Genomic DNA, 243793 nt, shown 5'->3' on the forward strand with positions numbered 1-243793 from the left:
ACAATGGCCGTAACCTGGTGGCGGCTCTGAGGCGAGGCGAGATCACACACGTACCATGCCTGGCTCATGTGCTTAACCTCGTGGTTCAGCGGTTTCTTAAATCGTACTGTGGCGCCCCTGAGCGTTCGACCACCACAGGGATGCTGCACTTCTTTAATGGAGTGTAGTGTTACTCCTTTGAGGTAAGAACAGTATGATAGTCGTGACCCAACCTTTGCATCTGTGGCGCCCGAGGGCTCGGTTGCCACAGGGGTATTGCACCTCAGCCAGAGGTGTGATATTCCACTCCCAGGTAAGGATGGAGTGTGGACCAGGGCTCAGTTAGCTGCACACACACACACACCCCATTTCCGGGAGACAGCTCGACGGTGCTCCCAGCTGCGGGCACAACTGACCATGTCCCTGACTGGAGTGGGGAGGGGAGGAAGAGAACCCAGTGGTATAGGAGCAGAAAGGGGTCGGTTTCTGGAGCACAGGAAAGAGCTCATTGGGTGCAGGTCACCTGAGCTCAGACACAGAGAAGCAGATAAAAGGTGGGAGCCATCTTAAGTCAGGGAGTAGTTTCAGTCAGAGCAGAAGGGAGAGAGAGCCGACAGGGAGCAGCGGCTCAGGCTGAGCTTAGCTCCACGAAGCAGGCCTAGAGAGAAGGCCAGGGCCAAAGAGGAGAAGGAGAAGGAAGGAAGGAGAAGAGACAGAGGAGTGGAAGGGCTCCAGAAACAAGAAGGCAGAAGGGACCCTAAGAGTGCAGAACGGTAAGCAACCGTTGCATACCCCATTATACCGGGTGGAAGGGTCAGGCTGTGGAAAGGTACCGGATCCCTAAATTGGTGGAGGCGAATCTACCCTCAGCCAAGAACCGGACGTTGTGACCATTTATTGGTGTGACCCTCGGCTAAACCTGCTAGGAAGGCACCATATAGGATAGCGGGAAGTGAAGGCCAACGCTTACCCGACACGGTCCCCGGTAGTCGGACAGAAGTCAGGACACTGGTGGGGCACGAGAGGCCAGAGAAAGGACAGAAGGGGGTCCTGTGCCATACTCCTGAATTGCCTGGGGGTTGACTGAGCTCCTCACCTGGTGGACGCAGCGCGGCTCGGGCAGTCCTTGCTGACAGAAGTGACTTGGATAACAACTGTGAGTAAAAGACCCTGGACTGCATCATTGGACTCAGTGTGATTTCTGCTGCGCCTGCACCATCACCCCCAGCATCCACCTACACTGCCCTGAGGCTACACTCTTCCCGTGGGGAGTTATCCTACCCCTGTGCTGCACACCAACACCAGCCTCAGCGGTCTGCCTCGCAGCGGCGGTTATCTCTGACCGCAATCCACGGGTGGCGTAGTCGGACATTCACAAATCTATAAATAGACTGCCACAACATTTGGTCTGACCACCCTGAGCCACGGGATCGGGTTGCCACTACTACCCCCAGAATCGTACAGAAGCCCGGTTCCGGGTACCCCACGGCCCAGGGGGCGAGTCAGCTTTGGCGTAGTCGGCAGGATTGTGACCAACCCGCCACAAACGGGTATTGCGTGCCTGAAAAGAGACTGTTTCACTGTATTGAATGTGGCGCCCGCCTCACTAGAGCGGACGCCATCATGTGCGCGCCAAAAAACCACATGAAGCCACCGCCCATCGTGGGCCAGGTCCCAGATTGGCGCCAAAGACGGAGCCCACCCCCAACAGCCATGAGTGCGGCTGTAGAGATGTCCATCAAGGTGGGCGGGCTGCCCCTGAGAGTGATTGTCAGCAGATTACCCTGGGACCACCCCCAACAGGGGCGGAAAGAGAAGAAAACCGAGGGGCAGGGTGTGGTTTGGATCAGTCTCACCAGATCACACCCGGAGATGGAGAGGAGCACGAACTCCAGCACCCTGGCAAGCGGCCTGCTGCAGGCCGAGGCGTCCCCGTGCAGCCTCACGGAGCTGATGTCTCAGCTCCCCGCAGAAGACTCTGAATTCCTGCGGACAGCGCTGGAGGAGTTGGACCAGAGGATGGTCCGGGCGCAGAGGGAAGTCATCGCCGGATGGAAGGAGGAGATGGCCCGGCGGGTCGCGACCCGGCAGCAAGAGACGCTGCCAACACCCGGCAGCGCGCCTGCCCCCGAGGACAGAGAGAGGAGACCGGAGGCCGAGAACAGTGCTGCCGCGGAGGCAGGTAAGGAGGACACCCCTGCCCCGGGTCCTGACGCCGTAGGCTTACCCTTGGATCCCGCCGAGGAGCCAGAAGTCCCGGGAGCCGCTGCAGCTTCCACGCTCCCGCCGCCGGCACGCAGGCCGCAAGCTGTGAGCCCCATTGCCTGATCAAGCCCCAGGCCGTGCCCCCTGATCCCGGGTGCGGTCGGAAGTGGCCCGCTCCAGGCCCGGTCGCAAGGCCTGACCTCCCCAGGCGCCTCCCAACCGCGTGCACCCCCGGTCCCGAAGCCACCACCCCTTGGGACTGACCTGTACAGTCAACTCGACGGACCCGATGGAGAGCCTGTCCCTGTACCAGAGGGATGGGTTCACCCCAGTCAACGGAAAAACCTGTCCGCAAAGGTTGAGGCCCCACTTGCTCCGCTCTTGCCCCTACCACAGCCAGGCGCCGTCTCTCAGCTCCCGGAGGAAGAGGTCCAGATAGGATGGGACCAGACCGGGGAGGATGTGATGGGGTTTGCACAGTAGACGCGGGCGGCCGCAGCCCGCAGGCAGGCGTTCGGTGAGCAGCTTGAAAAGGAGGAGCGGGCGTGGCGCCGGAAGAGGGAACAGCTGCAGGCCCGGAGCGCGGAGGAGAAGACATGAACCCGCCGAGACCCTCAGGCTGCACGCGGTCTTAAAACTGCTGGGACCGTGGTAAAATTCCAACAAGAAGGGGGGTGGGGTTTCATCAGGGACCCGACGACGGACACGGATGTGTTTGTTACCGGGAGGGACGTGGAGAGCCACCTGCCAGAAGGTAACCAGGGGCGGGATCTGTTCCCGGGAAATCAAGTGTCCTACACCAGACACAGAGGTCTGTGGGGGTGGTACGCCCTTAGCGTTCAGAGGGTAGAAGAGGAGCAACACTACCCCGAACCCGGTTATTCAGAGGACCCGGACGGGTCTGAAGAACACTTTGAAGAGGAAGAAGGTGCGCAAGGAGGACACCGCTACTAATGAGCGGCAGCGTACAATGTATATAGTTACCCGTCGGGGTAAAGAGACTGTTACCTAGAGTTACCCGGCAACGGGTCAGTTAAAGCCGGCTGAGGACTGGGAGCAGCCAACTTAGTGAACTATCCGGCCGAGGACTGGGAGCGGTCAACTTTGTAAATATTTGCACTTCTTAAAGTGCCCCCTACTGGTTTTATAAAGTACTACAACAACTGACCTCAGAACAAAAACCCGCTTGGCGTGGCAGAAGACGTGGTCCAGCTACCGGATCACCAATGCCCTGCAGCCACGCCCAGGGCCTACGTTGAGCGTTTACGAACGGGTCCCTCATGTTCGTGTTCATAAGTTTGCATTTTATAGAAAGATGGACACCTGGTTGCAAAGTGCACTGTGACCAGTTAATAAAAGTTTTATATGTGACAGATGTGGTTATAAAAGTGAAAAGAGTTTTATAATGTTTTATATATGTGAAGAAAGTCTTATAATATTACTGAAAGAGAAAATGTGCCAGTAACGTTAAGAGAGAAAAATTGCCTCCCATAAAGGGATGAGTAACAATGGTTTATAATTTTATATATGGATGCATTCTAAAAAAACCTTGCATGTTTTTGAACTGTCTTCTGCTCTGTTCCAGCCCGAGGACGTGCTGTGGTTTACCAGGGGGGAATGTGGCGCCCCGAGGGCTCAGTTGCCACAGGGGTATTGCATCTCATCCAGAGGTGTGATATTCCACTCCCAGGTAAGGATGGAGTGTGGACCAGGGCTCAGTTAGCTTCACACACACACAGCTCGACGGTGCTCCCAGCTGCGGGCACAACTGACCATGTCCCTGGCTGGAGTGGGGAGGGGGGAAGAGAACCCAGTGGTGTAGGATCAGAAAGGGGTCGGTTTCTGGAGCACAGGAAGGAGCTCATTGGGTGGAGGTCACCTGAGCTCAGACACAGAGAAGCAGATAAAAGGTGGGAGCCATCTTAAGTCAGGGAGTAGTTTCAGTCAGAGCAGAAGGGAGAGAGAGCCGACAGGGAGCAGCGGCTCAGGCTGAGCTTAGCTCCACGAGGCAGGCCTAGAGAGAAGGCCGGGGCCAAAGAGGAGAGGGAGAAGGAAGGAAGGAGAATAGACAGAGGAGTGGAAGGGCTCCAGAAACAAGGAGGCAGAAGGGACCCTAAGAGTGCAGAACGGTCAGCAACCGTTGCATACCCCATTATACCGGGTGGAAGGGTCAGGCTGTGGAAAGGTACCGGATCCCTAAGTTGGTGGAGGCAAATCTACCCTCAGCCAAGAACCGGAGGTTATGACCATTTATTGGTGCGACCCCCCGCTAAACCTGCTAGGAAGGCACCATATAGGATAGCGGGATGTGAAGGCCAACGCTTACCCGACACGTTCCGCGGTAGCCGGACAGAAGTCAGGACACTGGTGGGGCACGAGAGGCCAGAGAAAGGACAGAAGGGGGTCCTGTGCCATACTCCTGAATTGCCTGGGGGTTGACCGAGCTCCTCACCTGGCGGACGCAGCGCGGCTCGGGCAGTCCTTGCTGACAGAAGTGACTTGGATAACAACTGTGAGTAAAAGACCCTGGACTGCATCATTGGACTCAGTGTGATTTCTGCTGTGCTGGCACCATCACCCCCAGCATCCACCTACACTGTCCTGAGGCTACACTCTTCCCGTGGGGAGTTATCCTATCCCTGTGCTGCACACCAACACCAGCCTCAGCGGTCTGCCTCGCAGCGGCGGTTATCTCTGACCGCAATCCACGGGTGGCGTAGTCGGACATTCACAAATCTATAAATAGACTGCCACAACTTTTGGTCTGACCACCCTGAGCCACGGGATCGGGTTGCCACTACTACCTCCAGCATCATACAGAAGCCCGGTTCCGGGAACCCCACGGCCCAGGGGGCGAGTCAGCTTTGGCGTAGTCAGCAGGATTTTGACCAATCCGCCACAAATGGGTATTGCGTGCCTGAAAAGAGACTGTTTCACTGTATTGAATGTGGCGCCCGCCTCAGTAGAGCGGACGCCATCATGTGCGCGCCAAAAGACCACAAGAAGCCACCGCCCATCGTGGGCCAGGTCCCAGATTGGCGCCAAAGACACATCCAGCACCACATTTCTCCACCAGAGGGGCTAGTATGCACTAGGTGCTGCTCCCCTGGTTACAGGGAGACTGGGGAACCAAGAGTTAGGGGAACCAGTTAGTGGGTGAGGATGGAGGACTTACAAGTTAGCTACACTTTAAATTTCATATTTAATAAAAAGCCATCTTTGGTCTTGGTTCTTTGACTGCCTTCAATCGCTCTTTGACTGTCTCTATGCTGTCAATTGCTGAGTGGACTGTAATCTCCCACCCTAACGCGGATCATGTGTGGGCCCACATCGGATGGAGACACAGCCCTCGTGCCCCGGCCTTGGGACGAGGGGTAGGTTGTAGACAAGGAATGTCTCAACCCGGTCAAGGACCAGGACCAAGAAGGCCCGGAAGTTAAGAGTGTGTCTCCACAGCAAATGGATCCCAGGCAGGATGCAAACGGAGCGGTGTACGCCACCTGTCCTCGCCATGCTGATATATTCAGAGGGAGTCCGGCTGCAAGAGGGGTACCGGCCCCCGACACCCGACCTTGCTACTCCAAGTCCTGGTCGGAAAAGCTCGGTAGGCTCTGAGGATCCCACCGGGTATCGGAAGGAGTATGCTGCCACCCGTGCCCTTGTTCTGAGAGGAGCTCAGAGGGAGACCCGGCCTATTCGCACACACACGGACAGGAAAGGATTCGGTCTGTTGTTCAGGAACACTCTGGTGTAGGGTCCCGACTGAATGCTGAACTTACTCGGAGGTTGTCGGACCCCCGTCCCTGGTGACCGCAGGACTCCGCGGGGAGCAGGGAGTCGCCTTCCTTCTGCCATCTCTAAAGTGAGTAAAGCCTTGGAAGCTCACCCCTATGGCCTCCGGACTGTTATTTCTGCGCCACACCGCGAGACGCGGCATCCGTTCTCCTCTACTGCTACCCCCTCCATCCTGCCCTGAGGCCTTGCTCCGCCTGTGGGGAGTAGTAATAACTCTGGTCGCCATAACACCATGCTTCAGCAGACTGCAGCGGCGCTGGTGGCCTTCACCTGGTGCCACAGGTGGCGTAGTCGTAAATCAGCCACTCAACCCGGATAAGCCCACACCATCTCCTTTTAATGTGACGGCCCTGAGCACGGGTCGGGTCCGGGCCACGGCTGCACCCCATCTCTACATCACAGGACCCGACTCCGAGTCCCCCATCTCCCAGGGTAAAATAAAAGGGCTTTTCGAGTAGAAGCGTCACAACCTGGCGTAGTCGGCAGGATCGCGTGCCCGCAGCAAAGGAAGGAAGTACCCATTCCTACCGGGTACTGTGTGCCTTACACCTTGAACTGTTGTTTTACACTTAAAATGGCGCCCACCCAAGAAGAACAGGTGCCATAATGCTGTGAAAAGACTGTCTTCAAACACCTCCCATCGTGGGCTGGGCTCCCGTTTGGCGCCAAAAGTGTGGACTGCCCCTTCCATCAGAGACTATCCGCGGGGATATGCCCGTCAAACCGGATGGGCTGATCGAAGGCGGGCCTGTCAACATGCCGACCAGGAACCGCCCCGAAAGAGGAGGAAGAAGAAAAGTAACAAGGTGCGGCCATTGCAGTCGGAGCTTGGCATTCGTCAGAGGCAGACATGGACGCTTCTGGAGAGCAAACCAACGCGCCTTCTGAACCCGGTTCATTCCCTTCACCCGGCAGAGAGCGAGGCAGCAGTATCCTCACATCGGGAGATTTTGAATTTCTCCGGCAGGAAGCTCCAGGTCTCTTGCGGAGACAGAGAGAGGCCCAGGAGGCGGCGACGGCTGCGTGGCGGGAGGAGATGATGCTGCGCATCCAGGCCCGCCGCCAAGGAGTTGAGGTCCCAGAACAAGGAGATGCGGTGACAGAGGTCGAGAGCGGCCCAGCGGCGTGTGAGTGTGCTACCCCTACCCCGGCTGCAGAGCCTACTGTAACAATCCTGGACCTTATGACAGAGTATTTAATACCCCACGCGGCCACCTGGGAGCAGGCTTTGGCTCCGGAGCTGCAAGCGGCAGCTATGAGTGGGGACCTGCGATGCCGCCTTAACCCTGAAACGGAAGTGCCTGAAACTGCAGAGGAATCCACCGGCTCCAACCCGGACTGGTCCGCGCCTGTAGAGGACCCGCAGCAACCCGTGATGACCCCGCTACCCCCACCAGCAGTAACCTGGCCCGAGGCTGAGGAGTGGGCCTGGGACAACCAGGGGGGGGACCTGATGGGCTTCCCCCGGGAGACCCGGGCTGAAGCGCAGACGAGGAGCCAGTGGTGCAGCGACCAGATTTTCCAGCTCGCTCGGGAGCAATGTCAACGGGAGCTTCCCTGTGAACGTCTAGAGGTACGGGCCAAAGCTGCCAAATCCCGGGCTCATCAGGAAGAGGCCACCCGTCCCAGTCCCCGAGTGGAAGGGCAAGTCATCCGCTTCCACCATGAGGCGGGGTGGGGGTTCATTAGAAGTCCCCAGAACCAGGACGATGTGTTTGTCAGCCGGCGGGATGTCGAGCCGCGTCTGAAGAAGGGACACCTTGGTCGGAACCTCTTCCCGGGCGATACAGTGACCTTTTCTTGCCACCAGGGGGTGCGAGGGTGGTATGCCCTGGACGTACACAAAGTGTCCTGGAGCGACGCCCCCTCGCGCTCGGCCTCAGGGGACCGGTTAGCCTCCATCAGGAGGAACGAGCCTTTTCCCAGGAGGGAGCCCGAGGTTTAAAGCAGCCCCGGCTGTTGCAGTTTTTGTTTAAAAGTTAATCTGTTGACATTTCTATTTTGCTTATTTTATAATCCCGATTTCTAGAGACAGGTGTCCCTGCGGACTGGCAGCAGGCAGACCCTTCCCCTTGTAAATAGTTTGCATCTCTTTAGGTGCTCCATATTGGTTTTACACAAAAACCGCGGATATTTTCTACTTCAAGACCTCAGAAGGAAAACCTGTCAAGGTGGCTCTCCGGGAGGTCCAACTCGGGATCTTCATGCCCTGCAGCCACCCCAGGGCCTACGTTGAGGGTTTGGGACAGGTCCCTCGCACTTCTGAACTGACTCTGCGTCTTTGCACCTTAACCCGTCTGTTTGCACCAAAATGTCTCTGGAAAAAAAAATAAAAAAAATAATGCTAGCACTTTTATAATTTTATACTTTTGTAATTTTCTACTGTATAACATGTTTGCAATGTTTAAGAAGATGTACCTCCCATAAAGGGAAGATAGTTCATGTTTATATTAAAAAGAAAATATCCTGGGTGTTGCTTCTTTTGCAGCCCGCGGACGTGCAGTGTTTTACCAGGGGGGAATGTGGCACCCCTGAGGGTTCGACCGCCACAGGGATGCTGCACTTCTTTAATGGAGTGCAGTGTTCCTCCTCTGAGGTAAGAACAGTATGATAGTCGTGACCCAACCTTTGCATCCAACACCACATTTCTCCACCAAAGGGGGGTAGTATGCACTAGGTGCTGCTCCCCTGGTTACAGGGAGACTGGGGAACCAAGAGTTAGGGGACCAGTTAGTGGGTGAGGGTGGAGGACTTACAAGTTAGTTACACTTTAAATTTCATATTTAATAAAAAGCCATCTTTGGTCTTCCTTCTTTGACTGCCTTCAATTGCTCTTTGACTGTCTCTATGCTGTCAATTGCTGAGTGGACTGTGATCTCCCACCCTAACGCGGATCCTGTGTGGGCCCGCATCGGATGGAGACACAGCCCCCGTGCCCTGGCCTTGGGACGAGGGGTAGATTGTAGACAAGGAATGTCTCGACCCGGTCAAGGACCAGGACCAAGAAGGCCCGGAGCTTAAGAGTGTGGCTCCACAGCAAATGGATCCCAGGCAGGATGCAAACGGAGCGGTGTACGCCACCTGTCCTCGCCATGCTGATATATTCAGAGGGAGTCCGGCTGCAAGAGGGGTACCGGCCCCCGACACCCGACCTTGTTACTCCAAGTCCTGGTCGGGAAAGCCCGGTAGGCCCTGAGGATCCCACTGGGTATCGGAAGGAGTGGAGCTGCCACCCGTGCCCTTGTTCTGAGAGGAGCTCAGAGGGAGACCCGGCCTATTCGCACACACATGGACAGGAAAGGATTCGGTCTGTAGTTCAGGAACACTCTGGTGTAGGGTCCCGACTGAATGCTGGACTTACTCGGAGGTTGTCGTACCCCCGTCCCTGGTGACCGCAGGACTCCGCGGGGAGCAGGGAGTCGCCTTCCTTCTGCCATCTCTAAAGTGAGTAAAGCCTTGGAAGCTCACCCCTATGGCCTCCGGACTGTTATTTCTGCGCCACACCGCGAGACGCGGCATCCGTTCTCCTCTACTACTACCCCCTCCATCCTGCCCTGAGGCCTTGCTCCGCCTGTGGGGAGTAGTAATAACTCTGCCTGCCATAACGCCATGCCTCAGTGGACTGCAGCGGCGCTGGTGGCCTTCACCACGTGCCACAAGTGGCGTAGTCATAAATCAGCCACTCAACCCGGATAAGCCCACACCATCTCCTTTTAATGTGAAGGCCCTGAGCACGGGTCGGGTCCTGGCCACGGCTGCACCCCATCTCTACATCACAGGACCCAACTCCGAGTCCCCCATCTCCCAGGGTAAAATAAAAGGGCTTTTCGAGTAGAGGCGTCACAGTAACCCGAGTTGCCAGATCTGCTCGTCAAAGTACGCCAAAGAATGTCAGCTCATTTTCGCAAGTCGGCTACAGCTTCTGCCACCCTTGCTGTGTTGCAGCAGCGTTTGCAGCTTCCGTCACACCGACTGGTGTGTGATGTCCCCACACGTTGGAACTCTACCCTCCACATGTTGCAAAGGATTTGTGAGCAGAAGAGAGCAGTTGTGGAGTACCAGCTGCAACAAGGCCGTCGATACTCAGGTCAGACTCCACACATAAGACCTCAGGCGTGGACCTGGATATCTGACATCTGTACCATCTTGACAAACTTTGAGGAGTCCACCCAGATGGTGAGTGGCGATGACGCCATCATTCCACTTGTCTGTCTTTTGCAACGCTCTCTGCAGAGAATTAAAGAGGAGGCATTGCAGCCAGAGTATGATGAGATGGATCAAGAAGCCGTAGCGGTCGATTACACACAGCCCAGCCTCATCTCATCCCAACATGCATTGGGGGACAATGAGGGAGAGGAGGAGGAGAAGGAAGAAGATCAGGAGCTTGTATCATGCGCTGTAGACGGTAGTACCTGTACAACTGTCATACCGTCGGTTCAGCGTGGGTGGCCTGAGGACAGGGGGGAGGAGGAGGAGGAGAGCATGGTCAGTCGTCATCTTGGTGAGGACACGGAAGTCTTGCCCGTTACCAGTCTGGCACGCATGGCTGACTTTATGTTACGCTGCCTTAACCGTGACCCTCGCGTTGTCAAAATGTTGGGTGACAGTCATTACTGGTTGGTGACACTTCTAGACCCTCGCTACAAGGAGAACTTTCACTCTCTTATTCCTGAGGTGGAGAGGTCTACAAAAATGGGGCAGTACCAGACGGCCCTTGCTGCAGAACTGTTAAAAAAGTTCCCATCTGAACACGCTAGTGGCAGAGGTCACAGTTCGCTGACCAACCAAGGCGTACAAGCGAGAGAGAGGCAACTCCAATCCAGCAGAGGCAGGGGAACACTGTCAACGTTCTGGGACAGTTTTCTGAGACCCGCCCAGCTTACAGGCCCTGAGGCGTGGGGTACTCTCACAAGGAGTAGAAAGTTTCAAAAGATGGTGAGGGAGTACCTTGCCGACCGTACCAGCGTCCTCCGTGATTCCTCTGTGCATTTTAATTATTGGGTATCTAAGCTGGACACTTGGAATGAACTCGCTCTGTACGCCTTGGAGGTCCTGGCCTGCCCTGCCGCTAGCGTGTTATCGGAGCGTGTTTTTAGTGCCGCTGGGGGAATTATAACTGGTAAGCACACTCGCCTGTCAACTGACAATGCTGACGAGCTGACCCTTATCAAAATGAACAAGGGCTGGATTGGGCCAGACTTCTCATCACCACCAAATGACAGCAGAGTAACATAAAGTCAAATCCACTGTGTTTTTTCGGGAGGTGTAATCACATGCACCGCTTCACACCCACACATGGGTATACGCTTCCTCATTTCGGCTGTTTTATGTTCTTCTCCTTATCCTCAGCCTCCACCACCACTATACCACCAGGGTGACCATCGTCAGTGTTGCCATTATTGAAAGTTTCTCCGTCCTTATTTTTGTCAGCTTTTGCTTGGAAGGCATAAGCAAAGACTGTGGGAGACCCACTCCCCAATAATGCGAATAATATTTTTAAGATGCTGTACTGTATGGCTCTTGTAAGGGGCATTGCAAGTTCCTCCGTCCTAATTTTTGGCAGCTTTTGCTTGGAAGGCATCAGCAAATACTATGGGAGACCCACTCCCCAATCATGGGAATAATCTTTGTAATATGCTGTACTGCATGGCTCTTGTAAGGGGCATTGCAAGTTCCTCCATCCTAATTTTTGGCAGCTTTTGCTTGGAAGGCATAAGCAAATACTATGGGAGACCCACTCCTCAATCATGGGAATAATCTTTGTAATATGCTGTACTGCATGGCTCTTGTAAGGGGCAATGCAAGTTCCTCCATCCTAATTTTTGGCAGCTTTTGCTTGGAAGGCATAAGCAAATATTATGAGAGACCCACTCCCCAATCATGGGAATAATGTTTGTAATATGCTGTACTGCATGGCTCTTGTAAGGGGCATTGCAAGTTCCTCCATCCTAATTTTTGGCAGCTTTTGCTTGGAAGGCATAAGCAAATATTACGGGAAACCCACTCCCCAATCATGGGAATAATGTTTGTAATATGCTGTACTGCATGGCTCTTCTAAGGGGCATTGCAAGTTCCTCCATCCTAATTTTTGGCAGCTTTTGCTTTGAAGGCAATAGCAAATACTATGGGAGACACACTCCCCAATAATGGGAATAATGTTTTTAAGATGCTGTACTGTATGGCTCTTGTAAGGGGCATTAAAAGCGTCTTGCTAAGCTACTGCGACCTCCACCACTTTTCCGAGGGGCATTAAAAGCATCTTGTTAAGCTACTGGGACCTCCACGTGTAGCGCCCCGAGGGCTCGGTTGCTACAGGGGTATTTCGCCTCACCCAGAGGTGTGATATTCCACTCCCAGGTAAGGATGGAGTGTGGACCAGGGCTCAGTTAGCTGCATGCACACACATACACACACCCCGGGGGACAGCTCGACGGTGCTCCCAGCTGCGGGCACAACTGACCATGTCCCTGGCTGGAGTGGGGAGGGGGAAGCGAACCCAGTGGTGTAGGAGCAGAAAGGGGGCGGTTTCTGAAGCACAGGAAGGAGCTCATTGGGTGCAGGTCACCTGAGCTCAGACACAGAGAAGCAGATAAAAGGTGGGAGCCATCTTAAGTCATAGAGTAGTAGGAGAAGTTCAGTCAGAGCGAAAGGGAGAGAGAGCTGACAGGGAGCCACGGCTCAGCCTGAGCTCAGCTCCACGAGGCAGGCCTAGAGAGAAGGCCGGGGCCAGAGAGGAGAAGAGAAGAAGGAGAAGGAAGGAAGGAGAAGAGACAGAGGAGTGGAAGGGCTCCAGAAACAAGAAGGCAGAAGGGACCCTAAGAGTGCAGAATGGTCAGCAACCGTTGCATACCCCATTATACTGGGTGATAGGGTCAGGCTGTGGAAAAGTACCGGATCACTAAGTTGGTGGAGGCGAATCTACCCTCAGCCAAGAACCGGAGGTTGTGACAATTTATTGGTGCGACCCCCCGCTAAACCTGCTAGGAAGGCACCATATAGGATAGCGGGAAGTGAAGGCCAACGCTTACCCGACACGGTCTGTGGTAACCGGACAGAAGTCAGGACACTGGTGGGGCACGAGAGGCCAGAGAAAGGACAGAAGGGGGCCCTGTGCCATGCTCCTGAATTGCCAGGGGGTTGACCGAGCTCCTCACCTGGTGGATGCAGCACAGCTCGGGCAGTCCTTGCTGACAGAAGTGACTTGGATAACAACTGTGAGTAAAAGACCCTGGACTGCATCATTGGACTCAGTGTGATTTCTGCTGCGCCGGCACCATCACCCCCAGCATCCACCTACACTGCCCTGAGGCTACACTCTTCCCGTGGGGAGTTATCCTACCCCTGTGCTGCACACCAACACCAGCCTCAGCGGTCTGCCTCGCAGCGGCGGTTATCCCTGACCGCAATCCACGGGTGGCGTAGACGGATATTCACAAATCTATAAATAGACTGCCACAACATTTGGTCTGACCACCCTGAGCCACGGGATCGGGTTGCCACTACTACCCCCAGCATCGTACAGAAGCCCGGTTCCGGGTACCCCACGGCCCAGGGGGTGAGTCAGCTTTGGCGTAGTCGGCAGGATCGTGACCAACCTGCCACAAACGGGTATTGTGTGCCTGAAAAGAGACTGTTTCACTGTATTGAATGTGGCGCCCGCCTCAGCAGAACGGACGCCATCATGTGCGCGCCAAAAGACCACATGAAGCCACCGCCCATCGTGGGCCAGGTCCCAGAATGGCGCCAAAGACGGAGCCCACCCCCGACAGCCATGAGTGTGGCTGTAGAGATGTCCATCAAGGTGGGGGGGGCTGCCCCTGAGAGTGATTGTCAGCAGAATGACCCGGGACCACTGCCAACAGGGGCGGAAAGAGAAGAAAACCGAGGGGCAGGGTGTGGTTTGGATCAGTCTCACCAGACCACACCCGGAGATGGAGAGCAGCACCAACTCCAGCACCCTAACGGGTGGCTTGCTGCAGGCCATCTCGGCCCCCTTCAGCCTCAAGGAGTTGATGGCGCAGCTCTCAGGAGGAGACCCGGAGTTCCTTCGGACGGCGTTGGAGGATTTGGACCGAAGGATGGTCCAGGCGCAGCGAGAAGCTGTAGAAGGGTGGAGAAAGGAGATGGCCCGGCGGATCGCGGCCCAGCAGCACGGGATGCCGCCAGCACCGACCAGCGAGACAGCCCCTGAGGACGAGGAGCGGAGGCCGGAAGCTGAGAGCAGCGTAGCCCTGGAGGCAGGTAAGGGGGACACCCCCGCCACCAACCCTAGTGCCACCAACCTGCCTCTGGACGTTGTCGCGGAGCCAGACGTTCCGGGCGTCGCTGTGCCTACCCCGCTCCCACCGCCGGCACGCAGGCCCCAAGCCGCGAGTCCTGTCGCCGAGTCAAGCCCCAGGCCGTGCCCCCTGACTTCGGGTGCGGTCGGAGGCAGTTCGCACCAGGCCCGGTCGCAAGGCCTGACACCTCCAGGCGCCCCTGAACCACGTGCGCCCCCGGTCCCGAAGCCACCACCCTTAGGGGCCGACCTGTACAGCCAGCTCGCCGGGCCTGACGGGGAGCCGGTCCCTGTGCCGGAGGGATGGATCCACCCCAGTCGGCGGAAGGACCTGTCCGCAGAGGCCGAGGCCCCGCTTGCTCTGCTCCTGCCCGTACCGCAGCCAGTCACCGTTTCTCAGCTCCCGGAGGAAGAGGTCCGGATAGAATGGGACCAGACCGGGGAGGACCCGATGAGGTTTGCACAGGAGACGCGGGCGGCCGCAGTCCGCAGGCGGGAGATCTGTGAGCAGCTTGCGAGGGAGGAGCGGGTGCGGTGCCAGGAGAGGGAGCAGCTGCAGGCCCGGAGCGCAGAGGAGAAGACGCGGACTCGTCGAAACCCCCATGCAGCATGCGGTCCTAAAGTAACTGGGACCGTGGTAAAGTTCCACCAGGAGGAAGGGTGGGGGTTTAATCGGGATCCTACCACAGACACGGACCTCTTTGTGAATAGGAGGGACGTGATGAGTCATCTGCCTGAGGGTCACTGAGGACGGGATCTGTATCCGGGGGACTTGGTGTCCTACACCCGGCATCGAGGATTACGGGGGTGGTATGCCCTCAATGTCCAGAGGGTGGAGGAGGAACAGTACCAGGAGCATTGCTACCCAGAGGACCCGGACGGGTCCGGAGAGTATGGCGAGGAGGAAGAGCGTGCACCAGGAGGACACAGTTATTAAAATGTGAGTGCACTGTAAATAGTTGCCCATTAGGGTACAGAAGAGAAAGTTCACCTCGGATGGGGACTGTTGCCTGTATGTCGTTTGAATAACCGGCTGAGGACTGGGAGCAGCCAACTTAGTGAACTATCCGGCCAAGGACTGGGAGCGGTCAATTCTGTAAATAGTTGCACTTCCTAAAGTGCCCGCTACTGGTTTTATAAGAGACTACAACAACAACTGACCTCAGAACAAAAACCCGTTAGAGGTGGCCGAAGACGAGGTCCAGCAGCAGGATCAGCTATGCCCTGCAGTCACCCCAGGGCCTTCGTTGAGGGTTTACGAACGGGTCCCTCATGTTTGTGTTTACAAGTTTGCATTTTATAGAAAGATGGACACCTGGTCGCAAAGCGCACTGTGACCAGTTAACAAAAGTTTTACATGAAGAATGTTTATAAGAAAAATGTTTTATATGTGACACACACACCCCATTTCCGGGGGACAGGTCGACGGTGCTCCCAGCTGCGGGCACAACTGACCATGTCCCTGGCTGGAGTGGGGAGGGGAAGAGAAACCAGTGGTGTAGGAGCAGAAAGGGGGCGGTTTCTGGAGCACAGGAAGGAGCTCATTGGGTGCAGGTCACCTGAACTCAGACACAGAGAAGCAGATAAAAGGTGGGAGCCATCTTAAGTTGTAGAGTAGTAGGAGAAGTTCAGTCAGAGCGGAACAGAGAGAGAGCTGACAGGGAGCCGCGGCTCAGCCTGAGCTCAGCTCCACGAGGCAGGCCTAGAGAGAAGGCCGGGGCCAGAGAGGAGAAGAGAAGAAGGAGAAGGAAGGAAGGAGAAGAGACAGAGGAGTGGAAGGGCTCCAGAAACAAGGAGGCAGAAGGGACCCTAAGAGTGCAGAACGGTCAGCAACCGTTGCATACCCCATTATACCGGGTGAAAGGGTCAGGCTGTGGAAAGGTAACGGATCCCTAAGTTGGTGGAGGCGAATCTACCCTCAGCCAAGAACTGGAGGTTGTGACCATTTATTGGTGCGACCCCCCGCTAAACCTGCTAGGAAGGCACCATATAGGATAGCGGGAAGTGAAGGCCAACGCTTACCCGACACGGTCCGCGGTAGCCGGACAGAAGTCAGGACACTGGTGGGGCACGAGAGGCCAGAGAAAGGACAGAAGGGGGCTCTGTGCCATGCTCCTGAATTGCCTGGGGGTTGACCGAGCTCCTCACCTGGTGGACGCAGCACGGCTCGGGCAGTCCTTGCTGACAGAAGTGACTTGGATAACAACTGTGAGTAAAAGACCCTGGACTGCATCATTGGACTCAGTGTGATTTCTGCTGTGCCGGCACCATCACCCCCAGCATCCACCTACACTGCCCTGAGGCTACACTCTTCCCGTGGGGAGTTATCCTACCCCTGTGCTGCACCCCAACACCAGCCTCAGCGGTCTGCCTCGCAGCGGCGGTTATCTCTGACCGCAATCCACGAGTGGCGTAGTCGGACATTTAAAGCACTGATTGATAGACTGCCACAATTTGGTCTGACCACCCTGAGCCACGGGATTGGGTTGCCACTACTACCCCCATCAGCACCGTACACTAGAAGGCCTGGTTCCGGGTACCCCACGGCCCAGGGGGCGAGTCACACGTCTCTTCCGAAGGGCATTAAAAGCGTCTTGTTAAGCTACTGGGACCTCCATGTCTCTTCTGAGGGGCATTAAAAGCATCTTGTTAAGCTACTGGGATCTCCACGTCTCTTCTGAGGGACATTAAAAGCGTCTTGTTAAGCTACTGGGACCTCCACCACTTTTCCGAAGGGCATTAAAAGCGTCTTGTTAAGCTACTGGGACCTCCACGTCTCTTCTGAGGGGCATTAAAAGCGTCTTGTTAAGCTACTGGGACCTCAACCACTTTTCCGAGGGGCATTAAAACCGCTTTGTTAAGCTACTGGGACCTCCACGTCTCTTCTGAGGGGCATTAAAAGCGTCTTGTTAAACCACTCTGAACTCCACAGCTCTTCCAAGGGGCATTGAAATGTTGTTTTTAATTAACTCTAACCTCCACGACTCTTCGAATGGGCATTGCATTTCCTCCTAATTTTTGGCAGCTTTTGCATGGAAGGCATAAGCAAAGACTATGGGAGACCCACTCCACAATAATGGGAATAATGTTTGTAATATGCTGTACTGTATGGCTCTTGTAAGGGGCAGTAAAACCGTCTTTTTAAGCTACTGCGACCTCCACCACTTTTCCAAGGGGCATTAAAACCGTCTTGTTAAGCTACTGTGACCTCCACGTCTCTTCCAAGGGGCATTCAAACCGTCTTGTTAAGCTACTGGGACCTCCACGTCTCTTCAAAGGGGCATTTAAAGCATCTTCTTAAGCCACTCTGAACTCCACAGCTCTTCCAAGGGGCATTGAAATGTTGTTTTTAATTACCTCTAACCTCCATGACTCTTCCAACGGGCATTGCATTTCCTCCTAATTTTAGTCAGCTTTTGCTTTTCAATGAAAAGGCGAAAACTAAGGGAGACCCACTCCCCAATAATGGGTAGAAGGTTTTAAGTACGCTGTAATCCATGTCTGTTTCAAGGGGCATTGCAGTTCCTCATAATTTTTGGAAAGCCTTCCATTCACTGCTTAGGCCAACAGTGTACAGGAGACCCAGTTGCTATAAATGGAAAAAATGGTTTAGTTAAGGCCCTCTGACCTCCATGTCACTTCCAAGGGGCATTGGAGTGCCTCAAAACTTTTGGTAAGCATTGCACTCACTGTATGCCCTATAACTGTGTAACCGAACCGCTCATTTTGCTACAGAAACATATCCTACAAGACATATGTGGTTGACTGGCCTGATATTGATGTGAATGGTCCCTGTTCCTCCTGCTCTTTCTCCTTTGCCACTACCTCATCCATCATTTATCACCTGAAGCTTTGTTTTAGCGGGAGTCATAGAACTGGGATAGTAGCAGGAAAACATCCAGCAATCCTCGGAGGAGGTAGGATATGCGCCAAAACGCTGACCACCTCAGGCTTAGCCGCTACTACATACATGCGCTTGCATTCCAAGAAAACAAAGCAGATGCTAACTTCTATCATCATAATCATCATGGTCCTCATCTTGGCACTCTCAACTCCCCTGATGGAGAAGCCAGGGCCCACCGGAGGAGTCTGGTTCTCTGGTGGGCTCGTCCATTGCTGCCCTAAAACAGGCCGGGCTAAGAAAAGTGTGTGGGGGGATGTTCCAAGGAGAAATAGGGGCGGCTGGGGACCGTTTATGGACACCCGGCTGCCCCCAGGCGGCTGGGGACCGTGTGTGGACACCCAGCCGCCGGGCGGCTAGGGACTGAGTATGGATTCCAGGCCGCCAACGCAGCCATGACGTGGTGGCCAGATTCCGCCTCCACATGCCTAAAAGGCCCAATTTCAAGTGCAAGCAAGCAAGCAGTATGGTATTGCAGCCTGGGGGTGGGTGGGTGGCAGGCTGCACACTTACGCTTGCATTCCAAGAAAACAAAGCAGATGCTAGCTTGTATCATCATCATCATGCTCCTCACCTTGGCACTCTCAACTCCCCTGATGGAGAAGCCAGGGCCCACCGGATGAGTCTGGTTCTCTGGTGGGCTCGTCCAATGCTGTCCTAAAGCAGGCCGGGCTAAGAAAAGTGTGTGGGGGGATGTTCCAAGGAGAAATAGGGGTGGCTGGGGACCGTTTATGGACACCCGGCTGCCCCCAGGCGGCTGGGGACCGTGTGTGGACACCCAGCCGCCGGGCGGCTAGGGACTGAGTATGGATTCCAGGCCGCCAATGCAGCCATGACGTGGTGGCCAGATTCCGCCTCCACATGCCTAAAAGGCCCAATTTCAAGTGCAAGCAAGCAAGCAGTATGGTATTGCAGCCTGGGGGTGGGTGGGTGGCAGGCTGCACACTTACGCTTGCATTCCAAGAAAACAAAGCAGATGCTAACTTCTATCATCATCATCATCATGCTCCTCACCTTGGCACTCTCAACTCCCCTGATGGAGAAGCCAGGGCCCACCGGAGGAGTCTGGTTCTCTGGTGGGCTCGTCCAATGCTGCCCTAAAGCAGGCCGGGCTAAGAAAAGTGTGTGGGGGGATGTTCCAAGGAGAAATAGGGGCGGCTGGGGACCGTTTATGGACACCCGGCTGCGCCCAGGCGGCTGGGGACCGTGTGTGGACACCCGGCCGCGGGGCGGCTGGGGACCGAGTATGGACACCCGGCCGCCCCCTGGCGCCTGGGGACCGAGTGTGGACACCCAGCCGCCGGGCGGCTGGGGACTGAGTATGAATTCCAGGCCGCCAACGCAGCCATGACGTGGTGGCCAGATTCCGCCTCCACATGCCTAAAAGGCCCAATTTCAAGTGCAAGCAAGCAGTATGGTATTGCAGCCTGGGGGTGGGTGGGTGGTTGGCTGCATATTTGCGCTTGCATTGCAAGGAATGGGGGAGGTACAATTGAACACTGCCCTGGGACAAGGACTTGCACGGGGATAGTTGCAAGTCTGCATCTTCTGATGCGGCAAGGATCACTTCTGATGGGCACACTTTTAGGCAGTGACCTGGGTGTCAGAGATGCTTCCAAGGGTCTTCCCCATGCTGTTCCCATGTCTTTTCAGCACAGTATGCATGTGTCACACAGCACATGGCCAGATAAGGTTGTAAAATGGTAAAATGACATTTCCCGGTGAATGCATTTGTCACGGTTGAAAGCAATACAAAAGTGCAAAAACGCATAAAAAATGCTACTTATGAGCATAGCCCAAGGTGTGGAGGAGTATTTTTTTGTTGTTGTTATTTATTTTAACTTATACACAAGTCTTTACCCTGGAAAGGAACTTCCTTAACATATTTCATAGGAAAGCAGTTTCAGTTTCGTTTTTGAACGTTTTATTGTGAGCCCTTAAAAGTGGCTTAATACCTCTGACCACGTTGCTGACAGCAGTGACCTGGGGGTCAGAAATGCTTCCTGGGGTGATCCCCATGCTGTCCCCATGTCATTTGAGCACTGTCACTATAGTTTTGGGCACTTGTTAGGCTTTTAAAAGACTGCCGGGGGTGCCGCAGCAAAAAAGCTCGGGTCTCCAATAGACTAACATTGGGCTCGTTGCTCGGGTCGAGCACCCGAGTATCACGGCGAGCTCGGCCTGAGCTTCGAGCACCCGAGCATTTTAGTGCTCGCTCAACACTAGCCATTAGCCAACAATGTTCCCTGGCTATTAATATCAGCCCACAGCTGTTTGTTTAGCCTTTACTGGCTAGATTACAGCGGGACCCCAGAAAAAAATTTACGTAGGGTCCCCCTATAATATCTAACCAGAAAAGGCTAAACAGACAGCTGCAGGCTGATATTAATAGCCAGGGAAGGGGCCATGAATGCTAGCCCCCCCCGCGGCTATTAAGCTGATCGCTCACGTGACCGCAGGTCCTGGCAGCACAGTATACTGCTGGGAGCGAGTGTGCTCCCCGCAATATACGGCCGGCCGCAGGGGAGAGAGCATCGCCAGGGACCACGAGGACATCGGGGGGCCGCCGGACAGGTGAGTATAAAAGTTTTTTTTTTATTTTTACTTTTTTTTTTTAATTTTTTAACCGCTTGGTAGCTGGCTTGGCTGAGGAGAACTACTGCTCCCCCCAGCCACGCCGCTCTCGCTGTTATCTGCGGGAGCGGTGGCCGGATGAGAGGAGTTGTAGTCCTCCTCTCCTGAACCGGATTCTCGCCTATTGGCTTTAATTGAAATGCAGCAAATCCGCAGGTATAAATATTATACCTGTGGCTTTGCGGTGGTTCAATTCAAGTCAATGGGTGCGAATTTGTGGCAGACACGCCTGAACAATTGCCATGCTGTGTTTTTTTCCGCAATGGTAATCCTGAGCGGAAATTTCTGCATCATGTGCATAGCACATCACGATTACCATTGCTAAAGCTGGCAGACCTATTAACAAGTGTTTTTGCAGCTTTTCCGCGGCAGAAAAACCGCCGCGAAATTGCATCAAAAACACTTAGTGTGCACATAACCTCAGACACGGTGGTTGACTGCTGCAACAATATTTGAGTCAATATTCAATGTTTGCACATCTAAGTCACAGCAGCTTACACCTGTTCACATTTGCTTTATTCTGCTAGTCAGTTTTGTTTCTTTATGGCATATCCACACCCACAGTGCCCACTCCATATTATGATGGCTCCACAGTACCCCTACTCACATGATCTTCCACAGTGTCCCCTAAATATGATGACTAGTGTTGAGCGAGCACTAAAATGCTCGGGTGCTCGAAGCTCGGGCCGAGCTCGCCGTGATACTCGGGTGCTCGACCTGAGCAACGAGCCCAATGTTAGTCTATGGGAGACCCGAGCATTTTTGCGGCGGCACCCCCGGCAGTCTGTTGAAAGCCTAAAAAGTGCCCAAAACGATAGTGACAGCGCTCAAAAGACATGGGGACAGCATGGGCATCGCCCCAGGAAGCATTTCTGACCCCCAGGTCACTGCTGTCAACAACGTGGTCAGAGGTATTAAGACACTTTTAAGGGCTCACAATAAAACGTTCAAAAACAAAACTGAAACTGCTTTCCTGTGAAATATGTTAAGGAACATCCTTTCCAGGGTAAAGACTTGTGTATAAGGTAAAATAAAGAACCAAAACCAAAAATACTTCATACACCCGCGGCTCTGCTCCATAAACGCGCGGCTCCGCTCCGTACACCTCATACACGCGCGGCTCCGCTCTGCTCTGCACACCTCGTACACACGCGGCTCCGCTCCGTACACCTCGTACACGCAGCTCCCCTCCGCACAGTCGTACACATGCGGCTCCGCTCCGTACACCTCGTACACGCAGCTCCGCTCCGCACAGTCGTACACATGCGGCTCCGCTCCGTACACCTCGTACACGCGCGGCTCCGCTCTGTACACCTCGTACACGCGCGGCTCTGCTCTGTTCCGCACACCTCGTACACGCACGGCTCCGCTCCGTACACCTCGTACACGCGCGGATCCGCTCTGCGGTATTATCTGGGCAGTGTGTTATTTAGCACTGTATGGCGGTATTATCTGGGCGGTGTGTTATTTAGCTCTGTATGGCGGTATTATCTGGGCGGTGTGTTATTTAGCACTGCATGACGGTATTATCCGGGGGTGTGTTATTTAGCATTGTATGGCGGTATTTTCTGGGCGATGTGTTATTTAGCTCTGTATGGCCGTATTATCCGGGCGGTGTGTTATTTAGCTCTGTATGCCGGTGTTATCCGGGCAGTGTGCTATTTAGCTCTGTATGGCGGTATTATCCGGGCAGTGTGTTATTTAGCTCTGTATGGCAGTATTATCCGGGCGGTGTGTTATTTAGCTCTGTATGGCGGTATTATCCGGGCGGTGTGTTATTTAGCTCTGTATGGCGGTAATATCTGGGCGGTGTGTTATTTAGCACTGTATGGCGGTATTATCTTGGCGGTGTGTTATTTAGCTTTGTATGGCGGTATTATCTGGGCGGTATGTTATTTAGCTCTGCATGGCGGCATTATCTGGGTGGTGTGTTATTTAGCACTGTATGGCGGTATTATCTGGGCGGTGTGTTATTTAGCACTGTATGTCGGTATTATCCGGGCGGTGTCTTGGGGTACTCTGCCTCCCTCCCCCTATGTGCTGTTGGCCTCGCTCTGCATGTCCTCCTGCCATGTTGGGTCAGTTACAAGATCATCCACCACCTCCTCCTCTTCCGCACCACGGTCCTCCTCCTCACTTCGTGGCAATTATGTCTCGTCATCGTCCACCTCTTGTGACAAATTGCCAGCGTCGCCTTCCTGTGGCCATGGCTGTTCAAATATTTGGCCATGGGATCTCTTCTTCCACCAGTTCAAGCGGAGCAGGCGAGGGGCCCAAATATGGAAATGGACCAGTGAACAGCTCTTCAGAGTTTCCAAGTGTGGGATCAGCTGCTGTCTGACGACACTCAGCATGGTGGGAGGAAGGAGCATCAGGGTGAGGAGGAGTATGCAGTTGAGACTCACGGCTACTAAGATTTGACCGTGTGGAAGACAGACCGGAGGTGGTGGTGCCCAGGTAACTGGAAGTACTATCTGCTATCCAATTAATAATCTGTTCACACTGATCAGTTCGCAATACTGGTTTTGTTCTGTGCTTCCCTAGTAATTCGGTCAAGAAGTGGGAGCGAGAAGATGTGACTGTTGGTTGTGGCACATTTTCACCTTGGCCACGGCCCAGTCTTCTGCACGCACCATCACCAGAACGTCCAGTTCCACGTCCCTTGCCACACGCCTTGCCCATTGTAAATGAAGTAAAATAGCTTACACTCGCACTATCAATGGAAAAAGGGTAAGAAAAAGTAGATTAGAACCGTGGAAGAGGAAAAACCACAGTTCTATTTCTCTGGCCTACACCCGACTCTTTTAAACAATCTGAACAATCAGGGAGAAAATATTACTGTTTTTCTTTACGGAAAAAATAGAGCTGAATAATAGAGAATTTTTACTGTGGAATGGCAGAACCACAGTTATTGTTTACTGGGGTATACCAGACAATTTTAAATAGATATATTTGCGGCTGAACAGTGAGCGACACACTCAAACTGTTTTTTTTTAAGTAAAAATGGCCCAAAAGTGGATAATACAGAGGTTTGAATCGTGGAACTGCAAAACCACACTTCTATTTCTCAGGCCTACACCAGACTATTTTCAACAAATATATTTGTGTCTGAACAATCAGGAGACACTATTACATTTTTTTTTACGGCAAAAAATGCCAAAAGCAGGATAATAGAGATTTTTTACCGTGGAATGGCAAAACCACAGTTATAATTTACTGGTGTATACCAGACTCTTTTAACCGGTTCCCGACCGCCCACTGTAGATAAACGTCGGCGCTTGCTGGGCTCTGTGCAGCGCCGACGTTTAAAAACGGTGGGTGGTCTCGCAGTGCTCAGGACCCCTAGGGTCCTGCAAGCGCTGCGATTCCGGTGCAGAGCGTTAGCTCTGACAGGGAACATCATCGGGACCTGATTAGATCAGGTCCCAGTGATGTTAACCCTTAGCTGTCTTCTATATGCTGTGATCTATAGTGATCACGGCATATAGGAGACAGCAGGAGGAGAGGGGGTCGTCAACTTACCTCTCCGAAGACCTCCGTGTCCTTCCAGGACCTGGGGTTGCTATGGCAGCTGGAGGTCACATGACCGCCTCCAGCTCTGCCATATATGGTGTCCTGTTTGGCTCAGCTGCAGCTGTAGCCAGACAGGAGACTCTGACTGAAACAGTCAGGGAAGATCTCATGTAATGTAATATATGTCTATTACATTACATGAGATCAGAGATCAGAAAAATAAAAATTAATGTCCCATACAGGGACTAAGAAAAAATGTGAAAAAAAGTAAAAAAAAAGTTTTTAAACTATTAATAAAAAAATCACAAAATAAATAAAAATAAATAAATAAAATATTAAACCAATAAATCCGTATATTTTTACAAAACCAAAAAAAGTACACATATTTGGTATCGCCGCGTCCGAAACAACCCGAGCTATAAAACTGTCACACTAATTAACTCCTTCTGTGCACACCGTAATAAAAATAAATAAAAAACGGAGCAAAAAAATATGCTTTTTCATCATATTGCCAAACAAAAAGTGGAAAAAAATGCGATCAAAAAACAAAATAGAAATAAAAATGGTACCGCTGAAAACATCATCTTGTTCCGCAAAAAAAAAGCCGCCATACAGCTCCATCAGCCGAAAAATAAAAAAGTTATAGCGCTCAGAATAAAGCAATGCAAAAAAAATATTTTTTTCTATAAAATAGTTTTATTGTGTAAAAACGCCAAAACATAAAAAAAATACAGTAAGTGTAGTATCGCTGTAAACGTACTGACCTGAAGAATAACGCTGCCTGATCACTTTTACCACACGCAGAACGGCATAAAAAAAACCCTCAAAAAACAATTCCTGAATTGTTGGTTTTTGTTAATTTTACCTCCCAAAAAACGAATAGAAAGCGATCAAAAAATGTCACGTCCCCAAAAATGGTACCAATAAAAATGTCAACTCGTCCCGCAAAAAACAAGCCGTCACATGACTCTGTCGGCCGAAATATGGAAAAATTATAGCTCTCAAAATATGGCGATGCAAAAACTAGATTTTGCAAAAAAAGCGTCTTTTAGTGTGTGACAGCTGTCAGTCATAAAAACCCGATATCAATCTGGTATCTCTGTAATCTCACCGACCCGAAGAATAAAGTAATCTAATCAGTTATATCACACTAGGAACGGCGTAAAAAATAAATAAAACCAATTCTTCACCTGCTACTGATTTGTTTATTATGTCCCCAAAGATCCCAGTAAGGCTCTGCCCACATTTATCCTGTGCTCTGCGCTGAGCACTTACACCAGAGTTTCCGTGTAAATCTCTGAAATACATGATTCAGCCGGAACCCATGACGGAAGATTCCCTGTAATGAGACAGATGACAGATATAGGTCACTGTGGACGCCGTCTAGCCTGGGATCCCACGGTGTCATTTGTTTTAGGCGTGCATAAAAGTGCGGTTGGCCACAGTTTTGTGCACTTCTGAAAAAAAGGACACCGCTACACAGAGGCCAGACGGTGTCCAGAGTAACTCTGCTGCCTCATTACAGTGAATGGATCCTGCAGGGGTTTCATCTGAATTACATCACTTGGAAATTTAGATGGAAACCCCGATGTAAGTGCTCAGCCTAGAGCGCCGGATAAATGTTACGTAAAATGTTCCCAATAAAAGCTTCAACTCAGTCCTCAAAAAAAGCTAGTCCCCACTCAGGTCCGTCATCTGTTAAAAATATAAGGGACTTCCAAGTTACTGGTAGCAGAAAGGCTCTGGAAAAGCAAAATGACCCTTGCCCCCCAAAAGAAATTCAGAAAATTTTGTGCTCCCAAATCCAAATGCCTATTCTACAATAATTTGTTCTCCAATTGTCAAATAGCACTCCGTCCCCCCCAGATCTCACCGTATGGCTAAGCGGTACGATACAGCCACATATGGGGTATTGACACTTTTAGAAGAAATTGTGTGACACATTTCGGCACCATTTTTACCCATTGCCCTGTGTGAAAATGTAAAATCTGAGGGTAAAACATTTTTTTGTGGTAAAAATATAATTATGATTTTTTCACTGCCCAATGGTATAAATTTAAAAATTAAAAAATACTCACTACTTCCCTAGATGAATTCCTTGAGAGGTGTAGTTTACAAAATGGGGTCATTTGTGGAGGTTTCTGCTGTTTTGGCATGTCAGCGACTCTTCAAATGTGACATGGTGTCTGCTGCCTATCCCAGCCAACATAGCGCTCCTTTCTCTTCCGAACCCTGCCGTACACCAAAGCAGTGGTTTTCCCCCACATATGGGGTATCGGCGTACTCAGGAGAAATTGTACAACAAATTTCATGGTGCAATTTCTCCGGTTATCCTTATGATAATGCAAAATTAGGGGATGAAAAACATTTTTTATGGGAAAAATGTGAAAATTTTATTTTCACGGCTCAATATTATAAACTTCTGTGAAGCAGCTGGGGGTGCAAGGTGCTCACCACACATCTAGATAAGTTCCCTAAGGGGTCTAGTTTCCAAAATGGTGGCACTTGTGGGGGGTTTCCGCTGTTTCGACACATTAGGGGCTCCACAAATGTGACATGGCGTCCGCTAATTATTCAAATAAATTTTACATTCAAAAAGTCAAATGGCGCTCCTTCCCTTTCAAACCCTGCCGTGCGCCCAAACAGTGGTTTTCCCTCACATATGGGGTATCGGCGTGTTCAGGAGAAATTGCACAACAAACTTCATGGTGCAATTTATCCTGTTACCCTTATGATAATACAAAATTAGAGAATGAAAAAGATTTTTTGTGGGAAAAATGTGAAAATTTTATTTTTACGGCTCAATATTATAAACTTCTGTGAAGCAGCTGGGGGTGCGAGGTGCTCACCACACATCTAGATAAGTTCCCTAAGGGGTCTAGTTTCCAAAATGGTGGCACTTGTGGGGGGTTTCCACTGTTTAGTCACATTAGGGGCTCCCCAAATGCGACATGGCGTCTGCTAATTATTCAAACAAATTTTACATTCAAAAAGTCAAATGGCGCTCCTTCCCTTTCAAACCCTGCCATGCGCCCAAACAGTAATTTGCCTCCGCATATGGGGTATCAGCGTGTTCAGGAGAAATTGCACAACAAATTTCATGGTGCAATTTATCCTATTACCCTTATGATAATGCAAAATTAAGGGATGAAAAACGGTTTTGTGGGAAAAATGTGAAAATTTTATTTTTACAGCTCAATATTATAAACTTCTGTGAAGCACCTTGGGGTTCAAGGTGCTCACCACACATCTAGATAAGTTCCCTAAGGGGTCTAGTTTCCAAAATGGTGTCACTTGTGGGGGGTTTCCACTGTTTAGGCACATCAGGAGCTCTCCAAACGCAACATGGCGTCTGCTAATTATTCAAACAAATTTTACATTCAAAAAGTCAAATGGCGCTCCTTCCCTTTCAAACCCTGCCATGCGCCCAAACAGTAATTTGCCTCCGCATATGGGGTATCAGCGTGTTCAGGAGAAATTGCACAACAAATTTCATGGTGCAATTTATCCTATTACCCTTATGATAATGCAAAATTAAGGGATGAAAAACGGTTTTGTGGGAAAAATGTGAAAATTTTATTTTTACAGCTCAATATTATAAACTTCTGTGAAGCACCTTGGGGTTCAAGGTGCTCACCACACATCTAGATAAGTTCCCTAAGGGGTCTAGTTTCCAAAATGGTGTCACTTGTGGGGGGTTTCCACTGTTTAGGCACATCAGGAGCTCTCCAAACGCAACATGGCGTCTGCTAATTATTCAGACAAATTTTGCATTCAAAAAGTCTAATGGCGCTCCTTCCTTTCCGAGCCCTGCCGTGCGCCCAAACAGTGGTTTTCCCTCACATATGGGGTATCAGCACGCTCAAGAGAAATTGCACAAAAAATTTTGGGGTCCATTTTTTTCCTGTTACCCCTGTGAAAATAAAAAAAATTGGGTCTAAACTAACATTTTTGTGAAAAAAGTTAAATGTTAATTTTTTTCTTCCACATTCCAAAAATTTCTGTGAAGCACCTGAAGGGTTAATAAAGTTCTTGAATGTGGTTTTGAGCACCTTGAGGGGTGCAGTTTTTAGAACGGTGTCACTTTTGGGTATTTTCTGTCATAAAGACCCCTCAAAGTGACTTCAAATATGATGTGGTCCCTAAAAAAATGTTTTTGTAAATTTTGTTGGAAAAATGAGAAATCGCTGGTCAACTTTTAACCCTTATAGCTCCCTAACAAAAAAAAATTTTGGTTCCAAAATTGTGCTGATGTAAAGTAGACATGTGGGAAATGTTATTTATTAAGTATTTTGTGTGACATATTTCTCTGATTTAAGGGCTTAAAAATTCAAAGTTTGAAAATTGCAAAATTTTCAAAATTTTCGCCAAATTTCCGATTTTTTCACAAATAAACGCATGTGATATCAAAGAAATTTTACCACTATCATGAAGTACAATATGTCACGAAAAAACAATCTCAGAATCAGGGGGATCCGTTGAAGCGTTCCAGAGTAATTGCTTCATAAAGTGACAGTGGTCAGAATTGAAAAAATTGGCCCGGTCACGAAGGCAAAAACAGGCTCTGGTGCGAAGTGGTTAAACAGATATATTGATGTCTGAACAATCAGGAGACACTATTACTGTTTTTCTTTACGGAAAAAATACCAAAAGCTGGATAAAAGAGATTTTTTACCGTGGGACGGCAAAACCACAGTTATAATTTACTGGTGTATACCAGACTCTTTTAAACAGATATATTTGTGTCTGAACAATCAGGAGACACTATTACTGTTTTTCTTTACGGCAAAAAATGACAAAAGCAGGATAATACAGAGATTTGACCCGTGGAACTGCAAAACCACAGTTCTATTTCTCGGGCCTACACCAGACTATTTTCAACAGATATATTTGTGTCTGAACAATCAGGAGACACTATTACTGTTTTCCTTTACGGCAAAAAATGCCAAAATCAGGATAATAGAGATTTTTCACCGTGGAACTGCAAAACCACAGTTATAATTTACTGGTGTATACCAGACTCTTTTCAACAGATATATTGGTGTCTGAACAATCAGGAGACACTATTACTGTTTTTCTTTACGGAAAAAATACCAAAAGCTGGATAATAGAGATTTTTTACCGTGGAACTGCAAAACCACAGTTCTATTCCTCGGGCCTACACCAGACTCTTTTAAACAGATATATTTGTGTATGAACAATCAGGAGACACTATTACTGTTTTTCTTTACGGAAAAAATACCAAAAGCTGGATAATGGAGATTTTTTACCATGGGATTACCGTGGGACGGCAAAACCACAGTTATAATTTACTGGTGTATACCAGACTCCTTTAAACAGATATATTTGTGTCTGAACAATCAGGAGACACTATTACTGTTTTTCTTTACGGCAAAAAATTCCAAAAGCAGGATAATACAGAGATTTGACCCGTGGAACTGCAAAACCACAGTTCTTTTTCTCGGGCCTACACCAGACTATTTTCAACAGATATATTTGTGTCTGAACAATCAGAAGACACTATTACTGTTTTTCTTTACGGCTAAAAATGCCAAAAGTAGGTTAATAGAGATTTTTCACCGTTGAATGGCAAAACCACAGTTATAATTTACTGGTGTATACCAGACTCTTTTAAACAGATATATTGGTGTCTGAACAATCAGGAGACACTATTACTGTTTTTCTTTACGGAAAAAATACCAAAAGCTGGATAATAGAGATTTTTTACCGTGGGACGGCAAAACCACAGTTATAATTTACTGGTGTATACCAGACTCTTTTAAATAGATATATTTGTGTCTGAACAATCAGGAGACACTATTACTGTTTTTCTTTACGGCAAAAAATGCCAAAAGCAGGATTATACAAAGATTTGACCCGAGGAACTGCAAAACCACAGTTCTATTTCTCGGGCCTACACCAGACTATTTTCAACAGATATATTTATGTCTGAACAATCAGGAGACACTATTACTGTTTTTCTTTACGGCTAAAAATGCCAAAAGCAGGATAATAGAGATTTTTCACCGTGGAATGGCAAAACCACAGTTATAATTTACTGGTGTATACCAGACTTTTTTAAATAGATATATTTGCGGCTGAACAGTGAGCGACACACTCAAACTGTTTTTTCAGGTAAAAATTGCACAAAAGTGGATAATACAGAGGTTTGAACCGTGGAACTGCAAAACCACACTTCTATTTCTCTGGCCTACACCAGACTATTTTCAACAAATATATTTGTGTCTGAACAATCAGGGAGACACTATTACAGTTTATTTTTACGGCAAAAAATGCCAAAAGCAGGATAATAGAGATTTTTTACCGTGGAACGGCAAAACCACAGTTATAATTTACTTTTTTAAACATATATATTTGCCGCTGAACAGTGAGTGACACACTCAAACTGTTTTTTTTTAGATAAAAATGGCCCAAAAGTTGATAATGCAGAGGTTTGACCCGTGGAACTGCAAAACCACACTTCTATTTCTCTGGCCTACACCAGACTCTTTTAAAACAATATATTTGTGTCTGAACTGTCACAGGCACACTTTTTTTTTGGGGGGGGGCACCAAAAGGTTAATAAGATGGGTATTTGTACAGTGTGAAGGAGGAAAAAAAAAGAAGATTTAGATGAAAACAAAAGGATTTTTCCTGGCCCCCGAGACCTGGAGCTAAGTCCAGCAATTTCAGCAACAGGAGCAGCACACAGGACTGTAATGCAGCGTTTGCTGGTATAACCACTGCGTCTCCTATACAGCCCACCTGCCTGATATCTGGGATGGATATTAGTCCTGAGAAGGACTGTTTGTTTGATCTGGCAGCCTTTATAGACACTACTCTAACTATTTTGCAGTATATATTTCTCCCTAAATCAGCAGCGCTGTCCCTACACTGTCTGATCCCAGCAGTCTGTGTCCAAGATGGCGGCGCCCGGTTTTAAATACTCGAGGTGACGCTGTGCGGCCAGCCAATCAATGTAATGCCCACAACCAACATGGCTGCGGCATTACAGTGACTGGCTGGCAATCCCTGCATGTTCATTGGCTCTGTAAAGAGCGCCAAACATGCAGGGCGGAGACCCGAGCTCCCGCCCGAGTAACCCGGAAATGCTCGGTGCTCGCCAAACATCCCGAGTAGCGTGATGCTCGGGCGAGTACCGAGCAGTGTCGAGCATGTTCGCTCAACACTAATGATGACCCAAAGTGCTCCCCCTACAGTATAATGCCCCCATAATGACCTGCACTCTCACCACTCGGCTTTTCTGCACAGTATGATGCACCACAATGGCTCCCCAAAGTATTGTGCCCCCATAGAGCTCCACAACACAGTGTTCAGGCTCACTTGGTGTGGTGGATCCTCCACACCCTAGGTCCTGGTGGGCACAGAGACTCCGGGCATCGGCACAGCAGGCTGGAAAGGCAGACTCAGCACAGGCAGGAGACACAAGACCAGAAGTATAGATGCAGTGGAAGGAAGCAAGGATGAATGCAGAGATGGCAGAATTAGGGTTAACCTGCTGAGCTTTAGGTATGCAGGATCAGTGTTGGAGCACAAATAGTGGAGCACACCAAACACTGGAAGCTAAAGTGTTAATACTAAGACACAGGTGTGTGTGGCGCCCTGCTGCGTACAGGTGCCACAGAACCCAGTAGGGTGCATGGATGGACTTCTCCACAAGAGGCCCTCACACATTCACACACCTCTACCCTACCACCTCAGCCCACCAGAGGGAGCCCCATTAGGGATATAAAAAACTGGAGGGTGGAGTTAGGTAGTCAGAGTGTGCTGATGCTAGGAGATCAGTGAAGATGCAGCACGCTGGCTGCTGTGCCTAGGCGAGCCAAGGCCTACAGCACGAGTAGAAGCCTGAGAGGCCCCGAGTGTGGCCGGAGGCAAGAAGCAGAGGAGAGAAGTAACGAGGGGGCAGAGGAGCGTACCAGGCTCACCCCAAACCATACACCGGACACCAGGTCCGCGCCTACAGGGTCCATTTATACCCAGTAGGGATCACCAAATACCTGGAGGACTACAAGTCCCAGATCGACCAACGCTGACTTCCGTACCAGGGCTAGGAGTCCCAGAGGCCCCAGCGTCCAGGGAGAGTGATCTCCAAGAGAAGGCCCTACCACCAGGTCAGCAGGTGCAAGGGAGAGAGGCAGTAATTAAGCCAGGCCTAGCTCCAGGCAGGTCAGAAGCTTAGCAAGTGAAAGAAACGGATCAGGAGGCCCTATACCCGCTCACTGGGGAGAGCCCTGAAGTGCACCCTGCCTACCGAGTACCCTGAACCATACCTGCATCTACACCAGTAAAGGTATCGAATCGAATCCCCGCGTGAGTGTCTGTCATTTCTCCCTGAACCGCCCTGGCCATCTCTCACCTGTTCCACCATCCATTCCCCCCCACGCTGCCCTGAGGCCCGCTCCACCTGTGGGGAGCCATTCCATCATAAGCTGCCCTAACATCTGACTCAGAGGACTGTCGCAACCCTGGTAATCCTTACCAGGCACCGCCCGTGGTGTCACGAACTTTACAAATCCCCTATAAATATTTCCCCTTTTTGTTGACCGCCCTGGGCCACGGACCGGGCCAGCCACCGTGATATCCCCCACCGGCATCCAGAGGCCCGGCTGCAGAGTACCCCACGGCTCTGGGGGCGAGTCATGTGTCTTAGTAAGCCTTATATAGTATTAGAGAGGCGACGTCACTGAGCCACACCGTGCAACACGCAAAATGCGGTGCGGGGCACAACAGAGGGCAGCGGACTGAGGAGAAGGAAGCAGAGACTGAGACACCTGGGACAGGTGAGTAAAACAGAGTATGATGCCCCCGCAATGCCACCCACGGCAGAGATCAAAAAGGCTGAGCGACACTTCTTTCAGGTGGGTGCTCAAGTAAGATTCCACTCCAAGATCAATAAAGATTGTGAATTTGGCACTCCAATAGTATGCGAAAAAGTGTTTTTTTTATTACACACAGGCAATCCACTAGTATAAGTAATTGACGTTTCGGCCAATCATTAGGCCTTGATCAGAACAAGGAAAATGTTGGTATTGCTTCGGGGATAAGCATGTCAGTGCTAGAGGCATAGAGCATAACACTGACATGTATTGACATGTTACCAGTGACTCGCCCCCTGGAACCGGGCTTCAGTGCAATGTTGGGGGTAGTAGTGGCAACCCGATCCCGTGGCTCAGGGTGGTCAGACCAAATGCTGTGGCAGTCTGTTTGTAGGGTTTTGAATGTCCGACTATGCCACCCGTGGATTGCGGTCAGGGATAACCGCCGCTGCAAGGCAGACCGCTGAGGCTGATGTTGGTATGCAGCAAAGGGATAGGATAACTCCCCACGGGAAGAGTGTAGCCTCAGGGCAGTGTACTAGGATGCTGGGGGTGATGGTGCAGGCCGCAATAATAAGGGTTCAGAGTCTGCTTCAAACAGTCCAGGGTCTTTATTGTAGGTAGTACTAATGACCCAACAGGAGTACAGGGTAGGAATGGGCCTGGGTGTCTGAGAGCATTCGGGCGAGCCCCACTGGTCAGGGTGAGTGGGTAGGCCTACCGTTCTCTCTCTGCCCTTGCTGACTATCCCCCTTTTTGTGGTGTGATAACCCACGTCCCTGAGCTGGCCGTGTACTACGCCTGTATGGCTTGCGACTCGGGCCTTAGGTACCTGTTGCTTCTCCGTGCTGTACCGGTCCCTCTGCATGGCGGAGCCTCCAGGCTTCTCAGGCCAAGGGACCTGAAATCCCTCGCAGGTTGGTTATCTGCTGCCGGGCTTGCAACCCTGACAGCCTCGGACCCCAATGTCCGGTTTGTGTAGTTCTCTCTCAGCCAGGACCGGCTCTCGTCGCCTCTGTCCCTGGCTTGCTGTTCCTCCTCTGCCTCCCGGACTCCTCAGCTGCTGCTGACCAGTCCCTTTCCTCTGGGAACCCTTCTGGATGCTTCAGAAGTGGGTCCTGGTCTCTCTAACCCTGCCCTCGGTTCCAGCTTTTATAGGGGCAGCCTGCTCCCCCTTCTGGCCTGGGACAGGAGGTGCTGCATGCTAATGGTCCCTGACCAGGGAACCTCCCTCCTGCTCTCAGACACAGCCTTTAATATTTGTAGCATCCAGGCCTGGGGTGACACATTCCCCCCTAGTAAATTTTAGTACTCCGGGACTAAACAAGAAAAACAAATACAGGGTATAAATGCATGACCATAGGCACAACAGGGAAGGAAATAACAAACAACACCACATATTGAGTTCTTTAGGTCACAGTGTGGTCTGTGACCGGGTGTCCATATCACCAACAAAAGAAGAGGGTCACAGTATGATCCGTGACCGGGTGTCCATTTCACTCAATAAGGCGAAGTTTTTGAGCGATGTGGGGACCTGTCCTTATAAACTCCAAGTTCCTGGCCTTGGGCGTGGCGGCAAGGCTGAGCTACCTACTTTGGACCACAAAGAGGCCACGCCGGACAGGTTTTTCTTCTGTGGCCAACTTCACAAGAGGGCACCAGGTGCAACTATCTACATGGTAGTTCCGGTTATTCAGCGTCCATAACCTGTCAGTCCAATGTACTAGGAAAAACTAGAAAACAGTATTAGTAACCAGGTAACAAGTATAAATATTAACTACATACTTTACATTCAGATTTTCCAGCGAGCTGGTATTTGCCCCCTAGTGCTCCGGGTTGACCTCCGTAACCCACTGTCTGGTGGTGGTCTAACCTGGCATTCCCCACTAGTATTAAGGGTACAGCTACTAGCTGGGTTCACAGGCAAGGCAGGCAGCTGTCTGCGGGTTCTTTGGCTTACTGCAGGCATGGCAGGCTCACTGTCAGCAGAGGGTTGACTCTCCTGGGCTGCTGGCATGAGTTCTTCTGCCTCTGGGGCTGCTTGTTCTTCTTGTTCTTCCTGCTCTCCTGTAGGCTCTTGCTGGGTAGGCTGAAGGAAGTGTAGGACGGGTACCACTATCGCGTCATTTATCCGAGTCCAGGACCGGGGGAACTCTCCGAGAACGGTGCTGATCATTTCTTCCTTGTCCTCTGCGGGTTCAAGGTCATCTTGATCTTCACTTGGACCCTGTAGCTGCTCGGGACACCATTTTAGGTGGTCTCTGGAGACGGTGCTAGTGGTTTCTCCTCCATCCTTGGTGATCACACATACCTTCGGGTTGTTGTGGTCAGACTGCAGTACTGTGTATGGGTCTCTCTCCCACTGGTCATCCAGCTTGTGAAGCCTTCTCTTCCGCTTCAGGACCTGCTCACCAGGTTCCAGGGGACCAGCAGGGGCGTGTTGGTTGAAGAGCCTCTCTTGCTTTTCTCTCGCTTGAGCCAGACTCCTCTCCACACTCTCCTGTACCTTATTGTACTGTAGCCGCCATTCCGTATCCCAGTCCGCGTCTGGGGAGGTGTCCTCGGGTGTCAGGACTCCCATCTCCAGGTCTATCGGCAGCTTACCTGGTCTTGCTCGCATCAGGTAAGCCGGGGTGCAATTTGTAGCATTCACCGGGATATGGTTGTACAAGTCTATGAGGTCTGGCAGCTTCTCCGGCCACAGGCTGCGTTCTTCCAGGGGCAACGTCTTGAAGAGATCAATGACGATATTATTCATTTTCTCACACAGCCCGTTGGTTTGCGGGTGGTAAGGCGTTGTCCGAATCTTCCTACAGCCGTAGAGGTTGCAGAACTCCTGGAAGACTTCCGCCTCAAACGCTGGACCTTGATCTGTCAAGACCTGTTCCGGATACCCGTGTGGACGGCAGAAGTGTTGCTGGAAGGCTCTGGCCGCTGTTTGGGCTGTCAGGTCTTTAACAGGAACCACCACCAGGAACCAGGAGTAATGGTCCACAATCGTGAGGGCATAGACGTAGCCGGACCGGCTTGCAGCCAACTTCACATGGTCCAGAGCTACTAGCTCAAGAGGCTGCCTGGTGACGATGGGCCTCAAGGGTGTCTTCTGGCTGGTACGGTCCTTCCTTCTGAGGTGGCATGGGCCGCAGTCCCTGCTCCACTTCTCTATGGCCCCTCTCATACCGATCCAGTAGAACCGCTCTCTCAGTAGGAACTCCAGTTTCTTCCACCCGAAGTGTCCCGCTCTGTCATGGTAGGCCTCCAGGACCATCGCTGCATCTCGCCTTGGGACCACTATCTGCCAGGTCAGCTCGTGCGTCCGGTGGTTGACAAGCCTTCTGCACAGCTTACCCTCGTAGAGGAATAGCCTGCTTTTCTCCTTCCATATCTGCTTGGCTTCCTCTGGAGCGTCCGGGCCAGAGCTAGCATCTGCCTGGGTTAACAGGTCTTTCACCAGGTGTACTGCAGGGTCACTATCTTGCGTTTCAGCCCAGCCGTGGTGGGGTAAGGGGTTGAACATGATGGTGGTTAGGTCTTTGTCCCTTACCCGGTGAGAATACTGAGTGGCCCCATACCGGTGGAACGCAGGGAGCTCTACTTCCTCAAGCTCTTCCGAGTCTTCTTCCCCTTCAGGTAGGTGGGGCATTCTTGATAGGGCGTCTGCGTTGGCGTTGGTCCTGCCTGCCCGGTACTTGATTGTGAAGTCATAATTGGATAGCCGGCCCATCCACCGCTGTTCTAGGGCACCTAGTCTTGCATTGTCCAGGTGTGTCAGCGGGTTGTTGTCCGTGTACACAGTGAACTTTGCGGAGGCCAGGTAATGCTTAAACCGTTCTGTGACGGCCTACACCACTGCCAAGAATTCTAGCTTAAAGGAGCTGTAATTCTCCGGGTTTCTTTCAGTGGGCCTCAGCTTCCGGCTGGTGTACGCGATCACCCTTTCTCTGCCCTGTTGGTTCTGTGACAGTACGGCTCCCAGCCCCACATTACTGGCATCTGTGTGGAGGATAAAAGGCTGGCAATAATCGGGGTAGGCCAGGATCTCATCCCCTGTGAGGGCCATCTTCAACTGGCGGAAGGACTCCTCTTCCGGCTTGTCCCACTTGAAGGGTGGCTTTTGACTTCTGGATTTAGACTGACCTATCAGGAGGTCCTGCATTGGAGCTGCCATCTTTGTGAACCTGGGGATGAACCTTCGGTAGTAGCCTATCAACCCGAGGAATTGCCTCACTTCTTTGATGTTAGAGGGGCTTGGCCAGCTCTTGATGGCTGTAACCTTGTCGGGGTCGGGGGCTACTCCCTCTGCACTCACCACGTGTCCTAGGTACTGGACCTTCGGTTTCAACAGGTGACACTTTGATGGTTTCACCTTCAGGCCATAGCCTGCCAGGGCTTCGAACACCTCGGCCAGGTGCTTTAGATGGTCCTCGTAAGTCTTCGAATAGACAATCACGTCGTCCAGGTAAAGTAGGACCGTCTCGAAGTTTCAGTGCCCTAGACAGCATTCCATCAGCCTCTGGAAGGTCCCGGGCGCGTTGCAGAGCCCGAATGGCATACAGTTGAATTCGCTCAATCCCATCAGTGTGGTGAAGGCGGTCTTCTCCTTGTCAGCCTCTGCCACAGGAACCTGCCAGTACCCGCTAGTAAGGTCCAAAGTAGAGAAGAAATTAGCTGATTTTAGAGCTGCTAAAGACTCCTCTATCCTAGGTAACGGGTACGCATCTTTATGGGTGATACGATTGATTTGTCTATAGTCCACGCACATTCTCATGGTACCGTCTTTCTTTTTTACCAGAACCAAGGGGGCTGCCCAGGGGCTAGAGCTATCTCTAATGACCCCAGCTTCTTTCATTTTTCTCAGCATGCCCTTTGCGTTCTGATAATGTGCAGGGGGCACAGGTCTGTGTCTCTCTTTCATTGGTGGGTGGCTCCCCGTGGGGACGTGGTGTTCTACTCCCTTTACTCGGCCGAAGTTTAGCGGGTGCTTACTAAAAATTCTCTCGTACTCCTGAACCACCCGGTAGACTCCTTGTTTTTGGTGCAAGGGAGTGGAGTCAGCACCCACATGGAGTTTCTGGCACCAGTCCTCCTTGTGTTTCTGGGAGCCATTACCCTCCACCGGGGGAGATGGAGGCAAGGGTTCCATGACCATGAGAGCATTGTGTTCGACGGCAAACAATTTGCCTAGTGTAGCGTACCGGGGCAAGTGTACTTCCCTTTCCCCGATGTTTAAGATCCGGATGGGCACCCTTCCATGGCGGACATCAACCACTCCCCGGGCTGTCAAAATGGTGGGCCTGCTGTCTGATTACACGGGTTCTACCATGGCTTGGTAGTCTCTATCTCTTAACCCGATTGCAGTCCGACACCAGATCATCATTTCACTTTTGGGAGGCATGGCAATGGGGAACGGGTCGCTCATCCTCACGCTACCGATCTCACCACCAGACAGTTCTACCTGTTGCCATCTCATCAGGGCTCTTATCTCTTTCTGGAGGACACTCTGTTGGCTGGAGCTCGCATTCATCGCCACCTGCTGCAAAGTTACAATCACTTCTGAAAGACAATTTTCAATCACGTTAGTACCCAAGGTTATTTTAGGGTGACTTTCTCGACGGTCAATGTCCACAATGATCACTCCCTGTGCCGGCAGTTCAACTTTACCAATCTTAATGGTCATCTCTCTGAACCCCACCTGCGGCACGGGCTGGCCATTGCTGGCGATGATGCTCAAGTCACTGTCTGGATAGCGGGTTATATCCGCGTCACTCCAGTACTGCTTGAAAAGTACGTAGGGGATGGTAGTCACTTGAGACCCGGTGTCCAGCAGTGCACTCATGGGGATACCATCCAGCACTACGGGTAAGACCGGGCGTCCCCCCACGTACTTATCTCGCCAATTAGACGGGCCTGGTGACGTTATGCCTGGTTGTTGAACCTCTGCCCCAGGTCGGACCCATTTAAAGTACAGTACCTGGCTATGTGTCCTGGCTGGCTGCAACGGCGGCAAATCGGCTTTCCATCCTCAGTGTAACGGTCGGCGGGCCTCCCTCTGAACGACGGGATCCTCCTCTGTCGACGCCATGGGACATCCTCCGGACTGGAAGCCAGCTTGATTGGTCTTGACGGTTCCATCTGCAACGACTGTACGGTCCTGGTCAATGCAGCCACACTCTTGGTTAGTTCTTGGACCTGATGGTGCAGGTTTGCAGGCTGGGATGGATTTAGGGCCTGTGCATCTGTGTCACCCTGGCCTGGATGCCACAAATATAATAAAGCTGTGTCTGAGAGCAAGGGGGAGGTTCTCTGGTCAGGGGAACATTAGCATGCAATACCTCCTGTCTCAAGCCAGTAGGAGGAGCAGGCTGCCCCTATAAAAGCTGGAACTGGGGGCCGGGTTAGAGAGAACTGGACGATCTGTCTCTGGATTGAGAGGTGTCCCAGAGCAGAGAGAGACAGTTGTATTGCACCCTAAGAGGACGTGTGGCGGTAGGAGAGCCGCAAGCCAGGGACAAGAGGTGAAGTGCGCCTGTCCTGGCAGACAAAGAACCCAATTTACCAGACTTTGGCGTCTGAGGCTGTGAGGATTCCACGTCCTACAGCAGATAACCCGTCCGCAGGGGACTGTATGTTCCTTGGCCTAAGAAGCCCGGAGGTTCCGCCACACCAGAAGGGACCAGCAAAGCCGTACCAGGCCGGGAATAGAAAGGGACCCAAGTTGCAGGCCATATGGGCGAGAAGACACGGTGAGCTCGGGAACGTGGGCTGTTACCCTATAAGGAGGAAATAGCCAGAAGGAGCGCAGAGAGCACGGTAGGCCTACACCCTCACCCTGACCAGGGCCAATTTCCCGTTTGCTCTCAGACGTCCAGGCCCCCTCCTAGCTGGGCCTGTTTGTGGGTCAGTTCACCTGTTCTAGTAAAGACAATGGACTGCAACCTGTTGTCTGTGTGCTCCTTGCTCCTCCAGCACTAACGGCGCTGGGACGCCCTACACCATCACTCCCATCTTCTACTATACTGCCCTGGGGCCGCACTCTTCCCGTGGGGAGTCACACTACCCCAACTGCATACACCATCAGCCCCAGCGGTCTGCCTTGCAGCGGCAGTTCGCACTGACCGCAATCCACGGGTGGCGTAGTCGGACATTACCAACAGCGCATGGCAGACTACCAATGGTCTGACCACCCTGAGCCACGGAACCGGGTTGCCACTACTACCCCCATCGTTTCCCGATTGCCCGGCTCCGAGTGCCCCACGGCCCAGGGGGGCGAGTCAGCTTTGGCGTAGTCGGCAGGATAGTAACCAACCCGCCACAAACGGGTATTGCGTGCCTGAAAAAGATTATACACGCACCTGAAAAGAGGTTTCCCGCCATCCGGAGCAGTCTCCCGCCATCTTCCGTCGGTTCCCGCCATCTTCAGCCGTTTTCCCGCCAACGGACGCCATCTTCAGGACGCCGCGCGGGAAGAAGAGGGGCATGGACGTCCAAACCGCGCGAGACCCGAAACTCCGTCCCACGCAACGACGCTGCGCAAGGTCCTGGAAGGGAGAGAGAGCGACGCTGAGGTCACCAGAATGCGACGCAAGGTCCTCATCCGGAGCAGCATCAGCGGAGCCGCGGCCTACAGAAGAGGATCGTCGAAAGGTAGGCCACGCTTAACTAGAGGGGAGGAAGATGTCGGACACAGAGGCGCTGTAGCGTCGCCGTCCCTGCCTCCTGCTAGGCAGGGACGCTGTTCCCCTCACCTGTCCACTCCGTGCCCGGCGTCCTCCTCCCGCTCTGCTGGCAGCGCGCGTTGCTTCCCGGCCACTGTGCTTAGGGCGCGCGCGCTCCCCCTCTCTTAAAGGGGCCGCGCGCGCCGTCCTAAGGAGTCCCCGGCCAATGGCCGGAGGTCCTCACCATATATAAGGCACCTCCTCCAAAATGGAGGTGCCCGAGCAATGTTGTTGCAAAGCCTTCACTCTGCTTCAGCTCTCAGGTCCCGTTACCAGTTACCTGCCAGTCACCTGCCAGATTCCTGCCTGTTACCTGCCAGTCACCTGCCAGATTCCTGCTTGATACCTGCCTGATATCCGTTTACCTGCTTGTAAGCCAGCGGTCCGACGGTCTGCCTTCCGACACCTGTCAGTCTGTCTATGGACCAGCCTGCCCGCTCACCTGGGAGCGCTCACCTGCTACCTGTCTGCTAGCCTACCTGGAGGTTCCGCCGTCACTTGCCGTGACCACCTGCCTGTCCAGAGACTCTTGCCTGCTCACCTGGGAGCGCTCACCTGCTACCTGCCTGCTAGCCTACCTGGAGGCTCTGCCGTCACTTGCCGCAACCACCTGCCCATCCAGAGACTCTTGCCCGCTCACCTGGGAGCGCTCACCTGCTACCTGCCTGCTAGCCTACCTGGAGGCTCTGCCGTCACTTGCCGTGACCACCTGCCTGTCCAGAGACTCTTGCCTGCTCACCTGGGAGCGTTCACCTGCTACCTGCCTGCTAGCCTACCTGGAGGCTCTGCCGTCACTTGCCGTGACCACCTGCCCGTCCAGAGACTCTTGCCCGCTCACCTGGGAACGCTCACCTGCTACCTGCCTGCTAGCCTACCTGGAGGCTCTGCCGTCACTTGCCGTGACCATCTGCCTGTCCAAAGACTCTCGCCCGCTCACCTGGGAGTGCTCACCAGCCACCTGCCTGCTGTCCTTCTACCCAGTGTAACATACCTGGCGGCGTCCTTGCATAGTGGTCCATCTCCCACTGTGCAAGAGCGCGCACTTGATCTCCAATCCAGAATGTCTCTCTGGCTTCCCTCCATGCTGTCTGTTTGTGTCTGGTTCTGCTGCTTAAGGGCGGCGCCCGATCACTTCCTGCTTTTTGTACCTGCTGCAGGCACACCCCTTGTGCGTCCTCAGCCTATTGCTGTCTGTCACCTGGTACTTAAACCAGCTGCTCCAATTAACCCATGCCTGAGCATTCTGTTTCATTCAGTGTGTGCTTTCACTCTGAAGGTGCCAGGTCCCGTTCTGTGTTCTCTTGTCTGCCTATCCTGGAGGCTGTATTTCCAGGCCTGTCTGAACACGCTCCTAGCCTGTTCCTCCCGCCTTCTAGGGGCCAATTACCTAGACCCACTCCTGTATCTTGTCTGTCCTGTCTGAACACGCTCCTTGCCTGTTCGTCCCGCCTCTCTGGGGGCCGTATTCCCAGACCCGCTCCTGTATTCCGCTGCAGTGTTGGTCTCCTCCGTAGACTCAGTTCCAGTCTGAACTCTCTCCTATCTTTTACCTGTTTTTTCTCTATGTCCGTTCCTTTCCTTTTTCTGCAGAATCTGAACTCGTACCTAACTCCTGCTTGTTGTCTCTGTACTCCCGTTTGTGAGTTTGTGGTCTACTCGCTACTTCACTGCAAGTACCCTGTGGGTATCTGGCTCTGCCTTTCCCTTCCTGTCTGTTCCGTGTGAACAGAGCCCTGTCCCCCCTGCTCTGCCTTGCTCACCGCTCCAGCGGTTCTAGCCTGCTCTGCCTTGCTCGCTGCTCCGGCAGCCTTGCTCCGCTCTGACCCTTTTGCTCGCTGCTCCGGCAGCCTTGCTCCGCTCTGACCCTTTTGCTCGCTGCTCCGGCAGCCTTGCTCCGCTCTGACCCTTTTGCTCACTGCTCCGGCAGCCTTGCTCTGCTCTGACCCTTTTGCTCACTGCTCCGGCAGTCTCGCTCCGCTCTTATCCTTTTGCTCACTGCTCCGGCAGTCTTGCTCTACTCTTGCTCACCGCTCCAGGCGGCCTCATCCTTCTCTACTCTTGCTCACCGCTCCAGGCGGTCTCGTCCTGCTCTGCCCTTGCTCACCGCTCCAGGCGGTCTCGTCCTGCTCTGCTCTTGCTCACCGCTCCAGGCGGTCTCGTCCTGCTCTACTCTTGCTCACCGCTCCAGGCGGTCTCGTCCTGCTCTGCTCTTGCTCACCGCTCCAGGCGGTCTCGTCCTGCTCTGCTCTTGCTCACCGCTCCAGGCGGTCTCGTCCTGCTCTGCTCTTGCTCACCGCTCCAGGCGGTCTCGTCCTGCTCTGCTCTTGCTCACCGCTCCGGGCGGTCTCGTCCTGCTCTGCTCTTGCTCACCGCTCCGGGCGGTCTCGTCCTGCTCTGCTCTTGCTCACCGCTCCAGGCGGTCTCGTCCTGCTCTGCTCTTGCTCACCGCTCCAGGCGGTCTCGTCCTGCTCTGCTCTTGCTCACCGCTCCAGGCGGTCTCGTCCTGCTCTGCTCTTGCTCACCGCTCCAGGCGGTCTCGTCCTGCTCTGCTCTTGCTCACCGCTCCAGGCGGTCTCGTCCTGCTCTGCTCTTGCTCACCGCTCCAGGCGGTCTCGTCCTGCTCTGCTCTTGCTCACCACTCCAGGCGGTCCCGTCCTGCTCTGCTCTTGCTCACCGCTCCGGGCGGTCTCGTCCTGCTCTGCTCTTGCTCACCGCTCCGGGCGGTCTCGTCCTGCTCTGCTCTTGCTCACCGCTCCGGGCGGTCTCGTCCTGCTCTGCTCTTGCTCACCGCTCCGGGCGGTCTCGTCCTGCTCTGCTCTTGCTCACCGCTCCGGGCGGTCTCGTCCTGCCCTGCTCTTGCTCACTGCTCCGGGCGGCCTCGTCCTGCCCTACTCTCGCTCACCTCTCTGGGCGGCCTCACTCTGCTGTGTTTGTCCGCCACATCTGTGGTTCTGTTCCAGAGTCCCAGTGTGTACTGGGTCCTATCCCGCCAGTGTTCCTACCTGCTAGTGCCTTCCTGTCTGCACTCTAGCCGTGCTTGCCTGTACCCCCCTGCCTGCATACCCGCCTGCCTGCATACCAGTTGTGCCTGCCTATTCCCACCAGTCTGTGTGCCAGCCTAACCTGCCTGTTCCTGTATTCCCCTGTGTGGGTCAACAGCCGTGTCCGGGGTCTGTCTTGGAGTAGCACCTGGTCCCTCTGCTCGGTTCCTCCTTGGTGCACTGGCGTCGTATGCCGTCGTGCGACCCTGGTCGGATCGGGTGGATACTTAGTTACGCCCCTCCAGGCATTCACTCTCCGGCACGGTTCAGTGGAATCACACGCACACGCCGCTCAGCCCGGGCGTGTGCATTACAGCATGCTCAGGCCATGGTTCCCGTTGAGCCCCACGGCCTTCGCTCTCTGAGACGTTTACCAGCAAATACGTGCATTAAAAATGAATAATTAATTTTTTTTTTCTCTAGCTGAGTTCCAGGCGAATTACGCACCCGTCCAGATGGATCTATCTGCTCTCGTTCCTGCGGATCCGCCACGTTACTATGGGGATCCAAGACAGAGTCGTGCATTTGTGGAGCAATGCATGCTACACTTCAAGTTCTACCCTCTTTATTTTCCCACCGATCGGGTTAAGGTGGGATTCATGATGTCTTACCTAGCGGGTGATGCCTTGAATTGGATCACCCCCCTATGGGACGCACAGGATCCTATCGTCCTGGACATAATGGCCTTCCTGGTGGCCTTTCTAATGGTCTTCGATGATCCTAACCCGGAGGCTCCTGCTGAAGCTTCACTTCCCAATATCCCGGAGCAGCCCCAATGGGTAATGTGTGTGGGTAGCGCAATAGTCCTCCAGCCCAATGAGACTACAGCCCACCCAGAATCCTCACAGGGTGACTATGCTCTCCGGAATACTTCTCCCAACCTCAAGAGGCAGTCCAGACGTGCTAGACGTAGAGGCAAGCCTTCACGCCAGGGTCTGTCCTCCCTGAGACCTCCTGACCCCAACCTTGAAGTCCCTACTGAAGCTTCATCTCCCTGTATCCCGGAAAAGCCCCAACGGGTAATGTGCGTGGGTAGTGCACCAGTTCTCCTGCCCGAAGAGACTGCTGCCCACCCAGAATCCACACCGGAGGACCCCCTGTTGCCTCCTGAATCCCCCGGGATACCACTTGATGACAATTGGAGAGAGACTTCCCTATACTCTGTACCTGATACCTCGGCTGCTTCATTCAGTGAGTCCGACCTAGTGTACTCCGAAGCAGAGGTTACCCATGAGTCTCTTCACCCCTCCGATCTGGCGGAGGACCTCCAGTTGTCTCCAGAACCCTTCGGGGTGCTACCTGGTAGCGAAAGGACAGAGACTCTGTACCTGATACCTCGTTCGCTTCGTCCAGTGAGTCCAACCTAGTGTACTCCGAAGCAGAGGTTACTCCCGAGTCTCTACACTCCTCCGACCGGGCGGAGGACCTCCAGTTGTCTCCAGAACCCTTCGGGGTGCCACCTGGTGGTGAAAGGACAGAGACTCTCCTATACTCTGTACCTGATACCTCGCTCGCTTCGTCCAGTGAGTCCAACCTAGTGTACTCCGAAGCAGAGGTTACTCCCGAGTCTCTACACCCCTCCGACTGGGCGGAGGACCTCCAGTTGTCTCCAGAACCCTTCGGGGTGCCACCTGGTGGTGAATGGACAGAGACTTTCCTATATCCTGGATCTGATACCTCGCTTGCTTCGTCCAGTGAGTCCGACCTAGTGTACTCTGAAGCAGAGGTTACCCATGAGTCTCTACACCCCTCTGACCAGGCGGAGGACCTCCAGTTGTCTCCAGAACCCTTCGGGGTGCCACCTGGTGGTGAATGGACAGAGACTTTCCTATACTTGGTACCCAATACCTCGCCTGCTTCGTCCAGTGAGTCCGACCTAGTGTACTCTGAAGCAGATGTTTTCTCCGAGCCTCTGCACTCTGCTGACCCGGCGGAAGACCTCCAGTTGTTTCCTGAATCCTCTGGGGTACCACCAGATAGCAAAGAGACAGTGACTTTTCCTCATCCTGTACCTGATAACCCGTCTATTTCTTCCTGTGAGCTTGACAAGATGTACCTCGAAGCAGAGTTTACCCCCAAGTCTCTGCTCCCCTCCAACCCGGTGGAGGACTTCCTGTTGTCTCCTGTACCCTCTGGGGTGCCACCTGAAAGTATGTGGAGAGAGACTTCCTTGTGTGCTGTTCCTGGTACTCCACCCATTTCGTCTGTTGCTAAGGGTGGATGGATGGGAGGTAGCATCCTAGCTACCCAGAGGAGACCAGTTTTTCCGGTGGACAGTGGAAGTGATCTCCTTGAAGTGAAGAATTGGCCCTCGAATTCCCTGCGGAACATTCTGGCAGGCCTGAAGAAGAGGGGGCGTAAGGGGGGGGTACTGTAACATACCAGGCGGCGTCCTTGCATAGTGGTCCATCTCCCACTGTGCAAGAGCGCGCACTTGATCTCCAATCCAGAATGTCTCTCTGGCTTCCCTCCATGCTGTCTGTTTGTGTCTGGTTCTGCTGCTTAAGGGCGGCGCCCAATCACTTCCTGCTTTTTGTACCTGCTGCAGGCACACCCCTTGTGCGTCCTCAGCCTATTGCTGTCTGTCACCTGGTACTTAAACCAGCTGCTCCAATTAACCCATGCCTGAGCATTGTGTTTCATTCAGTGTGTGCTTTCACTCTGAAGGTGCCAGGTCCCGTTCTGTGTTCTCTTGTCTGCCTATACTGGAGGCTGTATTTTCAGGCCTGTCTGAACACGCTCCTAGCCTGTTCCTCCCGCCTTCTAGGGGCCGATTAACTAGACCCGCTCCTGTATCTTGTCTGTCCTGTCTGAACACGCTCCTTGCCTGTTCGTCCCGCCTCTCTGGGGGCCGTATTCCCAGACCCGCTCCTGTATTCCGCTGCAGTGTCGGTCTCCTCCGTACACTCAGTTCCAGTCTGAACTCTCTCCTATCTTTTACCTGTTTTTTCTCTATGTCCGTTCCTTTCCTTTTTCTGCAGAGTCTGAACTCGTACCTAACTCCTGCTTGTTGTCTCTGTACTCCCGTTTGTGAGTTTGTGGTCCACTCGCTACTTCACTGCAAGTACCCTGTGGGTATCTGGCTCTGCCTTTCCCTTCCTGTCTGTTCCGTGTGAACAGAGCCCTGTCCCCCCTGCTCTGCCTTGCTCACCGCTCCGGCGGTTCTAGCCTGCTCTGCCTTGCTCACTGCTCCAGCAGCCTTGCTCCGCTCTGACCCTTTTGCTCGCTGCTCCGGCAGCCTTGCTCCGCTCTGACCCTTTTGCTCGCTGCTCCGGCAGCCTTGCTCCGCTCTGACCCTTTTGCTCACTGCTCCGGCAGCCTTGCTCCGCTCTGACCCTTTTGCTCACTGCTCCGGCAGTCTCGCTCCGCTCTTATCCTTTTGCTCACTGCTCCGGCAGTCTTGCTCTACTCTTGCTCACCGCTCCAGGCGGCCTCGTCCTGCGCTACTCTTGCTCACCATTCCAGGCGGCCTCGTCCTGCTCTACTCTTGCTCACCGCTCCAGGCGGTCTCGTCCTGCTCTGCCCTTGCTCACCGCTCCAGGCGGTCTCGTCCTGCTCTGCCCTTGCTCACCGCTCCAGGCGGTCTCGTCCTGCTCTGCCCTTGCTCACCGCTCCAGGCGGTCTCGTCCTGCTCTGCTCTTGCTCACCGCTCCAGGCGGTCTCGTCCTGCTCTGCTCTTGCTCACCGCTCCAGGCGGTCTCGTCCTGCTCTGCTCTTGCTCACCGCTCCAGGCGGTCTCGTCCTGCTCTGCTCTTGCTCACCGCTCCAGGCGGTCTCGTCCTGCTCTGCTCTTGCTCACCGCTCCAGGCGGTCTCGTCCTGCTCTGCTCTTGCTCACCGCTCCAGGCGGTCTCGTCCTGCTCTGCTCTTGCTCACCGCTCCAGGCGGTCTCATCCTGCTCTGCTCTTGCTGACCGCTCCAGGCGGTCTCGTCCTGCTCTGCTCTTGCTCACCGCTCCAGGCGGTCTCGTCCTGCTCTGCTCTTGCTCACTGCTCCAGGCGGTCTCGTCCTGCTCTGCTCTTGCTCACTGCTCCGGGCGGTCCCGTCCTGCTCTGCTCTTGCTCACCGCTCCGGGCGGTCTCGTCCTGCTCTGCTCTTGCTCACCGCTCCGGGCGGTCTCGTCCTGCTCTGCTCTTGCTCACCGCTCCGGGCGGTCTCGTCCTGCCCTGCTCTTGCTCACCGCTCTGGGTGGCCTCGTCCTGCCCTGCTCTCGCTCACCTCTCTGGGCGGCCTCACTCTGCTGTGTTTGTCCGCCACATCTGTGGTTCTGTTCCAGAGTCCCAGTGTGTACTGGGTCCTATCCCGCCTGTGTTCCTACCTGCTAGTGCCTTCCTGTCTGCACTCTAGCCGTGCTTGGCTGTACCCCCCTGCCTGCATACCCGCCTGCCTGCATACCAGTCGTGCCTGCCTATTCCCACCAGTCTGTGTGCCAGACTAACCTGCCTGTTCCTGTATTCCCCTGTGTGGGTCAACAGCCGTGTCCGGGGTCTGTCCTGGAGTAGCACCTGGTCCCTCTGCTCGGTTCCTCCTTGGTGCACTGGCGTCGTATGCCGTCGTGCGACCCTGGTGGGATCGGGTGGATACTTAGTTACGCCCCTCCAGGCATTCACTCTCCGGCACGGTCCAGTGGAATCACACGCACACGCCGCTCAGCCCGGGCGTGTGCATTACACCCAGAGACTGTCCCTGTCACTTGCCGTGAGTACCCGTCCTTCTACTCAGATACTGTCCCTGTCCCTTGCCGTGACTACCTGCCCTTCTACCCAGAGACTATCCCTGTCACTTGCCGTGACTACCTGCCCTTCTACCCAGAGACTGTCCCTGTCACTTGCCGTGACTACCTGCCCGTCTTCCCTGGGAGCCACCCCCTTCCTTACAAGGACCGCCCCCTTGTATAGTTGTTCAGAGGTTCCGCCTCCCAGACCCGTTACAGTTTGCTCGGGCCATGGAACCCGGTGGCACCCAAGCTCCCTCGCTCTCGGACCTATGTCATGAACTGTCCCGTCAGAGGTCCCAACAGGAGTCCATCCTGAGTCATCTGCGGAATGTCAACTCTCGCCTGGACACTCTGACTGCTCCACCAGCAACCACCGCTAGTGTCATGACTCGCAGCCTGGCAGCGCCGCTGCCCACCAATACCATGGCATCCTGCCCCGGACCCCGGCTTTCTGCACCTCCACGCTTCGGAGGCGACTCCGCTCAAGCTCGGGGCTTCATAAACCAGTGCACCCTGCACTTTGAACTCCTGTCCCACCAGTTTATCTCCGACCGGGCCAAAGTAGCCTTCATCATGTCCCATCTCATGGGGGAGGCACTGGCTTGGCTAAATCCTCTATGGGAGAGAGGAGACCCCCTGGTGTCCAACCTGCCAGCCTTTCTCACGGCTTTCCGGAAAGTCTTCGACGAACCCGGATGGAAGACCTCATCCGCATCATCTCTGCTACGCCTCCATCAAGGAAATCTCACCGTGGGCCAATATGCCATACGGTTCCGTACCCTTGCTTCGGAGCTGGCCTGGGATAACGACGCCCTGGTGTCTGTCTTTTGGGAGGGTCTGTCCGGCCGTATTAAAGATGAACTCGCCGGTCGGGACATACCTACCACTCTCGACGACTTAATAACTCTTGCCACCCGGATTGACATCCGGTTCCAGGAACGCGCCAAAGAGGTCACCCGTGAGAGGAGGTTTCCACGTCTAGCCTCTACCTTTCAGAAACCTGTCACTTCTCCCGCTACTCCCCAGGCGCACTCACCCGAGCCTATGCAGGTCGACCAGACCAAGATGATCAAAACCCGTCAAGAGTTTCGCCGTGCCGAGGGGAGCTGCTTCTACTGTGGCAGTAAGGAGCACCGGATCCGTTCCTGCCCGGAGAGGTCGGGAAACGCCTGTGTCTAGGATCGCTCAGAGAGGTCGTCCTAGACAAGAGTAAACCCTCTCCATCTCTGTTGCTGTCAGTCTCTATCATCTGCGGGGAGAACCGTTATTTTGAACTAGCCCAACTTGACTCTGGAGCTGCGGGAAATCTCATTTCTCAGTCTCTGGTAGAGAAATACCGCATTCCCACCAAACCTCTAGCTGTACCCTTATCTGTCGCTGCCATGGATGGGGGCCTCTTACCACATCCCATCCAACTCATCGCCGAATCCATAACCCTGCAGGTGGGAATGCTGCACTCTGAGAGCATCTTCTTTCATGTTCTGCCTGTACTCTCTCACGCCCTATTGCTAGGCCTACCTTGGCTTCAGAAACATGCACCCGTGCTTGATTGGCAGACCGGAGAAGTCCTTCGCTGGGGACAGGACTGCCATAAGACTTGTTTAGTTCCCATCCATCCTGTCCGTCCTTCTCCTACTCCAGCCAATCTACCTGGTCTTCCGGCTCCTTATTGGTCGTATGCGGACGTCTTTAATAAAAAGGAGGCAGAGACATTACCCCCTCATAGACCATACGACTGCCCAATCGACCTGATGCCTGGCGCTACTCCTCCCCGTGGGCGCATTTACCCTTTGAGACCCGATCCATGTCAGAATATATTGAGGAGAATCTGGCCCGGGGATTCATCCGGAAATCTACTTCCCCGGCGGGAGCAGGCTTCTTCTTCGTCAAAAAGAAGGATGGCTCACTCCGTCCCTGTATAGACTATAGAGGCCTTAACCAGATCACGGTGAAGAATAAATACCCCCTTCCGCTCATTCCGAAATTATTTGACCGTCTGAGGGGGGCTAGAATCTTCACCAAGCTGGACCTCCGTGGGGCGTATAACCTGGTCCGTATCCGTCAGGGGGATGAATGGAAGACGGCATTCAACACCCGGGATGGCCACTATGAATACCTGGTAATGCCCTTCGGTCTCTGTAACGCTTCCGCCGTCTTTCAAGAGTTGGTCAATGACATCTTCCGGGACCTTCTCTACTCCTGCGTAGTGGTGTACCTGGACGACATCTTGGTCTTCTCTCCGGATCTCCCCACACACCGGAGGGATGTTCGTCAGGTTCTGCTCAGGCTCAGGCAGAACCACCTCTAAGCTAAATATGAGAAGTCCCTCTTTGAGCAGACCTCGCTTCTGTTTTTGGGCTACATAATTTCTCAGACCGGCCTGCGAATGGATCCTGAGAAACTGTCTGCCATCGAGAAGTGGCCTCGACCAGAGGGGTTGAAGGCTATTCAGCTTCGCCAACTACTACCGTCTCTTCATACCGCACTTCTCTTCCCGGACTGCCCCAATCTCTGCGCTCACCCGTAAGGGCACTAATCCCAGAGAATGGCCGCCCGAAGCTGAGGAAGCCTTTCTTTCCTTAAAACAGGCTTTCTCTTCCGCCCCCGTGCTGCATCGCCCGGACGGCAACAAGCAATTCTTCCTGGAAGTTGACGCCTCCTCCTCTGGAGCCGGAGCGGTACTTACCCAAAAATCGTCTTCCGGGAGAATGGTAACTTGCGGCTTCTTCTCCAAACTCTTCTCCTCTTCCGAGCGCAACTATTCTATAGGAGACCGAGAATTATTGGCCATTAAGCTGGCATTGGGGGAATGGCGTTACCTGCTCGAGGGGGCTCTTCACCCGGTAATAATTTACACTGACCACAAGAACTTGGCTTACCTCCAGAGTGCCCAGAGACTTAACCCGCGCTTTGATTTTGTTCTTCATTTTCGCCCGGCTGACAAAAACATCAAAGCTGACGCCTTGTCCCGATCCTTCCTGGTGTCTGATCTTGAGGAGGAACCTAAACACATCATCGATCCCGCCAGAGTAATGCAGGTGGCCCCCGTGAGTCTAAATCGTCTCCCTCCCGGTAAGACGTTCGTAACGGTACCAGATCGGGAGAAGATCCTACACTGGGGTCACTCGTCTAAGCTTGCTGACCATGCCGGTCAGAAAAAGACCCTCCAGCTTATCACCCGGCACTACTGGTGGCCTACCCTGCACAAGGACGTAATAGACTTTGTTTCTGCCTGTGTGTCCTGCGCCCGCAACAAGGTTCCGAGACACCTGCCAGCCGGTCGCCTCCTTCCTCTTCCAGTACCTGCTGCCCCCTGGCAGCATATAGCTATGGACTTCATAGCAGATCTCCCTGTCTCTGCCGGTTATACGGTCATTTGGGTGGTCGCTGACCGCTTTTTCAAAATGGCTCATTTCATTCCCCTGCCAGGCCTCCCGTCTGCACCCGAGCTGGCTAAAGACTTTATCCGCCACATCTTCCGTCTCCATGGCCTGCCCCTCCACATCGTGTCGGATCGTGGGGTTCAGTTCACCTCACGCTTCTGGAGAGCCACATGTAAGCTGCTAGACGTCACCCTGGACTTCTCCTCCGCATACCACCCACAGTCCAATAGTCAAGTGGAGCGGATCAATCAGATCCTGACCAGTTACCTCCGGCACTTCGTTAATGCCCACCATTCAGACTGGGTGGATCTCGTGCCATGGGCCGAATTCTCTTACAATAATCACGAGAGCGAATCTTCCTCCAGATCCCCGTTTTTTGTAGTCTTCGGTCAGCATCCTCGGATCCCATTTCCCGTCTCCACCTCGGTGGACAATCCGGCTGCGGAATCTCTCGTTAGCAAATTTTCCTCCATTTGGGACAGTACCCGATCCGCACTCCTTCAGTCGTCCGAGCGGATGAAAAAACACGCTGATAAAAAACGCCTGGATCCTCCACAATTCCGTCCTGGAGATAAAGTCTGGCTCTCGTCCAAGTATGTCCGGCTCAAGATTCCTTCCTACAAGTTAGGGCCTCGGTTCATCGGCCCACTAGAAGTTATCAAACAAATCAACCCAGTGGCCTATAAATTGAAACCCCCGGCCAACTTGCGGATCCCTAACTCCTTCCATGTATCTCTCCTCAAACCCGTGGTACTTAACTCTTTTTCCAAGTCTACAGGTACGCCTCCTGCTCCGGTTTCCGCTGAAAACGAGTTTGAGGTAGAGAACATTCTGGCCACCAAAAGGGTAAGAGGAAAAACCTTTTTTCTGGTAGATTGGAAGGGGTTTGGTCCTGAGGAGAGAATGTGGGAGCCCCGGGAGAACATCCATGCCCCTCTCATCCTTGATAAATTTCTGTCTGGCCTAAAAAGGGGGGGGCCTAAAGGGGGGGGTACTGTAGCGTCGGCGTCCCTGCCTCCTGCTAGGCAGGGACGCTGTTCCCCTCACCTCTCCACTCCGTGCCCGGCGTCCTCCTCCCGCTCTGCTGGCAGCGCGCGCTGCTTCCCGGCCACCGTGCTTAGGGCGCGCGCACGCGCGCTCCCCCTCTCTTAAAGGGGCAGCGCGCGCCGTCCTAAGGAGTCCCCGGCCAATGGCCGGAGGACCTCACCATATATAAGGCACCTCCTCCAAAATGGAGGTGCCCGAGCAATGTTGTTGCAAAGCCTTCACTCTGCTTCAGCCCTCAGGTCCCGTTACCAGTTACCTGCCAGTCACCTGCCAGATTCCTGATTGATACCTGCCTGATATCCGTTTACCTGCTTGTAAGCCTGCGGTCCGACGGACTGCCTTCCGACACCTGTCAGTCTGTCTATGGACCAGCCTGCCCGCTCACCTGGGAGCGCTCACCTGCTACCTGTCTGCTAGCCTACCTGGAGGCTCCGCCGTCACTTGCCGTGACCACCTGCCTGTCCAGAGACTCTTGCCTGCTCACCTGGGAGCGCTCACCTGCTACCTGCCTGCTAGCCTACCTGGAGGCTCTGCCGTCACTTGCCGTGACCACCTGCCCATCCAGAGACTCTTGCCCGCTCACCTGGGAGTGCTCACCTGCTACCTGCCTGCTAGCCTACCTGGAGGCTCTGCCATCACTTGCCGTGACCACCTGCCTGTCCAGAGACTCTTGCCTGCTCACCTGGGAGCGCTCACCTGCTACCTGCCTGCTAGCCTACCTGGAGGCTCTGCCGTCACTTGCCGTGACCACCTGCCCGTCCAGAGACTCTTGCCCGCTCACCTGGGAGCGCTCACCTGCTACCTGCCTGCTAGCCTACCTGGAGGCTCTGCCGTCACTTGCCGTGACCACCTGCCTGTCCAGAGACTCTTGCCTGCTCACCTGGGAGCGCTCACCTGCTACCTGCCTGCTAGCCTACCTGGAGGCTCTGCCGTCACTTGCCGTGACCACCTGCCCGTCCAGAGACTCTTGCCCGCTCACCTGGGAGCGCTCACCTGCTACCTGCCTGCTAGCCTACCTGGAGGCTCTGCCGTCACTTGCCGTGACCACCTGCCTGTCCAAAGACTCTCGCCCGCTCACCTGGGAGCGCTCACCAGCCACCTGCCTGCTGTCCTTCTACCCAGAGACTGTCCCTGTCACTTGCCGTGAGTACCCGTCCTTCTACTCAGAGACTGTCCCTGTCCCTTGCCGTGACTACCTGCCCTTCTACCCAGAGACTGTCCCTGTCACTTGCCGTGACTACCTGCCCTTCTACCCAGAGACTGTCCCTGTCACTTGCCGTGACTACCTGCCCGTCTTCCCTGGGAGCCACCCGCTTCCTTACAAGGACCGCCCCCTTGTATAGTTGCTCAGAGGTTCCGCCTCCCAGACCCGTTACAGGCGCCCAATACCACCAGCGCAGCTGCAGCAGCGGTGATGCCATTTTCCCTGCCTTACATCTCTGGAGCGGCCTGGCTGCCTAAGTATTCAGGGGAGCCCCATGCCCTAACTGACTTTAAGGAAAGGCTGTACAGTTTATTCCAAGTTTACCCCCTGACAAAGGAACAGAAAGTTAGCATACTGACAGGGCAGTTAACTGGCGCAGCCCAGCGGGAGGTAAAGTCATGGCCCGCTGAGGAGAAAAGAACTGTGAAGGGTATTCTGGCCCGGCTGCGGGGTACCTTTGATACCCGTACCTCCCCTGAAATTAAAATGCGGTTCTATGGATGTAAGCAGCAGGCACAGGACAGCATCAGAGACTATGCCCTAAATTTGCAGGAAGCCTTGAGGGCCATCCAACAAACTGACCCTGGCAGCGTGCAAGATACGGATAAGCTACTGACGGAACAGTTTATAGAAGGCCTGCTGTCTAGCGCCCACAGGACCCAGCTGCGCCTCATGCCCTTTCAGGACCCTGGTCTGACCTTTGCCCAATTCAAGGACAGGGCCATAAGGGTGCTCCGTGAACCCGCAACAAGTGGCGCTATAAACCCCCGGCGCCCTGCTCTCACCTACCACCAGGGGGCGGCGCCCTCCTCTATGGACTCCATGGGGGCTGACGCACAGGCCCTGAACCAAGCCCCGTCGAAAGATCTGCATCACCAAGTCCAGGAGCTGACCAGGAGCGTCGCAGCGTTGACCAGGACCGTCCAGGCGTTACAAGTGGACCCGTCAAGACCCATCGAGCTGGCTTCAAGTCCGGAGGATGTCCCGTGGCATCGACAGAGGAGGATCCCGTTGTTCCGAGGGAGGCCCACAGACCGCTACGCAGAGGATGGACAGCCCATTTGCCGTCGATGCAACCAGCCCGGACACATTTCCAGGTACTGTAATTTAAACGGGTCCAACCTGGGGTAGAGGGCCAACCCCCAGGCATAAGATCACCAGGCCCTTACAATTGGCGTAATAAGTACGTTGGGGGGCGCCCGGTTTTACCCGTGGTGCTGGACGGTATCCCCATGAGCGCCTTGCTGGATACCGGGTCGCAAGTAACTACTATCCCTTATGTACTTTTTAAGCAGTATTGGACTGATGCTGATATAACACGGTATCCAGACAGTGACTTGAGCATCATCGCCAGTAATGGCTTGCCCGTGCCGCAGATGGGGTTCAAAGAGATGACCATTAAGATTGGTAAAGTTGAACTGCCGGCACAGGGAGTGATTATTGTGGACATTGACCGTCGTGAAAGTCACCCTAAAATAACTGTGGGTACTAACGTGATTGAAAATTGTCTTTCAGAGGTAATTGTAATTCTACAACAGGTGGCGGTGAATGCTAGTTCCAGCCAACAGAGAGTCCTCAACAAAGAGATAAAAGCCCTGATGAGACGGCAGCAGGTAGAACTGTCTGGTGGTGAGATCGGTAACGTAAGAATGAGTGACCCATTCCCCATTTCCATGCCTCCCAAAAGTGAAATGATGATCTGGTGTCGGACTGCAATCGGGACTACCAAGCCATGGTAGAACCCGTGTACTCAGACAGCAGGCCCACCATTTTGACAGCCCGGGGGGTGGTTGATGTCCGTTATGGGAGGGTGCCCGTTCGCATTCTCAACATTGGGGCGAGGGAGGTACATTTACCCAGGTACGCTACACTTGCCAAGCTGTTTGCTGTTGAGCACAAAGCTATCAGGGCCGTGGAACCCTTGCCTCCATCTCCACAGGCGGAGGGTAATGGCTCCCAGAAACAAAAGGAGGACTGGTGCCTGAAACTCCATGTGGTTGCTGACTCCACTCCCCTGCACCAAACACAAGGAGTCTACCGGGTGGTACAGGAATACGAGAGAGTCTTTAGTAAGCACCCGCTAGACTTCGGCAGAGTAAAAGGGATAGAACACCACATCCCCACAGGGAGCCACCCACCAATAAAAGAGAGACCAGACCTGTACCCCCTGCACATTATCAGAACGCAAAGGGGATGCTAAGAGAAATGAAAGACGCTGGGGTCATTAGAGATAGCTGTAGCCCCTGGGCAGCCCCCCTGGTTCTGGTAAAAAAGAAAGACGGCACCATGAGAATGTGCGTGGACTATAGACAAATCAACCGTATCACCCACAAAGACGCATATCCGCTGCCTAGAATAGAGGAGTCTTTAGCCGCACTAAAATCAGCTAACTTCTTTTCTACTTTGGACCTTACTAGCGGGTACTGGCAGGTTCCTGTGGCAGAGGCTAACAAGGAGAAGACCGCCTTCACCACCCCGATGGGACTGAGCGAGTTCAACTGCATGCCCTTCAGGCTCTGCAACGCACCAGGGACCTTCCAGAGGCTGATGGAATGCTGTCTAGGGCACCGAAACTTCGAGACGGTCCTCCTTTACCTGGACGACGTGATCGTCTATTCGAAGACTTACGAAGACCATCTGAAGCACCTGACCGAGGTGTACGAGGCCCTGGCTGGCTATGGCCTGAAGGTAAAACCATCAAAGTGTCACCTGTTGAAACCGAAGGTCCAGTACCTAGGGCACGTGGTAAGTGCGGAAGGAGTATCCCCTGACCCTGACAAGTTCACGGCAATCAAGAGCTGGCCAAGCCCTTCGAACATCAAGGAAGTGAGGCAATTCCTCGGGTTGGTAGGCTACTACCGAAGGTTCATCCCCGGGTTCACTAAGATGGCAGCTCCTATGCAGGACCTCCTGATAGGACAGTCTAAGTCCAGAAGCCAAAAGCCACCCTTCAAGTGGGATAAACCGGAAGAGGAGTCCTTCCGCCAGTTGAAGATGGCCCTCACAGGGGATGAGATCCTGGCCTACCCTGATTATGGCCAGCCTTTTATTCTCCACACAGACGCCAGTAATGTGGGACTGGGAGCCGTACTGTCACAAAGCCAACAGGGCAGAGAAAGGGTGATCGCGTACGCCAGCCGGAAGCTGAGGCCCACCGAGAGGAACCCGGAGAATTACAGCTCCTTCAAGCTAGAATTCTTGGCAGTGGTGTAGGCCGTAACGGAACGCTTCAAGCATTACCTGGCCTCCGCAAAGTTCACTGTGTACACGGACAACAACCCGTTAACACACCTAGACAGTGCAAGACTTGGTGCCCTGAAACAGCGGTGGATGGCCCGTCTCTCCAATTATGACTTCGTGATCAAGTACCGGGCAGGCAAAACCAATGCCAACGCTGACGCCCTATCGAGAATGCCTCACTTGCCTGAAGGTGACGAAGACCCAGAAGAGCTGGAGGAGGTAGAACTCCCCGCGTTTCACCGGTATGGGGCCGCTCAATACTCCCACCGCGTAAAGGAGGAAGATTTAACAACCGTTATGATCAATCCCCTACCTCACCACAGCTGGGCCGAGACGAAAGATAGTGACCCTGCAATCCGCCTGGTGAAAGATCTGCTGACCCAGGAAGACGCCCGCTTAGGTCCGGATGCTCCAGAGGAAGCTAAGCAGCTATGGAAAGAGAAGAGCAAGCTGTTCCTCTATGAAGGCAAGCTGTGCAGAAGACTTGTCAATCACCGGACACACGAGCTGACCTGGCAAGTCGTGGTCCCAAGGCGGAATGCAGCTATGGTCCTGGGGGCTTACCATGACAGAGCGGGGCACTTCGGTTGGAAGAAACTGGAGTTCCTGCTAAGAGGACGGTTCTTTTGGGTCGGCATGAGAGGGGCTGTAGAGAAGTGGTGCAGGGACTGTGGCCCTTGTAACTTAAGGAGAAAAGACCGCACCAGCCAGAAGACACCCTTGAAGCCCATCGTCACCCAGCAGCCTCTTGAGCTGGTAGCTCTGGACCACGTCAAATTGGCTCCAAGCCGGTCGGGATACATCTACGCCCTGACAATCGTGGACCACTATTCCCGTTTTCTAGTGGTGGTCCCGGTAAAAGACTTGACAGCCCAAATGGCGGCCAGAGCCTTCCAGCAATATTTCTGCCGCCCACACGGGTATCCAGAACAAGTTCTGACAGACCAGGGTCCAGCGTTCGAGGCCGAAATCTTCCAAGAGTTCTGCAACCTCTATGGCTGTAAGAAGATTCGGACAATGCCTTACCACCCACAAACCAATGAGATGTGTGAGAAAATGAACAATATAGTCATTGATCTCCTGAAGACGTTGCCCCTGGAGGAACGCAGCCTGTGGCCAGAAAAACTGCCGGACCTGATAGACTTATATAACCATATCCCGGTGAATGCTACAAACTGCACCCCGGCTTACCTGATGTGAGCCAGACCAGATAAGCTGCCCGTAGATCTGGAGATGGGAGTCCTAACACCTGAGGACACCTCCCCGGATGCGGACTGGGATACGGAGAGGCGACTGCAGTACAAGAAGGTACAGGAGAGTGTGGAGAAGAGCATGGCCCAGGTGAGAGAAAGGCAAGAAAGACTCTTCAACCAACACGCCCCTGCTGGTCCCCTAGAACCTGGTGAGCAGGTCCTGAAGCGAAAGAGAAGGCTACATAAGTTGGACGACCAGTGGGAAAGGGCACCCTACACCATACTGCAGTCTGACCACGACAATCCAAAGGTGTGCGTGATCACCAAGGACGGAGGAGAAACCACTAGTACCGTCTCCAGAGACCACCTCAAAAGATGCCCCGAGCAACTCCGTAGTGCAGAAGAGGATCAAAGTGACCTTGAACCCGCAGAGGACAAGGAAGAAATGATCAGCACTGTTCTCGGAGAGTTCCCTCAGTCCTGGACTCGAATAAACGATGCAATAGTGGTACCCGTCCTGCATTTCCTGCAACCGGCTCAGCAACAACCTACACCAGAGCCGGAAGGTGAAGAAGAGCAAGCAGTTCCAGAGGCAGAAGAGCCGGTACCAGCAGCCCAGGAGAGTCAACCCTCTGCTGACAGTGAGCCTGCCTTGCCTGCGGTGAGCCAAAGGACCCGCAGACAGCTGCCTGCCCTACCTGTACACCCAGCTGGTAGCTGTACCCCTAACGCTAGTGGGGAAAGCCAGGTCGGTCCAACCCCAGACAGTGAGTTAAGGAGCTCAACCAGGAGCACAAAGGGGCAGATACCCGCTCGCTGGAGAATATAGGGTGCACTAAAATTGTAAATAACCCTGTTGCCAAGTGTTGAAATGTTTGCAAAGTTACCGTACATGCATGATTGGTAATTCTGTGTTTCAGTTTCTTACAGTTACCGTACGGACTCAAAGGTTATGGACTTTTAATAACAGGGACTTTGTATGGACTGCGTTCGAAGCCTAACCAAGGAATGAACTAAGACTGTGAAGGACTTGGGGTAGGACAGACCCCCACCTGGTTAGGACTCCCCGTTGTGTTGGTGATATGGACACCCGGTCACAGATCACACTGTGACCTTAAGAACTCAATCTGTGCGTCGTTTGTCTACTAATGTTTTATAGTCATGCATATTATCTTTGTTTACTGTTTAGTCCCAGAGTACTAAATTCTACTAGGGGGGAATGTGTCACCCTGGCCTGGATGCCACAAATATAATAAAGCTGTGTCTGAGAGCAAGGGGGAGGTTCTCTGGTCAGGGGAACATTAGCATGCAATACCCCCTGTCTCAGGCCAGTAGGGGGAGCAGGCTGCCCCTATAAAAGCTGGAACTGGGGGCAGGGTTAGAGAGAACTGGACGACCTGTCTCTGGATTGAGAGGTGTCCCAGAGCAGAGAGAGACAGTTGTATTGCACCCTAAGAGGACGTGTGGCGGTAGGAGAGCCACAAGCCAGGGACAAGAGGTGAAGTGCGCCTGTCCTGGCAGACAAAGAACCCAATTTACCAGACTTTGGCGTCTGAGGCTGTGAGGATTCCACGTCCTACAGCAGATAACCAGTCCGCAAGGGACTGTATGTTCCTTGGCCTGAGAAGCCCGGAGGTTCCGCCACACCAGAAGGGACCAACAAAGCCGTACCAGGCCGGGAATAGAAAGGGACCCAAGTTGCAGGCCATACGGGCGAGAAGACACGGTGAGCTCGGGAACGTGGGCTGTTACCCTATAAGGAGGAAATAGCCAGAAGGAGCGCAGAGAGCACGGTAGGCCTACACCCTCACCCTGACCAGGGCCAATTTCCCGTTTGCTCTCAGACGTCCAGGCCCCCTCCTAGCTGGGCCTGTTTGTGAGTCAGTTCACCTGTTCTAGTAAAGACAATGGACTGCAACCTGTTGTCTGTGTGCTCCTTGCTCCTCCAGCACTAACGGCGCTGGGACGCCCTACACCATCACCCCCATCTTCTAGTATACTGCCCTGGGGCCGCACTCATCCCGTGGGGAGTCACACTACCCCAGCTGCATACACCATCAGCCCCAGCGGTCTGCCTTGCAGCGGCGGTTCGCACTGACCGCAATCCACGGGTGGCGTAGTCGGACATTACCAACAGCGCATGGCAGACTACCAATGGTCTGACCACCCTGAGCCTCGGAACCGGGTTGCCACTACTACCCCCATCGTTTCCCGATTGCCCGGTTCCGAGTGCCCCACGGCCCAGGGGGGCGAGTCACATCAGCCCCCCAAGGTCTGCGGGGTAGGGCGCCGCCCCCTGGTGGTAAGTGATGGCAGGGCGCCGGGAAGCTACAGCGCCACCTGGTGCGGGTTCTCGGAGCACCCGGATGGCCCTATCCTTGAACTGCGCAAAAGTCAAATCGGGGTTCTGTAGGGCCATGAGGCGCAGCTGGGTTCTGTGGGCGCTGGACAGCAGACCTTCTATGAACTGGTCAGTCAACAGTTTATCGGGGTCCTGCATGCTGCCAGGGTCGGCTTCTTTGATTGCTCCCAGGGCTTCTTGCAGGTTTAATGCATAGTCTCTGATACTATCTTAGGCTCGCAGCTTACAGCCATAGAACCGCATTTTGATTTCTGCTGAGGTACGGGTATCAAAGGTACTCCGCAGCCGGGTCAGAATGTCCTTTACAGTCCTTTTCTCCTCATCTGACCATGATTTCACTTCCCACTGGGCTGCACCGGTTAGCTGCCCCGTCAGAATGCTCACTTTCTGTTCTTCTGTCAGGGGGTAAACTTTAAATAAACTGTGCAGTATTTCCTTAAAGTCAGTTAAGGTATGGGATTCCCCTGAGTATTGGGGCAGCCAGGCTGCTCCAGGGATGTAGGGCATGGAGAACGGCATCACCGCTGCTGCAGCCACGCTGGTGGTAGAAGATCCCTCCGCGTCTGTCATCTTCCTCCCCCCTAGTTAACCGTGGCCTACCTTCCGTTGATCCTCTTCCATAGACCTTGCGTCGCGTCCTGGTGATGTCAGCGTCGCTCTCTCGCCTTCCAGGACCTTGCGCAGCGTCGGTGCGTAGGGCGGGGTTTCAGATCTCGCACGGTTTGGACGTCCACACCCCTCTTCTTCCCGCGCGGCGTCCCGAAGATGGTGCCCGACGGCGGGAAAACGGCTGAAGATGGCGGGAAAACGGCTGAAGGTGGCGGAAAATGGCTACGGATGGCGGGAAACTTCCTTTTGAGGTACGTGTACAGTCTTTTTCAGCAATACCCGTTTGTGGCAGGTTGGTCACAATCCTGCCGACTACGCCAAATCTGACTCGCCCCCTGGGCCGTGGGGCACCCGGAACCGGGCTTCAGTGCAATGTTGGGGGTAGTAGTGGCAACCCGATCCCGTGGCTCAGGGTGGTCAGACCAAATGCTGTGGCAGTCTGTTTGTAGGGTTTTGGATGTCCGACTACGCCACCCGTGGATTGCGGTCAGGGATGACCGCCGCTGCAAGGCAGACCGCTGAGGCTGATGTTGGTATGCAGCACAGGGATAGGATAACTCCCCACGGGAAGAGTGTAGCCTCAGGGCAGTGTAATAGGATGCTGGAGGGTGATGGTGCAGGCCGCAATAATAAGGGTTCTGAGTCTACTTCAAACAGTCCAGGGTCTTTATTGTAGGTAGTACTAATGACCCAATAGAAGTACAGGGTAGGAATGGGCCTGGGTGTCTGAGAGCATTCGGGCGAGCCCCACTGGTCAGGGTGAGTGGGTAGGCCTACCGTTCTCTCTCTGCCCTTGCTGACTATCCCCCTTTTTGTGGTGTGATAGCCCATGTCCCTGAGCTGGCCGTGTACTACGCCTGTATGGCTTGCGACTCGGGCCTTAGGTACCTGTTGCTTCTCCGTGCTGTACCGGTCCCTCTGTGTGGCGGAGCCTCCAGGCTTCTCAGACCAAGGGACCTGAAATCCTTCGCAGGTTGGTTATCTGCTGCCGGGCTTGCAACCCTGACAGCCTCAGACCCCAGTGTCCGGTTGTGCAGTTCTCTCTCAGCCAGGACCGGCTCTCATCGCCTCTGTCCCTGGCTTGCTGTTCCTCCTTTGCCTCCCGGACTCCTCAGCTGCTGCTGACCAGTCCCTCTCTTCTGGAAACCCTTCTGGATGCTTCGGAAGTGGGTCCTGGTCTCTCTAACCCTGCCCTCAGTTCCAGCTTTTTTAGGGGCAGCCTGCTCCCCCTACTGGCCTGGGACAGGAGGTGCTGCATGCTAATAGTCCCTGACCAGGGAACCTCCCTCCTGCTCTCAGACACAGCCTTTAATATTTGTGGCATCCAGGCCTGGGGTGACACACCAGCATGTTACCATTTTCCTTACTTGAATGTCCATACTACACTGTGTTGCAATCTGTTCTGATGAAGTCCTAATGATTGGCCGAAACGTCAATTACTTGTACAAGTGGATTACCTGTGTGTAATAAAAAAATTTCTTTTTTGCATACCACTGGAGTGCCAAGTTCACACTCATTATTAACGCCACAGCAAAGTGTCTCCATAGTGCTACCACACATAGTATGATGTTCCACAGTGCCCCCATACAGTATAATGCCACCACAATACAGTGCCTCCATAGTGTTACCACACATACAGTATGATTCCTATATTCCCTTTAGTGTTGCCCCTTAACCCCACTCAGAATAGCGCATCGGCTAAAAAATAATAATACTCACCTACCCCTCACCCATTGATGTCACTATATCACCCTTTCTGTGCCCCATCGGGATACAAGAACCTGATTTGTACGTGGAATGAAACGTAAAAGCTGAAGATTGCGTTCACTTCATATTTGGCTTTTTTCCAGCGTCCTGAAAAATGTTGTTTGTCTGATTTTTGAAGTTGTTAAAACAATAAATAAATAAACAAACAAGAGTAAGACAAAATCTCCAATATTAGTGTCTAAATTCTAATGTTTATCTTTGCTGTTTGTATTTATGTAACAATGTGGCGATGACCTTTTACTGTTACAAGAACTTAGTGGAACTTCCCACCAGCTTCCTAGGATCGCCCGGAGACTGACACTCGTATCTGTTATTTTGGTACGATGAGTTAAATATATCCCATAGTTCTCTGCTCGGACTGATTCTACTTCCAAAAGCGTAGATTCCAGAATGTGGGAAAAGTGCAGCTGTTTGATTAGTACGTGCAGCTGTCGTGTAATGTGTGTCATAGGGACAGAAGAGAGGAGTGTCCGGCCAAGAAAGCAACCTGCGAGGCTCGTTCTACCACCGGACTGTGGATTTAGACGTAAACTCCAGTGGATATAAGTAAGGCAGAAAAAGGAGACAAACTTGAAGAGGTAAGTGAGGTGACCTAGAAGAGACTGTGCTAGATGAAACCTCCTATGAAGCTTGGCTGGTGGTTATACTTCAGGTCTAGTGGATAAAGTTGATATCTATAGACATAATTTAGAACGAGAATTCCTTGAGTTCAGAGATGGCTGCCAAGGCGTGTGAAGGGTCTACAAATGATTCTGCATTTGCAGACCCTTCAACCTTTGACAGAACCAGAACATACCAACCTGGACTTTATAGATTACTACTATGAGCAATATTGTCTTTGCATTTTGCAGTTACAATCTATGGCTCCATATTAGCAGCTATTTTAGATAGAGGGTACCGTGATGGAGTCAATATCTACCCCTATGATCACTGCTTTATCTTACATATGGCCATATGTGAATGATGGAAGCAGATATCAATACTTAGCTCGTATGTTGCAACTTACAATGTAGCACAGAAATATTGGAAACAATAGTGTGTCATTTTACAGAAATGTATTTCATTATTGAGCGTCAGTAAATGTGGATGCCAGTAAGGAATCTGTTTTGTAGACTGGGAGATTCTCATGTTGAAATGCCTCATGGTTTTCAAGCTTTGACTATTCAGCAGAGAGGCAGCACAGAGGTCCCATGACACATTGTACACCCGCTGATCAGTGACTGTACAGCCGCAAATGTGTCCTTGTAATGTACCCTCCAACCCCAGCTCTTAAAGAAAAAGAGCCATCAGAAAATGGTCCAGTGTTTAAAGGGGATCTGTCACCAGATTTCACAATATACGCTGCATTCACTATAAATTGATCTCTTAGACCTAATGTAACTGGTGTATTTGCTGCGAAAATCCATGTCAGAATTCCTGGGTAATCCTTATATTATAATAAACATTTTACAAAAAATGTTCAGGTCTACAAGATATATTTAATAATGTACTCAGTATGTAATGTGCAATATGGTGACAGATCACATTTCAATTAAACTTCTATGTTAAACAATTTAGACTTGGAATTTTTTTTTAATTCTTCATGTCACTATTTCACTCTAAACCACCATTCATAACAGATGATGTCACAGCTCACATCCTCCCTCTCCTGTACAATGACTGATAACATCTGTATGTACAGTAGATAACACAGGATCCACCATTCACAGTAGGTGATGTCACAGCTCACCTCCTCCTGTACAATGACTGATAACACCTCTATACACAGTAGATAACACAGGATCCACCATTCACAATAGATGATGTCACAGCTCACCTCCTCCTCCTGTACAATGACTGATAACACCTCTATATACAGTAGATAACACAGGATCCACCATTCACAATAGGTGATGTCACAGCTCACCTCCTTCTTCTCCTGTACAATGACTGATAACACCTCTATATACAGTAGATAACACAGGATCCGCCATTCACAATAGCTGATATCACAGCTCACCTCCTCCCCTTTCTGTTGTACAGTGACCTCTGCACAGTGTACACAGCATAGAAGTGAATGAGTCGGAGCCTGGCTATTGATGTCTATGGTCTATGTGGCTGCTGTATACCTCTAAATGCTATTAACATAAGCTCAGGAAAGATGGTGACTCCCATTAACATGTAACGAAAAGAAAAAACCTCCAAGCAGAAGATACATCTATTGATGCTGCATAAAGCCGACAAAATGATGGGAATCCATTATGGGGATTATCTTCTGCTCCTGTACGGTCCTGTAATGATGACGCTGATAATATCTGTATTTCACATGGTTTCGCCTCTCAGTTGGTGCCAGTGCATAATGCTACGGATAATAACACTCATCATCCTATATTACGTATTCGCAGTTGTACTTTTCTCTACAACTCCCTTTAACACCGCATGTAACACAATTATTCGGCTTGTGCTGCTGTACAGACTTCTGGTCTTCAGAGGAGTCTGCTCCATTTTTAGATCATAATTGCCATATAGACATTTCTCCTTTCATTCCGCGGCTGCAAATAATATCTGTATGTGGTGTGCAACAAAGTCTTTGTTCTCTTTTATCAGCCACATCATGGTGAGGAATGAACTAATCTCTCTATGCATTTGTAGATGTGAGACAGGATGCCATGTCTAGTGTATGAAAGGAACACTGAACCTAGAAATGAATGATTAAAGAAGAAATATGATCGTCCTCACCCTTTTAGGGAAGAGTCAGACGACCGTACAACTCGGACAGGGAACTCAACGAAAAGCTCGGACTGGCCAGCGGCTCTCCCTACCTCAGCGTGGCAGCTTCATGTATTTCTATGCAGCAGTCATGCTTGGATCGGGAGAGCTGCTGGCCAGTCCGAGCATTGCATTGTGATCCCCGTCCGAGTTATACGGCCGTCTGACTCTTCCCTCAATCTACAGCATTTTTTGCATTATTCTGCAACTGTCAATTTTGTAGAAATCCTGCAGAGACCAAACGGATTAATCTGCTCATCAGTTTCATTTGCTGTTGCTTATTTAGTAAGAGGGGCGATCTTTTGTCCTAATACAAACAAAGCAGAGGGGGGAGGCTCCTGCTGCAGTTAGTTGTCTTGCAGCCACACACAGGGCAGGGAGGAGGGACATAGCTGAGCTCATGAGTCTCAGAGAAGATATCTTTATATATCTTTCAGTTTTAATGTAAAAGGAGGGGATTAAAGGAGGATTTTTTTTAACTTATGCATTTTCTGTGTTTAGTGAAGCTTTATTTCTTATAATTGTTAAGGGAAATGCATATTTTACTACAAAGAAGGCAGAGGGGGAAGGCTCCTGCAGAACCCAATTGTTTTACGGCCACAACCAGGGCAGGGAAGAGAGACATAGCTGAGCTCCTGAGTCTCAGAGAAGATTTCTTTAAATATTTCTCAGTTTTAATGTAAAAGGAGGGGATTAAAGGATTAAATATTTCTCAGTTTTAATGTAAAAGCCAGTTGTCTTACAGCAAGACTCAGAGCAGAGAAGAGAGACATAGCTGAACTCCTGAGTCTCAGAGAAGATTTCTTTAAATATTTCTCAGTTTTAATGTAAAAGGAGGGGATTAAAGGATTAAATATTTCTCAGTTTTAATGTAAAAGCCAGTTGTCTTACAGCAAGACTCAGAGCAGAGAAGAGAGACATAGCTGAGCTCCTGAGTCTCACAGAGGAAATTTCTTTATATATTTCTCAGTTTTAATGTAAAAGGAGGGGATTAAAGAAAGAATTTTCAGGGATGTTTTTTTTCTCTTACTCTTACTTTTTATGCATTCTCTTTGTTTAGTGCTGCTTTATTTCTTATAATTGTTAAGGGAAATAAATATTTTACTACAAACAGGGCAGAGGGAGAAGCTCCTGCTGCAGTCAGTTGTTTTACTGCCACACACAGAGCAGAGGGGAAGGACATAGCTGAGATCCTGAGTCTCACACACAGAGAAAAATTCTTTACATATTTCTCAGTTTTAATGTAAAAGGAGGGGAATTAAAGAAATAATTTTCGGGGATTTTTTTTAATTTCTTTATGAATTTTCTGTTTTTCGTGCTGCTTTATTTCTTACAATTGTTAAGGGAAATAAATCAGAGAAAACAGATAAATGATTAATCACAAGAAAATGTCTAAGCCTTCGGCTGAAAGAACAAAAATGGAGCAACATTAAGGGATCGGATTCTTAATGATTTATGAAGTAATTGGCAGACGTTGTTATATACACCATAGCAGTCGCTTCATCCATTCTCCGGTGGTTTCTCCAGTATTTATAGGGTTAAGCAATCCCGCCATCATCAAGGTTCTGCTGTCCTTCAGCTTGTGCCACACACTAATCCTCAAGTTTCTCATTTTATTCTACCACTGTCTTGGCCGCTTTATCCGTGGTGCCCCCTCCCTCTCTGCATGTTCCAGATCTGCTCCAGGCTCGAGTCCTCGCTGTAGCCCTCGCCCGTATGACTCCCAGATTTGCCTTTCTAGTCTGCGAGTCCCCACCACAATCTACTATTTATAGCAGAAGTGCCAGGAAATCTGAGGTCTGTGGTAGCAAGAAGAAAACATACAAAAAGCCAGAGAGCATCCAATATAAGGGTCCAAGTAAGAACTCAATGCATTTGTTACATGGACCATTAAATCAACCATCAAAATATCGAAAAGAAACCTGGGCTCGAGGCCACCATTACATATTAAATGGTGTAAAAACACTGCAAACAACATGGTACAATACGGCAGCATGTAAATAATTCTGGCCCGCTCTACCAGAATGTCCAGACGTTGTTAGGACTCATGGAAGATTAGGCAAATGACATGGGCACATGCTGAGCTATCCAAAAACCTTGCAACCCTTTTGAAATGTTTCTTCCAGGAAGGGGGCATGGAAGAGGCAGAGAGTGGGCATGAAAGAGGTGTGAAGGGCATGGAAGAGCACAGATGGGGCAATATAGAAGTGTGAGGCTATGTGCCCACGATGCAGAAATGAAGCAGAAAATTTCTGCAGAATTTCTGCATCTCCCTGGCAGAAAAAAATGCATGCAGATTGTGCATTCGTTTTTCCTGCCAAATACATGCGGATTTGAAGCGTTTTCACATGCGTTTCTGCATGCGGGTTGACAAGCACTTTCCAGGCGATTTTAGCATCACTTGGAAAGTGCTTGACAACCAGGTCACACTATATAAATCCATGCAAACAGCATGGATTTATATAGTGTGACCGTAAGAATGTTTAAAAATAAAAAAATAAACCTATACTTACCTTCTGATGGCCCAGCGTGTGTTGCTGCGCTCCTTCCTGGCTGCCAGCTGATCGCGGGACACTGCACTGAAGGGCCTGCGGTCACATGACTGTGACGTCACCGCAGGTCCTTCAGTCCTGCCAGCACGCACAGGGAAGGAGACCGGGGGCCGTCGGTAGGTGAATATAAACTTTATTTTTTATTTTATTCTTTTTTTTACAGGTACAATGGTACCCAGGTCTGGATGAGAGTCTCCTCTCCTCCAGACTTGGGTACCATCCGCACATTGAAACGCATATAATCCGTGAGTACAAATGTACTGACACGGATTATGTGGGTCTCAATGCAAGTCAATGGCGGCGATTACGCCGCGCTTCCGCAAAATTAATGGACATGCTACGGATTTTTGAGCGCAGCATAAACGCTGCGGAAAAATCGGCAGCATGGGCATTGAACTTGCGGAATCCCCATGGGGACCATGGGGGGCGGATTACCTAGCGTTTAACAAGCGTTTATGTGACACCCCAGGGGTCTGGTTGCCACAGTAATAGAGATATTATGTCTGAGAGCAGGTGGGAGGTCTCTTGGTCAGGAATCCTATGCATGCCACACCTCCTGCCCAGTCCTGGGAGGGGAAGGACTTCCCCTATATAAAACTGGGGCTGAGGCAGGGTTAGTGAGAAGAGTAGAGAGAAGAAGAGGAGCAGCATAGGAAAGAAAGATCAGGAGCTCTGTGGGAGCAGTGCTAAAAGGAATCAGGGGCTGGCAGCTGAAGAGCTCGCCCTGATTGAAGAGTTACCACCGGACCCGGAGTCCGAGGCTGTGGGGATTAACTCAGACCCAGCAGCAGAAACCGCCCGGCAGGGGATTTCAGGTCCTCTGGCCAAGAAACCCGAAGGCACGGTCACACGCGTGGGACCAGCACCGCCGTCGTGGAGCGGAAGCTACTAGAAGGCCCCGAGTCACCGGCCATACGGGTGAGCACCACACGGTACACTCAGGGACGTGGGCTACTTTCACCCGCCTCTAGCAAGGTAGCCAGAAGAGTACATTTAGTTGGGGAGGCCTACAACTCCGCCTGGCCAGGGGAGATCCCATCTGCTCAAAGACTGACCAGGCCCCGATCGCTAGCCAGTACTCCAGGAGGGTCTATCTTTATCACCAGTAAAGACCCTGAACTACACCGCATTGTCTCCGAGTGGTTCCTGCTACCCCCATCATCCACGTCGGCTGCCCTGAGGCCATACCCCTCCCATTGGGGGTTATACCATCTACGCTGCACAATCGTACCACCGGCCTCAGCGGTCTGCCCTGCAGCGGCAGCTCCATAGCTGCATTCAACGGGTGGCGTAGTCATCCAACATCTACTGCTAATACTCAGCCACACAGTTTGACTCCCTGGGCACGGACCGGGTCACCGCCACGAAACTACTACCCCCAACAGGCCCGGCTCCGGGTAGTCCCCGCGTGCGCAACGCTACACTAAGTAGGCCCAGGGGCGCGTCAACTTTTGGCGTAGTCGGCAGGATACCGTGCCCGCAACCACCGGGTACTGCGTGCCTGAAAAAGACTGTTCAAACTTACCAGTGGTGAAGATTCCCGCCATCCGTGGAGGTTTCCCGCCATCCGGCGCCATCTTCTACCTTCTTCCCGCCATCCGCGAAGTTTTCCCGCCATCCGGCGCCATCTTCTACCTTCTTCCCGCCATCCGCGAAGTTTTCCCGCCGTTGGACAACATCTTGAAGACGCCGCGCGGGAAGAAGAGGGGCGTGGACTCAGAAAAGCCCGCGAGAACTGAAGCCCCGCCTCACGTCCGGACGTTGCGTAAGGTCCTGGAAGGAGCCCAGCAGACGCCGACGTCACAGGAGCGCGACGGAAGGTCCTCAACCCTGACGATCCACTGCGGAGCCGCGGCCTACGGAAGAGGATCATCGCAAGGTAGGCCACGGTCCACTAGGGGGGGAGAAAGATGTCGGATACGGAGGAGAGCTTCACTGCCTCAACCCCCGCCAGCGCCACCGCTGCTGCAGTCATGCCTTTCACCATGCCCTATATCAAGCGCCACCGCTGCTGCAGTCATGCCTTTCACCATGCCCTATATCCCGGGAGCAGCCTGGCTACCCCAGTACTCAGGGGAGTCACATACCCTGAATGACTTTAAAGAAAAGCTGGATAGCCTCTTCCAGGTGTACCCCCTCACAGAGGAGCAAAAAGTGAGCATCCTGGTGGCCCAACTAACCGGGGCAGCCCAAAGGGAGGTAAAGTCCTGGCCACCTGGGAGGAGGACTGTCGCAGGGATACTAACCCGGCTGAGGGACACCTTTGATACCCGCACCTCAGCCGAGATTAAGCTTAGATTCTATGGGTGCAAGCAGCGAGCACATGAGAGTATAAGGGACTATGCACTAAACCTACAAGAGGCCCTGAGAGCCATTAAGCAGACCGACCCTGACGGCGTGGGAAACGAGGACAGGCTGTTGACCGAACAATTTATAGAGAGACTATATTGCAATGCCCACCGAACCCAGTTGCGGGCAATGGCCTTACAGGATCCTCATCTGGACTTTGCACAGTTCAAGGACAGAGCCATCCGGGTGCTCCGAGAACCGGCACCGGGTGGCGTGGTGACCCACAGGCGCCCTACTACCGCTTACCACCAGGAGGCGGCGCCCTTGTCGGCAGGGCCTGTGGGAGCTGACGCGCAGGCTTTGAACAATGACCCGGCTCCGGACCTGCACCATCAGGTCCAAGAGCTAGCTAAAAGCGTTGCTGCGCTAACCCGAACTGTGCAGTCTTTACAGGTTTCCACTCCAGGGAAGATCCAGCTGGCATCCGGACCGGAGGACATCCCGTGGCGTCGACCAAGGAGGACCCCACCGGCCAGAGGAAGACCCAGCGACCGGTACAACGAGGACGGACAACCTATCTGCCGCCGCTGCAATCAACCCGGACATATGGCAAGGTACTGTCCTTTAAACTGGCACAACCTGGGGTAGAGGGCCAACCCCCAGGAAAAAGATCACCAGGCCCATCGAACTGGCGTGACAAATATGTGGGAGGACGTCCAGTCTTGCCTGTGGTACTGGATGGCATTCCTATGAGTGCCCTACTTGACACCGGGTCACAGATCACCACCATCCCGTACGTGCTCTTCAAACAGTACTGGAATGACTCGGATATAACCCGCTATCCAGACGACGACTTGAGTATCATCGCCAGTAATGGTCAGCCCGTGCCACAGATCGGATTTAAAGAAATGACCATTAAAATCGGTAGAGTCGAACTGGCAGCACAGGGACTGATCATTGTAGACATTGACAAGCGCGAGAGTCACCCAAAGATAACGCTAGGAACTAATGTGATTGAAAATTGTCTTGCAGAGGTGATTTTCATTTTACAGCAGGTTGCCAAGAACGCCAGTTCCGGCCAGCAGCGAGTGCTCCAGAAAGAGATCCGGGCACTGATGCGACGGCAACAGGTGGAACTCTCCGGTGGTGAGATTGGTAGCGTAAGAATGTGTGACCCTTTCCCTATTGCCATACCCCCGAAAAGTGAAATCATGATTTGGTGCCGGGCAGCTATTGGTCTGAGAGGTAGAGATTACCAGGCCATGGTAGAGCCAGTCTACTCAGACAGTAGGCCCACCATTTTGACAGCCCGGGGGGTAGTTGATGTACGCCATGGGAGGGTACCCGTTCGCATAATAAATATTGGGAAAAGGGAAGTATACCTGCCCCGGTATGCTACGCTAGCCAAATTATATACTATCAACCAAAATTCTATACAGTCTGTGGAACCCTTGCCTCCATCTCACCCGGAGGAAGGTAACGGCTCTACGAAAATAATGGAGGATTGGTGTCAGCAACTACATTTGGGTACTGACTCCACTCCCTCCCACCAGAAACAGGGAGTCTACCGGGTGGTTCAAGAGTACGAGAGAGTGTTTAGTAAACACCCATTAGACTTCGGGCGAGTCAAGGGGGTAGAACACCACATCCCCACGGGAGACCATCCTCCCATAAAAGAGAGGTATCGACCCGTACCCCCTGCACACTACCAACACGCTAAGGGGATGCTTAGAGACATGAAGGAGGCTGGGGTAATCAGGGATAGCTGTAGCCCCTGGGCAGCTCCACTAGTCTTGGTCAAAAAGAAAGACAACACCATGAGAATGTGTGTAGATTACCGGAAAATTAACCGTATCACACACAAAGATGCGTACCCCTTACCAAGAATAGAGGAGTCTTTGGCTGCTTTAAAATCTGCTAACTTCTTCTCCACCTTGGATCTCACTAGCGGGTACTGGCAGGTTCCTGTAGCAGAGGCGGACCGGGAGAAGACCGCATTCACCACCCCGATGGGACTTAGTGAGTTTACCTGCATGCCGTTCGGACTCTGCAACGCACCAGGAACCTTCCAGCGATTGATGGAATGCTGTCTGGGACACCGAAACTTTGAGACGGTCCTGTTATACCTGGACGATGTCATCGTCTATTCCAAGACCTACGAGGACCACCTGAAACACCTGGCGGAAGTGTTCGAAGCTCTGGCAAGTTACGGCCTAAAGGTGAAACCCTCCAAGTGTCACCTCCTGAAGCCAAAGGTGCAGTACCTGGGACACGTGGTGAGTGCTGACGGAGTGGCTCCCGACCCTGATAAGATCACCGCAATTAAGGAATGGCCAAGCCCCTCCAGCGTAAAGGAAGTGAGGCAGTTCCTCGGGTTGGTAGGCTACTACCGAAGGTTCATTCCCGGTTTCACCAAAAAGGCAGCTCCTATGCAGGACCTCCTGATAGGCCAGTCCAGGAAGGCCAAGAACCAGAAGCCGCCCTTCAGATGGGAGAAGCTGGAAGAAGAGTCCTTCCGCCAGCTGAAGATGGCCCTCACGGGGGATGAAATCCTGGCGTACCCGGATTACAGCCAGCCCTTTATCCTCTACACCGACGCCAGTAACATCGGGCTAGGAGCCGTACTAACCCAGATCCAGCAGGGGAAAGAACGGGTAATTGCTTACGCCAGCCGAAAACTGCGACCCACCGAAAGAAACCCTGAGAATTACAGCTCATTTAAGCTAGAGTTCCTGGCAGTGGTGTGGGCAGTCACCGAACGCTTTAAGCACTACCTCGCTTCTTCCCGGTTCACCGTGTACACGGATAACAACCCGTTGACACACCTGGACACTGCAAGACTCGGTGCCCTAGAGCAGAGATGGATGGCCCGCTTGTCCAACTATGAATTTACAATCAAATACCGGGCAGGACGCTCCAATACCAACGCGGACGCCCTGTCCAGGATGCCGAACCTACCGGACGTAGGGGAAGATTCAGAGGAACTGGAAGAAGTTGAACTCCCCGCGTTCCACCGTCATGGGACTATCCAGTATTCCCACCGTGTAAGGAGTAAGCAATCCGCTACGTTCAACCCATTACCTCATTACAACTGGGCGGAGACGCAAGACAGTGGCCCTGCCGTCCGACTGGTAAAGGAGATGCTGACTCGGCCAGATGCACGCCTTGACCCAGACGCTCCGGAGGAAGCCAAGCAACTGTGGGCTGAGAAGAGTCGACTGTTCCTTTACAAGGGGAAGTTGTGCCGCAGAATGGTTAACTCCCGGACGCATGAACTAATCTGGCAAGTAGTGGTGCCAAGAAGAGACGCAGCTATGGTGATGGAGGCATACCACGACGGAGCTGGGCACTTCGGATGGAAGAAGCTGGAGTTCCTGCTACGCGGGCGGTTCCATTGGGTAGGCATGAGAGGAACCATCGAGAGGTGGTGCAGAGACTGTGGCCCATGCAACTTAAGAAGGAGGGACCGTGCCAGCCAGAAGACTCCCCTGCGGTCCATCATCACCAGACAGCCGTTGGAACTGGTAGCCTTGGATCATGTAAAACTGACCCCAAGCAGAAGTGGCTACGTCTACGCGTTAACCATCGTGGATCACTACTCCCGGTTCTTGGTTGTCATCCCCGTCAAGGACTTAACGGCTCAAACAGCAGCTAGAGCCTTCCAGCAGCACTTCTGCCGTCCGCACGGATACCCGGAGCAGGTGCTGACGGACCAGGGGCCTGCCTTTGAAGCGGAAGTCTTCCAGGAGTTCTGCACCCTGTATGGCTGCCGGAAGATTAGAACAACACCCTATCACCCGCAAACTAATGGACTTTGTGAGAAAATGAACCAGGTGGTGATAGATCTTCTGAAAACATTGCCCCTGGAAGAACATAGTCTGTGGCCTGAAAAGCTGCCCGACCTGGTGGACCTATATAACCACATCCCTGTAGGTTCCACCAACTGTACCCCGGCTTACCTAATGAGGGCAAGACCTGGTAAGCTTCCTGTTGATCTGGAGATGGGAGTCCTGACACCCGAGGACACTTCACCAGAAGCAGACTGGGACACAGAGAGGCAGCAGCAGTACCGGAAAGTACAGGAGAGCGTGGAGCGAAGTCTCTGTCAAGCTAGGGAAAGACAAGAGAAAACTTACAACCAGTATGCTCCCGCTGTTCCCCTGGTGCCCGGAGAGCAGGTCTTGAAGAGGAAAAGACGGCTCCACAAGTTGGACGACCAGTGGGAGAAGGACCCGTACACCGTACTGCCCTCAAGTCACGACAACCCGAAGATCTGTACAATCAGTAAAGACGGAGGGGAAACCACAGCCATTGTATCCCGGGATCACCTGAAGAAATGTCCTGAACAGCTACGGAACCCTGAAGAGGAACAAGAAGACCCTCGACCCGTAGAGGAAAGGGAAGATATGGTTAGTACTGTGCTCGGAGACTTCCCTCAGTCTTGGACTCAAGTCAATGGTGCTGTTGTGGTACCCGTCCTCACGTTCCTCCAACCAGCATCCCAAGTGCTTACGGAGACACAGGTAGAACTGGAAGAACAGCCGGTCCAGGAGGCAGAAGACCCCACACAAGCAGACCATGAGAAACAACCCTCTGCTTATAGTGAGCCTGCCATACCCCTAGTGAGCCAACGAGTCCGTAGACGGCTGCCCAGTTTACCCTTGACAGCTCCTATACCCTGTAGCTCAGAACCAGTCAGCCAGCTCCGTAGGTCCACTAGGGTCACTAGAGGCCAGTTGCCCATACGGTGGAGGATCTAAATATTCAAGCTATTTTATTAATGTTTACCTGTTTATTGTTGCTTATGTATAATTATGTGTTTCTAGTTAATTTTAGGAGTCTTTGGTGGATTTACCGGGAATCCTTTGTGCATATAGTTGGAGCGTAACCCAGGACGGACTAAAGACTGTTAAGGACTCGGGGCAGGATAGACCCCTACCTGGTTACGTCTCCCTGTTTTTGGTGAAATGGACACCCTTGTTTTCTTGAAAAACTGCACCCGGTTGCGGACACGCCGTGACCATCCTAATGTTTTTCTTTATTGCGTTGTTTCTGTTTGTAATTTGTTATGTTTACAAAAGTATGTTTAGTCCCGGAGTACTAAATTTTACTAGGGGGGAATGTGACACCCCAGGGGTCTGGTTGCCACAGTAATAGAGATATTATGTCTGAGAGCAGGTGGGAGGTCTCTTGGTCAGGAATCCTATGCATGCCACACCTCCTGCCCAGTCCTGGGAGGGGAAGGACTTCCCCTATATAAAACTGGGGCTGAGGCAGGGTTAGTGAGAAGAGTAGAGAGAAGAAGAGGAGCAGCATAGGAAAGAAAGATCAGGAGCTCTGTGGGAGCAGTGCTAAAAGGAATCAGGGGCTGGCAGCTGAAGAGCTCGCCCTGATTGAAGAGTTACCACCGGACCCGGAGTCCGAGGCTGTGGGGATTAACCCAGACCCAGCAGCAGAAACCGCCCGGCAGGGGATTTCAGGTCCTCTGGCTAAGAAACCCGAAGGCACGGTCACACGCGTGGGACCAGCACCGCCGTCGTGGAGCGGAAGCCACTAGAAGGCCCTGAGTCACCGGCCATACGGGTGAGCACCACACGGTACACTCAGGGACGTGGGCTACTTTCACCCGCCTCTAGCAAGGTAGCCAGAAGAGTACATTTAGTTGGGGAGGCCTACAACTCCGCCTGGCCAGGGGAGATCCCATCTGCTCAAAGACTGACCAGGCCCCGATCGCTAGCCAGTACTCCGGGAGGGTCTATCTTTATCACCAGTAAAGACCCTGAACTACACCGCATCGTCTCCGAGTGGTTCCTGCTACCCCCATCATCCACGTCGGCTGCCCTGAGGCCATACCCCTCCCGTTGGGGGTTATACCATCTACGCTGCACAATCGTACCACCGGCCTCAGCGGTCTGCCCTGCAGCGGCAGCTCCATAGCTGCATTCAACGGGTGGCGTAGTCGTCCAACATCTACTGCTAATACTCAGCCACACAGTTTGACTCCCTGGGCACGGACCGGGTCACCGCCACGAAACTACTACCCCCAACAGGCCCGGCTCCGGGTAGTCCCCGCGTGCGCAACGCTACACTAAGTAGGCCCAGGGGCGCGTCATTTACGCTGCGGAAATTCCGCAGCATATACGCTTGAAAAACACTACGTGGGCACTTAGCCTGAAGGGCATGGAAGAGGCAAAGAGTGGGCATGAAAGAGGTGTGAAGGGCATGTGACGTGCCGAGGGATTGGGGACGACTCAGCACCCTAGCCTTGTTGTTGCCTGATCTCGGGGGATGTCGCGGTGGTCAGCTCCCGGGCCCGTACCCTGGGGTCACTCTTAAAAGAAGGGGGAAGTTATGTGGGATAGGGGAATGTTTGTGACGCCACCTGTGGTGTCTGGTGAGGATCCCCAGCGCTGCTACAGTCCTCTGAGGCCGGTGTTCAGGCAGCTTAGTTGGTGCGGCTCCCCACAGGTGGAGCGGGGCCTCAGGGCAGCGTAAGTGTAGGGATGCAGGACAGAGGGGACCCAGCCGGGTCAGAGGAAGAATAGAAGAATAGGCACGCACACCGGAGTTCACTTCAGTATCTTTACTGGTGGTGTTTCTGGCACGGTCCAGGGTACTTCAGGGTGAGGGATGCATATCAGGACTCTCCCCAGTGAGCGGGTGTGGGGCCTCCTGTTCCTTGCCTTTCCTTGATAAGTTTCTGACCTGCCTGGAGCTAGGCCTAACTTGGTCTCTGTCTTGCACCTGCTGACCTGGTGGTAGGGCCTTCTGTTGGAGATCACACTCCCTGGTCTCTTGGGCCTCCGTGACTCCTGACCCTGGTATAACAGTCAGCTTCTGGTGAACCTGGGACGTAAAGTTCACCAGGGGTTCCAGTTATTCCTACTTGGGATATAAGCCCCCCGTAGGCGCGGACCCGGTGTCTGGTAAATGGTTTTTGGGGTGAGCTGGTTAAACTCCTCTGCCCCCTATGTTTCTTGCTTACTACACTCGCCTTCGGCCACGCTCGGGGCCCTCACTAGGCTTCACACGGGCAGTAGGCCTCGCTACTCTTCGCCGCTCTCTGAGGGTCGGCACTCTCCTGGCTCACTAATCTGAGCTCACTGAGTCTGAACTCTCTCTTGAGGAACTGGCTGAGCTCCCCTGCAGACTGACCTCTCTCAGGCTCATCTTCTGCAGGAACTGGAACCAACTCTGTCCCCTAAGGAAACTGTTCTCTAGACTCCTGACTGAAACTAAGCCTAAGACTTCACTGAGCTGCCTGGCTCCACCTTCCCTTTATCTATCCCTAACAGGCTCCCTCTGCTGGTCTGAGGTGGAAAGTGGAGGTGTATGAATGCTATGAGGGCCTCTTGTGGAGAAGTCCGTCCATGCACCCCTCTGGGATCTGTGGCACCAATGCGCAACAGGGCGCCACACATGAAAGCATGAAAGAAGTTGAAGGGCATGGAGGTGGCACAGAGGAGGCAGAAAAGAGGTGTGGAGGGCATGAAGAGGCACAGAGGTGGCAAGATAGAAGTGTAGAGAGAATGGAAACAACACAGAGGGGGCATGAAATAAATTTGGAGGGCATGGAAGTGGCACAAAGGAGGCATAGAAGAAGTGTGGAGGGCATGGACGGTGCACAGAGGGGGTATGAAAGAAGTGTGAAGGGCATGGAAGTGGCACAGAGTAGTCGTGAATGAGGTGTGGAGGGCATGAAGAGGCACAGATGGGGCATGAAAGAAGTGTGAAAGGCATGGAAGAGCACAGAGTAGTCGTGAAAGAGGTGTGGAGGGCATGAAGAGGCACAGAGGGGGTGTGAAAGAGGTATGGAAAGGATGGAAGCAGGACAGAGGAGTCGTGAAAGAGGTGTGGAGGGCATGAAGAGGCACAGAGGGGGCAAGATAGAAGTGTGGAGTGTTACGGGTCCGGGTGGTGGAACCTCTGTGCCGAGGTGCAAGGAGGGACCCAGAGGGGCGTGACTAAGTATCCACCCGAACCGACCCTGGTCGTACGGCAGCTAACGACACCGTGACCAGGGAGTATCCGGGCTGAGGGACCAGGTGCTACTCTGGGGACGACCTTGTAAGAGAGCAGGTGGCTCCCACGGGTCAGAGGGCTGGGACTGACCGGTATGGCGGATGGACACGGCAAGCAGGCGGAAGTCTCTGGTAGCAGACAGGTGGTTACAGTCCGAGAAAGCAGGGCAAGTAGCAGTCTTTAGGTTTACCAGGAAGGTGGTCACAGCAAGTGACGGCAGGGTCTCCAGGCAGGCTGGCAGGAAACAGGCAGGTGCTCCCAGGTGAGCGGGCAGACAGACGAGGTGGGTAACTGGCAGGTAACTGGTGGGTGCTCCCAGGTGAGCCGGCAGACAGACGAGGCAGGTAACTGGCAGGTAAAAGTTGGGCGCTCCCAGGTGAGCGGGCAGACAGACGAGGCAGGTAATTGGCAGGTAACAGGTGGGTGCTCCCTGGTGAGCGGGCAGACAGACGAGGCAGGTAACAGGCGGGTGCTCCCAGGTGAGCGGCCAGACAGACGAGGCAGGTAACTGGCAGGTAACTGGTGGGCGCTCCCAGGTGAGCGGTCTGACAGACAAGGCAGGCGGATGCTCCCAGGTGAGCGGACAGATAGCCAAGGCAGGTAACCGGCAGGTAACAGGTGAGCGCTCCAGGTGAGCAGGCTGGCAGGTAACGGGCAGATAATAGGCTGGCAGGCAGGACGAGAAGTCAGGCTAGCAGCGGGACCTGAGGGCTGAAGCACAGATCAGACACAGTGCAAACAACTTTGCTCGGGCACCTCCACTTTGGAGGAGGTGCCTTATATATGGGAGGTCCTCTGGCAATTGGCCGGGGACTCCTTAGGACGGCGCGCGGTCCCTTTAAGAGAGGCCGGAAGCAGTGGGGAGAGAAGCGCTAGAGGACGCCGTGCCAGGAGCAGGGAGGTTAGAGGGACGGCGTCTCTGCGTAGCAAGGGGCAGAGACGCCAATGCTACATGGAGGGCATGGAAACAACACAGAGGGGGCATGAAATAAATTTGGAGGGCATGGAAGTGGCACAGAGCAGTTGTGAATGATGTGTGGATGGCATGGAAGAGCACAGAGGAGGCATATAAGAGGTGTGGAGGGCATGGAAGTGGCACAGAGTAGTCATGAAAGAGGTGTGAAGGGAATGAAGAGGCACAGAGGAAGCATGAAAGAGGTATGGAGAGAATGGAAGCAGGACAGAGGAGTCGTGAAAGAGGTGTGGAGGGCATGAAGAGGCAAAAAGGGGGCAAGATATAAGTGTGGAGGGCATGGAAACAACAAAGAGGGGGCATGAAATAAATTTGGAGGGCATGGAAGTGGCACAGAGGAGGCATAAAAGATTTGTGGAGGGCATGGAAGAGGCACAGGCACAGAGGGGGGGCATGATGAAGTGTGGAAGGAATGGAAGAGGCACAGAGGTGGCAAGATAGAAGAGTGGAGGGCATGGAAGTGGCACAAAGGAGGCATAAAAGGTGTGGAGGGTATGGAAGTGGAAAAGAGGAGGCATTAAGGAGATGAAGGAGTACTGGAGGTCAGGGAGAAGTCACAAAGGAGGCAGGGAAGAGGTGTGGGTGCATGGTGTGAAAGGGGCATGGCTGTGGGGATACGTTTGCATCGGAGCATGTAATTGCCAAGTTTAATGCTATTATAAGAGGTCCTAACGATGACTTCTTCAGGATAATTGGCAATAACTGGAATCGTTGGATCAATGCTCCATTATGCATATACAGCACAGAGGATACTTTAGAAAACATAACTTTTAATAGTATCAATAAGATCAGCCTCACAATATCAATCTCCAGAGGGGAGTAACCACTCCTTCGCCCCTAGATTTTCATTACTCCAAAACTAAAAAAACACAGATATATGCATACATGAAGACCCTAGTACAGGGTCCATTAGATTTCATTAATCAGCAGACCGACCAAAAATTATTAACCAGCAAACTGTCTGAAAAGGACCCCTAAATAAGGTCCACTTTATACATCACTAAATTAAGTCTTTTTTAAAGTGTCATAGTGTGTAAATAATAATAAAGACATGTATCGATCTCACCTATTATGGCTGCAAAGGAGTCTAAAGTCCAAGGGGAACTATTCGGAGTAGTTGACTGGATGCAGTCTTTTTACCTTGTCATGCCCCTTGCAGTGACTCCCTGCCCTAACAAGGGCAGTACCCAAGTGTGGTTCTCATCTTACTGCCCTCAAAGTTTGCCCCTCCCGATGCGTTTCTTTCTCCATGAGGAAAAGTCATCAGGGGAGTGTACTGGATCAATCGGGGAATGCCATATGTTACAGCGTTAATGGTGTGAGACACAGATTACTCAGCAAAAAGTGTTTCAGTGCCCAAAAAAGAGCCCAGTGCCTAAAAAAGTGCTCAGTGCCCAAAAAAGTGCTCAGTGCCCAAAAAACGAAGCCACAGTGGTGGGTTTCTCTCAGCGGAGGTGCAGAGTGCTGCACTATCCAATATACCTTAATGATATTCCGCTCTTCACGGGGCAATAAACATGAATGCTTGTGTAGCGCCCCGAGGGTTCGGCCGCTACAGTGGTATTGCACCTCAGACCAGAGGTGTGATATTCCACTCCCAGGTAAGGATGGAGTGTGGACCAGGACTCAGTTAGCTGCATACAGCACACACACCCCATTTCCGAGGGACAGCTCAACGGTGCTCCCACTAGACAGAAGTGCAGGCACGACCGACTATGTCCCTGCCTGGAGTGGGGAGGGGGGTGGAACACCCAGTGCTGTAGGGGCAGATAGGGGGTTGGTTCCTGAGCGTAGGTTGGAGCCCATTGGTTGCTGGTCACCTGGGCTCATGGTCAGAGGGAGGTATAAAAGGTGGGCACCATCTTAGAACAGTGTTCAGTCTGTGAGGAGAGGAGAGCTGACAGGGAGCAGCAGCTCAGGCTGAGTGCTGCTCCAGAGGCAGGCCTAGAGAAGAGGCCGGAGCCTGAGAGGAGAAGGAGAAGTGGGCCTGGAGAAGAGGCCAAGGGAAGGAGGAGAAGACAGAACAGGAAAGAAGGAGAAGAGAGAGAGAAACAGAAGGGCTCAGGAACAAGAAGGTGGAAGGGACCCTAAGAACCCACGAGAATCCAGGCTGAAGGGTCAGGCAGATTAAGGGTACCGGATCCCAAGTTGGTGGAGGAGAAACTACCCTCAGCCAAAGACCGGTCGTCGTGATCATATATTGGTGCGACACCTCATCAAACCTGCTAGGAAGGCACCATATAGGACAGCGGAGGACGGGGCCCACTTTTACCCGCACAAGTCCGCGGCAGCTGGACAAAAGTGGGTCACTGGTGAGGCAGGCCAGAGAAAGGATTAAAGGGGGTCCTGTGCCATGCTCCTGAACTGCCTGGGAGTTGACCGAGCCCCTCACCTGGTGGACGCAGCACGGCTCAGGCAGTCATTCCCTGCAGAAGTAACTTGGATTTTAACCGTGAGTAAAGACCCTGGACTGCACTACGTTGTCTGTGTGCTTTTTCGCTCCTCCGGCACTACCGGTACTGGGACTCTCACCACCATCACTCCCACCATCCACTACACTGCCCTGGGGCCACACTCTTCCCGTGGGGAGTCACACCATCCCAGCTGCATTCATCATCGGCCCCAGCGGACTGCCTTGCAGTGGCGGTTCCTAATAACCGCAATCCACGGGTGGCGTAGTCGGACATTATCTAAAGTACAGTAGCAGACTACCATTGGTCTGACCACCCTGAGCCGCGGGACCGGGCCGCCACTACTACCCCCATCGTTCCCCTATCGCCCGGATCCGCGTGCCCCACGGCCCAGGGGGCGAGTCACTTGTCCAGTAGACTTCTAGATACAGTGATATGATGATGGACCATCAAAGCTCCATTATATATAGTTCCAACTTTTCCAATATATTTTAGTAATCATTGTTGGTGTCAACATATTACTGTCAGAAGTTCATTAAAAAACTGGGCATGTCTGGAAAGAGTCTGAGGGTCTTGGGGGTGTGGTGGTCCCTTGGTGGTGGAAGCTCTTGTGCAGTTGCTCATTTTGTCCTCTATACAATCTTGTCCTGGCTTGCACTGTAAATATAATGTAGTCTTTGTTGGATTTTTCCATTCCAAGGCAAACAACTTTCACACCCATGACAAAGAACAAAGAGCTGGGAACAATTAATAAGACATTCAGCGAGAACATGACAGGTTCTATTTTTGCCGAGGTGCAACCGGAGGTGAGCAGAGAATACCGTAAGTGTAAAAGTGTCATAACACCCTCAGATTGACGGCTCCCTCTCTACATTTTTAGATATTATTTTATTTTTATCACTCTTATTTTTAGCTCTCGAGGTCTAATGTGAACACCAACCAATCCAAGACTAGTGCAGGATCTTCAGCCATTTCACCGTCCAAACGGATATATAAATAATCACCATTCCCGGAATAGAAAAGTGAACATTTCGGCGCTCAAATTGCAATAATGTGTACAGTTTATCAATGATGAGAGATAAGTATAAATCAGACCCAAATGAAATCAGATAATAGTCAACCAACGTTTTGGCCTATCATGTACTTTTACAAGGTATATCTGTGAGGTAAAGGGTCCAAGGGTGCAGGAATGCGGTGCCCAGAATGCATTTGAGTGCCGAAGTTTTCACTTTTTTCTGAAGATATAAATTAACTTCTGAGCACCCAATATACAATTGAGCACCCATTTTTTCCCCATTCCCGGAATAGAAACATATCCTTTATATCTGATAAAGGTTTTTACTAATGGCTGAGTGGATGAAGTATATTGTGATATGGGTATGTACGACTATGAAGGCACTTTTGCTGATACTTTTATTAATATAGCAGGTCTGGCACTGGCCTAAATGCATTTTGGCTGTAAAGTAATAAAAACACTGCTTGGCATTCTGCTTGGCACAAGAATTGGCATTATTAAGTTGTTTGCTTATGTCGTCCTCCTCCATCACCTGTCCAAGACTCAATCTGGTGATCTCTGGATGTAGGTCAGTTTCCCTCTCTGTTGGACCACAGCCTGTATTGTCTCTGTCCAACTGCTGATAACGCTCTTGTCTTTGGTTTTCTTTACTTTGCTGTGTTGCTTCTGTGCAGGTGTTTTCTCATTTTGGTTTGTCCTATCACATCTTGGGAGTGACTTTACTCTCCTGGCACATGCAGTCTTTGCTTTCTAGATTCCTAGTTAGATGGATGTTGAAGTCCCAGCTCCCTAGTGAAGGATTATCTTGCTGAGATTTTCTCTATTGCCTGTCCTGTGGTTTGTTTGCGTATTCCCCTTCTCTAATCTTTTCCCATTTTGGTACATTCTGGGCCTGGGGGTTTTCAAGTATACCAAAGGTCTTTTTGGGTTCCTTTCTTTTCCTTCCATCTTTCATTTATGACTGTGTGAACACTTTTTTAGCCCTGTGCCTCACCCTCTGTCTGTGTGCACCCCTTTCTGTTTTTGTGGTTTTGGGTTACACTCTGTGTATAGTTGAGGGTGCAGTTAAAGACCCTCAAGGTCAGCCTATGTTGAGTGTGGATGGCATTGCGTAATTTTAAGGTGCCAATCACCGTGCTGTTTCACAGATGCTCTCTGACCAACTCGGCAGCAAGACGAACCTCCTCCTCCGATATTTGAAGGGAGAGACTCGGGTGCTAATGATGGCTGTACTCACTCTTATCAGTCTCGGTCTCTGCTCTGCAGTCTACACTGTTGTGCATCGAACCCCAGACTAGACACCAAAACTAATTTAGACCTCCAACCAGACATCAAAATTAATTTAGACCTCAGATCAGACCCTTCAATGCCAACTTTATTGAACCAAAGCTGTGAATGATAGGATTTTTACAGGAGCAATCTGGAGAACACACTTTGGCAAAGTTTTTATTGGAAACCATGTGTTGATTCATGCCTAGTCTAGTGTCACTACGCAGGGAAAATCAGAGATATGCAGGCTCAATGCAGCCAAAATATGGGAGCAGAGACAGTTGTAAAGATGTATTATAATTATCATAGCCATTGTATTTCATAGTAGTCAGGGTTAATTGAAATTGCCCGCTGGTTGTCATGTTTAACATGCTACAAGGCAAGTTTGAATTTGTTGAGGACCATATTGTCAGTAAGCTGCCTGTAAAGAAATGAAAAATTGTAATGCTGGTGGATATCTATTGATGTCAGTAAGCTGCCTGTAAAAATCAGATAAAATGTAATACTGGAGGATATCTATTGGTGTCAATAAACTGCCTGTAAAGCCCTAATAAAATGTAAAGCTGGAGGATATGTATTGATGTCAGTAAGCTGCCTGTAAAGCCCTAAAAAATATAATGCTTGAGGATATCTATTGATGTCAGTAAGCAGCCTGTAAAGCCCTGAGAAAAATGAAATGCTGGAGGACATCTATTGATGGCAGTAAGATTGAGTTTTAAGAATTTTTCACAATGCATACAGTGGGAAGCAAGAAAAATAGCAAAATTTGATCAATAACCATAAATAACAACTTTGATAAAGTTCCTGTAGGCCACATAAACATTCAATAGAGCGGCAGGGTGCACGCTTGGGCTGGGCACGATTCAAGCACCATTTCTCCTCACTGGGGATCCCAGTGACTAGACATTTAACATCTATTAGTTAGTGGATGTAACTTCTGTGTTTTCTGTACTACTGCAGACAGGACATAGGGGGCAGGCTCCTGCTTCAGCCAGTTGTCTAACAGTCACCGCAGGACAGTGAGAAGGAGAGGACATGACTAAAATTCTTAGGCACACAGAGTGGTTTTTGAAATCCTGCAGATTTGAGCTCATGGCCCAATGAATCTTTAACCTCTTTGCCAAGGATGAAGCTTAGTGATCTAAGGGGGGAGGCTCCTGCTGCAGCCAGTTGTCTCACAGCTGCACACAGGACAATGAGCATATGGGAGGACATGGTTTTGTTCCTAAGACAGACACAGACTATTTCTTTATATATTTCTCAGTTTTTATTATAATATTAGACAAAATAGGATCCAATAATAGTAAATTATTGCCATTTAAATGGCAGATTTTACATGCTTACTTATAAGGCGGCCATCTGTTTGTTTTCCGTTGAATTCACTGACAAAAATTAGATCTGGCATCACTTTGAGTAATAAGTCAGAAAGAGAGCAGACAGAATTTTTGTATTATATTGAATATATTACTCTCCTTTGCTGTTTATTTTAATTCTGCAACATGTGGAGGTTAAATGCAGCCAAAATATAGGAGCAGAGCCAGCATAATCATTGTATGACATAGTAGTAGGGTTAATGTGAAATCTCCCACAGGTTGTCATGTTTAACATGTTTTAAGGCAAGTTTGAATTTGTACAGGGCCAGATCTAAATGCTGTAGGACAGATAATGATGTCAGTAAGCTGCCTGTAAAGCCTTGGAAAAAATGTAATGTCGGAGAATATCTACAAGCTGCCTGTAAAGCTCTGAAAAAAGGCGACACCAAATGATATCTATTGATGTCAGTGAGCTACCTGTAAAAACCTGTAAAACCTGAAAAAAATGTAATGCCGGAAGATATTTATTGATATCAGTGAGCTGCTTCTAAAGTCCTCAAAAAAAAAAATAGTAATTCTGGAGGATCTCTATAGCATGATGCTGCCACCACCATGTTTCACTGTTGGGATTGTATTGGGCAGGTGATGAGCAGTGCCTGGTTTTGTCTACACATACCGCTTAGAATTATCACCAAAAAGTTCTATCTTTGTCTCATCAGACCAGAGAATCTTATTTCTCATAGTCTGGGACTCGTTCATGTGTTTTTGAGCAAACTCTATGCAGGCTTTCATATGTCTTGCACTGAGGAGAGGCTTCTGATGGGCCACTCTGCCATAAAGGCCCGACTGGTGGAGGGCTGCAGTGATAGTTGACTTTGTGGAACTTTCTCCCATCTCCCTACTGCATCTCTGGAGCTCAGCCACAGTGATCTTGGGGTTCTTCTTTACCTCTCTCACCAAGGCTCTTCTCCCACGATTGCTCAGTTTGGCTGGATGGCCAGGTCTAGGAAGACTTCTGGTGGTCCCAAACTTCTTCCATTTAAGGATTATTGAGGCCACTGTGCTCTTAGGAACCTTGAGTAATGCAGAAATTCTTTTGTAACCTTGGCCAGATCTGTGCCTTGCCATAATTCTGTCTCCGAGCTCCTTGGGCAGTTTCTTTGAGCTCATGATTCTCATTTGGTCTGACATGCGCTGTGAGCTGTGAGGTCTTATATAGACAGATGTGTGCCTTTCCAAATCAAGTCCTATCAGTTTAATTAAACACAGCTGGACTCCAATGAAGGAGTCGAACCATCTCAAGGAGGATCAGAAGGAAATGGACAGCATGTGACTTAAATATGAGTGTCTGAGCAAAGGGTCTGAATACTTATGACCATGTGATATTTCAGTTTTTCTTTTTTAATAAATTTGCAAAAATGTCTACATTTCTGTTTTTTTCACTCAAGATGGGGTGCAGAGTGTACTTTAATGAGAAAAAAATGAACTTTTTAGAATTTACCAAATGGCTGCAATGAAACAAAGAGTGAAAAATTTAAAGGGGTCTGAATACTTTCCATACCCACTGTAGCTCAGAGACTAAATGAATGTATATTATAATTATATTATTAACCCAGGTAATGCATATTCATATATGGCATAAGCATAACTACAGTACCTGCGAAGCAAATGACCTGAGTGTAATAATTCTGACATCTGTATATGTGATCACCATTAGCATTTTAGTATTAGCACCGATGCAAATTAAAATTCTCTGAACTCAAGAAACGCCTCTGGCAGCTGAAGGATTAAATATGTCCTCACATTCCAGTTGCCCTATTTATGGGATTTTCATATTTCCACCCATGTTACGTTAAGTTTTGTTTCCATTAATTTTGCACACGGAAAACAAACTTGAGCGCGGCACTGATATTTCCTGCGCTTTTGAGGGTAGGAGAAAAATTCTTTGATCTGAATTGCTTATCAAGCGTATTTAGTGAAAGCTACTTGGGAACGATCCAAGAAGAGAGTTTAGCAAAAGGCAGAGCAAGGGGATTTTTTTATAACTGGTAATTAACATGCACACAGTTGATAGACAAGCTTTTAATAGCATGGCTGCAGATCCCCTCCTCCCTATACACATATGCACATGGCTGGAGCCGAAGCTTAAAGGGAACCTGTCACCCCCTGGGAGATATCGGACCTCTAATATGGGCAGACAGGTTATAGAAATGTGAATCTATACTTACCTGTATGGCCCATATTACAGGTCTGATTGCAGAGAAATCTCTTTTTTATTCAATCCGTTTTTCTAGGCTTGGCTTGGGGGGCTGAGTGATTCCTCGGGGAAGCTCAGACCCCTGAGGAAGCTCACACAAAATACGTGTAGGGGCTCCAGCGCGGTACCGGTCCCTACTAACAACATGGGTTGAGTCTTGGACATAGTCCGGTGGAATGTCATTTGACCTTCCCCCACTGTCCTCCTTTTGACCTAAGCCATATTAGTTTCCTATGACTGCTTCTTCCATATTTCCTAGCATTATCCATTTTTATGCCTCATTTTGGACAGCATTGCTGTAGCATAGATCCACTTGGATTTTCTGTGCATATGCCTACTATGTGTATTGTTGGGAATATATATATTTGCATCTTTTATAGACAACCCCATGTGGACTTAATGGGCTACCGCTCTGGTTTTGCGTATTCCCCAACAATGACCTGCTATTTTTATAACATTGTCCTGTTTTTTATTATTCATATTTAATAAAGTTGATGTTTTAATATCTATCAATTCGTCACTCTTATGATTACATTTAGGCTAAGTGCCCACGATGCAGAAATGCTGCATAATTTTTCTGCATCTTCCTGGCAGGAAAAACGCATGCAGATTGTACATGCGGATTGTACATGCGGATTGTCCATGTGGATTTTACATGCATTTTTCCCGCCAGGTAGAAGCGTTTGTCAAGCGTTCTTCACATGCATTTCTGCATGCGGGTTATCAAGCGCTTTTCCAAGCGATTTTAGCATCACTTGGAAAGTGCTTGACAAGTTGGTCACACTATATAAATCCATGCAACCGGCATGGATTTATATAGTGTGACCAAGTAATAGTTTAAAAAAAAGAATAAGAATGGTAAAAAATAAAAAATAAAGATTATACTTACCTTCCGATGGCCCCCGGTGTTTTCTCCGCTGCGTCCGGTCTGTTGTATCGGTTGCGGTGGTGTGAAAGGACCTGCCATGACGTCATTTAGTCATGTGACAGGTCACGCGACCGCTGACGTCAGGGGTCGCGTGACCTGTCACATAACTAAATGACGTCATGGCAGGTCCTTTCACACCACCGCGACCCATACAACAGACCGGACGCAGCGGAGAAAACACTGGGGGCCATCGGAAGGTAAGTATAATCTTTATTTTTTATTTTAAATTCTTTTTTTTACAGGTACTATGGTACCTGGGTCTGGATGAGAGTCTCCTCTTCTCCAAACCCAGGTACCATCCGCACATTGAACCGTATGATATCCGCATATGCAGATGCAGTGATGCGGATGTCATGCGGTCCAATGCAAGTCAATGGCGGCGATTACGCTGCGTGTCCGCAAAATTAATGGACATGCTGCGTATTTTTCCGCAATGATAATCCGCAGCGGAAATTTCCACAGCATGTGCACAACAAATGCGGATTATCATTGGGGACCATGGGGCACGTATTACCATGCGTTTTTTAAGCGTTTTCGCTGCGGAAATTCGGCGGCAAAAACGCTTGAAAAACGCATAGTGGGCACACAGCCTAAGAGTATATTACTCCATTTTTTGTAAGCTCTATTTGTATTGGGAGTACCCATATTTACTGATTCCTAATTATGGTTAAAGTTCTTCGCCATATTGTTCGGTTCACCTGTTTTAATGGTGTTCAAAGTAGAACTGTCCCAAAATGTTCAAATATGACCTCCATACATAATTTCAGAGATCTCTTAGACCTGATGTGACTGCTGAATTACTTTGAAAATATGAGTCAGAAAGACTTAATAATCTTACCAAAGTTTAAACTGAACCTCCACCCACCTAGCCTGATTCAAATTTAGCATCCCTCCTCCCTGTTGCTGAATTATTTCCCATGTAGCCTGATTGACATCTCCTCAGTGTCCCTCCTCCCTGTTGCTGAATTTCTTACCATGTAGCTTGATTGACATCTCAATATCCCTCCTCCCTGCTGCTGAATTTCTTCCCATGTAGCCTGATTGAAACATTTATAAGTGTCCCTCCTTACTGCTGCTGAATCTCTGCCCAAGTAGCCTGATTGATATCTCCTCAGTGTCCCTCCTCCCTGTTGCTGAATTTTTTCCCATATAGCCTGATTGACATCTCCTCAGTGTCCTCCCTCTCTGCTGCTTAATTTCTTCCCATGTAGCCTGATTGACATCTCCTCAGTGTCCTCCCTCTCTGCTGCTTAATTTCTTTCCATGCAGCCTGATTGAAACATTCATAAGTGTCCCTCCTTAATGCTTTTGAATCTCTTCCCCAAGTAGCCTGATTGACAATTCCTCAGTGTCCCTCCTTCCTGCTGCTGAATCACTGCCCAAGTAGCTTGATTGACAGCTCCTCAGGGTCCCTCCTTTTTGATGCTGCTCCCTTGATCATTAAGCTTTATTTACAGATCCTCTGTGTCCTCCTTTCAGCTGCTGTATCTCTGCCCATCTAACCTGATTGACAGCTCCTCAGTGTCCCTCCTCCCTGCTGTTGAATCTATGCCTACCTAGGCCGATTGACAGCACCTCAGTATTCTGCCAGTACATGGTTACTTGGTGTTTCTATATACAGTACAGACCAAAAGTTTGGACACACCTTCACATTTAAAGATTTTTCTGTATTTTCATGACTATGACAATTGTACATTCACACTGAAGGCATCAAAACTATGAATTAACACATGTGGAATTATATACTTAACAAAAAAGTGTGAAACAACTGAAAATATGTCTTATATTCTAGGTTCTTTAAAGTAGCCACCTTTTGCTTTGATGACTGCTTTGCACACTCTAGGCATTCTCTTGATGAGCTTCAAGAGGTAGTCACTGGAAATGGTCTTCCAACAATCTTGAAGGAGTTCCCAGAGATGCTTAGCACTTGTTGGCCCTTTTGCCTTCACTCTGCGGTCCAGCTCACCCCAAACCATCTCGATTGGGTTCTGGTCTGGTGACTGTGGAGGCCAGGTCATCTGGCGTAGCACCCCATCACTCTCCTTCTTGGTCAAATAGCCCTTACACAGCCTGGAGGTGTGTTTGGGGTCATTGTCCTGTTGAAAAATAAATGATGGTCCAACTAAATGAAAACGGGATGGAATAGCATGCTGCTGCAAGATGCTGTGGTAGCCATGCTGGTTCAGTATGCCTTCAATTTTGAATAAATCCCCAACAGTGTCACCAGCAAAGCACCCCCACACCATCACACCTCCTTCTCCATGCTTCACGGTGGGAACCAGGCATGTACAGTCCATCCGTTCACCTTTTCTGCGTTGCACAAAGACACGGTGGTTGGAAACAAAGATCTCAAATTTGGACTCATCAGACCAAAGCACAGATTTCCACTGGTCTAATGTCCATTCCTTGTGTTCTTTAGCCCAAACAAGTCTCTTCTGCTTGTTGCCTGTCCTTAGCAGTGGTTTCCTAGCAGCTATTTTACCATGAAGGCCTGCTGCACAAAGTCTCCTCTTAACAGTTGTTGAAGAGATGTGTCTGCTGCTAGAACTCTGTGTGGCATTGACCTGGTCTCTAATCTGAGCTGCTGTTAACCTGCGATTTCTGAGGCTGGTGACTCGGATAAACTTATTCTCAGAAGCAGAGGTGACTCTTGGTCTTCCTTTCCTGGGGCGGTCCTCATGTGAGCCAGTTTCTTCGTAGCGCTTGATGGTTTTTGCAACTGCACTTGGGGACACTTTCAAAGTTTGCCCAATTTTTCAGACTGACTGCCCTTCATTTCTTAAACAAATGATGGCCACTCGTTTTTCTTTTCTTAGCTGGTTTTTCTTGCCATAATACAAATTCTAACAGTCTATTCAGTAGGACTATCAGCTGTGTATCCACCAGACTTCTGCACAACACAACTGATGGTCCCAACCCCATTTATAAGGCAAGACATCCCACTTATTAAACCTGACAGGGCACACCTGTGAAGTGAAAACCATTTCCGGTGACTACCTCTTGAAGCTCATCAAGAGAATGCCAAGAGTGTGCAAAGCAGTCATCAAAGCAAAAGGTGGCTACTTTGAAGAACCTAGAATATAAGACATATTTTCAGCTGTTTCACACTTTTTTGTTAAGTATATAATTCCACATGTGTTAATTCATAGTTTTGATTCCTTCTGTGTGAATGTACAATTTTCATAGTCATGAAAAAACAGAAAAATCTTTGAATGAGAAGGCGTGTCCAAACTTTTGGTCTGTATTGTATGTCTGTATGCTGGCCATTTGTACGTGCAATTGCACATTAATTTAACCCGATAGTAGTGTTGACTCTGTTCCATATCTTCTGACAGCTCTTCAGTGTTCCTCCTTCTTGCGGTTGTATCGCCTACCTGGCCTGGTTGACAACTTTTCAACATCGTTACTGCTACTGAAACTCTGCCCACTAGCCTGACTGGCAGCTCCTCAGTGTCCCTCTCTCCTGTTACTGCTAAGATCTCATACTGCTCAGTACAAGCTGCAGCTGTCAGTCAGGCTGGATGGGCGGAGAATGAATTTACCTTGTTTCATGGGCTTTCTCACTCTGCAGCTTGACTCATAAAATGCTCATTTCAATATTAGGTTTTTATAACCATTCTGCCATAGATTTGTAGAGTAATTACACTAGACTCATCAGGTCCAAGAGATTTATTTAATAATTTATAACATTTGTATTGTTAAATCTGTTGTCAGATCTGCTTTAATATAACAGTGACCATTGTGTTCTGCACAACAAGCAAATACCAACTTATGATATCTCTGAGGTTTATCATCTCTTTTTCTCCTCTTGGTCTTATAACCTTTTAGCACTTGGGCTGCAATGACAGACAATGATGAATATGTAGCAGAATGTATCATGGCTCTGTCTGCACCTTGTAGGCTATCTTCTCTTTCATTTCCATGGTGGGACCGGTCAAGGTTGTCCAGAAGGTCCCAGGCTGTCTTATACTTTTGTTTAATGGTCTTGCAGAAAAAATATGTTGCAGAATGTATTCTTTGTCCATGTGTCCATGTTACATAACAATGACTGTGAGTACCATGGCGCTCAATCATTAATTCCATAAGTGGTAATAACTCAGTGGCAACTTTTTCGGATTGTCCAGGAAGCTTCCGGAATAAGGGGACTCCTGAGCGAAGAGTCAGAAAATGTTCCGCGCATCCCTGAACCTTTTCTACCCAATTAATTTCACATAAACCAGCCCTATGTAGCAGCAGAAAATAGCAGAATTGTAAAGTTACATAAACAGACACATGGGTATTATGAGAAAATACAATTCCATAGATAAACACATATAAACCCAGGCACCTAAGTGCAGGTTGCACCCAACATCGGTTTTGCTATATGCTTTCTCAAGTCACTTATGAATATCCCAACCTTTTTTTGCATTTTTCAGCTGCGTTTTCCTCTTTTCTTCTCTGCTAATGCTATCCTTTTTTATAATGCTTTTATATTTATCATGCCATAATAAAGTATATTTCCACCTTTGTTTTTGGTATGCATCAATTTTTTGATGCCTCGTCTCAATAGATACATTGTTTTGGTGTATAGGTGTACGTGATTATAACATGTCAAAAGTTTTTCTTAAAGTATTGCTACCCTTTAATAAAGCTCTGGTACTGGTCTTAATGGGGCCATGGTATGTTTTGCTATAAGACCCCATCATTTTTGCCCCCGAGTGCACTCCATGAACTAATTATTTTTTTGCTCAATATTCATTATTTGAGTTGTGCCACATTTTGCTTAATAGATCACTTTTAAAGTCTTAGCGTAGACTTGACTAATCTCAGGAGCCAACTAGTGGGATATTTTTGTGTTGTCTTCATTATTATCTTTCACGGTTCCCATTGATACGGGACTGAAATCTAATAAGCTTTAGTGTTCTAGAAGGCTATACCGGAAGGTAAGCTATGATTGTTTGATAAGCAAAAGGAAGAAACGTTTACCCACCCAAAGAAAGTATGTGCCGCCAACCATGTGGGTGTGAAAAGCAAATATGAAATACTGCTTCAACAAACTGATGTGAAAGGTGTGTATGTAGGAAATCCATTCAGCTGCCATGTGTGCATTTTGGCACGGACTTTGACCATTATTTTGTGGCTGGTAAAATTTGAGTAAACTCGCTGTAAGGCAATAGCTTTAGAAATAGATTTGCAGGAGGTTCTGGGGTGTGACATGCTTCGTGCACCATTGAAAAAGGTTTTGGCATGACCATGCCACAGTTTTCATACCACCTAAGTATAAGATGGTATGGTGAAGCATCCCAGCGCCACGCACAAGAAACCTTCCACAAGTGCTCACTTTCTAGGAGGTTTTGGGATATTTGCCAAGTCTTCCTGGAGTCTGGAAGGTCTCCCCTTTTTTTACAGGAGCCTCCACACTCCCCGCTTACTTTTAGGAACTTAGTGCTGCTCTATAAACTTGTGTCCTCATAGTATAAGTATACTTGTTATACTTGTTCCAGAGTTGTCCTATTGACTGCAATCGCACAGATCGATGGTATCAGTGCAGGGGCGGACATATCATTGATGCAACGTGTGCAGCCACACAGGGGCCAAAGAGGTAAGGGGTCACATTTCCACCTCTAAAACATGAGGAATTATGCATTATGAGGAGCTATTAGACAGCAAAGAGCCCATTGTTCTAGTATAGGGGCCCTTTTCTGTCTGTGTCAGCCAATGGAGAGGTGGCTGGGAGCTACTCCAGATATCCGGGATCTGTCCTAGGCAGAGATGGCCGGATTGGGAGCTACTACCCATGTTTGGGCGCTGTCCTATTTGCTGCTATTGTAAAGGGAAAAGGAGAAATAGGTGTCAGGATGTGGATCCATCCTATTTGCTGCTAGAGCACAGAGCAAAGTGCGGAGAGCTGCTCCATATGTCCAGGAACCATACTATTCACTGCTATTGCACAGGGCTGATGAGGGGGTGGGTAGGGAGTAATTGTGCATTTTTGGGAGCCATCCTATTTGTGTCTATAGCACAGGGCAAAGGAAAAAGGTGGCCGAATGGAGAGGTACTGCTCAGGTGCAACTAATGCACATGACGCGCCTCCTGGGCCGTGGGGTACTCGGCAGCCGGGCCTCTGGTCGCCGGGGGATATCACGGTGGCTGGCCTGGTCCATGACCCAGGGCGGTCAGTAAAAAGGGGGAGATCTATAGGGGATTTGGAAAGTTTGTGACGCCACCTGTGGAATGCGGCTAAGGGGTGTCGCCGATGCGGAGCAGTCCTCTAAGGCAGATGGTAGGGCAGCTTGTGATGAAATGGCTTCCCACAGGTGGAGCGGGCCTCAGGGCAGCGTGGGGTGTAATGGATGGTGGTGCAGGGGACAGATGGCAGGAGGGTCCCGGAGGAAAGACGGACACTCACACGGGGGTAAGCTTCAGTACCTTTACTGGTGATGCTGCAGGCACGGTCCAGGGTACTCCAGGTGAAGGGCGCACTTTTAGACTCTCCCCAGTGAGCGGGTATAGGGCCTCCTGATCCGTTGCTGTCTTCTCTAAGCTTTTGACCTGCCTGTAGCTAGGCCTAGCTTGGTTACTGTCTCTCTTGGCACCTGCTGACCTGGTGGTAGGGCCTTCTCTTTGGAGATCACTCTCCCTGGATGCTGGGACCTCCGTGACTCCTAGCCTTGGTAAGGTAGCCAGCATTTGGTGAACCTGGGACCTGTAGTCCTCCAGGGGTTCCGGTGGTTCCTACTGAGTATAAATGTCCCTGTAGGCGCGGACCCGGTGTCCGGTATATATATATCGGGGTGAGCCTGGTATGCTCCTCTGCCCCCCTCACTACTTCTTCCTTCTCCTCTCGCCTTCGGCCCACTCGAGGCCCTCACTAGGCCTTCACATGTGCTGTAGGCCTTGGCTCGCCTAAGCACCGCAGCCAGCTCGCTGCCTCTGAGTGTCAGCACGCTCTCAGTTCAACTCTGAGCTCTGTCCCTCTCTGTGTCTGAGAGACTAACTAAAAGACTAACTCAGCTGCCTGGCTCCACCCTCCCTATATATGTCCCCAACGGGCTCCCTCTGGTGGTCTGAGGTGGTAAGGTGGAGGTGTGTGAATGTGTGAGGGCCTCTTGTGGAGAAGTCCATCCATGCACCCTTCTGGGTTCTGTGGCACCATTGCGCAGCAGGGCGCCACATTCCCCCCTATTAAAACTCAGTACTCCTGGACTGAAGCATTTTTCAAAAACAGGTTAAACAGATAACATTTCTTCCCTTTATGGGAGGCACTTTTCTTGAACGTTACAGGTAACATTATGATACAATAATTACAATTATAAATAACATTAAAGTTACAGCAAGTACTTGGTGTCCATTTCACTGCAAAGTACATGGTAGCTTGAGGGACCTGTCTGTAAACCCTCCACGTAGGCCCTGGGCGTGACTGGAGGGCATAGGTGATCCGGAGTTGGACCACGTCTTCCGCCACACCAAACAGGTTTTTGTTCAGTGGTTACCTAATGGGCACTCCAGGGAGTGCAACTATGTACATGTAAACAGTTTTTGGGCTGCTCAAAGTCCTCAGCCACCGAGTCCTTTATATATACCCTTATGGGTAACTAAATGCAACAAGAAAAGTGTCCATGTCACCTAAATTGTCCATTGTAAGGCAAAAATACATCAATACATACATGAAAATTACACAAGAATAACATACCCCAAGGGGCAACTATTTATAGTATCAGAGTTTCTCTTCCTACTCTCTGTATCTGACAGGGATCTGACCTTGCATGCTACGTGTTGACCTATGTAGTACTGGGATGCGTGTGGTACTGGTGTTTGTACTTTCTCCCATTCTGTCAGTTCTAGGTGTGGAGGAACCGCAAGGCTGCCTTAACCTCTCTACGGGACTGGCAAGTGTACCACTGGCTGGGCCTTCTTGCTCTGCTCCAACCGGGGATCCTTCTTCTGGGGATTCTTCTTGAGCAGGCTCTTCTGGGGCACCTACAGGTTCTACTTGCTGTGGAGGGTCTTCTGGCTGTTGGTAGAAGTGTAGCACAGGTATTATTACCGCTCCATCCAGTTGAGGCCAATCTGCCGGGAAATCTCCTAATTCAGTATGTATTACTGCTTCTTTAGGCTCCTCCGGTACGATGAGAGGCACTTCTTCCTGGGGCTTTAGCAGACCTGGACACAACTTCAGATGGTCTCCAGATACCATTGCAGTCGTTCTTCCTCTGTCCTTGGTAATTAAACAGGTCTTCCTGTTATCAAATCTTGAATTTAACACAGTGTAGGGTTCCCTCTCCCACTGGTCACCAAGTTTGTGGTTTCTTCTTTTTCTCTTTAGCACAACTTCTCCAGGTGTAAAGGGTTCTGCTGGTGCACTCTTGTTGTACTGTGCTTCCTGCTTGTCTCTCACCCTATTCAAACTGTCTTCAACACAGGCTTGTACTCTCCTGTATTGTTCCTGTCGCGTCGTGTCCCAGTCTTCAGTGGACATATCTGCTTCGGGTTCTACTACACCAAGCTCCAGGTCCATGGGCAACTTTCCAGGTCTTGCTCGCATGAGATATGATGGAGTACAATTGGTGGAACTCACAGGTATGTGGTTGTACAGATCTACCAGGTCAGGTAGCTTGTCTGGCCACTGGTTTCTTTCTTCTAGCGGTAAGGTCTTCAACAGGTTGATGACGATGTTATTCATCTTTTCACATAACCCATTGGTTTGGGGGTGGTACGGTGTAGTCCAGATCTTCTTACACCCGTACAGATGGCAAAACTCCTTGAACAATTCGGCTTCGAAGGCAGTGCCTTGATCTGTCAGCACCTGCTCCGGGTATCCATGGGGCCTGCAGAAGTACGCCTGAAACGTCTTCGCCGCAGTTTCTGCCGTCAGATCCTTGACGGGGACGACCACCAGGAACCGGGAGTAGTGATCCACCATGGTCAGGGCATAGGAATATCCTGACCTGCTGGGTGACAGCTTGACATGATCCAGGGCCACGATCTCCAAGGGTCGAGTTGTCTTGATGGGTTGCAGGGGTGCCTTCTGGCTGCTGTAGTCTTTTCTTCTGAGGCTACAGGGTCCACAATCCCGGCACCATCTCTCTATGGAACTGCGCATTCCAACCTAATAAAACCGACCTTTCAGCAGGGTTTCTAGCTTGTTCCAGCCAAAGTGCCCCGCTTGATCGTGGTAGGCCTCCAACACCATCTGGATGTCCGCCCTAGGCATTACGATCTGCCATACCATTTCATGGGTCCTTGGGTTGACGTACCTTCGGCACCGCTTCTCCCTATAGATGAACAGCCGACTTCTCTCATTCCACAGTTGCTTGGCTTGCGGAGACGCATCCTTCTCCAAGGAGGAACCTTCCTGGGTTATCAGTTCTTTGATACGGCTGACAACCGGGTCGCTGTCCTGGGTCTCCTTCCAACTGTGGTGAGGCAAAGGGTTTAGTGTCCCACCACAGTACCTCCTGGAGATGCGCTGCTTTTGGACCATCCCATTTCTGTGGAAGGCAGGTAGCTCAATCTCTTCCAGGTCATCCACTTCCTCTTCAGTGTCCGACTGGTGAGGCATCCTGGACAGGGCATCGGCGTTGGCATTCTTGCGGCCTGCCCGGTACTTAATGGTGAACTGGTAGTTTGACAGCCGAGCCATCCATCGTTGTTCCATGGCTCCTAACTTGGCTGTTTCCAGATGAGTCAAGAAGTTATTATCAGTGTAGGCAGTGAACTTACTGGAGGCTAGATAGTGCTTAACCCGCTTGGTGATGGCCCAGACCAGGGCCAGGAACTCCAACTTGAAGCTGCTATAGTTCTCTGGGTTCCTTTCGGTCGGGCGGAGCTTCCTGCTTGCATAGGCGATCACCTTCTCTCGGCCATTCTGCTTCTGACTTAACACAGTTCCTAATCCCTCGTTGCTGGCATCAGTGTACAGCAGGAACGGATGGCTGTAGTCAGGGTAGGCTAGGACCTCTCCGCCTGTCAGGATCTCCTTCATCACCTCAAAGGATTCAGCTTGCTCCTTACCCCACTGGAACGGGAGGTTTCTACCTCTCCCGGACTCTCCTACCAGGAGATCTTGCAAAGGCGCCGCTTTCTTGGTATAGTCCTTCACAAACCTCCGGTAATGCTCGACTAGTCCCAGGAACTGACGTACCTCCTTGAGGCTCTTCGGCTCCGGCCATTTCTGGATGGCAGTGACCTTCTCCGGGTCCGGTGCTACTCCTTCTGGACTGACGATGTGCCCCAGGTACTGTACCTTTCGCTTGAGCAGGTGGCACTTGGAGGGCTTCAGCTTCATCCCATACCGGGACAGCGACTCAAATACCTCTGCCAGGTGCTTCAAATGGTCCTCGTACGTTTTGGAGTACACTATCACGTCATCCAGGTATAGCAGTACAGTCTCGAAGTTGCGGTGTCCCAGGCAGCACTCCATCAATCTCTGGAACGTTGCGGGGGCGTTGCAGAGTCCGAACGGCATACTGTTGAACTCGCAGAGTCCCATCAGGGTAGTAAAGGCCGTATTCTCCCGATCCTCCTCAGCAACAGCTACTTGCCAGTACCCACTAGTGAGGTCAAGGGTAGAGAAGTAATTTGCAGACTTTAATGCAGCCAGGGATTCCTCTATACGGGGCAAAGGGTATGCATCTTTATGTGTTATGCGATTTACCTGTCTGTAATCTACACACATTCTCATGCTTCCATCCTTTTTCCTGACCAGGACCAGGGGAGCTGCCCAGGGGCTACAGATATCTCTTATTACCCCTGCTTTCTTCATGTCGTGCAACATTTCTTTCGCTTTCTGGTAGTGTGCTGGTGGGATTGGCCTGTAACGTTCTTTGATGGGTGGATGGTCACCTGTGGGTATATGGTGTTGTACCCCTTTAATCCTCCCAAAGTCAAGTGGGTATTTACTGAATACCTGCTCGTATTCCTGAATCACCCCGTGTACACCCTATTTCTGATGGGCAGGACTGGTGTCTGTCCCAACATGGAGCTGTTGACACCAATCCTCCACCTGGGTTCCCGGGTCATTATCCTCCACTTCGTCTGGTGAGGTTAAGGACTCCGCTGTGTGTATGGAGTTGTTATCTACTGTGTACAGTTTGGCAACAGTGGCGTAGCATGGTAATCTAACCTCGTCCTCCCCATAATTTAGGAGGCATACGGGCACCCTCCCATTGCGTACATCCACTACCCCTCTGGCAGTCAAGAGTGTAGGTCTATGCTACAAGCTAAGGGGCTCTACTACCGCCTGGTAGCTCCGTCCTTTGAGACCTATCGCTGCTCTACACCAAATCAGCATCTCACTCATCGAGGGGATCACAATGGGTATCGGGTCTGTCACCCGTACATTACCAATTTCACCACCTGTTAGCTTTACCTGTTGCTGGTACATACGGGCTCGGATCTCTTTCTGGAGCACCCTCCTCTGCCCTGGTTTGGCAGTGTCGGCCATCTGTTGGAGCAAAAACAACACTTCTCCCAAACAGTTACCGACAATATTTGTGCCAAGTACCATATACAAGTCTGTATCATCAGGATTAGTCTCTACTACAATTAGTCCCTGGTCCTTCAGTTCCACTCTTCCCACCTTTACTGCCACATCCTTAACCCCGACTAGGTTAAGGGGAAGGCCATTGGAGGCATACAGGGAAAGGTTTGGAGTTGGCGGGCGAAGTTCGTCTATGGACCAGACCTTTTGTAGAGGACATCTGGCATGATGGTTACCTGAGATCCAGTGGCCGGCAGGGCAGGTGTCGCGATGCCGTCCAGCACAATGGACAGGAAAGGTCTTCCTCCCACGAACCGATGGTACCAGTTTGATGGGCCTGCTTGATTTACTCCTGGGTGTCGGCCCTCGGCCCCAGGGTTTGCTCGTTTAAAGGACAGTTCCGCACTTTGTGGCCTGCCTTCTGGCAGCGGTAGCAGATGAATTCTCCTGGAGGGTGACGTTGGTCGTTGGTCCTCCCACGGGGTGGCGTTGTCCTCCTCCGGGGCGGCGTTGTCCTCCTACGGGGTGGCATTGTCCTCCTTCTTCTTCTCATCCAGGGGACATCCTCAGGGCTGTCGGCGAGTAGTATCCTTCCTTCCGGCTCGGGCTCCTCCTGTAGCTGCAGGGTACTCAGGACAGTGGCCAGGGTTTTACTTAACTGGCGCACTTCAGAGCGTAGGCTGTCCAGCTCACTAGGAGGCACTATTTGCATCTTTGTTTCAGCCGTTAATGAAGGAGCAGTGGGTGCTGCAGGCACTGGGGTGGCCCCACCCTGGTAACGCTGGATAGCAGTATCTGATGTTTCCAGGGGTTGCAGACCCTTTATAGCCATGTCCTTAAGGGTGTCAAAGGTGGCATCTAGATGATCTAGGGCCCACCACCGTACAGTTCTGCTCTCTTCCTGGGACCTCAACCCCCAGATGAACTGTTCCGTCAGCATTTTATTTTCATTCTGTATGCTGGCTGGACTAACCTGTTTCAGGGCCCGCAGGGCTTCCTGTAAGCGCCAGGAGTAGTCCTGGACACTGTCCTCAGGTTTCTGGACACAGTGGTAGAACCTCATCCAGAGATCTGTCTCAGTGCGGTTTTCAAACACAGTTTGCAGTCTCTTAAAGATGATGGATACGGATTCCTGGTCTGCGGCTGGCCAGGTTTCAACTTCCCGCTCTGCGGCACCAGTCAGTTGTCCCAACACGACAGCAGCTCTCTGTTTGCCAGTCAAAGAATACATATCTAGCACACCGCATATTTTTCTCTTGAATCCGGACAGGGTGTCCGGTTTGCCGTTACACTGGGGGAGCCACTTTGCTCCAGGGATATACGGCAGGGCCATAGGTAATAACGGGGTCACGACCCCTGCTGGTGGAGCGGCCGGCCCGGCCTGTGCAGCGCCGGGCGCAAGTTGGGCATCAGGAGCGTTAACCGGTGCTTCGGCGGCTTGCTGGTCGTCGGCCATGGTTGCGCCCCCCTAGTGAACCGTATCCTACCTTCTTCACTTTCTTTACCAGGTAGGCCGCAGTTCCGCGGGCAACGGTCTTCTTCCAGGACCTTGCGTCGCTCGCTTCTGACATCAGAGCGTCCTCTCGGCTCCTTCCAGGACCTGACGCTTCCTGGTTCGACGTCAGGGACGGGGCGTGTCTTAGGTTTCGCGCGCTTTAGCAATTACGCCTCCCAGGTTCCCGCGGTTACGCCCCTCTTCTTCCTGCGCTGCAGCGCGACAATGGCGGCGATCCTCACCGCAGTTTAACACACAGTTCAGTTCAATAAAGGCGTACAGTACCCGGTGGCAACGGGCACAAAATCCTGTTCGTGACGCCAAGGTTGACGCGCCCCCCTGGGCCGTGGGGTACTTGGCAGCCGAGCCTCTGGTCGCCGGGGGATATCACGGTAGCTGGCCTGGTCCGTGACCCAGGGCGGTCAGTAAAAAGGGGGAGATCTATAGGAGATTTGAAAGTTTGTGACGCCACCTGTGGAATGCGGCTAAGGGGTGCCGCCTTTGCGGAGCAGTCATCTGAGGCAGATGGTGGGGCAGCTTGTGATGGAATGGCTCCCCACAGGTGGAGCGGGGGGTGTAATGGATGGTGGTGCAGGGGAGAGACGGCAGGAGGGTCCCGGAGGAAAGACGGACACTCACACGGGGGTAAGCTTCAGTACCTTTACTGGTGATGCTGCAGGCACGGTCCAGGGTACTCCAGGTGAAGGGCACACTTTTGGACTCTCCCCAGTGAGCGGGTATAGGGCCTCCTGATCCGTTGCTGTCTTCTCTAAGCTTCTGACCTGCCTGGAGCTAGGCCTAGCTTGGTTACTGTCTCTCTTGGCACCTGCTGACCTGGTGGTAGTGTTAGAACCCTCCTGTTAGTTTTTGCTATCTTGTGTTTTGCGGTCACGTGACCAGCTGCCTATATATTCCAGCTCCGCCCTTCTGGCTTTGCTGGACTTCAGTGTTTTTTGCCTGTCTCTCTAGCCAGGTGCTTCGGTGCCTATCTCTGTCTAGTTTGCTTGGTCCTCTGGGACCTCTAGTACTTTTTGTCAGTTTGTCTTTTTGCTCTGCAACAACTTCTGTTAGGAGGTGTCTCATTTTTGTCCTAGTCCTTAGTTCTTTTAGGGACCCCTCCCTTTATTCTATAGGTCTCCGTTCAGACTAGCCGAGGATGAAGGCGGGTCTGTTCACAAGGAACAGGCTGCCCGCTACATCGTAGGGATTCAGCTTAGTCTTACTGTAGGGACAGCTTTTCCCATTCTTTCCTTAGTTTATGTTGCAGATCATAACAGTAAGTCCAGCCCAAAAAAAAAAAACTAAAAGGAAAGAAATTCGGGGATCAATATGGTTTCCATCCAGGAGTTGGCCGAGCTTCAGCAACATGTGAGTAGCTGTCCTGGAGCGCATTTTGTGGAACCGAAGGTAGGACTGCCTGATATTTTTTATGGTAAACAGCAAGATTTTTTTTCCTTTAAAAATGCTTGTTTGTTATATATTCGTTTGAGACCGAGGTCCTCTGGGAATGAATCGCAGCGCATTGGTTTTATTATGTCACTTTTGCGCAAAGAACCACAGGGGTGGGCCTTTTCTCTCCAACCTAATGTGTTTAAGTTCTGTTGAGGAATATTTTTTTTCTGCTATGGGGCTATTATATGACGATCCTGATCGAATCTCATCTGCTGAATCAGAACTTAGACGTTTGAATCAGGGGTCAGATGATGTTGAAATTTATTGTACACACTTCAGGAGATGGGCTTCAGAAGTTAAGTGGAAAGATTCGGCGGTGAAAAGTTTATTTCTTGATGGTCTGAGTGAAAGGGTTAAGGATTTGCTAATTGCATTACCTGCACCTGAGACTCTGCAGGAAGCTATGCAGTTAGCTGTGCGTGTGGACAGGAGAATAAGGTCCAGGGTCAATGATGTAAAAACTCCTGTAACTTCAGGTCCTAGTTTCCAGAAAATCTGCTCTGACAGTGGAGAACCAATGGATGTTGGGGCGATGTCACTCCGCTCTCAAGAAAGAGATCGGAGATTCGCCGAAGGTTTGTGTCTTTATTGTGGTAAAGCTGATCATTTGATTAAGTATTGTGAGCGTCATTTAAGTAAAGGAAAAAGAAAAGTTCAGTTAAGCCCATATAGCTTGTTTACGCTCTGCAGGAGTGTTCCTTTCTGGGTGTACTACTCTGCAGGGAGATTTGATTGAATTTCAGGTATTTGTGGATTGTGGTTCAACACTTAATGTGATTGATAAAGGGTTTTTGGAAAAACTTAAATTGAAATCCAAACCTTTGTCATCTCCTATTTCTGTGGTTGCAATTGATAACACTCCTTTGAAATGTATTACTCACAAGACTGCTGCATTTCCTCTCACTATCAATTGTGTTCACCAAGAAATTTTGGACTTGGTTGTTTTGGATAATTTGCCCTCTCCAGTTGTTCTAGGATTGCCTTGGTTAAAACTGCACAATCCTTTGTTGGACTGGTCTACTAATGTGATTAAGTCTTGGAGTCCGAGGTGCTATGATAAATGTTGTAATGGTCGCATTGCGGCTGTGGAAAAAGGGGAATTGCCAGTACCTATTCAAGATTTTTGGAGGTTTTTTTCTGAGGAGGAGTCGCAAGTTTTACCTCCTCATAGGGATTATGATTGCGCCATTGAGTTTGTTCCAGGTGCTACTCTTCCCAAAAGTCGCTTGTTTAATCTGACTATCCCTAAAAGAAAGGCCTTGGAGGAATACATAGAGACTAGCCTGGCTGCTGGTCACATTAGACCTTCTAAGTCGCCTGTGGCAGTCGGATTCTTCTTTGTTAAAAAAAAGGATGGCGGTTTACGTCCATGTCTGGATTTTCGTGAAATTAATAAGATTACCGTACGCAATTCCTATCCATTGCCGTTAATTCTTGACTTGTTTAACCAGTTAGCGGGAGCCATGTGGTTCTCAAAAATTGATCTCCGAGGGGCATACAATTTGTTACGTGTGAAGGAGGGTGATGAATGGAAAACTGCTTTTAACACTCTGGTAGGTCATTTTGAGAATCTGGTGATGCCCTTCGGTCTTACCAATGCACCTGCATTTTTTCAGAACCTTATTAATGACATCCTGAGACCTTTGATTGGTAAGAATGTGGTTGTGTATTTGGATGACATTTTGATTTATTCACCAGATCTAGAGTCCCATTGGCAGAGTGTACGTGAAGTTTTGCAGTTATTGAGTGATAATTCACTCTTTGCTTAGCTGGAGAAATGTGAGTTCGCTGTGCAGAAAATTAGTTTTTTGGGCTACATTGTCTCCAGCGAGGACTTTGAGATGGACCCTGTGAAGGTTCAGGCTGTGCAGGAATGGCCTAGGCCTATTGGTTTGAAATCTATACAGAGGTTTTTGGGTTTTGCCAATTATTACAGGAAATTCATTAAGAATTTTTCTGTAATTGTTAAACCTCTAACCGATGTCACCAGGAAAGGGGCGAATACGACCCAGTGGACTACTGAAGCCATTGAAGCGTTTGAGTATCTCAAAGAGAGGTTCAGTTCTGCCCCTATCCTTATACAGCCTGATGAGACCAAACCTTTTTTGGTCGAGGTCGATGCTTCATCGGTGGGGATCGGAGCAGTTTTGTCTCAGGAGAACAAGGGTGGAGTACATCCTTGTGCCTTCTTTTCGAAAAGAAATTCGGAAACCGAACTGAATTATGATGTTGGAAATCGGGAGTTGCTGGCTATTAAACTCGCGTTTGAACACTGGCGTCATTTTTTGGAAGGCGCTAGATTTCCTATTCAGGTTTTCACAGATCATAAGAATTTGATCTATCTGGATGCTGCCAAGCGCTTGAATGCCCGTCAAGCTAGGTGGGCACTTTTTTTTTCTCAGTTTCATTTTTCTGTTACCGATATCCCTGGTACTAAGAATGTTAAAGCCGATGCTTTATCTCGCAGCTTCTCTCCTACGGTCGGTGCCGAGGAGGAGGAGAGCATTTTGCAGAAAGGAGTTGTGGTGGCGGCATTGGACTCCAATTTGGAGAATGGGATTCTGAAAGCTCAAGATGATGCTCCATCTAACACTCCCCATGAGAGGTTGTTCGTACCTAGAGCCTTTAGGAGAGATTTGTTTGTGGAGTGTCATGAGTCTCGGTTGGCAGGTCATCCAGGAGTTTCGGAGACTAAGAGACTTATAAGTCGCAGTTTTTGGTGGCCTGGATGGCAGAAGGAAGTCATCAAGTGGATGCGTCAGTGTACTGTGTGTGCTAGGTCAAAGGCTTCACATATTCCTGCTGCGGGGTTGCTTTGCCCTCTGGAGGTTCCTAGTGCGCCTTGGATGAATCTCTCTATGGATTTTATTACTGATCTTCCTGTGTCTGAGGGTTTTACTGTCATCTGGGTGGTCGTAGACCGTTTTAGTAAGATGTGTCATTTGGTTCCATTCATTAAGTTGCCCTGCACCAAGACACTCGCTAAGGCGTTTGTTAAGGAGATTGTCAAGCTCCATGGCGTTCCCACGGATATTGTTTCTGATAGAGGACCTCAGTTTGTGGCTCGCTTTTGGCGTGCTTTTTGTGACAGGTTGGGAGTCCATTTGTCATTTTAGTCTGGTTATCATCCTGAGTCTAATGGACAGACTGAAAGAAAGAACCAGGATGTAGAATAGTTTTTGCGTTGTTTTGTGGCTGACAATCAAGAGGTGTGGTCTGAGTTTCTGCCTCTCGCAGAATTTGCTCTTAATCATACATCCTCCTCTGCTGGGTGTTCTCCTTTTTTTTGTTGCACTGGGAGACATCCATCTTTTGGTTCGTTCTCCAAATTGGGGTCGGCGGTGCCGGAGGAGGAGAATTTTTCCAGTGATTTGGAGAGAGTTTGGACTAATGTACGTTGTAACCTGCAAGAGGCTAACAAGAAGTCCAAGAAGTATTTTGACAGGAAACGTAAAGAGGTTTTGTTTACTGTGGGTGACATGGTTTGGTTGTCCTCGAAGAACTTGCAGTTGAGGATTCCCTCTAAAAAAAACTGGGTCCTAAGTTTGTGGGTCCATTTAAAGTGCTTCAGGTTGTTAACCCGTCTGCGGTTAGGTTGGATGTCCCTACTTCCTGGAAGATTAATTCTGTGTTTCATGTTTCCTTGTTGAAAAAGGCTGACGTTTCAAATAGGGATGCCATTGTCACAGTTCCTCCTGTGGTGGAAGATGGTGAATATGAAATTTCTCGTATTTTGAATTCAAGATGGCATAGAGGGATATTACAGTATCTGCTCCTAGGCTTGTTAAAGCTTTCCACAGGAGGTTTCCTAATAGGCCTGGGCCTGGAGGATCCGGAGGTTCCTCATAGAAGAGGTGGTACTGTTAGAACCCTACCTGTTAGTTTTTGCTATCTTGTGTTTTGCGGTCACGTGACCAGCTGCCTATATATTCCAGCTCCGCCCTTCTGGCTTTGCTGGACTTCAGTGTTTTTTGCCTGTCTCTCTAGCCAGGTGCTTCGGTGCCTATCTCTGTCTAGTTTGCTTGGTCCTCTGGGGCCTCTAGTACTTTTTGTCAGTTTGTCTTTTTCCTCTGCAACAACTTCTGTTAGGAGGTGTCCCATTTTTGTCCCAGTCCTTAGTTCTTTTAGGGACCCCTCCCTTTATTCTATAGGTCTTCGTTCAGACTAGCCGAGGACGAAGGCGGGTCTGTTCACAAGGAACAGGTTGCCCGCTACATCATAGGGATTCAGCTTAGTCTTACTGTAGGGACAGCTTTTCCCATTCTTTCCTTAGTTTATGTTGCAGATCATAACAGGTAGGGCCTTCTCTTTGGAGATCACTCTCCCTGGATGCTGGGACCTCCGTGACTCCTAGCCCTGGTACTGTAGCCAGCGTTTGGTGAACCTGGGACCTGTAGTCCTCCAGGGGTTCCGGAGGTTCCTACTGAGTATAAATGTCCCTGTAGGCGCGGACCCGGTGTCCGGTATATATATATATATCGGGGTGAGCCTGGTATGCTCCTCTGCCCCCTCACTGCTTCTTCCTTCTCCTCTCGCCTTTGGCCCACTCAAGGCCCTCACTAAGCCTTCACACGTGCTGTAGGCCGTGGCTCGCCTAAGCACCGCAGCCAGCTCGCTGCCTCTTCACTGCTCTCTGAGCGTCAGCACGCTCTCTGCTCAACTCTGAGCTCTGTCCCTCTCTGTGTCTGAGAGACTAACTAAAAGAATAACTCAGCTGCCTGGCTCCACCCTCCCTATATATGTCCCTAACGGGCTCCCTCTGGTGGTCTGAGGTGGTAGGGTGGAGGTGTGTGAATGTGTGAGGGCCTCTTGTGTAGAAGTCCATCCATGCACCCTTCTGGGTTCTGTGGCACCAATGCGCAGCAGGGCGTCACACACACTCTCAAAAACCTTATACCTATAGATATCAATACAGACCCATCTCTACAAGCCTTGCCTCTGCTGCAAAACAAAAAAAAGGGTCGTTCCAAATATTTTTACTTTTTCATATGGGACTATTTGTCGAGATTGGTATTAAACTCTTTCATTCATTTCTCATCCACAGACTAGAGTATGGACACAGCCAGTGCGGACGGGCAGCTTTGTGCCAGGAGCCAGGGGGACACTTCTTGGCTTTGGTCAGGATATCTAGATACCCTGCCAGTGTAGCAGAATTAATATTTGCCCTAGGTAAGGAAAAACCCAACTATAATTCGGATCAGAATTACGTGGCGTTATGGGTCTATCAAAAGACAAAGTCCGCAGGATCAATATATCCAAATAAGGAGGGAAAACCAAACAAAAGGGGGCGGCCGTTTTTTAGATTTAGATGTTTTTGGTTGTAGAATACTAATTTATGATCAGAATGAAAGCCCGGCTCAGAAGAGACACAGCGACAAGTGATAAATCAGAGATGAAAGCCAGAATTTCATTTCCGAACCCAGACTTCTTTGATATAGTAGTGAATATTTATAAAACTGGCACCGCACCCATTGCACCAGCTGCCACCAGATTGCAAAAATGCAAATGTTCAAAGGAACCATGTTTTCTGCACACATTGCACACAAACATATCCATATGTTCTCAGAAAAGGGAAAATACTCAGAAAAAAAGTGACATTTCCTAGCAATACCACCAGACAACAAGCCAAGTGCTCATGAGATATTTACATGGAAACCCGGAGGACAGAAACCAAGTGTTCTGCTTCTACTATTATTATTATTGCCCTGAACACAGAGGCTATTAATTATATCTCTGCGGTACGGTTATAATATCACGGCGTAATGTCACCACTTCTCATAATACAGTGATACTCAGTGCCCAGCAAGAAGATACAATCCAGCATTAGAAAATGGAAAAGAGCAAGTTTTTCAGTTAGTTGCACTGCCTGGTGTGTGCCAACCACAGGTACCCCATAAATCCTATGCCAAGAAGACCCTTCAAGTGCCTCAGCATCATAGCCCCCATAAATTGCTGCACTGACCCGATAAAACCAGCATTGACGTCCCGTGTGAAGGAGCAAGATGTTTCTGTACTATTTGCTCTATAATTATAGAAACCTTAAAGGGACAATATATCAGAAAATGACCTATTGCTTTAATCAGGTTTTGGTGTTGTATGTATTTCTTAAAAAATATTACCCCTTTGACTTCAGTCAGAGGTCTCTCATACAGCCAAATCATATCTCTTGCTTTACACTGAGGAGCGGCAACACCCTGAAACACAGTTCTGGTCTTTTTTGTATCCTAAGTCAAGTGGCAAGGCTCATAAAAGGGTTGATATTAAGTTTTAGGATTGCTACTTCCAATAAGTGGCACCAGAGATCAAGTCCTTTTGAAGAGGCGATATTCATATTTAATTTCCCAGAAGAGCATTGCAAGGCCTTTAAGTCTCCTTACACTGGCATTTCAGTCATGGCACTCTCCACAAGAAGAGAGGTTACCCCTTAGGCTTTAAAAAAAATATTGACAATTTTTTTTTCGGAATCACTATCTTTATTAACAAAAATATGTAATGTTGCACTTTTCACACAGGCCACTGGGGCTTTGTTTTTAGACTTCCTGTCCTTTTAGAAAGAGTTTACAGCAGTTTCCTTATCATCAGAGGCAGGATTACAATGACACCTATATACACAGCTGAAAACAACCATTCAGAATAGGGGATGTCACAGCAGCTGGATCCCGCTCCCCCTCCCTTTACAATGACCTTTGCACGAGTGATTAGATGCTTCAAAACAAAATGTATGGTCAAAGTTTGCTAATTGCTGTTAATGTACATGTTTTATTTCCTGAAACAGGAAGTTAGAATCTAAAAAAGCCCCAGTGGCCAGTGTGAAAATTATAAGATTTCTCATTTTTATTTTTAAAGGGGATATCCGGGACTTTAACACTGATGGCCTATCCTTAGGATAGGTCATCAATGTTTGAGCGGTGAGGGTGTGAAACCTGGCACCCCCAATGATCCGCTGTTCTTGTTGTTGGCAGCGGCTGGAAGTGCTCAGTTACGGAGCCGCACAGCACAGCTTCGTCAACGGAATGGTGGCGCAGCCGTGTATTGATTAGAATAGGTGGGGAAGTGCAGTACCCGGCCGCGGCCACATACAGTCGACGGAGCTGTGCTGTGCAGCTCCATAACTGAGCAGCACCACCAGCTACCAACACTGGGAACAGCTGATCGGCGGGGGTGTCAGGTGCTGCGCCCCCCCTGATCAGACATTGATGACCTATCCTAAGGATAGACCATTAGTGTTAAAGACCCAGACAACCCCTCTAAAATTAAAAATGAGAAATCTTGTAATTTTCACTCTGGCCACTCTGGCTTTTTTAGATTCTAACTTCCTGTTTCAGGAAACAACACATGTACATTAGCAGTAATAATGACAGGCTATCAATGTTAAAGTCCCAGACAACCTCTTTAAAGATAAAAATGAGAAATGTTGCAACTTTCACACTGGCCACTGGGGCTTTTTTAGATTCTAACTTCCTGTTTCAGGAAACAGCACATGTACATTAGCAGTAATAATCCCACGCTATCAATGTTAAAGTCCTAGACAACCTCTTTAAAGATAAAAATGAGAAATCTTGTAACTTTCACACTGGCCACTGGGGCTTTTTTAGATTCTAACTTCCTGTTTCAGGAAACAACACATGTACATTAGCAGTAATAATCCCACGCTATCAATGTTAAAGTCCTAGACAACCTCTTTAAAGATAAAAATGAGAAATCTTGTAACTTTCACACTGGCCACTGGGGCTTTTTTAGATTCTAACTTCATGTTTCAGGAAACAACACATGTACATTAGCAGTAATGATGACAGGCCATCAATGTTAAAATCCAGGTCAACCCCTTTAATATAAATTGTGTAGTAACCTGGCTCATGGAGACACTACACAGTCATACATGGTATGTTTCCAGGACTAGATAGATCAGTTCGCTTTGGAAAGTATGAATATACTAATGAGGCTGAGCCTTCATAGCCATTTATACAAAGTTGCAGATAAGTAACAATATTAATTTAGAAACAATAAGTATCAATATCAGTTTTATTTGTAGCAAGATATATAATACAGAACCGAATAAAGATGCTCGAGTCGATTTACGTAAAACATGGAAGCGCTCCGTTATTTCTCAGGCAGACAAGTGACAGGTGACGTCGCTGATCTCTGTGGAAGGCTTGTGGAGCACATTGACATGTCTGGAAAGAAAAAGATGAGATAAGTCTTTAAACCGGAGAATTTTTACTCATAAATTTTAGCATCATTGTCATGGTGATTAAACCTGTTGTGGTGCTGAAAGCTTGTACTTAGCCGCTTCCCGGGGGGATCTGAGAGCAACGGCCATGGTGACACAGTGAGTATACAGGGAAGAAAAACTCTGTGCAAAGGTAAGAAAAGCTGGATCTAGTAAGACTCAATCCCATAAGGGATAAAGGGAACAAAAACATCTATTATATAGATTTGAACAGATTTGGCCTTGGGGATCCATTTACAGGATAGATCTAGGCACATGATTATCCGACTGGCAGATGTGTGATTCTGCAAATGTTGGCAAACTACAAATTCCAGCATGCTCTGACAGATGCAGCCATTCGGGACATAATAGGAGTTGTAGTTCTGCAAATGTTGGCAAACTGCAAATTCCAGCATGATCTGAAAGATGCAACCTACCGGGACATAATAGGAGTTGTAGTTTTACAGGAACTGTTTGAAGAACAAAGCTCTATAGTGTGAAATTCTGGATTTAAATATTGTATTTCCTGCTATAGAGAACTCTGATTCATATTACAGTCCTTCCTTCCCTAGGTTAGAGGACCTGGCATTTTCTATAAATATGTAATTTTTATTTCCTGATGTAAATGCCGCTGTTCTCCTGAATCCGGCACTGTTTTTCTTATGTTCTTGCTCCTCTCCGTTCCTGAGATATGACCTCCTCTTCCATGTATGTAAATTTAGTTTTTTTTAGTCAAGTTGGGGTGATGCTCAGCTCTTCTCTGGAGGACCACGCCCTCTTGGCTAAAAATACTAGATTTAAAACAGGAAGAGGAGGCCATATCTCAATAACGGAGAGACGCTGGAATAAAAGAAAAACAGCGCCGCATTCAGGAGAACATCGGCATTTACATCCTGAGTATACAGATACTATTAAAATTGTGACGTCAGACAGGGGAGGTGAAAAAGGGATCCGCGAGTCAGGAGATCTTCATTAACATAACTTGTAAAGAACCTCGTATACATAAATTACGACGACTCCATGAACATAGAATAGTTGAAAAACATTATTCTAATGTATGTGAGGGTCATAAAAGGTTGTTCCAATTTCGCACTTATGGCATATCCATGGTTGATTTTCTAATTCTGATAGAAGTTAATGAAGAGACGTGTGTGCATCCATCTTTCGATTCACAGTGGCTGCAAGACAAGTGTTGGGTGGGATCCTTGTTGCAGGTTGCAGGTCTCATAGGTGGGACTTAAATTTATCTTGCAAAAAAAGAAAATATTCAAAGGGGTTGTCCAGGCTTGCCGCTTATAGAGTGACTGCAGACTTGTGATCCGCACAGTGCGCACAGTGCGTGCTCTCAGGATTTTCCAGTTCCGGCAGGTGGGTGCGTGACTGCAAGTATGCGATTTCCATACATGCGGTCACGTAAATTGAGCGAGGCCATGTCCAGTCACAATGTGTCCAGAAGTATGCAAACACATATACTTGCAGTCACATGACCGTCCGCTCCTGGAGAGTCCTGACAGTGCGCACTGTGTGCACTGTGAGGATCACAAGTCTGCAGTCGCTCTATGTGCCCCAAGCCTGGACAACCCCTTTAAGAGTTTAGACACTTTTTTCATGCATGATAGTAGTCTTATAGGAAAGGCATACCTATAGAGGCATGCATGACATATATAATGCACGTAATGGCGGTCCACCATGTAATCAGGGCTAATAAGGAAGAAATATTGAATCCTATTAGATCAACAGAGCACTGACCTGATGATTGCGTCTGCAGACAGGACGGTAGTTCTGTGCATTAATTTACTAACGTGATGCACTAAATTAATAGACTCAGTTGAGTTAAATCTAAGAATGAACAAATATGTGAAATTATACACCCTCTTCAAATGTGACAAGTTGATTCATGCATTTCAACAGGGCACACTTAATTAGCTTCCTTGTGAATGAGCAAGGGAAACTTTCTCTACCCAGGGAGATTTCTTCCAGCCTGGAATCTATACACTGACAAGTAGAACCATGGTGTGATAGTTATAATGGGACTGGTAGGAGGTGGAGTAAGAGCTCCTTGTGTTACAGAACACATCTCATCTTAATGAAAGGGTAAAAAAGAAAAAACAATCCAGCGCTGAACCATAAGCCTTATTCTCAGTCAGCTACAAGAAGGAAAAGCCAGAGTCACACATCACACACATATATACACACCCTCCCATTGCTGGTCCATAAGGAAAACTCTCCCTCCCTTATAGGATGTGCCATTAAGCTGCACAGAAGCCTCCATCCATCCTTATCATCAGTGGTACACACACACAGGCAGGCAGCAACATACACTCTGCTCTGACAGCAAAGCCCAGAGAATATACCCACCTGCTGATCCCACCATCAGGGAACATCACTGCAACAAGGTAACAAACAAATCAATGTTGTGCTCTGGATGTGTATATGCTTTATAAAGGTCAGCTCTCCACTAAAGCAGCAGCAGAGTGAGAGGCTTAATATTAGTGAATGAGTGGATAAATGAATGGTAGTGGTACTGGCAGACCCTAGATTGTGTGCTACAATTGTAACAAAAGATTAATTGCAATCTTAAATTCTGTGCAATCAGATTGTATTTGGAGGAAGTAACAAAGACTAGAGAGTGTTACATTGTATTCGTCTCTAGAAGCAAAATATAGATTAGATACATTGTTTCTGGTCTGTTCTCTCCTTCTCCATTGTCCCCTCTTCTTTGTCTTATGTTTTCCCATTCATACAGGTGTTTGCACTATGAAATTACAGAGATTTGATGATTTAGTTAAAGAGGTTTATCTCTAGTAATCTTTTCATCTGTGCTTGTGTAGAGAGGGGTGGATGGGTGTTTATGCCAATTCTTTGTGAACCCCCCCACCCACCACCCTCCCTCCTAGTTAAATCCTAGAAATCCCTTTCTTCTTCTTCTTGAAGATGCTCCAGATTTCTGTAGATGACAATATAGGGAATAGACAATAGCATAGATAGAATGGAAGGAAGTTCTTTGTATTTACAGTAGCTTGTTTACTAATATTGATCACTTTGTAAATATTATCTTTAGTTGGTATTAGGTTATTTTTTATGTTACTATTACATTTCAGTTTCATGGGCTTGGAAGTATTTAGGGCAAAATGGCAGCTAAGATGTTAAAAAAGAAGGAGAAATCAACTTGCTATGATGCAATTTACTGTAAATGCAGATTACATTACAATAACCCATTATAGAGCCCATTTGTGAGCCTGAATCAGCAGAGTGTAAAGTAGTAAACAAGTAGTGGAAATGCATACTAAAATTTCCACCATTTTTTTTTCAAAAAAAACAAACACATCTTTTGCCTGGCAGACTACAATGACTATGTAACAGATAATATGTAGCAAGGTGGGATTACTGTAGTCTGCTTTCTTGCAGTATTTTTTTTTCTTAAAGGACCATTAGGTATAGAATGGGATCACATCAGCCCAGATAGACAGTGATGAATTCTGCACATGGGTGTAAACATTCACACGCTGGCTTCTCCTCCACATCCAATGCATAGAGAATACCCTACAGACAAGGACAGATTGATCATAACATATCCTATTTCATCCCCTTTCATATATGTACTGTACATTATGAGAATATTTTCATGAATTCTTTTTTAGAAACAGTCCCTCTCCTTTTAACCAACTAAGATACTTGTATTTTATTTTCCCTGTAGCGCCCCTGGCAGGGAAAATTAGGTACAATTTTTATTTCATAGCACATCAATAGACATTACTAGGATGTGATCAATGGATGTATATAATACTGAGTATAGGAATTAGATAGTGATAGCAGGATTTGTCAAAAATCTTATATTTATCAATCCAGCATTATATATTCTCTGAGAAGGAACTAGGACAGAAAGCATGGACGGACAGGGCCGTAACTACAATAAGTGCAGGGGTTGCAATCTCACCCGGTCCCTGGAGCCTAAGGGGCCCCAAAAGTCTCTTTGACCTATACAAAAAGTCCAATAGCATTAAAGACTTGCAATAATTGGGGCCCCATTTGAACTTTTGCATTGGGGCCCATGAACTTCAAGTTATGCCACTGCTGGTTAACATGTCATTAGTGCAACCTGGGCAGCTGCACAGGGATCCAAGAGCTAAGGGGGCCACTACCACCTCCAAAGCAGGTGCATTATGATGAGCTATTGGACTGGAAAGGGCCCATACATTGTTGCACAGGAGCCCTTTTTTGTCTGTATCCGCCAGTGACAAAAAATATGAATTTTTACTATTTACTACCTGTCTTATAAGCATGGCCAAGGATGTTTGGTAGTTTGGTATCTACATTTTGCTATAGAAATAATATATATAATAAATATAATATACATAATAATTTTGGCAATAAATAATGGGTTATATTGGCTATCTTCTGTCAATAATCACTTTATAAGTCCTACAAAAGGACAGCAACATGATTCTAAACTGGAAGTTACTGTGCAGTTGAACACAATCTATTATTCTCTGTTATCAGCTTTTTCATGCAAGAAAGAAAAGGTTGACAGCAGTGCTAATGTGATTGGTAACAATTATATTTGGTGTTAATGTATTTTCTCCTAATTTAATATCAATTTAGTATCAAATACATTCTTTGAGACATATATACTGTATCACTGGATACAATGTTGTTCTCAGCTGGGAGAAACGGTCGACTGAACAAATAAGTCACAAATACTGTATACTTGTTATCAGCAGCGTTTTCATTAGCTTGACTTTTATAAACTGTAGGCTTTTATGGTAACTACCAATTAACAGTAAATTATACAGCGTGTTATTGGAGAGCCAGGGTGAACTGAATTAATAATGCTACGCCATATTGCTGAGTATATTCAGTATAGCACGGCATACACAAGCCTGTCTCCGAGGACTTCAATATAACCTTTGCAAACTTGTGTCTCCCATGTATTTATATTTGGGTGGAGGTGGAGAGGGATAAGCGGTGCCAGGCACCTCTATCTTCTCTCCGCCATAGAGCAAAAAGAGATCATCCGTTGTGCTGAAATTTAAGGAGATGTTGGGAGACAGTTGGGCGGATATATCATTGGTGCAACCTGTGCGGCTGCACAGGGGTCCGAGAGGTAAAGGGGGCCCATTTCCACCTCCAAACCAGATGGATTTGTTGGACTCCAAGGGGCCCATGTACTGTTTTTGAACAGAGGCCCTCCTCTGTCTGTGTCCGCCAGTGCATGAGATTATCAGCAGTCCTGACAATATTTCTCTGTTGCTCGTAGCCAGACATTTTTATCATATACTGTATTTGCTAGAGAAAATGTAGGAAACATTCTTTGGAAATCAGTATTCAGTTTTGAAAATAAGTCTACTGATTGTCTATAAACCTTGAGCAAAGTACATCAGCCTAATATTGTGACGACCCCCCCCCCCCCCCCCGCATGCTTCTGATATAGCGCTGACCGAGTGAGGCATGGACTGCACAAGACCTCTGGAGGCGTCCAGTGGTATACGGCACAAGACCTCAGCAGCAGATCCCTTAAGTCCTGTGCGTTCCACGGTGAGGCAAACCATGGATCAGACTTGTTTTTCCTGCACATCCCACGGATGATCGATCAGATTAAGATACAGGGATCTTCATTTGGAGACAAGTAAGCAGTGTGATCTCAATGTCCTTCATGAACGGTTTTGCTGCATGGCAGGGGCGTTATCCTGCTGTTAGGGGGTACTTGGCATGTTCAATGCTAAGTAGGTGGTACATGTCAAATCCACACGAATGCCATGGCACAATGTTTCCAGCAGTACATTACCCGAAGCATTACACTGCCTCCGCCAGCTTGGCTTCTTCCCATAGTGCATCCTGGTGCCATCTCTTTTATAGGTCATGGTTGCACACGCAGTCGGCCCTCCATATGGTGGCAAAGATAATAAGATTCAGCAAACCAGGCCACCTTATTCCATTTCCCCACAGTCCGGTGCTGTTTGTGTTTCCCACCTTTTCATCATGGGAAGTAGTAGTTTTGTGCTACAGCAGCTCATTTGTGGCATTGGTCCATATGGGTTAGCCATTGCCCCATGTGCATGAACAAGACTTGGGCACCCACAGTCCAGTTAACACTTCACTTTTGGTAGGTGCCATTGACAGCCATAAGAGCAGTTTCTCTTGCCACATTGGGCAGCGTGCGCCCAACCAATCAGTCTAATAAATGAGATTGCATCCTTCTTCAAGGTTGGGCAGTGAGTGCTCTGCCCACTTAGTTTGATAGACATGGTGGACAGCTTCTATGATGGTTCTGCTGAAAGGCCAATTATCAGGACAGCTCAGTCGCCCAACCAGCAGGCAGTGTGATTGAGCAATTGGTGCACTTGTCGCTCTATGTAAATCCCAAGTTTCCCTTGCAGTTGCTGGATATTGCATTCATTAGTAGTGATTTGCTGCTTTATTGAGGGTTGACCACCAATATTGGACTTGGCTCATTCCTGTATATTTTGCCTTTTTTAACCTTTCCTTCTGTAATTGAACAAATTACCTGATAACTTTTTTTTCCTAAAGTCACTGCCTGACCTCCTGGACTTGATTATTTGACATTTGGCTCTAATTTTTAAATTGAACCATTCTCTTTTGGTTTTGATCCATCTACATGTAATTTTCCCAACTCACTCCAAAGCAAGTCGGTCCTTAGATGTCTATTTGAGTTGATGGATACCCTAAAAAAAAATGTTTACCCATCTGTCCTGCAAGTCGTCCGGCCTCTTCATCTCCCATCACACAAAATCCTCTTTGACCTTCTTCATGCTATGCCGGGTCTTCGGAAGTCACTGTAGGCTTCTGACTTGTTACGGATCCGGGTGGTGGAACCTCTGTGCTGCGGTGCAAGGAGGGACCCAGAGGGGCGTAACTAAGTATCAACTCGGACAGACCCTGGTCATACGGCGGCTAACGACTCCGTGACCACGGAGGGACCGAGCAGAGGGACCAGGTGCTACTCTGGGGACGACCTTGTAAGAGAGCAGGTGACTTCCACGGGTCAGACGGCTGAGACTGACTGATACTGCAGATGGACACAGCAGGCAGGCAGACGAGAGGTCCGGGTAGATGAACTGGCAGAGACAGCAGGTGATAGGCGGAAGTCTCTAGGTAGGCTGTCAGGTGGTCACGGCAAATGACAGGCGGGAGCCTCTAGGTAGGCTGTCAGGTGGTCACGGCAAGTGACGGGCAGGAGCCTCCGGGTAGGCAGACAGGTGGTCACGGCAAGTGACAGGCAGGAGCCTCCGGGTAGGCAGACAGGTGGTCACGGCAAGTGGTGGGCAGGAGCCTCCGGGTAGGCAGACAGGTAACAGGCAGGTGCTTCCAGGTAAGCAGGCGGGTGAGGTCCATAGACAGACTGACAGACTGTCGGGCTGGAGAGTAGTCAGGCTGGCGGACTGGACTGATAGTCAGGCTGGCGGGCAGGACTAGTAGTCAGGCTAGCAGCGGGACCTGAGGGCTGAAGCAGAGGTTAGAACACTGTGCATCAACTATTTCTCGGGCCCCTCCATTTTGGAGGAGGTGCCTTATATATGGGAGGACCTCCGGCAATTGGCCGGGGACTCCTTAGGGCGACGCGCGCGGCCCCTTTAAGAGGAAGGGAGCGCGTGCGCCCTAAGCACAGTGCCCGGGAAGCTGCGCGCGCCGGCAGCAGAAGCAGGAAGAGGAGCGCAGGAGGACGCCGGGCAGGGAGCGCGGCGGTGAGAGGGACGGCGTCTCTGCCTGGCAGAGGGCAGAGACGCCGATGCTACATGACTTCACTGATGTCACAACGTTACAAGGCTTAGTCAGAGTCTCAGGCGAAGTAATGTCATGATGTCGCAAAATGCGTCGAGACATCACAACGTGCACCATGACATCAAAGGTCTTCTCGGTACTTGAAGCCCTGGTGTAGATTGAGAAAGGCTGAAAAGGATGTCTTCTGATGGTGGAAGAAGAGACCAGTCTGTGCGGAGGACCAAACATCAGGCTGCGGTGGTGGAACACATGAGTGTTACGTCTGTCAGAGGCAGCAGGCTCAATACGGTTACTTCGGACAGACTCAGAGCAAGCCACTCCATTTGGCAGATTCCAGAAGGATCCCAACCATCACCCTTTAACCCCTGTATAGGGATCTGAACTTAAAATGGGGTCCACTAGATTGCTTCCATAGAAGAGCTGCTGTCTGGAGGAGCGAACCAGAGGCAAGTGTATAGTCGGGTAGCCGGGTCAGAACCAGGATGTCGGTGTAGGGACAAAATTGCAAAGAAAAAGAATGGTCAGTAATCAAGCTGAGGTTAAAAATCAGAGAAGGCGAAGCAAGTTACACAGGAGCAGGTCAGAATATAACTGGCAATGGAAGCAGTTAACTCTATGTCTTCCAGTACAGATGGGACTTCAAGTCCCAGAGAACACAAAACTAGAACTAGATGTCATTTTTAGAGGTGAGGTGAGTGTACATTTTTTTAACCCTTTCCTCAGTCCTTTACAATTTAGCAAAATGGCAGCCAGCTATCCCCCTTTTGCTGAATTTGCATGAAGCAAATTGCGAAAAATTTGAATTCAGAAGAATCCAATTTTTTATAAAAAAAAATTAAAATTCGCTCATCTCTACACGATCTCGTGTTTATAATGGAATTTCAAGTGAAAACATCTTGACAAATAGACAGATGTCTTACAGATGGAGGAGAGTAGGTATATTGTTAGCGCTGTACGGGGTTTGTATTTAGTATTATATTTCTATGTATTTATTTTGATATAGACACATGCTAGCGATAACTGTACCAATAGGTCACTGATGTTATACCCCGGCAGGCAGTAGGCTTATAGGTTACATATCCAGAATGTAGACCATACGCTGAGCCTACAGGATTAGAAAAGAGATGTATTTTATCCTGCGCCTTTAAGCTTCATCTCAGATAAGAGGGGTGTGCCTGAAGACTGTATTTAAAAGACAGCCCTGTCTTATCTTCCCCCTCCCTGTGGGAACTTTCAGTGTATTTTTGATAGCAGATGTTTGCTCCATCCTCCACCCACCACCTCCATTCCAGTTCTCTTTGTATCCCCCTTCCCCGCCTCTTCTACGTCTTTTTAACTTTTCATTTATGGCATCATACAGCAATGCGGAGCTGCACAGACTACTAATGATTATCCTTCACCTATTAAAAGAAGCCATGACATTCAGATCTTCATAGGAAATAACTGTGTGGGCATCATGTGCGTCTTCTATGTACTACTTGGTGATAACTCCAGTGGATATATGAATTATGACTATGAGATATTTAGACAGTGCTTTTTATTGGGGGGTGGGGGTTGTCCAGGTTGGACATCTTTCCTAACACATAACTGGTATTTTGATGTTGAGCTGTCTTAATTTTCCTGCAAGGCTGAAATCAATTGACCATCCATGTAAATGTACAGACAACCAAAGTCCTCGCTCTTTACAGCAGATCAGCAGGAGACTTCTCTCTGACATTCATATGGCCCTAAGGGGGTTGTCCAGGACTTAGATATTGATGTCCTATTTTTGGGACGGGTGATCAATATCAGTTTGGTGGGGGTACGACACTTGGCACCCCACCAATCAGCTGTTTGCTGGTCTTGCGGAGTCTAGAAATAAATTGTGTACGGATCTGGGACACCCCACAGCACCCATTGTAGTAGGGTGATCTCAGCTGCAGTAGTAGAAAACAGCCACTACATGGTGTATGGTACATTGGGTGCATCTGTCTGTCGCGCTAATTTATGCATCTAAATGTTTCAGGATCTTAAAACTCTACATGAGATAAACGATGGACCGTAGGGACAACATTTTCTTTCGATTTTGCCTCTAAAACCCTTTTGAAGGACCTCCAGCCAAGCTCTCCATATCCTGAGACTGCTAACGACAGAAAAAAATAATTGAAGTGTACAGAAAATGCAGATAAAATAAATTTTAGGATTGTTTTACTCTTAAGGTGTCCATAAATATAAGGTTACCTGAACATATTGATTTTGGTGTTATCTTATGTGTATGGAAGCCACCCAATTCTTCCACAACTGATGATGTCAGAGAAAAAAGAATTGGCAATGTTGAATTTCATCATACCCAATCCTTTGTTTTAGGGAGAAAAAAGCCACCAGAAGAAGAACTCCATGAGCGTTTGAATCACATCTGAATGTGTATGGGGTAGAGAGTGATTTTTTATTTTTCTAACGGCCCTTGGCTCGATCTTGAGCCATGGCGACTTGATGGATGAACGATCTGTAGTAGATTGATCTTGTGCAGCCTAGATAGGTCCACCAGAGTCTTCTCCGCCATTATCTTGATAGCATCAAGCTATCGGGTTACTGGTCTTCCTCTTCGCCTTGTTCCTTCTATTCATCTGACCATGATGTCCTTCTCCAGTGATCGATTTCTTCACATGATGTGTCCAAAGTAGGTAAGTTGTAGCTTGGTGATCCTTGCTTCGAGTGACATGTCTGGCTTGATTTGTTCCAAAATTGATTTGTTTGTTCTTCTTGCCATCCGTGGTATTTATAGCATCCTTCTCCAGAACCACATTTCGAAGATGTCGATTCTCATACAGTCATGGCCAAAAGTATTGAGAATGAGACAAATAGTAATTTTTCCAAAGTTTACTGCTTCATTTTTTGTAATGGCAATTTGCATATACTCCTGAATGTCAAAGAGTGATCAGCTTAACAGCAATTACTGTACTTGCAAAGTCAATATTTGCCCAGAAAATGAACTTTAACCCCCAAAACACATTCAACATCATTGCAGTCCTGCCTTAAAAGGAACAGCTAACATCGTTTTAGTGATTGATCCATTAACACAGGTGTGGGTGTTGATGAGGACAGGGCTGGCGATCAATCAGTCATGATTAAGTAAGAATGACATCACTGGACACTTTAAAAGGAGGCTGGATCTTGGTATCATTGTTTCTCTTCAGTTAACCATGGTTATCTCTAAAGAAACACGTGCAGCCATCAGTGCACTGCACAAAAATGGCCTAACAGGGAAGAGTATCGCAGCTACAAAGATTGCACCTCAGTCAACAATCTATCGCATCATCAAGAACTTCAAGGAGAGAGCTTCCATTGTTGTCAAAAAGGCTCCAGGGCGCCCAAGAAAGACCAGCAAGTGCCAGGACCGTTTCTTGAAACTGTTTCAGCTGCGGGATCGGACTACCAGCAGTGCCGAGCTTGCTCAGGAATGGCAGCAGGCTGGTGTGAGTGCTTCTGCACGCACTGTGAGGCGGAGACTCTTTGAGCAATTGCTGGTTTCAAGGAGGGCAGCAAAGAAGCCACTTCTCTCCAGAAAAAACACCAGGGACCGACTGATATTCTGCAAAAGGTACAGGGAGTGGACTGCTGAGGACTGGGGCAAAGTCATTTTCTCTGATGAATCCCCTTTTCGATTGTTTGGGACATCTGGAAAACAGCTTATTCGGAGAAGAAGAGGTGAGCGCTACCACCAGTCTTGTCTCATGCCAACTGTAAAGCATCCTGAAACCATTCATGTGTGGGGTTGCTTCTCAGCCTAGGGAATCGGCTCACTCACAGTCTTGCCTAAAAACACAGCCATGAATAAAGAATGGTACCAGAATGTCCTCCAAGAGCAACTTCTCCCAACAGTCCAAGACCAGTTTGGTGCCCAACAATGCCTTTTCCTGCATGATGGAGCACCTTGCCATAAAGCAAAGTTGATAACTTAATGGCTCATGGAACAAAACATAGAGATTTTGGGTCCATGGCCTGGAAACTCCCCAGATCTTAATCCCATTGAGAACTTGTGGTCAATCATCAAGAGACGGGGGGACAAACAAAAACCAACAAATTCTGGCAAAATGCAAGCATTGATTATGCAAGAATGGACTGCTATCAGTCAGGATTTGGTCCAAAAGTTGATTGAGAGCATGCCAGGGAGAATTACAGAGGTCTTGAAGAAGAAGGGGCAACACTGCAAATATTGACTTGCTGCATTAACTCATTCTAACTGTCAATATAACCTATTGGTACTCATAATATGATTGCAATTATATTTCTGTATGTGATATAAACATCAGACAAACACTAATAAAAACCAGAGGCCAGCAGATCATGTGAAAATATAATTTTGGTGTCATTCTCAAAACTTTTGGCCATGACTGTAGATTAGGAGGGTGATGGGAAGGAATAATTTTTGACTGAATGAGCATTTAGACAACTATCAAATGTGTAAGGCCACCTTAAGTGTTCTAACATGGTAAAAATCCATGTCCCAGATGGAGAACATAAGGACAATGCCTGGAATGGGATGTGTGCTTTAGAAAACCCATTTTCAAATATATATTAAATATTGATTCCCATGTTTAGGCCCCTTGCCTACAAACTTAATCGGGTGCTATTTTAAGTGACTTGCCCTCGAGGAACGGCACCCCCATGAATTACATAGAAAGCTCATAGATGTCTATGAAAATTCTGCAATTCTTCTTTTCTTCTCTCGTGATGCTGCAGGAGAATTAAAGACTTGCTGTTGGTTCCCCAGTCGATGGCCAGATGTCTAGGTAGCATTCTGATAATCTTTATTGTAAGGGGAGGAGCAAAAATCCTACAAAAATGGATTACATAAAGCAGACAACTTCTTTAAGAAATGTGTAGTGGGGTAGCGTGTGTGTGTGGGGGGGGTAGCGTATGTGTGTGTGTGTGTGTGGGATGAGGGTCGGGGGTTGGAGGACACAGGGTCGTTACCATGGGTGCCAAATTCTTTGGAGGTGCACATTTTGCACACTTTTCTAACCTTAAATTTAGGGCTGGGGTTAGGGGATAGATTTAGCTTTAGGGCTAGGGTGAGGGCTAGAGTTCGGGAAAGGGTTAGGGTTAGGGGTATGTTGAGGGATGGAGTTAGAGATGGGGTAAGAAATATTGAATGTATAACTGTTTATTTTCAACATGTTATGTTGGTTCTCAGTAAAAAAAAAATAAGTCTGAAAGGAGAAAATTTTAATTATTCCAGTATTTTCTTTAAATACAATATGTACAGTATACAGTCATAGCCAAAAGTTTTGAGAATGACACCAAAATTATATTTTCACATGATCTGCTGGCCTCTGGTTTTTATTAATGTTTGTGACGCGCCCTGGGCCTATGTGATGCAGCGTTGCGCACGCAGGGACTACCCGGAGCCGGATCTGATAGGGGTAGTAGTCTCGTGGCGGTGACCCGGTCCGTGCCCAGGGAGTCAGACTAAGTGGCGGTATATTAGCAGTAGATGTAGAACGACTACGCCACCCGTTGAATGCAGCTATGGAGCTGCCGCTGCAGGGCAAACCGCTGAGGCCGGTGGGAGGATGGTGCAGCGTGGATGGTATAACCCCCAACGGGAGGGGTATGGCCTCAGGGCAGCCGACGTGGATGATGGGGGTAGCAGGAATCACTCAGAGACGATACGGTGTAGTTCAGGGTCTTTACTGGTGACAAAGATAGACCCTCCCGGAGTACTGGCTAGCGGTCGGGGCCTGGTCAGTCCTTGAGCAGATGGGATCCCCCTTGGCCAGGCGGAGTTGTAGGCCTCCCCAACTAATTGTACTCTTCTGGCTACCTTGCTAGAGGCGGGTAAAGGTAGCCCACGTCCCTGAGTGTACCGTGTGGTGCTCACCCGTATGGCCGGTGACTCGGGGCCTTCTAGTAGCTTCCGCTCCACGACGGCGGTGCTGGTCCCACACGTGTGACCGAGCCTTCGGGTTTCTGGGCCAGAGGACCTGAAATCCCCTGCCGGTCGGTTTCTGCTGCTGGGTAGGAGTTAGTCCCCACAGCCTCGGACTCCGGGTCCGGTAAGAAATCTTCAATCAGGGCGAGCTCTACAGCTTCCAGCCCTGATCTCCTCTTAGCACGACTCCCACAGAGCTCCTGATCTTTCTTTCCTATCACTGCTTCTCTTCTTCTCTCTACTCTTCTTCCCTAACCCTGCCTCAGCCCCAGGTTTATATAGGGGAAGTCCTTCCCCTCCCAGGACTGGGCAGGAGGTGTGGCATGCATAGGATTCCTGACCAAGAGACCTCCCACCTGCTCTCAGACATAACACTGCTGTTACTGTGGAAACCAGACCCCTGGGGTGCCACATTCCCCCCTAGTGAAATTTAGTACTCCGGGACTAAACATATTTTAGAAGAACATAACCAATACAAACAGAAACGGTACAATAGAAAAAAAAACATATTAGAATGGTCACGGCGTGTCCGCAACCGGGTGCAGTTTTTGAAGAAAAGCAAGGTGTCCATTTAACCAAAACAGGGAGACGTAACCAGGTAGGGGTCTGTCCTGCCCCGAGTCCTTAACAGTCTTTAGTCCATTCCTAAGTTACGCTCCAACCAATTGTACAAGGATTCCCGGTAAATCCACCAAGGACTCCTAAAAATAACTAGAAACACATAATTATTTACAAGTAACAGACAGGTGACCACAAATAAAACAATTTAAACACTTCAAATTCTCCAACGTGCGGGTAACTGGCCTTTAGTGGCCCTAGTGGACCTACGGAGCTGACCGTCTGGCCCTGAACTACAGGGTGTAGGAGCTGTCAAGGGTAAACTGGGCAGCTGTCTACAGGCTCTTTGGCTCACTAGGGGTATGGCAGGCTCACTATAAGCAGAGGGTTGATCCTCCTGATCTGCTTGTGTGGAGTCTTCTGCCTCCTGGACCGGCTGTTCTTCCAGCTCTACCGGTTGCTCCGTGAGTACTTGGGATGCTGGTTGGAGGAACGTGAGGACGGGTACCACAACTGCACCATTGACTTGAGTCCAGGACCGAGGGAAGTCTCCGAGCACAGTACTAACCACATCTTCCCTTTCCTCTACGGGTCGAGGGTCTTCTTGTTCCTCTTCAGGATTCCGTAGCTGTTCGGGACACTTCTTCAGGTGATCCCGGGATACAATGGTTGTGGTTTCCCCTCCGTCTTTACTGATGGTACAGACCTTCGGGTTGTAGTGGCTTGAGGGCAGTACGATGTACGGGTCCTTTTCCCACTGGTCGTCCAACTTGTGGAGCCGTCTTTTCCTCTTCAAGACCTGCTCTCCGGGTACCAAGGGAACAGCGGGAGCATACTGGTTGTAAGTTTTCTCTTGTCTTTCCCTAGCTAGACAGAGACTTCGCTCCACGCTCTCCTGTACTTTCCGGTACTGCTGCTGCCTCTCTGTGTCCCAGTCTGCTTCCGGTGAAGTGTCCTCGGGTGTCAGGACTCCCATCTCCAGGTCAACAGGTAGCTTACCGGGTCTTGCCCTCATTAGGTAAGCCGGGGTACAGTTGGTGGAACCTACAGGGATGTAGTTGTATAGGTCCACCAGGTCGGGCAGCTTCTCAGGCCACAGACTGCGTTCTTCCAGGGGCAATGTTTTTAGAAGATCTATCACCACCTGGTTCATTTTCTCACAAAGTCCATTAGTTTGCGGATGATAGAGTGTCGTCCTGATCTTCCGGCAGCCATACAGAGTACAGAACTCTTGGAAGACCTCCGCTTCAAAGGCAGGTCCCTGGTCCGTCAGCACCTGCTCTGGGTAGCCGTGTGGACGGCAGAAGTGCTGCTGGAAGGCTCTAGCTGCTGTTTGAGCCGTTAAGTCCTTGACGGGGACGACAACCAAGAACCGGGAGTAGTGATCCACGATGGTTAATGCGTAGACGTAGCCACTTCTGCTTGGGGTCAGTTTTACATGATCCAAGGCTACCAGTTCCAACGGCTGCCGGGTGACGATGGACTGAAGGGGGGTCTTCTGGCTGGCACGGTCCTTCCTTCTTAGGTTGCATGGGCCACAGTCTCTGCACCACCTCTCGATGGTTCCTCTCATGCCTACCCAATGGAACCGCCCGCGCAGCAGGAACTCCAGCTTCTTCCATCCGAAGTGCCCAGCCCCGTCGTGGTATGCCTCCATCACCATAGCTGCGTCCCTTCTTGGCACCACTACTTGCCAGATCAGTTCATGCATCCGGGAGTTAACCATTCTGCGGCACAACTTCCCCTTGTAAAGGAACAGTCGACTCTTCTCTGCCCACAGTTGCTTGGCCTCCTCCGGAGCGTCTGGGTCAAGGCGAGCTTCTGGCTGAGTCAGCATCTCCTTCACCAGCCGGACGGCAGGGTCACTGTCTTGCGTTTCCGCCCAGTTGTAGTGAGGTAAGGGGTTGAACGTAGCGGCTTGCTTACCCCTTACACGGTGGGAATACTGGATAGTCCCATGACGGTGGAACGCAGGGAGTTCGACCTCTTCCAAATCTTCTGAATCCTCACCCTCGTCCGGTAGGTTTGGCATCCTGGACAGGGCGTCCGCGTTGGTATTGGAGCGTCCTGCCCGGTATCTGATTGTAAACTCATAGTTGGACAAGCGGGCCATCCATCTCTGCTCTAGGGCACCGAGTCTTGCAGTGTCCAGGTGTGTCAACGGGTTGTTATCCGTGTACACTGTGAACCGGGAAGAAGCGAGGTAGTGCTTAAAGCGTTCGGTGACTGCCCACACCACTGCCAGGAACTCTAGCTTAAATGAGCTGTAATTCTCAGGATTTCTTTCGGTGGGTCGCAGTTTTCGGCTGGCGTAAGCAATTACCCGTTCTTTCCCCTGCTGGATCTGGGATAGTACGGCTCCTAGCCCGATGTTACTGGCGTCGGTGTAGAGGATAAAGGGTTGGCTATAATCAGGGTACGCCAGGATTTCATCCCCCGTGAGGGCCATCTTCAGCTGGCGGAAGGACTCTTCTTCCAACTTCTCCCATCTGAAGGGCGGCTTCTGGTTCTTGGCCTTCCTGGACTGGCCTATCAGGAGGTCCTGCATAGGAGCTGCCTTTTTGGTGAAACCGGGTATGAACCTTCGGTAGTAGCCTACCAACCCGAGGAACTGCCTCACTTCCTTTACACTGGAGGGGCTTGGCCATTCCTTAATTGCGGTGATCTTATCAGGGTCGGGAGCCACTCCGTCAGCACTCACCACGTGTCCCAGGTACTGCCCCTTTGGCTTCAGGAGGTGACACTTGGAGGGTTTCACCTTTAGGCCGTAACTTGCCAGAGCTTCAAACACTTCCGCCAGGTGCTTCAGGTGGTCCTCGTAGGTTTTGGAGTAGACGATGAAATCGTCCAGGTATAACAGGACCGTCTCAAAGTTCCGGTGTCCCAGACAGCACTCCATCAATCGCTGGAAGGTTCCTGGTGCGTTGCAGAGTCCAAACGGCATGCAGGTAAACTCACTAAGTCCCATCGGGGTGGTGAATGCGGTCTTTTCCCGATCCGCCTCTGCTACAGGAACCTGCCAGTACCCGCTAGTGAGATCCAAGGTGGAGAAGAAGTTAGCATATTTTAAAGCAGCCAAAGACTCCTCTATTCTTGGTAAGGGGTACGCATCTTTGTGTGTGATACGGTTTATTTTCCGGTAATCTACACACATTCTCATGGTGTTGTCTTTCTTTTTGACCAAGACTAGTGGAGCTGCCCAGGGGCTACAGCTTTCCCTGATTACCCCAGCCTCCTTCATGTCTCTAAGCATCCCCTTGGCGTGTTGGTAGTGTGCAGGGGGTACGGGTCGATACCTCTCTTTTATGGGAGGATGGTCTCCCGTGGGGATGTGATGTTCTACCCCCTTGACTCGCCCGAAGTCTAACGGGTGTTTACTAAACACTCTCTCGTACTCTTGAACCACCCGGTAGACTCCCTGTTTCTGGTGGGAGGGAGTGGAGTCAGTACCCAAATGTAGTTGCTGACACCAATCCTCCATTTGTTGTTTAGAGCCGTTACCTTCCTCCGGAGAAGATGGAGGCAAGGGTTCTACGGACTGTATAGAATTCTGATTGATGGTATACAATTTGGCTAGCGTGGCATACCGGGGCAGGTACACTTCCCTCTTCCCGATATTTATTATGCGAACGGGCACCCTCCCATGGCGTACATTGACCACCCCCCGTGCTGTCAAAATGGTGGGCCTACTGTCTGAGTAAACTGGTTCTACCATTGCCTGGTAATCTCTACCTCTCAGACCAATAGCCGCCCGGCACCAAATCATCATTTCACTTTTTGGGGGCATGGCAATAGGGAAAGGGTCACACATTCTCACGCTACCAATCTCACCGCCGGAGAGTTCCACCTGTTGCCGTCGCATCAGTGCCCGGATCTCTTTTTGGAGCACTCGCTGCTGGCCGGAGCTGGCGTTCTTGGCAACCTGCTGTAAAATAAAAATCACCTCTGCAAGACAATTTTCAATTACATTAGTTCCTAGAGTTATCTTAGGGTGACTCTCGCGCTTATCAATGTCCACAATGATCAGTCCCTGGGCTGCCAGCTCGACTCTACCGATTTTAATGGTCACCTCTTTAAATGCGATCTGTGGCACGGGCTGACCATTGCTGGCGATGATACTCAAGTCGTCGTCAGGGTAGCGGGTTATATCCGAGTCATTCCAGTACTGCTTGAAGAGCACGTACGGGATGGTGGTGACCTGTGACCCAGTGTCCAGTAGGGCACTCATAGGAATGCCATCCAGTACCACAGGCAAGACTGGACGTCCTCCCACATATTTGTCACGCCAGTTTGATGGGCCTGATGATCTTTTTCCTAGGGGTTGGCCCTCTACCCTAGGTTGTGCCAGTTTAAAGGACAGTACCTTGCCATATGTCCGGGTTGATTGCAGCGGCGGCAGATAGGTTGTCCGTCCTCGTTGTATCGGTCGCTGGGTCTTCCTCTGGCCGGTGGGGTCCTCCTTGATCGGCGCCACGGGATGTCCTCCGGTCCGGATGCCAGCTGGATCTTCCCCGGAGTAGAAACCTGTAAAGACTGCACAGTTCGGGTTAGCGCAGCAACGCTTTTAGCTAGCTCTTGGACCTGATGGTGCAGGTCGGGAGCCGGGTCATTGTTCAAAGCCTGCGCATCAGCTCCCACAGGCCCTGCCGACAAGGGCGCCGCCTCTTGGTGGTAAGTGGTAGTGGGGTGTCTGTGGGTCACAACGCCACCTGGCGCCGGTTCTCGGAGCACCCGGATGGCTCTGTCCTTGAACTGTGCAAATCCCAGATGAGGGTCCTGTAAGGCCATTGCCTGCAACTGGGTTCGGTGGGCATTGCAATATAAACCCTCTATAAATTGTTCAGTCAACAGCCGGTCCTCGTCTCCCACGCCGTCAGGGTCGGTCTGCTTAATGGCTCTCAGGGCCTCTTGTAGGTTTAGTGCATAGTCCCTTATACTCTCTTGTGCTCGCTGCTTGCACCCGTAGAATCTAAGCTTGATCTCGGCTGAGGTGCGGGTATCAAAGGTATCCTTCAGCCGGGTTAGTATCCCTGCGACAGTCCTTCCCCCAGGTGGCCAGGACTTTACCTCCCTTTGGGCTGCCCCAGTTAATTGGGCCACCAGGATGCTCACTTTTTGCTCTTCAGTGAGGGGGTACACCTGGAAGAGGCTATCCAGCTTTTCTCTAAAGTCATGCAGAGTATGTGACTCCCCTGAGTACTGGGGTAGCCAGGCCGCTCCCGGGATATAGGGCATGGTGAAAGGCATGACTGCAGCAGCGGTGGCGCTGGCGGGGGTTGAGGCAGTGAAGCTCTCCTCCGTATCCGACATCTTCCTCCCCCCTAGTGGACCGTGGCCTACCTTGCGATGATCCTCTTCCGTAGGCCGCGGCTCCGCAGTGGATCGTCAGGGTTGAGGACCTTCCGTCGCGCTCCTGTGACGTCGGCGTCTGCTGGGCTCCTTCCAGGACCTTACGCAACGTCCGGACGTGAGGCGGGGCTTCAGTTCTCGCGCGCTTTCGGAGTCCACGCCCCTCTTCTTCCCGCGCGGCGTCTTCAAGATGGCGTCCAACGGCGGGAAAACTCCACGGATGGCGGGGAGAAGGCAGAAGATGGCGCCGGATGGCGGGAAAACTTCGCGGATGGCGGGAAGAAGGTAGAAGATGGCGCCGGATGGCGGGAATCTTCACCACTGGTAAGTTTGAACAGTCTTTTTCAGGCACGCAGTACCCGGTGGTTGCGGGCACGAGATCCTGCCGACTACGCCAAAAGTTGACGCGCCCTGGGCCTATGTGATGCAGCGTTGCGCACGCAGGGACTACCCGGAGCCGGATCTGATAGGGGTAGTAGTCTCGTGGCGGTGACCCGGTCCGTGCCCAGGGAGTCAGACTAAGTGGCGGTATATTAGCAGTAGATGTAGAACGACTACGCCACCCGTTGAATGCAGCTATGGAGCTGCCGCTGCAGGGCAAACCGCTGAGGCCGGTGGGAGGATGGTGCAGCGTGGATGGTATAACCCCCAACGGGAGGGGTATGGCCTCAGGGCAGCCGACGTGGATGATGGGGGTAGCAGGAATCACCAGTAAAGACCAGTAGTTCAGGGTCTTTACTGGTGACAAAGATAGACCCTCCCGGAGTACTGGCTAGCGGTCGGGGCCTGGTCAGTCCTTGAGCAGATGGGATCCCCCTTGGCCAGGCGGAGTTGTAGGCCTCCCCAACTAATTGTACTCTTCTGGCTACCTTGCTAGAGGCGGGTAAAGGTAGCCCACGTCCCTGAGTGTACCGTGTGGTGCTCACCCGTATGGCCGGTGACTCGGGGCCTTCTAGTAGCTTCCGCTCCACGACGGCGGTGCTGGTCCCACACGTGTGACCGAGCCTTCGGGTTTCTGGGCCAGAGGACCTGAAATCCCCTGCCGGTCGGTTTCTGCTGCTGGGTAGGAGTTAGTCCCCACAGCCTCGGACTCCGGGTCCAGTAAGAAATCTTCAATCAGGGCGAGCTCTACAGCTTCCAGCCCTGATCTCCTCTTAGCACGACTCCCACAGAGCTCCTGATCTTTCTTTCCTATCACTGCTTCTCTTCTTCTCTCTACTCTTCTTCCCTAACCCTGCCTCAGCCCCAGGTTTATATAGGGGAAGTCCTTCCCCTCCCAGGACTGGGCAGGAGGTGTGGCATGCATAGGATTCCTGACCAAGAGACCTCCCACCTGCTCTCAGACATAACACTGCTGTTACTGTGGAAACCAGACCCCTGGGGTGCCACATTTGTCTGATGTTTATATCACATACAGAAATATAATTGCAATCATATTATGAGTACCAATAGGTTATATTGACAGTTAGAATGAGTTAATGCAGCAAGTCAATATTTGCAGTGTTGCCCCTTCTTCTTCAAGACCTCTGTAATTCTCCCTGGCATGCCCTCAATCAACTTTTGGACCAAATCCTGACTGATAGAAGTCCATTCTTGCATAATCAATGTTTGCATTTTGCCAGAATTTGTTGGTTTTTGTTTGTCCACCCGTCTCTTGATGATTGACCACAAGTTCTCAATAGGATTAAGATCTGGGGAGTTTCCAGGCCATGGACCCAAAATCTCTATGTTTTGTTCCATGAGCCATTTAGTTATCACCTTTGCTTTATGGCAAGGTGCTCCATCATGCTGGAAAAGGCATTTTTGGGCGCCAAACTGCTCTTGGACGGTTGGGAGAAGTTGCTCTTGGAGGACATTCTGGTACCATTCTTTATTCATGGCTGTGTTTTTAGGCAAGACTGTGAGTGAGCCGATTCCCTAGGCTGAGAAGCAACCCCACACATGAATGGTTTCAGGATGCTTTACAGTTGGCATGAGACAAGACTGGTGGTAGCGCTCACCTCTTCTTCTCCGAATAAGCTGTTTTCCAGATGTCCCAAACAATCGAAAAGGGGATTCATCAGAGAAAATGACTTTGCCCCAGTCCTCAGCAGTCCACTCCCTGTACCTTTTGCAGAATATCAGTCGGTCCCTGATGTTTTTTCTGGAGAGAAGTGGCTTCTTTGCTGCCCTCCTTGACACCAGCCCTTGCTCAAAGAGTCTCCGCCTCACAGTGCGTGCAGAAGCACTCACATCAGCCTGCTGCCATTCCTGAGCAAGCTCGGCACTGCTGGTAGTCCGATCCCGCAGCTGAAACAGTTTTAAGATACGGTCCTGGCGCTTGCTGGTCTTTCTTGGGCGCCCTGGAGCCTTTTTGACAACAATGGAAGCTCTCTCCTTGAAGTTCTTGATGATGCGATAGATTGTTGACTGAGGTGCAATCTTTGTAGCTGCGATACTCTTCCCTGTTAGGCCATTTTTGTGCAGTGCAATGATGGCTGCACGTGTTTCTTTAGAGATAACCATGGTTACCTGAAGAGAAACAATGATACCAAGATCCAGCCTCCTTTTAAAGTGTCCAGTGATGTCATTCTTACTTAATCATGACTGATTGATCGCCAGCCCTGTCCTCATCAACACCCACACCTGTGTTAATGGATCAATCACTAAAACGATGTTAGCTGCTCCTTTTAAGGCAGGACTGCAATGATGTTGAAATGTGTTTTGGGGGTTAAAGTTCATTTTCTGGGCAAATATTGACTTTGCAAGTACAGTAATTGCTGTTAAGCTGATCACTCTTTGACATTCAGGAGTATATGCAAATTGCCATTACAAAAAATGAAGCAGTAAACTTTGGAAAAATTACTATTTGTCTCATTCTCAATACTTTTTGCCATGACTGTACTTCAGAGATAAGGGGTTCAATAATGGACTAGTGGAAAAGACTCCGTGAACACTAATGTTCCAATGGTTAAGGGGTACAACATAACTGCCTTGCCCTCGGCGCTGGCAATCCATGCTAGGCCGCTGGTTTTGTCTATATTTCTTCACACAACTTAGTCCTCAAGCATGGTCTACAAGAAGATATTCCTCCCATGGAGACCAAATTTATAAAAGTAAATGTCACCTTTAATATCATGCCGAAGAGGAAAATTGTATTACTGTCACTGGCACTTTGTGGTTACAGAGCATATCTCCAGGGCCTCGGAAATTACACAGATCCACTTTGTTCCAAGTTATAGGGAGATATCTGATATACTGTATGGTAGCAGTAAAAGCAAAAAACAAATCACATCAGCATTATTACTCCAGGCTAAATACAGTAAACTCGATCAACCCAGTCATACTGGCATGCCCAGTACAGTCTATGAAGCTGCTATGCTATTTCTAGAGCCATCAATTGGTCACAGTAGGTCAGACCGATCAATAATGTTGCAGAGATGCTATGTAAAAACTGCCAGTAAGTGATGTCAGTGACATGCACACAGCTTATAATAAACATCTCTAATACTAAAGACTGATGTAATCTACCACATCTCACCGGTGTATATGCCCCAGCCCAGGGAGGATGATGGCGTGTGGCTTAAGGATAATCAGCCAAGTGTTCAAATGTTCCCATTCGTTGCTCCATGTAAACAATCAGACAGCAAAAAGTTCTTTCATCGACTGATCATTATGATCATGTCATGTAAAGGGATATGCTTCCAAGAGAGGAAAAAAACAGTTGGACAAACTATCAATTGCAGAAATCCCCTTCCAATCATTGCTAGGTGAAAATTATGCATAAAGAGTGGCGATCAACTGTAAGAGGGTGTGACATAAAGGATGATAATCCCCAGCGTTGTGCGGCATTTGTGCATGAGGACTGCCATCTACAGTACAAATGCGACCCTGCGGAACCAACCAGAAGAGGGAGAGTTTCAGGAGGGACGAGTTTGGATGGAGCACTGGGTCAGGTGACCTTGATGACGCAGCTCCCTGGTATAAAAGGCCAGTTCGCCAAGATGGGAGCGGATTTGGTGCCAAGAGAAGGTACGGTCAGGACGTGTGTCGACGAAAATTGCAGAGGCCGGGGTGCCAGGCCGTGGCAGGAAGCATGAACCAACAGGTTGTGGTGCGCCTGGAAGCAGAACCAAGGTGGCACCAGGCAAGCTCCAGAATACAGACAGCGCCGGTCAAGGCCCGAAGACCAGTCAGTCCAGACAAGTTCCGGAAACCAGACTATGCCGGTCAAGGCCTGAAGATCAGAACTGCACCAGTCAAGGCCTGAAGACCAGACCTATGCCGGTCAAGATCCGAGGCTCAGCTCTTATCTCACGGGGTAAGAGAGACATCAGCCACCATTCAAGCACTGAAGATCACTGAGGAGTGATGTTGTGCAGAAGTCAGGTGGATACACAGCTGCTAGTCCTACTGAATAGACTGTTAGCTGCTTTTTTCTTGCCATAATCCAAATTCTAACAGTCTATTCAGTAGGACTATCAGCTGTGTATCCACCTGACTTCTGCACAATACAACTGATGGTCCCAACCCCATTTATAAGGCAAGATATCCCACTTGTTAAACCTGACAGGGCACACCTGTGAAGTGAAAACCATTTCCGGTGACTACCTCTTGAAGCTCATCAAGAGAATGCCAAGAGTGTGCAAAGCAGTCATCAAAGCAAAAGGTGGCTACTTTGAAGAACCTAGAATATAAGACATATTTTCAGTTGTTTCACACTTTTTTTGTTAAGTATATAATTCCACATGTGTTAATTCATAGTTTTGATGCCTTCAGTGTGAATGTACAATTTTCATAGTTATGAAAATACAGAAATATCTTTAAATGAGAAGGTGTGTCCAAACTTTTGGTCTGTACTGTATATCCCTGTAGGTTGTAATTGTGGCGCCCTGCTGCGCATTGGTGCCACAGATCCCAGAGGGGTGCATGGATGGATTCCTCCACAAGATGCCCTCATAGCATTCATACACCTCCACCTTCCCCTCAGACCACCAGAGGGAGCCGGTTAGGGATATAAAAAGGGAAGGTGGAGCTAGGCAGCTAAGTCTGGAGTCTAGAGTGATTCAGCAGTCTGGAGTCCACAGAGAGTGAAGTCTGTGTGAAGTCTGCTGCAGCCAGAGAGGTTGTCAGGTCAGTCCAGACTCAGTGAGCTCAGATTAGTGAGCCTAGGGCGTGCTGACGCCAAAAGAGCGGCGAAGCGCAGTGTGCCTGCTGCAGTGTGAAGCCTAGTGAAGGCCCCGAGCGTGGCCGAAGACGAATGGAAAGAGAGCAACATAGGGGGCAGAGGAGCTTAACCAGCTCACCCCAAAACCATTTACCGGACACCGGGTCCGCGTCTGCAGGGATTCCTTACATCCAGCAGAAATAACCGGAACCCCTGGTGAACTATATGTCCCAGGACCACCAAAAGCTGACTGTTATACCAGGGTCAGGAATCACGGAGGCCCAAAAGACCAGGGAGTGTGATCTCCAACAGAAGGCCCTACCACCAGGTCAGCAGGTGCAAGACAGAGACCAAGTTAGGCCTAGCTCCAGGCAGGTCAGAAACTTATCAAGGAAAGGCAAGAAACAGGAGGCCCCACACCCGCTCACTGGGGAGAGTCCTGATATGCACCCTTCACCCTGAAGTACCCTGGACCGTACCAGAAACACCACCAGTAAAGGTACTGAAGTGAACTGTCGAGTGTGTGCCTATTCTTCCTCTGACCCGGCTGGGTCCCCTCTGTCCTGCATCCCTACACTTACGCTGCCCTGAGGTCCCGCTCCACCTGTGGGGAGCTGCACCAACTAAGCTGCCTGAACACCGGCCTCAGAGGACTGTCGCAGTGCTGATGATCTTCACCAGACACCACGGGTGGCGTCACGAACATTCCCCTATCCCATTTAACTTTCCCCTTCTTTTAAGAGTGACCCCAGGGTACGGGCCCGGGAGCCGACCACCGCGACATCCCCCAAGGTCAGGCAACAACAAGGCCCGGGCGCCGAGTCGTCCCCATCCCCTGGGCGTGTCATCTCTTCCTGGCGTCACGAACAGAATCCCGTGCCCGCTGCAACGACGTAGTGTTGTGCCCATTGCCACTGGGTACTGTGCGCCTTTAATCAGAACTGTGTATTTAACTGTGGCGAAGATCGCCGCCATTGTTGTGCCGCCGAGCGGGAAGAAGGGCGTAACCACGGGAAACTGAGAGGCGTACCTGCTGAAGCGCGCAAAGCCCCGGACACTCCCCACGCCTCGACGTCAAACCAGGAAGCGCCAGGTCCTGGAAGGTGACTCGGTGAATGTTCTGACGTAGGACGCAAGCGACGCAAGGTCCTGAAGGAAGACCGTCACCTGCGGAGCTGCGGCCTACCGGAAGTAAAGAAGAGAAGGTAGGCCACGGTTCGCTAGGGGGGCGCCAGAATGTCCGAAGAACAGCACAACGCCGGAGTACCGGTTAACCGTCCTGAAGTTCAACCCGCGCTCGGCGCCGAGCAGGCCGAAGCAGCCGCTCCACCAGCAGGGCTTGTAACCCCTGTCATACCCATGGACCTACCGTACATCCCTGGAGCGAAGTGGCTCCCCCAGTACAGCGGCAAACCAGATACCCTGTCTGGATTCAAAAGGAAAATATGCGGTATACTGGACATGTACTCTATGACAGGCAAACAAAGAGCCGCTGTTGTATTGGGACAATTGACTGGTGCTGCGGAGCGAGAAGTAGAAACCTGGTCGGCCGCAGACCAGGAGTCAGTGTCCACAATCTTTAAAAAGTTACAGACTGTCTTTGAGAATCGTACTGAGACAGACCTCCGGATGAGGTTCTACAACTGCTCTCAGCAACCGGAGGACAGTGTTCGGGACTATGCCTGGCGTTTACAAGTGGCCCTGCGAGCTCTGAAACAGGTTAGTCCAACCAGCATCGATAATGAAAATAGAATGCTGAAGGAACAGTTTATCCGGGGACTGAGGTCTCAAGAGGAGAGCAGGACTGTGCGTTGGTGGTCCCTGGATCACCCAGATGCCACCTTTGACACCCTTAATGACATGGCTATAAAAGGACTGCAGCCCCTGGAAACAACTGCTATCCAATGTTACCAGGGTGGGGCCACCCCAGTGCCTGCAGCGTCCACCTTTTCCCCGGTGGCTGCTGAAGCCAAGGTTCCAGCAACGTCCCCTAGTGAGCTGGACAGTCTGCGCTCTGAAGTGCGTCAGTTGAGCAAAACCCTGACCACTGTACTGAGTGCCCTGCAGCTGCGGACGGAGCCCGAGGAGGAAGGGAGGATCCTGCTGGCCGACAGCCCTGAGGATGTCCCCTGGATGATAAGGAGGAGGAGGACAACGCCACTCCCTGGGAGGACCAGTGACCAACGCCGCCCGCCGAAGGACCTTGTCTGCCACCGCTGCCACAAGACAGGTCACGCCGTCCGGAGCTGTCCTTTAAACGAGCAAACCCTGGGGCCAAGGGCCGACACCCAGGAGTAGACCCCTCAGGCCCATCAAACTGGTGCCGCAGGTTTGTGGGAGGAAGACCTTTCCTGTCCATCGTGCTGGACGGCATTTCGACACCTGCTCTGCTGCACACAGGATCTCAGGTAACCATCATGCCTGATGTCCTCTACAAAACGTTCTGGTCCATAGACGAACTTCATCCACCAGATCCAAATCTTTCCGTGTATGCCTCAAACGGCCTCCCCCTTAACCTAGTAGGGGTTAAGGATGTGGCGGTAAAGGTGGGAAGAGTGGAACTGAAGGACCAGGGACTAATTGTAGTAGAGACTAATCCTGATGATACAGACTTGTATATGGTACTTGGCACAAATATTGTTCGTAACTGTTTGGGAGAAGTGTTGTTCTTGCTCCAACAGATAGCTGACATGCCAGACCAGGGCAGAGAAGGGCGCTCCAGAAAGAGATCCGAGTCCTTATGTACCAGCAACAGGTAAAGCTAACAGGCGGTGAAATTGGTAATGTACGGGTGACAGACCCGGTACCCATTGTGATTCCCCCGATGAGTGAAATGCTGATTTGGTGTACAGCAGCAATAGGTCTCAAAGGACGGAGCTACCAGGCGGTACTAGAGCCCCTTAGCTCGGAACATAGACCTACACTCCTGACTGCCAGAGGGGTAGTAGATGTACGCAATGGGAGGGTGCCCGTACGCCTCCTAAACTATGGGGAGGACGAGGTTAGATTACCACGCTACGCCTCTGTTGCCAAGCTGTACACAGTAAATAACAACTCCATACACACGGCGGAGTCCTTAACCTCACCAGACGAAGTAGAGGATAACGACCCAGCAACCCAGGTGGAGGATTGGTGTCAACAGCTCAATGTTGGGACAGACACCACTCCTGTCCATCAGAAGCAGGGTGTACATCGGGTGGCTCAGGAATACGCGCAGGTATTCAGTAAGCACCCACTTGACTTTGGGAGGATTAAGGGGGTTCAACACCATATCCCCACAGGCGACCATCCACCCATCAAAGAACGTTACAGGCCTATACCACCAGCACACTACAAGAAGGCGAAAGAGATGTTGCACGACATGAAGAAGGCAGGGGTAGTAAGGGATAGTTGTAGTCCCTGGGCAGCTCCCCTAGTTCTAGTCAGGAAAAAGGACGGAAGCATGAGAATGTGTGTAGATTACAGACAAGTAAATCGCATTACACATAAAGATGCATACCCTTTACCACGTACAAAGGAATCCCTGGCTGCCTTAAAGTCTGCAAATTACTTCTCCACCCTTGACCTCACTAGTGGATACTGGCAAGTAGCTGTTGCTGAGGAGGATCGGGAGAAGACGGCCTTCACCACCCCGATGGGACTCTGCGAGTTCAATAGTATGCCGTTTGGACTCTGCAACGCCCCCGGAACGTTCCAGAGATTGATGGAGTACTGCCTGGGACACCGCAACTTCGAGACTGTACTACTATACCTGGATGACGTGACAGTGTACTCCAAAACGTACAAGGACCATTTGAAGCACCTGGCAGAGGTATTTGAGTCGCTGTCCCGGTATGGGATGAAGCTGAAGCCCTCAAAGTGCCACCTGCTCAAGCGAAAGATACAGTACCTGGGGCACATCATTAGTCCAGAGGGAGTAGCACCAGACCCGGAGAAGGTCACTGCCATCCAGAAATGGCCAGAGCCGAAGAGCCTCAAGGAGGTACGTCAGTTCCTGGGACTGGTCGGGTATTACCGGAGGTTTGTGAAGGACTATACCAAGAAGGCGGCGCCTTTGCAAGGTCTCCTGGTAGGAGAGTCCGGGAGAGTCAGAAACCCCCCGTTCCAGTGCGGTAAGGAGCAAGCTGAATCCTTTGAGGTGATGAAGGGGATCCTGACCGGCGGAGAGATCCTAGTCTACCCTGACTACAGCCAACCGTTCCTGCTGTACACTGATGCCAACAATGAGGGATTAGGAGCTGTGTTAAGTCAGAAGCAGTATGGCCCAGAAAAGGTGATCGCCTATGCAAGCAGGAAGCTCCGCCCGACCGAGAGGAACCCAGAGGACTATAGCAGCTTCAAGTTGGAGTTCCTGGCCCTGGTCTGTGCCATCACTGAGCGGTTCAAGCACTACCTAGCCTCCAGTAAGTTCACTGCCTTCACTGATAATAACCCCTTGACTCATCTGGAAACAGCCAAGCTAGGAGCCATGGAACAACGATGGATGGCTCGGCTGTCAAACTACCAATTCACTATTAAGTACCGGGTGGGCCGCAAGAACGCCAACGCCGATGCCCTGTCCAGGATGCCCCACCAGTCGGACACTGAAGAAGTGGATGACCTGGAGGAGATTGAACTACCTGCCTTTCATCGGAATGGAGTGGTCCACGAGCAACGAGCCTCCAGGAGGCATCGCAGATAAGATGTTAAACCCCCTGCCTCACCACAGCTGGAAGGAGACCCAGGACAGCGACCCGGTTGTCAGCCGTATCAAAGAGCTGATAACCCAGGAAGGTTCCTCCCTGGAGAAGGACGCGTCTCTACAAGCCAAGCAGCTGTGGAATGAGAAGAGCCGGCTGTTCATCTATAGAGAGAAGCTGACTTAGGAGATTTCCCGGCAGATTGGCCTCAACTAGGAGGAGCAGTAATAATACCTGTGATCCACTTCTTTCAACAGCCAGAAGACCCTCCACAGCAAGTAGAGCCTGTAAGTGCTTCAGAAGAGCCTGCTCATGAATAGTCCCCGGAAGAAGGATCCTCGGTTGGAGCAGAGCAGGAAGGCCCAGCCAATGGTACACTTGCCAGTCCCATAGAGAGGTTAAGGCAGTTTTATAGTCTACCCACACGTAGAACTGACAGGGTAGCAGATGGTGCAGACACAGATACCATCCACACTCACGTAGGTCGACACGTAGCACACGAGGTCAGACCCCTGTCAGATACAGAGAATAGAGAAGGAAACTCTGACAATGTAGATAGTTGCTCTTGGGGTATTATATTGTGTATTTTCATGTATGAATTCCTTAACTGGTGTTTTGACCTTGTAATGGACAATCTAAGTGAAATGGACACTTTTCTGGTTGCCTCTAGTTACCCGTAAGGGTACATAAAGAACTTTGTGGCTGAGGACTGTGTGCAGCCCAAAAACTGTTTGCTGTAAATAATTGCACTCCCTGGAGTGCCCCTTTAGGTGACCTCAGAATAAAAACCTGTCTGGTGTGGCACAAGTGGAGGTCCAACTCAGGATCGCCATGCCCTGCAGCCACCCCAGGGCCTACGTTAAGGGTTTGCTTTGGACAGGTCCCTCAAGTTACAAAGTACTTTAACCTGTGAGATGGACACCCTGTCAGGGGACCTCACCGGGAGAGACTTGAATTCTGAGGTTGCTTATTGTATTGTACATATCTATTTATTATCTCTAATGTTTTATATGCAACGTTCAAGCAAAGTGCCTCCCATAAAGGGAAGAATTATTGTAGTCATCTGTTATAAAAAAATTACTTCAGTCCGGGAGTACTGAGCTTTGCTAGGGGGGAATGTGGCGCCCTGCTGCGCATTGGTGCCACAGATCCCAGAGGGGTGCATGGACGGATTCCTCCACAAGAGGCCCTCATAGCATTCATACACCTCCACCTTCCACCTCAGACCACCAAAGGGAGCCCGTTAGGGATATAAAAAGGGAAGGTGGAGCTAGGCAGTTAAGTCTGGAGTCTAGAGTGATTCAGCAGTCTGGAGTCCACAGAGAGTGAAGTCTGTGTGAAGTCTGCTGCAGCCAGAGAGGTTGTCAGGTCAGTCCAGACTCAGTGAGCTCAGATTAGTGAGCCTAGGGCGTGCCGACTCCAAAAGAGCGGCGAAGCGCAGTGTGCCTGCTGCAGTGTGAAGCCTAGTGAGGGCCCCGAACGTGGCCGAAGGCGAGTGGAAAGAGAGCAACATAGGGGGCAGAGGAGCTTAACCAGCTCACCCCAAAACCATTTACCGGACACCAGGTCCGTGTCTGCAGGGATTCCTTACATCCAGCAGAAATAACCGGAACCCCTGGCGAACTATATGTCTCAGCACCACCAAAAGCTGACTGTTATACCAGGGTGAGGAATCACGGAGGCCCAAGAGACCAGGGAGTGTGATCTTCAACAGAAGGCCCTACCACCAGGTCAGCAGGTGCAAGACAGAGACCCAGTTAGGCCTAGCTCCAGGCAGGTCAGAAACTTATCAAGGAAAGGCAAGAAACAGGAGGCCCCACACCCACTCACTGGGGAGAGTCCTGATATGCACCCTTCACCCTGAAGTACCCTGGACCGTACAAGAAACACCACCAGTAATGGTACTGAAGTGAACTGTCGTGTGTGTGCCTATTCTTCCTCTGACCCATTTAACTTTCCCCTTCTTTTAAGAGTGACCCCAGGGTATGGGCCCGGGAGCTGACCACCGCGACATCCCCCCAAGGTCAGGCAACAAGAAGGCCCTGGCACCGAGTTGTTCCCAATCCCCTGGCCCCGTCATAATCCTGTGAAGGCATCGTCCTCTATAGAGCTCATGCAGACGACCGCTTTAATCGGATGAGTGCTATCCGTAGTTTTGACGGACAGAACTCGTATCCATGTTATTCTGAGGCATAAGGTGCCTTCGGTAGGCCCCTGATTGCCATGTCACAGCCATCGGCACCCCATTGCCAACCTCTTAAATGCCGCGGCCACAATTGACAGAGGCATCTGAGATGGTTAGACTGGTGCAATCGGAGCTAGTTTAGATTGCAGATGTTAGACTTGTGTGCTGGCGCTGTATGGATTGGGCCCCCTAGCTGTAGCGGGCCCAGAAATTTGCCCATGTTTTTATGAAACTTTCTTTGTTGCTCATGGCAGCCAATCACAGCGCAGCTTTCATTTTTCAAGAGCAGAATATGAAATGAAAGCTGTGCTGTGGTTGGTTGCTATGGACAGTTTCCTAATCAAACGATGGTCACTAACGATTTTCATTTAGAAGGATTGTGATGATAATTACACGGACGGACGATTTTATCATCGTGCTGTGAATCAATACTGCGTTTTTGATGGGCAAGATAGGCAGGGCAGCCATGTTATTTATTGCGTGTGATGATAGCGACGCGAAAACCCCCGACACTACGAGACAAATTAGATGCCATTGCCCTGTAGCGTGTAGATCACTAGGTTAATCTGAGCGAGGAGGATGCCGGGAGATAGTCCATGTTTGTTTTGTCTGTATTACTACCTCCTGTCGTTGCCATAGCAGCCTCTCCTTCCCACGTTGCTATGGAGATGGAACGTGCGAGGACCACATCTGCACGCAGGGACGCAGATAATAGAGCAGACTTGCTTGTGTTTTGCTGCCGTGGCGGACTCCAGAGAGCAGGGGGATATGCCAATGTATGCATGAATGAAGCCTGGGATTGCAAATTAGTCTTTAGATACTGACGTGGCACCAGTTACATCACTGGGGTTTAACCCTTTAAGGACAAGGCCTATTTTGATACTGAATAATGCGGCAATTTTTTTTTTTGTTTCTTTTTATTTTTTATTTTTTTTCTCTCTGTATATATATATATATATATATATATATATATATATATATATTTATCATTATTTTTTGGGGGGGTAAATATACTGTATTATTTATTTTATTTTACTTTTTTAAGGGAAAGAGTGAAAAAAGATTTCTATTGTATTTTTGTGGGGTTTTTTTGTATTTTGTTTCGCCCCCCATTGGTATATACATCATATACATATGATAACTGCTTTATTCTGCAGGTCATTGCTATTACGGCGATTCCATTTATATCAGGTTTTTTTTACGTTTTTCTTTAAAAAACAAAAAATGAATTTTCTTGTCACTGCATTCAAAGAACCACAGCTTGTTTTGTTTTTTTTGTGTACAGCAACTATAACTTTTTGATTCTTTTTGTTTTATTATTTATTTTTATGGAAGGCAAAATGAATGAAAAATAGAAATTTTGGCATCGTCTTTTTTACTTCTTTTCTTTTTTTTTACAGGGTTTACCATATGGGATAAATAGCATGCTCATTTTATCATGTAGTGGTTACAGTTGCAGCGATAAAAATTCTGTCTGATATTTATTTTTTTACAAGAATAAAATTCTTGTTTTTTTTTTGCTTGGATCTTTTTCTTTTATTTTTTTAAAACTTGTTTTTAACTATTTCAGGGAACTTGGACATGCTTTATTTATTGCACTGCAATACTTCTTCATGGGGTGTGCTGATAGGGTAACAGAGGGAGGCCCCCAAGTCTAACCATTTAGAAGGATTGGTCATCGAGCATCAAGAGGTTAAAGTTAACAATTGGGATCTGTGACGAAACAGCTTCTTATCTTAATCAGTCAGACATTTAGATTTGTTAAGCCAGGAGAAATACACTATTATCTTTGTCCTTTGAATGTATGTGTTTCATGTCCCATAAGGTACAGATGAAAATGAAGGCATCCCCATACAACCGCAAGAGCTTCCCTTTCAGTTTGTGAATAGCGTTGTTCTGTCTCTGTTAAGGCTTTGCTTGCATAGGAAATGGTAGAGACGTTGCCTGCTTTGGACACTTGTGTGAGAATTGCACCCAGGCCCACCGGACTTGCGTCCACGATCAGCTCGGTGGACTTTAGAGGGTCAAAATAGGCCATGACGGTGTCGCCAGTTAGACTGGACTTCATGGAGTCGAATGCTGCTTGGTGTTCAGTAGTCCATGTCCAAGGAGTGTCTTTTTTCGTGAGTAGTCGCAGGGGTTCGGAGACCGTGGCCAGATCAGGTATAAATCGTCCACAGTACGTGACTAGTCCTAGAAAACTGCGAACCTCTGACACATTTTGAGGTTGGCTAGCTGACTTTATGGCAGAAATTTTCTGAGGATCTACTGAAACTCCTTGCTCAGAAAAGATATATCCAAAGAAGCTTAATGACTTTTGGTTAAACTCACATTTTGACGGATTGACAGTTAGATTGCAGGCTTGCAGTCTCTGAAACACTTGCTCTAAGTGACTGTCATGCTCCTCTTGGGTTGTACCATATATAAGAATGTCATCACTGACGTTTAGGACTTCTGCTATTCCAGATAGAACCTGACTGATAACGTTCTGAAATATTTCTGCCGCAGATGAGATACCAAAGTTCAACCTCTTGAATCGTCGTAAACCCACGTGGGTACTAAAAGTTGTAATGTATCTGGAATCTGGATGCAACTCAAGTTGATGATAACCTGATTTTAAATCAATTTTAGAGAATACTTTTGCACCATTCAGGTCTGCGAGAATGTCATCAATAGTGGGCGTGATGTGCCTTTCTCTTTGAATAGCCAGATTGGCATGCCGCATATCCACACATAGCCGGATTTTACCAGGCTGCTTTGGTTTTGGTGCAACAACAATGGGCGATACCCAAGGGGTCGGGCCTTCAACTCGTTCAACAACATCAGACGCTTCCAGATCTTGCAGTTCTTGCTCCACAAGTTTGCGGACATGAAATGGGATGCGCCTGTGAGGTTGAACAGACGGCTGTATTGACTGGTCAATATGCAATTTTATCTGAACGTCTTTTAGCTTATCGAGACCTTTAAAGAGATTGGGGTACCTCTGCATGATGTGTTGGGCCGAAGGACCCGTGACGCTATTGACCAGGTTGACCAGACCCAGAGATATAGCAGTACTGCAGCTGAGAAGCGTGTCTGCGGCGCACTCTACTACATATACAGTGTCGGTGATGGACTTCCCGTCAGCTGCAAGTTCTGACTGAAATTTGCCGCACAGGGGTAGTGCCGATGCTGAACCATAAGGAAAAATCTTTAGGCCAGTGCTTTGTAGAGCAGGTCTGTTCGGGAGTCGGCTATAGACTGCACGGCTGATGACGTTTACTGACGCCCCCGTGTCTACTAGGGCTTCCACCGGACTGCCATTTATCAGGATAAGTCGCCTTGGACTGGTAAGTGCGTGCAGTTACTGAGAATAGATAAGTACTGTGAGGCTCGTCAGTAAGCTGCAGCGTTTGGACTTTTTGTGACCTGGGTTGTACTGTGGGATGAGGGGATTGTGGTTTGGATCTACACACTTTTGCAAAATGGTTTTGTTTTCCACAATTATGGCAGGTCCCCCCTTTTGCTGGGCAGACATTCTGGTGAGGATACGACCCTCCGCAGTTGTAGCAAGTTGCCCCCTGCGTACGAGGCACAGGCGGTCTCTGTGTTAGCTTTGCTATACAAGATGGTGCTTCCGCCTCGCACTCAATGTTCTCTATGAGTTTAGCTTGTTTTTCGGCGGTATCATTTACACGTGCTGTTTCAAGCAATTTTGCTAAAGTCATGGTGGGATCTCTGAGTGCTTGTCTCCGTAATTTAGAGGAGATGCAGCCTTGTAAAATCTGCATTTGGATCTCTTTGTCGACATCTGCAAATTCACAGTAAGCTGCAAGGTGCCGTAGTCGGACATGATATTCATCAATATTTTCTGTTGCTGACTGCTTTAATTGCCTAAACTTGAAGATTTCAAATGCCGCATTTCTGTGTGGGGAGAAGTATTTGCTTAATGCTGCCTTGCTGAGCTCATAGTCTTTGTCTTCTCCAGTATTAGGCAGAGTAGTGAAGATATCATAGACTTGTTCCCCTGCATAATGTAATAGCATGGCTTTCTTCCTGGTATCATCTGATATGTTCATGGCTTGTAGGAATATATCAAAACGCTTCAGCCATTTCTCCCAACATGCTGCTAGGTTAGCTGGGGACTGATGTACATCAAAAGCAGGGAAGGCAGGTAAACAGGCCATTGTTGTAGAGCTGAAATACCTTTAGTTGATGATGAACGCTTCCTCGTCGCCAGTTGTGGTGTTGTTATGCAGACGAAAGGAACTCCAGAAGGCCACACAGAGATGCTGGATGGTAGGTTTAAACAGCCATACTTTTATTCTCCTCCTTCCGTTCCCTTCTCCTGCCTTGTCCCCTCCTCCCCATTACATCATCGTTACTAGGCAGAAACTGAAACAAGGATAAAAGCCAACCAATCACAGATGTAGTAACAACATCACATTTGGCTGGTCAAGAAGGACAGCAACTCAGTGTTTGGAAACAATGATGTTTGTTACTATACTAATTGTATATTGTACTAAGCTAGCTATTTTATTTACAAAAGCATGGGGATTAGCTCAAACAATGAGACCTGAGTGAGCCCTGCACCTTTACCTCTGACCTGTGACTGATGACTTTAGCCACATGTGTAAATATAAAAAAGGGTTTTTCTATTCTGCTGCAAAGAGAACTGAAAGGGAGAATAAAAGTTCAGACAGACTCTTCAGGAGAGTAGCTTGGTAGCATGGCTCGATCCAGAGAGACACAAATTTGGTTTCTACATGATTCCAGCCTAAGGGTATACGGCCATGACTGGAAGGATACGGTTCTGCTCCATTGACCATCAGAGAACCCATGGATACATTTGGGGAGACCAGGTTGGGACGATGAAGTCACTTGGCCCCATGGATATGTTGTTTGGGGTTTCCAGGTGGGACCCTCCGGTCGCCTGGTACCCATGGAGACATGCAAAGTAGCCAAATTGGGAACAGCTGGTCATCTGGCTCCATGGAAACTTTTGGAGAATCCAGAGTAGGACCCCGGGTCTCCTGGCCTTGTACCTCGATGGACTGTCAGCTTCCTAAGTTTGCCACTACCTTCTCTCTGTGGGGGCCACCAAAAGCGGGGGGGCCACTGGTTGAGGTAGTCGGCCCTGGAAGTCCCAAAGTCGTAGCTGTTCTATTCCCAGACGGGCCAGCGGAAGAGTGAGATTGTGTAGTTTTGCACCACCTTGGGTATTTGCTGGGACTGTTCTATGTGTTTACTGTCCGTTTAGTGGTTCTAAAGAATTGCCACACTGTGTTGTCTGAGTGGTATTACGCCCACGGAAGACCCCGTGTCTTCACAGGATTCTTTTCTTCTTTTTTTTTTTTTTTTTTTTTTAAATCCCCCAAAAATTTAACAATTTTCGTGCATATGATGGTCCAATTTTTACATCTTTCTTTTTAGTCTGCTTCTCCATTTTTACCATTTGTGTGTCACCCTTTTTACTCATATGAAAGAAAAAAAATCGGATGCAAGTATAGACTTCATTTTCTGGTGCAGTGCAAAGTCTAGCCAAATCAGACCTCATATTATGCACTGATGAGGGGCAACACACAGAAACACAGTGTCTGCAAATTGAGATTCTGGTTTAGCTTTTATCCTAAGTCATATGGCAAAGCTCACTGAGTCAGTATTGACTTTTAGGATCACTTCTTCCAATAGATGGCACTAGAGTTCTAGTGCTCTTCCTCTCTGAAGAGGCAATTTGCATATTTAATTTCCCAGAGGAGCATGCATGGCTTATAAGTCTCCTCACTCTGACATACCAGGCTTGGCTTGTCACTCTCCACAAGGAGAAACGTTATCCCTTAGATGCCAAGACTTTCATATAAAATGCAAGTCTTGAAAGCTTCCCCCCAAAGTTTGAGTGATGTCCCTTGGAAAAAAAATTAAATTTCTTTATTTTATTTGTGTACTAAGGTTTAAAAATTCTTTGTGAGCAAAGAAGTGGTGCAAAATAAATTGGACAAATGATTAACTTCTACATTAGAAGGTATTTCTATATCCCTGTTAGGCCGGTTTCGTACTGGAGATATCCGTGTGCACCTGTGTGCTGTCCGTATGCCGAATCAGTTGCACACGTTCCGGCATTTGGGAATCAGTGTATAGTTCCCAAGCGCCGGGTGCTGAATGCTGCCCTCACCATTGTCCATTGCTCGTGCTGTGATCAGCACGAGCAAGGGACAATGTTGGGAGTAGTAGTCTGCTCCGACAGTGTTCATGTGTAAAAATAAGAATAAAATAATATCCATATACTCAGCTGTCTGAAGATGTCCCCCACTGTAATTTGCTGACGCTGGGGAGAATGAGCCGCTCCGGTGAGCAGGCACTGGAGTTGCGCTGAGCTCAGGAGCAGTGTCCTGTCACTCAGTGAGCTCCACTTAGTGCAGGGCCATGCTCGCTGGAGCGGCTCGCTCTCTCGACTCCTCGGCTTCAGCGATCAGAGGATTACAGCGGGGTCATCTCCGGACAGGTGAGTATAAGGATTTTATTATTTTATTCTTATTCTTACACATGGACACTGCGGGAGCAGAATACTACTCCCAACATTGTCCCTTGCTCATGCTAATCACAGCACCCGGCGCTTGGGAACAGCGATAACTGTGCACTGATTCCCAGACGCCGATACGTGTCACACTGATAACACATGGTTGTCATCTGTGTGTGTGTTCAGCGTGAGACATTTTGCGGCCTGTGCAGCGTGTAAAAAACGGACATGTCAGCGTGTTTTGCCCACGGACACACGGTCCGTGGAAACACACTGACATGTGTGCAGACCCATAGATTTGAATGGGTCTGCGTGTGTCAGTGTCTCCAGTACGTGTGGAAACTGTCACCACACATACCGGACACACTGACGTGTGAATGAGGCCTTATGTGGCAGACTGAGAAGATCAAGATTTGTGCAGCTTGGATCAAGCAGTGATGATCCAGGGGAGAAGATACTTCAAGGCTGTGGGGCTGGGGCACTTAGATGGTCGGTATTAGGCAGGTGCACCGTGCAGATGAGCGTTTCTTCTCTCACCGGAGAGAATCAGGTCAATTATGTAAATCACATTCTGATCAAACTCTGGATAGACTGAATCACTTGCCCAGAACTGAGCAGAACATAAAACTGACTTATATCATGGACTAAGAGGTCCATGGAGGCAAGTTGGTGAAATGGTCAAATATTAGTAAGGTAACGTGCCACCTCTTTGTCCACTTCTGTATATTTGTCATTAACCAGAGGAGAAAAGTGTTGTTAAAAAAATACCAGGCAAAATGTGCTCTTTCTCATTGCAAATTTGGTTTTATTACATTTATGGTTTTTAACTTGTACCCAACAGAAATGAGTTTTAATATCTTGAACGGATGACTGCACTGCGTTGTTTTTTCTTTTATGTTATCAATAGTTGTGTCTAGCTATAATGCCTCTGAATGATTTATTTGTCTATTTTTTTGTTTTCATATCTGAAAAAGGAAATAAAATGAAAGAAAAAAAAACGTATAAACCTTATCAGACAAGGTTCAGATGAGCACTAAGCTATGCAGGCTTTGAAAATTGTGGACGTGACTGGCTCTGTGTGCCGCTTCATGTGCTCATCCGCACAGTGGACGGGTGCGGAGCTGCCTGCTGTTCACCTGCACCAGTCTTGTTTGTTATCAGACCAGTGTAGCATAGTGTTTTCCAGGCGGGACCAGTCCACAAGCTCATTGGCTGACATTGGTCTGTATGCATTGCTAACCATTGTGCAAACCGACAACACATGGATGGAAAATACTCATAGGTGTCTGCATACATTTGGATGTAGAGAATAGCTGCATATAGATGAGTCTTTTAATATATACAGTATAAGTGACAGCTGACGTACCACTGATAATTCTGCCTGTAATCAACTTGCGTGTTGCCTGAGACATGCTTATTAAATTGTTGCAAGGATTATAATTAATATCCCAATTGCAACTTTTCCTATTATATAGACAGGCACACGTTCTGCACCAGTAATACATGTCATACATATGCTCTGTTATTATACCCGCTCTTTATTTAGTTCACCCTATTTATAACTTTCGACATGAGCTTTATACTGCAGTGTTTTAAAAGTCTCATAAAACATTGTATAGCGATACAAGATATATGGAGTAAACAAAATATCCATCATAACAATTTACATCGGACTCTGTACTTGCAATCTCTAGATTTACAATAGATAACACCGGATCTGCCAATCACAATAAGTGATATCACAGCTCACCTCCTCCTCCTCCTGTACAATGACTGATAACACCTCTATATACAGTAGATAACACAGGATCCCCAATTCACAATAGATGATATCACAGCTCACCTCCTCTTCCTGTACAATGAGTGATAACACCTCGATATACAGTAGATGACAGGATCCACCATTCACAATAGGTGATGTCACAGCTCACCTCCTCCTCCTCCTGTACAATGACTGATAACACCTCTATATACAGTAGATAACACAGGATCCACCATTCACAATATGTGATGTCACAGCTCACCTCCTCCTCTTCCTGTACAATAACTGATTACACTTCTGTATACAGTAGATAACTGGATCTACCATTCACAATATGTAATATCACAGCTCACCTCCTCCTGTACAACGACTGATAACACCTCTATATACATTAGATAACACAGGATCCACCATTCACAATATGTGATATCACAGTTCACCTCTTCTTCCTCCTGTGCAATCATATAACACCTCTATATACAGTAGATAACACAGGATCCACCATACACAATAGATGATGTCACAGCTCATCTCCTCCTAGTGTACAATAACTGATTACATCTCCGGAGAGGGGATATATCACCCTCACATTGAACATATGGGATTAATTGTGGTTGGGGAAGAGAGAAACTAATTGTAACTGGGAATGTGAGAGCTGACACTGCCATCTCCATTGAAGTAGGGGTATCCTGCAGTGACCGGGTAATTACAACAGGAGATTTGTCATCCATGACAAACTGGTGGCAAGCACTGGGATATCACAGAGCATTAGTGATCTTGTTTGAGTAATCATCCCTGTCACTAAAAACTTGCATGGTCCCTGCAAGGATTCAGTGCAGCGTTTTGAGGATTAGACTCAGTGTTTATTTATACTTAGGACAATACTGTATGTGTAGCTGTACACCCCTTCCCCCTCCCTTGTTTTTCTTTTCTATCTTTTATTTGGCAAGTGACTGCTAAGATGGCACCTGGTTATAAGAAGCTGTGCTGATTTGTTTTGTGTCGTGGGAGCTCTCGATGGGTCTGACAAGACCAAAGAGATATTGATCTGTGCCTTGGTGGAGGATGATACCAGGCACCAGCATGATGTGGCACCAGAACCCGGGACCAGTGGAGCACCAGGATGCCCAGTTGTGGATCCAGTTCCAGAACTGTCATAGCTCCCAGAGTCGGATGGATTCTTACTTGCCAATCATCTGCAGCAAGTAGGAGGATGTGACCCTCAAATGCGAATGCAGCTTGGGCTACAAGAACGCAGAGTGCAAGTTTGCAGAGAGGCAGGTCCAAGCCGAGCAAGAAGCCGTGGAGCAACAGGCCGAGAGAGCCAAGCGATGGGCTCAGAGAACCGAGCGGCAGGCCCAGGCAGAGCGAGAGGCTGCTGAGTGACAGGCCCAGGCCGAGCGAGAGGCAGCAGCACAGGAGTGATAGGCTGACAGAGGCCACCATCTGGAATTAGCCTAAATCCAGAAGGAGCAATTACCCCACTGAACAGTGAGTCCAGTAAAGTCCACACCTTTTAAACCCTGGCGAGAGCATTTTCCTGTCATGGACAAGGATACGAATCTGGACACATTTTGTGCAGGTTTGAAAAGGCCTTCAGACAGTACCAGTTGCCGGATGACCAGTGGGCGCAATATTTAGCAACAGGGCTATGAGGCAAAGCTCTGGAGGTGTTCGCCTCTATCCCTTGAGATCACGAAGAAAACTATGAAGTCATCAAACAGGCCCAGATAAGGAAGTATCAGCTGACTCCTGTTGTGAACGGTAAACAGTTCCGGACCCTCCAGCCTGGACCTCACGACAGCTATAGTGATGTGGTGGATGGGCTCAGAACCAACTTCAAGCAGTGGGTCCAGGGACTATCAGCTATCACCTTTGAGTAATTGAAGGACTTGATGGTGAAGGACCAATTTCTTCATCTTTGCCCTGTGTAGGTGCAACAGTTTGTGATTGACTAGAAGTCAAAGGAGACCACCTAAGCCACACAGATTGCTGATACCTATGAGGCCAACCATACACTTGAGGAACAGAAGTCAGCTGTCGCCAGCTGGAAAGGGGGGAAGCTGACACCTAATACCCCTGCCAGCCAGTCCTCGGGGGTCTCGCCCCATCTCATAGCACCCGGCCTGCATCTGACTCCCACCGGTGCTATACCTGAGAACGAACTGGCCACATCAGCCTCACCTGCCCAGAGAGTCAGAAGAGGAACCCCACATCTGAGGCCCAGGGGCCTATTGTGGCAGTCCTTTTTGTGGGTGAGGTGGTTGGGAGGGCCCGTGAAAACCTGCAACCAGTTACCGTCACTGTGGGGCTCAAGGACACCGGTGCAGAATGAACTCTCATTCGCCCTGTGTTCCCTGAAGAACTTATCCCTGGGAAGACCCTGTGTTAGGAACTGACCAGGATTGGAGTAGTGGTATTGCAACCACCAGGGGTAGCACAGGCAGGTAGCATAGTCAGGAAAAGTTAGGAGTCGATACACAGGAATAGCAGTATAGTCTTGAAGGATTTAGCAGGTTGCGTAGTCAGGAAAAGCCAGGATTCAGTACACAGGGACAGCAGTATAATGTTGTATGAGGCAACAGGTGAAGGGAGAGCTTGACTAAAGATGTCACGGTTTTGTCAGGTTTGACAGACAGTCATACAGGGTCCGACTATAGAAGGTCACTGCATTAGGCCTTGCAAACATCTTCCTGATCCTTTTATGATCCTTCTCCCTTTAGAACCCAGCAGTGATCCTCACCTTGCTTGGGTATTATACCTTTAGGACGCAGCGGTGATCCTCACCTTCTGCTGCTAATTAGCACGACCTTGCTGTATCCTTAAATACACTCAGTTTCTCCAGAGAGTTGCTGGTGATAGAATGTTGTGATCTATTCAGGCCTGGATTCTAGTAGTCGGCTAGAATTTTCTCAGAGTTCTTTCGTGGATTGTTGCTGTGTTTCCTCCAGTGTCTTCTTGAAGCTAAGTGTATTCCCTTGTTTGTTTCCCTTGTGTGTACTTTAGTTTGCAGTGGGGCTGACTAGTGCTCACCCCTCCTCCTCCCTACTTAGGTCCTAGCCTTAGGGTCAGCTAGGGCCAGGTTTCCTGCTCGGCGATAGGTGCAGAACCTATACAGGGTCCATAGGGGAGTCAGGGTTTGTTGTTTGAGCTGTTTAGGGGTCTCCACTCGCCCTTTCACTACTTGTAGGGCACCCTGTCAATTTCCTGTCGTTATACGCTGGGTTCCCCCCATACCCAGTGTGACAAAAGACTTGGAGCTCAATAATTGCGCAAGAAAGGAGGTGCCAGGCCAGGTTTAAATAGGGTGTTCAATCAGGAGGAAGTGAATCAGGAACAACATAGGATGGAGCAGCTCAGGAACAACACAGGTACTAGAATCTAGGTTAGCCAGGAACTGTCCAGCGAGCTGAATAGCTCAGGTGGAAGAGCTGCCACCTGGTGCACAAGAGCAGCTGGGTTCGAGTCCTGACTTCCTGACTGTCACCGGGATTGGGGGTGTTCGCCGATCTTTACCGATGGCTCGGTTTTTCCTAGACTGAGGTGCCGGGAGGGGGTTAAGAGAAGTGGGGGTGTCCAAGAACCTCCCTACAAATGTTTTATTGGGGATTAACCTGGGTTGCTGAATACGTTTCTGGCAACCCTCCCAGATCTAGTACTTCATGTGATTTAAATGTCGATAACTTGAATATCAATGTCATGCATGATGATAATGTGTTTCGTGTTACATGAGAACTCAGCCATATCACTCTGTGGGGTGATGTTGCTGAGGCTCCCCTAAAAGGAACAAGATCAGTACTAAGGGCGATGGGAACAGGCACGGGGATCATGAAGCAGGTGGACCTGTGCAGCTAACTAGTGTCACTATGGACTGTGACATGTCCAGTGGTAGCTGCCCCATGATTAGCACTGCTTCTGAGATATCAGGGGAGGCGTGGAAGGTTTTATCCCCAGCCTCTCAGGATGATGGGAAAGTGTTACCCACAGCCTGCCAGAGGGATGGGAAAGTGATACCCACAGCCTGTCAGGGATCTGCCTCCTTTATATACAGTAGATAACACAAAATCCACCATTCACAATAGGTGATGTCACAGCTCGCCCCCTCCTCCTGTACAATGACTGATAACACCTCTATATACAGTAGATAACACAGGATCCACCATTCACAATAGGTGATGTCACAGCTCACCTCCTCCTGCTGTACAATGACTGATAACACCTCTATATACAGTAGATAACACAAGATCCTCCATTCACAATAGGTGATATCACAGCTCACCTCCTCCTCCTGTACAATGACTGATAACACCTCTATATACAGTAGAAAACACAGGATCCTCCATTCACATTAGGTGATGTCACAGCTCACCTCCTCCTCCTGTACAATAACTGATAACACATCTATATAATGTTGATAACACAAGATCCTCCATTCACAATAGGTGGTTTATTCCCCTCCCTTCAAAATTACTTTTGCACACGCTTATTAAATGCTTCAATGCAAATTTCAAGGTTCCCGTCAGTCTATTGCTTCTAATGTACATTTCCATTTCCTATTCGATCATTTTCTGATGACACATTCTCTATAATTTAGACTGAATCACGATAGCCCAAACTCTGTCTCTACAAGCAAATGTATCCACCAGAAGACAAACCAGTGTCAAAATACTCAGATAGCTATCTCTGCCCATCCGTATGCTTACTTATACAATGGAGGCTGTCAGTCACTAATTAGGACCGCCCCACAACTGAAGCTCAAAGTAATCTGAAATTATAATAAATTATTTACAAGTTATACTGAATCTTTTCCCATAAATCTATGTAGAGATCTGCTCAGCTTCTCCTGTCCTGTAAAGATATTTCCTAACAGTCATTTGATTTTTGAATGGGAATTATATTGTGTATTTGTGAATGGTCCCAGAAACCATAGTACGTCCCAGCAGCACGATATAGCCAGAACCTACTGCAGTGAGAGAAAGCCACAGAAAACCTTATATCCCGGGGGGGCTATCTAGGCTTACTATAGGAATGGCTTCTAGTTATAATGGGGGCAGCATGAGCACTAACATTATGATAAAGAATTTCTCAGAATACAAAGTGTTAATAAAGGGAAAATATATATTTTTGTACCGTGTTAGCCAGTAGATAGAAAAATATTTAGATTTGAGAGTCCTCAGTGGTTGATACCTTTTAATGGCTAACTGAAAAGATGGTAACAAGTTGCAAGCTTTCAAGACTATGCAGGTCTGTTCATCAGGCATAGTATAACGCAAAATCTGAAGAGTCACATATTTATACATAATAGGTCACAGAAATAATGCAATAGATGAGACAGGTGACGTAAAGCAGAGCTATTACTATGGGAGAAAGATAAACAGTTCTGGCTGTAAATATTTTAGCAGTTCATAGATAAGGAGTGAGAAAGTTTTATTGCCCTGTAACTGACAAAGTGTCAATATTAATGATAACGTTAGTAACTATTAGTAACTCCAGACTATAGATTTGTAGAAATGTGCACAGTTCTAGGTTTATCCTCCCGTATAGTAAAATACATTACATATATATGTATATATACAGTACAGACCAAAAGTTTGGACACACCTTCTCATTTAGGCTATGTGCCCACGATGCAGAAATGAAGCAGAAAATTTCTGCAGCATTTCTGCATCTCCCTGGCAGAAAAAACGCATGCAGATTGTACATGCGTTTTTCCTGCGAAATACATGCGGATCCACATGCGTTTCCGCATGCGGATTGACAAGCGCTTTCAAAGCGATCTTAGCATCACTTGGAAAGTGCTTGACAACTAGGTCACAGCATGGATTTATATAGTGTGACCTTTAGAATGGTTAAAAATAAAAAAATAAATGTATACTTACCTTCCGATGGCCCGGCGTGTGTTGCTGCGCTCCTTCCTGGCTGCCAGCTGATCGCGGGACACTGCACTGAAAGACCTGCCGTCACATGACTGTGACGTCACCGCAGGTCTTTCAGTCCAGCCCGCAAGCCCAGGGAAGGAGACCGGGGGCCGTCGGAAGGTGAATATAATCTTTATTTTTTATTTTATTCTTTTTTTTTTACAGTTTCTATGGTACCTGGGTGTGGATGAGAGTCTTCTCTTCTCCACACTCAGGGACCATCCGCACATTAGAACGCGCCAATTACGCAAGTACAGATGCAGTCTTGCGGAATTGGCGCATTCTAATGCAAGACAATGGCGGCAAAAACGCAGAGCTTCCGCAAAATAATTGGTAGTGCTGCGTTTTTTTCCGCAATGATAATCCGCAGCGGAAATTTCCGCAGCATGTGCACAGCACATGCGGATTATCATTGGGGAACATGGCAGGCCTTCTACTATGCGTTTTTAATGCGTTTCCGCAGCGTTTCCGCAGCTGCAAAAACGATGCGGAAACGCATTAAAAACGCATCGTGGGCACACAGCCTTAAAGATTTTTTTGTATTTTCATGACTACGAAAATTGTACATTCACACTGAAGGCATCAAAACTATGAATTAACACATGTGGAATTATATACTTAACAAAAAAGTGTGGAACAACTGAAAATATGTCTTATATTCTAGGTTCTTCAAAGTAGCCACCTTTTGCTTTGATGACTGCTTTGCACACTCTTGACATTCTCTTGATGAGCTTCAAGAGGTAGTCACCGGAAACGGTCTTCCAACAATCTTGAAGGAGTTCCCAGAGATGCTTAGCACTTGTTGGCCCTTTTGCCTTCACTCTGTGGTCCAGCTCACCCCAAACCATCTCGATTGGGTTCAGGTCTGGTGACTGTGGAGGCCAGGTCATCTGGCGTAGCACCCCATCACTCTCCTTCTTGGTCAAATAGCCCTTACACAGCCTGGAGGTGTGTTTGGTGTCATTGTCCTGTTGAAAAATTAATGATGGTCCAACTAAATGCAAACCGGATGGAATAGCATGCCGCTGCAAGATGCTGTGGTAGCCATGCTGGTTCAGTATGCCTTCAGTTTAGAATAAATCCCCAACAGTGTCACCAGCAAAGCAACCCCACACCATCACACTGCCTCCTCCATGCTTCACGGTGGGAACCAGGCATGTAGAGTCCATCCGTTCACCTTTTCTGCGTCGCACAAAGACACGGTGGTTGGAACAAAAGATCTCAAATTTGGACTCATCAGACCAAAGCACAGATTTCCACTGATCTAATGTCCATTCCTTATGTTCTTTAGCCCAAACAAGTCTCTTCTGCTTGTTGCCTGTCCTTAGCAGTGGTTTCCTAGCAGCTATTTTACCATGAAGGCCTGCTGCACAAAGTCTCCTCTTAACAGTTGTTGTAGAGATGTGTCTGCTGCTAGAACTCTGTGTGGCGTTGACCTGGTCTCTAATCTGATCTGCTGTTAACCTGCGATTTCTGAGGCTGGTGACTCGGATAAACTTATCCTCAGAAGCAGAGGTGACTCTTGGTCTTCCTTTCCTGAGGCGGTCCTCATGTGAGCCAGTTTCTTTATAGCGCTTGATGGTTTTTGCAACTGCACTTGGGGACACATTCAAAGTTTGCCCAATTTTTCGGACTGACTAACCTTCATTTCTTAAAGTAATGATGGCCACTCGTTTTTCTTTACTTAGCTGCTTTTTTCTAGCCATAATACAAATTCTAACAGTCTATTCAGTAGGACTATCAGCTGTGTATCCACCTGACTTCTGCACAACACAACTGATGGTCCCAACCCCATTTATAAGGCAAGAAATCCCACTTATTAAACCTGACAGGGCACACCTGTGAAGTGAAAACCATTTCCGGTGACTACCTCTTGAAGCTCATCAAGAGAATGCCAAGAGTGTGCAAAGCAGTCATCAAAGCAAAAGGTGGCTACTTTGAAGAACCTAGAATATAAGACATACTTTCAGTTGTTTCACACTTTTTTGTTAAGTATATAATTCCACATGTGTTCATTCAGTTTTGATGCCTTCAGTGTGAATGTACAATTTTCAAAGTCATACAAAAAATTACAGAAAAATCTTTAAATGAGAAGGTGTGTCCAAACTTTTGGTCTGTACTGTATATATATATATATATATATATATATATATATATATATATATACATACTATAAGAATTGCAAGTGATAAAATTTAGGATTGACTTGCCAGGACCCCTAACGTCATCCTAAACTACTTTTAGTACCACAATCATCACTAACACTCGCATACTGAGAGCATAAGAGACATTGCTTAAATTCCCTGGGCCACGATAGAAAATCTGTCAGTGGGTCCTTCAATATCATACTAGTAGGAACGGCTATGGGCTGCGACCTCTGCACCCCCAATATTTACACCCCTGATCATAGTGTGATCCCTACCATTCATGTAACCATATTCCTGCCATAAAACATAGGGTGCTATGCCCCTTAACCATTTGCTTGGCATTGTGCATGCAGATGAAAAGATGAGTGTACAAAGTGATGGTGCAGTAGAATAAGGCAGGGGACAAACACCATATTGTGAAGGTTAAACTCCGAGCAGGAAGGAGACATTGGAAAATGGGAAAAGACTTAAGGACAATGCGGATCAGTATGGAGCTGCGATTATAATCCTTGTAAAGTATCAATACCTGCATCTCGACTGCTGTGTGCCATTTCTTCCCATGCCTTAGCCGCCTCTGTGCCACATCCTTGTAATGTCCTGAGTCAGGGATATGGCAGAGCACGCCTCCTCCTCACACTTCTTCCCACTACTTGGGATCTGCAGAAGTCTGCAGTGCAACATCCAGGCAATCCTTCAAATCAACCATCCCTGAGAAGGCAGCAGCATGCCTGGGGTTAATTAATGCTGCAAATGATGCATCACCGGCGTTTATTGCCTTTTTTTTTAACAGGGATTTATTATAATATAGGGAATCACTGAGCAGCAGAGAAGAGGAAAATCAATTTGTAACAAATCAATTTCGTTCAGAATTTGACCCAAAATGTCAGATTCTTGCAAATCTGAAATATTACTATGAATTTTTATATGGATTCATAGCAAACCGGCCGGCTGCCATTTTGATAGAATCTTTTGAGGGTTAGGAAAGGGTTAAATATTTTTTTAAAAAAGGTCCATATCTGGCTCCTTACGCCACCTCCATCACCACCACCTCCGCCGCAGCTTTTCTGATCCTCTGCATAGATTTCCCAGGTCCTCGCACAGTCACATGGGGGGCAACACGACCGGGTCACGTAACCCTATGGACTTTTGCGCTGGGAGAACCTGGTCCCATGCGGAGACTCACATGGAGTATCAGGGAAGCTCCGGCAGCTACAGTGGGGGTGTAAATAGCCAGGTGAGGACCTACTAGTATAATTTTTTTTTAGATATATTTTCCTTGTGTGGTTTTTGGGTCTGGAGAAACCTCATAGCAAAATAAACATCATTTTAGGCATATTTCTTATAGTTTAATGCAAATAAGCCTTAGGTCTCATCCACACTAGAGCAGCAGCGTAGCATGGGGTGGTCCAGTGGAAGGTGGTTGCCCATGGTGCCAAAGTTTATGAGGATGCAAAATTTTGCAGTGCACATGATTCAATACTGTCTTCAGTCATTACTAAGAGCTGTTTTTATATTTTTTACACTTTTTCTAACCCTAAATAAGGTTAAGGATTGATTTGGGTTTAGGCCTAGGGGTAGAGTAAGGCTTACAGCTAGTTTAGGACTAGGGATAGAGATGGGTTATAAAAATAAACAAGAAAATGTAATAAAAAATATAACATAATATTTTTTAAATTTTAGCAAAAATTTGAAAAAATCTAGGAGATCAAAGAGCAAAGGATAATTACATCAGTATTTTCTTGAAATTATGATATACTCTATGTGCTTGGGGGATAAGGGGTTCAATACTGGAGTAGTGAAAACGACTCAAGGAGTTCTCATGTTTCATAAGTTTGGAGGCAACAATCCTTGCCTTGCTGGGGGCATTGGAGATCAATAGCTGAATACCAGGCATGGTTTTCAGGATTCATACAGTGTGATCCCGCAGCAGGAGAAGTACTGGAGGGAAGGTGCATCTTACCCAGGAACGTTGGATGAGATAAAGGAAACCTGAAATTCTGGGATTCTCAGCAAAACTAGTTTGTATTTATTTCTGGGTGTGGATTTTTAAGGAGTGGCAGGCAGTTTGGTAGTTGGACCTGACAGTTTTTTTCCCTAAAGGTATAGGCGATAGCTTACGGGTCTTAATTGTCTGAACCGGGGTCTGAAGTGCCCCAGGTGAATGGAGCAGAGGTCCATCATGTGCATTACTGCTCCATTCATCATTATGGAAGAGCTAAACACCAGCTGAATGCAGCTCTCAGCTATCTCCAGCAGTCCCATTAATAATGGATGGAGCAGTAGTGCACATGATAGACCACTGCTCCATCTACATGGCTCTCTTCATACCCCGGTTCTTGTGATCGGTGGGTGGTACCAGCGATCGGAACCCTAATGATTGGGAAGTTATCCACTATCCTGGGGATATGGGATAACTTCAAAACTTGACAATACCCCTTTAAGCTTGGGTGAAGTTGTTGGACTTTATAGTGTCTGCAGTTAGTGCAGTCAGGGTCAGAGATACAGAGAAGTCATGCAGACCTAATTTGTGTAGCACTTAATTTGTGAATTGCTTCTCATTGTATGACGATAAAAAAAACTTACTGTAAGTTTTAAAACTAATTATGTTGGAATGAAAGTTGTTCTTCTACCACTCATCACCAAGAAGATGGTGCTCCCGTGAGCTAATTTACACCCTAGTTGTCACAATAGCTGTAGAAAAGCTCAACTTTTCATGTAACTCTTGCTGGCTGCATTGTTCTGACATTGGCTGTACTTTTTTCTGTATCTGTACTAGGGTCTGTATCTGTATCTTGTACTGTATCTGTGTCTAACATATCACAATTGAAGTGATAATGCATCCCAATTTCCATGATGGCCATGAATAGCACCACATAAAAACACTGCAGTATTCAGAGATCTTTTTTTGTGAAGTTGGCATAGCTGTTTGTATCTGTATCTGTATTATGTGTTACATATGGTTCGCTGTACATCTGTAACCATATGTAAATGTCAGTGCTGCTCACCCAATACTACTGCGGAAGCAGAGAACTACATGTTCATTACAGAGAACCTGTCACAGAGGTAAAAGCTGAAGTGATCATGCACCTTGTACCTCTGGGAAGAACACAAAGCTTGTGTCCATTTTTAAAGCATTAAACAGAGTCATATCCAAAGTCGGGACCATTGCACTCTGCACTCTTTTGAACCTGTAGAGACGAAGCTTGCAGCATGGGACAGTGCACAGTGGCCATGCGCTGGTCCAAACTGTCAATCATCAGGAGCACGTCGTTCCCCAACAAGCAGAAAGCCTGGATGCAGGGGAGGGGTGCACTCCTTAGCAGAGAAGATGAACATACTCTGTTATCTCTATTTAACTATACTATGATGTTTGTATATACTCTCAATAAATTCATGAGTCGGCCTCCTTCTCACCAACATCTTGCTGTTTCTTGCAGGGCTCATGGAGACTGCTCTGATTTTCCTCTGTTCTGTCTTGGTACCAGTATTGGGTAAGAACAAACATAATTTCTTCAGTCTGTACAATTTATTGAGTCTGAACAGCGGCAGTAAAAAAACAGCATGTCAATAAGGACGGTAGGGGCTGTAATCAATCATAACATTTTGCCAATGTGAAAGCAGTCTATATGTCCATATGTCTAGTGTCCAAATAGTATCACATCCTGGTAATGGGTAATCACCACAGGGGTGTCACGTAGTAACTGGTGACTGTGGGCACCTACCCAATCCCTTAAGGGGTGTCCTAGTCTATCCCTGTCCCCCGGATTACTCCTGAAAGTGGAGATGCCGGGGTCACATGCCTTGCTATGATCCTAAATTAACCCTTATCTGTTCCCTCTTCCACCCAGGGAGGTGTGTGGCCAAAGTGTATAGGATAACACTAACCAGACAAACAAGGGAAGATGGACAGGAATAAATGAAAACTAACATCATACAAAATACACTCACCAAACAACAGAATGAGACACAGGGAAGGTATAGGAAGGAGAAACCAAATGTGAGAGGATGAGGATGTGCACACAAACAATCTCCACTTAGCAATCTCCTGAACAAATATCCAAACACGTACTCCAAACACGAACTACACCTCCAACTCCAAACCAGGCAGTAAGAATTAACACTGGCAATTCCCAAGTGCCAGTGGCAAACATATATAGCAGAGGGAAGTGTCCAACACTGAACAGCTCGGACAATCAAGGTTGTAGAGCTCCAGGAGATCAACTGAACTGATTAACCCTTGCAATGACAGAGCAAGGAAAACATGCACTGTTGTATAAGATGCTAAAGCCGTTCTAACCAGTGTAGGAGTTCGGGTGACCAGACGCGGTGATCTTCTGGACCCTCTCTGTCACAGTATACCCATGACAAGGGGTGTGACACCATGTCCTCCATGACTTTCAATCTTAGAAAAGCAGCAGAGAGTAGCAAAAAGATTTGCACTACTCTGGTCCAGTGTCCACTTCAGTACTCCGTAGCAGCCAGATCAGGGCCGTGTAAACTTCCTTGGCCGGGACTCGATTGCCAGCATTCTGGATGGCTCTTGCGATTAGTCTCATCACTAGGTCTGATGTGACATTCTGACGTGCCTTATCGTCACAAGGACAAAGTAGTTGCGAGAGGTGCCCAAGATGCTGGCATTCGAGTGCGTTTGCACTGCTCTAGTCTGGCTAATATAGAGTATCAAAATGAATGCAGAACAAGGGTAGCATCTGTAAAAAGCAGTAACCTGAAACAACATGTAGTTCCTGTGTCTGGATTTCTAGCTGGCAATGGCCAAACTTCTATTTGGAGGAATCATAGTGGTGATGGGGTGGTTATTTTGTAGGGTAAGTAAAATTTGGAAAAAAAACTTTGTTAGAACTTTTAATCAATGGGGGTCCCGGTTCTGAGACCCCACTGATCACTGAAATGAAGGGGCAGAGGCGCTCAGCTGATACAGAGAGAGTGGTTTGAATGCTATACCGGCTCATAGATTTACAAAACCTTGATTTTAGTGATTAAAGGACGTCTCTGGATTAAAATGATAGACATTTTGCTTAACATGTTCAAAAATTTTTCAAGGTTTAGTTACCTTTTCCATGAAGTAACTGAAGATACTGAACTTATAGTAAAAGTACCACATATAGTCATGTAAATCTATGTGTTGAGACATTGTGATCTTTTTCTGTTTTCCATGCAGGTGTCGGAGAAGATAAAAAGGAAACAAATCCATTTATCTACGGTAAGGGAAGCGGATGTCAACAAAAAGCGATGCAAATACTTCTTGTGAACATACCCTCCGTATGGTATTCATTGTTATACATCAGCAGTAACTAAAATGAGCAAGACCAAATACAGTTTCCCATGTTAATAATTGCAGTGTTCACAAAAATCAGATGCAATACTCTTTATCCGCATGGGATCTGTTTTTCTTTGCGCTCCCATGGACCAGAATAAGCGAGTTTTAGCCAAAATGTGGAAGAGAATAGTGCACTTTTTTTTCACAAGAACATTCGACCCGTGTGAAAAAACTCTCATCTGGAAAGCCCAATTGAATAATATTAGTCCATGTGAGTAATATACAGGCTGTAGAGCGGACGCCATTACACTGTACACTGCCCCGATCACTGAAGAGAATGACTCCTTGTTGACGTCTTTTCTAAGATCATCTCCCAGACCATCACAAAGACATCTTTCATCAACATCTGTCCTCTGAAGATTCACTGCCCAGACATCTTTGGCTATTCACTTTTGCAGCATACCCTTTCTAGCAATGCAAATTCTCAAGTCCGGACACCCAATGTTGTGTCAGCTTGTACCCCAATACTGAGCCTGAGGCGATGCCTAATATTCTGTCTATTAAATCTGCCCCAGGTGCCCTTACTGTGCCTGCTGCCCATCAATACCATGCATCCTGTAGTGCCCCCCAATACCGTGCCTGCTGCCCATCAATACCATGCGTCCTGTAGTGCCCCCAATATCGTGCTTGCTGCCCATCAATACCATTGGTCCTGTAATGCCCCCCAATACCGTGCCTGTGGCCCATCAATACCATGCATCCTGTAATGGCCCCCAGTACCGTGCCTGCTGCCCATCAATACCATGCGTCATGTAATGCCCCCCAATGCCGTGCCTGCTGCCCATCAATACCATGTGTCCTATAATGCCCCCCAATACCGTGCCTGCTGCCTATCTATACCATGCGTCCTGTAATGCCCCCCAATACTGTGCCTGCTGCCCATCAATACCATGCGTTCTGTAATGCCCCCCTATACCGTGCCTGCTGCCCATCAATACCATTGGTCCTGTAATGCCCCCCAATACCGTGCCTGCTGCCCATCAATACCATGCGTCCTGTAATGGCCCCCAATACCGTGCCTGCTGCCCATCAATAACATGCATCCTGTAATGGCCCCCAATACCGTGCCTGCTGCCCATCAATACCATGCGTCCTGTAATGCCCCCCAATACCGTGCCTGCTGCCCATCAATACCATGCGTCCTGTAATGCCCCCCAATACTGTGCCTGCTGCCCATCTATACCATGCGTCCTGTAATGCCCCCCAATACCGTGCCTGCTGCCCATCAATACCAAGCGTCCTGTAATGCCCCCCAATACCGTGCCTGCTGCCCATCAATACCAATGGTCCAGTAATGCCCCCCAATACCGTGCCTGCTGCCCATCAATACCAAGCATCCTGTAATGCTCCCCAATACCGTGCCTGCTGTCCATCAATACCAAACATCCTGTAATGCCCCCCAATACCATGCCTGCTGCCCATCAATACCATGTGTCCTGTAATGCCCCCCAATGCTGTGCCTGCTGCCCATCAATACCATGTGTCCTGTAATGCCCCCCAATACCGTGCCTGCTGCCCATCAATACCATTGGTCCTGTAATGCCTCCTAATACCGTGCCTGTTGCCCATCAGTACCAAGCAGCGTCCTGTAATGCCCCCAATACTGTGCCTGCTGCCCATCCATATCATTGGTCCTGTAATGCCCCCAGTACCGTGCCTGCTGCCCATCAATACCATTGGTCCTGTGATGCCCCCCAATACCGTGCCTGCTGCCCATCAATACCAAGCATCCTGTAATGCTCCCCAATACCGTGCCTGCTGTCCATCAATACCAAGCATCCTGTAATGCCCCCCAATACCGTGCCTGCTGCCCATCAATACCATGTGTCCTGTAATGCCCCCCAATGCCGTGCCTGCTGCCCATCAATACCATGTGTCCTATAATGCCCCCCAATACCGTGCCTGCTGCCCATCAATACCATTGGTCCTGTAATGCCTCCTAATACCGTGCCTGTTGCCCATCAGTACCAAGCGTCCTGTAATGCCCCTAATACTGTGCCTGCTGCCCATCCATATCATTGGTCCTGTAATGCCCCCAGTAGCGTGCCTGCTGCCCATCAATACCATTGGTCCTGTAATGCCCCCCAATACCGTGCCTGCTGCCCATCAATACCATGCGTCCTGTAATGCTCCCAGTACTGTGCCTGCTGCCCATCAATACCATTGGTCCTGTAATGCCCCCCAATACCGTGCCTGCTGCCCATCAATACCATTGATCCTGTAATGCCCCCAATACCGTGCCTGCTGCCCATCAATACCATGTGTCCTGTAATGTCCCCCAATACTGTGCTTGCTACCAATCAATACCATGTGTCCTATAATGACCCCCAATACTGTGCCTGTTGCCCATCAATACCATGCATCCTGTAATGCCCCCCAATACCGTGCCTGCTGCCTATCAATACCATTGGTCCTGTAATGCCCCCCAATACTGTGCCTGCTGCCCATCAATACCATTGGTCCTGTAATGCCTCCTAATACCGTGCCTGTTGCCCATCAATACCAAGCGTCATATAATGCTCCCCAATACTGTGCCTGCTGCCCATCCATATCATTGGTCCTGTAATGTCCCCCAATACCGTGCCTGCTGCCCATCAATACCATTGGTCTTGTAATGCCCCCCAATACCGTGCCTGTTGCCCATCAATACAATGTGTCCTGTAATGCCCACCCAATACTGTGCCTGTTGCCCAGTAATACCAAGTGTCCTATAATGCCCCCAATACCGTGCTTGCTACCAATCAATACCATGTGTCCTATAATGCCCCCAATACCGTGCCTGCTGCCCATCAATACCAAGGGTCCTGTAATGCCCCCCAATACCGTGTCTGCTGCCCGTCAATACCATGTGTCCTGTAATGCCCCCCCAATACCGTGCCTGCTGCCCATTAATACCATGTGTCCTGTAATGCCCCCCAATACCGTGCCTGCTGCCAATCAATACCATGAGTCCTGTAATGTCCCCAATTTGTTAACAGGTAAATGGATGCAACAGCGCAGACAATGAGGAGACAGTGATACTTAACAAACAACTATTTATTTAGCTAACACGAATATATATATATATATATATATATATATATATATATATATATATACAGTGGGGAAAAAAAGTATTTTGTCAGCCACCAATTGTGCAAGTTCTCCCACTTAAAAAAATGAGAGAGGCCTGTAATTGACATCATAGGTAGACCTCAACTATGAGAGGCAAAATGAGAAAACAAATCCTGAAAATCACATTGTCTGATTTGGAAAGAATTTTTTTTTCAATTTTGGTGGAAAATAAGTATTTGGTCAATTACAAACAAGCAAGATGTCTGGCTCTCACAGACCTGTAACTTCTTCTTTAAGAGGCCTACTCTGTCCTCCACTCATTACCTGTAGTACTGGCACCTGTTTGAACTTATCATCAGTATAAAAGACACCTGTCCGCAACCTCAAACAGTCACACTCCAAACTCCACTATGGTGAAGACCAAAGAGCTGTCGAAGGACACCAGAAACAAAATTGTAGCCCTGCACCAGGCTGGGAAGACTGAATCTGCAATAGGCAAGCAGCTTGGTGTGAAGAAATCAACTGTGGGAGCAATAATTAGAAAATTGGAGACATACAAGACCACTGATAATCTCCCTCGATCTGGGGCGTCACACAAGATCTCACCCCGTGGGGTCAAAATTATCTCAAGAACGGTGACCAAAAATCCCAGAACCACACGAGGGGACCTATTGAATGACCTGCAGAGAGCTGGGACCAACGCTACACAGGCTACCATCAGTAACACACTACGCCGCCAGGGACTCAGATCCTGCCGTGCCAGACGTGTCCCCCTGCTTAAGCCATTACAGGTCCGGGTCCATCTGAAGTTTGCTAGAGAGTATTTGGATGATCCAGAAGAGTATTGGGAGAATGTCATATGGTCAGTTGAAACCAAAGTAGAACTGTTTGGTAGAAACACAACTCGGCGTGTTTGGAGGAGAAAGAATGCTGAGTTGCATAAAAAGAACACCATACCTACTGTGAAGCATGGGGGTGGCAAAATCATGCTTTGGGGCTGTTTTTCTGCCAAGGGACCAGGACGACTGATCCGTGTACATGAAAGGATGAATGGGGCCATGTATTGTGAAATTTTGAGCGCAAACCTCCTTCCATCAGCAAGGGCATTGAAGATGAAAAGTGGCTGAGTCTTTCATCATGACAATGATCCCAAGCACACCGCCAGGGCAACGAAGGAGTGGCTTCGTAAGAAGCATTTCAAGGTCCTTGAGTTGCCTTGCCAGTCTCCAGATCTAAACTCTATAGAAAACCTGTGGAAGGAGTTGAAAGTCCACGTTGCCCAGCGACAGCCCCAAAACATCACTGCTCTAGAGGAGATCTGCATAGAGGAAAGGGCCAACATACCAGCAACAGTGTGTGCCAACCTTGTGAAGACTTACAGAAAACGTTTGACCTCTGTCATTGCCAACAAAGGATATATAACAAAGTATTGAGATGAACTTTTGTAATTGGCCAAATACTTATTTTCCACCAAAATTTGAAAAAAATGTCATTCCAAATCAGACAATGTGATTTTCAGGATTTGTTTTCTCATTTTGTCTCTCATAGTTGAGGTCGACCTATGATGTCAATTACAGGCCTCTCTCATCTTTTTAAGTGGGAGATCTTGCACAATTGGTGGCTGACTAAATACTTTTTTTCGCCACTGTATATATATGGAGGCACGGTGTCAAGGTTAACAGCGGACAATAACAGTACAGTAAAATATGGCACAATCAGCACACAGTAATACAATTAAACAGGATATGTGTACAGCGAAATAAACAGTGGGTACGGAAAGTATTTAGACCCCTTTAAATTTTTCAATCTTTGTTTCATTGCAGCCATTTGGTAAATTCTAAAAAGTTCATTTTTTTCTCATTGAAGTACACTCTGCACCCCATCTTGACTGAAAAAAAAAAACAGAAATGTAGAAATTTTTGCAAATTTATTAAAAAAGAAAAACTGAAATATCACATGGTCATAAGTATTCAGACCCTTTGCTCAGACACTCATATTTAAGTCACATGCTGCTCATTTCCTTGTGATCCTCCTTGAGATGGTTCTTCTCCTTCATTGGAGTCCAGCTGTGTTTAATTAAACTGATAGGACTTAATTTGGAAAGGCACACACCTGTCTATATAAGACCTCACAGCTCACAGTGCATGTCAGACCAAATGAGAATCATGATCTCAAAGGAACTGCCCAAGGAGCTCAGAGACAGAATTGTGGCAAGGCACAGATCTGGCCAAGGTTACAAAAGAATTTCTGCACTACTCAAGGTTCCTAAGAGCACAGTGGCCTCCATAATCCTTAAATGGAAGAAGTTTGGGACCACCAGAAGTCTTACTATACCTGGCTGTCCAGCCAAACAGAGCAATCGTCGGAGAAGAGCCTCGGTGAGAGAGGTAAAGAAAAACCCCAAGATCACTGTGTCTGAGCTCTAGAGATGCAGTAGGGAGATGGGAGAAAGTTCCACAAAGTCAACTATCACTGCAGTCCTCCACCAGTCAGACCTTTATGGCAGAGTGGCCCGACGGAAGCCTCTCCTCAGTGCAAGACATATGAAAGCCTGCATAGAGTTTGCTCAAAAACACATGAAGAACTCCCAGACTATGAGAAATAAGATTCTCTGGTCTGATGAGACGAAGATAGAACTTTTTGGTGATAATTCTAAGCGGTATATGTGGAGAAAACCAGGCACTGCTCATCACCTGCCCAATACAATCCCAACAGTGAAACATGGTGGTGGCAGCATCATGCTATGGGTTTGTTTTTCAGCTGCAGGGACAGGACGACTGGTTGCAATTGAAGGAAACATGAATGCGGCCAAGTACAGAGATATCCTGGATGAAAACCTCTTCCAGAGTGCTCTGGACCTCAGACTTGGCCTAAGGTTCACCTTCCAACAAGACAATGACCCTAAGCACACAGCTAAAATAACAAAGGAGTGGCTTAAGAACAACCCTGTGACCATTCTTAACTAGCCAAGCCAGAGCCCTGACCTAAACCCAATTGAGCATCTCTGGAGAGACCTGAAAATGGCTGTCCACCAACGTTCACCATCCAACCTGACTGAACTGGAGAGGATCTGCAAGGAAGAATGGCAGAGGATCCCCAAATCCAGGTGTGACTTGTGGCATCATTCCCAAGAAGACTCATGTCTGTACTAGCTCAAAAAGGTGCTTCTACTCAATACTGAGCAAAGGGTCTGAATACTTATGACCACATGATATTTCAGTTTTTCTTTTTTAATAAGTTTGCAAAAATGTCTACATTTCTGTTTTTTTCAGTTAAGATGGGGCGCAGAGTGTACTTTAATGAGAAAAAAATGAAGTTTTTAGAATTTATCAAATGGCTGCAATAAAACAAAGATTTAAAAGGGTCTGAATACTTTCCGTACCCACTGTATATATATATATATATATATATATATATATATATATATATATATATGCCCACTGTTCTTTATGTTTACAGTTAAGGGGCTGTTATCGTAAGTCTTGTCTAGTCCTAAAGCCCCAACCTAACGGGCCTGACTCTCATTCCTTGTCCCATCACCGTTGTCTTTCCTCTAGACGGCCCAAATCGTCACACAGGCCCTAATGGGGGTCAACTATACTGACTGCTAGGCTTCGAGTCTCAGATAGTTGAATTACTTGGTATACGGTACGATCGTCACACTGGCCGCCGTCGTTCCCTGAAGCCCGACCCCGGTCCCCACTCTGTACCGTACGTATACGCTGAAAGTAACAGCCCACACGAACTTCCTTCCTATGTGGCCTGATCTCTTTCTCAGCCCTGGCTCAGCTCACTTGGCTCTAATCTCCTGGATCTGGTCTCAGTTCGGCCTACTCGGCTCGGATCTCCTGGATCTGGTCTCATGGCTCTGACCTCGACTGAGTCGACTCAGCCCACTCAGCTTGGATCTCCCAGATCTGATCCCTCTCTCAGCCCTGGCTCTGCTCACTCGGCTCGGATCTCCTGGATTTGGTCTCTCAGCCCTGGCTCGGCCCACTTGCCTTAGATCTCCTGGATATGGTCTCTTGGCTCTGGCCTTGGATCGGCTCACTCAACTTGGATCTCCCAGATCTGGTCTCTCGTCTCTGACCTCGGATCACCCGGATTTAATCCCTCAGTTCTCCACTCGCATCTGACTACTCGGGTTGGCTCTTTACTTGCATCTGATCTCTCATAATGGCGGCTATAAGCCAGCTCGCTGTAGTGCACATCTGTCCTGCTACAGGTTCAGGTGCCAACTCCTCCTCTTCACTGCCCTCCTGGGTCTTTTATAATTAGTAACAGCTGCTCAAGTGTCACCTAACCTGGAATCTTCTCCAATCTCTTTCCCTAGGGAACATGCACTTCATTCTTGGGTTCCTACTAATGCAATTTTTTCTGCTTTCACTTTCTCTATCGTCTTTGACCTGCAGTTGGTGGTGTTCGCTTGCAACCACTCTGTTAGACATTAACTCTGTGCGTCTCTTCACTCCTTCATCCCCTTGCACCTTTACTGCCCCCTAATGCAGTGCATGCTGCCCCTCAATGCCATTCTTCATGTACTGCCCCAATACTGTGCCTGCTTGATACCATTTTCCTGTACTGCACCCTAATATCATTTTTCTTAATCCCCACTTATTTGCCCCCCCCCATTACCGTTCCTGCATTTCACAAAGGTTTACATGTATTTAGTTAGACAGTGTGAGAATTATATCCTCATAGTGTCAGTCCATAGTCTTCACACAATTTAATAAAACAAATGATATGATGAAAGATAGCAACACAATAAAAAGCGTCCCCGCTGCCGCATGACAGGGGCGGACATATCATTAGTACACCCAGGAGCCAAGGGGCCACTTCTGCCTCCTGTTCTTGCACAAGGGCCCTCTTCTCGCTGTGTCCATCACTGCCACATGATGTATAAAGTATTGCAGCAGGTGGTAAAATGTTGCATTAAGCTGATGTAGTATGAATTGCTCTTTCCTCAGATTATGAGAGCCTGCGGATTGGAGGTCTGGTGTTTGCAGTCGTCCTTTTCACACTGGGGATTCTGCTGATTCTGAGTAAGTTGCTTTATGGTCAAAAGTTGTTTTTTTTTATAACAGACTACAGCACCCCCTAGTGGTCTACAGTCAAATTATAGTAAGGTTCAAGAGCAAAACGTGAGCAGTTTTCCCATCCACCGTCCCTTAAGGACAAATGGCGCCCTACTGGGCTGCGGTGCCTGCACTATTTGCGTATTGCAACTCACGTGTCCTTTTTAGCTTAGTCCATCCGATGGTCTGGAAATCCGGCTGCAATAAAAAAGTCTTTTATGTTACATTTGCAGCCTGATGATAAAAACTGCTTAAGGCTGTATTCACATACGTTTTTCAGACAGATCGCACACAGAAGAGTTTTAATGGAACCATTCACGTTTATTTTTGCATGTCACATTCTCATTTGTTTTTGCGGATTAGACTTTGGCATCCAAGTCCATTAAACATTCGTTTTTTCCAACAATTTTCTGTCTGTTCTCAGTCCATTTTTAACTAATCCATTGCTGGGTGTCAGACCTCATTTTGATGTCCTTTTTTTATCTCATATGTGAAAAAAATCGAACCAAGTTTGATCCGATTTTCGTCAGTGTGCCGAATTTTTTTCTCAATACTTTTCCTACACATTACACTGTTACAGATATACAGCACAAAGATTGCACACTGATAACATCCAGGACTTGTATCAAAAACAGCCGCGTCTCTGTGACTTTATAATGGATACGTGTCCTACCTGCGAAAAACACATACCTGAAAAATGAATGACTGAATGAGGCAAAACAAAAAAGTTCAGAGAGTTTTAAAAAGAGATGAAAAATGGATGTAAAAATGGAGGCGAAACAGAGGCAGAACAGATGACAGCAGGAAGAAAAGAAATGGTCCATTTTGGATGCATGTAACCAAAGAAATGGGCATAAGGCTATGTTCACATGTTACGTTTTTGCTGCGTTTTTTTTAATGCAAATTTTAAGCTGCGTTTTACACTACCAGCAAAAGCTATGAGATTTGAGAAATCTCATGCATACACATAGTTTTTTTTTCCTGACTGATTTGTTAAACTGCAGCATGCCATTTCTTTCAGTGTTTTTGCAGTGTTTTTTCACTCATAGAACGCAATGGGTAAGTGCAAAAACGCAAGGTCAAGGTTTCGCTGCATTTTTGGTGCAAAACCCTAAGGAAATTGCATCAGCTTTTTTTGGGGGGGGGGGCACTAAACTTTATCAGCATGCACAAGATACAGTAAAAACGCAGCAAATACGCAGCAAAAACTCAGCCAAACCTGCCTTTTTTTAAACCACTTCTTTACTGCCAAGAGAGCAGGTCTTGCCTGCGGGAAAAAAATGCAGCAAAAATGCAACATGTGAACATAACCTAAGGCTACATTCACAAGTGCATTTGTGGAATTACTTCGTGGATTAGTGGAATACGTTTGTAACGGATCTAGTTAAAAACAAAGAAGAAAAAAAAACACAGAAATGTAAAAAAATAAGTTATTAATAATGGAAACTTTGTATTCGTTTGCACCCGGTTTTGTTTCATTTTGAACGGATCCATTTTTACTAGAGGTGTCTCCGAACACCTCTCATGTTTTGGGCATATGCAATGTTAAAAAACATCTGTTAAATAGATGACATAACGGTTCCCATAGAATTGAATAATAATAAAAAAAGAAAAAAACATTTCCGATACTTTCTCTTGATACAGACCATAAAAACATTTTGGTGCATAATTTTGCATTCAGTTTTTGACCTAATTAATATGTATTTTCAACACTTTTGTAGCTTGTTTGACAGGAGGTGTGTGTGAGTAAAAATGTGAAAACTGTAAAAAAAAAAGTGGAGCAAAGTAAGCTAAGGGATAGGAAGTGTAGAACTAAAGAGAAGTGTCTAACGTTCCAGGTTTATCACCCGGCATTGTAAATTTGCGGCATTTTCAGACTGTCTAGTTTAAGTTTGCTCCATTGTGTTAAAGTGAACATGGGATAAATGATGAGATATTTTTTTTGTGCAGGTCGAAGGTGCAGATGCAATAATCTGAACCAGAAACAAAGGTAAGAAATGCTTCCCAGGAAAGGAGGTCCTCTGACTTACAAGCACTTGTCCCCAGTATAAAGGCACATTGCAGATCTGTGTAGCATGGATCCGTGTACACTCCTGTGCGTGACGAATGACAGCTGTTCAGGCACAATGTTCTAAGTTATAGAAGATTTAATTGAATTCTGTTTTTCTTTTATTTCTTAGGGCTCCAGGTGATGAAGAAGCTCAGGCAGAAAATCTTATTGTCTCAAAAGGTGATTTATAAGCAATGGAAACTGTACACACACATATGTATACATACATGCACATAAATATATTTATATTTACACATATAGACATATAACATATACATAAATAGAGATACACACATCTACATACACTATATACAAATACAAACATATACCCTGGGGAAAATAAGTATTTGATACACTGCTGATTTTACACTTTTTCCCACCTACAAAGAATGGAGAGGTCTGTAGTTTTTATCTTAGGTACACTTCACCTGTGAGAGACAGAATCTAAAAAGAAAAAACAGAAAATCACATTGTATGATTTTTACATAATTAATTAGCATTTTTTCTTGCATGAAATAAGTATTTGATACAATAGAAAAACAGAACTTAATATTTGGTACAGAAACCTTTGTTTGCAATTACAGAGGTCAGACGTTTCCTGTAGTTCTTGACCAAGTTTGCACACATTACAGCAGGGATTTTGGCCCACTCCTCCATACAGATCTTCTCCAGATCTTTCATGTTTCGGGGATGTCACTGGGCAACATTGAGTTTCAGCTCCCTCCAAAGATTTTCTATTGGGTTCAGGTTTGGAGACTGACAAGGCCACTCCAGGACCTTGAAATGCTTCTTATGGAGCCACTCCTTAGTTGTCCTGGCTGTGTGTTTCGGGTCACTGTCATGCTGGAAGACCCAGACACAACCCAACTTCAATGCTCTTACTGAGGGAAGGAGGTTATTGGCCAAAAGCTTGAGATACATGACCCCATCCATCCTCCCTTGAATACTGTGCAGTCGTCTTGTCCCCTTTGCAGAAAAGTACCCCCAAAGTATGATGTTTCCCCCACCATGCTTCACGGTAATAATTGTGCCAACAGTTGCTGCCTTCTCATCAAGCTGCTTGCCTATTGTCCTGTAGCTCATCCCAGTGTGCAGGTCTTCAATTTTGTCTCTGGTGTCCTTAGACAGCTCTTTGGTCTTGGCCATGGTGGAGAAGTTGGAGTGTGATTGATTGAGTGTGTGGACAGGAGTCTTTTATACAGGTAACAAGTTCAAACAGGTGCAATTAATACAGGTAATGAGTGCAGAGTAGCAGGGCTTCTTAAAGAAAAACTAACAGGTGTGTGAGAGCCAGAATTCTTGCTGGTTTGTCGGTGATCAAATACTTATTTCATGCAATAAAATGCAATTTAATTATTTAAAAATCATACAATGTGATTTTTTGGATTTTATTTTTATATTCTGTCTTTCACAGGTGAAGTGTACCTACGATAAAAAATTACAGACCTCTCCATTCTTTGTAAGTGGGAAAACGTGCAAAATCAGCAGCGTATCAAATACTTATTTTCCCCACTGTATGTATATAAACACATACATCTATAATATAACGGGAGATGCGTGTCTCTGTCTGAAGCCTTTATAGACAGAAGCACTCATGGAGCCGTTACAGTGTGCAGCATGATAGCAATGAGGGGTGCCATACATACCAGGATTGGGGGATAAGAGGGCCACACATACCAGGATTGGGGGTGAAGGCTGCCATGCATACCAGGATAAGGGATGGAGTACCATGCATACCAGGATTGGGGGATGAGGGGTACCAAGCATACCAGGATTGGGGGGGTGAGAGGCCACACATACCAGGATTGGGGGAAGAGGGGTAACATACATACCAGGATTGGGGGGCCACACATACTAGGATTGGGGGATGAGGGGTACCATACATACCAGGATAGGGATGAGGGGTACCATACATACCAGAATAGGGATGAGGGGTACCATGCATACCAGTATAGGGATGAGGGGTACCATGCATACCAGGATAGGGATGAGGGAGCCATACATACCAGGATAGGGGATGAGGCGTGCCATGCATACCAGGATGAGGGATGGGGTGCTATGCATACCAGGATGAGGGGTACCATACATACCAGAATAGGGATGATGGGTACCATGAATACTAGGATGAGGGATGGGGTGCCATGCATACCAGGTTTGGGGGATGAGAAGGCCATACATACCAGGATTGGGGGATGAGGGGTGCCATACATACCAGAATAGGGATGAGGGGTACCATGCATACCAGGATGAGGGATGGGGTGCCATGCATACCAGGATTGGGATGAGGGGTGCAATGTATACCAGATTTGGAATGAGGGGTGCCATGCATACCAGGATTGGGGATGAGGGGTGTCATACATACCAGGATAGGGGATGAAGGTTGCCATGCATACCAGGATTGGGGGTGAGGGGTGCTATACATACCAGGATTGGGGGTGAGGGGTGCCATGCATTCCAGGATTGGGGGTGAGGGGTGCCATGCATACCAGGATTGGGGATGAGGGGTGCCATGCGTACCAGAATTGGGGATGAGGGGTGCCATGCATACCAGGATTCGGATGAGGGGCCATACATACCAGGATAGGGATGAGGGGTACCATGCATACCAGGATAGGGATGGGGTGCCATGCATACCAGGATGAGGGGTACCATACATACCAGAATAGGGATGAGGGGTACCATGTATACTAGGATGAGGGATGGGGTGCCATGCATACCAGGTTTGGGGGATGAGAAGGCCATACATACCAGGATTGGGGGATGAGGGGTGCCATACCAGAATAGGGATGAGGGGTACCATGCATACCAGGATGAGGGATGGGGTGCCATGCATACCAGGATTGGGGGATGAGTGGTGCCATGCATACCAGCATGAGGGATTGGGTACCATACATACCAGGATTGGTATGAGGGGTGCAATGTATACCAGATTTGGAATGAGGGGTGCCATGCATACCAGGATTGGGGATGAGGGGTGTCATGCATACCAGGATTGGGGATGAAGGGTGCCATGCATACCAGGATTGGGGATGAGGGGTGCCATGCATACCAGGATTGGGGATGAGGGGTGCCATACATACCAGGATTGGGGATGAGGGGTGCCATACATACCAGGATTGGGGATGAGGGGTGCTATGCATATCAGGATAGGGATGAGGGGTACTATGTATACCAGGATAGGGATGAGGGGTGCCATGCATACCAGGATAGGGATGAGGGATGGTGTACCATACATACCAGGATAGGGATGAGGAGTACCATGCATACCAGGATGGGGGTGAGTGGTGCCATGCATACCAGGATGAGGGATGAGGGGTGCCATGCATACCAGGATTGGGGGTGAGGCGTACCATGCATACCAGGATTGGGGGTGAGAGGTGCCATGCATTCCAGGATTGGGGATGAGGGGGCCATGCATACCAGGATTGGGGATGAAGGGTGCCATGCATACCAGGATAGGGATGAGGAGTGCCATGCATACCAGGATGGGGGTGAGTGGTGCCATGCATACCAGGATGAGGGATAAGGGGTGCCATGCATACCAGGATTGGGGGTGAGGCGTGCCATGCATACCAGGATTAGGGGTGAGAGGTGCCATGCATTCCAGGATTGGGGATGAGGGGGCCATGCATACCAGGATGAGGGATGAGGGGTGCCATGAATACCAGGATTGGGGGTGAGGGGTGCCATGCATACTAGGATTGTGGGTAAGAGGTGTCATGCATTCCAGGATTGGGGATGATGGGTGCCATGCATACCAGGATAGGGATGAGGGGTGCCATGCATACCAGGATAGGGATCGATGAGGGGAGCCATGCATACCAGGATAGGATGGTGGGGACAGGATGGGGGCAGCACAAATACCAGGATGAGGGCAGCAGAAATACCAGGAGGGGGGCAGCACATAACAGAATGGAAGACAATATACCAATAAAAATGCTCGCCACCTGGGCATAGAATGGGTTCAATAGCTAGTAAATATATATGCATACACATGTCCATACACAAATACATGCATACATACTATACATATTTACACTCACACTATAAATACACACACACACATTGATGCATACATGCATACATACATTACTTACATTGCATACATACACACACTATAAATACACACACTTTGATACATACATGCATACACACATACATACTTACATACTGTACATACATACACACACTATAAATACACACACTTTGATACATGCATACACACATACATACATACACATACTGTAAACATATACACACTTTGATACATACATAGTTACATACTGTACATACATTACATACATACACATATACATATGTATATATTACCTATATACACACATTTGTACACACTTACAGACATACATAAATAGATGTATGCTGTCATCATGTGCTAACTTTTTTCCATTTTTTATATAGCTCGAGGAGCTCAGAAAACAGAGAACTAAAAACTTGTGAGTTTTCCTTCCTGCTGTATTAGGCTGTATACACACACAGCCGTACATTTGCATGCATAAAATCAGCTGCATATTACAGTACCAGTAAAGTGGGTCAGATTATAAGAAATCTCATCCACTTGATACAGAGAAAATCTGCAACAGAAAATGACCTGTGATGCGGAACTAAAATCTGCATCAAATCAATGAAAATGATGGAATCTGTAGCATTTCTTTCAAGAAATCCACAGTGGTTTTGACTTTGGAGGATTTCGCTGCACATTTTCCACTGTGGACAATCCCTTAAAATGTCCAGTGCCAAAAAGTAGTTGACTTGCTCGAAGGAACTTCAGTTTTTCTTTGCGGATTTGCATTTTTTTATTGTTTGCAAATGCATCAGGATTTTTAGGCTGTCACCCGCATTTAGTCTTGTTGGACCCAAGAACTAAGAGCAAATGCATGGGGTCTTAACGCAAAAGGGGTCCAATATGGCATCTTAGGGAACTGCTGTATGTAGATGCCTGAATATAATGCCGCCTTTCTGTTTTCTTTCTTAGGACCCCAGGGATTACCAGAGAACAAACTACGCAAAAAATTTTGAGAGCGCTTTACCCTCTACCACCCATCGTAACCAGGCCTCCCCTCTCCGCCATATTGTGCGTCTGCGCCACATGTGAACTTTGTTTCTCAGTGCCGTCACTTGTAATGTCTTAGCACTCGGTGGCAGAAATTTTCCTAGAAGCTTAGAAGGAGCGGGAGACGTCGGTACTGTGCGGCCAACTTTTGGTCCGGTTCTCTTAGGCTACACTAGAGTAGGGAATTTCGCCGACCACAGCCAATATTTTCCTTTCCGTTCGATCTTCTCTTACCGTTTACTTCCAAAATGCAAACTTTATGAAGACAGCTGTGGAGAACAGTCTACTTCTATAGGCCATGACAGCCAGATCAAAAGTGTGCTTGTGCCTTTAAATATTCCCGCGGAGCGACATGGCGATCACTGCGGAGCCATTGCACCCTGTGTGTTTAGGATATATGTTATGTGTAAGTGATCATGCATATCTAGTCATATACAGAGTACTGTGCACCCGTGAGCTGCAGAACACTATGTACCGTATGGCCATACACCCAACAGTGTAAATACAATTTTTGCCTTGTGCTACTCTCTATCGCTGTCTAAGGGCCTGTGCACATGTCGCGTATTTTCTGTGCAGGAAGGATTTCCTAGTACCAGCAAGGTGAATGAGAACCCTAAAGTCTCATGCACACGTTGCTTATTTTTTTCCTTGCAGATTTAACTCTGCAGCATGCCAATACTTTAAGGGTTTTTGCTGCAAATTTCACCCATTATAATGAATGGGGAAAAATCTGCAACAGAAACTCTTGTAACTTACACGCACTTAAACTTGGGTAATTCCCTAATATAATTATTTTATTAAAATCCAATCCGAGTGCAGATGTGTCCTTCCTTACTTTCCCTAATGTATAGCAAAAGACGTGAAAACAAAAATTAAGATTTGGCGATACTCTGCTGGGAGATGTTTTTGCTATAAGTGTCTATCTGTGGCCATCTAGTGGTTGTGATGTGAATTGCAGCCTGTCAAAAGTTTTTAAAGAGTAACTAAACTTTTATTTTTTTTTATTTAGTCCAGCAAGTTATGAAACTTTGCAAGTCACTTATTAGAGGAATTGTCTTCATTCCTGTAAAAAAAATTTTTTACATGTATGTGACTTCCAAATTCCAAATCACTGCTTTTCCCCATCTTTTTACAGCCTTCAGCTGCACTATTTTCATGTGGAGTACAGATGATGGCAGTGATGGGGCAGCTCAGCACCTGTGTCACTAACTCTGGGGAGAAGCTGCTGCTGGAGATTGTTCTGATAAGCAGAAAACTCAGAGGTGGAGACCTGAGCTGTCCCATCACTGCCATCAGCTGTACTCCACATGACTACGTTCTGATATCAATGCAGCTGAAAGCAGCAAATATACTGGGAAAAATAAGAGGTTTGGAAGCCACTTATATGCAATTTTTTTTACAGGAATGAAGACAAATCCCGCAATAAAGTGATTTGTAAAGTTTCATAACTTTCTTTTCTGGAAAAAAATGATAAAAGAAAAATAAATAGAAGTTTAGTTATTCTTTAGCAGATTTTTCAGAAAGGTAAGAGTGACACATCAGTATAATAAAAAGAAACGCTATATTCCGCGGTCTCCGAGGTACGAAATCTTGTGCTGTTTCCCAGTCGGGCGGCTTCGTCTTCATCTCCAGTTCTCTTCCTACCTGGTCCTTGTACAGATGTGGCTGTTTCTGTGGCATGTTCTTAACACAATCAAATCAAATCTATGTTTCCTAAAATATGTACCGATCTCGCTGTGATTCTGGGGCAGCCCTGCTCCTCCTCTGAGAGAACACAAGCATCTTTTTTATTGTGTCTGTATATCTAGTGACGTCAGAACAATGTGAAATAAACTTGTATATCTGACCCTCCGCCGCCTTACTCTCTACATTCCTGGGCAGCCGCCGCCTTCGAGATGAATTGGTAAATTCCACCGCGTGACATTTTCCTATAACTCTTCCTATCGATCCCATAACTGCTTTTTGCCTCTCATTGGCGCACATGGCCTCTCCTTTGTTTGCCTATAGCCTATAAATCCTATGGTTTCTTATAATCTCTACTCTATATAACCTGTATTGCTCTATAAATCCTCGTATTCATGCACAGGACAACCATTTACAACTGATATGTCTTCTCCATCAATTCTTGTTGGGTTTTATAGGTGCTGGCACCTCCAGGGTTTTCATGACCCCTGTATTGGTTTATGAAAGCTTAGTGAGAAATATCTTGTATATGGATAAGTGTATTTATTGTATAGTATATATATACATTCCTCCCAATATTGAAAGAGGAAAAAAGGGACACATAGCGGCATATGCCCATGGTGCCCCCCCCCCCATATATGTGACTCAGTATGATGCCCCCTCCAAGTGCCGCACATACACAATATGATGTCCCCACTGTATCCCATCCCTCCCATATTATACCTCCATAGTATCCCCACACACAGTATGATGCCTCACACACACAGTATGATGTCCCCACAGTATCCCATCCACACAATATTATGCCCCCATAGTATCCCCACACAGTATGATGCCTCACACACAGTATGGTGTTCCCACAGTATCCAATCCACACCATATTATACCCCCATAGTATCCCCACACACAGTATGATGCCTCACACACAGTATGGTGTTCCCACAGTATCCCATCCACACCATATTATACCCCCATAGTATCCCCACACACAGTATGATGCCTCACACACAGTATGGTGTTCCCACAGTATCCCATCCACACCATATTATGCCCCAATAGTATCCCCACTGACCCCACACACAGTATGATGCCTCACACACACAATATGATGTCCCCACAGTATCCCATCCACATCATATTATGCCCCCATAGTATCCACACACACAGTATGATGCCTCACACTCACAGTATGATGTCACCACAGTATCCCATCCGCACCATATTATGCCCCAATAGTATCCCCACACACAGTATGATGCCTCACACACACAATATGATGTCTCCACAGTATCCCATCAACATCATATTATGCCCCCATAGTATCCCCACACACAGTATGATGCCTCACACTCACAGTATGATGTCCCACAGTATCCCATCCACATCATATTATGCCCCCATAGTATCCCTACACACAGTATGATGCCTCACACTCACAGTATGATGTCCCCACAGTATCCCATCCACATCATATAATGCCCCCCATAGTATCCTCACACACAGTATGATGCCTCACACTCACAGTATGATGTCCCCACAGTATCCCATCCACACCATATTATATCATGCCCCTGACGCGCCCCCTGGGCCGTAGGGTACTCGGCAGCCGGGCCTCTGGTTGCTTGGGGGATATCACGGTAGTTGGCCCGGTCCGTGACCCAGGGCGGTCAGTAAAAGGGGGGAAGCTTCTATTTATATGGGGTTTTTGGAATAGTGTTCGTGACGCCACCTGTGGATTGCGGCTAAAGGGAGCTGCCACTGCGGAGCCGTCCTCTGGAGCTGGTCTTACGGCAGCAGGGATGGTGTGGCTCTCCACAGGTAGAGCTGGCTCCAGGGCAGCATAGGATGTGGAAGTTGCGCTGGGCGTTGTAGTGCAGAGAGGGAACGATGGCGCAGATTTAAAGAATGGACGGAGGCAGTGCGGTGCAGTCATCCAAGTTTTTACTCACAGTTCTTATGACAGTTCCACTGGTGCACTTGTGACGCCCAAACGCAGCGCGAACGCTCGCTGGAAGCCCTGCCCTGGGAGATGGGGGACTCGGAGCCGGGTCCTGTATGTCGATGATGGGGTGCAGCCGTGGCCCGGACCCGCTCTGTGCCCAGGGCCGTCACATTAAAAAAAGGATGGCATGGGCTTATCAGGGTTGAGTGGTTGCTCTTGACTACGCCACCTGTGGTACCTGGTGAAGGCCACCAGCGCTGCCGCAGTCCGCTGAGGCCTGGTGTTAGGGCAGCTGGCGTTGTTGCTACTCCCCACAGGCGGAGCAGGGCCTCAGGGCAGAGAGACAGGAAGACGGGGGTAGTAGTCTAGAAAGCCTGCGTAGTGCGGTGTAGCGCAGAATAAAGAGTCCGGAGGCCATAGGGGTATACTTCCAAGCCTTTACTCACATAAGAGATGGCAGAAGGAAGGCGACTCCCTGCTCCACGCGGAGTTCTGCGGTCACCAGAGACGAAGGGGGTCCGACAACCTCCTAAACTACAGACCGAGTGCTTTCCTGTCTGTGTGTGTGTAGATAGGCCGGGTCTCCCTCTGAACTCCTCTCAGAAAAAGGGCACGGGTGGCAGCTCCGCTCCTTCCGATACCCGGTGGGATCCTCAGGGCCTACCGGGCTTCCCCGACCAGGACATGGAGTAGCAAGGTCGGGTGTCGGGTGTCGGGGGCCGGTACCCCTCTTGCAGCCGGACTCCCTCTGAGTATATCAGGTGGTGAGGACAGGTGGCGTGTACCGCTTCGTCTGCATCCTCCCTGGGATCCATTTGCCGTGGAGCTAAACTCCTAAGCTCCGGGCCTTCTTGGTCGTGGTCCTTGACCGGGTTGAGACATCCCTTGTCTACAACCTGCCCCTCGACCCAAGGCCAAAGTACGAGGGCTGTGTCTCCATCCGCTGGAGGTCCACACAGGATCCACGTTCAGGGTGGGAGATCACAGTAATTGACAGACAAAATACCAGTCAAAGAACCAAGAGCCAAAATGTCTGTGTATTAAATATGAAATTTAAAGTGTCACTAAAATGTGAGTCCTCCACCCTCACCCACTAAATGGTTCCCCTGGCTCTTGGTTCCCCAGTCTCCTTGTAACCTGGTGGAGAAATGTGGTGTTGGATGTGGAGGTGGAGTCCTGACCATCCCACTGTGCTTACCTCAGAGGAGGAACACTACACTCCATTAGAGAAGTGCAGCATCCCTGTGGCGGTCGAACCCTCAGGGACGCCACACACTATACAGTTGTCGGCCTCCCACGTCGCGCTGCGTTCACCAGGCAGGGGTTCAGAACTTCCTCAGGCAGATTAGGACTAGAGATGAGCGTTGTTCTACTCGAACTGTTCGCCAATCTCAAATTCGAGCTGTTTTGGGCGGTGTTCGAGCCGTTCGGCGAACACGAACGATTTGAGAAAAATTCGGCTGTTCGAGGTTATGTTCGATAACTGTTCGTGCACCAAAATCATAACTGGATTTTTTCTCAGTAATGATGAAAATTAATGTTAATACGCAGTTTGAGTGTACAGCGGGGCGGGGGGAGGGGCAGGGGATGGATCTCTGCAGGAACAATGAAGATCTCCATTTTTTTTTCTCTTTCCCGCATTTACAGTGGGGAGGTGCAATCTGTCAGCCTATCAGCAGCGCACACACGGAGCGAAGTGCTTTTTTTCACACAAGCAAGGGCATGTGTCACTGGCAGTGTATGTCACATGTCCTTGCCCTATAAGACCAAGCCATTTTCTCCGTCGCCACCATTTTCTCACTGCTGCAGCTGCGTGTTAGACGGCACCGCTGTTGCTGTGTGCGCTATACCTTGTTAATTTCAAGCCAATTTTCGCACAAATCTACAGATAGCTTGGGAGTAGGGAATAGTTGTGATTGCAGTCCTTTTAAGGACTAGGTTACAGCATTTCCTACGACTTTTATCAGGCAGGTCTGTGCTCTTAAATAGATAGGTTGTGGGAGTAAAGACTAATTGTAATTGTGTAGCACCCTGAGGATTCGGCTGCTACAGGGGTATTACACCTCAAGCCAGAGGTGTGGTATTCCACTCCCGGGTAAGGATGGAGTGTGGAACTGAGCTCAGTAGGCTGCATGCACTACACACATCCCATTTCCGGGGGACAGACCAATGGTACTCCCACTAGAGAAATGTGCAGGTACGACAGTGTCTGTCCCTGGCTGGAGTGGGAGGGGGGTGGAACATCCCAGTAGTGTAGGGGCAGATAGGGGGAGCAGTCTGGGTAATGCTAGGAGCTCATTGGGTGCTGGTCACCTGAGCTCACACATAGAGGGAGTATATAAGGTGGGAACCATCTTAGAACAGGGTCTTTTGTAGAGGTTTGGTCAGACAAGCAGAACAGCTCAGCCAGCTCCAAGGCCAAGAGAGAGAGAGAGGAGAAAGAAGGACCCAGAGGGGGAGAAGAGGGAACTCCAAGAACCCAAAATTAGACCAGAGGGTGAAGAGTTGGCACAAGAGTACCGGATCCCAAGCTGGTGGAGGGCCCTAATCCTTAGCCAGAGACCGGAGGTCGTGGGCAGGATCTGCCACGACCACCCACTAAATCCACCCGGAAGGCAAACCAAGAATAGGGTCAGGGAACCCAAAGACAAGGGTTTACCAACAAGAGGCCCGAGGGAGCCGGACTTAGGTGGATCCCTGGTGGGGAAGGGCAGAGAGAAGGACAAGTCAGAAAGGGAGCTCAGGACCACGCTCCGGAATCACCTGGGGGTTGGCCGAGTCCAGGACCTGGTGGACGCAGCACGGCTCGGGTGGTCACTCAAGGCCGGAGTGACCAACACAAAAGCAGTAAGTAAAACCCTGAACTGCACAGCCCGACTCGGAGTCTTATTACCACTCTCACTGCACCACCACAACCACCACCCTCTACAACTGACCCCCCTGAGGCTATACCCCTCCCGTTGGGGGTTATACTACCTGAGCTGCACACACACCACCAGCCTCAGCGGACCCTGCTGCAGCGGCGGCCGTAGTGACCGCAAATCAACGGGTGGCGTAGTCGACACTAAAGAACATCCAGTAACATCTGTAGGACTGCCACACACTGAGCTTGACACCCTGGGCACGGACCGGGTCACTGCCACTCGGAGACTACAACCCCCATCTGATCCGGCTCCGGGTATCCCCCAAACAACACTGGCCCAGGGGGCGCGTCAATTGCAGTCCTTTTCAGGACTAGGTTACATCAGTTCCTATCAGTTTTTGCCAGGCAGGTCTGTGCCAGTGCTGTGCAAGTTTTTTCACAGCATTTGGCTGAATCTAGCAAAGCTAATCCTTTTTGGCCTATTGCAGAGTGTGTTAGTCAGTGGAGTAGCCTATCTGTGTTGCAAGATATACCACCTGTGTATAGAATACCAATTTTTTTACTGCACCTAGTGAAGTAAAATCTTTTGGGCATAGCATCATTCTATTAGTCCATCTATACTGACCTCCATCAGGTTGCAAATTGAATATAATTTTTTTCTGCATCTAGCTCTGAAAAAATATTTGGCCTTCTAGCAGTGTGTGGGACTTTCTCTATTAGTCCATCTATACTGACCTCCATCAGGTTGCAAACTGAATATATTTTTTTCTGCATCTACCTCTGAAAAAATATTGGGCTTGTAGCTGTATGTGGGACTTGTTCTATTAATCCATCTATACAGACCTCCATCAGGTTGCAAACTGAATATAATTTTTTTCTGCATCTACCTCTGAAAAAATATTTGGGCTTCTAGCTGTGTGTGGGACTTGTTCTATTACTCCATCTATACTGACCTCCATCAGGTTGCAAACTGAATATAATTTTTATCTGCATCTACCTCTGAAAAAATATTTGGGCTTCTAGCTGTGTGTGGGACTTGTTCTATTACTCCATCTATACTGACCTCCATCAGGTTGCAAATTGAATATAATTTTTTTCTGCATCTAGCTCTGAAAAAATATTGGGCTTCTAGCTGTGTGTGGGAATTGTTGTATTAGTCCATCTATACTGACCTCCATCAGGTTGCAAACTGAATATATTTTTTTCTGCATCTACCTCTGAAAAAATATTTGGGCTTCTAGCAGTGTGTGGGACTTGTTCTATTAATCCATCTATACAGACCTCCATCAGGTTGCAAACTGAATATAATTTTTTTCTGCATCTAGCTCTGAAAAAATATTTGGCCTTCTAGCAGTGTGTGGGACTTTCTCTATTAGTCCATCTATACTGACCTCCATCAGGTTGCAAATTAAAAATAATTTTTATCTGCATCTAGCTCTGAAAAAATATTTGGGCTTCTAGCTGTGTGTGGGACTTGTTCTATTACTCCATCTATACTGACCTCCATCAGGTTGCAAATTGAATATAATTTTTTTCTGCATCTAGCTCTGAAAAAATATTGGGCTTCTAGCTGTGTGTGGGACTTGTATTAATCCATCTATACTGACCTCCATCAGGTTGCAAACTGAATATATTTTTTTCTGCATCTACCTCTGAAAAAATATTGGGCTTCTAGCTGTGTGTGGGACTTTCTCTATTAGTCCATCTATACTGACCTCCATCAGGTTGCAAACTGAATATAATTTTTTTCTGCATCTAGCTCTGAAAAAATATTTGGCCTTCTAGCAGTGTGTGGGACTTTCTCTATTAGTCCATCTATACTGACCTCCATCAGGTTGCAAATTAAAAATAATTTTTATCTGTATCTAGCTCTGAAAAAATATTTGGGCTTCTAGCTGTGTGTGGGACTTGTTCTATTACTCCATGTATACTGACCTCCATCAGGTTGCAAATTGAATATAATTTTTTTCTGCATCTAGCTCTGAAAAAATATTGGGCTTCTAGCTGTGTGTGGGACTTGTTGTATTAGTCCATCTATACTGACCTCCATCAGGTTGCAAACTGAATATATTTTTTTCTGCATCTACCTCTGAAAAAATATTGGGCTTCTAGCTGTGTGTGGGACTTGTTCTATTAATCCATCTATACAGACCTCCATCAGGTTGCAAACTGAATATAATTTTTTTCTGCATCTAGCTCTGAAAAAATATTTGGCCTTCTAGCAGTGTGTGGGACTTTCTCTATTAGTCCATCTATACTGACCTCCATCAGGTTGCAAACTGAATATAATTTTTTTCTGCATCTAGCTCTGAAAAAATATTTGGCCTTCTAGCAGTGTGTGGGACTTTCTCTATTAGTCCATCTATACTGACCTCCATCAGGTTGCAAATTAAAAATAATTTTTATCTGCATCTAGCTCTGAAAATTATTTGGGCTTCTAGCTGTGTGTGGGACTTGTTCTATTACTCCATCTATACTGACCTCCATCAGGTTGCAAATTGAATATAATTTTTTTCTGCATCTAGCTCTGAAAACATATTGGGCTTCTAGCAGTGTGTGGGACTTGTATTAGTCCATCTATACTGACCTCCATCAGGTTGCAAACTGAATATATTTTTTTCTGCATCTACCTCTGAAAAAATATTGGGCTTCTAGCTGTGTGTGGGACTTGTTCTATTAATCCATCTATACAGACCTCCATCAGGTTGCAAACTGAATATAATTTTTTTCTGCATCTAGCTCTGAAAAAATATTTGGCCTTCTAGCAGTGTGTGGGACTTTCTCTATTAGTCCATCTATACTGACCTCCATCAGGTTGCAAACTGAATATAATTTTTTTCTGCATCTAGCTCTGAAAAAATATTTGGCCTTCTAGCAGTGTGTGGGACTTTCTCTATTAGTCCATCTATACTGACCTTCATCAGGTTGCAAATTAAAAATAATTTTTATCTGCATCTAGCTCTGAAAAAATATTTGGGCTTCTAGCTGTGTGTGGGACTTGTTCTATTACTCCATCTATACTGACCTCCATCAGGCTGCAAATTGAATATAATTTTTTTCTGCATCTAGCTCTGAAAAAATATTGGGCTTCTAGCTGTGTGTGGGACTTGTTGTATTAGTCCATCTATACTGACCTCCATCAGGTTGCAAACTGAATATATTTTTTTCTGCATCTACCTCTGAAAAAATATTTGGGCTTCTAGCAGTGTGTGGGACTTGTTCTATTAATTCATCTATACAGACCTCCATCAGGTTGCAAACTGAATATGATTTTTTTCTGCATCTAGCTCTGAAAAAATATTTGGCCTTCTAGCAGTGTGTGGGACTTTCTCTATTAGTCCATCTATACTGACCTCCATCAGGTTGCAAATTAAAAATAATTTTTATCTGCATCTAGCTCTGAAAAAATATTTGGGCTTCTAGCTGTGTGTGGGACTTGTTCTATTACTCCATCTATACTGACCTCCATCAGGCTGCAAATTGAATATAATTTTTTTCTGCATCTAGCTCTGAAAAAATATTGGGCTTCTAGCTGTGTGTGGGACTTGTTGTATTAGTCCATCTATACTGACCTCCATCAGGTTGAAAACTGAATATATTTTTTTCTGCATCTACCTCTGAAAAAATATTGGGCTTCTAGCTGTGTGTGGGACTTGTTCTATTAATCCATCTATACTGACCTCCATCAGGTTGCAAACTGAATATAATTTTTTTCTGCATCTAGCTCTGAAAAAATATTTGGCCTTCTAGCAGTGTGTGGGACTTTCTCTATTAGTCCATCTATACTGACCTCCATCAGGTTGCAAACTGAATATAATTTTTTTCTGCATCTAGCTCTGAAAAAATATTTGGCCTTCTAGCAGTGTGTGGGACTTTCTCTATTAGTCCATCTATACAGACCTCCATCAGGTTGCAAACTGAATATAATTTTTTTCTGCATCTAGCTCTGAAAAAATATTTGGCCTTCTAGCAGTGTGTGGGACTTTCTCTATTAGTCCATCTATACTGACCTCCATCAGGTTGCAAACTGAATATAATTTTTTTCTGCATCTAGCTCTGAAAAAATATTTGGCCTTCTAGCAGTGTGTGGGACTTGTTCTATTAATCCATCTATACTGACCTCCATCAGGTTGCAAACTGAATATAATTTTTTTCTGCATCTAGCTCTGAAAAAATATTTGGCCTTCTAGCAGTGTGTGGGACTTTCTCTATTAGTCCATCTATACTGACCTCCATCAGGTTGCAAACTGAATATAATTTTTTTCTGCATCTAGCTCTGAAAAAATATTTGGCCTTCTAGCAGTGTGTGGGACTTTCTCTATTAGTCCATCTATACTGACCTCCATCAAGTTGCAAATTAAAAATAATTTTCATCTGCATCTAGCTCTGAAAAAATATTTGGGCTTCTAGCTGTGTGTGGGACTTGTTCTATTACTCCATCTATACTGACCTCCATCAGGTTGCAAATTGAATATAATTTTTTTCTGCATCTAGCTCTGAAAAAATATTTGGCTTCTAGCTGTGTGTGGGACTTGTTGTATTAGTCCATCTATACTGACCTCCATCAGGTTGCAAACTGAATATATTTTTTTCTGCATCTACTTCTGAAAAAATATTGGGCTTCTAGCTGTGTGTGGGACTTGTTCTATTAATCCATCTATACTGACCTCCATCAGGTTGCAAACTGAATATAATTTTTTTCTGCATCTAGCTCTGAAAAAATATTTGGCCTTCTAGCAGTGTGTGGGACTTTCTCTATTAGTCCATCTATACTGACCTCCATCAGGTTGCAAACTGAATATAATTTTTTTCTGCATCTAGCTCTGAAAAAATATTTGGCCTTCTAGCAGTGTGTGGGACTTTCTCTATTAGTCCATCTATACTGACCTCCATCAGGTTGCAAACTGAATATAATTTTTTTCTGCATCTAGCTCTGAAAAAATATTTGGCCTTCTAGCAGTGTGTGGGACTTTCTCTATTAGTCCATCTATACTGACCTCCATCAGGTTGCAAATTAAAAATATTTTTTATCTGCATCTAGCTCTGAAAAAATATTTGGGCTTCTAGCTGTGTGTGGGACTTGTTCTATTACTCCATCTATACTGACCTCCATCAGGTTGCAAATTGAATATAATTTTTTTCTGCATCTAGCTCTGAAAAAATATTGGGTTTCTAGCTGTGTGTGGGACTTGTTGTATTAGTCCATCTATACTGACCTCCATCAGGTTGCAAACTGAATATATTTTTTTCTGCATCTACCTCTGAAAAAGTATTTGGCCTTCTAGCTGTCTGTGGGACTTGTTCTATTAGTGCATCTATACAGACCTCCATCAGGTTGCAAACTGAATATAATTTTTTTCTGCATCTACCTCTGAAAAAATATTGGGCTTCTAGCAGTGTGTGGGACTTTCTCTATTAGTCCATCTATACTGACCTCCATCAGGTTGCAAATTAAAAATAATTTTTATCTGCATCTACCTCTGAAAAAATATTTGGGCTTCTAGCAGTGTGTGGGACTTTCTCTATTAGTCCATCTATACTGACCTCCATCAGGTTGCAAATTAAAAATAATTTTTATCTGCATCTAGCTCTGAAAAAATATTTGGCCTTCTAGCTGTGTGTGGGACTTGTTCTATTACTCCATCTATACTGACCTCCATCAGGTTGCAAATTGAATATAATTTTTTTCTGCATCTAGCTCTGAAAAAATATTGGGCTTCTAGCTGTGTGTGGGACTTGTTGTATTAGTCCATCTATACTGACCTCCATCAGGTTGCAAACTGAATATATTTTTTTCTGCATCTACCTCTGAAAAAATATTGGGCTTCTAGCTGTGTGTGGGACTTGTTCTATTAATCCATCTATACAGACCTCCATCAGGTTGCAAACTGAATATAATTTTTTTCTGCATCTAGCTCTGAAAAAATATTTGGCCTTCTAGCAGTGTGTGGGACTTTCTCTATTAGTCCATCTATACTGACCTCCATCAGGTTGCAAACTGAATATAATTTTTTTCTGCATCTAGCTCTGAAAAAATGTTTGGCCTTCTAGCAGTGTGTGGGACTTTCTCTATTAGTCCACCTATACTGACCTCCATCAGGTTGCAAATTCAAAATAATTTTTTGTCTGCATCTAGCTCTGAAAAAATATTTGGCCTTCTAGCAGTGTGTGGGACTTTCTCTATTAGTCCATCTATACTGACCTCCATCAGGTTGCAAACTGAATATTATTTTTCTGCATCTACCTCTGAAAAAATATTTGGGCTTCTAGCTGTGTGTGGGACTTGTTCTATTAGTCCATCTATACTGACCTCCATCAGGTTGCAAATTGAATATAATTTTTTTCTGCATCTAACCCAGCCAATAGTTTTGGCCTATTACCACAGTTTGGCCACTCAGCTCTGCTCGGTTCCCATCCATTGTTTTTTTGTGCAAACAACTCCAGAGTTGTGAATTAGTTAACCACCAAAATGAGTGGAAAAAGGCCTGCTGCTGGTGGAAAGGGGAATAGGCGTGTTGGGAAGAGGAAAAAAGGTTGTGTCCGTGGGGTAGGTGTTAAAGCAACAGTAACATCTGCAGAAGAAAGACCATCTTCCAGCCAAACTAAAATGTCTACTTCTTTTAGCGGACAATGTGATAAGATCCCTTTCTTACGGCCACGCCAACCGCTACAAATTCCAGATGAGGCACAAAAACAGCAGGTGCTTCAACGGATATCAAGTGCTCCTTTAAGTGGGCTCTCCTCCACATCAACTTCAACATCACAAATACTCCAGTCCTCAAAGGTGTCACCCCAATCGCACTTGCTTCCTCACAGCTCCCAAATCTCCAGCTGCCCGTCTGAGTATGAGGTAGAACAGATGGTTGAGTCTGCAGAGCTGTTTACTCATACTATAGCCTGGGAATCAGAGGTCGACTCCAGCGCTTCTGTGAATCCAGACGAGGAAATGATCTGCACTGATGCCCAGAATCTTTATGAGTCGGATCCAGGACCAGACGCAGAAGGTTCTGACCATAATGTAGACCCTCATTCCGAAACTGTAACTCCTGTTGGTGGAGACAATGAGGAAGACGATGATGAGACTCAAATACCTGATTGGAGCGACAACTTTAGTTTTTTGTCAGGGCAGGAACAGGTTGGCTCTGAGGACGACGGGTGTGATAACGCACAGGGTGATGATGATGAGGTTGGAGATCCCACTTACTGTCAACCCACAGTCAGCCAAGAGATGAGGTCAGCAGAGGAGGTGGAGGAAGATGCTAGTGACGACGAGGTCAGGTTGCGCCTTCCTGGACAGAGACGTAGTACTGGAAGCACGTCAACAACTGCATCCTCAAACACAACTCTGCCTCTCACCACAAGTCGTGGTGGCTCTTCAGGTCGCATGGGTGCTAAGCCTTGCATAGCCTGGGCATTTTTTCAGATCGATAAAGATGACCCAACTCGTGTTATCTGTAACATTTGTCAGCAAAAGCTAAGTAGAGGCCAAAAAATACATAGTTTGAGTACTTCATGCATGAACCGGCACATGGACATGAAGCATAAGTTGCAGTGGGAAGCTCAGTGTGCTACAATGCGGCCTAGCCGGCCGGACCAACCACCGTCTGAAATATCTTGTGCATCCGCGGCCTCTTCATCCTCTGTGACTGGGGGGACAGCAGTCACACCTGTTTTGGGGCGCAGACCTGCCACCTCTTTACCCGCAACAGCCAGCGTGATTGGCAGGTCATCATTTTCTTTGGAGGTGGTAACACCAGCTGGTGTTGAGCGCTGTCCGACATCGATAGCACCACCTTTGGATCAAGGCAACCTAACATGTCCGCCTGCATCTTCCTCACAGACCGGCAGTTTGCCGGGGACACCCTTATCAACCCCGTCTAAGCACAATAGCCAGCCCTCGGTCCCTCAGATGTGGACAAGTAAAAGACCATTTCCTCCTAGCCATGAGAAAGCTAAGAGGTTGAATTTCACCATCTGCAAGCTCTTGGCTACAGAAATGCTGCCTTTCCGCCTGGTGGACACAGAGGAATTTCGAGACCTTATGTCCGTCGCAGTGCCCCAGTACCAGATGCCCAGTCGGCACTACTTCTCAAAGAAAGGTGTGCCTGCGCTCCACCAGCATGTCGCACACAACATCACCGCTTCTTTGAGAAACTCTGTGTGTGACAGGGTGCATTTCACCACAGACACTTGGACGAGTAGGCATGGACAGGGGCGTTACATGTCGCTGACTGGGCACTGGGTAACTATGGTGACAGCAGGACAAGGGGCTGCTGTCCAAGTCTTGCCGTCCCCACGAGTTGTGCGTCAATCCTCTTTATGTCAAAGTTCCTCCACTGCTTCTGCCTCCTCAACCTCCTCTCGGTCTTCCACCTGCACCCAAAGCCTGTCTGGTCATGCCACAAGCTTTCTAACTGTGCAGAAGGGATCCTGCACACCTCCTTACTATGCTGGCAGTAGGGCTCAACGTCATCAGGCGGTTTTTACTTTGAAATGTCTGGGAAATGTGAGTCACACAGCTGAGGAGTTGTGGTCAGCTCTGGAGAACCAATTTCATGAATGGTTGTCTCCACTGGACCTGAAACCAGGGAAGGCCGTGTGCGACAATGCTGCAAACCTGGGTGCGGCCCTTCGCCGGGGCAATGTCACACACGTGCCTTGTATGGCTCACGTGTTGAACCTGGTTGTCCAGCAATTTTTAGCCCACTATCCCAGACTAGATGGCCTTCTGCAGAGGGCACGGTCGCTGTGTGCTCACTTCCGCCGTTCGCATCCCGCAGCTCAGCGACTTACATCTCTACAGAAGTCGTTGGGCCTGCCACTTCACCGGCTAAAATGCGATGTGCCTACCCGGTGGAATTCAACTCTGCACATGTTGCAGCGACTGTGGCAGCACCGACAAGCCCTGGTGCAATACGTTCTGACGTATAGCCTGGGCCAACGAGATCCAGACGTGGGGCAAATCACGCTGGAGGAGTGGTCTCAGATCAGGGACCTATGCACCCTTCTGCACAGTTTTGAAATGGCGATGAAGATGTTTAGTGCTGACGATGCCATTATCAGCATGACTATTCCGGTGATTTACATGCTGGAGCACATGTTAAACAGAATTCGGAGTCAGGTGGTGGCACAAGAGGAGGTGGAGGAAGTAGAGGAGGAGGAGTTGTATGTGGAAGGGCTAACATCTGCAAGGTCCAGACGGTCGGCAGCACCAAGGCGGCAGGCATGTGAGGGTGGGGGAGATGGTTTTACCAGGGCGCATGGTAGCAGCCAAACTAGTGAGGAAGGTGCAGGAGCCCAGGAAGAAGTGGAGGACGAACTGATGGAAGACTCATCAGATGAGGGAGACCTTGATCACATTTCTGTTGTGCGAGGTTGGCGGGAGAGGACAGAGGAAGGAAGCATGATTGTTACCTCGCCACCAACACAAGAGGGACTTGGTGCTCCTGGATGCGCAACACACATGAGTGCCTTCTTGCTGCACTACCTGCAACATGACCCTCGAATTGGGAGAATTAGAAATAATCCTGACTACTGGGTTGCCACACTGTTAGATCCCCGGTACAAAAGTAAATTTGCAGAAATTATTCCTGCCATAGAAAGGGATGCACGCATGCAGGAGTATCAGCAGAGACTGTTGCAGAATCTTACATGTGCTTTTCCACAAAACACCAGTGGTGCAAGTAGTGAATCTCACAGTTCCAACTTGCCAACCGTGGGACCGTCAAGTGTTCAGCACTCAAACCGTAACAGAACCACAGTATCTGCTGGTAACATCAATTTTGCGCAATCATTTCACCACTTTTTTAGCCCATCCTTTGCAAGGCCACAGGAGACAAGAAGTCTGACACATAGTCAACGCCTAGAGACGATGGTACAGGAGTATCTCCAAGTAAACATTGAAGCCATGACTGTGTCACTGGACCCTTGCTCTTTTTGGGCTTCCAATCTGGATAAATGGCCGGAGCTAGCCACTTACGCCTTGGAGATCTTGTCATGCCCCGCAGCCAGCGTTCTGTCTGAACGTGTGTTCAGCGCTGCTGGTGGTGTGCTGACAGATAAGCGCACGCGGCTCTCCACTGATAATGTAGACAGACTCACGTTCATAAAGATGAACAAATCATGGATCCGAAACGACTTTTCTACCCCTGTGTCATCCTGGGGAGAGTAAAAGATGGATGATTGGTTAAAATCACCCTACCAACCGTTTTAAGCTTTCAAATTACTAATCATGTTTATCTGTATCTTGGCTGGAAAATAATTTGGGCTTTGTAGCAGTGTGCAGCACTGATTCTATTAGGCCATCTATAATAAGCTCCACCAGATTTAAAATTACTAATCATGTTTATCTGTATCTTGGCTGGAAAATAATTTGGGCTTTGTAGCAGTGTGCAGCACTGATCCTATTAGGCCATCTATACTAAGCTCCACCAGATTTAAAATTAATAATAATTTTTAGCTGCATCTAGCCCGGAAAATAATTTTGGGGCTCCGAGATGCGCAAGACACATAAGTGCCTTCTTGCTGCACTACCTGCAACATGACCCTCATATTGTCAGAATTCGAAGTAATCATGACTACTGGGTTGCCACACTCTTAGATCCGCCAAACTTTTCGATCAACCTTTTCATTTTAATAAAGACCAAAAAAATGGTCATTTTTGAAATTATAAGCATTAGCAGGTTATTAGAAACTGAAATCAAACAGTTTTCAACTCAAAACTTTATTCTAGGTGATGTTACATTTTCACATAGGACCCCTTGTTCGAAAGGAGCTTCTGAACTCTCTCGTCCATTGAATTTGTCAGGTTTTGGATGGTTTCTGCTTCAATTGTTTTGCATGAGGACAGAATACCCTCCCAGAGCTGTTGCTTAGATGTGAACTGCCTCCCGTCATCATAGACACTCCTTTTGATGATGCTCCAGAGGTTCTGAATGGGGTAGAGGTCAGGGGAGCATGGGGGTCACACCATAAGTTTGTCCCCTTTTATGCCCATATCAGCCAGAGATGCAGATGTTTTATGTGCAGCATGAGATGGTGCATTATCATGCAAAAAAATGATCTTGCTGTGAAATACACGGTTCTTCTTCTTGAACCATGGCAGGAAGTGCTGTTTGAGAAAATCCACATACATTATGGAGTTCATCTTTAGCGCCTTCAGGGATCCTAAAGGGGCCGACAATCTCTCTCCCCATGATTCCAGCCCAAAACATTACTCCACCTCCTCCTTGTTGGCGCTGTAGCCGTGTTTGCGTGGGGTGTCCATCAACCAGCCATCCTCCACTCCATCCATCTGGACCATCGAGCGCTGCACGGCACTCATCCGTGAACAAAACTGTTTTGAAATCAGTCTTCATGTAATGTTTGGCCCACTGGAGCCGTTTCTGCTTGTGTGAAGTGGATAGAGGAGGTCGACAGGATGTCGTATGCACAGCTGCAAACCTCTGAAGGACCCTGCATCTTGTTGTTCGGGGGACGTTGGAGGCACAAGCAGCTTCAAAAACTTGTCTGCTGCTATGACAAGGCTTTTTTGCCGCTGCTCTTTCAACCTGACGTAATTGCCTGTAGGAAAGAGTCCTCAATTTGCCCTTATCAGCACGCACACGTGTGTACTGTGAATCAGCTACATACTTCTTGATTGCCAAGACACTTCATCCTGATCATCGCACAATGTTGATTGTAGTCATGCCTTGACCTAAACACTCCACAATTTGTTGCTTCTCAGCAGCCGACACATCCTTTTTCTTTCCCATTTTGGCAGAAAATGTAGGCTGCTTAATAATGTGAGAGAGCCTTCTTAAGTAGTCTTGCCTTTCATTGGACACACCTGCCAAACTAATTAGCACAGGTGTCTGCAATTGCTTACAGTGATATAAAGAGCCCTGACACACATCACCATCAATGAGTTTAACTGACAAACAAACAAATTCTTCCCTTATCACTCCTAAACACTTTTTGCATAATAATTTGGAACACAGTGTACATGTGCTTTTCCACAAAACACCAGTGGTTCACGTAGTGAATCTTACAGTTCTAACTTGCCAACCGTGGTCTGTATGGAGTTGTTCAATAAAGGGCCCAAAATTAAGATAACAAAGATGGGAGAGGTCTCTATGTATAGGAATTCCTAAGTATTTGATACCCTGTGAGGGCCAGGCAAAGGGAAAGTTGGACTGGATGGAATCCTATATGGATTTGGGGAGGGAGACATCGAGGGCCTCAGACTTCGCTGCATTGATTTTAAAATTTGACCATGTAACAAAGTGATCTATTTCAGCCATAACAGCATGGATGGATATATGTGATTGAGTGATATATACTAGGACATCATCAGCAAATAGAGAGCACTTGTACTCGGTGCCTCCCACCTCAATCCACCTAATATTGGGGTTATGGCGAATTGATGAGAGCAGGTGCTCCGTCACTAGGATGTATAAGAGAGGGGACAGAGAACATCCCTGCCTTGTCCCATTGGTGATTGTGAAAGGTGATGAAAATGTTCTGACGCGCCCCCTGGGCCTTGGGACACCCGGAGTCGGACCCTTTTTGGTGGATGCTGGTGGTTGTAGTCTCCGTGGCGGCGACCCGGTTCCGTGGCTCAGGGCGGTCAAACCAGTGGCGGAACTATTTATGTGGTTTTGATGTTTAAATGTCCGACTACGCCACCCGTGGATTGCGGTCAGAGTGAACCGCCGCTACAGGGCAGACCGCTGAGGCTGGTGTTGTGGGTGCAGCAGAGCGTAGCATAACTCCCCACGGGAGGAGTATAGCCTCAGGGCAGTGTATGCGGAGGATGGGGGTGATGGTGCAGGGCAGCAGCAGTAACAACACGGAGTCAGTGATGCAGTCCAGGGCCTTTACTCACAGTTCTTATTATCCAGACCACGTCTGCAGGTAACGGCTGCCCACGTCGTACTGTGCTCACCAGGTGAGGGGCTCAGACAACTCCCAGATAACTTTGGAGCGCTTCACAGGACCCCCTTTGTGTGTCCTTTGTCTGGCCTTTCTTACCAACCCTTCTGTCCGGCTGCCTCGGGCCTCCTCTTGGTAAACTTGGCGCCAGTTTCCCTGACCCTATGTGGTGCCTTCGTAGCGGGTGTAGCGAGGGGCTGCGCCACATAAAATGTCACAGCCTCCGGTTTCTAGCTGAGGGTCGTTTCCTGCCTCCACTAGTTTCAGGGACCGGTCTCCCCCTTTGGCCTGACCCCTCCACGCAGGTGGATTCGGGCGTGCGGTGGCGACTCGCCCGTCCGCACCCCTGGGATCCCTTCTGTTAGAACCTTGCTGTTAGGTTTTTTTTCCTTTGCTGGTCACATGACCTTGTTGGCCTATTTAATCCTGCTCCGCCCTTCTGGCTTTGCTGGACTTCATTGTATATCTACTTTCTAGCTAGCCTGTGCTCTGTGTCTTGCTCTGTTAGTTTGCTTGGTTTTCTGACCTCTATGTTCTTTATATTTTGTTTGTTCGTCTGTCTGCTACTATTTCTGTTAGGAGGTGTCCCATATTCCTCCCAGTCCTTAGTACTTGTAGGGATTCCTCCCCCACATCTATAGGTCTTCGTACAGACTAGCTTAGGACTTTAGCAGGTCTGATCGCAGGATCAGGTTCCCTGTTACATCGTAGGGATTCAGCTGAGTTCTATCGTAGGGACAGATCTCCTCTCTTTCCTTAGCTCTGGTAGCAGAACATAACAGTAAGTCCAGCCAGCAAATTCTCTAAGGAAAGATTTTTCTGTTCCATCATGGTGTCGGTTCAGGATTTGGCTCATCGCCTGCAGGGACTCTCTCTGGAAGTGGCCGAGCTCCGTCAGCACGTGAGTAACTGTTCTGGAGCACATTTCTTGGAGCCTAAGGTATGTTTGCCGGATTTATTTTTTGGTGAACATCGAGAATTTTTTTCATTTAAAAATGCTTGCTTATTGTATTTTCGTTTGAGACCCAAGTCCTCTGGGGATGAATCCCAGCGCGTAGGGTTCATAATGTCACTTTTGCGCAAAGAGCCTCAGGAGTGGGCCTTTTCTTTGCAACCTAGTGATACATGCTTCAGATCAGTGGATAGTTTTTTTTCTGCTTTAGGACTATTATATGATGATCCTGACCGTGTCGCATCAGCTGAGACTGAGTTGAGACGTTTAAAACAAGGATCAGGTAATGTCGAAAAATATTGTACACATTTTCGTCGTTGGTCCACTCAAACAGGGTGGAACGATTCTGCTCTGAAAAGTCTATTTCTTGCTGGGCTCAGTGAAAGGGTTAAAGACCTGCTAATTGCTTATCCTACACCTGAGGATTTGCAACAGGCTATGCAATTAGCTATACGGGTGGATAGAAGACTGCGTGCTAGGGTTAATGAGAGCAAATCCTCTGCTATGTCAGTTTCTGGTTATGATAATGTGTGTACTAACAGTGGTGAACCGATGGAGATTGGATCGGTGGCACCTCGCTCTCAAGAAAAAGACCGTCGTTTTTCTGAAGGCTTGTGTTTCTATTGCGGAAAATCTGGTCATTTGATTAAAGGCTGTGAGCTTCGTATGAAGAAAAAAAAAAAAAAATGGTCAGTCACGCCCGTATTGCCTGTTTAAATTCCAAGGGTATATTTTTAGCTGCTTCCACGATTGCTCAGGAAAAATTAATGGAATTTCGGGTGTTTGTTGATTGCGGGTCTACACTGAATGTAATTGATGGGGGATTCGTGGAAAAACTCAATTTAAAACCTGAACCTTTATCATCCCCCATTGCTGTGGTTTCTGTGGATGGCTCCCCTTTGAAGAATATTACTCTCAAGGTCTGTGAATTTCCTCTCACTATTAATGGTGTTCACCATGAGAAATTGGATTTGGTAGTGTTGAATAACTTGCCTTCTCCAGTAATATTGGGATTGCCTTGGTTAAAATGTCACAATCCTGTACTGGATTGGTCTACCAGTGAAATTAAATCCTGGAGCCATAAATGTTATGACAAGTGTTGTAACGGGCATATTGCAGCTTTGGATAGGGGAGAATTGCCTGTTCCTATTCAGGATTTTTGGAGAGTTTTTTCTGAGAAGGAATCGCAGGTTTTGCCTCCCCATAGAGACTATGATTGTTCTATTGAATTTGTCCCTGGAGCGACTCTTCCTAAAAGTCGTTTATTTAACCTTACTATTCCTGAGAGGAAGGCTTTGGAGGAATACATACAGACAAGTTTGGCCGCCGGTCACATTAGGCCCTCTAAGTCTCCTGTGGCGGTTGGATTTTTTTTTGTAAAAAAAAAGGACGGCGGTTTACGTCCTTGTCTGGATTTTCGTGAGATTAACAAAATTACGGTACGCAATCCTTACCCACTGCCATTGATTCCTGATCTGTTTAACCAGTTATTGGGGACCAAGTGGTTCTCTAAAATTGACCTTAAGGGGGCATACAATCTGTTGCGCATGAAGGAGGGTGATGAATGGAAGACTGCTTTTAACACTCCTGTGGGTCATTTTGAGAATCTGGTTATGCCTTTTGGTCTTACTAATGCTCCTGCATTTTTTCAGAATCTGATTAATGACATCCTTAGACCTTTGATCGGTAAAAATGTGGTTGTGTATTTGGATGACATTTTGATTTATTCGCCAGATCTGGAGTCTCATTGGCGGAGCGTGCGTGAGGTATTACAGTTATTAATGGACAATTCGCTTTTTGCTAAGCTGGAGAAATGTGAGTTCGCTGTACAGAGAATTAGTTTTTTGGGCTACATTATCTCCAGCAAAGGTTTTGAGATGGATCCGGTTAAGGTTCAGGCTGTGCAGGAATGGCCTAGGCCTATTGGTTTGAAATCGATACAGAGGTTTTTGGGTTTCGCCAATTACTATAGAAAATTCATAAAAAATTTTTCTAGTATTGTCAAACCTCTGACTGATCTCACCAGGAAAGGTGCTGATGCGGTTCAGTGGTCTTCTGAGGCCATTGAAGCTTTTGTGTATCTCAAGGAGAGGTTCACCTCTGCTCCCATCCTTATGCAGCCTGATGTTACTAGGCCGTTTTTGGTTGAGGTTGATGCTTCCTCTGTGGGGGTTGGCGCAGTATTGTCTCAGGATAACGGGGATGGATTACATCCCTGTGCCTTTTTTTCAAAAAAATTTTCGGAGACTGAATTGAATTACGATATTGGTAATCGGGAATTATTGGCTATTAAACTCGCATTTGAACACTGGCGCCACTTCTTGGAAGGTGCGGAATTTCCCGTTCAGGTTCTTACGGATCATAAAAATCTGATATATCTTGACGCTGCCAAGCGCCTGAATGCCCGTCAGGCTAGGTGGGCACTGTTTTTCTCGCGGTTTAATTTCTCCGTTACTTACATCCCTGGTACTAAGAATGTTAAGGCGGATGCCTTGTCTCGCAGTTTTTCTCCCATAGTCGGTGCTGAGAAAGAGGAAAACATTTTACAAGAAGGTGTTGTGATAGCTGCTTTAGACTCCGTTTTGGAAGATGAGATTCTTAAAGCTCAGGAGAATGCCCCATCTAACACTCCTCATGGGAGGTTGTTTGTGCCTGGGACCTTTAGGAGAGATTTGTTTGTTGAGTGTCACGAATCTCGGTTGGCAGGTCATCCCGGAATCTCTGAGACCAAGAGACTGGTGGGTCGCAGTTTTTGGTGGCCTGGATGGCAGAAGGAAGTCATTAAGTGGGTACGCCAATGTACTGTATGTGCTAGATCTAAGTCCTCACATACTCCTGCTGCGGGGTTGCTTTGTCCTTTGGAGGTCCCCAGTGCTCCTTGGACACATTTGGCTATGGACTTTATAACTGACCTTACCCCCTCTGAGGGTTTTACTGTCATCTGGGTGGTCGTGGACCGTTTTAGTAAGATGTGTCACTTGGTTCCCTTCATCAAACTGCCCTGCGCTAAAACTCTCGCTAAGGCCTTTGTCAAGGAAATTGTCAGACTTCATGGCGTTCCTACTGACATTGTTTCTGATAGGGGTCCTCAGTTCGTGGCTCGTTTTTGGCGTGCCTTTTGTGACAGGTTGGGAATTCATTTGTCGTTTTCGTCCGGATATCATCCTGAATCTAATGGCCAGACAGAAAGGAAAAACCAGGATGTTGAGCAGTTCTTGCGTTGTTTTGTGGCAGACAATCAAGAGGGGTGGTCTGAGTTTCTGCCACTTGCCGAATTTGCTCTGAACAATCATACATCTTCTTCTGCTGGTTGTTCGCCTTTTTTTTGTTGTTCTGGGAGACATCCGTCGTTTGGGTCGTTCTCCAAGTTGGGATCTGCCGTGCCTGAGGAGGAGAATTTTTCCGGTGATTTGGAAAGAGTTTGGACGGATGTGCGTGGTAATCTTCAGGAGGCCAACAGAAAATCTAAAGACTACTTTGATAGGAAACGACAGGAGGTTTTGTTCGCTGTTGGTGACATGGTTTGGTTGTCCTCTAGGAATCTGCGGTTGAGGATTCCTTCTAAGAAATTGGGTCCCAAGTTTGTAGGGCCCTTTAAGGTGCTTCAGGTTGTCAACCAATCTGCTGTTAGGTTGGAGGTTCCTACCTCCTGGAGAATTAATCCGGTCTTTCATGTCTCTCTGTTAAAAAAAGCTGTTGTGTCGGATGGTGACGCCTCTGCCTCTGTTCCTCCGGTGGTGGAGGACGGGGAATATGAAATTTCTCGCATCCTTGACTCTAGACGGTATAGAGGTAGTTTGCAGTATCTTGTGGCCTGGAAAGGTTTCGGACCCGAGGATAACTCTTGGGTGAGGTCAGATGATGTTTCCGCGTCCAGACTTATCAGAGCGTTTCACAGGAGATTTCCTGATAAGCCTGGTCCTAGGGGATCCGGAGGATCCTCTTAGAAGGGGGGGTACTGTTAGAACCTTGCTGTTAGGTTTTTTTTCCTTTGCTGGTCACATGACCTTGTTGGCCTATTTAATCCTGCTCCGCCCTTCTGGCTTTGCTGGACTTCATTGTATATCTACTTTCTAGCTAGCCTGTGCTCTGTGTCTTGCTCTGTTAGTTTGCTTGGTTTTCTGACCTCTATGTTCTTTATATTTTGTTTGTTCGTCTGTCTGCTACTATTTCTGTTAGGAGGTGTCCCATATTCCTCCCAGTCCTTAGTACTTGTAGGGATTCCTCCCCCACATCTATAGGTCTTCGTACAGACTAGCTTAGGACTTTAGCAGGTCTGATCGCAGGATCAGGTTCCCTGTTACATCGTAGGGATTCAGCTGAGTTCTATCGTAGGGACAGATCTCCTCTCTTTCCTTAGCTCTGGTAGCAGAACATAACACCTTCATTCCTCGTTCCTGGAGCCTTCTCCGCTCCTCTTCCTTCCTTCTCCCTCTTCCAGGCCTGGGCCTCTGTTACTAGGCCCGCCTCCGGAGCAGAGCTCATGCAGAGCCCCTGCTCCCTGCCACTTCTGCTCAGACTTCTCTGCACTGAACTAAGATGGTGCCCACCTTTTATACTCCCTTCTCAATGCACCCAGGAACTGCTTCCTCCCTGCTCCTGCACTACAGGGTTCCCCTTCCTCAGTGTTCCCTCCCCCCACTCCAGCCAGGGACAGGGACTGTCGTGCCCATCTCAGGGGCATATTGGTCGCCCTGCCCCACGGCAATGTGGTGTAATGCATGCAGGTGTCGGGTCCTGATCCACACTCCATCCTTACCTGAGAGTGAGATATCACACCTCTGGGTGAGGTGCAATACCTCTGTAGCAACCGAGCCCTCAGGGTAATACAGTTCCATTTATCTTCAGCCTAGGTGACGTATTGCGATACAGGGCCGTGATTTTGGCTATAAAAGGGTCCCCTAGACCCCTACCCCAAGCTTTTTAAGAGAATCATATATGGCGTGCCAGGAGACTCTATGGAATGCTTTCTCAGCATCCAACGAGAGTATCTAATTACAAATTTTTAACTGCATCTAGCCCAGGAAATACTTTGTGCCTAGTAGCAGTGTCTGCTAGTCAGCGGATTATCCCGGCTGTTAAGCAAGCTACACCACCTGTAGTTTTGACACTTAATTTTTTCAAAGGAAATGCTTCGGGACCACGGGATACTCAGTGAAGAGCATCAGTAGGCACCCCAAGGCATAGGGGCTGGGACTGGCAGTAGGATGCCTTGCGGTGGACAGCCGAGCTCGATCCTTATAAAAGCTTTTTAACTGCAGCAGCTTTAGTGGACGCTACCGGAGCTGGAATTATGCGGCTGCTGGCATGAGACTTGCCCTCCAATAGATCCTTGTAAATGGATTTAAAGTGTATTCATTCAAATTAGAGAGACAATTTAAATTAAAAAGCTTAGAGCTGCCTCCACCACAGGGGGGCTCACTCGACCCACCAGCGGACAGGCACCAGTATTGGGAGAGGGGGGCTGGCCATCAGGGTTCACCGCGGCTCTGGCACAAACCCGGCGACACGGAGGTGGCACGGGCAGGAGCGGACTGAACGTGTCGGCTTCTCACTTTTTGGATTTTAGAAGGGCATGACATGCCTATATCTGTGTCTCCCCCTCCTTTTACTCCTCCACCTCTTTTCTTTTCGCATGACTATATGTACTTGTCACTTTTCCATGTGTTAGTTGTGTCTTCAGAGCAGTTTGTCAGCTTTTGGACACCTTTGAAGGTGTTTTCTATGTGTTTCTATGTGTTTTTGTTTGCCTGCCATTGGTTTTAACGGTGTTCGAAGGTGTTCGTCAAACAGTTCGACGAACAGTTCGGCGAACACACGGGTGTTCGACGAACCGAACTCAAACACTACGGGGGTGGCTCAACACTAATTAGGAGTACCGGACAGAACCCCACTTTCTTGTGTTCCTAGCTAGACCGACTTCATGCTGGGTCTTTCTTTCTCCTGCCCTGCGCTGCCCACTCTCAATCCTGCTCGGGTGCTCTGACGTCCCTCCTATGCGTCGGAGTTCCCGGACCTGCTTGACCCTCACGGGGATTAGAATGTGGCTTCGGCAACTGACTATATAAGTCAGAAGCCTCCGGTTTTCCCAGCCGAGACCTGGAGTAACACGGCTGGACCAGTGGCCGGTCCCCTTCTTGCGGCCTACGATCCCTCTGTCTTCTGACAGATTAGGGCGTACGGGTGCCTTCCTGCACTCGCCGTACCCGCTAGGATGCCTTCTTAGAACGGAGCCTACTCCTCTGCTCCCCTCCTGGGCCTCTATCACTAGGCCGCTACTTGTGGAGCAGAGCTCCTACTGAGACTCTGCTCCCAGACTGTTCTTCTGAACTGCCCTCTCACTACTCAACCTGCCACCCCAAGATGGCTTCCCTATTTATACCTTCTACAAGTGCTCCACCTAACTACTTCCTCCACCCACACCCACTACTAGTTCCCCCTACCTCTGGGTTCCCCCCACTCCAGCCAGGGTCAGGGCTCAGCAGAAACATACATTGCGTCTTGCCCTTCCAGCCGGCCTGGAGCAGTGTAGTGTTGGATGCAGGTGTTTGGGTTCCGGGCAGCACTCCCTCCTTAACTGAGAGAAGGAGACACCAAACCTCTGGGTGAGGTGCAGTACCTCTGTGGCGACTGAACCCCCAGGGGCGCCACACCCCCATAGTATCCCCACACACAGTCTGATGCATCACACTCACAGTATGATGTTCCCACAGTATCCCATCCACATCATATTATGCCCCCCACAGTATCCCCACACACAGCATTATGCCTCACACTCACAGTATGATGTCCCCACAGTATCCCATCCACACCATATTATATTATGCCCCCATAGTATCCCCACACACAGTATGATGCCTCACACTCACAGTATGATGTCCCCACAGTATACCATCCACATCATATTATGCCCCCCATAGTATCCCCACACATAGTATGATGCATCACATTTACAGTATGATGTTCCCACAGTATCCCATCCACACCATATTATACCCCCATAGTATCCCCACACACAGTATGATGCCTCACACACACAGTATGATGTCCCCAGAGTATCCCATCCACATCATATTATGCCCCCCATAGTATCCCCACACACAGTATGATGCATCACACTCACAGTATGATGTCCCCACAGTATCCCATCCACACCATGCTATGCCCCCATAGTATCCCCACACACAGTATGATGCCTCACACACACAATATGATGTCCCCACAGTATCCCATCCATAGAATATTATGCCTCCATAGTATCCCCACACACAGTATGATGCCTCACACATAGTATGATGTCCCCACAGTATCCCATGCACAGAATATTATGCCCCCCATAGTATCCCCACACACAGTATGATGCCTCACACACACAGTATGATGTCCCCACAGTTTCCCATGCACAGAATATTATCCCCCATAGTATCCCCGCACACACTATGATGCCTTACACACATGATGCCGCCAGCAGTAACCCCACACCCATTATTTATGAGCAGCATGATGGCTCAGTGGTTAGCATTGTTGCTTTGCAGCCCTAGGATCGATGGACCACATCTGCCAAGAGTTTGTATGTTCTCTACATGTTTGCCTGGGTTTCCTTTGGGTTATCAGGTTTTCGTCCACACTCATAAGACATACTGCTAGGTGTTACGGATTCGGGTGGTGGAACCTCTGTGCTGCGGTGCAAGGAGGGACCAGAGGGGCGTAACTAGGTATCAGCTCGGACTGACCAAGGTCGCACGGCGGCTCAATTGACTCCTTGAACCAGGGAAGGACCGAGCAGAGGGACCAGGTGCTACTCTGGACCAGTCCTTGTATGAGAGCAGGTGACTCCCACGGGTCAGAAGGCAGGGACTGACCTGTACAGCAGATGAGCTCAGCAGGCAGGCTGACGGGTGATCCGGGAAAACGGACTGGCAGACACCACGGGTAACTGGCAGGAGCCTCCAGGTAGGCTGGCTGGTAGGCACGGCAGGTAACTGGTACGTTCTCCGGGTAGGCAGGCAAGCCTGTCCCATAGAAAGACTGGCGGGTTAGGACCGTAGGCAGACCGTCGGGCTGGAGAGTGTACTTGGCTGGCGGACACAGGTAGACAGGCTGGCAGACTGGACTGGTAGTTAGGCTGGCGGACTGAACTAGTAGTCAGGCTGGCGGACTGGACTGGTAGTCATGCTGGCGGACTGGACTGGTAGTCAGGTTGGCAGACTGGACTGGTAGTCAGGCTAGCAGCGGGACGTGAGGGCTGAAGCAGAGTTTAGAACACAGAGCTACAACCTTGCACGGGCACCTCCATTTTGGAGGAGGTGCCTTTTATATGAGAGGTCCTCCGCCATTGGCCGGGGACTCCTTAGGACGGCGCGTGCGGCCCCTTTAAGAGGGAGGGAGCACGCGCGCGCCGTAAGCACAGTGCTCTGGAAGCTGCTCGCGCCGGCAGCAGCAGCAGGAGGGCCGGAAGACGAGCGGTAAGGGGGACGGCGTCTCTGCCCCCTGACAGGCAGAGACGCCGATGCTACACTAGGGTATATAGATTGTGAGATCCAATGGGAACAGCAATAATGATGTCTGTGGAATTAATGGCACTATATAAGTTATCACAATAATAATATAATGCCCCTACAGTGCTCCCAAAAGTATACTGGGGGACATCCTGAATGAAGGAACACTGTTGGTCACACAGTTGGTCACAGGTGTGTCAGAGGTGACAGACAGTCACCCAGCAGTTGGTTGCAGGAGATCTCTACGTTTGGCATTACAGACTTCTTCTTAGAGGCTGTCTCTATGACCCAGCGGCTACCTCCCTCTAATTAACTCCCTGGCCAGGGTGTATAAATACCTGGTGTGTTCTATAGGGAGGTGCCGGTGATATTCATTATTCCTTGTGAAGGCTTTAGCAAGAGCAGTACCTTTTCCTCTCTGGAGCTTGAGGACGTGTTTGTGCATTTGTCTGGATTCATCTAAAGCTAAGCACTTTTCCCCTGTTTGTCCTTCCTTGTTGTCTATAGTGTTGAGTGGAGATCGACTAGTGCTCATCTCCTCCCTTCCTAACTTGAACCAAACGCCAGGGAAAGACAGGGTGAGGTACGCATTCAGCGATTGGTTAAGAGCCAATACAGGGATGTTAGGGGAGACAGGGTGATGCTAGATCAACCTAGGAAGTCTCCACTTTCCCCTCTTTCCCTGGAGTCTGGGATCCCTTTCCTTCTTCCCTTTGGTTTGCACTAAGTCTTTCCCACACCTTGCGTGACAACAGGTTCCCAAATCTGGGAATGTTCCATAGAATCCAGTATGATTGGTAGATATATACATAGACCAGAAGTGAATGAATGACTTTAGGTGACAAATTTTGGCAGCAAACTGGTATAAGGATGTGGCTACTTGATATTGGACAAGTCCTGACATAGTGATATTCCTTTGAGTTAGAATTAGGGGGAAAAATTGGGATAGTCCAGCAAGACTGCAACCTGGCAGGCTACTTTTCAGGAATTGTGGGAGGGGCAGACACAACGCAGATATTATTCTAGAACAGTTACATTTTTAAGGAAATGAATAGTAACTTGGAATATATTTTCAACCAAATCGGGGCACACTTTTGAATTGGCTTCAATAAAGGAGTCATTGGCTTTGGGAATGCTGGTGCAGGTTGGGTGCGTTTCTAGCGTATGTGGCCTTCACGCTGTGACTGCCAGGAAACTGGGCAACTTACAGTTTTTACCAAAAATCTGGGTGACTACTTTAGAAGACAAGGATACAATGCAGATTCCTCCTGATCAACTGTCCCGAAGCAAGAGTTTCCATGTTGGTTAACCACATAACTCTGTTTCGGAGACTGCGACCCCTCACTGTGTCCTATCTCTGTGCTGGATGACATACTCTGGATCATGGTAAGACATTTGGCAATCGCTGACCTAACTTCAACTCTCCCATAGAACAGGATTGCAAACGGGTCACATGGCTCGTATCCAATCACATCGCACCTACGTCTTGCTTACTGGGACTTCACTTTCCAACTGCATTTTGGTCAAGGGCAACGTGTCTGGAATGTTCCTTTTCAGATTTTTCGTGGCTTAAGAAACAGCACACCTTTATTAAACATTACCAAAAACAGGTCATAAAGCTCCACAAACCATCTCAGCATCTTGAAAAATACAAATCAGACTGGTTTACATGCCTCTTTTAGGATTCCTAAACTGAGGACTCACACAATCACTTCTATACAAGTGCACCGGCTAAAGCTCAGGAACTCACACAACTTAAAAATTCATCACCCAAACTATGGGTTGTGAGGTCTCACTCATTCAGAATATCAAAAAAGTAATATCCTCTCGAAAACTTCTATTTTGCCTCCTCCAGTTATGAGTCCAGTAGTTGACCCACCAACACCTTTCTGTAATGCACACGCCCGGGCTGAGCGGCGTGTGCGTGTGATTCCACTGGACCGTGCCGGAGAGTGAATGCCTGGAGGGGCGTAACTAGGTATTCACCCGATCCGACCAGGGTCGCACGACGGCATACGACGCCAGTGCACCAAGGAGGAACCGAGCAGAGGGACCAGGTGCTACTCCAGGACAGACCCCGGACACGGCTGTTGACCCACACAGGGGAATACAGGAACAGACTGGTTAGGCTGGCACACAGACTGGTGGGTATAGGCAGGCACGACTGGTATGCAGGCAGGCGGGTATGCAGGCAGGGGGGTACAGGCAAGCACGGCTAGAGTGCAGACAGGGAGGCACTAGCAGGTAGGAACACAGGCGGGATAGGACCCAGTACACACTGGGACTCAGGAACAGAACCACAGATGTGGCGGACAAACTCAGCAGAGTAAGGCCGCCCAGAGTGGTGAGCGAGAGCAGGGCAAGATGAGACCACATAGAGCGGTGAGCGAGAGTAGAGCAGGACGAGGCCGCCTGGAGCGGTGAGCGAGAGTAGAGCAGGACAAGGCCGCCTGGAGCGGTGAGCAAGAGTAGAGCAGGACGAGGCCGCCTGGAGCGGTGAGCGAGAGTAGAGCAGGACGAGGCCGCCTGGAGCGGTGAGCAAGAGTAGAGCAGGACGAGGCCGCCTGGAGCGGTGAGCAAGACGAGGCCGCCTGGAGCGGTGAGCAAGAGTAGTCAGAGCAGAGCGAGACTGCCGGAGCAGTGAGCAAAGGGTAAGAGCAGAGCGAGACTGCCAGTGCAGTGAGCAAAGAGTCAGAGCGGAGCGAGACTGCCGGAGCAGTGAGCAAAGGGTCAGAGCGGGCTAGAACCGCCGGAGCGGTGAGCAAGGCAGAGCAGGCTAGAACCGCCGGAGCGGTGAGCAAGGCAGAGCAGGCAAGAACTGCCGGAGCGGTGAGCAAGGCAGAGCAGGGGGGACAGGGCTCTGTTCACACTGAACAGACAGGAAGGGAAAGGCAGAACCAGATACCCACAGGGTACTTGCAGTGAAGTAGCGAGAGGACCACTAACTCACAAACGGAAGTACAGTGACAACGAGCAGGAGTTAGGTACAAGTTCAGAAAAAGGAAAGGTACAGACACAGGAAACAGGCTAGAAGAGTATACAGACAAGAACAGACACAGTAGCAAGATACAGGAGCGGGTCTAGGTATGCAGCCCCTAAAAGGCGGGAGGAGCAGGCTAGGAGCGTGTTCAGACAGGACAGACAAGATACAGGAGCGGGTCCAGGTATGCAGCCCCTAGAAGGCGGAACGAACAGGCAAGGAGCGTGTTCAGACAGGCCTGGAAACGCAGGTTCCAGGAAGGGCAGGCAAGCAAACACAGAAGGGGACCTGGCACATTCAGAGTGAGAGACCACACTGAATGAAACACAATGCTCAGGCAGGGTTTCTTGGGAGGAGCTGGGTTAAATACCAGATGACAGACAGCAATAGGCTGAGGACGCACAAGGGGTGTGCCTGCAGCAGGTACAAGAAACAGGAAGTGATCGGGCGCCGCCCTTAAGCAGCAGAAACAGAAGCAAACAGACAGCATGGAGGGAAGCCAGAGAGACATTCTGGATTGGAGCTCAAGTGCGCGCTCTTGCACAGTGGGAGATGGACCACTATGCAAGGACGCAGCCAGGTATGTTACACTTTCCACTATTTTCCTACCCTGCCGGCTCAGTTAGGCCAGTGCCATCTTTCCAACCTCTAAATACCCAAATTGCCTAATTATCTTTGTGCTGCGGATACATGGTCTTCATTATTGCTTCTTTTTTCAATTCTCTTCCTTCGTCACAGGCAAAAGAAATATTAAAGGGTTATTCCGATCATTGAAAATTACAACCCATCCGGAAGAAAACTTGAGGACCAGTGAGAGTCCAATCACTGTAGCCATCACCGATCCCCACAAGGGGAGTCTTGAATGTCATGTTGCACATCCAGTACACCCTTCATGTGATCAATCCAGCCAAAGACTGGCCTGATTTGTGACATTTGCATTTTTCGCATGGGACCATTGAGGCCAGTGATTGGCTACAACCATCACATGAACAATGTATGGGACATCATGACTTGCAGTAATGTGGGGACCACCAGTGCAATAGGTAATTCAACTAGTAATTATTGATTATTTCTTTATTTTAGAGCAAGTTTTAAACATTGTAAAATGCCAGAATTTCCCTCAAATTACATTGTTGAGCCAAGTCCAGAACTTTTTTACTGAGTCTCTATACTATTAACCCCTTTACCACCGAAGGCTGTTTGCACGTTAATGACCAGGCCAATTTTTACAATTCTGACCACTATCATTTTATGAGGAAATTACTCTGGAACGCTTCAACGGATCTCGGTGATTTTGAGAATGTTTTCTCGTGACATATTGTACTTCATGGTAGTGGTAAAATTTCTTTGATATGACTGACGTTTATTTATGAAAAAATTGGAAATTTGGCGAAAATTGCGAAAATGTTGCAAGTTTCAAAATTTGAACTTTTATGCTCTTAAATCAGAGAAATATGTCACACAAAATAGTTAATAAATAACATTTCCCACATGTCTACTTTACATCAGCACAATATTTGAAACATATTTTTTTTGTTAGGAAGTTATAAGGGTTAAAAGTTTACCAGCGATTTCTCATTTTTCCAAGTAAATTTACAAAACCATTTTTTTAGGGACCACATCATATTGAGTTGACTTCGAGGGGTCTATGCGACAGAAAATACCCACCATTCTAAAAACTGCACCCCTCAAGGTGCTCAAAACCACATTCAAGAAGTTTATTAACCCTTCAGGTGCTTCACAGAAATTTTTGGAATATGGGGGAAAAAAATTATTTATGGGTACAATATACACTGCTCAAAAAAATAAAGGGAACACTTAAACAACACAATGTAACTCCAAGTAAATCAAACTTCTGCCAAATCTACCTGTCCAGTTATGAAACAAAAATTTTTTGACCACCAAGGTCACATATACAAATTCACTATAATCAGACAATGGTATATTAGTTCAACATCTATAATAGCAGCTCATATAAAAAAATGACGTCAAAGAACGTAATTTAGCAAAAGAACTCCATACTTTTATTAAATACATATAGGACAACAATGATATTAAAAACAGGGGTTGCACAAATACATAGATGGTGAGCAAAAACTGAAGACATCAGGACAGAAGCAATCATAGAATAAACCATTGGAACTAGATGCTTGGAGCAGATGTAAATAAGGGCATGTAGACCACACGCTCAAACCCAGCTATAAACAAATTTAATTCAGATGCTAAAGTGCACAGTGCATATGTCAAATAGAAACTGGGCTATAAATATGAGCATATGGGCCACATGTCCCATCCCAAACACTCACATATAAGTCATCAGAAAACTACACTCAGATGTCAGAGTGCACAGTGCATATACAGACAAATCCATTAGGCATAAAAAATAGATAACAACAGAATATAACTTACATGTAGAATGCTATTCAGTCCAGATATCGTCACCCCTACGCGCATTTCGGCGCTGTGCCTTCTTCTGGGGGCATCCAGTTATGAAGCAACACTGATTTCTCTTGCTGTTGTGCAAATGGAACAGTCAACTGGTAGAAATGATCGGCAATTAGCAAGATACCCCCTATAAAGGAGCGGTTCTGCAGGTGGTGACCACAGACCATTTCTCTGTTCTCATCCTTTTTGGCTGTTGTTTTGGTCACTTTTTCATTTTGCCATTGCTCTCACCCCTAGAGGTACAGTAGCATGAGGCGGTGTCTACAGTACAACCCACAGAAGTTGCTCAGGTAGTGCAGTTCATCCAGGATGGCACATCAGTGCGAGCTGTGGCAAGAATGGTAGCTGTGTCTTTCAGCACAGTGTCCAGAGCATGGAGCAGATACCAGGAGACGTGGAGTGGGCCGTAGGAGGGCAACAACCCAGCAGCAGGACTGTTACCTCCTCCTATGTGCAAGGAGGAACAGGAGAAGCACTGCCAGAGCCCTGCAAAATGACCTCCAGCAGGCCACAAATGTGTATGTGTCTGCACAAACGGTTAGAAACCGACTCCATGAGGGTGGTATGAGGGCCCGACGTCCACAGATGGGGGTTGTGCTCACAGCCCAACACTGTGCAGGACGCTTGGCATTTGCCACAGAACACCAGGATTGGCAAAGTCACCACTGGCGCCCTGTGCTCTTCACAGATGAAAGCAGGTTCACACTGAGCACATGTGACAGACGTGACAGAGTCTGGAGACGCCGTGGAGAGCGATCTGCTGCCTGCAACATCCTTCAGCATGACCGGTTTGGCAGTGGGTCAGTAATGGTGTGGGGTGACATTTCTTTGGAGGGCCGCACAGCCCTCCATGTGCTCGCCAGAGGTAGTCTGACTGCCATTAGGTACCGAGATGAGATCCTCAGACCCCTTGTGAGACCATATGCTGGTGCTGTTGGCCCTGGGTTCCTCCTAATGCAGGACAATGCCAGACCTCATGTGGCTGGAGTGTTTCAGCAGTTCCTGCAAGATGCAGGCATTGAAGCTATGGACTGGCTCGCCCGTTCCCCTGACCTGAATCCGATTGAGCACATCTGGGACATCATGTCTCGCTCCATCCACCAACGTCACGTTGCATCACAGACTGTCCAGGAGTTGGCGGGTGCTTTAGTCCAGGTCTGGGAGGAGATCCCACAGGAGACCATCCACAACCTCATCAGGAGCATGCCCAGGCATTGTAGGGAGGTCATACAGGCACGTGAAGGCCACACACAATACTGAGCCTCATTTTGACTAGTTTTAAGGACATTACATCAAAGTTGGATCAGCCTGTAGTGTGTTTTTCCACTTTAATTTTGGGGGTGACTCCAAATCCAGGCCTCCATTGGTTAATAAATTTGATTTTCATTGATGATTTTTGTGTGATTTTGTTGTCAGCACATTCAACTTTGTACAGAACAAAGTATTCAATGAGAATATTTCATTCATTCAGATCTAGGATGTGTTTTTTGATTGTTCCCTTTATTTTTTTGAGCAGTGTATTTTTATTTTTTTGGGATTATTTTTTCATTTTTTTTCACTTTCATTCACTCTCCTTCACTTTTTTACTTTGTCTCACTATGGGACTTTCATTTTTTGCAGGCTGATCGCTTGTATAGCATTGGGATGCAGCAGTATCCCTATGCTATGCGGGATGTCAGCACTGCACTGACACGAGTTAGATAGATCATGCACTGCAAATGATCTAACCAACTTGCTGGTGCCTGGTGACCCGGATGTCATTATGACGATATCGGGTCACTATGGCAACGATCGGGACCGCGCAATGACGTCGTAGGGTCTTCGATCCAAGGTAAGAAGGGCTGTCTTTCCTCAACCTGCTCCCAAAATGCTGCGATCGATCGCAGCATTTCAGGGGTTAATGTGACGGGAGTAGTGCGGGACCGCTCCTGGCAGGGAGCTGTGCAGGCGCAATCGCTGAGGCGTAATAATACGTTCCTGGTCATTAAAGGGGTATTCCCATCTCCAAGATCCTATCCCAATATGTAGTAGGTGTAATAATAATAATATTAGCAAATACCTCCAATTAGAAATGTACAGTAGTATAGTATTTTTGATTCGCTATGTCTCTTTCCTCATGTGCAGGGCATTGCAGGACCTTAGGTATCCACGGTTATGTCCACTGATAAAGTGACAGTTAGTTAGCTAGCTGCTAGTGGTCGTAACCGTGGATACCTAAGGTCCTGCAATGCCTGGACATGAGGAAAGAGACATAGCAGATCAAAAATACTGTACTACATTTCTAATTGTAGGTATGGGAGATGGGAATACCCCTTTAAGGCCCAGGGCACAGGGACGTATTATTACGCCTCACGACAGAATGGTGTTAAAAAGAAACTGAAGCAAACCTGTCACTAGATTCATGCTGCCAGAACCCATGATGGCGTTTCAGACAAAACATACTGCGCAAAGCTATCTGGGGACTATTGGGAGATAACTCGAATAGTCTGACGATAGTCCCCGCCCTGATCCCATTGATTGACAAGTCTCTGCCCATGTGCACACCCAGCATTTCAGAGAAAGACACACCTGGCTGCAATCGCGCAGTCTGGCTCTTGAACACTTAAAAGTTTTTTATATGTTACTTAAATGTTCTTTAGATCAGTGGGGGTCCTAAGACTGACACTCACCCTCTTCAAATCTTGTCCAGGATGATGAAAGGAGCAGAAAAACGCAAACATTTCCATCTTCTAACAATTCCAACCAGAGATATGCCCCATCAACTGCTCAAAAGGCTGTGCTTGACTCCTGCATGAGTTTGCACACAGCGAAGTACAGACCCATAGACTTTTAATTGATCCAGTACACGACCATGTACGCACTCATTCAGGAACTCAGCTCTTTTGGACAATATTTTGTGAGATCGGTGTGGGTATAAGGACTCGAAACCCCACCAATCCAAGGAACGTTAAAGGGGCTACAATATGTAAAAAAAAAAAACTTTTAGAAGTTTGGTTACACTTTAGCTATTTTAGCATAATTTCATGTAAATTTGATAAAAACTATCTTCAGGAGCGAAGTGATTTTTTTAATCTCTTTTATCCCACACAGTGTACAGTTTTATTAATCTTTACCTTTTCCAGTATTTGCATTGGGTGTCCTTCCAAGTAAGAGTAATTAATCCTGTAGCAAAGCAATGGACCGTGCACTGGGAATGTGTGACACAACATTAGTGGGTGGTCACAAGTATTCGTCAAGTGCAGGTGAGAACCAGCTTAGAGCAGCTATAGATTCAGCTGGAATAAGAGATCACCGTGCAAAATCATTAATAAGGTCTATTTGCCCGTGTGCAGAACGAGTCCTAGGGAGTCAATGAACTTCAGCATAACTCAAGGACATTCAAGTCATTTTCTTCCTTCAATTGTTCTTTGTTGTCCTCACTATCTTTATTAATTACGCCTAAATGAGTTAAGAAAGTGACAAGCACATGATCCTTTTATACTGGCACTTACCCTCCCCCACACCCACTGGTAACACACCACTCCCCTCCAATAAAGACATCATAGAAGTGAAGGTGCTAAAAATATTGAAAAATTTCAATTTAGATCTCAATACCTGGTGCTAAATCACAAAAGTCATACATGCCAATTCTACTGGAACGTCCAGGAGGCTCCCTAGTAAAGGGGCAACCTCTCAGACGAGCCGGCAAATCTTCAGCAGGGCACTGCCATGGTCTTATATTTTTTAGTAATTGGAAAAAACTGACTAGTCCACCCTGTGGCATCCACAAAAGACCTACTCTCCAAAAATTGCTGAAAAGTTCCTGCTAGCTATGAAAGAGTCCTAGAAAGAGAGTCCTAACTAGAAATGAGTCCGAAACCCAGCTCAGTGCATAGCTGAAGATCATTCCCTGAAGAAATGCCCATGCTGACCCCTGTACATCTCCAAAAGTGGCTATAATAGGCCAGTGAACACCAGAACTGGACCATGTATGTTCATCACTTACCTGGGAAAGAAGTGTCAACATGATACACCAAGGGAAGAAGAGAAACTCCAGATAATGTTCTGCTGGGGAAGCCTTGGGTCCACATACCCCTCGCCTCCCTTCATGACTGCATTATTCCCTGACGGCAGTGACTTCTTCCTCTATAAGATTAAGCTTGAGAAAAGTATAATATATTACAATACTTGAAGTGAAAACATCTAACAGACATTCAGGAGCAAAAAATAGCCATAGATGGAGATTGGATAGTTTGTCATTTCTTACAAGGCTTCCCAGATGCAACAAAGGACATGACTCTGGGTGGGGCAGACCTACAACTCCTGCAGTTCATAAGTCTACTACACTGGAAAGGAGTCCTAAGTTTCATATTTTAGACTACTTTTATGTCATGGAAGTCAATGGATAAATCAGAGGCACATCGGGGGCCTGACCGAAGCCCTGACAGAGTGAAGAGCAGAGATGAAAACATGGTGCACCATTTGGCTCTTAAGAAAAGTTTATGTCTCATCCACACATGAAGGAAAAAGACAGATTTTGTGAAAACGGTGAATATCTTATAGGATCTACTTGTACGTGGGATTGAATCTGGAAAGTGGTCGTTAATGTCATAGAGGAAGGACAAATCTAGAAGAATTAGGAAGGAGTAATGGCCCTTAGGATTAGACAGCAGGTCATGGTTACAATCCCATATAAGGGCCCATATACAAGGAAAAATAGTCAGGTGAATACTCTTATTCCAGATCACTGGCCCTTGGAAACATGGCAGTGATCAGCCAAAGAATGAGCAGAGTGCCCACATAAGCCCTTCTTCAACGGTTCTTCTCATCGGTCTTCAGGAGTCCACATTGACTTCTTGGATGATGGGTGGTGGGTTCTCCTGACTGAGTGAAAGCTCAGGCAAGCTGCATTGACCGGAACATGCGCACTTGCAGATGGGGGTGAGGTAGACAGTAATGTAGAACAGACGTTCATGCTCAGGAGCTGTTCTATAATGGGGCTCGACAGAGAGGTGGCCAGAATCAGGAGTTAGCGCATATGCGCAATTCTGAGATTCTGGCTGTCCTCAGTGGAAACGTCTAGCTAACAACTACGCATGTTCAGCCACCTCTCCAAGTCCGCATTGGTGGTTGGTCTCCTTCTTTTAATAGAAGGCACCGTAAAAGAACGGAGGCAGATAGAAAAAGCAAATAAATTGCAAACTTGCTTATTTTCACATTGTCTACCTGACTATACCAATTATTTTAAGTTGGGAATGACCCCCTTTTTGTCTTCTTTAATTGTGTCTCCTTCATAGCATAACGTAGCATTTTCCAATCCACTCCTTTCAGCTTAGATTTCTTCCTGTGATTACACTAAATAACCCTTAACAACTCCTTAAGATGTTCCATGCTTCGCTGCCTTTCACATTCCCAAGACAAGGGCCCTTAGGGTTTACATTTTGACGGTGATGGGAGGGAATGTAAGGAGGTGGAGGGTTATAAGTAGATTTGATAAGAAGCTTGGTAAGGAACATTACCCTTGACAGACACATGAAGAAGGACAGAAGGATGCCTCCATGTCCTCCAATTTTGTAAGTAATACCCCCGTTACAAAATACTGGTGTCATTATATTGTGCCTTATGTCACCGCATACCGTCCATCTTAGAATCAAAGAATCCAAGAATGTTAGAGTTGGAGGGGACCTCCAGGGTCATCGTGTCCAACCCCCTGCTCAATTCCATAAACCATCTCAGACAGATGTTTCTCCAGCCTCTGAAGACTTCAATTGAAGGAGAACTCACCATCACCTCTCGTGGCTGCCTGTTCCACTCATTGATCACCCTCACTGACAAAAAGTTTTTTCTAATCTCTAATCTGTATCTTCCCCTTTCAGTTTCATTCCATTGTTTCTCGTGTTTCCATGTTCAAATGAGAATAAGGATGATCCCTCTATACTGTGACATCCCTTCAGATATTTGTAGACAGCTATTAAGTCTCCTCTCAGTCTTCTTTTTTTGCAAGCTAAACATTCCCAGATCCTTTAACCGTTCCTTATAGAACATAGTTTGTAGTCCGCTCACCATCCTGGTTACTCTTCTCTGAACTTGCTCCAGTTTTTCTATGTAGTTATTTTAATGTGATGCCCAGAACTGGACACAGTATTCCAGATGAGGTCTGATCAAGAAGGAGTAGAGGGGGATAATTACGTCACTTGGTCTAGACTCTATGCTTCTCCTAATACATCCCAGAACTGTGTTTGCCTTTTTTTGCTGCAGCATCACACTGTTGACTCATGTGCAGTCTGTGATCTATTAGCATACCCAAATCTTTTTCACACGTGCTGTTGCTTAGTTCAATTCCTCCCATTCTGTAGATCTACTTGTGCCGATACAGCCTAAAATATTAATAAGCCAGACATTTAGATTTGTTAATCCAAGAGAAATACACTATTATCTTTGGGTTGACTTGTAAATCTATGTGTATTTATGTGCGTGGTCCAGTATTTGTATAACCCTGATTGTTATCTCCTCTTGGTTTGGAAACAATGATAAGCTTCTCATTGTTCAAGCTTATCTAGATCTTTCTGAATCCTTTCTCTGTCTTCTCTAGTGTTAAGCCCCCATCTCACATAGCGAGATCGCTAGCGAGATCGCTGCTGAGTCACGGTTTTGGTGACGCAACAGCGACCTCACCAGCGAAGTCGCTATGTGTGACACTTTGCAGCGATCAGGCCCCTGCTGTGAGGTCGCTGATCGCTGCAGAATGTCCTGGACATTGCTGTGTGTGACCAGCGGGAGCAGCAATCAGGCTGGTAACCATGATAAACATCGGGTTACTAGGGGCACACGCGCACCTAGTAACCCGTTGTTTATCATGGTTACCACTCTGCTACGGTGAGCGGGAGGTTACCTCTCTCTTTAGCAGGCTCGTAACCATGGTAAACATCGGGTTACTAGGGGCACACGCGCACCTAGTAACCCGCTGTTTATCATGGTTACGAGCCTGCTAAAGTGAGCGGTAACCTCCGCTCACTGTAGCAGAGTGGTAACCATGATAAACAACGGGTTACTAGGTGCGCGTGTGCCCCTAGTAACCCGATGTTTACCATGGTTACCAGCCTGCTCCTGCTTCAGCAGGCTGGTAACCAGGAGCAGGACATCGTGGAATGATTCTTTCCACGATGTCGCTGCTCCCCTGATCGTTGGTGAGCCTGCCTGTTTGAAAGCTAACCAGCGACCACATAGCAACGCAGCAACGATCCCTGACAGGTCGTATCGTTGTCGGGATCGCTGCAGCGTCGCTAAGTGTGACGGGGCCTTTAGCTATCCCTCCTAGCTTTGCATTGTCCTCAAGTTGAATTACTTTACCTTCAGTTCCCTTATCTAGATCAGTTATAAAAATGTTGAACAACACTGGGGCCAGGACAGAGCCGTGTGGTACTCCACTTGAAACACTTCCTATTGGGTGTACAACCATTTATTACCACTCTTTGTGTGTCTTCAGTACATAGCGTCCATTTGCATCATTTTATTCCTAGTGATCTCCAGCTTGGAGATTGATAAAACAGGCTTGTTCCCGCTCCCAACTACACGGCGCTAACTTATGCTAATAGGTGACTTTCTCACCATTAATCACAAGTGGACCAGGACCGGAGATCTGGCCACGGTGCACAGACTATAACTATTGTGAGACTTGGAAATGAGCAGTTATTTATTAAGTACGGCGTGTTGTTTGGCATTGCAAACCAGTCCTGGAGGTCAAATACATGTGATTGTGTTCCCCTTTCACGGCACAGTTCTGTTTTTAAGTTGGGCAAAGTTTTATATTGTAAGAAAACCAATACTCGGAATCCTTGGACTCCTTTTAGGGCACTTTATTTTGACTTAAATGCATTTAGTTTTGTCTTAAAGTTTTTTTTTCTCAATATATCAAGTGGATAAAATCGCAAAGTGCTTTTAAAAACAAGCAACTTTACAATTTACCTCTTATTAAAATTTCTCTCCATTCTCAAGAGCCATCAGAGGTGTTTGGTCTCCTAGAAGAGGAGTCCCTTCGCTTACAAGCACTTTCCTATAGAGATTGTAAGTGCTGCTCAGAGGTTGGACACTGCTGCAGAGTAATAGCTCGGCCACAGCACTAGTCCAAGCTGTCAATCAATCAGGAGCACACAGCCCCCCAGACAGCAGGAGGCCATGAGGCTGGGGAGCGGTGCGGTGCGCTCCTGCTTAAAGAGGATCATACAACCCTTTTAAAATAATTTTTACAATCGGGTTTCATTAAGCATTTTGGACTGTTTACAGCCTCTATGTATAATAGTACATAGCAGAATCCATAATGAGCTAACAATGAGCCCATCAGTGAACTCATTCTGACATCAGAGCCTGTAACTCTTACTGCTCTTCTACTTAACCATCTTCTAAGCTGATTCTACCTTGGAGAGGCGCCGCTTCTCTCCCTTTTCTTCTTATCTTTTATAGTCTTGATGCACCCCCAGGGCCGCGGGGTACTCGGCAGCCGGGCCTCTGGTTGCCGGGGGATATCACTGTGGCTGGTGTGGCGCCCCTGAGGGTTCAGTCGCCACAGGGGTACTGCACCTCAGATGAGGTGTGGTATCTCCTCTTCCAGGTAAGGATGGAGCATCACCCAGGACCCCACTTCACACTCAACACTACACCACTCCTGTCCTGTACGGGGTCTAAATGCACCAGGGTGCTGCCCCGGCCCGGGATAGAGGAGATGGGGGAACCAAAGATAGGGGGAACAATGTAGTGGGTGAGGGTGGAGGACACACTATTAGGAAGCACTTATTGATTCATATTTAATCTACGGCCATCTTAAGTTCAAGGTCTTTGATTGTGGTCTTCTGTCAGGGTCCAGCAAGAGTCTGTAGCTGACTGAAGATACACGGTCCTCGTTCTCTGGCCTTGAGACGAGGAGCGGGTCAGGGTTAACCACTGTCTCTACCTGGTCAGGGTCCTGACCTAAGAAGGCCTTGGAGAGGAGCAGAGGAGACAAGCTCCACAGGCAAAAGGATCCCAGGGGGATACGGACGGAGCGGAGTCGCCACCTGTATTCTTTACTCTGGCTTAGTCAGAGGGATTCCTGCTGCAAGAGTGGTGACCGGCCCCCGATATCTGACTGTGTACTTCACGTCACTGTTGGAAAAGCCCGGTGGCTTAGTGGATCCCAGGGAGGAACACAAGCGGGAAGAGAAGGAGGAGAGGAACACACTGACGGGGTCTTGACAGGTGACAGTGCTGAACCCCCTTCCCGGTGGCCGCAGTACGCTGTGTGTAGCAGAGAGAAGCTTTGTGGCTGAAAGTTCATCTAAAGTGAGTAAAGACCCAGATGACTTCATTCACCGCCTCCGCTTGATTATTCCCGCGCGGCACTGCACCCATCATACCTCCTTACAGTTCTCCAACCACTGCCCTGAGGCCTACTCCGCCTGTGGGGAGTAGTACCAACCGAGCTGCTCAAAACACCAGCCTCAGAGGACTGTTACAGCGCTGGTGGCCATCACCAGAAACCACAGGTGGCGTAGTCGAACAAACCACTCATCCTAAAAGAAGCCCATTATTTTCATGTGACAGCCCTGGACACGGAACGGGTCTAGGCCACGACTGCATCCCCGCGACACCTACACTGACCTGGCTCCGAGTAACCCCACCGCTCAGGGAGGGCGAGGCGTCACACTGGCCTGGTCCGTGACCCAGGGTGGTCAGTGCAAAAGGGGGTTTTATTTTTGGAAAGTTCGTGACGCCACCTGTGGTGTCTGGTGAGGATCACCAGCGCTGCAACAGTCCTCTGAGGCAGATGTTAGGGCAGCTTGGGATGGGACAGCTCCCCACAGGTGGAGCAGGCCTCAGGGCAGTGAAGTGAGAGAGCGGGGGTTGCGCTGGGCTTTGTAGTGCAGGGGGGAAAAATGGCGCCGATGAAAGAATGGACGGAGGCAGTACAGTGCCATCATCCGAGATTTTACTCACAATTCTTCAGACAGTCCACAGGTGCAATGTACAAGTGCAGGCCTCCCGCGTCGCGCTGCGTTCACTGGGCAGGGGTTCAATCCTTCCTCAGGCAACTTGGGAATACCTGGCAGAACCCCACTTTCTCGTGTTCCTATTTTGACAGTCTTCACACTGGTCCTTCGCCCTCCTGCTCTGCGCTGCCCACTCTCAGTCCTATTCGGGTACTCTGAAGTCCTTCCTCTCCGTCGGAGTTACACAGACTTGCTTGACCCTCAGGGGACTAGAATGCGGCCACGATCCCTCTGTCTTCTGGCAGATGCGGGGCGTACGGGTGCCGTCCTGCACGTGCCGTACCCCCTGGGATCCTCTCTTAGATGGAGCCTACTCCTCTGCTCCCCTCCTGGGCCTCTAGGACTGGGCCCTACTTGTGGAGCAGATCTCCTAATGAGACTCAGCTCCCGAGCTGTTCTTCTGAACTATCCTGAGCTGTTCTTCTGAACTGCTCTCTAGAACTAACCACTTAACTAATCTCTGAACTGTCACCCTAAGATGGCTTCCCTATTTTATACTCCTACTAAAGTGCTCCCTCTTACTACTTCCTCCACCCACAACCACTACTGGTTCCCCCTACCTTTGGGTTCCCCCCACTCCAGCCAGGGTCAGGGCTCAGCAGCTGCGCTCTGCATGTTGCCCCTTCAGCCGGCCTGGAGCAGTGTAGTGTTGGATGCAGGTGTTGGGGTTCTGTGCAGCACTCCCTCCTTACCTGAGAGAAGGGTGACACCACACCTCTGGGTGAGGTGCAGTAACTCTGTGGCGACTGAACCCTCAGGGGCGCCACAGTCTCCTTTTATGCTGAGAAATGGAAACCACTGTATGGGAATCCTCCGCACAATAGCAGCGACACACAACTATCTCAGATGCTACAATGTATCAACCAAATGCTGAATGTATCAATGCGCCACAATGGCATTGTGTGAATCCGGCTTTAAAGAGATCGCTGAAATTAACACCCAGAGTAACAGTTCAAATGATAGTCTTCAGTTACATCGTCTTAAAAGAATTCCTTTATTGATCCAGTCGCATTAAAAATGAACACAACAGCACAAAAATAAAAAAGGCTGAAAAAAATATCAGCTGCGCTCCCAGGCAACATGTTTCAGACCTGCATGGTCCTTTGTCAAGCCTGGCATGACAAAGGACCATGCAGGTCTGAAACATGTTGCCTGGGATTGCAGCGGATATTTCTTTTTTGCCTTTTTAATTTTTGTGCTGTTGTGTTCCACCATTTTTTGTGCCTTTTATACCATTGAACTAATAAAGCAATTGTTTTAAGAAGATGTGAGTGCCAGCTATTGTTTGGGCTGTTACTATTACTTTAGTATTTTGCCGTGCTGCTGGATGGGTGAGCTGATTGCTCCTTTTTTACATTAACACCCAGAACAGTTAACAATGAGTTTACTATGTAGTGTATTATACCTAGTGGTTTGTTTCTAAAGAGAACATCTAGAGCTTCCGATGCTTCTTCCTTTTTTTTTTACACTATTGCTAACTCAAAACACCTTTTAGCCTAAGTCTTAATATCTGGCATTTTTATTTATTTTTTTTAAATTAACATAAGCAATCAAAATTATTCATATCCATTGCAAATTAAGTTTATTAGCAAAATTAACAAACTTTCTGCTCTTTGCAATAAACCAATGAAATAAGAACAATGTGAATGTTACTAACTTTTCGTGATTCGGGCACCGGGTCTTGTTTCCTTCCCCTAATTCGTTTTGCGCTAGGATGTGTCAGGTTATTGTGGAAACCCAACAAACATCACTGACATCATCATCCAATGCCTTTTAAACAGGACCTTTAACCAAAATTTTCACATTGAACTGGACAGGATGATTAATAGTGGCTGCAGAACAGACCAAAACGTGTTTTTTTAAATTGCTTCTTATTTCACCTTTCTGTTGCAGAGATGTTAGCGATCAAAGTATTTGACACCTAAGCAGTTAAATTAAGTAAAAGTGGGTGTTACCAGAGAGATTTCACTTGGGGTGTGTACTTTTTTCTCTTTCTGATCAGTCAGAAGCAGGCAGCAACAGACTACATGTTTGAGATGTAATGAAACAACTCTGATCTAATTCTAGTTCTAATCATTGTAGGAGGTTAGACCAGGAGATCAGGGCTGTGTCATTACTTCTCACACACTGAGAAATCTGCTCTAAGCTATGTGGGCATGTTCTTCATTCTCCAATGTGTTCCCATGATTATGATTGGTCAACATCATGCAGGGAGAAGAAGTACACGCCCCCAGTGAAAACTATCTGATAACACCCACTTAAACTTAACAAAAGTTAACTCATTAGATGCTAAATACTTTGATTGCAAATATCTCGGCAACGGAGAGGTGAAATTAAAAAAAAGTTTTAGTCTGTTCCACAGCCACTATTACATTGTGTATCCAGTTCAACATGAAAATTTTGGTGAAGGTTCTTTAAGAGCGGCTCAGGCAGCTATGTGTTCCCACAGGTACTACAGTAGTTTGCCTGATCATCCACTTTTCTCCGCTGTCTAATCAACTCTTCAGCAAACTCCAGCCTGCTATACAACTATTTGCAACTACTCCTAGCTCAGTCCAAAAAAGATGAAGAGAGTCAGTTCACCGTCAGAAGGATCGTCCGCATGGACACTCGGAGTGCAACAACGTAGATCAGAATTCAGAAGGAAAAAATCCAGCGTCCAGATCCTCCATAAAATCTCCAAATTGTATTATAATTTAGGCTATGTGCCCACGATGCAGAAATGCTGCATATTTTTTACGCTTCTCCCATGCGTTTTTTACATGCATTTTTCCCGCGAGGTAGAAGCGTTTGTCAAGCGTTTTTGCATGCATTTCCACATGCGGATTATCAAGCACTTTTCCAAGCGATTTTAGCATCACTTGGAAAGTGCTTGACAACTTGTTCACACTATATAAATCCATGCAACCGGCATGGATTTATATAGTGTGACCAAGTTAGTTAAAAAAAGAATAAGAATGGTAAAAAATAAAAAAATAAAGTTTATACTCACCTTCCGTTGTCCTCCTGGTGTTTTCTCCGCTCCGTCCGGTGTGTTGGGCGGCTCGCGCTGTTGTGAAGGACCTGCGGTGACGTCATTGAGCCATGTGATGGGTCACATGACTCAGTGACGTCATGGCAGGTCCCTCACAACAGCGCGAGCATTGCAAGAGACCGGACTAAGCAGACAAAACACTGGGAGGACATCGGAAGGTGAGTATAAACTTTATTTTTTATTTTAAATTCTTTTTTTTTACAGTTTCTATGGTACCCAGGTCTGGATGAGAGTCTCCTCTTCTCCAGACTTGGGTACCATCCGCACATAGAAACGCATAATATCCGTGTGTACAAATGTACTGACACGGATAATATGCGTTTCAATGCAAGTCAATGGCGGCGATTACTCTGCGTATCCGTAAAATTAATGGACATGCTGCGGATTTTTGAGCGCAGCATAACTGCTGCGGAAAAATCAGCAGCATGGACATTGACATTGTGGGTTGTCATTGGGGACCATGGGGGGAGGATTACCAAGCGTTTCCCAAGTGTTTATGCTGCGGAAATTCCGCAGCATAAACGCTTGGAAAACGCATAGTGGGCACACAGCCTTAAAAAAAAAAAATTTTACATTTTTTTTTTAAATAATTAGTGGAATAAAGTCGCATCCCTACACAGAGAGTTAGATACTCCTAGCTCAGACGTGGAAATCCTGATGCTAGTGTACTTTCAACTCTGCTGCAACAAATATGAAGCGTAGATGTCATTGGACCTTCCAACAGGACAATTTTCTCAATCATACCTCAGAGTCCAAAAAGGCTTAGGAGATGCTCACAGAAACTTGAGTTTAACTCCATATAAAATCTTTGGTAGGATTTGAAGAAGGAGGTTGCAGCATCCAAACCCAATAAATAGAGGACATTGCCCATGGGAATTGGCTAAGATTCCTCAGGGGCACTGCTAGATGCTGGTGTCTGGCTGTGAATAACATTTGCAGCAGGTCATAACAGCCAGAGGGGCTGTACTAAGTCCTAAAGAGGCTGGTCATGAAAGGGTGAATAATCCTGGGACTGCAGTAATCAATGAATATATTAGTTATATTAGTTGTGTTGATAGATTTACATTGTTCTTGTTCCATTAGTTTATAGGGATAGGAATAACTTCTAAACTTGGTACAACCCCTTTAAGATAGAAAACTTTCTGTGACAATTTATCAAGATAAAGTGTTATGTGTCATGATAACCTTTGCTACATGTGTATATACTTTATAGACAAAAATTATGAAAAAAAATCAATACAAAAATACAGAAGAATACAAGAACTGAGCCCATAAGACTGTACACAACGTATATAACATATAGGCAGCTACTGTGAGGTCCATGAAAGAAGGCGATCGTACTCAAATATTATAGTGATAATAAATGGTTGCACATCTAGTTGGAAGAGTGTTTCAAGTGGGGTACCACAAGGCCCCAGTGTTGTTCAACATTTCTATAAATCACATTTGCAGACAATGCAAAGCTAGGAGGGATAGCTTACACTAAAGGCCCCGTCACACTAAGCGACGCTACAGCGATCCCGACGACGATACGACCTGTCAGGGATCGTTGCTGCATCGCTGTGTGGTCGCTGGTGAGATGTCAAACAGTCAGATCTTCTCAACGACGCAGCAGCGATGCAGCGACCCGTAACGATCTGTATAACGATGTATGCCTATGTGTTTCTGTGTCTGAGTTGTTAACAAGGTCGTTGGTAAGGTGTCAAACACACCGATGCATGCTACCCAGCGGGGCCTCAACGATCAAAGAAATGTCCAGACCATTCCGACACGACCAGCGATCTCACAGCAGGGGCCTGGTCGCTGCTAAGTGTCAAACGTAGCGAGATCGCTGTTGCGTCACAAAACTTGTGACTCAGCAGCGATCTCGCTAGCGATCTCGCTTAGTGTGACGGGGCTTAAAGAAGAGAGGGAAAGGATTCAGAAGGATCTAGATAAGCTTGAACAGTGGGCAGTGACTAACAGAATGGTATTTAACAGGGAGAAATGCATAATTCTACATCTGGGCAAGAAAAACGAAGATGACATCTACAGAATGGGAGGAATAGAACTAAGCAACAGCGTGTGTGAAAAAGACTTGGATATACTAATAGATCACAGACTGTACATGAGTCAACTGTATGATGCAGCAGCAAAAAAGGCAAACACAGTTCTGGGATGTATTAAGAGAAGCATAGAGTCTAGATCACGTGAAGTAATTATCCCCCTCTACTCCTCCTTGGTCAGACCTCATCTGGATACTGTGTTCAGTTCTGGGAAACACATTTAAAAAAGATATAAAAAACCTGGAGCAAGTTCAGAGAAGAGCTACCAGTATGGTGACCGGTCTGCAAACTATGTCCTACGAGGAACGGTTAAAGGATCTGGAAATGTTTAGCTTGCAAAAAAGAAAACTGAGAGGAGACTTAATAGCTGTCTACAAATATCTGAAGGGCTGTCACAGTGTAGAGGGATCATCCTTATTCTCATTTGCACATGGAAACACGAGAAGCAATAGGATGAAACTGAAAGGGAGAAGATACAGATTAGTGTGGCGCCCCTGAGGGTTCGACCGCCACAGGGATGCTGCACTTCTTTAATGGAGTGTAGTGTTCCTCCTCTGAGGTAAGAACAGTGTGATGGTCAGGACCCCACCTCCACATCCAACACCACACTTCTCCCACTAGAGGGGGTTAGAATGCACTAGGTGCTGCCCCTCCTGGTACTCGGGAGACTGGGGAACCAAGAGATAGGGGAACCAATTAGTGGGTGAGGGTGGAGGACTCACATTTTAGTGACACTAAATAATTCATATTTAACACACAGCCATCTTGGGCTCTTGGTTCTTTGACTGTTTCTTATCGTGATCTCTCCTCCTTGAGCGTGGATCCTGTGTGGACCTGCAGAGGTCGGGGACACAGCCCCTCGTACCCCGGCCTTGGGTCGAGGAGCAGGCTGCAGATAATGTATGTCTCAGCCCGGTCAAGGACCATGACCAAGAAGGCCCGGAGCTTAAGAGTGTAGCTCCACCGCAAATGGATCCTGGGGAGGATGCAGACGGAGCGGTAGACGCCACCTGTCTTCGCTATGCTGATCTATTCAGAGGGATTCCGGGTGCAAGAGGGGTACCGGCCCCCGACACCCGACCTTGCTACTCCACATCCTGGTCGGGAAAGCCCGGTAGGCCCTGAGAATCCCACCGGGTAACGGAAAGAGCAGAGCTGCCACCCGTACCCTTTTTCTGAGTGAAGTTCAGAGGGAGACCCGGCCCATCTACACACACGCAGACAGGAAAGGACCCGGTCTGAAGTCTAGGAACACTCTGTTGCGTGGTCCTGATTGAACACTGGACTTACTCGGAGGTTGTCGGACCCCCCGTCTCTGGTGACCGCAGAACTCCGCGAGGAGCAGGGAGAAGCCTTGCAGCTGTACTCTTCAACGTGAGTAAAACCCTGGAAGTTAACCCCTATGGCCTCCGGACTCTTTATTCTGCATTACACCGCACTACGCAGCACCAGACCTCCTAGACTACTACCCCCTCCATCCTGCCCTTCTGCCCTGAGGCTCTGCTCCGCCTGTGGGGAGTAGTAACAACGACGGCTGCCATAACACCATGCCTCAGCGGACTGCAGCAGCGCTGGTGGCCTTCACCAGGTGCCACAGGTGGCGTAGTTGAGATCAGCCACTCAACCCGGAAAAGCCCGTACCATCTCTTTTGTTTTAGTGTGACGACCCTGGGCACAGAGCGGGTCCGGGCCACGGCTGCACCCCATCTCTCCATCACAGGACCCAACTCCGAGTACCCCATCTCCCAGGGTAGGGCTTACAGAAGGCGAGCGTTGTCTGAGTCACACATTAGAGATTAGAAAAAACTTTTTGACAGTGAGGATGATCAATGAGTGGAACAGGCTGCCACAAGAGGTGGGGAGTTCTCCTTCAATGGACGTCTTCAAACAGAGGCTGGACAGACATCTGTCTGAGATGGTTTAGTGACTCCTGCATTGAGCAGGGGGGTTGGACACGATTACCCTGGAGGACCCTTCCAACTCTAACATTCTAGGATTCTATGATTAAGGGGACCCACTTAATGGCAAGAGGGGACTTTTCTCATGCGTGGCGCCCCTGAGGGTTCAGTCGCCACAGAGGTACTGTATCTCACCCAGAGGTGTGGTATCCCACTCTCAGGTAAGGAAGGAGTACAGCCCAGGACCCTAACACCTGCATCCAACACATTCCACTTCAGTGGGGGCAGTGCGAGATTGCTCCTAAGGGAGAGCACCGTCCCTGGTCCCTAGCTGAAGGGTGGAACCATGTAGTGGGTGTGGGTGGAGGAAGTAGTTTAGGGGAGCACTTCAGTAGGTGTATAAAAGGTGAGCCATCTTGATAGAAGGAGTGGAGAGGACAGATGAGTCAGAGGAGGAGAGAGTGTAGAGCAGGAGCTCAGCAGGAGCTCTGCACAGGAGGAGAGCCTAGCAGAGAGGCCCAAGACTGAGAAGGAGAGGAGCAGAAGAAAGGCTCCAGGAACTAGGAAGGGACCCCAGGGGTACGGGCAGTGCTGGAGGCCACCCATATGCCCGAATCTACCAGGAGGTGGAGGGGTCAGGCCGTACAAAGGGGACCGGTCCCTCAACTAGCAGAGTACTTTATGTCTCAACTAGAAACCGGAGGCTGCAGTATTTCAAGTCCTGCAGCCAACAGTCCATATCAGCCTCACCAAGAAGGCAGCCATAGAGGACCCAGGGGACGGAACAGACGTCACCCGACAAGGCCCGCGGGTACTGGATTGGGACACTAGGTGTGAGGTGTAGGAAGATGGCCAGAGAGAGAACACATAGAAGGGGGTCCCGCTAAGTACTCCGGAGATATCTGAGGGTTGGCTGAACCCCCCCCCCCCCCCTGAGTAAGAGCAGCGCGATGTGGGAAGTTACACCGGTACCTGTAACTTGGATTGCAACAACTGTGAGTAAACTCTGAAGACTGCACCCCATTGTCTCTGTGAATTACTACTGCACCATCACCCCCTGCACTACACCGCAACATCCATAACATCTCAGCACAGCCCTGGAGCTAAGCTCTACCTGTGGAGAGCTGAACCAACTCTGCTGCATTTACACCAGCTCCAGAGTATCTGCTCCGCAGCGGAGGCTCCATATAGCCGCACACCACAGGTGGAGTCACGAATCATATACATAAAACTATAAAATCCCCTGTAAATATTCCCCTTTGGATTGACCGCCCTGGGTCACGGACCAGGTCACCGCCACTGTGACATCTCCCATAGCAACGACCGGCCCGGCACCGAGTACCCCACGGCCCAGGGGGCGCGTCACATGGGTAGTGAGAACCAGCACAAGGCTCCACATCTGCAAATAAAGGTAAAAAACTACCAGACTGAGGTCCCTAAGTTATTTTAATTCCAAAATAGAGGTAAGAAGATTAATAAACACCATATTGTAGGATGGCGCGGAGCAGCTACGTGAGGGGCCATATTTTGCTTTGTAAGACCCCTGCTCCCCTCTTTGTTCCCCTCTGCAGGTGCAGGGTAAGCCACATGCTATAATGTAGCAGCTTTATCAGCTCTGCTGTCTCTGATCCCTTCCTCTGTGTAAATTGTTTCCATTGCGGAGACAAGCAGCGTGAGATATGAAGGATATAACGAGCCCAACTTACAACTTTATGTCACATTTTTACGGCTCCCTGTTTTATGCCCGTGTCACATGCAGGACCTCTGTAAATGTTTTAAGTTTATTGCAACTACAAAAACCGCGTGTGTGGATTTAGTGTCGGCTGTAGGTCAGAGCTGCGGAGAACGTATGATGATGAGGGTCATACTCCGAACCTAAAATACACCTTAAATGCAAAGCACAGCTGGTCCCTCCTGAAGATGGGATGCTGGTTTGGGCTCCATGCTTTAAAAAGGAATCAAAGGATGTGAGTAGAAAAGTCAGCCTTGTTCAGCTGGAAGGAGCTCTTTATTTTTTCCATGCAGATTTCTATACGACAACCGCAGCCGACTGGGACCCAACCGAGCCTAGAATATCAAAGTAGAGGACTGAAATACCCCAAAAGTCAGAGGATATGTCAGCGTTCCCAATATGTTAGATCTTAGTAAATTGTTGTATTCTTCATGAAATAAAAATTCTGCAGCATTTTCTTCTAGGTCTCTGTGCTCTGCTGTTCCTCTATTATTCCTCTTGGAAATGTATCAATAAAGTGACAACTGTGTGTTAGGCTATGTTCACACAAGTTGGGTTTTTCAGCGTTTTTTTGCTGCAGATTTTTATGCAAATTTTCAGCTGCGTTTTTCAGGACTAGCAAAGTCAATGAGAAACCAGAATTCGCTGTTCACACATCTTGTTTTGTTTTGTTTTTTTTTTTGCTATGTATTTTGTGCCTTCGTTGGGTTTTTGGTAAATAGAGCATGTTACTTCTTTCAGCGTTTTTTCTCCCATAGGAAGTAATGGGTGGTGGAAAAAAACACATCAAAAATGCATAAAAATTTGCATCAGCGTTTTTGATGGTAAATTAAAATGGTGTCTTTTTTTTCACAGAACCTTATGTACATGCATAAATAGAGACAGAAGGACAGTGAAAAAGATGCTGAAAAAACTCATCAAAAAATGCAGCAAAACCAGCGTTTTTGACGCAGCTGATTTCCTGCCAGAGATCAGTTTTGCAGCAGATTTGTGACGTAAAAAAAGAACCCAACATGTGGGAACATAGCCTAATAGTCTTACATTGTCCAATCAGTGATGACAGTATCAATCTCAGTTGGGACATACAGTTGTGGCCAAAAGTATTGGCACCCCTGCAATTCTGTCAGATAATACTCAGTTTCTTCCTGAAAATTATTGCAATCACAAATTCTTTGGTATTATCTTCATTTAATTTGTCTTCAATGAAAAAAACACAAAAAGAATTGTCCTAAAGCCAAATTGGATATAATTCCACACCAAACCTAAAAAGGGGGTGGACAAAAGTATTGGCACTGTTTGAAAAATCATGTGTTGCTTCTCTAATTCGTGTAATTAACAGCACCTGTAACTTATCTGTGGCACCTAACAGGTGTTGGCAATAACTAAATCACACTTGCAGCCAGTTAACATGGATTAAAGTTGACTCAAACTCTGTCCTGTGTCCTTGTGTGTACCACATTGTGCATGGAGAAAAGAAAGAAGACCAAAGAACTGTCTGAGGACTTGAGAAACCAAATTGTGAGGAAGCATGAGCAATCTCAAGGCTACAAGTCCATCTCCAAAGACCTGAATGTTCCTGTGTCTTCCGTGCGCAGTGTCATCAAGAAGTTTAAAGCCCATGGCACTGTGGCTAACCTCCCTAGATGTGGACGGAAAAGAAAAATTGACGAGAGATTTCAACGCAAGATTGTGCGGATGGTGGATAAAGAACCTCGACTAACATCCAAACAAGTTCAAGCTGCCCTGCAGTCCGAGGGTACAACAGTGTCAACCCGTACTATCCGTCGGCGTCTGAATGAAAAGGGACTGTATGGTAGGATACCCAGGAAGACCCCACTTCTTACCCCGAGACATAAAAAAGCCAGGCTGGAGTTTGCCAAAACTTACCTGAGAAAGCCTAAAACGTTTTGGAAGAATGTTCTCTGGTCAGATGAGACAAAAGTAGAGCTTTTTGGGAAAAAGCATCAACATAGAGTGAACAGGAAAAAAAAGAGGCATTCAAAGAAAAGAACACGGTCCCTACAGTCAAACATGGCGGAGGTTCCCTGATGTTTTGGGGTTGCTTTGCTGCCTCTGGCACTGGACTGCTTGACCGTGTGCATGGTATTATGAAGTCTGAAGACTACCAACAAATTTTGCAGCATAATGTAGGGCCCAGTGTGAGAAAGCTGGGTCTCCCTCAGAGGTCATGGGTCTTCCAGCAGGACAATGACCCAAAACCCACTTCCAAAAGCACTATAAAATGGTTTGAGAGAAAGCACTGGAGACTTCTAAGGTGGCCAGCAATGAGTCCAGACCTGAATCCCATAGAACACCTGTGGAGAGATCTCAAAATGGCAGTTTGGAGAAGGCACCCTTCAAATATCAGGGACCTGGAGCAGTTTGCCAAAGAAGAATGGTCTACAATTCCAGCAGAGCATTGTAAGAAACTCATTGATGGTTACCGGAAGCGGTTGTTCGCAGTTATTTTGGCTAAAGGTTGTGCAACCAAGTATTAGGCTGAGGGTGCCAATATTTTTGTCTGGCCCATTTTTGGAGTTTTGTGTGAAATGATCAATGATTTGATTTTTGCTTCATTCTCTTTTGTGTTTTTCCTTGCAAGCAAATTAAATGAAGACAATAAGACCAAAGAATTTGTGATTGCAATCATTTTCAGGAAGAAACTGAGTATTATCTGACAGAATTGCAGGGGTGCCAATACTTTTGGCCACCACTGTATCCCATAAATAAGGTAAATGGTAACAACCACTTGTCAATTTATTAATACATTTTTTAGGAGGAATGACTGAGGAATAGGAGAGATAGATGATAGACTGAGAGATAATAGATAAATAGATAATAGATAGATCCAAAAACGAAGGCAGCGCACCACCAAGAATTTATTTATTTTTTTAAAAAATGGACTTTATTCAGCCCCAATTGCAATGTTTCGTTCACAGAACCTTTCTCAAGCCTAAGAAAGGTTAACCAAAACATTGCCATTGGGGCTGAATAAAGTTCATTTTTTAAAAAAATAAATAAATTCTTGGTGGTGCGCTGCCTTCGTTTTTGGATCTATATATGGAACAAATTTGGACATTTGGGTGAAGGCTTGGCAGCCGTTGTAACTAAATGGTGCTGTTCTATCCTTTTTGTGAGTAAATAGATAGATAGATAGATAGATAGATAGATAGATAGATAGATAGATAGATAATAGATAGATAGATAGATAGATAGATAATAAATAGATAGATAGATAATAGAAAGATAATGTATAGATAATAGATATATAGATAGTAGATAGATAATAGATGGATGATAGATAGATAATGGATAGATAGATAATAGATGGATAGATAGATAGATAATAGATAATAGATAGATAGATGATAGATAATAGATAGATAATAGATAGATAGATGATAGATAGATAGATAATAGATAGATGATAGATAGATAGATAGATAGATAGATAGATAGATAGATAGATAATAGATAGATAGATAGATAGATAATGGATAGATAGATAATAGATGGATAATAGATAGATGATAGATAGATAATAGATAGATAGATAATAGATGGATAGATAATAGATAGATAGATAGATAATAGATAATAGATAGATAATAGATAATAGATAGATAATAGATAGATAGATAATAAATAGATAGATAATAGATAGATAGATAGATAGATAATAGATGGATAATAGATAATAGATAGATAATAGATGGATAATAGATAGATGATAGATAGATGATAGATAGATAATAGATGATAAATAGATAATAGATAGATAGATGATAGATAATAGATATATAATAGATGATAGATAGATAGATAGATAGATAGATAGATAGATAGATAGATAGATAGATAGACTACAGTATATGGAGAAAAGTATGTGCCCCCTCCACCTCCAGGAGCTTTTCTGACCTCCCATCCGACCTCCATAGACATCAGTATGGAGTCGTCCTCTGCAGATATAACGGCTCCCGCTCTTCTCGGAAGGATTTCTACAATTTTTTGGAGGCGTCTGTTTGAATTTTTGCCCCTGCATCGAGAAGAGCATTTGTGGGGTCAGACCCTGATGTTGGGGAGGACGCCGGGCTCACAATCTCCATTATAGGATGGGTCTGTGTCCGGGCTCTGTGCAGCCACTCATGTTCTCCCCTCCATGTCTGTATGGAGCTTGTGCACTGGGCTCAATCATGGGGAACAGAAAAGGGCGAATCCCAAACTGTTCCCACAAAGCAGAAGCTACAATTGCCCACAATGTCTTGTGCGGAAGATTAAGATTTCCCTTCAATTGAACTAATGGCCCAATGCCGACCCCTGATAACAGCCCATAGCATTATCCTCCTCCTTTGTGTCATCTGCAATATCAATATTTGCAGATGACACAAAGTTATGTAAAACAATTAATACAAAAGAGGACAGTGCAGACCTACAGAGGGATTTGGATAAGCTGGGTAGGTGGAGCATTAAATGGCAAATGAGGTTTAATGAGGAGAAATGTAAGGTCATACATATGGGAAGGAAAAATGGAAGTCACCAGTACTCACTGAATGGGAAATCATTGGGGAATTCAGAGATGGAGAAGGACTTGGGCATCTTGATTGATAGCAAACTAAATTGGAGTGCCCAAAGTCAGGCCGCTGCTGTAAGGGCAAACAGGGTAATGGGATGTATCAGAAGAGGTATAGCTGCAAAGGATGAGAACATTGTTCTTCCACTGTACAAAGCACTGGTCAGACCACACTTGGAATACTGTGCTCAGTTATGGGCCCCAATATATAGAAAGGATATAAATGAGCTTGAAAAGGTACAAAGGAGGGCAACAAAATTAATAAAGGGAATGGAGGGACTGCAATACACAGAGAGGTTGGCAAAACTAGAACTATTCAGCCTGGAAAAGAGAAGGTTGAGGGGGGACATAATAAATGTGTACAAATATGTTAGGGGACAGTATAGAGATTTTGCCCGGGATTTGTTCAAAAGGAGGGATATTACGGTAACAAGAGGGCACTCACTAAGACTGGAAGAGAAAAGGTTTCAGCACCAGCATAAGAAGGGGTTCTTTATGGTAAGAGCAGTGAGAATATGGAATTCACTGAGTGAGGAGACGGTAATGTCGGATTCACTACACCAGTTCAAGCGGGGACTGGATGTATTTCTAGATACCAGGCAGATTTCAGCATATACTTAAAAATAAAATAAAATAGAAGGTTGATACAGGGATTTATTCTGACTGCTGGTTTCAGAGTCGGGAGGGAATTTTTCCTCAGGTGCAGATTGGCCAAATCATTTGGGGTTTTTGCCCTCCTCTGGATCAACTTTAGCAATTACAGAACTAACAGGTCGAACTTGATGGACGCAAGTCTTTATTCGGCTTTACAAACTATGTTACTATGTTACTATGTTACCATCTGTACAGCAGCACAATGCAGTCAGGGGGCAACGTCCTCCTGGAATCCCCAAACCCAGACTCCTCCATCAGATGCAGATAGAGAAGTGCGATCCGTCCCTGCACGGAACACGTCTCCTCCAGAGTCCAGTGGTAGCGGCTTTACACCACTCCAACCGACGCTCTGCATTGTGCTTGGTTATGTACGGCTGCATGTAGCTGCTCCGCCATGAAGCTCCCGGTGGGGGCGCAGTGTTTGTGCTGATGTTATACCCGATGATGTCTGGACTCTGCAGTTATGGGGTCAGCAGAGCGGTGGTGACTTTTCTGCCCTCTGCTCCTCAGCACTCGGCCCCCCGCTCTATAACTGAGTGGGGCACTCTTTACAGCACGGCATCATGTGTGTAATGTGTAAAGACAGAAAGTAAACCTAAAGGAGAGATAAAATTGCTGGATACGATATACCCCAATTTTTCTACAGAATATCAATGTGTTGGTGATCACAGAAATAGCTGGAGGAAGACCACCATGACGTCACACGCCTGATAAGTGTGGGCTTGTGGCGAGGATGTGCACTTTACTGATTCTGTCACTTACCAGCAATCCACAATTATACAACAGTACGGATCGCTAAGATTTTGCAGCACTATGTGCGCAACTGCACTGACACTATAAGTGCGCTGCTGGGCTCCTCCAGTGTCAGTGCGCACATGCAGGCAGCACTGTCAATGTAACTGAGGGACAGCGCCATATATGCAAATGGATCACCCAGCTATTGGTCACACCGAGGGTGCACCAAAACACTCTCATTTGCATATGGATTAATAGTTAATTTTTCAGCAAATACACTATTAAAATGTGCATTACTGCTTTGACTTTTATAGGGGCTGAATATCCTCTTTAAATGTTTTTTGCATTTGGTGGGTGACAGAATCCCTGTAAATGCACCACGTGCAGCATGGGATCGTGGCCTCGGGTCTCCTTACACACTGTGTCTTTAGGAAAATAACGTTGTTTTTTTCTGTATTTTTCAGAGCGTTTTTGCAGCAAGTGTAACACCGTGACCTTCTCCTTTTTTTGGCTTCGATACTAAGCTTAGCTACAACATCAGGACAATCCTGTTTTCTCAGCCCGGTGCAGAGAACTAGTGACACAATTGACACTCATGAATTGTTCCAATTAGTTGCTCTCACAGTCAGGTAACAGATCACCTATGCGGTGGTGTCATATTCCAGCGTGAAGGACATGTGGACTAAACAATGGCAGCAAAGTAACACCATCAACATAGAATTTTCCGTAATATTGTGTAAGCCATGTAGCTATCTCCGGGATCAGCATTTGGCAAGCTGGCATCCTGTGCGGGATTATTTTTATACCCTTCCCCCACCTGAGATTACAACCACCATAGAAGGAAACTAATTACATTTCTTTGTTTTCATTCATTCCATTTTTTTTCTAATGTAAATATAAAGAAAAACTGAGCAACCTTTCTATTTTCTATAGCTTTTTATGTAAAATTCCTATAAAGTTCTATGCGTCTCCATGGTAACAGACTACAGACAGTCCCTGCGTAGTCTGATGATCCTGCAGTTATGCATTTTTCCCTTTTTTGCAAACCTACTCAATGATCATCTCTCCCTTTAGTGTAATGTAAGGTTCGTTTATCCCTTTCATCATATAATTTTCCTCTTCCAAGCTGTTTCTCCCACACCGAGAATCATTTCACCCCCTTGCATTTTAGATATTACCTACCCCCCCTTCCTACATGACTAAGACTCTTTTAGGTATCACGCAGAATGCAATTTGGGTGTATATCGGCACTTTCACTGCATTGTGGACTGGTGTACTCACTCTTTGTTATTTGCCACAATCTTAAAGGGCTTTTTTCATAATCACAATTTATTCTCCTATTCATAGGACAGGGGATAACTTGATGATCATCATGAGTCTGACTGCTGCGACCCCCCTGCCATCCTGAGAACGGGGCTCTGCAACTCCAAGAACAAGGCTCCTGCGGATGACTGGAGAAAGCCAGAGTACTGGAGAAAGCCAGAGTCCCTGGAGAAAGCCAGAGTCCCTGGAGAAAGTCAGAGTCCCTGGAGAAAGTCAGAGTCCCTGGAAAAAGCCAGAGTACCGGAGAAAGCCAGAGTACTGGAGAAAGCCAGAGTCCCTGGAGAAAGCCAGAGTATTGGAGTGCCAGAGTACTGGAGAATGCCAGAGTCCCTGGAGAAAGCCAGAGTACTGGAGAAAGCCAGAGTACTGGAGAAAGTCAGAGTACTGGAGAAAGCCAGAGTACTGGAGAAAGTCAGAGTACTGGAGAAAGCCAGAGTACTGGAGAAAGCCAGAGTACTGTAGTGCCAGACTTTGAATAGAGTGTAAGTTGGGACAACCCCTTTAAGCACAGACTCTTGTTTGCTAAATGTTATTAAAAACTGATCATTTAAATTGGCAAATTAACTTTCACTGGTTCTTGGCGTGTCCGTGTGCTGTGCGTTGTGCATAAAATGTGCTGTCCGTGTGCTGTGCGTTGTGCACACATTTGCAGTCTGTGTGCTGTGCATTGTGCACACATTTGATGTCCATATGCTGTGCATTGAGTGCACAATGTTCTGTCCGTGTGTTGTACATTGTGCACACATTTCCTGTCTGCGTGCTGTGCATTGTGCACACATGTGCTGTCTGCATGCTGTGCATTGTGCACACATTTGCTGTCCGCGTGCTGCGCATTGTGCACACATTTGCTGTCCGCGTGCTGCTCATTGTGCACACATTTGCTGTCCGCGTGCTGTGCATTGTGCACACATTTGCTGTCCGCGTGCTGTGCATTGTGCACACATTTGCTGTCCGCGTGCTGCTCATTGTGCACACATTTGCTGTCCGCGTGCTGTGCATTGTGCACACATTTGCTGTCCGCGTGCTGTGCATTGTGCACACATTTGCTGTCCGCGTGCTGTGCATTGTGCACACATTTGCTTTCTGCGTGTTGTGCATTGTGCACACATTTGCTGTCCGCGTGCTGTGCATTGTGCACACATTTGCTTTCTGCGTGCTGTGCATTGTGCACACATTTGCTGTCCGCGTGCTGTGCATTGTGCACACATTTGCTGTCCGCGTGCTGTGCATTGTGCACACATTTTCTGTCCGCGTGCTTTGCATTGTGCACACATTTGCTGTCCGTGTGCTGTGCATTGTGCACACATTTGCTGTCCGCGTGCTGTGCATTGTGCACACATTTGCTTTCTGCGTGCTGTGCATTGTGCACACATTTGCTGTCCGCGTGCTGTGCATTGTGCACACATTTGCTGTCCGTGTGCTGTGCATTGTGCACACATTTGCTGTCCGCGTGCTGTGCATTGTGCACACATTTGCTTTCTGCGTGCTGTGCATTGTGCACACATTTGCTGTCCGCGTGCTGTGCATTGTACACAATACACAGGAGGGTTCACTCGGCTGAGCGCTCCTGTGTATCTTTATCAGAAAGTCGCCGACAGGCATCTTTACTGGTGGCTCATCTCAAGGGAGAACAATGTATTCAGCAGTCTGATATCGGACATGCCCGATTGATATCTCTTCCTGCCATCAGTCGGCCGGAGCCTCCATACACAATAGACCGTCAGCTGGACCCATTGATATTGGCAGGCTCAGCCACCATTAGTCTAATGTGTATGGGGAGACTAAGTCTAAAGGTTCACACAACAGATTTTAGAAAAATATTTGTTTGCTCTACTTGGACGTCTTTAAATTGGACTGCGCACTGAGCCTTATTTACAGAGCAGTCCCATGTAAACTACCAATTTTATAATCCGACCAATTCAAAAACTGTCAGCTTGAATCATCACATTCTAATTTATAGATGAAAATTGGTAACAGCATAAGAAAATCAGATCCGTTAAACGGAACATAAACGAAAAGAGAATTTATTCAGTTTAACAGATTTCATTTACAAATAAAACAAGAAGAGAATTTCATTAATACAAAATGGACAAAAAAATACGGATACAATAATAAGGAATAAAGAAAAGCGACCTCACATGGACCCGGTATGGACAGACATAGGAATGAGAAGTGCATTCAATGCTCGATTTTTCAGGATGGAAATCAGCCGATTTTGACATTGGTTGTCTGAATAAGCCCTTGGGCTTGGAGGAAACAATGAGAACCTCTTCCTTTACCCTTTGCCTCTTCTTTGCCTCCATTGTCTGGAGATTATAAAGTGTTCTTGTAATTTTCCAGAACCTCTCCCCATTCTCCTCTATCCAAATCCAGCATCCCTCGTGACTGGAAGAAATATTACTCTGGGGGTGGTTAATGTTTAATGAAGGCTGTCTTTGAATATTTGTCCTATCTGCGGAGTCACACCAACCATTGTGCACTTGGACTGGTGAAGAAGAAGGGAGACCTGAGGCATGGCTGATGGTAAGATGAGATGTTGGAGCAACATACTAAGTATTCTTCTTCTGTGCTCCTCTGAGGAACAGTGCGACTATAATATTCCCCAGTCTTCTTTATTCTTACTTTTCCCCCATTATCAGCCTTTTATTCTTTCCCAGGTGATGGATTTTCTTTCCGTCATTTGCCTTTTATAAACAATCCAAAGAAATTCTAAAAGTTTCCATCTTCATAATAAGTTGTATCAAAGTTGATTTCACTATGGGGCACAATGTATCGTAATATCACATTGTGTTTTCTAGCATTTACATAGATTGCTACATTATTTTAAGTCAATGTGACACATGACTATTGCCTGAAGTTAAGCACCAGGTTCTGTGGGAGAGGTGTTTCTCCTGCAGGCAAAGTGCATATAAATACAAAGGTGCCAGTGTTTTTTTCTTATCATGAATTATTTTAAGTCAATATTCACATGACCATATCTTCGGGAAGGTTCTTTATTTTTTGGGGGGCCAAACGTAGAAGAAAAGCTACTTAGAAGTATTAGAAAAACTTTAAGGAAAGTTTGAATGAACTTTTTTGGGAAAAAAAATATAGAAATTTGACATAATCATGAAAGTCCAGTTTAATCAAACAGTAATGCAGTGGTTACAGATCCACAATCAGCTCTGCTACATCTGTATAGACTGGAAAATGAGATAAGTATAGTATGTGATAACTATTGGGAATTTT

General features: G+C 48.1%; 1 protein-coding gene and 1 long non-coding RNA gene across 5 annotated transcripts; one reads left to right on the forward strand and one right to left on the reverse strand.

Annotated features, from left to right (window-relative positions):
• Positions 1-63692: 63692 nt before the first annotated feature.
• LOC141172643 (FXYD domain-containing ion transport regulator 6-like) lies at positions 63693-182149 on the forward strand. 4 transcript variants are annotated; one of them, XM_073657066.1, is made up of 8 exons: positions 63693-64000; positions 163148-163201; positions 164890-164931; positions 173070-173144; positions 175128-175167; positions 175358-175407; positions 179647-179681; positions 180221-182149. In XM_073657066.1, exons 2-7 carry the CDS (start codon positions 163153-163155, stop codon positions 179673-179675), a joined length of 285 nt encoding a protein of 94 aa, XP_073513167.1. In that variant the 5' UTR covers positions 63693-64000; positions 163148-163152; the 3' UTR covers positions 179676-179681; positions 180221-182149. The 4 variants fall into 4 exon arrangements, with proteins under 4 accessions (XP_073513167.1, XP_073513164.1, XP_073513165.1 ...); XM_073657063.1 differs by lacking the exon at positions 63693-64000 and adding an exon at positions 83122-83239; XM_073657064.1 differs by lacking the exon at positions 63693-64000 and adding an exon at positions 94732-94780.
• Positions 110548-243399, reverse strand: LOC141172645 (uncharacterized). Its single transcript, XR_012252506.1, has 3 exons — positions 242845-243399; positions 218559-218711; positions 110548-111781 (listed from the first exon to the last, which is right to left on the reverse strand). It is a non-coding gene; the product is annotated as an uncharacterized lncRNA (long non-coding RNA).
• Positions 243400-243793: the final 394 nt, after the last annotated feature.

Source organism: Phyllobates terribilis, unplaced genomic scaffold, assembly GCF_046119375.1.
Source record: "Phyllobates terribilis strain yellow unplaced genomic scaffold, ASM4611937v1 Scaffold_12__6_contigs__length_324123572, whole genome shotgun sequence".
Lineage (NCBI taxonomy): Eukaryota > Metazoa > Chordata > Amphibia > Anura > Dendrobatidae > Phyllobates > Phyllobates terribilis.

Coding starts and splice junctions, on each gene's coding strand:
- LOC141172643 (XM_073657063.1), top strand. CDS start 83,137: ATGACAAAGAACAAAGAGCTGGGAACAATTAATAAGACATTCAGCGAG. Junction 175,168..175,357: donor AATCTGAACCAGAAACAAAG/GTAAGAAATGCT, acceptor TTTATTTCTTAG/GGCTCCAGGTGATGAAGAAG. Junction 175,408..179,646: donor AAATCTTATTGTCTCAAAAG/GTGATTTATAAG, acceptor TTTTTTATATAG/CTCGAGGAGCTCAGAAAACA.